Below are 288,358 nucleotides of genomic sequence, written 5' to 3'. Positions count from 1 at the left end.
AGCCCTTTATGCTAACGCACTGCCTTAACACCATATTTTACAATGAAAATTTTAAGAGCAATTTATTTTGCTTAACTGAAGTGAACCGCAGGGCCGTTTATTTTTAAGTAAGCATTTATCAGTGCTCTTCTCCACACTAGCATCTTTAAAGGTAACTGCCTCTGACTATATTAAAGTCCCCTTCTGCAACAGAATCCCTTCTGAAAATGCAACTCAGCATCCTTTCTATCCAATTGTGCTAAACTAAGTATAAACTAAACATTTTGGCATGCTGTTTGAAAAATATGGTGGGATTCACAAGCTCACAAAACATGGAGAAATGAGAAATGAGGATTACTAAAGCAGCCCAACTGCCTCTGACATTTATATTCATCCCCTCACCTTGACACACACAGGTTTGTTTTAGTCCTTTGAAACAGCAAGCAAAGCAAACAACTTCAGTCACGCATATTAAGGCTGCACATACATGGACATAAAAGTAGTAAGGGAAGAAGAAAGGTTTAGCAGAGGGCAGTCAAGCAAGTTACTATATCACTGCATTAAGAACTACTATTTTGCAATTTATGTATGTATAAAAGGTCTGATCTTGAAAATGGGACTTCTGGGTAGCCATCGCTGGCATTCACCACACAACAGTCCTCAGCCAGTATAGGTGATCAAATATACAATGAAAAAATGCAGAGCATTACAGAAAGCAATGTTTACCAATGTGACAAATTCAGCATGTAGCAGAACTTTCAAGGAGAAACACCAAAATATTTTTATATGACCATTTTCTAACACATCAGTTTATTTTTGCACCAGGTGGCACCACCAAATTCTTTTCTGTAAACTGGACAAACACACAGCAGGTGTAGTTACATCCATCTGCTCTCAGGCTGCTTACATGGGATTTATCTGTTCTGGAAAAAAGGAACTGGCATTGATATTTTTCTTCCTTTTTTGAAGAGCAGGATAAGAAGCAACAAGTGTTTTTCCATCTACTCATGTCCATGCTGTTGCAGGGGTAATCAGTCCCAAGTGTTATTAACCACACTGCTGTGGAAATTGATAGCCATCTCTAGTGTACACCGGGACTGCAAGGCTCAGTCAAGAAGGCAAAACACATCATTCACCACAGTTGGCAGGGATCCTTTTGGAAATGCACAGGACAACATGTATTAGCTCAAAATTTTGTTTGAAACAGTAATACCTGCAGAGATCACGCACATTTTTATATTACACATCTTCATTTTGCTAAAACTAAAAATCTACAATTAGCTGAGGAATGCAAGGAGAGATCACAGGAAGGTCTCTCAAATGTAAATAATGACCCAACCCTCCCAGTTATTTTAACTTAAGCACCTACAGCTACCGCAGTTAAGCAGCTGTTTTGGTTTCCCAGTGCCAAAGGTACTGACCATACAAATCTGCTCCTAGGTCATAGCTTAAACCATAGGCAAACAAGGAAAAACAGTTCCTCTGCTTAGCTCATATTACCACAAGCAGATTCTGCTTGTTCTCTAACTGCACTTATTATTGGAGTCAGCATCCCACTTAGCTTTTCTTTAGTTTTTTTTAAGCTTAAAGCCCCACTAACTAACTTGTAGTTAATTAAAAACACAAGCATAATTATGTTTTTTTTCTGTCTATCTGAAGTAGGTACGAATTAAAGAATTTCCCTTTACACACTTTCAAAGGAAGAAACAGAGTAGGTTAAGGGCAGATGTCTTTTCCTAAAGATGCTTACTGCAATGCAACAATAGAATAAATGGAAAAGCTAACCAAATAGTAACCAGCATCTGGATTGAATTCCATCTGTAATTCAACTACAAACAGATTTCTCAACATGCAACTAAGCCAGAACCAAGGATGACAAGTCTACTGGAATGTACACAAAGCCCACCACAATATTCGGTACACTGTACTGTCCATCCTGCTTGTGCCACGTGCTACTGTGTAAGAATAAATGTAGTTTTCCTACCATGCATACAGATCGATGTGTTTTTTTGTTAGGACCACCGGTTAAAGTTAATTTCTTAAAGAGGCATGTAGGAATTTCCCAAACATATCTGCTAGACAAATAACATCCTTATATGAATTATATATAGCTTAATGAAGAGGTTTTGAAGGTACAGTGCAGCACAGGTTGCAGCACAGCAGAGTGCTACTGGTAACCCAGCCTTCTTGGGCAACTTCATTCATTTCAGTATAGTATTGCTCTCCTGTTTGGAATCTTGTTTATAAAGCCTTAAGTATTAAAGAACACAAAGAGTTATTCTGGTTTTCCAAATCAAAACCTGCTTGCTAGGAGAGAAGAAACACTTGAACATGAGTTAGTTTCATCAGGCTAGACTGGCAACTGAGTCATTTGACCTGGACACAGCCATAGTTAAAAGGAACACACAAACCTTAAAGAAAACAATTACCATTTTATTACCAATAGAAAGATGAACATTACTCATTCTTAAATATGTATTTTCAGTTTCTTACTTGTGTGGCAGACAATGACATCCAAACCCACATTCACAACTGAGGCTAGATTTTCCACAGTGTGCATATGTAAGTTTTATTTGAGGATATACCAAACTACAGCCCTAACTTAATAAATGAGTATAAAATAATGGAAGGACAAAAAGAGGTCAAAAGAGTTATGAATTTATTATTCTTTAGGAAATTTCTAATTTTAAATATGTAACTTCAAAGAGAATGTAAACATATGAAGTTATATGATCTTCTGTTTTCAGCCATCAAAAGCAAGAAGAGAGACTCTATTTGATGTTAAATGTAGTTAAGCCAGAGCCAAAGGTCAAAAAGGAATTTACGTTGTTGGGGTTTTTTATTTATTTATTTATTTTTTTTTTATTTATTTATTTATTTTAAAAAAAGCCCTAAACCATGTAGCTCCTGATTATTAAGTTCTCTGAAATTCTTAGAACAGAAAAGCTGGAAGACAGTCACTGCTACTCAAACAACTCACCTTTACATTGTGCATACTCATGATGTTACCACAGTCATCCATGTATTGCTTCAGATCCTTGTCCTGCCAAAACACCATCATCACTAGTCAATAAAATAGTGGACAGCAGATTATATAAGTATTATTTATTGTTAGAACTGAAATAATTCATCAGAAAACTGAATTTTCTGTAAAAAATGTTCAATGGTAAAAAAACCTGAAAAGCCTCAACATGCAGAAAACTCTGGCTTTTCAAATATATACATAAATGTATATAAATACCATATGTTTTCCAACAAACTGCATCATCTTAGGCAATATCATTTGTTATTGCCTTCTTCTCCATGTTGTGTGTGGCACAGTATGTTATGAAATTGCTATATTCTCAAATTACATTGGAAGTAAAGAGTTTTTCTTCATCCCTCTTATTATGCTCTTACTTTGTTATGTCTGTGTTACTTAGAAACAATAAATTGAATGCAAAGCTCACTAACTGTGTAAGCACTTACCAGATATTCAAAAACAAGAGTCAAAGACTTGTCTGTGTGGACAATATCGTGTAATGTAACAATATTTGCATGCTTCAGATCTTTTAATAATGACACTGCAAAAGAGAATTGTAAGTATAAACAAATGCAAAACATGAGTAGTAAATGCATTTCTAGTAAGTTCATACATATAAGCTATTTATTTTTTTTTAATAATTAAAAAGTCACTTTTTAAGAACATAATACTCACAGATTTAATTAATAAGAAAGGTATTTAATCAAGACACCAGACATTTGAGTAACAGAGTGTAAGTATTTCTTACATTATACATTTCAAAGAGAAGTAGACATTTGGTAAAATGAATTCTGAACCCCTGAAAGTTACTCATTAACAACAGTCTAATTCGGTACAAAATCATCCATTTGAGAACACATCCACTCCCCATAAATAAATTTGAAACACTAAATCTTCTAAGTCTAGACTAAATTCTTCCTCATCAAAACCAATACCAATTTCATTAATCTCCCATGTAGCCTATGTATTTCCAACTAACAGAACTTTGGTAAAAAAAAAAAAAAAAAAAAATATCCAGAAGTATTTGGAATTCTAAGAAATAAAACAACAGTTATCACCTTCTCTTATAGCTGTACATGGTGCTCCCTCTTCATGTTCCAGGCGGATTTCTTTCAGAGCTACCAGGTTCTCTGTCAATTTACTTCTCCCCTTATAAACTGTTGCATAAGTACCCTACAAAACGGAAAAAGGATGATACTTTTACATGTTGTTTCTTCATTGAAAGATCAGTTAATAAACAAAACATAAACTTCTGTTTGAGGTTCTAATAGGTTAAACTTTGGATATAAAATGTTTTTCTTACATTGTCTTCTTTAGACACATGTAAAACTACAGAATTATTTTAATTATTTATATTAAGTTCAGGTCTGAACTCACAGAAGACTACAAGGGATGTATATGCTTAACAAGTCTGAAAATGACATGAAAAGCTATACACCATACAGCTGCCGAAGAAGCCAGATCAGGTAGCATTAAATTCACTAAGTTCACTGCTGGGATCATTTACCCTCTTGAAAGTCTCTATTTGATTAGAACTAGGTCAGGTATGTCTAAACTACGCTGCTATTACATTTCCAAAGCCTGCATAGTCTTCCATTATTTTTATGAAAACAGGTAACTTGTTTGGTAGCTTCTTGACATCATGAACAGTGAATATTATGAAGCTTATCTTTCTCAAGCTTTTTTTTTTTTTTTTTTTTTTTGTTTGTTTGGACAGGAAGAGATCCAAAATTCTCGGGACTTGTTACAGAAGGGCAAGAAATTCTGACAAAACAGCAAGTAGGTACAACTAATCCCAGCAAATGAAAGAGGACACAACAAAATTACAGAAACTGCCCTAGGTTACAGTACAGTACTGTGAGGCCCTACAGAGGGATCTGGACAGGATGGATTGATGGGCTGTGGCCAATTGTACAAGGTCCAACAATGCAAAGTGCCAGGCCCTGCACTTGGGTCACAACAACCCCATGCAACACCAAAGGCTTGGGGATGAGTGGCTGGAAAGCTGCCTGGTGGAAAAGGACCTGGGTTTTTGGTCAACAGGTGACTGAACATGAGCCAGCTTGTGCCCAGGTAGCCAAGAAGGCCAAGAGTATCCTGGCTTTTATCAGAAATTGTGTGGCCAGCAGGACTAGGGCAGTGATTGTCCCCCTGTACTCGGCACTGGTGAGGCTATGCCTCCAACAGTGTGTTCAAGTTTTTTGCCTCTCTACAAGAAAGACACTGAGGTGCTGCAGCGTGTCCAAAGAAGAGCAACAAAGCTGGTGAAGGATCTAGCACACAAATCCTGTGAGGAGCACCTGAGGGAACCGGAGTTATTTAACCTGGAGAAGGCGCAGGGGAGACCTTACTACTCTCTGCAAGTATCTGAGACGAGGTTGGAGCAAGGAAGTGGCTCATCTCTTCTCCCAAGTAACAAGTGATAGGACAAGAGGTAATGAACACAAGCTGTGCCAGGGGAGGTTTAGATTGTATATGAGGAAAAACGTCTTCACTGAAAGGACTGTCAAGCATTGGAACAGGCTGCACAAGGAAGTGGGCAGATATCCCTGCAGATATTTAAAAGACATGTAGATGTGGCACTCAGGGACATGGTTTACTGGCAGGCTTGGCAGTGCTGGGTTAACAATTGGACTCAATGGTCTTAAAGGTCCTTTCCAACGTAAATGATCCTATGACTCTACATACCTGGTGTTGTCCACTACACTTTGTAAACAAGTGAGATAATGTAAACCCACAACTATGACTTGATACCTACTAGATTAACATTTCTCCAAAGATATGCAATGTTACGTCATGTATAGTGATCCACCTAACAAGTACTGGAGACAAAATAGAAAAGAAATGCTTTTGGAAATGAAAATATTTCAAATGGAGGATTGGCAGCAATATTCACAGCAAAGACACTGACCAGTCCTGCTTTATTCTGCAATCTTCAGTGTGTCCCAATGCTCCTGTGCTCCTTATTCATTTTTGATCCCACTGGCGAACCTCAATCAAATTGGACAGGACTGACACCTGGCTCCTCCTGAATTCTACTGTTTCTCTGGAAGTCAGATGCTAAGTGGATGTAGAAAGCTGTACCACTTCCCTCCCAGAAAGACAGTCAAGCTCAGTGTTACATACTTCACCTTGCAGCAGCCAGCTGGTTGCCCAGCTCAGGTATATACTGACTTCTCTACCAGAACATGCATAGCTACCGCCTGCACTCTGCAAGTGTTGGCTTCTTGTCCAGCATGAATGTTTCCTGACATCTAACTCAAGGCAGGAAAACACCAGGCTTATCTAGTTTTATTACTGACAGAATAATTATGATTAATTTTCCTTATGATACATGCATAGAACGTTTGTGTGGCTGTGACACTGTTCCACATGTGGACTATATCTGATTAGCTGAAAAGATAAATTCAATGAATATTTTGAGGGATTCAGAGACTTTCCACTAACATTTATGTAGAATTTTACATAAGACATTGTCACCAAAGCACTAATGATTTCAAAAGCTATACATACCTCTCCAAGCTTTTCTAACTTGATATAGGTTTCCATTTTTCCAAATCCAATTTCTGACTGCAATGAAAAGAAATTGAAAATTGGTCACTAAAATGGAACACTTTATATATAACTTAATCAGCAACCTAAACTTTGTTTCAGAAAAATACCTTATAGTACTTGATCAAGCACCACATAATTCCATTTTAAAAACAATGTAGCATATCATGATAAAAATATGTCCCAGCATCCAGGCCTAACATTCAGCCTGTTGGCCAGTCTACTGTGTATCCTAGGAGGATTATGAACCGAGTTACACGTGGACCAAAAGCCCACATTAGCCTGCCTCCTACTTAGGTCTTCTCTACTATTCTGATCTGATTACTACAGATGAGGTCATCTCAACTCTTTCATCTTTTCTTTTGCTCAGCATAACCATGTGCTGCTGCTTCTTTGAAAATAACTTTACTTATTCGCTATGTTCAAGATCTCAGACTGAGGTTTCCTCTCCCATTCTGACTTCCCACTGCTTTTCAGCCTAAAACTCTGCCAATAAAATCCCTTAACATTATTCCTTCACATGCTTGAGCTTTGTCTCAACAATTTACATTTATTGGCTCATAACCTCATGTCGTTGTGTATTTTACTTGCATCTATTCACCTTCTCCTTTTTCATCACCAACTTAGCTCTGTAATGCAAGCCGGGAGGGTTTACTTGCCTGTGTAACACCTTTTTCTGAAGACTGGAAGACTATTACCCTTTTCCTGTTCAAATCCACTGCTACTCTTGTATTTAATATGGTTATCTCTTACTATTATTTTCATGAAAGATCACTGTCAATTACATCAAAGCTCTGTACTGTTCTTACAGTGTAAAGAAAGTAGACATGTAAACCACAAAATTTTAAACCAATTTAGAAAGTCCTACAGCCTGTACCCTGTCAAAACTCAAAATCAATGCAATTCATTGGGTTTTGCTTTACTGACAATTAAACGTATACTAAGACAAAAAAGTCAGGTTTTCTGCCCAGCACAACCTCCTCCTTCCACTTCTAAACATAGCTCTTCACTTGCTATTTCTGTCTAAGGAACGATACTTTGACCCCAAACTGACTTCAGCACCTATGTCCACCAGTCAGAATATGTTGATTTGTTCCTAAAAATCTGATGAATGTTAAAGTTGTATGTTATTTCAGGGTAACACAGTCTAACACAAATACTGCTGACTGCATTAAGATTTGACAACAATATGAAGGTATACTAATAAAAGTTGGATTAATACTTAAGTTTCAGAACACATGCATGAAAATATATCTGAAGTATGTTTAAGATCTTGTCTTCAAACATATCTGACATATCTAAGGTAAAAAATGGGACCATAATTATGTTAACATAGTATTAAGAGTAAACCTGTTTTATTAAATTAGTGTTAGAATTGAAATACAAAAACCCCACTACTGCATAAAGATACTTTAGCACAAGCATATTTAGGACCTGGCTGACGCCATGCTGTTTATCCCAAAATACAAGCAGAGCTGATATCTGGCAATCCTTATAACTGCAGTGAGACTTTAAACGTACCACTGATACAGGTACAATGTTAGTAAAGCAAATATGTTTCCAAAGTGTATTCTGACTTACTTAAATATTTTGAAGTAAGTATTATATGGTATTAGAATTAAAAAAGATAGGTTGCTTAGTTTACAGGAGAAACTAAAGGAGAACTCATAGCCACTGGCTTTATTACTGCCAGACAGTCTGGAATACAACTTAAAAGTCTTGATTTCTAAGAAACCTCAATATTTTTCATTAAGACTAATAAATTCAGGATCTTCTCTAGACAATAAAATGGTACAGTATTTCCTACATACAAAGGACAGATATTCTCCAAGACCAATCTTTCAATACGTTTAATTTTTTTAATCACATTTTGGTTGCCTACCACTCGGAAGAAAAACTGGTTTTTACATTCCTCAAATTAACATAATTTTTTTCCCAAAATAATTTCTGAAATATTTAATTTTTTTGCTACAATACACATCTGTCTACCTCGACTTACACAAAAACACTGATGCACCCTATTTACGGTCTCTCATTTCTAATGGCTGGCGTGTAAGAGTTACACCTATGCTACTGTGCATGCAATACTGTACATGTATACACAAAATACTATAAAAGCTAATTTTTCCCTTGCATTTCAAAGAATAACACCAAGCCTGAAGTATAACAAGTCCTCACTTGATACTTTTTATAGCCTTTTTCCTTTGATTACTACTACACCTTGGAAAGAGACATGCCTTTGAAGCAGAGCAGAGTGTTCATATATTATAATTAACAGTCTGGTAGCAAGCTTTCAATGACAATTTCAGGATAATGAGTACTTCAATTTCTCTCTTCTAAAAGTTAGTTTGAAATCATGAAAGGACAAGGCAGCAAACGCATGCCTGTGCAGCACAGCACTGCTGGCAGGTTTCATTTTGGACTTCTAAGCCCTGAAAGCATTTTTAAAAGGCAAACCAAAAAACCTTGCTACAGGAAGCTGATTCCATACACACACCATACTCATTAGAGGGCACTGTTTTTCTGTCTGTCTTGTAGAAGGTAAAGAAGACAGAACTTGAACTGCTCTCAGGGGTCAATGTTAAACGAGTAAGGGGATTTAGCTATACAGGAAAATCCCCCAGCCCCCAAATACTGAAACGGTACTTCACCAGCATCTGAAAAGAGAATGTTTTGGAAAGGCTATTCCCCAGTTCAGTTCTGCATCAATAACTAAGTGGTTAGTTAATGAGCTACAAAATTCTGGCACAAATATTTAAGCTTGCTACATTATTATTACTTCCAGTGCTTTGATCCTATCTTTTTTTCTTTTAATATTGTTCTCGTAAAAGGCGACATGCAGATTAGAGCTTCAGTCTAACGCACTAAATTCTATTTTTTCAGGGGGAAAATGCATGATAAAATTCAACCGTCACTTTGTTACAGACAATAGTAATTCACAAAGAATACAATGAAGATAATTCACAGTTGTTAAAACTAATTCACTACGAGTACCCTCACAATTATTTTTCAGCAAATAAGCCATTAAATCAAGAAAACAAAGAACAATGTGGATTACATAAACCTATCCAGGTTTTCTCTGTATAGAATTTCTCAACTATGAATTTGCTCAGAAAGTCACTAATGGTCTTGCAACTCCTTAAGACCGCAATTAATATTAAGAAAGCTGATAGATGAAGTTATGATTAAAACACAGCAATTTTGGTAAAAATAAGACAATAACAGGGTTTTTTGGACTATTTCAGGGATGTGCATATTTTATATGAGAATCCAAGATTTCTAGCATTTTTACTCTAATTACAGTATAGGAACCATCATTCTTCAACCTCCAAGGAAAAGACTTATTTTTGAAAAATAACACAATCATCTAAAAAGGTGTATGTGAATTCATTCATTCATTCATTCTCTCAGGAATTCATATATGCTTAAAACAAACAAACAAACCCCCCATCATCTCAATAGCAATTTTGAGAGACAAAATTTGTTATCAAATACAAAAAAGAACAGTGAGGATGATCTGCCTTCATATTATGCTGCTTTAGGGCATTCCTACTACATCACATAAGAACCCTGGCCTTGACCTAAGACTACATGGCCTATTTGCTCAAACAGATCATACCTGCTCTAAAAAGCAAAAGGATTTAAGTATATGCTCTGGGAGGTGAGTTTAGCCACCAATTTCAATGGGTCAAGACCTTTACAAAGAAATGACTGGGCCTAGTTTGAAGAAGAAAAATGAAAGAAAGGGTGAAATTCTGCAATAGATTTTGGTGGGTGCACGCTGGTGAAGTTGAGGACGTAAAAGCCAAGCTGAATCACACCTATGGTATACAGACATGCATGTCAAATGGAACCTGAAGATCCAAGAGGTTGGTTTAGCAAGCCAGATGCATGCACTTACTAGTGATGCTCTACGAGAACGTCGACTCATTGGCTGATCAAATGGCGGGCTGTTAATCTGCAACTTTTCAAGATAGCCATCTGGTATCCTGATGTCAGCAGGCAGGGACAAGCGCTTGTTCAAATCCTGCAGCAAATAATGTTAAAAAAGAAGGGTCAGTTATTCAAATATAATTCGGAATTTCCTAAAACATCTTCTAACACCTGTAGTGTTACTGTTTTTACAGTGTTATTATTTCAACTGCACATTTCTTTTTTTATTTATTTATTTTTAGTTTGGTTCTAATCTCAAACATGCCAGAAAATGAAATATCAAATACTCTCTTAAAGTGACTGGTCACCACCACAGAGGCAAAAGGGCTACATATCCAGACATGGAAAATATAGGAAGCAATTTCTGAAACAATAGGAATTGTTTTTCAATAAAGGCAGCTTACTGAAAAGTAAAGGTATCCAAGTAAGGAAAAGCATGCTCAGTATCAAACTGTACCATCCATTGCCACAGATTCTACCATGAAGTTAAGAGGACATCTCTGGAACCACCACCACCATTTTCATATTTTTCTCCAGCAGAAGGGGGAAACACCAGATTTCTGCTGGTGGACCTTAGGTTTAATAAATACTCACCTGAGGGCATTAAGTTCTTCCTGATATTACCCTAGTCTATCTTACCTATCACCTCCAGCTTTGACTTCTGGGCATCCTGAGCTAACCCAAGCACTGGCAGCTACAAACCCAATTCGGCTCCCCTCAGGCTTGGCCATATGTTTCTATTTGTGTCCTTGCAGCAGCTTTGAACTATTTTAGCATGCTAAATCATCGAGAAACTATCTCAGGCGAAGTACATAGCTTCCTGCCAGCTTTGCGATCTGAACAGGTTCAGTGTAAGGTCAGACAAGCTCACAGCCTGAACACAGGCAGAGAAGCAGCAAGGCAAGCCTGAAAAGCCAGCAGCTAAATTGGCTTAGGCTGCTACAGAACTTCATCATCAGACTTTCAAAACTGGAGATTTTGGGAGACAACTTGCTAAGCTTTCAGTGCTGATAATGTATTCGAACCATGTATATTCATGATCTGTACATGTACCTGAAGCAACAAGTAAGCAAAAAATATCTGTTAAAAACATATATTAAAATTAATCTAATTTGGCAAGTAGTTTAATTTCAGGTAGGACTGAAGTGCTAATATGCATCCCCCCAGATGACTGATCTACCTTATGCTATTCATTATGGCCACTGGATAAAAGCAGAAATTTTTGGAGAGATGACAACAAAGCTTAAACTTCTGACAGCTGATCCTCCTGTTTTCCTTTTGCCCCTCACACCTCCATAGGTACAGAGCACAAAGTCTGGAAGCTTCCACTTTGCTGCCCAACTTCAGCTTCTTTGCATAACCAGAAAAAATTGGTACCTGTGTTCCTTATTTTGTACAGAAGTTTCAAATTATAACAGGAGCTAGGAATAATCCCTACAGTAAAACAGTATTTTCCACTAAAGAATTTTCTTCCTTTTGACATGTTCTGCTAATGCCATTTTTGTAACAGTCAACTGAAATTCAGTGAAGGTAGAGTCATCTGAAAAGAGAAATGACTCTCCCCTGCTGAAGAGAGATTCAGATTATGATTAATAATCTGAATTATTAATTATCTGAATTATCACCTTATATTAATAAACTATTTATTTTAATAAAAAATAAATTCACCCTATTATTTATTGCATTCTTCAGAAAATTCAGGTAGCTCATCAGAACAGATGAGCACAAAGGAAGAAGCTCCACGTTGCCTTATAGAAAGCAATTTTGTCAATATCACTGTCGTGGGAAACCACAGAACTGCTGGAATAAAACAGGGATGGCAGGAAAAGGACCAGTACCAATCTGTACTCCACCTTCTTATTGTAATCCCAGATGAACAGTGGGGCAATTCTCCCATTGCTCAAGAACATAAAATAAAGCAGAAATTTGACAAATTTCAAGACATGTAAGAAAATAACATTGAGCTGAGTTTTTCAATATAATTCCTGAAGTCAGTAGATATCATCATCTTATATATCCCTTGGCAAAATAACTCTCTTCTACTCCTATCTGTTAGCTCTATGGCATAGAAACCTACTGCAGTGTTCTCTTCTTGCTGTCCCACTGCGTTTGTTTGATAGTAAGTATTTTAACAGAGTTTGTTTGTAGGAATACTGAAATCATGGACCAAAATGCAAAGACCTTATAAAATACTGAATTGATTGTACTCCAAAGCTCTCCATCTATTTGTTCTCTCCTCCCACAGCACTCATACTTGGGGCAGCCAAAGTAGTGCTTCACTCTTAGCTCCACAGCCCCAAAGACGCATTCTAAGCATACTAAGTTGATCAGTATGTAGGAAGAAGGAAGCAAAGGCAGCCTCTAAGCTGTGACAGCAGTTTGAAAACTATGCCATTAACTGTGCACAGTGACTGCCATCAACAACGACATGCCCTTTCAAATGAAGAGGAAGAGAAACAAGTCCGAGGTGCTTTAGAGCTACAAAAAATTCATTATTTTGGAGTCCAGCTACCATAAAAACTGGAGATGACAATACTCTGGGTACCAGACAATATTATAATGGGAGCTAGTTGCAATTCTGTTACAGAATTCCCTTTCCTTCAATCTCAGAAGCTCTGCCCATGCCATTTTTGCAATAAGCAATTGCAAACACCCCCGTGACTTGCTTCAGAGATCCATGTGACATCTTCAGTTCTACACTGAGCTTAAGATGCAAACTTACACTGGGTGCTACACAGCGCGTAATATAAATATTGTTTGAATCTAAGTACTTAATGATGCAAAGGCCAAAATCTATTCCAGTTTGGGGGAAAAAACTCACAAACAATAGCCTAAGTATGCAACAACAACCCTCACTCCCCTGCAACATCTGTCTTAAAAAACCCCAAACATACCACAACCTGAGGGGCAAAGCAGGGAAAAAGTCTTCCCAGAATTGCAGTATCTGTTTTTAATACAACTTCTCTACAGTTGTAACTTCTCTTACATTTGTAATATAATGGACAATACACAGCAGTAATCACTCTTTTTCCCTCAAAAGCACTTAATACTCAATAAATTAACATTTACTGTAAGTTTTTGTTATGTTGCAAATAAAACCAAACCACTATCCATTCTCCTTAACTTCATAGAGCTGAAAAAAGTCTATTTTCTGAGAGGAAAACATGATTTCATGGAAACTGCAGCAGGTATTTGATAGATTTTCCCTCCTAACTATCTACACTACTACTCTTCTTTCAATACTCATGCATATTAGGATGTGCTGAAATGTGAACCAAGCCACAACTTCCTTTTTAAAACCATATATCAAAATTGTTATCTACCAGTTAGAAACCTTTTATGACACCAATATTTGAAAGATGTAATGTTACACTTATAGGTAAATGTTACATTTATAAAGTTACGTCATCTTCGTATTATAATCATCCTTTATCAAACTGCCTTAAATAAGCAAAGTTAAAGAAAGTCATTAAGACTGTAATCCCAAATACTTGAAAGACAGAAATTACTGTATTTTGTTTGCCTGTGCCACCTTAATTCCTCTCAGTTCTTGCAATAAGTGAAGCAACCACCTCTTGGGAAAAGAAAGCAATCATAATTAAATGCTATACAGCAACATGAAACAGGATTCATTAGACCTGCATGAGATAAATAAGCATGTTTCCTAGAGGCTAAATAGAAAAAGTGGAAACTAAAATTCCATCAGTTTGACATAGTTAAAAACCCAGTTAATTTAACTGAGATTATGTTAAAAAGAAAAGCAAGAACCCTACCATACACCAAACAATTCTGAGCCTTGAGTGTTCAAGGCCAGGCAGTCTGCTGACATTTTGGCAACCTGTTCAGCTGATGGCAGCAAAAGACTTATTTCCTCACTGTGGGCTGATCCTGGTGAACCGCCAAGCTTACACCCAGCTGAGTGCTCGCTCCCTTCTCCAGTGGGATGCAGAGAAGACAAAAGGTTGGTGAGGAGATTGTGGGTGGAGGCAATGACAGTTTAATAAGGAAAGCAAAAGCTGTGTGCCCAAGGAGAGCGGCAAAAGGAACTGATTCACTGCTTCCCATTGGCAGGCAGGTGTCCAGTGACTTTCGCCTCAGCATGCCTGGTGGTGGCTCAGGAGTGAAAGACAAATGACGTAGCCACAAGTGTCTCCCCTTCCTCCTCCTTCCCCCAACTTTCATTATCAAGTACCACATCAGATGGTAGAGATTAGCCCTTTGGTCCGTTTGGGTTGGCTGTCAAGCCCAGGGGAAGCAACCAACTTCCCCACTGGTGCTGAACGGCCTCTATGGAGAAGCTGGCCTTAGAGTATGAAGCCCAGAGTCATACCTTGGATGCAGTCACCATTGCCTATTCTGCATGCTGCCAGTGCAGCTACCCCACTGCAATCTTGCTGCTTTAGCAGCAACAAAACCTGCTCTTCTGAACCCCACAGTTTGCTGTGATTTTGGCACGATGCCAGCTGGAGAGCAAGCAGCAGTAGGAAAAAGTGACTTTCAAGAATTTCTAATTCTCTTAAGCCTCTGTGGAATTTCATGAAACAATGAAAAAGACACTTTCTGGACAGAGGGCTTTGTCCACACTAATTTCAACGACCAGCTGCACCTAATGACAGGTTAGCATTTGTCAGAAGAAAAAAACCCACCTTAAACCAAGGAAAATGACTAAGATCAAGAAACCTTTTATAATGGAAATTATTAGCAAGCTGTTAAGAATGCAGGCTGTTGAAAGATCCTGCTACAATGCTGCTTAAAGAAGTAACAAGGAAGCATGTAAAACTAACGACAGGCCTGAATTTTCCCTTCGCTTTTTAGTTTTTACTAATTAAGCTTTTGAGCTTGTCAACACAACAGAGTTAAATGTCCATTTTTAATAGTAATGAATTCTGCATGCCTTTATGAATATTTTAAATTGTTTCATGTTTTAGAAGATAGTAAGTTAGACTAACTCCCTACGTTATCTTACATATCCTTTTTTAAACACAGTAGGTGTGTAAGTGGTGTACACAGACCCTCAACTATGCGGAGGGAATGTGGGCACATTCCTTTGTAACTCTTTAACAAGCAAAGGTTTACTGAAGTTCAAAACCTTAGCTTTCAGGGACAATAAAGTACTTCAGATAGAACAAACTATCTTTAGGGAATTAAAATGGAAGTGTTTTCTTGTAAGTCACTTAAAGATTCATTTTTCCAAATGAGGTCTAACTTATGAAAAAGGTTTTGTCAATTCATAACATTTTCTAGTTTGATTCTTTTATGGTTATCTTTAGGGTCAACTTGGAAAAAAGTATTATCAGTGTTCAGAAAAGGTACTACAAAATGTTCAAATGCCTACAGGTAACTGTATGTCACTTAATGAGTTATTTTTTGACCCAGTTCCAGAATACATTCTGCAGAACATATTCAGTCACCATTTCCTTTGCTAGGGTAACTAGAATGCTTGTGGCATTTCCCCCCTCCTTCTACAACTTGAAAACACATTTTCTACCTTCATGTGCATACTTACTCTCAGCCTTGCTTTATAACTGGTATTACTGGCAGAGAAATGCATACTATTTTTATAATATGCCTGAAATGAGAATCACATTTGTCCTACTCAGCTTGATGTCAGATAAACATGTAAGCACTTAAGACACTAATATCACTTTGACTGCTGTGGAGATAAACTACCCTAATTCATGCTCATCTTTACCGTCTATTTCTATCACTAACTAGAGCAAATGCTCTGAGAAAAGCTACACTTTGTCGAGCCTTGTCTTTGGTCTGGCTAGCATCCAATCACCTTGCTGTAACTTGTAACTTGTTTTAACTGTCTATCACTGACTACTTACATACACTTGGTCACAAGAAAAGGTGTTTCAACTTAAATCCTGCAAGTTCTGTGAGCTGAGTAATTTAATTATAAATAAACAAACATGTCTAAAAGAGACAAATCAAATCCTCCCCCAAAACCAAAACACCTTTTTCTTTTGCTTTTCACACATACTTGTAAGTAAAAAAAAAAACCAAAAAAAACAAAAAAACAAAAAACACCAACCCACCAAATCCCAACATTTTTGATTTCTTTACTTCTGGCCCCTTTTGGATGGCTCAAAATACTGTTGCAAATACCAGCTTCTTGAGTTCCTACCCATAGTAAGCCATTCATAACAGTTTAATACTAGAAATTTCTTACCACATCTTGTTTTTTTCCATCTGACTCTCAAACAACTCTATTCCTTTGCTACCTACCCTGTTCTCATCTCCTATTCCCCATAATACAAACTTGTCAGCTATTCCTAATTGCTAGACTTGGCTTTACAGCCATAGCATTACGCTCTTCAGAAAGTCTCATTCCTGGCCAACAGATCAATTTTCACTTCTCTTAAGCCCTGTCAAAAAAGTACATTTTTTCACACACAGAACCTATTTGTATTTGTGAAAGGAACACTGTTAACTTTTCACACTTTAAATCAGATATTAAAATCAACAACTTCTGTTTTTCCTTAACTCACCATTTATTTTTTGCCAAGATGTGCTACACGCTTCAGTAAATTTAACTGAAGTAAAATAAAGATGATTTTATAACTCAGGATATGGAATGTTTGAACTCTACATATTAAAACTGCTCTAGAAAGAAGCAATTTGAAATATTCACACTTTTTAGTCTTCTGATGACCCAGTCATTACATCTGACATGTAGCCACTTAGAGAATAAACACTAATATTTTTCACAAAATAATAATAAAAAATAACCAGAAAATTGCCCAAGGAAGGATTTACTGAGGTCTTCCCAAGTCCAATTTTCACTATGATACAAAAAGCAGAAAAAGAAAAACTGAGACTACTTTTATTTTTATCCTTTAACAAATGTACCAATTTGCAGACTGTTTCTTTCTTGCTGCAGAAGCAACAATAAATCTTTCTCCAGTCTACTGGGTTACAAATGCCATTGATCTTTCAACTGCTAGGCTGTTTCAGGCTGCTACTGCACTTGCAACTGCAGCAAGAGAAGAAAGATACGGGCTTCTGCCAGTGAAGCAGTTGGAAGCATAGAAAGGGAGCAATCCTGTAGTACCAAATCACTTGTCATAAAAACTTGAAGGGAAAATCATGACAGCATCAGCCTCAGTTCACTATTCCTTCAATCTTTCATTTAGCTGATCTAACAGCTGACTACCTTCAAGCCTAGTATTTCATTGCCTGCGGCCAGATGCTCCCATTGGTTTCTGGAGGAGAATGAGCCCTAAGCTAACGATGTAGTGATGGGGTGTAAGAAGGTCAACTGGCAAAAAACTGCCCCTTCAAAACAAAGTGAGAATGCGCTGATGCAAGTTTAGGGGCCAAGAGAAGGAAGCTGGCTCTGTCAGAAGCAGGTAGTCAGTGGATGACACAAACTACATTGACATGCTACATCATTATAATACCAATCCTTACTGCTTTGGTTCTTCAGTTTATTGCCAAGTTACATTTCCAGACCAATCATTACTTAAGGTATGTACTTACTATACGACAGCAAACAACATTCTCTCCACCTTTTCCTGAAATTGTAGCTTATCTTTTAAGAGTTAATATTGCTAAATTCCATCAATAAATTTTTGTTACAGCCTCACAAAGAAACTCTTCTTCTAAGTCTACAGACACCAGTCTGACAGCCCAAACAATTCACTATAGATCAAATGAAAATGCTTTGCTGTCTTGTGTAGGTCTGAATTAGCCTTCTCACCAGTTCTAACAAGCACCAGCAAGACATGTCAGCTGCAACCACAAGCTGTTCACTACTAAGTCATGGTGCTTTTGTTCACTAGAGAATACTTAATCAGATCTAAAATGCTATCATATAACCCTGTATGCAACACAGTTCAACTTCATGACATGCTAACTGCAAAAAAAAAAAAAAAAAAAAAAAAATCAAATCTACTCTTCCTAGTATTCTTTCCTTGCACATTTTAAATAAAAATCTATATGTTGTGCTACTTCCAAAGCAAATTAATTAAAAACCATTTTTCTTATGCCAATGAGAATTTAAACTTTCTAATACACAACCTTATATGCATGTACTTAGTGTACCACTTTAGTATCAAATACAGCATTCTGAAGGCTGCCTTATCAAATTTCAGTGCATTTTTGTCAAATGACAGCACAGTTGAAGCCAACTGCAACCTCTGTAGAACGATGACATGAAAGTCTGCTAGAGGCAAAAGCAAACAGAAAAAACCCAACCCCAAATCAGAGAATGTATTTATAGAGAATTCTGTTGTTTGGTCCAAGGTCGTGAAGCAAAACCATCAGCATACACACCCATCAAAAGAAATCTATAGCATTCTTGCAGCACATTATTTCAACACCTTTATAAATAAACCTCGATTACAGTAACCAAAAAGACTACTTTAACAGCTGGGATGAGTTATCTATACCAGTTTTCCTTACAGGCATGCAAAATCATCATCATTCCCCCACTCAACTGCCAAGTGTAACTATAATTTCCTTGTGATGCAGAAAGCGCATCTTTTTAATGCCTTCTGCAGAATGGTTTATACCTGAATACTACATTTTTCCCTTATACTTTAAAGTTAATACTTTACTGAAAACAAAATCATAATTAATAGATTACTATTCTGTTGAATTTGAGGAAAGGGTCAAAGAATGTTTTCTTCTGTTAGAAGCAATAATGAAAACATAATCCCAAAACCCTGCTACCTCTCACCCCATAAATCCATGCTGTTTTTCAGCCAGTCTACTGAAATGCAACACAATCTAAGAAAGCATCAATTTTGAGCACTAAGTCAGGTGGCTTGTTGTGTTTGGGACAGAAATGCCAGAAATGAAAGGGGACAAAAATATGGAATTCATTCATTGATTAAATCAAGATTATTTTCAGGGATTTTATCATGAGATTAAGTTTACAGGCTATTTTAGACCCAGAAGAAACACCAAATGACCGCAGATACTGCATGTTCATTGCCCTCCCCCAACCATAAACATAGTTTGCCAGATTTGATGTTGAGATGCTAGGAAAAGACAAGGAGTCAACTGTAATGAGTGAAAAATTGATATTATTAATAATTCTAAGGTTTAATCTCTATTTTGGGACTAAGTCACATTTTGCCAGCACATCTACTATTATCAATCAACAACACAAGGACTTTACTGCCAGTAGTTCAAGAAGGTTATTGCCAGTATCTGTGGCCACTTATACATACATATTTTTTTTTTTTCAAAGCACAGAAACCAGAATTGCAAGCAGACAGCTTTTATCTACTTTAGCACAATGAAAAATCTATCAAAAGAAATCTTCTGTCTTCAGTAATATTTGTAAGAATTGGTAATTTTGAACCCACAAAATTAGAACTACAGGTCAGTAGGATTTTTTCATTTAAGCAGTCAAAAAAATTAATTCTGAACAACTTCTTCAATATACTTTTAACAAGAATTTTAATTTCATGGATATGGGGTTTAAACTCCCGGCCAGCTGAATAAAAACCATTCTTTAATCCTTCTTTTTCTTCCCTCCAGAAAAAAATCCCACAGGTTTTTTTTTTTTACTTACTTCCTATCTGTTCAGCACTAATACAATATTCAGAAACTGCATTCCAGGAGCTTCTACTCAAAACCAATGAAACCAAACCAAACCAAATCTGTGTGACATAAAACCATAAGGAGGAATGAAACTCAAGTGTGAGTTATTACTTTCTTTCCATCAAGTGTATGAATATATAGGAAATTTGGGACAAATTATGCCAACACTTCAAAATACTTCAAAATTATTCTTGGGTATATTTCTTATTTTGTTTTGTTATTATTTTATTGAATCTTGGAGAGCTCATAAGAAAGTGGACTTAAGAGACTATAAGGAAGAATAAGAAAAATAATAACAACCATAAAAAGATCATGTCTGATTTTGTCTGCCTAACCAAATTATCAATCAGATTTCACTCTGTGACATTAACCTCAACAAAAACCCTGCTGAAAACCAGGGTCTGGTGGCTGTTTGACTCAGTGGTAGGTGCTGGGCAGTAACAGATGCTAATAAAGTAAGTTCTGCCTAATATACTACTACACCTTCCTGATTTTTAAACATAAATTTTCATATGTTTTCATCAATCTCCATAGCAGGGTGGTAGGAGAAACTACCCAAAAGAAAAAGCTTAAGTTTATCAGATACAGAAAGAATGATGCGGAGGAGAAGGGAACTGGAAAAAAGCATCATGAGAAAAAAAACCAGAACACACCACTATAAAAATGCAAACCTGGACCCTTAGAACAGTTCTGTATAACATTAATTATTAACATGAGCCATTCACATCAACACAAAGCTGTGAGTAGGAAAGAGAAAGTCCCACAAAGAAACTGGCTAATTCAAAATAGACCAACTTCTTGAATATGGAAGCTGGAAATCTGACCTTCCTGAAAGGACTGTGAGGCTGGAGTGAGTGCAGGGTATGAAACCGCACCCAAGTACTGACTTCACATCTGCTGCATTACAGTGGTTACTAGCGATGTGTTTTGGAGATGGCTGAACACATCCAATATGATAGCAAAACTCTTAAATAGAACTTAAAAGGAAAATCAGGTTATGAAAAAGCAAAACAAACAAAGGTAGATATTCCATCCTTATAAAAAGGGTTAAAAAGGCCTCTGCCTAGTGCACTACCTTTTCTAAGTGAAGTAGCATTTGCAAGTGGAATGCAAGAACTTTAGCATCAGAATTAAAAAGGTTCCTAGCAAAAGGGAAGAAAAGCATCAATTGCTGATAACAGAAGTTATCCCTAGAAAATCTAGTAAAAAGCTGGTTAAAGAAGTCTTTCCGCTATCCAAGCTGAAGTAATTTTTTTCAGTGCAGTGTCAGTTTTCTTTTGCAGAAGAAATGAAAAACTGCCAATCAAACAGATCAAAAGGAGGTCCATCAGTTTCATCAAAACCATACTAGTAATTTAGAACATACACTTAAGTTATTACAAAAGGGATTTAAAATCCATCAAACTTCAGGTGAACTTGAAAATAGGAGTTTACAAAAATAACTGCACATTTTCTAGTGTAACCTTGCAAAAGGTTGAGGCAGCTGCCAGGCTGAATGGAGGTAACACACTGAAAGCCAAAAAGTCTTGACTGTGTTCAGTGTCAGTTCTTTTCTGTCTAGTACTGAAATCTTCCGGTAGGTGACCACATGATTAGATTCACAGAAGAGACAATCAGAAGAAAAGCTACACATTCTCATGAGGTGCAGAGATGAAAATTAGACAAAATCCAGTAAATAAGGCAGAAGGAGATATACTGCTGCCAGGCACACAAGAAATGAGGAAGGAAGAACCTTTGCTCAGAGAAGGCTGTGTGCAGTGATGCCTGCTGGGTATCCAAGGGAGCCTCTTGAGCGGCAAGAGATGTAGGGTTGAATGCTTAGGCTGTCTTTGATACAATGCTTCCAGCTTCCAAAAATAATGACAGGAGAAAATACTGTTCTGTCCCTGACTGAAAGCCTGGATCACCACTACCATCCAGCTTGCTGCTCAAGAATTCAGAGTTTACACATGTGAATAGGGACCTATGAACCACATTCGGATCTGAAACCTACAAACAGAAAATCTTAGTACTTCATCTGTAGAAACATCAATTAATTTTTATGGGTTTTTCTCTGGAGAAAGTACACTTGCCCTGCTGGACCAACAGCAGATCAATTGAGTTACTCAGGCTGTGTCAAAACTCCTGAAACAATCGCACCCCTGGTAAAAGGTGGAGCTCGCCAAAAACTTACTTGTCATCTATGTTCTTTCAGTAGGTGACCAGCTCAACGCACACATGACCACAAGATCACTTCCTAGCTTTTGCATTTCTCCCTGTTCAGCTAAAAGCACTAACCCTGCAGCTAATCCTCCCAAGGGAGAATTATACCCTATAGCAGTGTGGTAGGAGCAGCCTGATCTGGAACACACTCCTGTCACTAATGTGACAGTCAGATGGATAAGAACTGTTTCTCAGGATAAAGTATCTGGGAAACAGGCTGGTGAACAGTGGGTTATGGCCCTCTGCCAGTTCACATGTGAAGATAGCTTACAGACCTTGGACTTCTGGGAAAGGGAAACAGATGTTTCAATTTGCACAGACTTCATTCTCCCTATTTTTTTATCCACCACATGAAGCATTCACTATCCGGTGCATGGGCATAGGACCCCCAAGTGAACACTTCTGGCTCGAAACATGAGTTTTCTATCAAGGCATTACTGCCCATGTAATCTTTTCCAGCAAATCAAAATAAAAATACTTCAAGCTGTAACTCCATGACCCGTAGAAGCATTTCTCATTACATGAGACGAAAGCACCTAAACTTAAAATACACACATGTATCCATTCTTCGGCTGTTTTGCTTCTGGTGCTTCAAAAAAACATGGTTCCATATATCTGTTTTGATAAACAGTTGTACTGATTTACCAAGTAATAACTGGTATCAGCATAAGATTAGTAGACATTTTAATTAAAACCTAACAGCTGTTTGAAGCCAGATTCCTCACACAATGGATACCTACCATCAGCACAGCTTCTGAATGAGGGGAAGGAAGGGGGGGGGGGGGGGAAAGCAAGCAACTGCTCTATGGATCATTTGTGGCCTATGGATTACTGGCAAAATAAACTTGATCTAGGCAACACAATGAGATCCTGGTATGTTCTCTTTGTTTTCTAAGCACAATATAACAATGAATAATCATTTAGGAAAAAAGAAAATCTAGTCGCGTAAGTGCAGTGCTGTCAAACTCAGAAGCAAATGCACATAATCTCCCTGTCTAACAGTCATACTGGCCTAAATTTTATGTCATTTGGGGGGGGATGCCAGATTGAGAGCTGGTAAATCTCCACAGCTACTACTGTGGATGGAAAGTTTTCACCCCAGCAGATTTTTCACTGCAGATCAATCTCTCTCATTGCAGTTTACCACTTCAGATCTAAGATGCTTCATATTTAGGTTACATTGCAGTCTGGTGATTTCCTATCTAAATCAGGCCAACTCTAAGTTTATGAAATTTCAGCTTCCTATTGCTATGGAGATTCTGATGCATTTAGTTGCATCTCCACTGTTTATTTTGCACTGTCCTCTCTTCCATGATACCTCTATATAAAACTTTTAGAAAGTTTTCTTTTTCAACAAAATCTTCCATATACTCTAGACAAAAGGATCTGTCTGCTTTTCAACAATGTCACAATTTTATTTGTGGCTCTGAATTATTAAACAATTACAAAGGAATAGCTTTATTATATGAATCACTGCAGTGAGGACAGACACTAAGAATCAAAATGTATATCCTAATGCACAAAACATCCCAGGAATACTAATACTCAGTATTGGTAATTAGCATTTTGATTACCACATGCATGTTTTTAGCAAGCATCTACGAAGATGGGGGGAGGGGAAGTCCATTTTTTGTTTGTTTGTTTGGGGTTATTTTGATGGGCTGCTAATTTTCAGAATTTTAGAGGAAGCTGAAACGAAGCATGAAAGATTTGGTTACATACACAAGTTCTTACAAGAAAAAAGGACTGTTCCAAGGTTTCAGCTTTACCTGATTAGTTACCTTCAAAATGAATCAGGTCTTCTGTCAATTCAGCAGGGAAACAAAGAAGTAATGTACAAAAAATTTACAAATACAGTGAATATCGGCCAAACTAAACACAAAAAACCATATAGTTATATGCTACAGTTGTATGACAGGCACATCCATCTTAATGCAGAGGAATGATGAATGTTGCATTATTGAGTTTATCCAACTTTGCATATTTAATCAAGTACATTCTACAATGGATTTCAAGTGTGACTAATGACTTCAGCAGACTACAGCAAAAACTTATTGTCAAACACATACTAATTTACTTCAACCTGCATGTACAGCATACAGCTATAACTCATCCTAAATGACTATATAGGGAATATGGCCTCAGGCTACACAACGATGTCTACAGACACGAGATCCACACGAAACAGCAAAATAAAACTGAAATAACAGAAACTTACTTCACAACAAAGATTGTTTCCTTCTCTTTATATAATCAAATTACTACTAATGAACCAGCCAGCTCCATAGCATAAATCACTCCAGGCATGCAGGCAAGATTTGGTACAAAAGGAAACCTTTACCTGGTTCCCTCGAAGGCCAGGGAAGCAAGTGATCCCATTCCATGAAGAGCAAAACTAGTAGAACCTGGTTTTCTATGGATGTATGTCTTGAGACTCAACTCATGTGGATACTGGGCTGTTTAATAAAGGCTGCATCTTTCCTAGCAGATGCACTAGCAATGTCTCTGGATGCTGAGCTTTTTCCACAGAAATTAATAGAAAACTAGCATCTGAGATTTCTATCCGTCAAAACTGACAGAAAATGACCCATGACCAAAACAGGAGGAGGAAAGGACAGGCAGACAATGTAATCACTTAAGGCCTTTTCACTTAGGAAATGAGAAATTCAAGCAGAAAGATTAAGATTAGAAAGGTATTTTAACTGAAGCTACAAAGACTGTAATAGTTTTTTCCCCTGGAACGCACAAAAAAGGTTAAATGCCCACCTACTCTGATACAAAGCATTTCCAAGAAGTAAATCAACAAAAAATATCTCTCAATGACTGCATTCTTAAAATTCAGATGTAAAAGTGTTTGCAGACATTAGCTTGAAACCTTAGTGGAGAAATCACTGTATCAATACTGAAGCAATTTGAGAGAAACATTATAACTTACAGAAAACACATGAATAGCTGTCAAAAATACTGTGCTCTCATTGACTAACACTACTGTGTTCTCATTGACTAAGTCAATGAGAACGAAGAAATAATGTTAACTTCAATCATCAGAAACAAGCATTTGGAATTTGGAGAAAAATGACTGAATTAGCATTAGATAAACAAACCTTAAACAAAAGCTTCCCAAAGCTCTTAAAGAGTAAAGTTAGAATAGTTTTACATTTAAAAAGGCCAATAAATGTACAGGAATTTCCTGAAATTTAATGATTATTCCTGTGTTGGTCTGTAATTTTTCTTTTAGAGTTTCTTGAATCCAAATCTAACAGATAATCCTTTAATTGTTCTTAGCCTTCCCTGCAAGACTTGACATAGTTCCATTTCAGTTTGTTAATTTCCTCACGTAGCATTAATTTCCTTATTTCTTTCCTGTTCTAAATGCGCATTTGAAAATGCAGAGGAAAAAGACAATGAACAAAAAGTAAGTAATTCTTCTTAAAAACATTTCCTTGATGTTTAGTTTCTCCAGCACACATTCTGATGTGCAAATTTCACAATGACTTTTTTTTTTTTTTATTTAAGTATCCTGCATAAATCAATAGATCCACCTTAGTTCTCCCAAGGAAATATTTTAACAGTCAACCTGAGATTAACATGCAAATGTAGGAATTTGAAGACAGCTCCCACCCCCCCAGCTGCAAGAAATGATATAACTAATACAGCTAATTCACAAGATCTTGGAATCATATCAGCATTACATGCCTGGCGTCTTGGAATTCCAAGCATAACAGAACGCCTCACAAATGAAAAATTTTTGGCACATACACCCTACTGTAACTTATTCAGATCTGCTCCCCCAGTCCTGTATTTGCTATCAAGCTTTGAACAAAGATTTTAAATCTTAACGAACTATGCCTATTGGTATGTATGCTATAAACAGCAACTACAAAATTTGAAATGCTTCTGTAACAAAGGCATCATTATAACTGCAAGTTTTATATACTCAAGAAACAGGGAAGTGTTCTGTTTTCCTTCACCAAGGGAAATGACAACAAAGCAAGCACAAGGGTGGCTAGTATTCATAATAAGACTCATAAATAAAGGAAATTATGTGCACAGTTATTCATAAGGTACTTTTCCTCCTTTTGTTTACCATCCTGTAAAGTTCCGTTCATTAAAAAACAGGAAGAGAGGGAAAGACTGAAGCAGTCAGGACCATCGTTGCTGTAGTAATAGTTTTACAGAGATTAGAAAGTAGTCTTAAGTAAAAAATGTCTAAACAGTATCTCTTCTTGGATATACTCAGTGAATTAGACAGAAAGATATTCAAACCCTACACTTAGAAAATTATTCCCCCCAAAAAAAGTTTCAAAACATATTCAGATTTTTGAAATTAATGGCTCATAAAGAATGCAAGATAACCATCTGATTTCTTTGTGACAAATGGAGATGGTTAATTGAGAAGACAACCACCAGTTAAACAATTCAAGCAACCCCTAACTCTCTTCTCAATTTAAATGATCATTATAGGAAAAGTAAATTACCTCCATTGAGATTCGTCTGTGTATCCGGTTTCTGAGACAAACACCAGTGGGAGACTGAACTTCATCAGATGACGTTCCAGAAGCTTGGTCACTTTCACCATCTGACCCCATTTTCAGATTTTCATGAACAATATCTTAAAAATAATCCAAAGAATTTGAAACAGTTAACTGGTATTACACCAAACATCTCTCTGGTACAGATGGAAAACAACTGTATCATTACTGCTCACTGGGTTATATGGCAGAGTCAGACACTCATCACAGTCATGGTAGTCTTGATATATGGGCTCAGGAATCACAGAATGAACAGGATTACTTTATAGGACTTCTACACAAATTTATCATTATTTTTCTTATTTAGCTTGCACCAGAACTCAGTTTTCCAACTGAAAGACAGACAGTACAAACTCAATTTTAATTTCTATAAGCCACCTTCTCCTCATGGATTCATTTCCCAAACTGCTTCACTACCTCTTCTCTTCCAGCTGCTCTTCGGTATAAAATATTACTGAGAATATATAAATTTTTCAAAACAGACTACCTGATGTTAGCCTGAGGGTATCTTCAGAAAGCTTAAAAAACTTGAATTATAGGTATTATTTTCAGAAATGCCAAATATGGAAACTTTAGATATAAAAAAACCTGGTGTGCATGTGTAGAAGGAGAGAATGTATTCTGTCTAAATAGAGGCCTACAATGTACAAGTGGATTCAGCAGAGAACCTGGTATTTAGAAGCACTTAAGTGAAATTTGTGACCTTACAAAGTAATTTAAACTCAGACTGAGTTATACGATGTTGCAGAATCTTCATGACAAATTGGTGCTTTTAACACAATCCTTTAGATTCATCCACACAAAAGAGTTTATGTATATATATATATACTGCTTTTAAGCACCACAGGATCTTGCAGACTTCGGAGGACAAACACCGTAATGAATGAAGATCAAGGTGATGTCGTTAATTGCAGCAAAAGTCAAATGACTTGCAAAAGGACACACAGTGAGAAACTGGCCATACAACCAATTCACTATGAGTAATGATGCATCATCACCTCTGAAATATTTGAACTCCAAATTACTATAGAGATTAAACACACATATAAAGGAAGTGCTTCCCTGCCCTCTCCTGATCCTTGGTGTTAGGCAATTATTACAAATGCTAATATTAACAAAACACACAGACCTCAATTCAGCCTTAACCACCAACATTCCTGAAAATGTTTAACATATACACAACTTTGCAGCAATTAAAAAAAAAAAAAAAGAGAGAGAGGAAAAAAAATGCAAGCAAGAGAACTGGACTTTCTAGAGAAAAAAAAAAGCCATTAGGCCAATGTCTGGTTATCAGCACATCTTCTAAAATGTTTGTCTAGTTTGGCTCACATAGAATCATGTATACTTCAAAGGATCAAATTCTTCCTCAGTACAAAGAATTTCCTTTTAAAGAAAACATAATGGATATAAAATAATAACTCGTAAAGTATTGCACCATGTATTTTAACTCGAAGCACTGATGTCAAACACAAAGTAACTGTGCATCTCATGCACAAAGCAAATTTTCCAGCAGCAATGTGGATCTATACTGCATTTTGATTAAAAATCCACATTGCATCAGAATTTTCCCTGCAATTTGTGCTCAAATTTGGACTGAATGAGAAAAAAATAAGCTGCACTCCATGCATAATAAAAAGCAATATTCTGGTTTCAAACAAAGTAAATACTTATTAATGTTAGATTGATAAGTATATGGATAAGAGGCATGGTAGATTGAGACAGAGGAAAGGATTTTTCAGAAAGTGGTCCCTAAAGATCAGCCTTAACATAAGCTGACAAAATGTGACTCTTTGTTGCCAAGTCTCTACAAAATCTCTCTTATTCTCTGGAGTGACTTGATAGCTGTCTTTTTAAAAATCTCTAACTGCAGGAAATTATTTTTAGTAATATAAAAGCATTATTGAAAAGACTATTTGCAGCAAAGCTGTTATGCCAGCATTGTTGTATCTGGTAAATGGCACATTCATCACATCACTTAATACAGATTCTCTTTCAAAATGCTTTTCTGAGAGGTCATGTAATCCATTTTAGAAATTACAACTCACAAGATTCTGATGTAAAATTAAGTGTAATGGCTACTGCCAATTGCTCCCCAATCTATTTATCTGCATGTTAGTACAAGCCCACTTACAGGGCTCCAAAGTCTATTTCCTTTAGAGAAGCTAGACAACAGACAGTTAGCTGGGCAACCATACAAAGTAAGACTGATGAAATTAAAGAACTGCTGTATTTTAAGCGATGGAGCAATTACATCATTTCTTTTTCAAAAAAGACTGACACTTCTTAAAGTAACCATGTGATTGATACTGTCCTACTTTAATGTTCAATTCACAGAAGTGTTACGTGTTATGAAATCACTATTAAAAAAAATGACACTTTGAAATGCAATGCTCAAAACTACAAAGAGCATCCTAGTTGACAAAGATAATTCTTCTAACTAAGGAGATCCCTGTAAGGACTATTTCAACAACTAGTAAAACAAACCCATACATTTGGGGCAGATAACATAGCTGTAAGGAGATCTGCTCTTTATAAATCAGGAATACAAAGTGGGTCTGTACCACTTAAGTCTAAAAATGTAGTACTTCAGACTTAAGACAAGGGTCAGCCTTTTTTCAATACTGCTGTGATATGATTAATTATGTGGTAACTCTGGTAAAGCTGTATACTCATAACCAAAAGAGTTTATGCAAGATACTGGTTGTAGCATCCAAAAACCTATCATTAAGCACGTCGGAATTTCTAATGGGCTAAATACCCAATTGCTCCTACCTATAAGGGTTTGCAGATGTTTTAATTATATTCTATAGAGGGATATTTTTAAGCATTTTTTAAAATATCTTGACTATGTTATCATCTAACACAAATGTGTCCTTTTATGCAATTAAAGAGGTATTAGTATAGCCTTATGTTCATTATTTTAGCAGCATAATCCCAGGAATAAGGCATTAACCTAGTTGTCTGCATCATTTTACACAGGTGCATGATGATAATATTTGATAAAGCAATGACAAAAATGATGCAAACATTTCCTTAATTTCACCAAGCTCTTCTATATGCAGGTTCACCTGCACTAAAGCCAGCTTGCATGGTCTTCAGAGGTTTTAACGGTTCAATAATTTATTAAATTGCTTTTACTGAATACCCAACCCACTCCTTTACACAGACTTTTATTTTAATGTACTCTTAAATATCCAGTATTGCCTTGTAATGAAAAGCAGTAGATGACTACAGTGTAACAGGAAAACTATGGAAGTACATGTAAAAGAAAAGGTCATCCTTATCTCAGCTGTGAGGAAAACACCACAGAAGAAATCCGTATGGGGAATCTACACTATAGCGAATGAGAATTCCTCCAAGTGAGCTAAAATAACACCCACTAAGTAGTCAGCAGTGAGTCAGACTGCATAGTTTTTCAATCCCATTTCAAATGATCACAAAAATAATCATGTGACTTGCATACTGGATTCCTTCCAAGGTGAGCAGTGGCTGCATTTTACAATCAGTTTTACTAATAACAGTTCAAATTGAGTAAGCCCATAGTGAGCAACCGCCTTTGCTGTTAACATTACCAAACTATGAAAGCTGTATGGAAACATCCTTCTTTTCGATTCCAATATTTATGACAAAGAAACAAAACTTCTCCATAACTATACACAACTGGCAAAAGTAGGGATAAACTCTTCCCTGGCCGCTACTGAGGTTCACCAGGAGGGTCAGCTTCAGTTGGCTTTGCAGATTCTAAGCATTTCTGCAGTGTTCCCAGTAATACAAATATGGAACAAGGACAACTAAGTTGGCTCTGCCAGGCCAGGTCCAAAAAGGATTTATTAGCTCTAGATCCATCACTGACTGCAGCAGTTAAATGTTTCTGGAGGTGCAAGACTTTAGAAGCTGTAGAGAGATACATGAGCTAAAAGAAACCTCAGCTAGACCTTCATTCCTATCAGTGGCATGGCTGATTCACAATTTGGCCTGAGAATCATCTGTAATATTTAAAATCATCATGATAACTGAATATTAAATTCAAAATTACTATACAATTTTAAACAAATGCACACTTTTTAGAGACTGGTTCAGATTTTTTGTCTTTACCAAACATTTTACAAAGCCTAGAGCCAACAGAGACGTTTCCAACTAGAAATGCTTTAAAAATGTTTTGGAATTTTACATTACCACAACAGCAGGAATTCATGTACAGTGCTCAGAAAGCAAAAAAACTCCAAAACCCTCCAGTGCTTCTCAACCAATTTTTATCCTGATAACCTCTTTTAAAGGAAGCAGCATGAAGATGCACCTGTGACAAGTCTCATTTTATCCTGATTTTAAGCAAACAGCCATCCTTTAACTGCCATAATTTTGCGGTGTTTCAAGGATCTCTCTCCAAAAGTATTTTTTCACCATTGGAATAGAGGAAAAAGTGGAAAGAGGATGAATGAAGAAGGCAAAGAAAATAAAAAAGTCTCAGGTAGTATAGCATATTTGACTGTTTCATTTCTGATGTCATTATCCCCATGGAGAAAACCTCAGCGTCCTGCTGAATAATAACCATTCTCATGTGGCTGGAACAAAAGAAGGAAAGACATGAAGAAGCAAAAAAGCATTAGTAATTATGCTTGTATATGCTTGTACTTGTGTTACCTACCACTAGATAACATGTACAAGTAGCTGAAATTTTCACCAAATGAGTGAAGAAACAAGGCATCATTAACAGCATCATTACATCCAAAGCGAAGAGTTCTTTAACATATAAATACATACACTCAGTAAATCATACTACTTTGTTCACACCTCAGTAAATCATGCCACTTCAAACAAATTACAAATTCTACAGGACTCTGTAGCTATTTAAACATGTTATCATAACTTCCTACAGACTAACATTGAAATTGCGTGCTGTTTAAATGCTTGATCACCTATAAGACTTGATCACCTGAGAAAAATAAAACCAACTGCATTCTTCTGCAATACTTCCACATTACTATTGCAAAAAAACTTTGAGAAAGACCATTAAAAGAACCCAAAACTTGTTCATTAATTTTGCTTCTGCAAAGCTAATTTACTTCTGCAAAGTTCATAGTGAAACTCTGAAGAGAAATAAATTATTTAAAAAACCTGTAGAATGTTTTTAAAGGCAGCACACGAGAACAACAGTACAAAAGTATACACTTCTGCTGTTCCTGTACTCAGTTGATGTACATCTGGTTTGACAAATAATCCATAAATGACTAAATATTCCTAATCAAAGATGTCTTTAAGTACACAATATTAAAAACCCCCGAAGCCCAAGCAAACAAGCCTTTGTCATCCTGTTAGATTCTTGGCAACTTGAGCAAAGCTTGGCTAGGCAAAAAAAAAAAAAAAAAAAAGCTTGTAACATTTGAGTGAAATCAGGAATTGGTGCAGTAGTCAAACTGTGGACACTAAAACCTATTTTCTGCTGTGACAACAGCAGAAGACCATTTAAGACAGAATTCTTTTCTTCAGATTGAATGGCAGCACTAACAGTAGAAAGGCAAAATTTTGAACATGATGAGTGATATTACAGCAGAGGAGAATGTAAGCAGTTTGACTACTATCTTGAAGACTCATACCTTAATTGTGAAGGAGATCCGTTTGTCACATACTTCAAAAGGCGGGTAGAAGATTGAAAAATTCAGGGAATTCTAATTAAACTGTGACTTGCTCTCATTTTCTAGCATCAACTAATTAAGCATAATTTAAAACAACATAAAAGCAGGGCAACACATTCATTGTGACTGGAGGCAGCAACATGACAAATTACTTGAAGAAAAAATTTTGTTAACTTATTTGTCCCACATAACCACAAAAATAGCTTGGGACCACAACAATGATAATTACAGTTGAGTGCCCTTAATTCATCACTGATTTTTTATTTTTTTCCCTCATAATAATGACATAAAGATGTAAGGAAGAAGTTCTTTACTGTGAAGGTGGTGAGGCACTGGAACAGGCTGCCCAAAGAAATTGTGAATGCTCCACCCCTGGCAGTGTTCAAGGCCAGGCTGGAGGGGGCTTTGAGCAACCTGGTCTAGGGGAAGGTGTCCGGGCCCATAGCAGGGGGGCTGGAACTAGTGATTCCTTTCCAACCATAACCAGTCTATGATTTTGTTCTATGAAGTACCTGACACAGAAATACTAGTTTGGTGAAAGAACAGTATATCCTAAAATTTTAAAGAAACAGGCCTTATATAAATCAAAACATCATCTTTTACTCTTTGAGGTAACAGGTGGTATCAACTGGGCTTAGCACTTCAAAGGTTGAAAGACAGCATACTAGAATAGGGTTTTCCAAAGGAGGTGAAGAAAAAAAGATTTAAATGGCTAGTGAGAATAAATAAACAAAATATCCAAATTAATTACTAAGATAACATCTGTTGCCTTTAAACTTTGTATAATACTACAAATTCTATATAAATACACCAGTTCTTTTTACATTTCACATATAGAATGATTAACTTGTTTTTATTATATCTAATTTATTGTAGTTCCCACCAATGCTTAGCTGAGATGGACACACAGGTTTCTTACAAAGTATTAACAAAGAATATTTTGTAACTTTGCAACTTGTCAAAAATTCATGGGTGACTTCTGCATGTTCTTGCAATTGCTTTCTTCCTGAAAATCTTAAGAGACATTCAGTACCTTAAAACCAAGTTTCCCTAACAACTTCAGAAAAAGATTACTTTATTCCCAGAGATTTATTAAAGCATTAGAATAACTCCATCCCTTGCTAAGAATCAATACAGACATAGAAAAAAGAAAAACAAACAATGTAGTAGATTACCTAATCTGCTCCCATTTCTGGGCATTGCCATGAACGAGCCGAGGCTGCCCCCTATGACGCTATGTGGTCTCCGTAAAGGGGGCTTCTTGAAAGATCCTGTGTATTGGTGAAGAAAGGAGTGCATGCTGTGAGACGTTGGAGGCCTGCCATTCTTCACAATAGGCTCTACAATTCACAAGGGTCAAAATATTCATTCCCACAAGCAAGCAGGGGTGTCAGGAACATGCCAGAAGGAAAAAAAAAAAAAAAAGGAAAAAAGAAAAAAGGAAAAAAAAGTTACTAAACAGGCAATCACCACTCTGGTAAGATTCTCTTTCATACTAACATTAGACCATCATACTGCTGCCATTTCTCTATTAACAAATTAATACAAAACATGGCATGAAGTATTACCCAAATTTCATTTTATTAAAATTCTGTCACTCTGCTGGATTGGTAAATGACCTGAATATACAGTCTAAAATGTAAATAAAACCAGAACGTAGCTTTTAATATCAGTATAATTATTTTCTTGTGAATTAATGATTTGCCTTACTGCATAATGTTTCATCTTTACTATAATTTAAACAGACCAGCTGTTAGATCAACCCATTTGATGAACGAATTCAACCACAGGCTTTTGGAGATACTCTTCCTCTGAAAATTCTTGGCCTTGCTACTGGAAGCTCTTACACAGAAACATGTGTCTACACCCAGCAGAGCTGTCATGCCATAATTAATGTTATTAACTTAAAGGATATCAGAATAATTAAGTACTCAATGTCTACTGGATTGTGTCTCAAAGAGTTCACTGTTCATAGACTTAAAACCAGGATTGTAAGATTTTAAAAAGAATTATTCTTGTTGAAAAACACTTTGTAAAAAAGATAAAACATTAAATCTTATATACAAATGTGTACAGAAATTGAGTGTTCATGTTCTCTCAGCAACCTGATTCTGCACATATGGACTAGCACTCAAGGATTTCCTATTGTACTAGAAACAGTGTAATTCTAAAAACACAGGGTTTTTTACCCCAGCAAGAAGAACAGATGTCAGCTTGCACTGACTGTCACAAAACCTGACTTATCAGAACCACAGATAAATCATTCACAGAAGAAATTAAAGAAGAAATACCCTCAAATACAGAAAAAATACCCAGAGGTCAGACTCACCCAGGAGCTATACGTAAGCATTGTCCCCGTACTAGGAAAAAGACCAGAAGATATGCCCAAAGAACACTTCAGGTTCAAGTAATTTTCTATTTCCATCATGGGATTCTTATTACCATTACAGATACATGTGGTTTGGCATTACTGGGAAGAAAGAAAAGGCAGCAGCCACACAGTGAGCAACTGCAGCCACTGAATGGAGTGGCATTTCCTGAGGTGTTTCTGGAGCCACTATTCTCAGGGCGTAACACAGTCGGGATCTGCTCAGAGCTTCATTCCCACCTGCTGGGACATGGAGCAGTCTGGGATGCTATTTAACCACCCTGGCTTATACCCTCACATACAGGGACACAAAAGGAAAACAGCAACAACAAATGCTTAATAACTGAAGCAAAAAGGGGTCCTGAAGGGAACCCCCTCCCTCCCCACATGCCCAAAAAACTTGTGGATATATTATTATGACTGGCCTCAAGCAGAGAGAAGTACACAGAAAGAACTACGTAAAGATCAGCCAGTGGCTTTAAAAGAATAATAATGCAAGGGATTTTTGCACATAAATAATATGGTAAGACAAAGGAAAAAAAACCCAACACTTTAACTCGGCTGCTGCAGGAAAACAATAAAACAAAAACAAAGCTTCAGGCAGAAAACAGAATGTGAAAGGACACATCAACACTGTTGTGAACCTGCCTGCATCTTTCAATTGGCATCCTTCATAAAAACAGCTTCAGAGTGGTTGAACATGAGAAAAAATAAACCATATGTCCATGTGTATGTTTATGAAGCACGATCAGTGTCTTCACCTTCAAAACTCTGCACATCTCTGTCCCAAATTCTTGTTTCTGCTTCTAATACATTGCATCATCCTTTTTGAAGAGTGGTATGAGCTTCCTTGTTGTGTGCCTTCAACAGCAGATGATTTATCCTAGGGCAGCAGGTGGCAAATTTCTCATCAATTTCTGAATAGAATCTATTACTACTTGCACATGACAAGAAACGGGCTGATACACAGCACAACTACTGCTTTGACGTCTTATATATTAAAATCTGCTTCTAAAATTTGCTTTCTAGCTTCTACTGATCTTTGACTTGAATTTGATCTAGTTTCTAGATTAAAAATCTCACACTGAGCTTACACACACTGCTGAACAAAGGAATGATTAAAACTGAAAATCCAAATACCTGATGATTGTATAATCTGTTCTTTTGAGACAGATCTCACTGATTAAAACTATGATGCTTGGTGGGTTTTAGTGGCTAGTTTGCATAATTTTATTTACTACTTCATTTGTATTCCTTACATAAGCAATAAATAGTATATACTAAGCATGAAATTCTACTTCATTTTAATTGTTCCTAAAATGAAATTTTTATGAAAAAAGAGAGCCAACTCAGATTTTTGTGGGAAACTCTGGGAAATAAAACTCTCCTCACTTTAACCAAGTCTCGACACACCAAGCAAAGCAGAAGTCCCTCAAGTTTTTTGTCTTAAAGCCCTAATATAAACCTAGGAAAAATGTTCTCAGATTATTATTTTTTTTGTTAGTATAGAAATGTACTGCTAAAAATCCCTCACATATTTTTTAGCTGTGCCACTGGTGTCAAAAGCCTTACACATTGGAGGATAACCTAAACCCTCAACAAAGTGCTGAGAGAGAATGATGCTTGGTAACCGAAAACGCATCTGCCATGGTTTGTATGTATGCAAATTACTTTTCTCATCCTAATGAGAAACCAAAGATGCCAGGATACATCTCCACAAAGGTCAAAGAAACACCAAAGGCAGCACAGGAAGGGGCAGGGCCATATGGCTGGAAGCTAAATGCCTGTGAGTGTGCCAGTAAATGCCTCAGCCACCCTGGCCACCAAACCAACTTAGACATTCACAGTTGCTAAGGGTTCTTGTACCACCAACTCCACTGGAGCCCATGCACACATATGGACTATAGCTGCATTAAGAGAGAACAGAAGTGACAATTTACCTTATACATTATGGCTTTTGTCTATTCATGCTAAAATGAATCTACCTTGATGACCTGTGTAGCATGTAAAAAAGGCCAGAGTTTACAAATACACTGACTGAGACTGAGTTTTACGCTCATTACTAACATGACAGTGTGATGAACAGAGATGATTGTTAGAAAAAAATTGTTTTCCTCATGGCACTGGCAGATTTGCACAGTTTTGAACAAAATTCCGAAAGTATCCTAACATACGGAGTTTGGCTCAAATATAAGGATAAACACAAATCACATTAATAAGCAAACAGAAAATGTATATAAAAAATTAAAGACAAATGGTTAAGAAAGTTAGATCCAGTTACACAGAAATATCTTTTGCCATCGTAGGCAACTACTACCTACCTGCACTGTCGTAAGGACTGTTCTAAATTATTGAGCTCATTATAAAGTTTAGCACCAGTAATTTAGGTTAGGTAGTAGGACAGCCATAATTACCAACAGACAATGAAACAAAGGTTACAAAAACTCTTGGACTACTAGTATACTTCTGACTAAGAGAAGTTTTATTAGTACTTGCTTATAAACGTTTCTTAAATTCCTAGTACACATTGATTTACATAAAGGAGGGATCATATGGCATTTTATGATGTTATAATGTAGAGGCTTATGGTTTGGAAAAGTATTTTTGTTAAATACAGCTAAGTTTGCATGCTAGAAACTTTTAAAGAAACATTCACAAGAATTCTCCATTTTGTGTTACCTCCTCCCTCCAAACATGAGAATAACAGCTAAGAGCTGGAACAAATATTGAAAATGACAAGCAAACTCCTGCAGGAAATGAATTTACAAAACTGTTTATTATTGGCTTTACGCATTTATCAGATACAAGATTTAAAGAAAGTGCTTTTGAAAAAACTATTTAACTCCCTCTGCTCGAAGATCCCCAAGTACTTCTTCCAAAGTTACCATTTAATGAATTCATTTTTTTTAGGGTTATTAATATGTTGAATCATTAAAGGGTAACACTGCAACTTAAGTGCAACTGTTTGTCTTGAATAGAAGAAGTAAAAACTGTAAAAGTTAAATGCCTGTGCAACATACTGCTTCTTATAATTTTAACTCTGTGATTATAGGCTTGGCTTGTCTTTAAAAAACTGTTTCCCTATATAAAACACACAGATTCCTTATGCTAGTGTCACTAGCTGCAGAGGGCACCTAGTAATCAGGTGCATTAATCTCCTTCTTCAGCACAAGAGTGAGGGTCATGGAAAAAGCCAGCTGTGGCAGGTTGCATGCAGCACACAAAGTGGTTTTTCACATCGTGAAGTCTGCGGAAACTCCCCACCACAGGATGTAATGACTATCAGAAGCTTACAAGACTCAAGGGGAAACTTAACAAGAAATCTGCTCAGGGCTACTAACAGTACAGAAACTTGCCAATTCAGGAAGTCTCTGAACTAGAAACCAGTACAGTACTCTGGGGAAAGAGTGATATATTTTGGGCTCTAAACTTGGACTTGCCCTCAAATGTCATCCTCAGAGACTGGAGAACAAACAGGCAGAACTCCAGCTGTCCTTATAGCACAAGACTTTCACAGCACCTGGGCTGTTTGATCAGGTTGGCTCATGCTGTCACAACCGTTCCAGCCAGGGCCTTCCTAATTATTTATGCCTCTCTCTCTTTCCTCACTCTGCTCTATAATCTGTAATTCCAAACTGATAAAACTGTTAAATAGTGAAAGCAAGCTGAAAAAGACACTTCCCAGTGGTTCTTTTTCTATTATATTTGGTCAGTTGCTAGTGTATTCTCTTATTCTGGCTACAAAATGCCTTTGACTCATCTTTCAAGCAGTGCCATTTCAATTCTTGTATTTCTTCTTATGAAACCTATTAAGCTACCATGCGAATCTAGTCTTTTAAATGTGAAAAAAGTTAACTCAGACCTTTTGAATGAGAGTATTTCTATTACACTGGTGTAGAGGATGAACACATGGTTTTCCTTTGAATGTCCCTGAACACTTTTTGAAATATGAATGTGTCCTGGTTTTGGTTTTGTTTTTACTTTATATCTATATGCACATACACACAAACACATGCACATATACATATATACACACTTATTTTTAATACTATATCCATGTTATCTTAAGCGCACATCTTCAGCAAGGTTTAAAATTGGGCAATGCATGGTGACTGTGACTGCTGTATTACTTGATTTTCAAGTCTGGCAAATAATGAGCTGCTGGCTTATTTCATTTGGATCATTTTCTTGTATTTCTTGCATCCTATCATTTCAGCTCTGTTATTAATGGCATAATACAAAATAACTACAACAGCATTATTAAAAGGCAAATACTGTTTAAAATACAACCAGCCTGGCTTAGCAACGCTGTATGAGCTGCTAGACCATGCTGCTGATCTGTTTTAGAACATACACGTATATTTCAAGAAAATACAGTACCTCGTAAGGTATCACTGCTTTGCAAAGTGCAAAATAACGTCAACATCAATGCTAATAAACATCAAGAACAGAAAATAGCTCAAATCAGCTGCTGAAATCTTTCAATTGGGAAATGACAGAAGTTTACACTCGAATGTAAGTGAAACTGATTTTTTTATTTCATAATGATGAGAACTGCCAGAGTCAAGTAGAACAATATAACCAAGAAGCTTGTCTGAGGAGTTAGTTAAAACTGACTATTTTATGAGGTTATAAAGATGTCTCCTCTTTTTCCTTTAACTACAATTTAAATTAGCCACAAACCCTGACCTGAAATTACTCCCAACTTAGGCAATTTTTAAATAAATCCCCAATGTTTCTTTCCCTTGTCCATCTATCTTAAAGAGCCATGCTACCACTTTCTTTCCTGTGCTGGATTTCCTTAACTGGATTTATTTAATCTGAGCTCCAGAGAGCCTGCAAAATTGCCTGGCATTTCTATGCAAGGCCTCAGCAACTGACATACTGTCACACATCAGTCAGCTGCTCCATTAAAGAAAGTGTTTTCATTAGGAATGTAAATGCATTTTAAAATTTTCTGAATATATAATGCCACATATTCAACTACCTCTTTTCCCTTTTTTTTTCCTTCCTTTTTAAGGCCCATGAGTATCTCTATCATACAACAAAAAGACCAAGCTGGCTTTCAGATTCCACTGCCTAAATTCTGGAATGATATTTGCTTCAGCTAGCTTTAATAAAGAATCAAAATCACCTGTCATACATGATGACATTTTCCCTTAAATCAAACATCTCTGATAGTGCTAAGTAAGGCTGTCAGAAAATGTATTCTTCAGTAAACACTATCCAGGCTGATTATGTAAACCACACAAATACATAAATATTATATTGTAATTTCATACAAATAAAGGAAATAAGATCTTTTTTGTAATCAAAATGATTACATTTGATAAATGATCAGAGACCTGATTTGGGTATATAAGGGGACCTGAATTCAGGCATGCTCCATATTCTTAGTAAGGATGTACTTCTGTGCAAAAGCAAGCCTGCCACAATTCACTGCTGCTACCAAAAAGGTGGCTCGAGGTTCTCCCCTTGGCAAAAACAGAAGTGTAACTTTGGTTTAGATTTTTGAACTAGATCATCCCAGGCATGCAGAGTGCTGGTGATGACAAAAGGGTGGAGGCAGAACCTCACTCACCACTTTTAGCTGCAGCTTGACTTTGGACTAGCTCAGCTGTAACAAAATCCCACTGAACACCCTGAGAATCAGCTACTGATTTTTATAGAACAGGTCTCTACACAGTTTCTTTTCCATCCACCTTGACCTCACCCTTGCTCCAGAAAACTTCCAAGGTTTCTTAGTTTGACTTTTTTTTTTTTTCACTTTTTTGTTTCCATAGGAAATGGGGAAGTGTCAAAACTCCACATATGTGAAACTAAACCCTCCACAGAGCCTTCCATTCATGAAGCTTGCAATGCATCACAATAACCTTTTAAAATCATTTATATTGACTGTCTCAAATGCTACTGTGCTACAGCTTAATCATATTCTGGCATCATCTACTATGCATCCATTTAACTAATCTGAATGTGTTAATAATTACTCAAATTTTACCTGTCTTCTGGCAAAAAAAGACTGCTTTTTTTTCGGACTTTCAATACAAAATATTTTGAACAAACTGCCTTACTGAAGTAGCTGTTGTCAAGAAGCCTGTTATTTCTTCAGAAATCATAGAAAGCAAGTGGGTGAATTTCTGACATTTTAGAGCTGGTATGCTGCACTATACAGTATTTAATGACTTGGCTATAAGGCTGTCAGACCCACTCAGTAAAATTAGTTTACCGTAGGTGATGGCTCTCATTGAAATTTTATTGAAGTAACCCAAAGCAGCTATACGTTTGCTATATCTGTACTTTCAAGGGGCTGCATGAGGAACACTGTAGAAAATACTTCATACATTATTTTACGGGGTTGCTTCCTTGGCTCCATGATACTCAGGAAAATATTAAGTCACTCTAAAAATAGAGCCAATATCACTTAAAACTGTATTTATCCACTAAATAATAAGATGAAACCTTCAAACTGTTGACTATTACATATTAAAGACCTAGTAGAGCCTCAAGGGATTCCCCTATTGATCAAAATTAATCCATTTGAGTACAGCACTCATGTCCAGAGCAAATGTTTGTCACTTGGAAGACACAGGGCAAAAAATATTGCTAGCATATTTGCAGAAATATGCTGACAGAAACTGAAGAAACAGCCTTGAAGTTTCCCCAAGAAATGAAGTACCTCGATGACTAAAATGGTGCTCTAACCTTTTTTTTTTTTTTTTTTTTTTTTTTTAATTTGGGACAGAAAAGACAGAGATTTTTCCCAAGGTGTCCGTTTAAACTGCAAACCCAAGAGACAATACACAAGGCAAAAAAAAAAAACCAGGGAAAAAAAAAAAAAAGACAAAGAAGGAAAAAAAAAAAAAAGAGATCAAAACATCTAAAAGACACTACAAAAAGCCTTTCAAAGTTAACTTCACATATAATGAGGTTTTGCCCTCAGCTTAGGTACAAAGGCAAAGAAGATCACAATCAAATGAAACATATTCAAAGCCTAAAAGCTGCCTTTGAGATTTATGTATTTCATATTGTTTAAAAGATAATTCTCAAGACAGTACTTCTGGTCATCAGAATATGTACTGGAACATAAGTAAGGCACTCCCATACCTCCGATCATACATGACACACCACTGGTTGCTAATCCTCCCTTTAAAAAGCCTGACTCCAGAAGGCATCACACTACACCACATCTTCCAAAACACTGTTTCAAGTACAATTTTAATCAAAGTGAGAAAGCATCATAGGCAATACATAAATATCCCTGCATCCCCCATACAACTACCCTGTAGGTCCCAGCGCAAGTATTTGTAAGGCCAGACTGCCCAACAAATCCGGAAACAGAATCTGGCTGCTTTTCACCCTACTTTCAGAAATAACTGTGTTGACTAGTTATCTGCATTTCACTTTTCTGTACTTAACAAGTCCACCTGAATGCCACTTTGAGAATAAAACTCTACATATCCATCAGTGAGCCTACGCTAGCAGGAATTTGGTCTATTTACTGAGTCCACTTCTGCATCCAAGCATCACGCTCTCCTGCCAAAACTGCATTCTGCTTGTGAAGGAAAACATTTATGATTGGACAACAACCCCCCTTCCCTGAGACTACGGGTCTCAGCAGCATGCTTTCAGGCACTGAATTTTCATGCTCATTTCACTTCATAAGCACTTCCACACATGAATAGACCTTCCAGGATTTGTGGGAAGAAGCAAATTAAAACAGAAGGGAAGAAAGAACACTATGTTGAGCAGCATACGTGGGATGGAGAAACCATACTGAACAGTAATAACAAAAACTGATGTATGCCACAGCACAGAAGGGCACATTCAGACTATAATAAAAACATCACCAGTACAGTATAAGGGACAGTGCCTGATTTGATACTTAGCTGTGACAGCTGCCAGTTATTTCCAGTAATCTGTAGCTCTAGAATGAGCTCTAGCACTTCCAGGGATTTCTTCCCCCACCGATATTTTTACAGTGATACTTTCCTCCAGTATCAACAGAGAAATGTTTCTGATTTATTACCAGCAAGTATTTCTGTGCTCATATTTTCAATTCAAGAACACTGTCTTGAAAATATGTTGCAAAACACTGTTTTCCTTCCATACTCAAGGAATCACACATAGCAGATGGAATGGGAGTTTCTCAGCTGTACTGAAGATGATACAAAATGACTACAACTACAAAGACATTTGGATGTTCTGAGACAGTATTGCAATGTGTCAATTTTTATAAACATTCATTCCTCTTACCAGAGTATTAACTAGTCATTAAGGCCTTAAACCTAAAAGACACTTACGCACTTTACTGTAGCTGATCCTTCCATTATTACTCACACCTGTAAAATTACAAAAAGATTATGCAAGTGTTTGTGAGATTGGATCCTATGATCACACCACTGAGCTAGAACAGACCAAATGGAAATAAATATTATTCTAGAAATTAATGAAGCCATTTCTATGAGAAGCTCACTTTTTTGGTTTAGTATATATGTGCATATATATTATCTATATATAAAAATTAAACTTGCCACTATAGAATGGCTTTCCAAGTTATTTATATATTAACGTGAGATCTGTGGATGTATTTCTGAACATACCTTGTCATTATTCTTAAAAGCATGCTTGGAGTTTGTGATAATGTATTTTGTAATATTAGACAATACAGTCACATTTTTCCCTTTCATTAGAGAGCATATTCATATGTATTTAAAGTATTTGCATAAATTTCACAGTTAACTGGGCTTTAAATATGCATGATTTGGATGTTACTTCTAGCCAAATTTCGTTAGTCGTATGTCATTGGCAAGGAAAAAATTCAGGAACAAATTTAGTTGTCAACTGCTACAAATTACCATTTAGTATTTTTAATATTAATCTGAATACATATCACACATTAAGGTAGAACCTAGAATTAAAAATGCAAGCTGGCACATTGTTAGCATGCTTGAATCTAGACAGAATGAAAAATAAACAACAAAGCCAACTAATTGCTTTTATATGTTGAAACGTTAGAGATCATGAAAAGCTTCTGTACTTAAACAAAAGACTAGCCCAAAGTATACTTCATACAGTCCACAGTTCATAAGGCTTCAGATGTGTATTAGGCATTTCACCCTCTCTTTTTATGGTTTATGCATCTGATTTGGTGATGCTTCCTCACCCAGCAGCCAATTATGATGAATATAATTTGTAAGGCAGCTTTAATGATACACAGGTTTCTGGTCACTAAATAATTTGATGGTGTTCGAGAAAACCAAAACCAAACCCAGAACTGCTGGATATTCTACATTCAGTGCAATAGCTCTGTGCTATTGCATCAAACAGTATGGGTTGATCCCTGCTAATCCCATTTTGCTGCTGATGGACGAGCGCTGCATACTGAGATTGTACTGACTGATGAAGGAGGTTATGTATGAAATGAGACTGCACACAAGCAGTTAGCTGATTCAGTGGTATCAATGCACTGCAAAGAAATTAAAAATTATGCATCTATTTTTATGTCCATGAACTACTAATGGGACAATCTGTTCTGCACTAGGAGTACTGTTCTTTAAAAGCAAATCTTCAAACAACCCACTCAAAGCTAGAGCTAATGACAAAGTGGGGCTCTGGACTGCAGCAGCAGTTGTTTGAAATCGGAGGCATCTGGTCTGGGAGACGGAACATTAGGCAGGGGGCTGAACAAGACAGGTTATTACAAAAGGGTGACCACAAGGAAAGGTTCCTGGTACTATGTGCATGTGATCTACATCTGGAATCACAGAGCTGAACTGGAACTTTATTATAAAGATTTTACAGGGCAGGTATGTGAAAATCAAAGAGATGAGCGTGGATCCTAGGTAAGCACAGATGTGGTTTTCTACACATGTGGCCTCCACAACCTCTGCAGTTGAGTTACACAGCAATTTTCCAGGAAGGAAAAAAGCTGGGTGTATCAAATTATATCCTTCAGTGAACAGCCATCAGAATGGAAGAAGAGGAGACAAAGCAGGTGATTTGTGAGGAAGAAAAAAATAAAAAAGCAAAATAGAACAACAGTGGAAGAAAAATCTGCCATAAAGGCCTTCAGTATTCAGGGTCTATCTCTGCCTTCTGGAGCTAGGAGAACAGTTGCTATGCCCTTCAACCACCATTTCTCAAGTTCATGATGTAATAACAGTTGAAAACAAACCACATGTGAAGAACCACCTTCTGAAGACTGTTTGTGTCCCTGACTTTGATTCTCTGTAGATCAAGATATTGGCTTGCCTTTGATTTACTAGTGCGTTTTAAGGTCCTTCAAGATCAGATCCAAAGCCTGCAAACTGGGCACACTTCTGTTCCTCTGTTCCACAGGGTATAGGAGCTGTTTATTATTCTTAAAAGCAAAACTAGGGAGATTGCTCTCCTGCCTTCTGAGATCAGCACCACTGCAGTAAAGATGCACTTTCAAGATCTTAAAACTGTTCTTCAAGAAACTACATCCTCTCATGTGTCTTGGATGGATATATACAATTAGTAACTAGCACTCTGATTTTACAAGATGCCAAAGCAAACCTTTCTTATTTAAGCACTCTGTATTTTTTTTAAATAATGTCCACTGAAAGATGTTTTTTTCCCCCAGTCTACATTCTCTACCAAACTTGTCTTTCACCAAAAGAGAGAACTCATTTCCTGTTTTTTCCAGCAATTGTTTTTGCCCAAACCCCAATTCCTACAGTCTGCCTGCAAACTACTCCTTACAAAATATTTTGATCTGTGGAAAAGTTAGAGCTTCCTTTAGAAAAGCAGGATTAGCTGGTGTAGCAAGCATTTTCCAACCCTACTTTCTAAGAAAAGTAGAGTTGGAAAGGAAAACCAAAGGAAAACAAAAATCCACAAAGCAGTATCCTGTTCATCTCTGCAAGATCAAAGATAGAACAGGTATTAACATATGCATTCTAGAAGTATCAGAAAAAGGAAGCAAATGTCATTAAACCTTTTTTAAATGACATAAAATGAGTTAAGATTACACACAGCAAAAGTACAGTTTATGTTTATTATTCTTCCTCTTTCAAGAGGATCAATACCACCTCAGTATCCGAAGACACTTTACTAAGGCACCAACAACATTCTGCAGCTGTATGCATAGCATGTATTGTATCACACAATATTAGCATATAAGCTTCCTTTTGGCCAATGTACTAATGTGGACAGCAAAACAAAAGGAGCACCAAAACCTAAATAATGAATTTTCCATTAGAAACATTTTATTGAATTGTATTTTTATCCCTTTTAGTATCTACTGAGAATGTAAGTTTGTCAAACTTTGGCAACAAACAAGCAGAAGACATCCAAGTATTGCGGTTTGAGGTACTTGTCGGATAAATACTACAAACTGCAAACAGATTCATACATGGTTTGAGGTGATGTAACTCATGCTTCTGTAAACAAGTTATTGTGTCCTCTGTCCCTTGAGCTGGCATCCAGCACATGGTCCAGTTTCAAGTAAAATCTTTTCATTCTTCCTGGATCCAGTTTTCAACTGAGTTAATTCAGCAACCAAGTTCACTACATTCACTGATACTGGTGACAATTTTTCATGCTTATTTCCCAGTGGCAAAGTAACATTCTTAGCACTTATTTGCATAATAAAAAACAATCTGTCAGAAGTATATACAGGTCTGAAGAAAACATGCATCAGTAAGAAGGGTAATACAACTGAAACCATGTGGGACAACTGCTTAATGTCTCAGAATGTACTTAGCAGATATCACTGCAAAAATACTACTAATATTGTTTCATATGCTGTTGCACCAGCATAATTAGAAGTTGTAATAAATGTAATTTTCCAAACTACTGGCCATGGCCTATGATGATGGCAGGTAAATATCAATAAATATGCTAGGGGTTAAGGGTAAAAAAGGAAAATACTAGTAGCTTTGTTTTGTCAAAGGTGCATTAAGCTTTCAGAAGCATGGTATGGAACAGATCTTGGATGGGGTTTTAAAAGTCTGCAGGGCAAATTCCATTGCCTCTACTCCTGCTTAAATTTCTCAGCCCTGTCTGTTTTCAGTGGGAAAATTCAGAATCATTTACTGGTATGAAGTAGGAGAGGGGAAAAAAAAATTAAATACATCAGATCATTTAATACTTGAGAATCTTAGATGTCAGCAGAGCAATAAATAACACTAATCAGCACTGAAGATGGAATATGACTTAAATGCTGCGGCCCAAGGAACAGAGCAAAGCAACAAAAATATCTTCCAGTCATTATAATTGCAAATTGCATTCAAAAGCAGTATCATCATTAATGTGGACTTTACAGCAGCCAGTACATTTATGGGATCAGCCAAAGACTTGCGTAAGAATACACAGGCAAGCTGGTTATCTTGAATGCTTCAAGTCACCTCCATATTGCTAAAGTACTATTGAGAGACATGAAGAGGTGACGAAGTTCTCAGACTCATGCACTGCATCACCAATGATAAGGTAAACAGCTTTATTTGTAATATTTAAGCAACTACTATCAATCATATTACCAAATAATGATTTTGAGGAAAAAAACCTAAATTTGAAGCCATATGAAGTTGATGTGAGACCCACTAAATTCATACAATTATTGGTTTGTTTACTGAAAGAGCATTTAGGATCTTTGCTGCACACCACATTAAATATCAATTTAGGTAGCTTTTGATAAATAGCTCTATAATAGTTCAGTATCAAAGCAAACTAATATGTAACAACATATCAACCTGTTAAAAGAACTAGGATATCAAATGTAAGACAAATCAAAAGAAAAGCTGAGCCAGCAAATCCATGCAATTGTGAAAACTGAAATAAAACCCAACAACACCCACTTGCGTAGGGCTCACAAAATTCTCACATTTTCTGGGAAGCGAAAGATATGCTTACCGTTATCTTTGCTGCTGTTTTCTTCAATTGTCATTTGTTCTGCTAGCTCAGACAGCGATTCATCAATGGTCTGGCTTCCACGCAAGGTTAAGGAAAGTCTCCTCTTAAACTTTTTCATTCTATCAATATTAAGTCTGGCTTAAGGAAGCCTGAAAAAAAGGGGGAGAAAAAATTAGTTCAGAAAACAACATTTAATTATCTCACATAAAAATGCAGGAAGGCTTACAGAAAATTTAATTAATATGCAAGTCATCTGTAAAACAATATCCTTAAAACAAGACTGCTCTACTGGACTGAAGAAGAATGTCTTGAGAGGCAAGTGCCATACATTTTTTGCAGTTTTTATCTCTGTTAGGAAAACCGAGAATTTTTGTTTAAAAAAACCCCAACAAAACAAACAAACCCCCCCAAACAGCTAATTTGATCACTAATTTGATCACTAATTTTACAATCCAATAATAAAACATACAGTCATCTGAAAACTTGACAGTATTCCGTTGCCTTCTCTGAAGTCTCTTTCACCAAACCCACTGAGGATGAAGAGGCTGGAACCTTCTCCCTCTTTCAGCCCATTTATTTATAGACCAGAAGGTACTGAATTTCGTATTTTGCCCTTTTCACAAAAGGAGGAAGGGGACAACACTAAAAGCCTTAAAAACAAAAGCAATTCTCAAGCCTGATCCCACCTAGGGAAATGCATAGCCAGGGCCTGATAACAACAGCTAGAATGGATGTTTCTCTACAGTCAGGCAATAAGACTAAACTGGGAACAAAGCAGGATGCACTTTCTCCATGGAAAGCAGTAAGCAAACAAACAATAACAACTAGGGTCCACACCATAAACATGCTGCCACAAGTCTAAGCTGGTAAGCAAATTCTGCAGTGTGCCATACATTTGCCCTTGCACGACGAGAAACACAATTCTGTCTTTCATTACTCCATATGGGCAATTCACTCTAGATGTTATTTCACAATAACTTGTTCATCTGCTCATAGCCTCCAAGAATCACATAGGCAGTGTCAAACACAAGCACAGCATACTTTTAAGCCTGAGCTGTTCATATGTTTTTTTCTTGCATCAGCCTCTTTGCACTCCAAAACACACAATTCACATGCAAAACTAAAAAACTTCTTCAAAGTTCTCCTTTAAACAGAAAAATGCAAAAAGTAGTATGCTAAAGATCTGTATTTAATAACAAATTGGAATACAATTACTTTTATATTGACATTGTTCCTTTACATATATGCCTTTCATCTATGTAGCTTACTTATGCTACATAATAAAAAGGAGAACAAATCAGTGTAACAAGTTGGAAGTGGTTGGTGGTGGTAGGATAACGCATATATACACTAAATCGTTACAAGACTATATTACACAGGACAGTGAGTAACACATAAGGATGGATAAAAGACCTTTGGAATTTGAGCCCCAAAGTCTGAGATGAACAGTACAATCCCTGGCAAAGCAGCAGCTGCATCCAAGGGGGAACAAACAGGGTAACATCTTAGACAACCAGAGCTACTCTAAGCCAAAGTAGTCAGCCACCAGGTAAAGATACATAGGAAAGAAAAAATTATAAATGCTGGAGACAATGTTAAGCCAGCAGTTTCTAAACTGCCCTTTTAATGCACTGCTGTGTGTGCAAGAAAGCCACACCTTAGTATGAGTAATTTTTCTCTCACTCAAAAGCAGGATATTCTTATTGTTAAGGTACTGTATTCAGAGAACATTCCAAGGGGAACATTTACTCTTCCTCTTCAGGTCCTGTTTTGAAGACCTTACTTAAAACTGGTATATTTCCGTATTTATTTTAATTTTTCCAAACCAATGGCCTCTGTTTCTCTTAAACCCCAAGATTTTGTAAGAGAGAGAGAGGGGAAAAAGAAGAAAAAAAAGAAGAAAAAAAAAAAAAAAGGACACATCTTTTATATGTGGTTTTACTTAATTCTCCTGTATTGTTCTTGGAAACCTGCATCCTCCTACATGTATTATCCTCAAAAAGGATACATGCAATTTTTAGCCATGTAATGCCCTAAAGCTACCTGACAGCATAACGATTTCTCTCCATTTTCTACTTGGCAGCAACTGAAAAAACAGATGCCTTTATATGGAAACAGGCCTTTCCTGGGTTTTGATCTTGATTTAAGCCTACACAATTTTTTAATCAAAAAGGTCTACTTATGAAAAATATTACATATAAATTAACAGACACATGGATTAGAAAACCCAAGAGACATTCTAAATCTCAAGCTAATATAAAAGCAAGTATTTTGTTAACTAAGGTAAAAAATTTCTCCTGGTAAAGGAAGGCTTCATAAAGTGCTGAAGCAACATTTTTACTAAGATTCTGAATTAAGTTCAAGGCTTGATTTTGAAACAATTTAACAGTAAAAAGGAGTTGTGAGTGGAAATCTGTGTGTTAGTGAATGCTTCTTTCTATTGAAATGTAATTCAGGGTTTTTTACACAAAAAGATGCTCACAGATACGAAAACAAATTCTCCTCCCTTAAAAGCATCAGTATTCTTGCTAATTCAGACGTGTAAAGGATGAATATATTTAATAGAAAAAGAAAGGAAATAAAAAAAAAAAAAAAAGAGGAGTGACCAGTATTTAGTGCTTGGAAATGTCCTAATCTCCAATTTCTTTCCCTTCTTTATTCTCACTTCCAGCCAACATTGCAGAACCTACTAAATGTTGGTAGTTTCAGACAAGATCTCTAGGAACAAGCTTTGAAAATCTGATCCATGCAATCCAAAGCTAGCATCGGTTCTCTAAAATGAGAGCAATTTCACAGAAAATTCAACTCAGTTTAACAAAATTGAAGGGAAGTCATCTGCTATTAGAATCATAGAATCATAGAATAGTTAGGGTTGGAAAGGACCTTAAGATCATCTAGTTCCAACCCCCCTGCCATGGGCAGGGACACCTCACACTATTCCTTTTCACCAATTCATAACACATGTAACTTCTTTTCTCCATTTAACAGTAATTCTAATCTAAATCCAAAATTGAGTTACCTGATTAGTAATATATACCTAGTGGCTATGATTAAATGCAGTAAGACTCCTGATGTTTCCTGAAGTTCTTAACAATTGTGAGAAGAATATGTTGTTATTTTTGAGTTTCAGAACAGAGCCTGGGGCTTGACTATTCTAGTCTGTAAATTTATTTATTCTGAATAAGTCATACCCAAATCAAATACTTCAGATGCCACAGCAGATAGATGTGTACACTTGAACGCAACTAATGCAAATTCTAGTCTTCTGAAGACAGAATGAGGACAAGCAATCTGATACAATACTATCTGATACAACCCAGAAACAGAGACATACTTGTTCACTGGAACAGTTTGCCCAAGAAGCTGTGAATGCTCCATCCCTGGCGGTGTTCAAGGCCAGACTGAACAGAGCCTTGAGTGACACAGTTTAGTGGGAGGTGTCCCTGCCCATGGCAGAGGGGTTGGAACTGGATGATCTTAAGGTCATTTCCATCCCAAACCATTCTATGATTCTATGATTCAGTCCCTACACTGACATGAAATGTAAGAAGAGACAATGTTTTCAAGGAACTGCTGCTTCTTATAAATGACCTCCAATCTAACCCTGAAAAGTTGGTGTCTTTGTCTTTAAAAGCAAAACCAGTTAATCCTTCAAAACTTCACTAAAATTTACCTTTCATACACTTTTTTCTCCTTAGAACGTGCAGAAAAAGTATTTTCCAACATTCAGTCATTAACACAGTTTGCTTCAATAGTTTCAAACTCCTGCTTTGCTCTCAATGTCATTTAAAAGTGATCTTTACAATAGACTTCTGAAAACAAACTTCACAGTTCTAAATCATCCAGGTGAGATCACACTTAAACGAATGGGTTCTGGCTCCCTTTCTCTATAGCAGGCCAATCCTCCCCACAATGCCTGTAGCAGATCACAGCTAGCAAATGCAGATATTCACCCTGCCTATGCAGAAGACAAACATTAAAGCATTTTCATTCCAAAGAATTAACTCAACTAGATTCTGCACTCATCTATTCACCAAAAATCAGAGGTGCTATAATGCCAATGGCTAACATTCTCAATAAACTCCTCAAGCTCCCAGACCCTTGGTACCTTGAAAGTGAAAACAGGGATACATAAGATCTTTATACACAATTAACATATATGGCATGCTTAATCCTTTTAAATTTAAACAAGTTCAACCAAAAGTTTCAAAAGCAATAAAGTTATTTAATAGCTTACATTTTGGCCAGTTTATTTCAGGAGGGTCACAAATACCTAAACCTCACTAAGATTTTGCTGATTCAAAGCCCTCTGAAGTCAAAGGAACCTGTGCTTCAACTTCAATAAGCTCTGGATCAGACTAAGTGCTGACTGTTCTTTTTCCAGAAGTTATATTGCATTAAAATGCACCTACATAGAGATTAAGCATTATAAAATTACTTTCCCACTTAGACACACACTGAAGTAGCTGTGTGACTGTTCTTACAACCTGCTTTACAAAACAGTAGGTGTTTTCCAAACATCTACAGGCAGTTCTTGTTCTGAAAAACTCATTAGCTGTCATCTCAGATAAAGTGGGAGGAAAGGACAGGAACAGGAACCCTATGTAACAGCAACACATGAACAACAGTGTGAACACAGCATGGTCCTTAAAGATGGGTTAACAAATTAAAGCCACAGGCATAAGACATCAAAGAAAGCAGGCAACAGCATTCCATGTGAACTAGGACAGGAAGAGCTGTAGACACATGTGGGATGCTCAATCTGATTTCATAAAATCACTACAGGCGAATATTTTGACAAGATCTGAAGATTCTGTCAAGGGATTTATATTTTTTAGGATCTAAGATGGAAAATCAAGTGAGGTATATCAACTGGAGAATAAAAACTCTCTACCCAACAAGAAAATAGAGTAACAAGAATCATGAAATCCTTTCTTAATATGGCACTCAGCATTACAGTTGTTAATGATTCTCAGAAACCATGATGTCATTCACTGTACCACTAAAATCTAAAGAGATAATAATTTAAAATTCCACTAGCATTTTAATTACATCAGTTACAGGTCTGTTAAATATTTTCAAGCATATCATAAACTGTGGATCATTTGTTTGTCTGATTAATAATTTTAGATTCATCTAATTTAAGAGTAAGTATTTCTCAAGGTGATAATCCAAGCTTGTGTTAGAAAGAAGAGGTCTTAAAAGCTTAGAGGACTGCAAACAATATTAATTAAAAACAGAAACAGGAAACGCCTGTCAAGGATATTGCCCCCTTAATCTAAAAAGAAAACTGCTTTACACAGCTTTTATATTTATTAAACTGTTCTCAATCTACCTGAATTAAGGAAAAAAAAAAAAAAAAAAAGGCAGCTACTGGTCACATAAGCATGTTGCACATCAAATATAGAGCAATCTATTAATTACACTAATGAGAAATATATGGCTAACTTATCTAAGATCACCAACCACCAGCTGGAGCACTCGTAAAATTCACATCTAACACATATGTACTTCCCTACAACCACAATTCTGTTTTACAAGAATAGATTATATATATGGCATCTTACTCACTACATCTGTTCTTTGTCTCAATTCACATTTATTCACATTGGTGAAGAAGTTTTCTATTGCATTTTTCCATGCTCTGTCCTTAAAAACATCATCACTCTGGCCAACTAGACTCTTGTCAGGAACAGAGCTATTTAAAAAGTTATTACCTTTTATATTGCATTAGGTCAAAGAACTGACATTGTACAGATATAAGCGACATCTGACAAACACGGCCTTTGTTACAGATGAAGGAAAAATAATTCAGAAGTGAAATATTACAGCCTAGTTTGACCTCCCAGTGAAAAAAAGGGCAAAAGAACCCTCACAGCCTTTTTCATTATGAATAAACCAATATTCAATATGGAATTGAACTTCTGGGGTTAAGGCATTTTTTATGTGTTTATAGAATTGCACCCAGTTACTGAAAACAAGACAGGAAGATATTCACAATGGTTAACTTCTTATTCAAGGCCAGTTTTCCTAGTTAATACAGGCAAAGAGATTTCTCCCAAAGTGAGTAAGAGCATCTATATTCAGCTTCTAGTCTAGATCATCAACTGGAAGAACCTCTGCGAACAAAGGAATAGATGGAAATTGGCATGGCCTAATTTAATTTAGATTGTGAATAGTTTTTCTTATCTTTACCCTCCCCCAATCCCTTTGCCTTTACAGAGTAACAAAGGACAGTAAAACAAGTTTGGGGTTTTTTTAAATAATTTTTAAGTTAAAATAAATATACTGATCATTACTACAGGCATATGTAACTCTACTAATGGTACAGAATTCATAAAGAAAGAAAAACATCAAATCTGCCAAAAAGGTCAAATCTTGCAGCCCTTTTTTCATATCTTATGCTTCTTTCTCTAGTCATAAAGCTTTATCTTGATAATCAGGGCAAGTCTGCGTTCTTTAAAATGTACACATGTATCCTCTCCCATATAGATATAAGCAGTATCAAACAGCGAAATCAAGAGACATTCTTTTTATAGATCTCTCTAGATAAGATAGATTGTACTGATGAAGAGCTCCACATTAATTATCAAAGGTTCTGTTCTTTCAACAGCCAAGTGAAAAAACACAGTATGAATCTTGTTATATTGGCTGACATTTAAGTTAACAAAACGAATAAGCTGACTGGCAATGCTTCTTGCATTTGCTGTCAGACCCATAAACTGAAAGTCTTTTTTTTCTCTTGAAGGGGACAGCAAAGACCAGAAGATTACATGGATGTAGCATATATACTACCAATGAGCTATGGAACTTTCCATCTCAAAAAATATGCTGAGCACTGGAAACCAAAGGCAATCTCTGTAATTTTATGAGCTTTGATTTATGAGCAGAAAGCCTTAATAAAGCTTTCAGGGGAAAAAAAAAAAAAATCTTAAAGAAAAAAAGCTGTGCACACAAAGCTTGCTGCTCCCTAAAACTGAGATTATTTTAGTGACAGATATACAACATTGCAGTCACCACATTCTCCTTTTGCAAATAAGCCAGTCTTTGGAAGAAAACTGAGCAGAAAACCTCTACTAGGCTCAAGATGACATGTCAGTTAAAATGTTGATTCTAAGACTGAAAAGCATCTGCAATCTTTTGAGAGCCTGAGAAATTCTGTCATTAAATACTTATACTTCCAAAACCTAAAGGCTTGCTTCCTCTCTGCCCCACAATTCAGGCACCAAATCAAAGACTCTCATAGTGAAGAACCTTCTCTCAGTCTCCAGTAGGTCTCAGCCCAGCACCCCCTGAACCTTCAGCATTTGCTTCTTGCTGTGCTCACATAAAAGCTATAGTTCCAATCCAAGGCCTACGGCAACAAAAAGCTTTCAATTTATTTCAGTATTCTTGAATCAAGCACCAGGAGACACAACAAATACACCATAGCAATATAAACTAAGATAAAAACTGAAGACCCTCCTGATTTGGATACACAGAGGAGAGTGGTACAAGTTTCTAAGCAAAATTAAAAAAAGTTTTGGCCTTCTTCCCTTAAAACAGAAATTAATTACACTGGAGAAACTGTTGAGGAAACCTTATCATGGCCTGCCTGGGAATTAACAACCAAGAGCTGTAACAGCTCATCCACACAAAAAGGCTTAATTATTAAAACTGCAGACAAAACAAAGACCATAATATGTTTTCTTTTTTCTATGGTTAATTGGTATAACTGCTGTAAATTTATAGCATGCAAGTTTTCTTCCAAATGTCAAAGTTTTGTGTTCATTGCTTGTTGAACCTCAGTACACATTCTGCATAGTGGGAACACAAATAAAAACCTGCCAAACAACTCATAGAAAGGCTTTACATTAAAACTTGCATGGCAAAAATAAAACCAAACCCTTCCATAATTATTACATGCATACACATCTGCACATATGAATGCACATATCAAAGAGTGAGGAATGGTTTAAAACCAGACTTTGGATGCATTTCTCTTACTCTGCTGTGCACACGCAGAATAAAATAAACGCAGCAAGGGAAACAAAGCTGTTTCACAGTAATTGAGGGGTTTGTTTTGCTGGACATTTTTTGGAAGAAACCACAACGTAACAACACAGGCAGAATTTTCAATACACAAGTAAAAGACTCTATAAGCAGTATGATATAGATCAATATTCTAAAGTCGTGGCAACATACACGAATAATTTTCCTCAAAATAACAAGCCACATTTAAGATCTGATGCACCGAAGGCATTACACTGTGCCACAAAAGACATTGAGAAAAGACTGGTATGATACAAGATAACTCTTTGGAGACTTATTTAATGCATAAGATTTATCAGTCTCTTCCACACTACATATTTTTCTGGAGATTTCTGACAATAATAGGCTGCGGCACAATTACTACGTCTGAAATAACAGAGGAATGGAACATCTTGGCTACAAGTAAGAAAGCAACTACTGATGGAAACAACAGCTAACCAAGTTTCTCATATTCAGGTCGAGTACACATAATACCTCCAGTGAGATATCTTAAAGATAATTTCAAAGGGGCAGTAAGTAAACTTGTTCTTGCAGTAAATTGCTTGAATTAATGAACATCTTTTACCTAAACTTATAAATTCCTCTGATATTTTTTTAAAACTCACTAATTATTGTCTTTTCTTCCCTTCTTCAATGCTGTAATTGGTACAATTTCTGAGGAGATTCCTCAGTGGCAAAAAATCTTTGAATAATAAGGCACTCACAAATTTTTCTACTGTATTATTTTTTACATAGCAGTCAAGATGTCCCAGCATGGGACCAATTTGTTCTATTACCACATTCAGACAAATGTTGCTTCATCTGTCTGAAGTGTCCATGCTGTCATTTAATGGTCAACTGGGTATGCACACACGGATCATGCCCGTATTCATTTCCAAGGATACTAAACACATAAGAAAGATAGTATTCCTAATGCAAATTATTATCTAGCTGACAACCTGGGAAAGAAAGAAGAGCTTTGACATATGCTTGCCAAGTGGCTTCACAAATAGTTATGTTGGCAACAAAAAAACGCCTTACAAGGTAGAGAAGAAACCATGAGCCTGCTTAAGCCAATTTAATACCTCCACAGAAGTAGAGCACTGATCACTAAGACTGCTCACTGGGAGCAGTGTGATATAACTGATGAGTACCAGAAAAGTAGCCTGAAAAACTGCAGAGTTTTGCCTTGAGCTTATTTAGCCTAGCTAAACAAAAACTGAGATCTGGAATAAATGAAATCTGTGAACAAAATAAAGGGCAACAGCAAATGCTGTTAAGGAAAGATGACATAGAAATACAAGAACAAATGGATACAAAATAAAATAAAAGCATTTAGCACAAGTGCCTTCATTCTCTGAAAAAAGGTTCAGGCTATTATGATTCCCACTACACAACATGCAGATGCTTCTTTCTTTGTCTCTATACTTCACCTGCAGCAACATCCCACTCCAAAATTCAGCTGTCCTGCCAAGCCTAACAAAAGCTATTTTTCAGGGTATTTTCAAGGAGCAGGAACAAAAAAAAAATAAGCAAACCAAAACCAAACCAACAACAACAACAAAAAAAAGGTACATCTTCATTTAAACATAAAAAATAAGGCAACTGCCAGACATGAACCTGTCACAACTGTCACTGTTAGGTCAAAAATAAGAACCCTACATAGAGATTAAGAGATCTTGAGATTTTTTTGATTTGAGATTTTTTTGCCTGTTCAGGTAATTATTCTCTGTGTGTCTTTTTAAACACAACCTTACACATTGCTCTTCCTCAAGGTAACTGAAGACTGTCCAGACAAGGGTCCCCAAATTCTGAAACTAAGCAGAAGAACTAAATTACAGACACGTAATTTGGGCGACTCCAGTTAATCAGTTTGAGGCCACTCTCCTACTAGACTGAGCAAGCAGTCTAACACATCAAATGACACCAATGAAGCTTTACATTACCTTATCTTAGTATAACCAATTCTCTACCTGAAAGTATCCAAGCAAGTTTTCTGGACCTTGAACAGAGACCAGCAGAAGATTAAGAAACAACAACAACAAAGGTTATATGGAATTGAGGCAGTGACAAGATGTCAGCTAGACTCAATGAAGAGGAGACAAATGGCAACCATTAAAAGTGGAAAAATACATATCTGTAAGTAAATAACAGATCATTAAGACAGCATTAGTATATAGGAAACCCGGGAAAGTAACAACTATTAATGTCAGTCAATAACATTAAACCAAACATGAATAATTAGCAAACAAAACCTAAAGGACAAGTAGTGAGTCGCCAGATTATTTTTTACCAGAATTAAAACAGGTAAAATAACTGTGACTAATACTAGGCAAGTAACACTGATACCATCAACAGAAGCAGGTGCACACAAAAAGCAACGCAGACTTTCTCTAGTAAGCTACAGTTGAAAGGCAGAGTAAGAATAGCTGGCTATTTTATGATGAAATCCCTGTAAAGAAACAGCAGAAGGATCACACACATATAGAGAGCACTGTTCCCAAATACATTTTCGTGTTGGGCAAACCTATTTGCTCTCTTTTGTTTCTCCGGAAGAAGAAGGAAGTGAAATTTTATGTTTGTCTGCAAAATAATTTCTTCTGAATTACAAACACTATCATTCTTCTGATGTTATAGCCTAACACTTACACAGTCCCATCCTGCCTAGAACAAAGTGGCCCAATAAGTTTATAAAAAAAAAATAAATTTATTTGCATTCTAAGCAAATTTTCTCTTTTTTACCACCCAATTATGCTACTTTTCAACATACACAAGTATACTGAAGAGCAACCAGGAGAATCCTCTCACTGTAGTTTATTTCCTTTTGATAAGTAGGCCTGAAATTAAACATTCCAAGAAGCTTCTAGCTTTCACTTGTAGTACTTATAATTCAGATCTATAGTTTTGCTTGCTTTAAAATCTATCTACATTTCTGTTTAATAAAAGGGAACCCAAGAGAATGTCTTCAAAAGGACTAGTTATTTATGCCTCATTAGTAATTTGTAAAAGCACAGAATAATCAAGTACTATGATACTGAAAGTTCAAGTTGTGCATCTTGAAGTCATTTTTAGCACAACACTTGGTAGCTAGATTTGTGAAGTAAATAAAAAGAGCTGTTAATTTGTTTTTATTATTAAAACCAAACTACATTTGCTTCTAAAGTAGGTTTTTATAAATAATTTTAAAAAAATACTTTGCGCTTCACATGAAACCCAAGTAAGCCAATTTCAGCACCTCCAACAACTTACTACAGATACTACAATCAGCTCTTTCTTATGACTATCCCAACAGCTATACTTCCCATATCTATGAATATATTCTTATTGGAGAAACTCCAACAAAATGCAGATGAAGAGCTCAGGGTATCAACTTAATTATGAAAACCTAAAAGTAGAGAATAGCATCCACCATCCACAGAGCTACATGTCATAATATACTATGCTAATTAATAGTTTCAGAAATCAAGAGAGCTTTGGTTCTTCACAACTTAGCTATCTCTGCTGTTGGAGGAAGGATCCAAACTGCAGTTTTTGACCCCTCCCCCCACCAAAAAAAAACCCAAAAAACCACCACCCCAAAACTGAAAAAAAAAAAAACCAAACCTCAAACTCCCCCCCCAGATACAAACTGTTAAAGGATTATGAAATACTTCCCTTCTGAATTCATCAACCTTATTGAGAGATATGCTGCAGGAGAAACTTCATGATGGCAGCAAAATGTGGTAGACATGAAGTGCCTTCTGTCTGACTAAAACTGCAGTAGAAGCATATACTCAAATTAATGAAAGCAAAAGTGGTTTCCAAGAATCAAGACTAAATTTGCTAAATTGAAGAGGGTGGTTACAGAAAATCCACTTCGGTTTTCAGAGAAGTAGCAAGTAAAAATATGTATTATCTTAGTATATTGTTCCTACATAAAAGAAACTGAGAGCAAAATCTCATATAGGAATTTTTGAAAGTGGCAAGCAACCAAGTGAACATACAAGAACTGCGTATGTTATAAAGATCAAAATACAATCCTAACTTCACTGTGATGATTACTATTTAACAGCCTGACCTGTACTTTGCTGTCCACAATATAAAAGCTATTTCAATTGTCTGCTCATCTTACCAGTTTTCAACTATATTAAAGCATTTGAGCTACTGAAGAGAAATTACATTCTATCACCATGCAGACCTATGAAAAAAACCAAAAACTATCAGCTATTTTCATTGCAAGTACCCTACCAGTATTTAAATGACTACTAAAAAAGACTGTTAGCAAATTATGTATCAGTAGCAGTACATACAAGCTTGCTCTTGTCAGGGAACTTACTCTGGAATCTACAGTTTAAAATATTAAAACAAAACCACTTTGAAGCTAAAATTACAGTGACGTTTCCATGAAAAAACAACTGGAGCCGCTGGAAGAGGAAGTTTGAACAAGGAACTGCAATGGACAATGTATGACAGAGATACAAACTATAAAATGACCAAAGAAGAGAAACTGAAATAGAGAGGACACTCAAGGCATTGAAAAGAGAAGAAGTGAAAGCAAGGACTGGATTAAGCTGCATGCAACAAGTTCTCTCACCAGTAAAAAGAGAAAATGATGACAGAGACCTGATCTACATCTCAAGACAGTAAATCAGGTATTAGGCTGCCTAATTACTAATCAAAAACTTGCACATTCACACTATGCACAGCACCACAGCGATCTGGCTTCTCTGCACAAATCTTCTCAAAACACTTTGCAAGTGTAACTCTATTCCAAACCTATGCTGAACAGAGAGCATCAGCTGTCCTACCAATACTGAAAAGCAGCATTGTTAAATGTTCTGATCAAGTCAACAGAAGTGTTATTATTTGCCTACACTTGATCTGGACCAAGTTTGTACCGATGGATGACCCTGCAGTGAGTAATGAACAAATCCGCTATTGGTAGAGGTGAGGCTGTGACCTAAGGTACAGGAGCCTGCATAAAACTAGCTGTACACACAGCACTTCAAAGTAAAACAGAAACCAAAACACCCTACAGCCTCCTTAACAATCTTATGCCAGATGTCAACAAAATAAGTTTTCAAAAATTCTAATTACACGTAATATTCTTACTTTGTATTTTGTTTAAAGAAATCTCTTCCACCATTACTTGGTACAATATTTTTATTTATATCATTGAGCTAATTACTTTTCTACTGAAGACATTACAACTCCCATCAACTTCCATGAGAACCACTAGGCCAATGTAAGACAGCTCAGAAACCAAAAGGCTTGCTTTAAATTTCATTACTGAATGTACATTTTCCAAAATTTACTTCATCTCAAAAAGGTTTATATTAAAATATTAAATTTTCTATTTTCCAAACCTTCACCTTCCCAATTCCCAAGTGTCTTCAAGAAATAAAAGTTTAAGAACCCAATCTGTTATTTCACAGGACCATCTTGAAACTAAGGCTTTGTTTTGCATAGGAGCAAAAATCGAAGCATTCAGTCTCCTAACTGAGTACCATTCTCCTCTTTACTCAATGCATGATTATTATTTTTTACTTGACTTTGCAAAAAATTAGTATCTACAAAGTGTCTAGTCTCAAGGGCTTGTTCTTTAGAAAAAAACTCCTAAGAAGGACACACAAGATTAAAGGACAAAGTTGGGCTAATCTGTACTTATGAAGTCTTCTTACAAAAATAATGCAAGAAAGGCTGAAGATTTAGCATCACTTTTACTCTATCACAATATATGCTAATGATCTGCCACATCCAGTTAGCAAACCCTTAAGTGTCTATGGCAGGTTTTAATCTTTAAAAGGGAATGAGACCCAAGATCTCCAGAGCTTCAAAAATCTCTGGTTTCCTTTACTGAACAAAGCAAGCCTTAAGTTAATGTAGTTTTACTATCCAAAAATCATTTGAACATTTAGTCAAAGGAATGATGCCTAGTGATATCAAAGAATTTGGTCTAATTCATCAGAGACGCAAATATCCATTGCAAGCTCTATTTTGGTACTCTCTTCACTTATCCTACCCTCAAAGAAAATGGAAAGACCAAAAGTGTGGCAAAAGCAGAAGTCAGGCCATGAAAAACTTAAGTAAAGAATGAAGTCCAAGAACAGATTTATTAGAAGTCCTCAAAACTCAAAAGGGAATTTTGTTCTATGCAGAAATAAGGTAATATTCTGTAACAGAATTAATTGTAACTCATCCCTGCAGGTAAACCAACAATTTCTTTCCTTTTCAGAAACAGGAAAAGACAAATGCTGTGATTTATGTGAGGATTCTAGCAGAAAAACAACTGACAACTCTTACAGACAATAAAAAACAGAGCACTAAGCAAACTTCTTACTTACATGGTCTAGCTAACATTTTCTATGTGTGCAGCAACAAAAAATTTACTATTTTTATTAAATCAGATATACCTTAAAACAAAGGCAAAACACTTGATTTATTAATTCAGTTCTAATATCATGTATTCCACTACTCTTAAACAGCTTGCGCTGAAAAAGTTTGAATTGTTCTAGTCTGTGATTTTAAAGCTATTTACTTGCCTGCAAAATCAGAGTAGTCCTTTCAATTATGAAGTAAATCACTAGCCAGCCATTACTCTACCATCTGTGTTCAGCCCTATAGTCTAGATGGCAAATCTAAATTTCAAGCAGCTGAAATTATTCAAGTAAAAATACTGAAGTGTGCTATTATTTCTAATTACCTTGTACCCTGCATTGCAGTTTCTTAAATTTGCAATAGCTTAAAAAAAAAAAAAAAAAAAAGTTGAGAGAAATATGTGACTCAGCCAATTTGACAGGAAGGTTTGGTATTTTACATAATTCACACTTCCCACAATACGTATTCATATCTGGTTTTAAAGCAATTACAACTAAAGTTTCTAATACAATGAACTACTAACCCACAACATTTTTTTAATCAATCCTCAAAATCAGATAAACACACTAACAGCTGTACAATAACATGTCCTTCATACTAAATATTAATGACAGAAGTGAATTCTTGGGAGCAAAAGATTCTTATTACTATGAAAAGCAATATGCTACAGTTAAAGGCTATATGGTGATCAATGTTGATTTTTCTGCTCATTTTCTTAATGCTTAACTTCTATTTTAACCCATGAACAACAGGAGACAAAACAACTCTGACTGGCAATAAATGTATTATTACTGAAGGTTCAGCTATTTAAAACACTGTATTTGACTATATATAAGAGCAGGTATAGCTAAACAATAAATATCTAATAGAATGGAAAAAAATATATAGCAATACAGACACATCAACCAGCTACTTGACGCTTTCACCACTGAAGATGGAGACTCACCATTCTGGCCTAAGTGGATATATTTAAGAAGAAAAATATTAACACTGAAAAAATTATAACTTCCTTCACTGTATTTGCACAGCTACTGTTGAAAAGTATATCATCAAGAACAGTTCTTCTGGAAAGCAAATAATGTAAACAGTATGCCAACATACTAAACTTCAAAGAAGGATTTGCTCTGGACAAATGTACATAGCAATCTTCAGTTCTCTGTAGGGATCATGTAAGTCATGCAGCAGAGAAACTCTAATTCAATGGTAGGGTGAAAAGTCTTCAAGGAATTGAAACATGAAACACGTTCAGAATAGTTAAGCATCTAAAAAAAAAAAAAAAAAAAATCAAACAATGAACAGTATAGTGGTCAATAAGTCAATACTACAGAAACATACCCATTTTTCCTGACCATTTTGAGGACAGATTTCCTTGCTACAGATTTAACTAAAAGCCTAACATGAAAGCATAACATCTAAATGTGGTTTTAGAATTCATTTCTCCATCTTCTTCCCCATTATCTAATCTATGATTATTTCATTTTATGTAATAGTATAATCAACTACTAATTCAGAAGCTCCCATTTTGCTATTCTAACAATGGAAGGAAGTAAATGCATTTTACAGTTGCTTCTGGTCTGATCCAGATTCCATTATGACAGACACCACTCAGAAAAGCATTTTCAGAGTACTGAGTATGCCTCAGAGGTAGTGAGATTTGTATGTGTGTGTTTATCTTTCTCCAACAACAAAAAAATCCCAGTAAATAACCCTCAAACCTTTCAAACACTGAAAAAGAAAGAACACTGACAATAAATTTTGTCTCTCAACCCTCAGTGATCTCTACAGAATCAAAAGTCTCATGCTCAAGTAAGACCATTTCGGTTTTTAACTGCATGTGTTTACAAAACCGTATGAAAGTGCCTTTACAAAACCCACACCACTGAGCCAGCACAGAGTAAAAATATTCTCCTTATATAAAAATGCACTTAATATGCATTTCTGCTCTTTAGTTTACTCTTCCTTGTGTGTCACAGCTTATTCTTGAATGCAATAGATACATGAGACATTAAGTTCTCCTGCTCTGCTGAAGGTAACATTTCTGCTATAGATATACACAGCCAAATAAGCTAACCTACCATGAAGATTTGAAATCTAAAGAACAAAATTGTAATTTGTGACTGAGGATTCTACTGAAAGCATCACAAATTACCATACTAAAAGGCTCAAATCTTGACAAATACTTTTAGAGCTACTTTTTTTCTCTTCTAGCATTGATTTTAAAAATTTCCACTTTCAAACTAAGCTAGTTTGTTTAAACATTGGCTACAATTTTTATTAAAAATTAAAATATCCAACATTGCATGTTTACAATGAAAAATTGCCAAAAACAGAGAAAGAATTTCACAGATCTATTTTTAACATTGAGAAATGCCAAGTGAATTACATAGGAAATCTTATCCTTTTCATGATACATAAGAAATTAAAGTATCATTTTTCTGAAGCTCCTAAACTTGACTCAAGATAAGTTATTGTGAAGAAAAGCTGAAGAAATGAACAGGGATCACAGCAAAGATACACACTATCAAGTCCTTTGAAAAATAAAATCACATCTGTTTAGGTTTCCTGGCTAAACTCTGTAATTTGTACATCAACAGCAAATCTGAAACATCGAATCAATTTCTTTACCAACCATCAAAATATTCACCTCAAGTACTGATCCTCAAGAATCAATACTTGTTTGTCATGTAGACTGGAAATTCGACACGAATGTGTTAAGATTACAACTTGACCTTAACAATCTTAGCAGTTGCTTGAATCTAAACAAATTAACTCCATAATCTTCAGCTTAAAAACGCATTACTTTTTCTTCCCTCTCTACTTTTGGGGAGTATTCTTTGTCTTTTCCATATGAAGTTATCTCTCAATCTTGCCATTGGACTTGACAATATGAAAGTCAATTAAAGCTACAGTCATCATGCTTGTGGACACCTGTTGCCTGGAGAATAGGCAAAAAAATCAAGCTGTTAAAGAAATAAAGAAGAAAAAAAGGCAAAAGAGACTTCCTGAAGCCCAATTACTTCACTTTCAAGATGAAGGTCCGGGTCTAAAGACAACAAGTTGCAAGCAATTTTCTAGTTCAGTAGAATAAAGGATCAGTAATGCCACACAACTTGTTTTATAACATAACTCTTACTGATGATTCAGAGATCGTGACCACTTAAGCACAAACACTTTACTGAACACATAAGGAAGTTATAAGCTGTCTACCCCCACAAGAAAAAAAACCTACTAGCACAACAGGAGAGGGGAAGGAATATTACAAGGATTGTCAAATATTATTTCCCATGAAATATTTTGTTATTGCATATTTCAGCACTGACTGCGGAATACTTCTACTTTACCTTTGAAAACTTGGAACGTAACAACAGCTGATGGCTGTCCAACAGAACACATGGTTTCCAAACAAGCTCTTGCTTCATGCAGCCTCAGCAAACATCTCAACTTCAGCATGACATGGACTATTTTTATTCTGCATATTTAGACTGTATTTTCAATTTGTATAGCAAATTCCTGGTGTGAAGGGGGGAAAAAAACATTCACTGATCACTTGCAACCACAGACCAAGAAACATTAACTGCTGAAAAAAACCCATTTACTTCAGTTGCAAATTCAACGGATTCAAGTTAAATGGATTGTGGAAAAGTGGAAAGCGAAGGTTTTTAACCTGCAGGGAATGAGAAACTTCCAAGTCATGGCAGCAGGTGACCGAAAGACTTCATAGAAAGTTTCATAACATTTTTTGCAAATAATTCCAACAAACTGTTGCTGTTGGTAGCAGTATGCAAACCAATTACTTTATAGCCAGCTCAGGTATCACTGCTGCTGTGACTGTACTGCAGACATAAGCTGAGATGATGGAAAAGATACGCAACCCAACACATTAGAGCTGTGACAAACTATTTCCTCTTATGTTTTTGTTTGAATTGTTGCTACCTATAGTGTCCCTGCAATACACCCAGGTACAAACAGAATTCTATGCTTCCACAGTTTAGCTTTTTACTAAGTTTTAGAAGTGCCTTGGCTGCTTGCTGGGAGGCAGCCAGGGTATCAAGTGCAACCGCTTCTGTATTGCAGGTAGCTTTCCACTTAGAAATACCTTAATCAAGTGTGTAACATCAATACATGCTAGCTAGTTGAAGTACAGACAAATGACCTACATGGAAATATTCTCTGTCCAGCAATGTTGGTGTTGCCTGGCCCCCTAAAGATAGCGAGAAAAAAAAAAAAGCTTTTTTTTTTTTTTCACTTAAAATGTAAAGAAAAAATTGCTGTCTTACAGAATTAGAGGTTAACCTGGCCTATTTCCTCTAAAATTTCTTCTAATTTTAGCTTCTATCACTATCTAATTTTTTCTTCCCTCTCCCTCCCCTCAATGTAGGAGGAAATCCTAACCCCCACTGACAAAAGAGATGGTAGGAGGTAGCAATTACTAATGAACTAGCAAGACAAGCTCTTCATTATAAAGCAAGAACTTAAGAGATTCTGAACAAGGACAGAAGTACCCACACTTTCCCTTGGTGACAATAAGGATGAAAATACATTTTGGACTTCCCAAGAGTTCGAACTATATTCCCAGAATGATGCTTCTGCTGTCACATATCTCATATGCTGAAAATCTGGATAAGAAAGCATAAATGCTTGTACGTGTATTCAGAGCATGTTTTCCAGACTCATACCAATTAGTTCCTTCCCTTCTGTTTCCTATCACTTGAATAAAAACATTGGGAAAGATCCAAATAATGACATTTCGATAGCAAAAAAGCAAAGGCATTCAAACATTTCTGATGCAACTCCAAAACAAACCAAACATGGAGGTACCTCTTTCCCAAACACCTGGCTCCTCATGACATGCTTCATGAAGTCTAACCAGCTCCTTAACAAAGATCACACACTTCCCACATGCAACATGAATTCTGTAGGTACAGATCAACTATATTGCCAAGAATCAGTCTGCACCTGGAATAAGCCTAAAGAACTTCACAGTGTTATAGGAAAAAACAAAACACAACAACACCCAAAACCAAACAACAAACCACAAACAAATGAAACACCTGAACATGCAAACATAACTATATTAATCTTACACGCATACATACATGCAAGATCTTAAGAGTCATGTAAAGAACCAGAATCATGCAGATACGTTTATCCTGCACCTGACAAAGTGATGCCTGAAGAGCACCTGCTCCCTTCAACAGGGAACAAACTACCACATTTGCACATTTAACTTCTGAGCTGAAGCAACTAAATATACAACTACCTGACAACCTGTCAGAAAAAACTCTAAAGTTTGAATTCAGAAGATTTTAAAGTAGCATGAAATTTACTACTTGTCCCATATGAGACATCGGAGGGGAAAAAAATTCAAAGTTCATAAGCTGAATGTCACACACTCAAGAGTAGGGGTGCCCTAGGGATGAGACTGACATCTATATTACAGCTGTCTTTTTTTCCACGCCCACATTCCATGCTTAGTGACCAGTCTAACAAGGCCCCATAATAAAAACTATCATCCTATTAAAGCATCTCCTATTTACGGGTTTATTAAATTAACATTGATTTGGTTTTCAAATATATATTTATCATTTAATTGGTATGTTTAAAATTCAAATCAGATTTACAAAACAAAGTTGGGACCAATGCTTTTAAGCCTATTCTTGCTACACATACTCTCTGTATGTTGCACAAACTTATTACAACAGTTACATAAATGAGGTATCCTGCTTCCTTCCAGACTAGGCTAGCTCTTGCTTACCCTTCAAACAGGACAACATAAAAGACAAATAGGAAAGCCAAGCAGAAAAGATCTTTAGCTGACCAGAAATTCCAATATAAACCTTTTAAAGGCTCATGTGTAACCTAGAAAGATGATGTAAAATATCAAAATATAGTAGGTTAAACTAACTCTGTTATTTGGAAGAAGCAACACAACTTTTGACAGAAAAACCAAACTGTAATCTAAACTAAGCTACATACATGTGGCATCCCAATGCAACTGCTATAAGCAGAGGGCAAGTACACTTTTTAAGCCAAATCTATTGATTTCTGAGCACTTGAAATATTCTCCACATCTTGTATCATCTCTTTAAAATACACATGCAATATACTCATGGAGGGCTATGTCCTTTTCAGGAAAGACAGGCCAGCCAGGCGGGGTGGTGGGGTTGCTCTTTATGTGCGAGAGCAGCTGCAATGTACTGAGTTCTGTCCAGGGACAGAGGACGAGCGAGTTGAGAGTCTGTGGGTGAGAATAAAGGGGCAGGCTGGCAGGGGTGATACTGTTGTGGGTGTCTGTTACAGGCCACCAGATCAGGGTGAGGAAGTTGACGAGGCCTTCTACAGGCAGCTGAGAGCGGCCTCACAGTCACAGGCCGTGGTGGTCGTGGGGGATTTTAACTTCCCTGATGTTTGCTGGAAGGACTACTCAGCAACCCAGCCACAGTCCAGGAGGTTCCTCCAGTGTATGGATGATAACTTCCTCATGTAAATGGTGGATGAGCCAACCAGGAGAGGAGCGCTGCTGGATCTCATCCTCACTAACAAGGACGGTCTGGTTGAAGCAGTAAAGGTTGAGGGCTGCCTTGGTTGCAGCGACCACGAGATGGTGGAATTCAGGATCTTGTGTGGTAGGACCAGTAGAATAGCAAGTAGAATTGCAACCCTGGACTTTAGAAGGGCAAACTTTGGCCTTTTCAAGCAATTGCTAGGGGAAATCCCATGGGCAAGGCTGCTTGAAGGTAAAGGGGCCCAAGATAGTTGGTTGGCATTCAAGGATTGCTTATTCCGAGCTCAAGATCAGTGCATCCCGACACGTGGGAAGTCAAGGAAGAGGGCCAGGAGACCTGCGTGGCTAAATAAGGAACTGCTGGGTATGCTCAAGTGGAAGAGGAGAGTTTACAGGTCATGGAAGGAGAGGCTGGCCACTTGGGAGGAATATAAGGCTGCTGCTACAGGATGTAGGAAGGCAGCTAGGATGGCCAAGGCCTCCTTAGAATTAAATCTGGCGAGAGGGGTCAAGGACAGCAGAAAGAGCTTTTTCAAATACATGGCTGTAAAACTAACACCAGAGGCAAGGTTGGCCCACTGGTGAACGGGATGGGTGCCCTGGTGACAGAAGATACAGAGATGGCAGAGTTACTGAATGCCTTCTTTGTCTCAGTCTACTCTGTTGGAGGCAGTCCTGAAGAGCCCTGTACTCCTGAGACCTCAGATGAAGTCAGGTCAACGGAGCAGTTTGCCTTAGTCCATGAGGAATGGGTTAGGGACCAGTTGAGCAATCTGGACATCCATAAATCCATGGGTCCAGATGGGACGCACCCGCGGGTGCTGAGGGAACTGGCAGAAGTCATTGCTAGACCACTCTTCATCATCTTTACCAAGTTTTGGGAAACGGGAGAGGTGCCTGAGGACTGGAGGAAAGCAAATGTCACTCCAGTCTTCAAAAAGGGCAAGAAGGAGGACCCGGGTAACTATAGACCGGTCAGCCTCACCTCCATCCCTGGGAAAGTGATGGAACACCTTATCCTTGATGCCATCTTAAGGCATATCAAGAATAAGAGGGTTATGAGGGGCAGTCAACATGGCTTTACCAAGGGGAAGTCATGCTTGACCAACCTCATAGCCTTTTATGAGGAAATAACATGGTGGATGGATGATGGCAGAGCAGTGGATGTGGTCTACCTTGACTTCAGCAAAGCATTTGACACAGTCTCCCACAGCATCCTCATAGCTAAATTGAGGAAGTGTGGTCTGGATGATCAGGTAGTGAGGTGGACTGCGAACTGGCTGAAGGACAGAAGCCAGAGAGTTGTAGTCTATGGGGCGGAGTCTAGTTGGAGGCCTGTATCTAGTGGAGTGCCTCAAGGGTCAGTATTGGGACCAGTATTATTTAATATATTCATCAATGATTTAGATGAGGGAATTGAGTGTACTCTCAGCAAGTTTGCTGATGACACTAAGCTGGGAGGAGTGGCTGACACGCCAGAAGGCTGTGCTGCCATCCAGCGAGACCTGGACAGGCTGGAGAGTTGGGCAGGGAGAAACTTGATGAAATATAACAAGGGAAAGTGTAGAGTCCTGCATCTGGGCAGGAACAACCTCAGGTTCCAATATAGGTTGGGGAACAACCTGTTAGAGAGTAGTGTAGGGGAGAGGGACCTGGGGGTCCTACTGGACGGCAGGATGACCATGAGCCAACACTGTGCCCTTGTGGCCAAGAAGGCCAATGGCATCCTGGGGTGTATTAGAAGGGGGGTGGTCAGTAGGTCGAGAGAGGTCCTCCTCCCCCTCTACTCTGCCCTGGTGAGACTGCATCTGGAATATAGTGTCCAGTTCTGGGCCCCTCAGTTCAAGAAGGACAGGGACCTGCTGGAGAGAGTCCAGCGCAGGGCAACTAAGATGATTAAGGGAGTGGAGCATCTCCCTTATGAGGAAAGGCTGAGGGAGCTGGGTCTCTATAGTTTGGAGAAGAGGAGACTGAGGGGTGACCTTATTAGTGTATATAAATATATAAAGGGGGAGTGTCACGAGGATGGAGCCAGGTTCTCAGTGGCAAACAATGATAGGACAAGGGGTAATGGGTACAAACTGGAACACAAGAGGTTCCACTTAAACTTGAGAAGAAACTTCTTCTCAGTGAGGGTGACGGAACACTGGAACAGGCTGCCCAGGGGGGTTGTGGAGTCTCCTTCTCTGGAGACATTCAAAACCCGCCTGGACACATTCCTGTGTAACCTTATCTAGGTGTTCCTGCTCCGGCAGGGGGATTGGACTAGGTGATCTTTTGAGGTCCCTTCCAATCTCTAACCTACTGTGATACATTATAGTTTCTTCACAGTAATACAGAGCAGACGGAACTTCGAAAAATAAGGAGAGGCTAAGAACTGAAACACCAATACTGCCTTTTATACTAGAAAGAAGCCCTGCTAAACCTTCCATTCTCAGGCGTAGCAAAACCACATCTGGTTGTAGTAAGTACCATGCTGAACCCCTTGTACTCAAACCACTCAGTCTTCACAATAAAAGCAAGAGTAAGGATCAAAGTCTTTCTACTACAGTCAAAACAGTATTATTCTATGTACTGTTCAACAAACTGCTGGAAAACCACTTCTACTGCAGTTGATGCTTTGCAAACCAACAACAAAAAAATCTTACTGAATGTACTGAAGCTCAAAAAGCAGCTTGTTTTGTTATGATTTACAGGATTGACGTAATTTGTTTCACAATTTATTATGATGCTTGAGGAACTGTTCAAAGTGTTATTTTAACTATGTATTATCCTAAATGACATTTAATAAAACATGATGAGGATATGAGTGTAAGTGTAGAATAAATGTTTCTTCTTAATTAAGCTTGTAATGACCAGGTTTCATGTGATCACTTAATTTATGACCAGTGTCCAAGTATCCTCTGTGAGAATTACCTAATTTAGTCACCAAGCCAATTGAAAGCCCTAACCATCTCCCTTCATTATGTTAACACTACATGTACTTTGCAGAGCATCGTGGAGGCCAAATTAAAAATGTGCAGCTTTTTGGAATGTTCATGTTTGATGAACAGCAGTTCAGCACATTAATGTTTAGGTCAACGAGCACCTACAGCAGATAGCTTCACAGCAAATAACTGACGTAAGAGAAGAGATGACTAATCACAAACTCCTCTAAATGGCATTAAATTAAGCTACCACCCAGAGAGAGAGAGAAAAGCACTCCTTATTTACCACCCTGTTTGCAGCCCTATTGTGAGAATCCTCCTGTGCTGAAGTCTGCAGGGCAGGAAAGCTGCCCTGGAGGACCAGGTAATGGAAAAAGCCATCTTTCTACCCCATCCTCATAACTACCATATTGCATAGAAAACACAGGTTGGGGACACAGCCAAAGCAACTGTCCGCAAAAAAGTCTGCCTTTATTTTCAACCTTGTGTACCGTGCAACAGGGTGGAAAAAAGAGTTTACCCAAATAGGTTCAGCTTCAGAACTGCCTGGTAGTGAACACACACAAGCCTCCTCAGACTTTATATGTAAAAAACAGAGCTGGCTTACAATCAGTTTTTCTGCTGGATATGTACAACAGCAAGGGATAATGCCAGGCACAAATCCGCAGTTCAAGAACCCTTTTTAGAGTATCAAAGCTAAATTTTTGTTTCTGGTTTGTTTCACATTACAACTTTATGAACTAAAACAAATGTCAGAAGAACATACTTTTATATGAACAGGTAGAGTTAACTAAGGAAATATTTTACCACGAAAGGATCCTGTCCATATTGCCAGATAATCTGGTCAGTAATGACTTTCGGAGTTGACAGTAAATACATATTCATTTCAAAGCTTTTTTACTCTTAAGCCACAAATTCTTTTTATCCTTAAAACAGTATGACACAAACAGGTAAAATAGCCTGCAAATGAATGTTCATGTAGCTCACAATATTCTCTACCTAATCTCTTCTCTACAGACAGAAACCTTTATCTTGGTACCAACATGAATTTTTTATAGTGTATGTGTGTCAACTAAGACCATCAAATGACAAAGTTAGTGAGAATATAGACAGGAGTGGGAAGACAGGAATTGACCAAATATTGCTCTTGTAAAGAGGATTAACACAGCTTAATGCTTTTCTGAGCTTTGAGGTAGCAAGCTAGTTTTATGATTACAGAACACACCTGCTAGAGCCATCAACAAAAAGGGAGCGTTGGTGCCCATGCCACTCTCCCTGGCACAGCCAGGCTACCAAGAGTCCAGTCCCTGCCATGTCCTGACCCCTGCCAGCCTTACACCCCTCAGGATGGGAATGCCACTTCCAGCTCCCTGTACTCCTAGAGAGGCAAAACCTTTGTAAAAAACATTCAAACCATTGGTTTTAATTCAAATTATTTATGTTGATCTTATTGTACAAATAAAACACCTTGAAGATACTACTATTATTATTAAACAATCCTAAATTACAGCGCATCATTTTGATAAACAGTACATCACATGCTACAGATCAGGTTAAATTTTAGTACTGTACACCATTTCATACAAAGAAAGCTTAAAATAAACATTTAACTTTGAATAACTACAAAGAGCTGTTAAAAAAGCAACTTTCTCTTTTAACACTACTAAATGATTAACACTGTTGTTTTGAGACAGGATGTCTAAATTTAAGAAAGTCTCACTATCAAAAAGAATAGTATTTTTAATATAATGCTTATATTAAAATTCCACTTTAGCATGACTTGAGTAGTCTTTATTCACACAGTGGTTTTCAGAAAGTGGCCCATGTATGGCCCATGCAGTCGAGAATATAAACACATAGACACTGCTGATGACAGCATTTAGGTCTTAAGAGAATTCATTTACTCTCTCAAGTGCTGCTAGACAATTCTGTGTAATGAGCAGTGAAAATACCGAATGAAGTATTTATGACTTACACAATATAAATCATATTCTGATACGCCAGACATGCATTTTTAACATGCCCAATGTACATTAACTAATCATGAAATGCTCAACAAAAGTAACTGCAGAAATTGCTTAGAGAATGTGCTCTCACATGTGAAAATGTGGTTACATTTCTTTACATTTCATTTGCTATATACAAATTTCACTCAGCCATAAAATTGTACTTTTAATCTCCTCAATATATGTGAATGTTTTACTAAAGAAGTATCTGAACCTTTCAAGTACGAATGGTTTCAAGTACTTCATAAGCAGTATTTTCTATAGCCCAGAAAACAAACTCAATCTAAAAAATAGGTCACACATATTCAAGTTACTTCCAGATCTCTTAAACGAAATATAAAAAGGCCTATGGTGCAGAAAGCCTACTAATGCATATTATAATCCTAAATACCTTCTGTTTTCTACAAGGTCATAATGTCCTATTCATCAACTGCCTTTCTATCTCCTGAGTTTAACTAGCATTTAATATAGATTATGTTTTCTGTTTTGGTTTGCATTTAGAGTTAGGTTACACACTGCTTTAAAAAAACCACCAAAAAACCACAATATTTAAAAAAAATCCCTTCAATATAACAAATGCCTGTCTCTAAGCAGTGTCTCAAAATTACACAGAATTAAATAATTCTAAATCACAGAATCCCAAGGGTTGGAAAGGACCTCAAAAGATCATCTACTGTTCTATTGTTTCCAAACATCACTTTCCCATTCTAGGAAATTATATAAGGTGCAACAAATACACATAATAAAGGTTAAAGTTAAGTTTAAAAGACATAATTTTCAGATGAAGACTCCAGCCTTCATCAATACTATTAAAAGCATACACATGAGCAGAGTTCCAAACAGGCCCTATGAAAAGAATTAAAGCCCACATTACACACTGCGTTACACTGCAGGAAAATGAATATCCCCAAATACTGTATTATTGTTTACTGAAATGTCAGTATCCTTTTAAAATAAATCAAACAAAAAATTAAGTCAGCGAAGTTACATATCAGAAGCTACAAGTGCCATCTTTATCATGGCAATACAAATTCTGATAGATAATATCATGGAATTATTTGAGTAAATAAGTTTCTGCACCACATAGGCAGGAAAGACAGAAAAGAGCAAGGAAAACCTGAGCCAAGAGTAAGATATGATGAACTATGCTACTCACTGATCTTAGATGCTTGAAGTAACACCAGAAAACATCAGCTTTGCCATCTGATAAGCAAGTCAAAATTATTCTGAGCTCTTAAAAATAAAAAAAAATAAATCTAAGATTCAAGTAATTTCTGTTAGCATCCAAATTACTAAAAAAGACAAGGACAAAACACAGGTAAACTGCAAAGATCTATGCATATAAAAATGTACAACAACATAGCATGCCTCTTGTGATGTTCCTTAGTGACACGTTTTTAGGAAACCCAGTACTTCCCAGAATACTGATGAACAAAAAAGGTAACAAAGAAGATAACAAAACCATATCGTGAATCAAGGAGAATCTTGCCTTTAGAAAGTTTAAACCTTATTAATGGAATTCCCACTATTTAAAACTTTCATATGCCTAAAGCTTCAAGGTATACTTAAAAAAAAGAGAAGAAGAAGTAGTATAAGGCCTTTCCTAGCATGATTCTGATTATGGGTGCAGAGGCACAGAAGTAAACAGAGTTCTGATGAAGCGAAGGGCTGGTCAATTGTGTCAGAACCACAGATAAAATCAGACTTGTATCACTACAAGATAATGCATTAGGACATATAAAACATTTTTTGCCCTCAATTCAATCTCCTCAGCCAAACCACTTTTGATGCTGCAGAGTGTGGGTTTGACAGCAACGACAGCATTATCCAGCAACCACCTCTAGCTTATCTACAATATTATGTTATTCAATCTACAGTGTTTCATGACTGGAATTTTAATTAATTAATTAATTAGGATACCGGGATACAGCCCTATGGCCTACAAAATTTCAAAACGTTTAATTATCCTTAGAATACATAATCAGTGTGTATCATGTGAATAATACTGTACACAGCGTCTCTCAAAACCTGCAGTACAGGGATCTAAGAGCAGATTTACATATGCTGTGTTGCACTATATAAGCACAGATGTCTGACTTTTCAGATCAAAATACTGTTGATAGCACAAACAGCAAAGCCCTAAGACAACCCCTAGGCCTTCCTGTGGCTTAAAAACAGCATTAAAAAAAACTCACTGGATTCCTAGTATTTCACAAGAACACACTCCAGTAATACCTGATTCTGGACACAGCATGCCAGAAAGCCATGCCCTGCCTGTAAAGCTCTCCTTTTGTCACAGCTATGTACTCTCTTCCTCCCTTCTAACACCCCAGTTCATCCCCTTTGCCATCCAACAAAAACCACTACTTACCCTAAGGTTTAGTTCAAAAATACAGCAGAGCTACTCATCTAAGAAGGCGAAAGGGTCTTTATTAAAAATAAAAATTCAACCCTGAGCTGTAAAAGAGTGTAGCTTCTCTGTATTTCAGACAGCTTAATCAAACAGCTTCCTAGACTTTATGATAAAGAGCCATGATAAATCAATCTAACTGGAATAATGTTACTACCTAGCAGAAAAAGCAAGGCTTATGGACACTCTTGAAAGACCTTTGGCAGGAGTTAACCAAGATGAAAGGACCATTATAAATGTCTCCCACTTTTGCACAAAACAGAGCATGTTATTTTTCTAAAGCCTCTTACCATCATAGAGAGGTAAGTATTCTTAAACTGGAACACAACACGAATAATCTGGCAACTAACACAAATAACTTTGAAAGGATATTAACTCAGATAATTTTATTTATCCCTTTGAAACTTCTGAATATAGGGGAAAAAAAACCATTATGTCACTGGGATCCACTAACAGTTAAACATATTACCTTTGGGGTGTGGCTTTTTCTCATAAAAGTGACTATACAGAAAAGGAATTTTCTCTGTCAACAATTCTGCTTCCTGTGCTTTAACAAAGGTTTCAGGTTTTTTCCCTCCTTAGTTGACAAAGACCTTTGTTTGTTGGTTTTTGTTTTGTTTTTTACTGATCTAGTACTGGAAGCTCTGTATATGCAATGTAGTTAAGAGAGAATATTCTCTGTAGAAGACAGTCAACAGGACTGTTTTCCAAGTGTGTGTTTCGGGCTTGCCTGGAAGCAGAGAGGTTACGTATGATGTGTTAGTTCTGTCTGAAGTACCACTGGAAAAGGCCCAGTGCAATTAACTAGACTGAGTCGTAAAGCATTAATGTAGGTTATAGTCCAGGATAGATTCATTTACATTGGTATAAAAAGACTGAGAGCAAGATACCACCTAGCCACAGAAAAGCTATCATACTGTGTTAGTATAAAGATGGCTTACCAGTATTTTATAAGTATAGCACCTTCTCCTCCAGTTGTTTTTCAGAAATCTTTACCAGAATCTATACGACTAGGTTTTCCGACACTGCCAGGCTGTTATTTCTGTTAACAGGTCTCTGTTAAGGCTGATTTTCAAAACATCCTCACCACTGACACCCTGAAGATCAGTATCTTAAAGCCTCAAGTTAAGCAATCAAAATTTAACATAATCCGTCCTTACAGACTTCTTTAGCTAGTGATGCACTACCTAACATGAGAAGTGGCCAATGCCATTACACAAAACACAAAATGCAATTATATCTAAGTAATGTCTTTAACAGGTTATCTAAACTAACATAAGACTTGGCAAATAATATTAACCAATCGAAGGAAATAATTCTCAAAAAACAAAACCAGAGATTTCATATCCTATCTGCCAAGCAAAACAAAAAAAAAATCTCTGAATTAAGATACAATTTCAGTTACCAAGAGCAAATATGACAATCCAATCATGTAAAGATGTAAATTTACGACTAAATGTGGTGTAATGTCATTAAAAAGTCAATAACGAACATCAACTGCAAGTGTGTATGCTCAAATCTTCACTAGGCTTATTCTGTCATGGAGTGAATATATTCTAATAAGCAGATTCTCATAATACAAAAAAAACCAGACAATTTTTATTTGTCCTTGCAACTCTAGCCTTAAATTGCCATGAAACATAAAATGAAAACAGATCATTCATCAACTTATTCTGATATTAAAATTTACTATCATTACTACTCACATGACTGGAATTTTAATTCATGCTAAGCACCTGCAAGCAGAAGTGAAGAATAAAGAAAAATCTGCATGTTTTCTTGCTTACATAATAAAATTAGTTGCATAGATTACAGCGAGGGGGGATTCACACTATTCATCTTTATGCATCTGAGGCGCTTAAGAGAAAGTTTCATAACAGTTTTCAGATCAATTAACAGTTTCCCACCACCAGTAAGAAAATGCTTGGCTCCATCCCCCGGACACCCCTTCTTCCTTCTTCACCATCAACCGTCCAATTCCTGCCCTCTTTCTTCCCGCCACTAGTAGTGAAAACCTATTCTATTCAGTTTACTGATGCAGAAAAATTATTCTGAAGCAAGCACCTAATCAGCTCAAACTGTAATGTTGTAATACTAAAACGACGACTGTGATGGGCTCCCTCAAAGGTAGATATGGAAAGAGAAGCAGCTTTATATTAAGATCTTTACATTACCCTCTGAACCTCTTTCTCACTACTGATTATAGAAATAAGCATCAAAAAAAACAAGGCCAAACCCCAAATCAGTTAATGTGGCACAACCCATATTTTAGATGTGAATAAATTATTTGCTGGAAAAAAAATTTAAAAAATCCAGGTTTCATCTACCCACTCCTGGAAACAGATGATTTAAAAAGAATGTAGGTATCATCACTGGCTAGCCATCAATCCCCAAAATAACTTCTAATAATGACAAACAACTTTCAACTTAAATCCTTCAAGTAATTTTTACCTCTTCCACTATCAGAAATATTCACAAGTACAAGGGAACCAAAAGTCCTGCTATATAAGACCATCAGGAAAAAAAAAAAAAGCGCCGTTTTAGAGGAAGCAGCTTCAGAACACTTTGCTAACACTCAAGGATTTGTATTTTACACACAAACTAAAACCAAACACATTTTAAAATGCAGTAACAAAGCTTACTACCAAAGCGTATCAAATCTATTTCTTCAGAACTCATAATCTACTTCATATTGCTCCTAAATGCTAAAATTCAAGAAGAATTCAAGAAGAAAATTCAAAAAGAAAAGCACGTACCTACTGAGCAAACTAATTGCTATAAACCATTATGTTATTCCTTCTCTGCTGTCCAGAAAAAAAACCCAAAAGGGTATGCTTAATAACAAAAGGCTGCTTCTACCTAAATACATTTCAAAGCTATTTTTTTGGCTTATGGAGCAAACATTTTACTTTTGAGAATTATATTGAGATATATCAGGAACAAGCCACAATAAAAATTTAAGTTAACTGCATTCCCCGATAAACAACCCAGAATTACAAGCGGCAGGTTTAAAAATACTGTGACTCGTGCAAATGGGAACACTGTAAGCTGTTTATCTTGTTTAATCCTAAAGGCAAACAGCATAAGCTTTAAAATATTTTGCTTCTTTGCCATAACCTACTGAATCCTGTTAACAAAGGTTATGAAGTACTATGGAGAATCTTAAACTTTAAGAATTGCCTTTGAAATTGTTTTACCTGAGTACTACTGTCAGGACATTATTCTCAAGAACACTAAGTGCACATTTCAGTGATTTAAATCCAAATTGTAGCTTCAATGAAGCCAAAGATCTCATCTTGTCTCTCTAGAGGTGATTACTTCCTCAGAAGAAAGGACCTTGCATGGCCCCTTCAAAACATGACCACTATAGCTATTTAAAAAAAAAGGGCTTTTTTTTGTTGTTACCTATTCCAAATATTTTTCAGCTCCTACCACAGCCCTATTTCAGCTATGTAACTCAGTTTTCTGATATTAAAGAAAAAAATATCTTCAGTTTCCTTACAATTCTTTCCTCAAACACTAACAATTTCCAGACCAAAAATCCCATTTCTTTTCATAACTCCAACCTCAAAGTCCTATCCATATTTAAGAATGTATTTTATAAGATATATTAGTAATTATTTTCCCACTGTCCCTTGTTATTCAGTACCAAAAAAAGTTTCCAAGCTGCTGTTTTACACATCATTTTTTAAAGACTTGAGTACAGCATATATGCTTGATATATTTAGCACTGAGGACCTCCTTTCCTCTCTGTACAACAGGAAGTTTCCACTCCCATCTGCTCAGGACACTTAAAAAAAAAAAAAAAAAAATTAAAAAAATGTACAAACCGTTGTTTTTCCATTGATTGCACAGAAAGTGACTATTATTCACAAGTAAAAATGAAAGTAAAGTTGAACACAAATGCCCATTATAACCTCCCTCAGTTCTCTGACATAGTCAAATGGTCATAAGACATCTGCTGCTACAGGGCTTTAAGCAGCACTGCCAGAGTTACACCAGTTCAAACCCTTCATGGAGCAGCAAAGTTATTCACAAGCAGCACCGGACCAACCTTAATCTCTCATGGTCATACTGGAAGACTTAAGTCTTATATTTAGTTTTCAGAGCGAACATAAATAAGGTGAATTATGAAATAGTTTCACATTTTACAATCAGACACTTAAACAATTTAGGAAGATATTTACGACAAAGCTTTCAGATTGAACAGTAGTTAAGAGGGAAACAAGATCCCTGCAAATGTAAATACTCAACAGCTGTTTATGACAAACAGATCTGAGGAAGAGAGAAGGAACAGAGGAAGCAGCTCTGGCAATAAACTAAGGCCAAACTGAAAAAAAAAGGCTTTTCATTTGCCCCAGTTTAACATATATATGATCACAACTTTTCGGGCCTATACATAATGTTTATGAATTCTACATTTAGAAATTAAACTTTGCGTCAAGATATACAGAAAACTGGTGGAAATATAATAAAATGTAATCTATTACTTTACAACTGATTCTCCTTCTGTATATCACCAATAAATTATTAATTATATTTTTAAAATGAAAGCTATCCCTAAACCCCACATATCAAACGCAATCAACACTCAGTATCTGTTGTATTATACATGAGAAACTATTCCAAAGCTTTGCAAAATAAATTCCCAAGCTAAAAGCTAGTATTAATAGCTGCTTAGATTTGATTTAATTACAAAATATCATTAATTATTTAAAAAGGTTAATATGCTGTATTCAATCTCGTAAAGTGTGATATAAAATGCCACATCAAAACTGCCATTTTTCCAAGCATCCACCTGCACTAATTATCCATCCTGCAGTATCTATTGTTTTCCTAATTTTCTGTGAGCTACAGAAATGATCAGCAACTTCCAGTGGCTTTCACTTCACTAGTGGGAATGCCACAGGTTTTGCAGTGCCTTTTCATGAATGTACTTTGACAATGAGAAGCCCTCATCACAACCAGTTACGTAACGGCAACTATTTATAGTTAACCACTTGATTCATATTATCTGCCAGGTTTTAAACCATTTCATGTGTAGACACTTGATCTATCATTTTAGTTCTTTAATCAAAATGTCACATAACAGCCAGGTAAAAGGTTTCAGAGAAGCCTATCTGCAACATCATTATAACACGCAATTTTTTTTTTTTAACCTTATCAAGAGAACCCATAAGTTCGTTTCATAAGATCAGTCTTCTATAAATATATGCTGAACAACAGTTATTGCTTTCAGAGTCCTGCTCTCTCAATATTCATTTCTATGCATATTAATAACTTTCAAAACCATGGAAAGAAACCTTAAATTGTGCTAAAATTAATTATTTCTCACTGTTCTAAGACATACTGAAAAACTCCATCAGCATTAACAATCCAAAAATACCCTATCGACATTGACAATTCCTATCATACAATTTCAGTGGCAGCTGTTTAACACCCTCAGGTTCCCTTAGAAGGAGTCTCAGGAGCATCACATATGACTATCATCTGGTTTACTTCTGAAGAGAGGTACTTAATGAACATCAGCCTCTTCTGAAGATCACCAAATTCTAACATTTTCTTTAATATATGTAACAGGCTAATGGCTCTGTTAGAATTCCTCTTCCTCTTAAAACATGCCTTGCCTTATTGTCAGTCTGTGAAAGCATGTGTTTTCCTCAGTCTTTAGCTTCCGTTATCAATCATATTCACTTAATTTCAACTTCTTAAATTTTTAAAAAATTGGCTTCTTTGATCCCATAGGCCACTGTAACTTTTGAACCCATTTTTTTCTCAATTACAGGACAATGGGTTTATTAGTAAGTAATATTCTTCAATAATTCTCAGTAATCCATATTTTCCAATAATCTTTATTTTAGTGAACACCAGTTAGCACCCATTACTGTAAGCCACATTAAATGTTACCTTTAATGACTTCTGCATAAAAAAAGTCTTACATATATTGGAACAAAATGCAAATAAATTAATATACTTTCATATAGGTAAGGTAAAAGTAGGAAGTCAGAAACACTTGGAAAGAGACATTTCTGAAAGAAGACTACGGAGTTTATGCCCGTTCACTTTGATATAAGCATACCAGCACAGCTATATGCCGGTAAAATGTCCTAATCCACTGAGCATAGTCTTGATCCTGACAACTTTAACACAAACTGAAAGCATGCAAGTACCCTCAGTGAAGCTGACAAAGCGCAGATGTTAAAAATCAGAGACCATCATGCAACTCTAGCAAGCCTTGAAAACAGCAGCAGTCAGAGAAAGGAGTACAATTAAGAGGTACAGATTATAATTAAAATATGATGAGAGGGCACAGAGTATTGTTTGCTTATGCAAGATACTTAGCAAGATCAACCTAAAATACCAAGTCAGGCAAGAACTGTAGCTAGGAATGTAAATGGAAGACATGTCATTTGTTTGTTCTGGTTTAACACAGCCTTGTTCATCATAATATATGCACAACTATTTATTCCAGAAAAGATAAATAAAAAAAATAAGGAAAAAAAAAAAGGTTGCAATCAAAACCTAGTACGAAACTGTTCTTCAGCTTACTGTATTGTCAAGGTATTACAGGAGAAAGCAGAAAATTGGCCTGCAATTCAAAGCCTTTGAGTGTCTATTTAAAAACGTTATGAACTTAGTATTTTCGCTGTTCTTAAAACCATTATGCCTATATCTGCCCCCTCACATGAAAAATTAAAACATGATTTGACAGTTCTTCTGCTGCTGCATTTTTTGACAATGCTACTCACACGTTTCTTTTTTCTCCAATATTCATGCTTATATATAGCACCCCCAATAACCTGATGCCCCCTCCTGAAGGAAATTTCTAATCCTTTAAAAACAGGCACTAGACCACAAAAGCCCAAACATGCCAGTAAAACACAGTTTCAATGATTTCCAGTGTGTTTACAGTTACTTTATAATACAGTCAGATACAGAGTATAATGATCTCCAAGGAAGTGGCAAACACCTTATTATCTAAGGACTGATGAATGTATGAAAAGCTGGTCTGATGCAAATCACCCTACCTATGCAACTATGTTCTTACGCTCCAACTCTGCAGCTCAAGTTTCAGTGTTCATTCCTTGTGACTATCAACATCAGTGGTTAAATGCTCAAGGTTTGAATCGCTGTTTGTAGATGTTCTAATTGGCCAATTCTACTGAACTCTGAAGTTGACATCGCAACTAAAAGGAATTCAGGAAACCAACAACTGTGAAAGAATTGCCAATCCATCTGGTCAGTTAAGAGTGCGTATGTGTTGGATTTGTATTCAAAACAGAATTATAAGTAGTCATTTGCCTGAACAAGCATTAACTCCCACTTTTCAGAAAGAGGCTGTCAAGAGTGTTTCATGACTTTTCACTAAATACACACGAAAAAGAAAACATCCCACATCATTAGTGAGCATTTCTGGTCATCTAATATTTCTGGAGGAAGCAGTATCTGTTTTCCCCTACTACATGGGAAAAAGCATTCCTAGGCCGCCAGAGGTACCTACAGCAGGATATAAAACATTTAATATTGATATAGAACATTTAATATTTAATATTTTAACATTTAAAAATCCCCTGGACTTAGAATTTTTAAAGGTTTTGAAAAAGTAAATGAAAATTATTGTCTAGTGATCAAAATATATAAATATAAAATGCTTTTAGCTCTAACATACAAGTAAGATAATCTCTACATCAGCATGTGAACAGGAGGGAAAAAAAATCCAGTTCTTACATGCAGAAGGAAAAAACCATAGTGATAATTATGTGCATTGCAAAAAAGAAGATGATCACTAGCAATATACTGGTTTAGTCTGGTCTTTAGCTGTGAAGCATAACTGTCATAAAGCATAACTGTCATAAAGCATAATGTCATAACATTTAGCATTTTAAAAGCATTTTTACATGCTAAAGTGGTTGAGTACTGCTTTATATCAAATTCTGAAGTGCCACTGATTAGACTGTGTCCAGCCGCTGTATCTGATACATATTCAGAGCTTGCTGTAAAAAATAAAAGGCAGGTATTGAAAAGCATGCAGCTAAGAGCTGAAGACACCTATAACTTAAGAACTATAAGCAACATTTAGTTCACAAATGGAGAGTTTATGCTAGAAAAGCTTTGTTATTATTCAGCTTGATTTTTAGACATGATTTAGTCCATTTTCACAGTGCACTGGATTATGCATTCAATAAAGACACAACCTTAGGCCAACAAATAAAAGCTGATCATTATGTGAAATATCAACAGCTTCCATTAAATGTGAAAAGAGGGTAAAGAGCAAATTCCTGGAAAGGTTTTAATGCAGACTGTTCATGGAATCAGCCTCCAACAAAGCCTTTCCTAATAGCAGTTTTTAGGTGCAATTGCTCAAATATACGGTACTGAACCAAAACTTAAGACTAGTGAAACATTATTATTTTTTTCCAACAGCACATAGGCATTTAAGAAAGATGAAGGCTTTGTATGTTAGTAAGCCATCCAAAAACATTCTGCACAGTTTTACTGTAAGAGCTCCACATTGTAAAAATAACACAAGCATAGAGAACATCTTAACATCCATGTCATAAGCTGTATCATATTTTCACACTGAAGTGTTAGACTGAAATTGAAGCCAGAGCCATCCAGGGCAAAAACACAGCCCTGTTCTAGTTTTCAGTTATTCTCGATCTAATTATATTTGGAATCATAAAATCAAGTATTTCACTACATGTTAGTGGCATTTTACACAATAAAAAGATCAATTAATGCCCTACATCCTTAGCCAAGCTTAAAATAAATGACTCGCCATTTCCAAACTGTAATTTCCTTCAGACAACACAGGTTCCAATTTGCACACTCTTCGGTATAGATGTAGGCAGACCCCACCTACTGATCTGTGTAGAGCTCCAGCCCCCGTAAAGACAGGGTACACCACACAATATGCAAATGTAAAGTATGAACTTCACTGCGTTACTCTTCCTAAAGACTCACTACAGTTAAAGCAGTATTTAAATAATACCATGAAGATGCTTTCATCTTTCAAATTTAAGTGGTCCTTTTAATGCCAAGTTAACATTATAATGGTTTCTCTATGCTGGAGAAGTAAATTCAGTTTGTTCTTTCATGTATAAATCATTTTTAAGGAAATTTTTCACTATGCATTTCAAACATACGTTTTTATGTTTTCAGATCTGTTACTTCTGTGTTAGTTACTTAAAACAAGTTTCACATCATTTACTTAAGTGCAGATATAAATAACAAGAGCTGCATATGAGGACACAGAATTTCTACAACAAAGCAATATGGCAATTTAACATCCTAAGTACTTAAAATACCAGATCACCTACTTCACTTTTACCCAATTCTAACAAGAAAACAAACTGAATTTGGTACCAAGTCTAATTTCACAAATACATTATTCTAAGCCACATCTTCCAAGTACTTAACCTTTGGTCATCTAGTTTCCAGGTCAATTAATACAATTAAAAAAGGAGGTAGGATAGGGGGAATGGAAGAATGTCAAAACAGACTTTCCCTTCTCATATCTATGCCATGATAGCTACGAGAAAATTGCTATTGATCTGTTAAATTACAAAAAAGAAAACATATATTCATCAAAATTTAAAAAAAATATATAAAAAAAATAAATTGATGCTTTTTAAATTACTGAGTTTGGATTATGATATACCTCAGCCCTGTTTCCCTTACAACACCCATAATGCTGTTACCACCATTAGCAAAGTGCCGGAGACAGGCAAAGAGTTTAGAACAACTCCAGCCAGCTACCGAAACTGTTGCAGTAAAGACAAAGGGGATCAAGGTCAGCATTCCTCTAACGCAGCAGCTAATCCACTCCTCTGAACACGGTACTGGAACTGGTGGGCTTGAAAATTTCCGTGAAAACCAAAATATACTCAATGGCACCTAATTCCTCCTGTCCTTAGGAGAGAAGAACCATTTTCCTCTCGCTGGACTCAAGCCATTACATATCTGACAGAGGAAGGGGAGGGAAAAGACGGGTTCACAGAAGTTCAGGGTCAGCAAATGTTCACATATCCTGTCATCTACGAACTCGAAGCTCCGGGCACAAAAACTCTTTATGCCACGCACAGAAACCTACACATTTTGGGTTTGCGGGGGGGAGGAAGGGAGAACTGAGATAAGAGCGAATGTGTCATACTTGCGGAGGCTGCGAGGAGAAGAGCTGTCAGGAGAAAGCAGCCTCGTTTGAAGGGGAGAAGGCAGTCGGGAAAGGACGGTTATCAACACCGGATCACCAAAAAACCCCGCGGTGCTCACCAGCTACAAGCCCCGGCTCACAGCTCAGACCTGGCTTCCCTCGGCTCCCCCCGCAGACTGAGCTCAGCTCGCCGGAGCTGCCCCCAGTCGCCGCACCGGCCCGGCGGAGCCGCTTCCAGCCGCCATCGGGCAACGGAAATCCCCCACAGCCCAGCCCGGGAGGGCAGAGCGGACCAGCCAACCCTACCCTCTCCCTCAGAGGGCTCCCCTGGTACCCCCCGGCCCTCCAACAGGGCGCCTCCCGCCCCACCTCCCATCACCCTCCCCCTGCCCCCGGTACAGCGGTTCATCTCACACCAACGCGGAGTCCCACGCACTCGCAAGCCGAGCCCCCCCCCGGCCCTCAGGGCCGGACCCGCACCCCGGGGCTGGGAGACAATAAGCAGATAGAACTCACCAGCAGCGCCGGAGCTCCGTGGGTCCGGGGGCGGTTCCTCTCCCCGTTCTCTTCCCCTCCTCCTCCGCCCAGGAGCGGTATCCGGCCGCCGGGAGCCGAGACCCCCTTCCCTCGCTGCCCCGAGAGCCTCCGCCGGGCCGCCGGCCGCACTCCCTCCCGAGGAAAGTCACTTTATTCCCCGCTCCAACATGGCTGCTACCCCCGCGGCCGCAGCGTTCGCCTTGCCGCGGCTCCTCGCCGACGGAAAGCGGCCGCAGGCCGTGCTTGGGAGCCGCTGGCGGTGCTGAGAGCGGCCTGGGTGGCCTCGCGTCAGCCGGGCCGGGCTGCGGGGGTGCGCGAGGAAAGGCCAGGCCAGGCCAGGCAGAACCAAGCCGGGCCGCGCTGCGCGTCCCCTTCGCGAGCTGACGCCTCCGCCCGTTCCCGGCGCAGAAGCTCGCACTGAGCCAGCCCCGCCGGAGCGCAGGAGGGGCCAGTGGGGAGGCCCGGGCACCGGCGACACCTAGCGGCCACAGCGGCTCCGGCACAAGCTGAGCCTGCGGCTGCGGACGGAGCGGGGTGGTCCGGACGGGGGCGGGGGAAGTTGAAGGCGGAGCGTGGAGCTAGCGCCGTGGGGAATGCCTTGGGCGACGGCGGGGGGGTCTTGTCGCAGCCCTTACTTGGGCTGCCCACCCCGCTGACGGGGAGCTGAGCTGAGCCGAGCCGAGCCGAGCCGAGGGGGGCGCTGCTGTTCCCTCCACAGCGGCCCCTCGCAGCCGCCGCCTCTCGCAGGAGGGAGCTGATCTGTTCAGCGGAGGCTGCTGCGGCTAGGAAGGCCGCTCCAAGGCCCTGCCCGCTGGGGGTGTCTGAGGGGCCTCCATGGGCGGTTTCGGGGAGAGCACTGTGGGAGGGGCGTTTGCTCGCCTCATGTGTTCCTGCTCCTGGCAGTGTTTCCTCTTGGGTTTGCTGGTGATTTAGCTGATCTGTGAGGTGGCGTGCGTCTGCTCTCCCTCACCCTCCGGCTGGCAAGTCAGTAACTGAAGCTAAGGGAAGCTGTGTGGCTTTTGAGGTCGATTTCTAACTCATCCCTTCCATGTTTATTGTTGCGGTGTTTTCTTTCTTTGTCTCCTGCATTCACCCTGTGTAGCATCCGACTTCTGTGGTGGCTTTGCAGGCACAACCGTGCTTCCTTCCTGTGATTAGAATCCTTTGCCTCTCACAGTGATCTGGTTTGTGTTCTCTTGCTTCTCAGCCCTTTCCACCCCTAAATTTATTAGCCGTTGTGTGTTACTGGAAAAAGGAAAAAAAAGCTAAAAACTAGTCTCAGGAGCCAGTTATTCTGCACTATCTTTGTTTTCATATCTCCACCACACAAAGGGCAAAATATAACAGGAAGGCCGAATGTTAAGTGATTTTAGTGACATGAGTTTGAACTTCAGGTACCAGTCAAAATACGCTTAGGGCAGAATTTGGCAAATTTTTTTTTTTTTTTGGTGTGTGTGTGTGTTGGGGGGGGGGTGGTGGTGTTCCCCTTTTAGATATGGCTCCTCCCTGTCTGCTTTCTCTCTCAGTTTGTCAGCTGAAGTTCAATGTCACAACCACCGGGACTTCCGTCCATATGGGTCTTCCCATCATTGTGCAGAGCAGGGGGACTGGCTGAATATGCCAGCCTATGTCATGGGCTCCTAAAGAGGAACTTAACAGGTCTTTCAAGTCTTTGCTTTGCACACTCCTGTATTTGCTTGAGGGAGGCCAAAGCTCCAGCGTTCTGCAGGTGGGTTTGTGCTATGCTGTGTCTGGGTGGAGACTAGAGTGTGTTTTAATTTATAGCAGCAGCAAGCAGCTCCTGATCTTGAGGAGCTGCACATGCAGCTCGTTTAGCCAGTCCTCATCCATAGTAAGGCCGAGTGGGAACTGCCTTTGCAGGAGCAGTGCCAGCTGAAAATTTCCCTTCTTCCAGCTCAATTGCACCATTCCAGCAGCACAAGCAAACAGAAAAGTAAACACAAATCACTTGATTTTGCCTAAAAAAGGAGTGCAAGCATGAAACCACTTCTTACACACACAGAAATTAATTTTGGCCATGCTGATGTAGACTTTTGTTGAAATCAGTTTAGGATAAAAATGAGTAAATATGACTCAAAATCAAACATGCTGTTTATAGAGACAAAAAGTGATTACTGAGGTCTTTTTGAATGTTTTTGAGATGTAGGATAGCTACATATTATTTTTGCAAAACTTGTGGGATTTCTAATAACACACAAAAAGCAGACACTCCAGCTTTGAACCTCCTGGTAATGCAAAGAAATCCCTTACAGATCTCCTTTAAAGCTCAGGACCTACCAGTTCTTGCTAGACCTACCAGTTCTGCTGATCTTTGAATGCTAACAAGATGATGTGTGTTTTGTTTTATCTTACTCAATTTGAAGGCTATTCTGGGTAAGTAATATCATTATAAATGGTTGTGTGCAACTTTGTTATTACATACATTATTTGTAAAACAAGTTCTTGAGATGGCGCAGCAGTGAGCACACTTACTGTAGCACATCCAAGTAAATTATGATCCATAAATGAGGTATAGAGAGAAGCTGAGTTGGAAGTTTATGAAACTTCAAGTATTAAAAATAGCAGTAAAATATGCTTGGCTTATACATATTCATGCCTGCCATTGATACTTGTGTTATGATAGGAAAAGTAATCATGACAAAAGAAGAAACTAAAAATGAACTGTTAGGATGACTAACTGGCCCAAGAAATAAGGGATCAACACTGGTTGCGGTGCAATAAGAGTACTTTAAGTTTTTCCATCTTTAATGGGGAGAATAGTGAGTTGTTAAGAGAATACTGTAACACTTGATATCCGTTTTGCCTTTGTATTTACCACATCTGGGTAAAAGTGCAGAAGCAGGATAGAGTGACAGACATAATTTTGAAACATAAGCACCAATTTTGATTAATTTATCCCATGAGTCTGGTTTTATTACTATAGCTATTGATTTGTTTTATTATTTAGTGGAATATGTATCAATCAATCACACTTCCATCTAGCTAACCATGATTATTAATATTTTAAACTAGTTTTAAGATATATTTGCTGCTGAGTGCAGTAGGTTTGCTCTCTAAGCCAGCGAAAATGGAGTATGCCTAGGTTACATGGAGTGGGTTATTGCCACTGGACAATTTGATGAAATCTACATCAGCCATGCAGTAGGAATACAGTGCTGTCAGGGGACCAAGGTTTCCTGCTTTGAATATGAATACACTGGCTTTGCCTCTGCATTTATTGAACAGAAAGACATAGTTATTTTGTGACAGTAAAAGTGCAGAAGTTAAATCAGTGAAGTTCACATAATGGTAGATGGAAATCTTACAGGAATGTATGTATTTTTAACACAATGCATGTGGAAAGCAATTACTTTCCTGCCAAGATCCAAGTTCAGGATTCTGTGTCACAGCAGCCAGAGTCAGCAACCACTCAACCAGGCTGCAATGTGGGAAAGCAGTGTGCCCCACTACGAAAGATGTATTCCTTTGCAAGGGAAAGACTGAAAGTCTTGGCAGGTAATTAAGAGAAAGTGATTTTAAAATACAATATTTTGTTTTGAAACGCATTTTTTTTTTTCTATTGGATGCCAAAAATTTCTGAAGAATGCAATATCCTCTAACTAATTGTATCTGTGCTCTGAGAGCAGAAACAGAGGTATTGTTCTTCTTACAGCACGAGCTATTTATATACTAGTCTATGTAGCACTCCTTTCTGTGGTGGTCATCTAGCACCTACACAAAACTCCGATCCATTTAAAATAATCAAAGTAAGATACTTCCTTGCTTTTTTATACGAAGCTGATATTCATATCAGGTATTTTCCGGGTTGCTTGGATTTAGTACAAAGTAATTCCTGGGGCTCTTAGGCTAAAAAAAAAAAAAAAAATTCTCTTAATGTCACTGCAGGAACAAACCCCTTCCTCTTTGAATGAATGATAGCAGGAAGTAGCAACAAGAAGGTCACTCTTGCAAGAAACAAAAAGCGATATGCTGCTTCTCCTAACATGAACTGTAGCCATGCGTTGAGTAACTGATAACTGGTCATTGACTTAGTTGCACTGTATATTTCAAATAGAAACAGGGAAAGCAACTATTTGTTCTTGTTAACCTTGCTTGTTTGGCAAGCAGAAAGAGTTCCCAAAGTGCAAATAGTGGGGTGTTCGTTATCTGCACTTGAGATTTGCATTTGTGTAGTTACACTGGTGTTTGGAGACTGATTAACTGCTTGAGAAAGTACCATTACTGTGTAATCCTGTGCTTTTCCTTTCTCTCTCTGTCATTTTATAGCATATAAATATTTATCATATATCACATGACATATACATATGACGTACTATTGTCACTCTTTTCTTCTTCCTGTGTCTTTATGTTCCTAACCTTTCAGTTCCCATCTGTAACTTTGTAACATCAAAATGCTACTCTAATATTGTTTCTTGCTTCTCTACACATTGTATCACTAAATTTTGAATATTATTTTATCATTCATATAGATAGGAATTTATGTCTTTACAATGTCATACTCAGTCCATGCTTTTATTTATATCCAGCATTTCTGAGCCTTGGACATACAAAGTGTCTACTGGTTGTGCATATTTTCAGGATATGTGTCATTGGTTTAGCGGGAAATCTAGTTTGATTGCTTCATTTCTAGTATAAATAAAGTCTCAATTGACTTCGGCAAGAGTCAGGTTAATCCTTTTAGGAGGAAGTTAATAGCAGAGAGAGAGACTTTCTGTACATTTCTGCCCAGGTTTGCAAACAAATGGCTAGACACTCCTTCATTTCTCTGCTGCTGCTCTGAAAGGCAAGACATCCTGCTTTTCAAAACAAAAGATATTAGGCCTACCCCAACCAAGTACAGTTATCATAGTCAAGTAGGAAATGGTGAGGTACTTTCTATAGATTGTCTAAGTATGAGCTTTCTGCAGTAGATGAGTTTCACTATGAAACTCTAGCCTAGTGAAAGAAAGATTTTTTTATATTTTGTTTACATTTTGTGTTGGAGACTAAAACAGATTAAAAGAATTTGAGAGAAACAGTGAAGATCTGCAAGTAGTGAAAGCAGGTCACTTGTGTATGCACACGTCTGCTACTTCTCCTTTTCAAGTACTGTTCAGGGATACACTTTTCCCTTCATGAAAGAGAGATCTGAAATGGCAAGGGAAGAGGCTCCTATTCTTCTCTGATTCTGTTGTGCAGGTTCAGTGTCTTGGACACAACAGCAAGCATCTCTTCTTCATTGCAAGTAAATTGCTGCATAGAAATTTGCAGTCATTACTCAGTGAATTGATTAGAAATGCCATCAGTGAGTCTCAGAACATTTGTACAACTGCCAATTCAAAATACTTAGTGGATTTGAAAATAAAGCACAAAATACACAGACTCCTGCAGTTACAAGATTATAGGTGTCACACTTACGTTTTTTTCCTTATTGTAATGGTTGCTCTCTCCAGAGAGATTTAGGACTTAAGTGAAATTGCTTTCAATCATGACAGCTGGTTACTTTTCCATAATCCTTTTACATAAAAATGAGGTTTGTTCTAGCAAAGATGGTATCTGTTCCAGCAAAGGTGAAACCAGATGATTCTCAAATTTGTGTTTTCAAGGCTTGACAGGAAGGTGTGGAGAGACACGAGAATAAAATAAGTGGGACCAGAGCTAAAATCCAATGTAGAGAATACAAAGAGTGTAAGAAAGGGCACATGAAAATGGAACCAGTATACATAATGGATGTTGGAGATTAAATGAAATACAGGAAATCTGAATGAAATGGGTTGAGGGGAACATAGGCTACTGTAGGAAAGACTGAGTGCTTCACACATTGCTCTGTGCACCACAGGTCAAAGGTGTATGATGTGTTGTTGATGTGCAGAATATTCCTTATATATTCTATGCTAACATCAACTATACTTTTGAGCTTTTGTACTGGCAGCTGGCTGTCAGGATTGCTTTTACATTTATAATGGTAGATTTTGAGATGTCAGTGAGAGACAGCCTATGCAAAGCAAGCACTAAGGAAAGAGAAGTGGGACAGAAAGAAAGCTGGGATGGATGAAAGAGAATGCATGAAGATATGAAAAAGGAATGCAGGAAATTAGGTGTTATGTAGATGTAGGGCTTTACCTGGCAGTCTAGGCCAAAGGCTTTTACTATCTTGTAATCTTATCAACACTAACTATGCTAGGTAGATAGGTGGAATTAAGATGTTACTTTTTAATGCATTACTGCCCCAGCTAGTTGCCCTACCCTTCTGCTGATAATTGTTACACCCCGAGGGAGAGGAGACAGGAATCATACCTGTTTCCTTGTGTAGCGTGGCAATTAGCTTTAACCACCAGTGAGGACATTGAGGCAGGTGAGTCAGATGCCTGTAGTTTCTTCTGCCACAGCTCCTACAAGGATGGTACCTTCTGGCAGATGGGAGGGACAAAGTGGTGTAGGCTGTAATTCCTTCTTAAATAAGCACAGCCAGATCAGTCAGGCTTCTCAACTAATTTTTGCTGTCCTGTGAATCCTCCTGCTTTAGGCAGCCATGTGTATATTCATATGTTGGTGCTAGATTTGGAAGACTGCAACTAAGTGAGACAGAAAAAGGGTGACATAAAACCAGAAGGGTATATATGGCAGCTTCTATGCTCACGGAAAAAAATATTTCCTCTTAGGTGCCAGTGAGAAACTTCACATTTCTGCATGTGCATTTAAGGTTGAATTTTTGTCTTGGGCTGGCTTTCTTATGAAGAACACTCAAAAAAGGTCAATTGAGTAATATTTCTGACACTGAAAATATCAAGGTGCATCTTCAGATGAGATGAATAATTTCTGCAGATGTAAAGACTGAAAGAGAAGATGTCACATGTAATTTCCAATTGGTTTAATTGTAGAATTCCCCACTGATTTCTTTTTTCTTTTTGTGTAGCTTCTTATTACTTACTTTGCCAAATTGTTGATTGATCAACTAAACTGTTCTCCAAGTCAAGCATGACATTTTTCTAGGTCTGTTTCAGCACAGTATAAAATAATTAGAGCTATAAACAAAAAAGAAGCAGGAATGCCACAAACCCCCACAAATCTATTACTTGTCATGTGTAGAGTCTAGCTGTTACCACAGAAGCATGTTAAAATTAAATGCTGAGCTCTATTTAACATACTTATTTGTTCTCTCCTTCTTTGCCTTTACTGTTCTTATTTCAAAGCTCTTCATTCACTTCACAACATGGCATATTCATGGTCATGTAGATACTTATAATCCACAATAAATTGCTGTATAATTATTCTTGGCTTTTAAAGCAAACAAATATTCAGTTGGAGCTTTTGTAGCCACTGCCTAGGTGGCTGTTACAGTTAGTCAGGTATTTTGCAGGACAGATACTTATTTATATCCGTTTGTAGACCATACAGAAATTAGGATAAATGTCTACTAGAAATTAAAAACAATAAAAAAGAGGAAGGAGCTATGTTCTTGAAATTCTGTATTATTAGCGTGATTTCATATCATTAGCATGCTCAGACAATACTTTGTTTTAAAAATTAATTTGCCTTTTTTATAATTCATCAAAACAGTTCGTTTTGCCCACCAATAAGCTCTCCATAGAAACAGTTGTGTCTTAGTAACGTAACAAGAGTAGAGTTCAGGGAATACACTGCATCTGTATATGCTACCCTTAAAGAGACACTTGTCATTGTTAAAGGGAATGTGAGAGTTGTCTTTCTGCAGTTGAGCAGGAACATGACTGCAGTACAACATGTCTCGGTGCTTCCTAGATTGATCTCCTTACACATGAGATACAGGTCACTTCTATCTGCGTTATTCCTTGGCCTTCATAGACGCATATCAGCAAAGATGCAAACTGCTGTCTGGTTTTATGTTTTGGTTTTAATTGGCTGCTAGCCAGTGAGCTACACAAGCTAGTTCCTCTTTTGGCCATTGTGAGATGAATTCAAATCTGTTTTGGCTACTGCCCTCCCCCCTTTTTTTTTGTTTTTTTTTTTTGGGGGGGGTGGGTTTGTTTGGTTTTTGTTTGTTTGTTTGTTTTTCTCATTCTGTCTATATAGAAAAATCTTCAAAATCTCATTGCTGGTGTCACCTCATGCAGGTCTGTAGTTGCTCTGTTGGGCGCTGCCTTTCCACCATGTCCACAGACCAGCTGGACAGCTCCAGATGATCCTAGTTTTATCAGCCCTCTTACTGCTTTGCCTCTCCTTTTTGCCCTCCTGTGGTTGCTGCAAGGCACCTGTTTGTTCTCTGGCACCTAATGTTGTTGTATTGTTGTCTCTGCCTCCACAGAGGCTTTTTAAGATGTCACCCAACAGAACATCTTATCCTGGGTTCTGATTAAGGGCAAGACTGGTTATTAGGTTTAGTTTCAGGCCCATACTAACTGAGAGAATGAAGACAGAGTCAAGATACCTCTCATTGGCATGCACTTTTTAAAAGAACATCTCTGGAGGCAAAAGAGAGGCCTAGGAACCAGGAGAAACCAGGCACATTTAAAAATAAACTCTATTTCCCTCTGTGTGGGGAGAATGAGGCAGGAAGAAAGCATCTGCTGAAACATGGTTTTAAAAATTCCACATTTGTCTGCATTTGCAGCACTAGAGGGTGAGCTATTTCAAAATAAGACATTGGGACACTGGGAGGGGTCTTTTTTTGTTATTTCAGGAGAATGTTGGGGTACTATGAACTGCCAGTGATGTTTTAGGAGGCTGAGTGAGGATGGAAGGAGGCTGAGGTGTGAAAAAAGCAGAGTTTTAGAAGACATGGGCATTTTTACACCCCTCTCTTACCCTAGAGACACCCTTCCTTCGGTTCTCTTTGACTATGGCTTCATCAGGTCTCATGCAGTTGTCAGTCTTCACTCTACAGCCTGCATCATCTTTCTGCAGCTGCAGTTTGCTTCCCTTACCTTCCGCATGGGTGGTAATGGGACAGGCCAGGGACATTTTTCTGGTGGTGAGAATGGATGTGGGAAAAGGAAGAAGACATAGCACTGATAGGAGAGCAGGAAGGCATGCAGTGATGCTGAAGGGTGATCTAGGAGGGAAGCGATGCAGCCTAAAGCAGCTATTTTCCTCTCCTGGGCCCTAACAGAGCTGGCAGATTGCTGCCTAAAGCAGCTGTCATAGCCTGTGTCTACATTAGCAATTTGTTACAAAGCAATAGCACAGATTGGAGGAAAAAATCCTATTGTTGTCTCCATTTACCATGTGTTGTTTCGGTTCTCAGAGTGGTTTTGGTGCATACAAACTAAATTCTTTAAGGAAGAAAAGAAAGCAGAAGCTCTGCTTCGAATCTGCTCTACATGCACCCTAGTGCTAATGGGGACAGTAGGTTCCAGAATAGCATGTGAGCTGCATCACCACAAAGTTCTCTTACACATACCTAACACTTCTTCTCCTCAGAAAGCTTTGAATCACTTGTGTAGCAGAGGTGTTTGGTTCTGGGAACTAGGCTAAAAATAATTCAGCATAAACCCCCCAAAAAACATATAATGGAAAAATGGGGTACCTGAGTATCAGCTGTTTTGTTCTGCTGATCCACTCCTAATGTGTTGAATTACTTTCTCATGAAAATACTGCTTACTTTGTCTGTACCTTGAGCTGGCTTTGGCATATGGCAAATCTAACATAAATATGTACGTAGAACATTTATTGTATCTGATAGGGGGATGTGCACCCAGTTTGACTATATATATTAGCTTTTAAGAGAGCTCATTAATCATTGTTAATGTTGCTCATCTTAACTGGAATGGAAGAGATAAAGCAAAACCTGCCAGCAGTCACAGTAGTAGGTATGCTGGTACCGTAGCCAAGGATGCAGAGAGTGCTGTGGAACTGTACACCAGGATGGATTAAAGGCACATAGGCTGAAAACTGTGACAATATCATATGTTCCTGCTAGAAAAGTAGAAGAAACCAAACAATATTTAATCCAGGATGATGAGTACTTACAACAGTCAATACTTACTAATATAGTTACAAAATTATATAGATTCTTAACTGTTGTATTTTATTTTATTTTTTTCACTTTTCCTATGATTTCCATTTATTTGCATAGCTCAGTGACAGCACTGATCTAAGCTAAGTACCTCTGTGCTCTGTGCTGTTATTGTCACTTGCAGTCAAGATTTGATTACAGCAGCTCCCAGGAGTCATAACATGCCCCCATACCTCACATATCCTACTGTGAATTGAAAACATGTTCTAACAAAATGTTACGAAAGGGCATGCAAGATTACAAAGACATTTTTTCATATGGAAAATTCTCATGTAATTTGTATAGTTTAATCTTTTTTTTCTTGCCATGTCAGATAAACCTAGACATTCTGCTCTCAGATGATAGCACGTTTGGAGATCTGAGAGAAACAAGGAGCTGCTGGAACATATTGCAGAAGCTTAAAGCACTTAGCAACAGAGAGAGTGTGGGATGCAGTGACAGAAGCCGGAATGTAGAAACAAGTAAGACTGAGGCGGCTCTTTGGGAAAGAAGAGCTTTTAGTTTGTTTATAATTTCAGTAATTCTGAAGAACTTCACAGTGTGGGAGGTCACTGCGGTCTCTGACTGTGCATATATTCTTCTCTGTGTGACTGTTTTTCAAACTCTTATGATAATTATTACCAAGGAATGCTGGCTGTATTCATTTCCTTTTGTATTTCCTGTTTCTCTCAAAACCCAGAAAAGTAAAAATCAGGTATTTATTTTGCTTCAGTTTATCCTGTTAAAGCATACTCATGTTATGTGCTATGAAGAGATGCATATCAGGAAATAGCTTGATTGTAGAGCTTGACTCTCCACACACTAATATAACTCTCTTTATGCATACAGTGAAGCAGCATTCTTTTTTTTTTTTTGACCTATGAGGTCCAGTCTTTGAAATCATAACGTATTCTGGAGTGACACAAACATTCACCATAATGATTTTTAGTGCTTTGCACCAGATCTTCCTTTGCACCAGATCTTCTTCTTAGCGTACAGACAGCATGCGCTAATAATGATGGATGTCAAATAACTACTAGAAAGATGGCTGAGGTGCTGATCAGGATAAATGAAGTTTAGATAAAGAAAAAACATCTGACTTTTTTTTCTGACATCAAAGTGGGTTTTAGAAGGGGATTCAGAAATATGTGTGTTTCTAAGCTCTGCAGGTGCCACTGCAGTAGACATGACCTGGAAAACTGGAATTTTATTCACCAGTTACTGCTAACTATTTTACTGAATGCATATGCATCTGCAAATGCAAAAATCTTTCCTCTGAACAGTTATTGTGCATTTTAAATGGAGGGGCTGCACAGCTCCAGAGTCAAAACAAAGGCTATAGGCTATGCAAGATGCTTAAGGAATTTAGAAACCTTATCATAAATGTTACATTTTGTGTTTAATGAGGGTTGAACTAGCCATTAGCTTGTATTTTCTTTTTCCTCTCTGTAAATCTCTCTTGTGGTTTGCATTATTTAGTAGTCTGTGTCCACTTTTCAGGTATTCTCTACTGAAAATAGTAGTCAAAGGAAATGACAGAGATATACTAAATTGTGGTAACAATAAAGGTGCTACAGAAAAGCATAGAACAGGAAAAAAGATATTAATAAATTCGTATATAATAATGATCATAAAATGGTTAAGGTTGGATTATGCCTGAGAAAATATTAGTATTGAAATCTAACTAGTTTATCTACTCATTGAACATTCTAGTGTAGAATAGCTTCAGGTGACTGCTGATCGTCTTTAACTCCACATGTGACATGTCACTGGGTAACCAGCCTTTTAAAGGGAACTGGATTCAGCCCAGCTGGTGATCAACTGTTTACTTCCAAAATGCTGCAATGATTTCAGTTATTAAAATGCAGTAATCACCTTACACTAGATAACGAAATTAAAAAAAAAAAAAAAAAGTAAAATTAAATTAAATAAAAAAAAGGAATCAAAATGAAGTCACCAGGGCAAAGCTGGGTAACAAATGTATTACCAAGAAAATTACTACAGTACAGAGACATCCCTAGACTGTCAGAGAAGTGAAATGTAGACAAGGCATTATCAAATCATTCAGGGTACAACAGGGTGAACCTGAAAAGTCATCCCATGACACTTACCAACAGACATCTCTTCAAGCCTTCCAAAACACACTGGGACCTCTTACAGCTCACTAATGAAAAGATCATCTTGGCCTGAACCTCCCTAGCTCCCTTTGCTTAGGAACAACCCTGAAAAAATGCTCCATGATTTGTACCCACAGGGCAAAACACTTTTCCTTGAGGAAGTTTCCCACAGCTCCCTGTCTGAAAACTTCTCAGGGACTAAGCGCCAGACTGTCTCTCTACATGTTAATGTCTGTCTTCCATATTAATAGCTACAGAGCCCCAGAGAGGAAGTATCACCTGCTGAAGAGGTTTAGAGACCTGAAATTCTAGCACCATTGCTGAAACACATGGCTTGACATACTCCCACTTCAAGGCTTTCCTTTCTTCTTACTCTCATCTATTGCTCTCAGCTACTGCCTTTCTCTGCTCCTAAGGAAGACCATTATCTCAGATGTCTGCTGTACCCAGCATACATAATTGCCACCATCAACCCTGAATTCTCTGACTCAGAAAATGGAAGTCAGAGGCTTGAGGGAGCTCCACCCGCTCTGATGATCTGCCCAACCCCCTCACCTTCCCATTCAGCACTCCCACTCTGTCTTGTACTGCCACTGCTTCTCTTAAAAACATCTTAGATAACGCAAATTTTAAGAGCAGTAACATTAGCCCCCACCTTTACCTCTGCTGAAAATCTCAGTGTTTTTTTAAATGGTGTAAAAGTTTTTCCAAAGACAAAAAGCCCCTCCAACACTTCAGGATGCTACTGATGTCATATTCTTCACAATAATAAATTAAGGCTCTTTTCCCTAGAAAATGAACCTGGAACCCCCCTTTTAATGTGTGAAAGCAGCCAGCATCACTATCATGCAGGGAGCTGGAGCTAGATACTAGTCAGTGTTGCTGTTATCAAAGGGAAGCTTGCTGTATGTTAGATATGCGAAACTGAGGCCTAGGGTCTGCCACAGCTAACTTGATCTTGTTTCTTGCCCAGAAACCCGAATCACAGCAAACATATATATGAAACTGAAGGTATATATATATCTTTAGGAAGAGTTCTGAAGAAGGTATAATTTTTTTTCTTTTTCATGTCTTTCCCTGTTCTGTTCAGACTGCCTTTCACTATTCTGAGCAGCCTCAATGGCTGTATTTGAGAGACGTACTTCCATCAGTGTTTAAGGCATGATTTATTTTCTCTTAAGGGAAGACTCTCCTCCTGAGACCCTGCTCTTAAACGTCATAGGCACTTAGGATGCTGCAGCCTATTTTCCTTTCCACTTTTTTTCCTTGTGACTTCTCCCCTTCACTCCTTCGTTCTGTCTTTTCCTCCTTGCCCGGTGTTTTCTGTGGATTCCTATATTCTAGTTGGGCTCCCTCCTCTTCTTCCCGCGAAAGAGAATACCACTCACATGCTCTTTTCCATCCCCTACAACTAGAACAGTGCTTGTACTATCATCTACTACACTTCCTTCTCCCTGTATGCCAGATGCCACATCTTACAGCCCTTGAGCTTTCCAAGGCAAATTAGTCTCTTACTGCATCCCACTAGCAGCACTCTCTCCATTCTTATTATCTCCATATTTTTATGTTCCCAGATCCCTCGCTCTGTGCACCTGTGGTACTATGAACACTGGCCATTCAGTGTGCACCCACACTATGCAAAGTAGCACCCTATCAGAAAATATACAACGTGATCCCAGATACACTAACTTCAGAGACAGACTGTTCTGGTACATCCTTCTGCTGTAATTATATTGTTTTGGTATTTCCACACAGCACAGCATGATGCCAAGTGGCTAAGCCTGTTTAGAGCTGGCTCAGATGCTGCATCTCATGTCAGATCAGACTGGCAAGAGAATCATCTGACCTCTAACTGAAAGTGGGATTTGGCATTATGGCACTGGTCAATCAATTTCCTTCTCTTATATTTCCCTGAAAACACACCAGTTTTCACTCTCCCTGAACTGTAAGGCTCTTGCAACTATAAAGGTGCTAAACAGTCACATAGGAGAGGCACGTTCTTTGGCACATGCTTGTTGCTGAGTGAGTGCTAAGTGAGTATTGCTGGGATATCTGAAAGAACAGCAGGAGCAGTGTTATCGTAGGACGGACATTATTCCTTAGACTTGCTTCTTCATATGTGTTTTAGGAAATTATAATAGGTTCTCTAGAGAAACCATGCATATCAGCAGCATGCATGGATGAGGGCAGGCTCTCTGTTCTTTCAGTCCCTGCAAATGATAGTAGTAAAGCAGTGTGAACAGAGCCATCGCAATGCATCTTTCAGTCTGTGACTGATTTGCTACCTACCAACTGAGCTGCACAGACAAGTGATCTCTAGGTTAGGGACAGCATTTACATGCAGATGGATGATAGAGAGTAGCCTGAAAAAAATGGAGGCTCCTAGGAAAGTACATGATGCGTTTGCTATTTTAAGGAAATAAACCAAAGATCTAAAGAAAACAACCTTTTAATTCCAGAGCTGCAGAACACTTTTTGTAGCACAGCTTAATGATGTGGTCCTTTTTGTTTAACTACATCACGAGACAAACTGCAAACCAGGGGCATAGGCCATATTTGTAAACTGTAACCTTGGAACAGAGACTATACAATATGCAATGAGCTGGCATGCTTTGTTAGGTGTTTTTAATCACCACACTTTTGTCATTGATGCTAATATCCCTGAGGAGATACTGAAAATCTTCTCTAGCTCTTTAAGACAGCCAGAAGATACAGTTCTGTGACAAATAAGAAATGTTTAACTTGTGTCAAAGTCTGTAAGCAATTTCTTTCTCTTCACTTTGCAAAGAAAAATGGAGGTAGCAGTGGTGTTTTAGAAGGCTTTTACTTCAAGTATAGATATTTTGAAAAGCAACGCTTCAGAAATGGCATAATTGCTTTTCATATTGCTTAAAAAATTTTTCTTCCTAATTAGCAAAGTAGGCTGTGGCTTCATTAACAAGGAAAGCAGTGCAGTCAACACAGATGTGTACTGTGAAGCAAATGTTTATATAATACACATTTTGAGGTTTTTACTTTGAACTTGTTCTAGTCTGTTCCTAGAGACTGAATCTCCAGCACCAGTTGGAGGATGTCAGGTGTGTTCATGGAGTGTCCATTTTAGTTTAGTGCCATTCAGGAGGTATTCAACCTGTACACTCAAGGTAACTCCCTTACATGAAACAAGAGCAGGAGTTGGGGAGGCAGCTTGCAGGAAGCTTCAAAAGTGCACTCTTAATCACAACCAAATTGCTAATGTAGATGCACCCATAATCTCAGACCTACAAATTAGCTTGTTTTATTTTTTATTCATGTTTGATACCTAGTGATTGTTTCTCATGACTAAATTGTATTTAAGTTCCCTTCGTACTAACTCAGATGGAAGTATAATGCTTTATTTCAGTGAGGTTGTGTCTACCTTCTCTAAGGAATCATTCTGTCAGTCTTATAATGGAATTGTACAGGTACAACATAACAAAATTTGTGCCATTAGGGATCATTTATTCAGCAACTCTAATTGCTAACATTGCAGAAGAAGGAATAAAATCTAGCTTGCTTACTTTGATTCTGCAGAGGTAAATACCATGCTTTTGTCTCTAAATGTAATAGATATGCCAGAGCATATAATGTAGATCCACTGAGTAAAAACCAACCATGCTAATATATTCATAACTAATAGATGAAGAGCCATATGTCCACTTGAAAGCATTTTAGCAAAATTTTCAAAACTTGCTAACAAAGTTTAATCTACATTTTTATGGCCAAGGTCTACATGCATTTTATTATTGCATTGATTAAACATGGCAGAGTGCTGATAGCAATTTCTGTTTTTCCTGAAGTGCCATCATGTACAGAAAAAGCAATAGTTTGACCTTTGTAATTTGAAATTATGAGGCAGAAAAGGGTAAAGATTATTATTCAGAATATCTTTTGGATGAAAACACAAAATGTAAAAACCAGGTTGATGATATGCTGGCCAGAAATATGTGTAGTTGTATATATGATGTATATAATTGTCTTTTGTGTTCTATAAAATTGCAATACCAATTGCTATGCTAAAGGACTAGATATAATTGTAAGGGGCTGCATGGGTTCAGAGTAATCTTTGGAGAATGGGAAGTAAAAGTCTCTTGCACATGGATACTGTAAGAGTTTTCAGCTTGGTGGTTTAAGACTAACAGAGTGATGGAACTGCAAGAATTAAGACCTATTGCCTTTTTTCTCTAAAGAACTGTAGTAGGGACATTGAAAACAGATCTGAAAAATGGCATGTATAAGATTTCAAATTAATAAGATGGTTGATTCTTCACATACATAACTTTCTGAAACTCATATCACTGTTTGTCTAACAGGGATTCCCAACAGACTATATATATCACAGCTTATTTACTGATACTGTTTTATTAATTTTTTTCTTTGTTACACTTTGGTGCTAGATAAAATTGTAAGTCAAGGCACACAAGCTAAACTTTATCAAATTACATTTAACTAAGACTTTTATTCCATTATTGGGTTGGTATTTCATGTAGGTATGTATCTTTTACTGCTTAGTTTTCTCTGCATTCCTTTTTGTTCATCTCAAAAGAGAAAGCTCTCAGCCTAAACTTTCGTGAGTCCAGCTCAGTACACTAGAATACTACTCCATTCAAGCTCTCTCTACATTAGAGAGAAGTTCAAATGTATCGCTAATAAACTTCACTTAATTTGCCCATTATGAGAGGTATGTTTACAACTTTGTGGAGGGTTTTTCAGTCTGAGGTATAAGGATTAAACTCTCATTCAGATTGCTGAAACAGTGTTTCCAAGTTACTCTATTGACATTTAATATAATTTTAATAAAGTATTATGAAACTCTAAAGTATTTTTACAGTAAACTAAATGTTGCTAAATATAACCCCTAGCCAAAACTTCTAGTAAAGAAACAACCTGATGATGAGGTGCAGACCAAACACCAGGAAGAGTAATTTTTTTAATCTAATAAATGCACTCCACTCCCATTAAGCATTTGCATACTACTATTTGTATACTAATGATGAAAATAATGGTCTGTCCTTTACAGTGTTTAGGGAAAAAAGGCTAAAGGAAGGCTTACTTCAACCATATTAGCCCTAACGTCTTATTTCCGCTCTCCAGCTTGATTTCTGAAGGCTTACGTATCAGTGGCAATCAGTGGTTTACCATCAAAAGAAGTCAGAGTCCCTGTGGGAAACATGTGCACTTCTACCCATTCTTGTTAGCTGCTTGTTAGAAGCGAGTCTGTGATTTTAATATTACTATTTAATATTACCTCTACCAACTATTTATTCTTCTTTAGTGTCATTGTACTTTTTGGTATTGCAGCTGTTCTTATAGCCTTACTAGGGATTTAATGATCCAGTGTCTGCATTTCTATAGCTATACTGTTAAACATATAATTCTGTTTCTGGACAGTTTTTATTTATTAAGATATAATCAGTCAACAGCACCAATTGCTCTAAAAATAAATTATTCTAAATTTTACTTAAACTGAAATAAAGCAAACATGCCCATGTTTTACTGTTCTAGAAATTAGACATGTATGTAGACTGTGAAGGAATTACTTGTTTTTAAACATTAATTTTCTAAAATTCTAAAGTATTGAGATAAAAGCTCTCAATTACATAATTACATATGTAGTCATTAGAAATTATACCAAAAGCTAAGAATGCTATATATTAAAAAGAATAATTTAGAAAATGTAATTACGTAGAATTAGTAAAATTATTGTTGAAAAATATGAAACATCCAAGTAGCTATGTGAAGACAAAGATTTTTTTTCTACTTTCTTGAATAAGCAAGGCTTAATAACTAACACCTACACTTCCACATTCCGTAATTTCCTACTGCTGACTTCCAAACTGCTAAATCTCCTAGTCCAAGCTCAGGTTATTACCCAAACAATTTCTGTCAGCTGCTTGAACAAACCTCAATCAGCAGATACTTTGACCCTGGAGTGGAAAATTCTGGCAAGTGGGTGAGAAGCTAATAAGAATGGAAAATTGAAGTAATGATTTTGGAAAGTTTCAATATTCATATTGTAATGCAGTAAGAGATGGCCTGAACAGAAATGCATTGATCTAAAAATACTGGACGTCCTCACCAGGTTATTTTAGATCTCCCTTTGTTTGTTGCCAGTGGTTAATTCCTAGAAGAGTCTATTTTGATCCTTTGAGCACTCCCAGACCGAATGCACCACAGAGAAAGTGTTGTGATAAGGATGCATTTGGCTACTCAGGAGTTATATATGAAAACAATAGTGTTATTTCCCCAAGCTGATTTGTATCTATGGCATTTGTAGCAGCTCAAAATTAAAACAGTGGATGTGCATCAGGAGAGTATGAATAAAAATGCACTGTCACATTTGGCTTCAAGAGAGATTTGGGAAGGTCTTCAGAACTAATTTATTTCTTGGAATAGGCTATACTTCCCCTCATTTAAAGTTTGTCTTGAGAATCTTTATGAAATGAAGAAAATGCATGAAGTTTTCTATACAAAACATGGCACTACTTTTTTTTTTTCAAAATCAAATCTTAACTACTAGATGCATAGCAATCAGCTTAAGCTGAATGCAGCTAAAATAGAATTCACTTCTGTGCTCCATCTCTGCTTCTTCTTTTCTCACATTCGGTAGAAAATGTAATCTGCTCAGTAAAGTGGATGTTTCTAGCTCAGGCCTCTCTCTAGGTTATTATAAATACAGCTAAGTGTTCCATATTTTTAGTGTGTTTCTAAGATGCAGCTTTCATGCATACCACTGCAAATCTTCAGACTTTCACTTTTTCATGATTGGAAACGGTTTACAGGGCTTTTGTGCAAGACTTCTTTACTATTTCTCTAAACTAGCCCTAGGCATAGGTTCTTCTTCATTAGAAGAACCCCTACAGCTTCCTAAGATTTAAGACAAGTTCTTTGAGTGAGACAGGAAGGTTGCCTCCATGGTCTGTCTAGTGAACCAAGATAAGTACATCCTCAGAAGAAATATTTGCAGGTCCATGGAAATCTTTTCAAAATAAGCTACATCAATTGATGTCTAGTTGAGTAGAATGCATTGTAAACTGGAGTAAAGTATATCTTAATCAAATAAAGAAAGTAACGGAAATTTTAGGCAAACTATTTCCTAGAAGCAATAGTTCTGTCTTTTGGAAAGTCACTGATGGACTTTGATGTGTCCAACTGCTACCTTAGGTACTTAAGTCCATAAAGCAGATCTCAGAATCTGTTGTGTTTCAACTTAAGCCTCTTACAAACTCGAACAGCTATATAAAAAACCCTGCTGTATCTCCATCCCCAAAGACTGGTTAACCCACTCATGCATAACAATACAGCCCGAGTGGGTGAGTCAAATCTCACAGGTTGTTCACACAAATATTACACATTCCTACCCTTTCTTTGGGTGGAAAATAAACCCCAAACAACCAAACAACTGAACAAGATCACTTCTCCCATATAACACATTTTCTGGAAATCAACTGAAATTCATCTATATGCTTAAGAATATTTCCCTAATGGTAAAAAGAATCAGAAAACCTTTCTGTAAGCATTCATGCTCACATTAAAATAAAGTATTACTTCTGTATGATAAACTTGAAAGCTTACACTTCATCTTTAGAATTTAGCACTGAAACCTTTCATATGATAGAATCAAAACACAGTGACAACTGTCACCCCAAACTTGAACAGAGCTCTGTAAGAACCTGGCAGTTGCACAGTTCTCGGTCACTGCAGTTCCTCTTCATATGGATCACTCTTTTCCCTTCCTCTTACTACACTGGTGCACTAGATCGGAAAGGAAGCCAAGAACCATTTTCAAGTAAAAATTTAGCATTTTCCTTCTCTCAGCATTCACTTGCATTAAGAATGTCCCAGATCTGCTTTCAGCATATCTTAAAAGAGCATCAATTACTTGTCAGAAAACTTAACAAGCTTCAGCTACTTTGTTAATGTATGTTCCAGAGTTCTGAGACTGTACCATTGTTTGACATATTTTGTATACTGCTCAATGACAGGAAGAGTGCTGGAGTACTTTACAAATACATGTCAGCTTCTCAGTAAAGGACTCCATCTGCTGCTTTGTTTGAAAAGCTATCTATTGTGTCCTAAATAAGTCATTTCCACCACCTTGTCACATTTCCCTACCTTTGCAGTCAGGCATGTGCATTCCTAATTTGGGACATGTTTCTTAATGGTAGAGCAAAAATTACAAATGCTATCACAACATGACAGTATATCTCTCTGATCTCCTTGCTGACTTTTCCATTGAAAAGGTAGCCCTTAGATAAGGTCAGGAATCCACTAATTCCGTTTGAATATAAAGGCAGATTTAAGTAAGGCACCTGAGTCTAAAGAGACTATCAGTAAGACACAAGCAGCTCTACCAGACAAGCCTAAAACACAAAGGGCAGGAGGATGGGAAGGAAATGATGACAATATAATCCCTCATAGCTACTCATAAAAGCTCTTTATTCTCATAACTGTCTCACCAGTTGTAGGTATAGACAAGTGCCACAGATTGCGATAGCCATAAACTAAGCTGTAAACTTGCACATCTGCTGCATCTCTCTGCTTCCTGTACAATTAGTTATTGGAAAAGTACATTGATTCCAGCAAGAGGCTTAACTCCTGTAAGTTTAGTACAAGTTCTTCCTTTTTCTCCTCCCACGCACTTATAGAGTCTTCTCCTGGCATTCTGCAACTTAGTTCACTTCTTCCAACTATATGATGGCTTTCCAAGGAGCTTTATCAGACAACTTGGGGCTATTCTTTTGTATTGTATCTGATTCTCTTATGCCACGTGAATAGCAAATGGTGTACTGTCATAAAAGACATTTTGTTTGCTTGACCTTGTTTTCCTTGCCTACCTCACAAACTGAATTTCTCCAGAAGAATCAGCATACAGCTGCCATTGCTTCTTTCTCTAGAATTACTTTTATTTTTTAATCCAACAATGCGCTCCCACTCAAAGGGGAAGAACTGCAGATTCTCACTGGGACTTAGAACCAGGCAAGCATATCACAAGTTGAGTAAATGCAGATCCTCGTTCTGAATATGCTGGTCCATAAACATATTAAACATTAATTTAAAGCCCCATGTCTTCATTAGCCTATCAGCTTGAAGATGCTGAAGGCCCAGAATTACCTCAGTCTTTTTTCCTAAAAGAATCAAGGAAGAGATGACATAAATTCAGCTCTTTCATCCCTGGAGACTGTCAGATTCCCCTGCAGAAGTCTTGGTAATACAGCATTCATGACTGCCTCTTGTCTCTGGATATCAAGCAGTAAAATCTATAGGCACCATAATTCAGGTGTACATTTACTACACACATCCCAGGAAGGGATCCCAACATGCATCTCAGATTACTCATAGGAAACAAACTTCAATTGATGTACTAAATAGGCTTTGACAGACGTTACCTCAGCCCCTGTACTCTGATATCACTGGACACTCTTCCTGCCCAATTCTGCTGTGATCATAGAGTGTTTCCCCTCTTTGTTTGCTCTTAGTAACTACTGATGTTCACACAAGTGGAACTGTCACATGAGAAGTAAGCAGGCAGCTTGATGAGTTAGCAGCAAAGCTTTTCCCTTTTCCGACTCAAGCCTACTCTTGGCCTTATATATGGGATTTTACTATGTTAACTCTTTGTGGGTCTTTCTATTTCTGAGGCAGCTTCGTCCCATCTGACCTGGTGGTATTATAACCCAGGTTGCTAGGAACTCTCTGCTTGGGTCAATGGATTTACCTATATTCCATTTCTTGGGATCCTGTCTGCGCAAACTCTCCATAATCTCATCTTCTTTATTCCTAAATTTACTGTAAATCAGATTACTATGCAAATGTTCACCTACCAATGAAGAATAAATCATTAGCCTTCCAATCAACAAATCACATTTTTTAGGGTATAAGGACATATGTAATTCAAATAATCTCTTTAAACTTTCCAAATCATACAGGTACTGATATGTATACTCCATTTTTGAGGAAATTCTCCTATCACGGTTGCAACTTCAAGCCATAACTCTCTGTTTTGTGTGTGCCAAGCTTTTCTATGTAAGCATCAGATTATGCATACTGAAGGCTTCTGAAGAATCTATTATCTTTCTGAAGTTAAAAAGTTCTTTTAACTATAAACCTTTTTGACTTTTGGATCCATTAAATATTCAACCCATTAAATATTAGAGGGAGACTATGTGAAGTGTAAATTTGAGTCGTATCAGTAAAATAGGAATCAATATTGTGAGCATCCAAAATTGAAACAACACACATGCCACAGTGCTTGCTGTAGTGTAGTTCCCAGCTACAGTTCTCCATGGCTTTTTCTCTGGGTGCTGAGAGAGTCAGAACTGCTCTCCTTACACTGAGCCTCCACCTTGCAGGGAATGCATACTTGAACCCTGCTGAGCTCTGACCCAGGAATTTTAGACTAAACACTCTTTATGAGCTGGCTGATCAGCTATGCCCTGATTAATCTCCCAGTTGTTAAAGCTTTATCTTTACATAGTTCTGTAACCGTTCCTTTTGGAAAATGGCTATACTCCCTTTCTGTCATTGTTTTCTTTGACTCAGTTTGTTTCTATGGCTGAAAAACTAATTCAGACTGCTAATGTTACATCCAGTCCACTGTCTGCTAGCCGAGTATAGAGGTATGCAAAGTTTCACTTAGCAGTCTCGTTTCCAGTCTCTGAAGTCCCCCTTGAAGCTTGTGAAGATCAGCCCTTTGAGATACAGCACCATGTAGTGAGGCAAAATAGCTTAGATCTTCTTAGGGACTTGAAAGGGTTGCCACCAGCAGTACTCAGTGGACAAGCTGCCTTTCACAAGAGGCCAGTCTTTATTCTGGAGTCCATCACAGGAAGCTCTTTGGTTAGCGTGGCAAAGCACTGGCAAAATCTTAAATGTAGGAGTACTTGGTCTCCAGCCCAAGTTCTCGTATTTCAATTGTCTTGTAAAATTTATCTCTGTACCCAGTGATTTCTAAATCCCAGCACCTTTGTGCTATGTCTTGTCTCTTCAGGCTTCATTTTCTACAGCTTCCACAGAAATCTGAAGAACCTGCTCCCTCTTGTGCTCAGCCGTTGGCTCCTACCTAAATGGATAGGAATTAACTCCACACATACGAATCACTTTCCTGCTAACCCCTATCCTAGTCACACAAGACCTGCTGGGTGATAGAACCACACAGCTCCCAGCAGGTAACAATACAAAATCAGTGTATCAATGAGTCAGACACATTAGTCATAAATGAATTAAAATTTTTGCATATTCCCCATAGTATCTAAATGATTCCCACATCATTTCCCTGGCCTGGCTAATGCAGTATTTTCTGGTTCCCATCATTCAGCATGCCAATGTTGCATGTCTCCCATTGTTCAAAGTAATAGTTCCTTTACTATCATCTGTGAATTACATGGATGCACGTTTCAGGTACTTCTTCACTTTACTCCTCCCTATGGATCCTTTTCCCTTCAGTGTCAAGAAACTGCTTCCGTCTGGCCCTGGCTGCCAGGATTTGTTGCTCACTCACTGCATTTCTAAGCTTTCACTTTCATGTTTTCAATTAAACTGTTCCTTTTGCTCATCATGACAATGAACATGCCAACATAGCTAGTTTCCTTCACATCCAGCCCAAACCCCTTTATATTAATGTATATAAAGAACTTGAAAACAAATAGGTTGCTATGGCCACTTCCTATAACAATTGATAAATACAGCCTGGTTGTTTCCTAGCTTGCCACATTGTTTTTTAATAGAATTGCAGAATCACAGAATGGTTTGGATTGACGGGACCTTAAGCTCATCCAGTTCCAACCCTCTGCCATGGGCAGGGACACCTTCTGCTAAACCAGGTTGCTCAAAGTCTCATCCAACCTGGCCTTGAACACTGCTAGAGGTGGGGCATCCACAGCTTCTCTCAATAACCTGTTCCAGTGTCTCACCGCTCTCATAGTGGTACAATAGATAGAACACTTAGAGGGTTAACAGACTTTATTCTTTTATCTGTAGTCACTCAGTGATGCAGTCAGTATTTCAAAACGGCATCCCTGGTGAACAAGTTATTGAAGAACTGTCCCACATGGGACCTCCTGGCCCTGTCCAAGCTGCCCCCAGCAGCCTTTGCACTGCAAACAAACTCGATACGCCTAGTGCTAGCAACTGGCCTAGCTGCTGTGGTGCACGGTGCCCTGAAGATTCCTCACTTGCCTCGGAGAGAGAAGGCTTTTTCCCTGCTGGAGAGAGGTGCGAGGACTGACGGCTCGTCGTACCCTTTCATCTGTGCGAGCCCCCTCACTAGCTCCCCCGGCGGCTACACCCGACCTCCGAGTCGAAGATCCCCTCCCCAGGGGATGAAGGCAGACTGCATCCCCCCGCCGCCCCTCCCGGAACGGGGTTTCAGCCGGGAGCTCTCAGGGCCCCAAGGGCCTGCACGGCCGCCGCCCCCCTGGGGCCCGCCGTTGCCCGAGGCCGTTGCCCGAGGCCGTTGCCCGAGGCCGTTGCTTGGCGACGCTGCGCGTTCCTGACGCGGCCGGATCGGAGCATGGCGGAGTCCCCACCAGCCTCTTTCTTCGGGGCCGTGGCTCCGGGCAACCCGGTGGTGGACAGATTCGAGGCCGAGCTGCGGGACGTCCTGGGCCTCCTCCGGCGGCTGGGAGGCGCGGGCGAAGTCAAGCCGCAGCAGCACAACCTGCACCGCCGCGGGTAGGGGCTGCGCCGCCCTCACCTCGTCGCTCCCCGCTCCGGGAGCCACTCGCCGGTCCCACCTGCCCTTGCCTCAAACGCCCCTTCCTCGACCGCTCTCCCCCTGCAGCCTCTACCCTGCGGCCACCCGTGGGGTCCCTCCGAGACGGCTCCCCGCAGGTCTTCCCCTCCCGCCGGGCACCGCCGCTAGGACCTCCTGCCCTTTTCCTACTTCCCAGCTCTCTCCTCAAGCCGCGTTCCACAGAGTCCATTCCCTCCCGCTACCTCTGGCCTGGGGGGAGCTTCATCACCTGCATCAGCTTCTCCAGCAGTGTGCCAGAACACCGGCAATCCGTTTCCTTTTTTTTTTTTTTTTTTTTTTATTTTTTATTTAAAACCCTCCAAAATCTGAACACCTCGTTTTTCAGCACTTCGTAGAAGCTAATGCTTTAGGGGAAAAGCATAAGGTGGTGTGGAAGTTGGCAGCACCACTGCTGGCTGTGTTGGAGCTGCCTGAGCTTTCCAGGAAGAAAATCCCTTCTCAGTGCTGGAGCAACTGGCAGCCCACCAACATGTGCTACTGCGTGTGAGGGTGAAAACTTGTGGGCATGTACATGCCTTTAAAAGATGCACTCCCAGTAGGGCTACGTGAGGATAACACCACACAGCTCTTTTTGTGCATATGTCTATGTCTACGTTGGTATATTTTTATACACATTGATGCAGGCAGAGCATATGGCAAGTATAATTGTGCGTATTTGTTTGCTCACATACATGCATATATCTGGGTATGCATAAATATAGATTTTGTAATGCAGTTAAGATAGAGCAACTGGCATTGGTGTATGATTCATAGTGCATGCATATGTGTCTTATAGATTGTGCATTTCTCATGTAGCTCTTCCTACTGCATTTAGGTACATTAAGAGGTAAGAGTTCAAATGCTTGTTTTAAGGGAAGTGGTTGGTTTTCTATTTTATTATCTGAGCAGTGTTCTAAATTTACAGGTCTTAAAAAAAATGTTTCCAAGGTTATCAAAATTTCATTTGAAAACAGCACAGGAGTTAGGTTACAGCATGGTTAGCTCACTTAGGTGCAGCTCCTACCCTTACGTGTTTCACTCAGTGTTTTCCTAGATACAGTTCACAAGTGACACTTCTTTAAAGGAGCTGTAGACATTTCAGAAGGTACTCAGATTCTGCAGCCAAGCTTTTGTCTGCACTGAAGATCTTTCCTTATCTAAGCAGCCTGGATTTCTAATTTGTTTATGTGGTATGTTCATCATTAGGCTTTTGCCTCTAGTGGTTTGAATCTCAGTATGGCTTTTTATGTTGCTTCAGCAGCTGATTTCAGTGCTTTGCTATTTTTAAGCCTTTCTGTAGCTTCAGACCTTATTTTGCTTTAGCTGATCTGTATTCTTACTTTGAAAGTTATCCTCTCTAGTCCCCTTAGAAGAAGGAATACCACTCAGCTGCTTCAGATGCCACCAAAATGGCTGCTAATGAACACATCCATTCTATCTGCTACGGATTCATTGTATCTTATCATTGGGAGTTCGGCATTCTGCATCTGATCTGTTTGCAGTGTCACGCCTAAGTTACCAGTTTTTGTGATCACGGTCTCAAAGCTTTTCTTTACTATGCGCTCCGGAATGTTTTGGCCTGAATAGGCTCTGTCTTACTCAAACTGGTATTTTGAAGATGTGACCCATGTCCACACATAATTCAGTTGGCATGAGAGCATTTTCTCATCCAAAGAATTCTGCAGTGTTCATCATGGAGATGAGAACTAATGCTATCTGGATCTTGATCCTAGAAGTCACTGGTAATGATGATCCATACCAAAATTACAGGGCATTGAGAACATTGCATAACATAAAGCTCCCAGTAGCTCTGCATCCTCTGGCATTCTTCGTTTGTATAGGGCAGTATGGAGTTAGAAGAAGACTGGAGTTCTGATTACTAGCATATGTTCAGGAAACTAGCAAAGTCATGAGTATTTATTTGTGATTGTGAAATTTCAGGGTTGTTTCTCACTTGCCTCTCATTGTTTGATAACTCAAAATTGGGGTGTGTGCTGCTTGCAGAACCAGCCTTACTCTAGTTGTTCTTACGAATTTCTGAAGGCAATGGCTATTACAGATGCTTTCCTAAATGCTCTGCAGACCTCTTGCTGTGTCATTTATTGGGTTGAGATCAAAGTGTTCTTGTTATTCAAGGAGCAAGAATACCAGCTTCCACATGGCAAGTATGTTCAGTTTAGAAAAAGAAAATTGTCAGCTTTATTCCTTCAATGCTGTCAGCCTTTGGTGTTGATAAGTCGAGAGTAAGGCCGTAATTTAGGCACTTACAATGTTCTAATGTAATAAAAATTACTGAGGACCTGCCCTGTACTGGAATCTTGAATATTTTCGATCAGAAGAAGTAGCAATCAAAAGTATTTTTCCCTCAACTAAACAAGAAGTTGTTTTACCCTATTTTCTTTTTTTGCAATCAGACCATCAAAGGATTACCTTGAAGTAGTGATTTTGTCTCATGTTGTGTGGTTTAGCCACCCTTATTTAGTAAGACTTCTTTTGATCAGTATCAGAGAATCCTTTACTACCTGTAGTAAAGACTTTTGATCCATAAGTGTAGCCATGTGGGCCTTATCCTGTACACACTATTATGGGCTCACCTTAGGAAAAAAAAATGCGCATAGAGTGGTTGGAAATAAAGAAACTTAACCGCTGAGATCCAGCAGCCCAGTATTTTTTTAAGAATTCACTTGCTTAACTTGTTATGCTGGTGTCCTATAGCCTGTTTAAAGAAAAGGCTGATGAGCTGTTTGGGAAGTATCTCACTCTCCTCCTTTGTCTGTGTGAAAGAAGCATTCCTGTGTTATGAAATCACTCGTAGTTGGTCATGGCATTGTAGCACAGATGGTTTACCTTACCCTTTGCATTGAAGTTGAAAGTCTAGTCAGATTTGTCACTATTTCACTAAAGTAGTTTATTACAAGTTTGTTACTTGTTTTTTACATCTAAGAATCCCATGTGTTAATATGAGCATTCAAAACAATAAAATGAAAATGATCTTTACTGGGGACTGGCCAGCTGATTAGTCTTAAAGAAGTTTATTAGTTTCACCTTCCAGAGCTTTCCACAGTCATTCTACCATAGTTACTTTACAGCCTTACAACCTGATTAATTACAATTTTTTTGTTTTCTTCCTTTATCTCTTCTCCCCCCCTGTAGTATCAATCCTCTTGGACTCTGGAAGTAAGCTTCTTCCAAGTCCAAGGAAGCACTGCTCAGATGCCTGACAGATTGCTTCTCTTTGGAACCTCTTTGCAGATTTCTCCCTACTAACTAATGGGATACTTCTCTCAGTATAAGAAGTCAGTGGCCACCCAGGCTGTTAATTGCTTATGGATGGGCTAGGAGGGACTCATTGCCCATTTGGAAGGTGCTCTTCATCAGACTGGGCTATGGCTTCCTTTAAAAACATAGTGCCTTAGAACATTTTATTCAGATTGTTTCTTTTGGCCTAGTTTGTGCTGTTACTGCATTTTTCCTTTAGGATACACCTCTAGAATGTCCTACTTACTTCTTTGCTGCTTACTTTCAAGAACTGAGAATTGTGCTGAGACGATACTTCTAGAAAAAAAAGGTTTATGATTGTTGCAGTTTTTTGGTGTAAAGATCATTTTGGCAGGTTTCTTATACAGCCATTTGTTTCATCTTGAAATGTGAAGGTGGCTAGCAGATTTCTGTATGCAAAAAATCATGTTGCTTATTGTGCTTTTCTTTATTGTGAGGCTTCTTATAAGCTGAAATGAAGAGGTGTCTGGAAGACTGTGAAAATGGGTTCCAAGTTCCTGAATGTTAGAAAACGGTTTAAGAAAGTGTCTTGCACTCTAGTCTGCCATCACTGTCTTAAAAGATTGAGAAGTTCCAGCTACCTCACATTAGTAAGCATAAGGTTTACATGTGAGAACTCAGCTAGAATGTTATTTTCAAACATTAATTCCTCTCTCTTCAGTTGTTTTCCTTCCTTATAAACTGCTACCTGTGAATAATTTAGCTGTTGTGGTTTCACAAGGCACTCTTTGCTGAGGTTTCTCTACAAGTAACTTGTTAAGAGAATAAATGTAAGAGATGCCTGGCACCGTGAACACTCTCAATACTACTAATAATTCAGTAACAGGATTCTTTTCTGAAAACTCCTGTTCTGCTTGTCAGTCTGCCTGGTCAATTATTGTTTTTTCAGTTTGAATATAGCTTTCTGAAAGAAATCTAGGGTGGAAAAGGTGTACAATAAGGGCACTAGACCAGCAGTCAACTGTCAGTAAGGACTATAATATTGCCATGATGTAGTCAGTTCCTCTATAGAAGAGACAAACTCCTTACAGCCAGTTACTGTTTATGGGAGGCTTGCTGGTTCAGCCAAATAAGTAACTTGTTACACAAAGTCATCCTTTAGGACTACTGTGGCTGGAATAGTAGGCAGAGGCAACAGAAGAACATTGCAACTATCACCTTTAAATCTATGTAACAAATGTATCATTTTTTTCTCTCTGAATCCTGCCCTACATGATTTAAAATTTCTGAACATTTCGTGCCAAATGCAGCTCATGTTAGAGGCTTTCTAATGACTTTCTTCTTTTGTGATTCATGGTATAGGTCTATAACTATGAGCCCTATAGCTCTATACGCTGTAGCTCTATATAGATCTATGGCTTATTCCATGGCTACCTGTTCCCAAGTTTGCTGTTACCTGACATGCATTGTTATTTTGTCATCTCTGTTCCTGCTCTTAGCATTTGTAGTTTCCGGTCCAATAATCATTGTGAGCCGCATTTCATTGAGTTTCTTTAAAATGGCAAATTGCTTCTTCATGCAGAGCCACTCAAATACTGGCTAAAAGGTGGGACAGATTTTTCACTTGTCACCATGTTTGAACAATGCAAGGGGGTTAATACTAAGACATTTTAATAAGAGTTTACACAGGAGAAAATTCATCCCATTTTAAATGTGTGATAAGAACTGGTGACAGAAATGAAACCCAGAAATGTCCTTGGCTGCCTGTTAAATCCAGTTTTAATGATCACTTGTTTTGAAATATGTAGAGGTTCAAACAGATTTGGAAGAAAGGAGTTTTAACAACTTGAAGTTTTCCTGATTTGTTTACTTGTTAAGACAGGCCTTCTGCCAGTTTAATCTGAAACCTTTTCTCCTGTATCTTTTTTAGAGCAAATACTTTGTTTAATATTTGGATCAAATATAAGCCTCGATTGCCAGAGTGGTATTACAATGAAAAACTTCTGAAAGTTGGTGATTCCCTTGCTCAGATCAAAGTAAGTAATATGAAAACAGAAAAGGCTCAGTCACAGTCTTTGTTTTATTATGTTTCTATTCTACTTTAATTTTTAATCATATTTTACTGGAAACTATTTAGAAAGTAGCAAAAGCTTTTACAAAATAATTCCAATGAGAGTTGGTGGTTTGGATCTCTTTCTTATTATTGTAAAATTGCCTTGATTTTCAAATATATTTTTTTATACCTGTATTTTCTATGCACCCATAGCCTTTTTAAACACCCCAGAATCCATCTTTAATATTTGTTTGGCAGAATACAGTATCTGTCTGTGCCTTCAGATGCTGCTTAACTACAAATTGATGATGATAGAGCAGTGGTGGTTTGTTCTGCTGAAATGTCAACTCAGTGCTCAGTTAACCAAACATGAATTGAATGCAAGGAGTTGTCAGGAGGGGAACCGAGAACAAAACCCAAAGTACAATTATACATCACACAAGTCATGTATCAATGATGCTCTTGTACCTTGAAGTCTGTGTGCTGTTCTTGTCTCCCCCAGAAAAGGTAAATCACAACTGAAAAAGATTCAGGAGCTAGGCTATTGAAGACTTTGAGAGTATTTGGGGTGTGTTTCGCTGCATGATAACTCTATTTTTATACTCTTACTTAGTCATCTGTTACTGGCTACTGCTGGAGATGGGATACTGGCTAGTGACTATTGGTCTTACTCAGTAAGGCTGGGTTTGTGTTATATTCATACATAATAATTGTCCTTTGTGTCTACTGGGAAGTAAGCCCTCAAAGGTGTGCCACTTATTACCTTGGTGATATTTGTGTCAGAAGATCATGTTGTAAAATCTGGGGCTTTCAAGGGTAATTACCAAACAACACTCAGGAGCAGGTCAAAGATGTACAGTTGAAAGCTGATTGCAAGTCATTCCTCTTAAGACTGAAGAAGGGTGTGTGGTCCTAAGTGATGCAGTTATGAAGCAGAAATGTTGAAGCATTACAGAATTATAGGCTAATTTATTATGAAGGTGCAGTACTTGAGAAGTTGCTTGAGAAAATACACTTAAAGTTTGTAGAGAATTAGCATAAATTAGAGTAAGGGACAGCTCCTAAATAGATGCTATCCGCTTAACGGGATTTTGTGTTTGAAATGATACATCAGTGGATTTTCCTACTTTTTGCCACAAACATATTAGAAGATGCTTATTTGGTCAATAATAATTTCCTAGCTTAAAACTCTGGCTATTTAGTCCATCTGTGTTCTGAGGCAGTCAAGTGTACATTTTAACTATATCCTTTAGTCTTTCAGGCCTATTTCAGACACAGATTTTTGATATTAGTTTTATAAAAAGTTGATTGTAATAGAAAAATTATATTTATAGCACAAAAGTTTCTGAAGGTCTATAATCAATAGAATTCTTCCATGCTTTTGGAAAGGTTTCTGTAACTTCTACTCAGTTTTTGAACATAATCATAATAAAAATTAATAGGCTAGACCAAGTTTGTGTTTTTTTCAGAATGGGAGTATTAAATTTTAACATGCCCATGCCTCCTCCCCTGGAAATAAAAACAGATAATTAACATTGTGTTTAAAGTTAAAACATTTTTTAAGAACCGTCTGTTGACTTTTGCATTAGGAAAGCAGTTAAATGCCAATTGTCACCCGTTTTCACCCTTTTTCATTCTGTGCAGCACGTGGCGCTATTAGACGCCCTCTTTTTCCCAGAAAAGAAGAGGATATAAGTGGAAATGTATGAAGATAGTTTGAGGGACCATCTTTTGCAGGAACGCATCCTGTGAAACTGTTCTTCCAATTTTATGTCCTTCATGTATGGAATACAGAAAGGACAAACGCTATTTATACTATTCATGCTATGTACGGAAAGCGTATATATGTGGCTACTAGGTGAGCTTTTCCACAGACTATGGCAAAAGCATGAGTGTCAAGCAGATGTTACAGAATCTTATATTTCCTTCACTGCATCTGCCCTAAAGCATTCTGCAAAAGTGGCCTGCCTTCTGCATAAAGATCAGCAAGCTGAATTTCAGCAGCACTTAATGCTCACTGGTAGGTTGAAGAATGCATGTGGAGAAGTCCACAACATTATAACTGAAGGCGTAGGCTCATGGTGTAGGTTTAGGAATACTAACAGAGATTCTTAAGGAGGCTTGAATAACTGCATTTGTTAACAGACACTTCATTGCCTAGGCATTTCCAGTCATGTTTTCTTCGTGTCATGATGTTTTCCTCAAGTTTTCATAGCTTCTGGGCCATAGGAACTGCTTGGAATATCATATAAAACTTTCAGGAACTGCTGCTCTTACAGCATACTCAGTAAGGCTATTTCAAACATATCAAACTGCTCTCTGTACTTTTCATTGGCTTCTCATATCACAACTCAGATGTAATTTGGCACTTACATTAAAGGTGCTTAATGACCTCACCATAGGTTGCCTGAAAACAATCTAGAATGCTGAGTAAAGGCTAATGCTTGCAACATCAATCCTCTAGTGTAAGGTGGTTTTCTACAGTAAAGTTATCAGTGTCATTGAAAAAACTGTTTTGATGGCCAGCCTAAAACTTTGAAAGGAGCTCTCTTTGGAACTCCCATGTTTAAGTGCATTGCTTTAACTTTACAAACCTGTTTTCATTCCATCAATTTTTTCCCCTGGAGAAAAAGGAAAAAAAAAACAACCATGAGAAGGATGTTAGTTAATGTATTGCTGGAAAGATGGATGGGTTGTAACACCAAGTTCTGTGTTAGCTGGGGTAGATGCTATTCCATAAATACCCTGGTGTGGAAAAACTACTGGTGATTATTTTAAATTTTAATCCGTCTTTGTTATATGATATTTAATGATGCCTAGTCTTTAAAAATGAATTATTGAATATGAGTAGTCAGTGGGTAAGCACCAACTTAACTTTCTGTCCTCTTATTTTTTAATGCCTTCTCACTTTAGATTCCTTCCTATTATACATCTGCTATGTGTCTTTTAGGACACACCTAAATTCATCATGTCATCTATCTGGAAATTAGTTAGCCCATTAGTCACCATACTGATCATTACTGACTCATTTTTTATCCCTCCTTCTCTGCCTGTATTTGCTTGTTATCTCTGATCATATACATATATTTTGAACTGCTTGGGAGAGAAATTACCTCTCTTTTTTTTGTTTTAATAAATCAGTAACTAGCTTAATGGTATTCTGATCCATGACTTTGGATTCTAAGAGTTATAACAGCCTGAATCATAGTATTAGATTACACAAGTGACTGGTTGTCCATGGCTACCCATGGAAAGTAAAAGTTTCTGTATATGGTTGCTGCTTTCACACAGCAAAGAGGACAATAGGGCCATGTGAGTTAGACTCAGATGATTAAAAATTCGGGGTGTTACCATGGTAGTAGGAATTTATGTTGAAAAAAGTGAAATACTTTCAAATTTTCTGTGATTAAATATGAAAGGAACATATTTATGAATATAAATTAGTTACTTTTCCACCCAGAATTTATCACAACTGGTGTGTGTGTGCACTAGAATTAGTGAAGTTGGTAGAGAAGCCTTCAGATAATGTTTGCTGCAGGAAGTGGTGAAGGTGATTCAGTAAGTGGCACTTCCACATCTGAGTCAGAGCTGAACCATAGTCTCAGCATGATGCTAAGAGTGGCTCAATATGCTGCTGCAGAGCTCTATTTTGAATGAGACATAAAGCTCATCCTGTTTGTTAACAGTTCGTAAAGACCCAGTGGCAATTTCTGGTCTATTAATGCTGAGTTCTTGGCCATGTGTAAATTCAGGTTGTCACTTGTTTCATTCTTTTTTAGTTCATTGTTTTCTTCCTTTTCGTCTTTGCTTTTATAAAAAAATGGCTTTGACATCAGAGAAACAGAGCAGAGAGAAGTGCATATTATTTATAAAGCTCTACATTATGAAGTACTTTTCTCAGAAGTATAGTATCATTATCATTACTGTTGCAAAGCTGCAGGACATTCCAGGAACCCTTTGAGTTTATTACATTAGCCCAGGATTATACTTTACAATTGTTCTATGATATGTCATCTTTACAATTAAAATAAACAGAAACTCCCAAACCACAAGCTCTTCTTTAAAGTACTTCAGCCTTTCATATGGTGAGTGTTCACATTCAAAATTACATGGTGGAATGTTTGTATGAAACTTTAGTGCTTTACTTCCTGCTGCTCTTTCACATTGACATTTTTAATATAAAGATAATAAAAAATAACATGTTTTATAGAAATAGAAATGTATTATACAAGCTATAAAAAGAACATTATTTATTCTTCAGGAGTATAAGTTGGCACTTCTACAGTGCTATGGAAGATATCTTCAACAGTTCATTTCTGTAAACCTTGATGATATGACAGATGATGTGCATCAATTTAAATCCACCTTTTTTCCACATGGTTTCAGAGACAGAAAAGCAGCTCTTACGGTAGGTTGTTTGCTTGTTTGGAGGGGTTTTTTGGTCTAAGACATTCACAGATTCAAAATAGTAGCCTATTTTATCCTCCACAGACGTACTCTATGCTAATTAATATTAACTAATCTTCAGTAATTTGTTGATATGGATTGTATTCATATTTAACAGCCATATGTATGGTATGAACATCCAGAGTTGATGCATGTTTTTAGGAGGATTTAAGTACTTACACTTTTATGGCATAAGCCAACTACTATCAACTTAATCTTAAAAAGACAACTCTCTCTAACCGCATTGTTCTGTAACTGTCTACAGCAGTTTTTGCTCTGAAACTGTTGCTGTTAACCACTCTTAGAGTCAGGATATGGTCAAAATTTGATAGGTGTCCTGCAATTGTAGAAATTTTTGTATGGTGTGATCCAAGAACAGGGGAGAGTACAAGAGAATTAAAACATTGTACTGCAATTTGGACCATAAATGTGCAAAAATACGGCATATAAAAAAATATCATGACATAGTAAAAAGTGTCATTGCATTACTATCAATAGCTTATTTGCTCACTATGAACAAAGAAGCAGAACTATTCAGTAATAGTTTTGGCAGTGCTCTAAGCTCTGTGAAGCTGAGTGACCTCAAGGGTATGTTGGCATTCTTTTGTGTTAATTGCCTATCAAGGTACGGGCTTGCAATTTATCATTTGTTATCCATGGAGGAAAGTGTTTCAGTAGGTATAGTCTGTATGTTAGATTTTACCTTTGTCATGGTTTAAGCTCAGCTGTAAATCAGAACCACGCGGTCTCTGTCTCACTCCCCCCCTTCCTCCCCCTGCCCCGCTCCCAGAGGGATGGGAAGGAGAATCGAAAGAATATAACTCCCACTGGTTGAGATAAGAACAGTCCAGTAACTAAGGTATAACACAAACCACTGCTGCTACCACCAATAATAATAATGATAAGGGTAATAACAAGGGAAGAGAATACAACCGCTCACCACCTGCTGACCGATACCCAGCCTGACCCAAGCAATGGTCTAACCCTTCCAGGTAACTGCCCCCAGTTTATATAGTAGGCATGACGTGCTGTGGTATGGAATACCTCTTTGGCTAGTTTGGATCAGGTGTCCTGTCTCTGCTTCCTCCCGGCTTCACCTCCTCCCTGGCAGAGCATGAGACTCACAAAGTCCTTGGTCAGAGTAAACATTACTGAGCAACATCCAAAAACATCAGTGTTATCAGTATTGTTCCTGGGCCAAAAGTCAAAACCACAGCACTGCACCAGCTACTAAGAAGGAGAAAAATGACTGCTACTGCTGAGCCCAGGACAACCTTAAGCAATTCTTTGCTGAGAAGCTGTATTTTCAGTATGTGGTGATTATTTCAAGATAAGCTAATGTAAATTATTCTGTGATCAAAAACAACAAAAAGAAACTGTAGGGATCTCCTCTGTATTGAGCTAATCAAATTCATATTCCTCTAGTCAGAGTTAGATTATAAATAGGTATTTAGTGAGGAGAAAAAAGCAGTTTGCTTAAAAGCTAGAAGCAGATGTCATGTTAGAAGAGATACTCTTTTTATATTAATTTTTTGTTTTTCAAACATAGTTCAGCTTCCTAGAGAGAATATGATCAAAGACAATGTTAATCCATTTTTTTTTGCATGTTTAATAAATATTTTTATATAAATTTGTATAAATATATAAATAAATTTAATAAGTAAATTTGAAGTTCCATAGATGATTTCTCCTGTTTTCTGTTTGTCTGCCTAGACCTTGAATCAATCCTAGTGCCAGATGTTATCTATACTAAAATGCCTGTTCTATCACTTGGCCTTGAGACACTGAGATACCCCTAGATTTTTTGATATGGAATCTAGTTTGACAATAATCTCTACAACTGGAAGCTGATGATGATAATATGCCAAATGATTACATTTCAAGGCAGGTTTCTGCAACTACCTTTTGATTTTTAATCAGAAGGAAAAATCAAAGGAGGAAATCAAAGTTGTTCCAAGACTTGAAATTTCCCGTTTCAATGAATTTACTGCAAAAAAGAATATAATTCCAAATATTATCAGGTTAGTAGCTTTCTGAGATGTTGATAGGTACTGACTGGCTGTGTCCTACTTAGATCTTTTTACCACGTATTGGTTTGCTCACATGATATTGCACTCCAGGCAAGACTGAGATCACCTTATATTAGGTATTACAAGGAAAAGAAGAAAGAATGCATCTGTAGAAAGGAAAAGCAATGGATGAGAGTGAGAAATAAGGTATATGTGATACAGATGGAGAAGTAAAGTGCAGAGAAGTTAAGACTTGCCTTAGTTTGCAGCAGGCATCTATAGAGAAGCTAAGAATTAAAGTCAGATTCTTTGAATATCAGTTTAATGCCTCACTCATAGTTTCTCCCTACGGCCCTTTCAGCAGCCCTAGTGCTTTGTTTGCATCCTGTGATGCAGTAGAAACTGACTCAGGCTAATGGTACAGCAATCTTAAAGCTTTAGCACTTTTTCCATATTTCAATGCTCCTTTCAATGTCAAGCTGTTTTTTTTGTTGTTTTTTGTTTATTTGTTTGTTTTCCTGTATACTTGATCTTTTTGTATTCACCACTTTGTTGTACTTCGCTGATGTGAAACTAATACATACATATATTTGAACTATGTAGATTAATGTTATATATGTTTCCATGTATTTTAGTTCCATGCTTTGCAAGAGAGAAATGTTTGCATTTATCAGATGGTTTGCAGCCGTGACAGAAATCTCCGGAACCAAGAGTCCCTGAAGACTTGCTTCAATGTCTTGTCCTCAATACGACTCATTATGCAAGTGGCTCTACCTCAGGAGAATTTGTGTTGGCTAATCTACAATGGTACCACAGGCTTTTCATTTACATTCGTTTGCTAAGCAAATTTGTGGAGGGAAACTTTATTCTTTAAGGTCAACCTGAAGGTCATGAATAAATCTCTAGCTACTCTTCAAGCACAGTAGGGTTTTTTGCAATTTTATTTTTTTTAAATAAGAGATTTTTAAATAGACGTTTTCACATCGTATGCCTTTTTCAGGTGGACTGTTGAAAAAGTAACAGCTTTTTCACCATTGCTGTGGTTAGAGTGTAGTAATAAAATGAAATCTAAGAGCATAGTGGGGGCATTTTCTGAATGAACCTTAAGTAAAAAACCCCCAAACCCTCAGGATTTTGTTATCAATGAAATGTTTGTGTTAATCTGTTTGCTTTGTGTTTTAAAGAGGATTTCAGATCTAAAAGTAGAAAATGATTGTCTGACATTACATCTTTGTATTTTTTAAATGATCTTTAAGGCTAGAGTTAATAATAAAACTTTTAAAAAGTACCCCATGACATACAAGAATTTGAATCTCTGTAGATGATTTTAGTGTGCTACTTTTAAATGCTTGAATTAGGAAAAAAAATGATGAAAAAATGGAACTTCCAGGAACTAGATACACAGATTTTCTTTTTTCTTTTTTCTTTTTTTCCTGATACTGCTTTGAAAGGCAATGTTATTTAGTCAAAATCTGCTGTTATTGATTTGTTGTACTATGGTCAATTGCTGCAACATAAGTTGAGGAGATGATGTGTTTTTAATTTAATGTTGGAAACTTTACTTTCTCCAAGCTATAATTGGTCAAAGTTCTTATCCTTTTGTTTTGCTGAGACTGCTGTTGCCCTCAGTCCCTACTTTTGAGGTGTGGCTTTTGTTTATCTGTTTCTATGGGAGAAGAATTAAAATCAAAACATGCTTGCCTGCCATTCCTAAGTCCCACTACCTGTGTGTGGGACAGGTCTCTGTACCAAGCCTAGCCAATAATCTAATCTTATTAGAAGTAGGCAATAACTCAGATTTTCCCCAGTTCCTGAATATTTTTCTGTAATTTCTGGCAATAGATTTAGTTACTCATTACACATTTGACTGATAAAAGAAATCTTCCTAATGCTTTCTCCATTCTTGCTTATTGGGATAATAACACTCTTCTAGCTATGGCAATTGACATTATTGTGCCTCTTGCTGCCACAGGTGTCTCTTTCTGAGAGATCCCCCCATTACCCCATTACACTTTGAACTGAAATGTCTTTTATGCTTCTGGGGCTGATTTCTGAAAAGGAATTTTGTGATATAGCCTAAATTAAATATTTTTCTGACAGGTTTTTATTTGTAAGTCACTTCGATGTTCTTGAAAAATATTCACAATCAATTTTCTTCATTTCACTTATCATACTTAATATCACATAATAGTGGTGTTGTCTGCCAGGACAGTGCCATGACAGACTTAAAAGAATCATGTAAGGTAACGTCTATGAAGAGAGGTAATATTTTTTTAACAAGAGCCTGGCATTTGGATACAAAAATAAGACTTTTCTCTCTATCAGTTACTTAACAAAAAAATGATACAGTGCATGTTTAAGATTTCATTCTTTTATTATATTACTTCATTGTATAGGTACTTTTTAAGCTAATATCATCCAAGAATTTAATGCCTTCATCTTCTCTAATTTAAAAGTCATTACAGAAAAATGATTAGTTTATTTTTCAGCCTCTGGAAATAACAACTCAGATATTAAAAAAGGTTTTAGTTTGTTAGCAGAACAATTTCATGTAGGATTATAGAACTTACCTAGGTTTTATTAATTTGGATTTACTTTTGCAGGTACTGTTCAGATTTACACCATATGCAGACATTTGATGATGATAGGTCAGTCTGCTAAGGTATGGCAAAATAAAATGCGCCTGTATTTTGCATAACACTGTACCCTTTTTCTATTTCATTGCCACTGTCAATAGGAGCACTTTGTCACAAGGGAATAAAATGTCTAGGTTGCAAAATGGCTGCTTTCTAAGCCCTCATGCCTTCATGACTCTGTTCCTTTCTCAGCTGTGGAATGGAGTCCAGCATAATATCTTGCTGAGATGGGATATGTTTCAGCGTTCTGTATCAAGTCCCAAGAATTGGTCTTTTGTTTCTTAAAATGTAGAAATGTACTGACACCTGGTGGCTGGATTTTTAGTTGTAAATACTTGATAAAAATGACCTGGCCTTTTCCCCTCTGCCTCTTTTTTTTTTTTTTTAACCGTGAGCGTAATTTTTATTTGTCTTAGCTGTACTTTCTTCTCGTAAAGCTTGAACATAGTGTGACTAGGCCTTAATCCAGTATATTTTCTTATGTTATTATATTAGTCTTTCATTGAGCAGGAAAGATTTTTTTTTTCCTTTGGATGTATTATATTGAAATCAGAAGTGATTTAATACCTCCTTTTATGTATTCAGGCTTTTGCTATACATGAAACAGGTGGATCGATTGTAGGTATTTCAGATTCTTTAAATTAGGACAAAAATAAAATCTGTATGTTGACTTAATTTAGGACTAAGGAGGATTGCAGGAAAAATGCTTTGTACTCAATGAAACATATTTAAATTAATACAATTTCTGTGATTTTTTTTTTGTCCCTCTTTTAATTTGTCCCACCAGGTGAGATAAGTCTTTTTATGTGTCTTTTAGTAATAGGAATTGTATTTATATAGGTTAATATGCATTCAGTTTGAAACTGGATTTCTTCAATACAGGTCCTGGAATACTTACTGTGGGCCAGTGTAAGTATGGAATCATCCATTCCGCTCTTATCTGTGCATTATTTGACATGGAGAACCACCCTATATACTGCAGTTTCTCAGTGTTATTTTGATTGTCAAGATGGCATCCATGGAGAGGTATCCTGATTTACCATACGTAGCATTTCAGATGCAATCAAGTGGGAAATGAGTATTTATTTTAATATTCCTGCTTATTATCCTATAATATGAATATAATATTAGAGTTCTGCCCATGTTCTGAAATTTAACTGCATAGTGAAGGTATGTTTCCACATGTAAATGAGTAATCATTTCAAAGTTAAATGCAACAGTGCTCTATAATATAATCATACTCATAGATTTCTAGCATAAAGCAGTGGCCAGCCCTCATGCATACGTACAGAAGGTATTTTGCAAAGGTTTTCTTTTTAAGTTGTTGTTCATGACCTGGCTTTCACTGCAGCAATTTTCAGCTGTTTGAATTCAAGAATGAGATGATTCTAAAATTAAATACTGACATACAGAATATGAAAATAGAGTTGTTTGGGTCTTTTTCCCTAACACTTTGGACAGATATTTGCTCGGCGTGGTCTCATTAAAATCGATGAACTGAAGCAGTTGGAAGTTATCAGTCCTTCACTGGAAAATTCAGAGGCAAACAAGATTTTTAGAGAGGCCACTGTAAAGGTACCATTCTTCAATTCATTATAAACAGGTAGAGTAGTTACAGTCTGTATGGACAGAACACATAACACAGTTATTTACTTACTTTTTCCTTTATGTCAGATGTCAGTAATGATATTCAAGAGAGCAGTATATGAACCCAGAAGAAAGCAAAAAACTGATGTTCGACCTAAGTTAAAAGTTACCCGGAAAGAAACACAGAATGTAAGTCTAACATTTTGTATAATTATCTCTGTGTTTACTATTTGCATGTGATGAATATGTGATATCATTTTGCTTAATACACATGGTGCTATTGACAAGGAGAAAGTTTTACTCTTTCAATTTCATAGTTAGCATAATTTATTATTAAAATTCAGAACAAACTAGAAAAGAGGGAACATGTAGTAATTACTACTGTAGAAAATACTGATTTTTCATATATTTTCTACTGTAATTAGCAACTATTTTAGCACTAAAAATAAGAGAAATCTTGTTCAATTTCTTACCAAGTATGTGCAGTCCTAAGTTTATCCTGCTCTGCTAAATTACTGTGTAGATAGAAGGGTGCTTTGGAAAAAACTACCATGTTTTTAAAGTTTTTTGTGCTTACATTGGGAAGTCTCTTAAGTCTTGAGAGATTGTTTTTGAATACCACTTTTCTGCAAGTTACTATGAATTAGAGAAAGGCATCCAGGATATGAAGTAGACCTTTAAGGAAGTAATGAATTTCCTCAAATTTCACTCTTTCCCTGTGTTCTTTACAGCCCACATTAAAAAAAAAAAAAAAAAAAAAAAAAAAAAAAGAAAGAAAAAGGTCTATTGGGATAAGAATTATAAATAAGCAAAGAAAATGCTTTTTGTGAGTACATTGTCCCTTTTTTTGGTCAGCATGCAAGCTTTAATATATCAGACTTTAGAAGTTAAGTTTATCTTTATGCCATGATGCTACTATGTGGGTTTGTAATGGTTGTACATGTTACTTAGATTGTATGAGTCCTGCCTGACCAATTTGGTGGCCTTCTATGATGGGGCTACGGAACTGATGGACAGGGGCAGAGCAGTTGACGTCATCTACCTGGATTTGTGCAAAGCGTTTGACACTGTCCCACACGACATCCTTGTCTCTAAATTGGAGAGACGTCAATTTGATAAATGGACCACTCAGTGGATAAAGAACTGGCTGGATGGCCGCACGCAAAGAGTTGTGGTCAATGGCTCTATGTCCGGCTGGAGACCAGTAACGAGTGGTGTCCCTCAGGGATCGGTGTTGGGACCGGTCTTGTTCAACATCTTTGTTGGTGACATGGACAGTGGGATTGAGTGCACCCTCAGCAAGTTTGCAGATGACACCAAGCTGTGTGGTTCAGTTGATACGCTGGAGGGAAGGGATGCCATTCAGAGGGACTTCGACACGCTTGTGAGGTGGGCTGATGCCAACCTTATGAAGTTTAACCATGCCAAGTGCAAGGTCCTACACCTGGGTCAGAGCAATGCCAGGCACAGCTACAGGTTGGGCAGAGAAGAGATTCAGAGCAGCCCTGCAGAGAAGGACTTGGGGGTGTTGGTCGATGAGAAAATGAACATGAGCCGGCAGTGTGCGCTCACAGCCCAGAAAGCCAACTGTATCCTGGGCTGCATCAAGAGGAGCGTGACCAGCAGGTCGAAGGAGGTGATCCTGCCCCTCTCCTCTGCTCTCGTGAGACCTCACTTGGAGTATTGTGTGCAGTTCTGGTGTCCTCAACATAAAAAGGACATGGAACTGTTGGAACAAGTCCAGAGGAGGGCCACGAGGATGATCAGGGGACTGGAGCACCTCCCGTATGAAGACAGGCTGAGAAAGTTGGGGCTGTTCAGCCTGGAGGAGAGAAGGCTGCATGGAGATTTCATAGCAGCCTTCCAGTATCTGAAGGGAGGCTATAGGGATGCTGAGGATGGACTATTCATCAGGGACTGTAGTGACAGGACAAGGGGTAACAAGGTAAGGGTTAAAACTTCAATAGGGGAATTTTAGATTGGATATAAGGAAGAAATTCTTTACTGAGAGGGTGGTGAGGCAGTGGAATGGGTTGCCCAGGGAGGTTGTGAATGCTCCATCCCTGGAGGTGTTCAAGGTCAGGTTGGACACAGCCTTGTGTGGCATGGTTTAGTGTGGGGTGTCTCTGCCCACAGCAGGGGGGTTGGAACCAGATGATCTTAAGGTCCTTTCCAACCCTAACTATTCTATGATTCTATGAGCCACTTTTGGTTATAGGTTGATAGATCTTTTGGATTCAAACCCCTTCCTAGATTCAGGGCTGTAAAGATGTAATAGAAAGTTCTCATTTTGATTTTATTGTGCCAAAAGGGATGCTTCTGTCTGAGCAGTTGTGCCCTTTGTGATGGGCAGAAGGTTGTTCTGCTTTCCTACTGTTTGCAAATGTGATTTAAATAAATTTAATTTTTGCAGTTTTCCATAGGAAGCTGGCAGATAAAAGTGACTGAAAGTGCTAATTAGCAAGCTCCCAAACCCACACTCTTTCACTAAGTAACATTGCCTGCTGACTGGGATGCTTTGCACCCATGCAAGCAAAAGATTGTGATCTCTTTGTGACACCATCTTGTCATAAAAAGCATTATTCTGTGGAATGCTGTTAGCTGATGGTGATATAACTATAGATTGTTTGGGTTTGTGTAGTAAATTATTCTATTTTGCAAACAATACATTATGAAGAATTCCTGTTGCAGTATCATAGGTCTAAAATATTGATTGCATGGGACTTCTGGAAGTCATTTAGTCCAGCTTCTGATTTGAAGCATGACTTTTGCCGAGACAGATCAAACAATCTTCACAACCTTGAATGAAGGAGCTTCCATAATCAGTCTAGATAACCTTTTCCAGTGCCGCTCTACCCTCCCAATGAACATACTTCTCCCATTGCCCAATCTGTAAGTCATTCCTAATGCTTTCGGAATCATTTGAATTGAAGTCATCTAGTCCAATTGAAAGTGGGGCCATTACTCCCTGTTATACTATCTCTTTCTACTCAAAAGATTTTGTTTGGCTTCTTTACCAAGTCTTTTTCAAGTAGTTGTGGGTAGCTATTAGATCACCCATGAGCCTTCTCTTTGCCAGCTAAGGCTTCCTCAACCTATTCTTTTACATTTTATGCCCCTAATCATTTTGGTATCTCCATGGATCTCCATGTGACCCTGTTTCTTGGCATCCTTGTTACACAGAGAAGCCCGAAAGCAGACATAGTACTGTATGTGGATCTTCATGAGTTCCAAGTAAGGGAAGAAAATAACTTCTCAGTGTACTGTACACTTCTCCTAGTGTAACCCATTCTGCACTTTGTGTTCTTCATGACAAGACACTGCTGGCTCAAGTTTAACAATCAGGTCTTTTTTGGCAGTGCTTACTCTGAAAGTTGATTTCCAATGTGTGCAGTTGCATTCCTCCCCAGAGGCAGAGCTTGGCACTTCTCCCAGTAGAACTACTTCCTCAAGTTTCACAAGGTCTCCTTTGACAGAATTTCCATTATTCTTTAATTCTGATGATGTAGATACAGATCCATTAGATATATACCTCATAATATCATGGCAAAATTGAGGAATCTCTTTGCATTTTATGAGATATAAAAGGAAATGATGCCACAAAGTGACATCTTTGCAACAGTTTATCTGAACAGATTCAGACATTCAGAGCTGAATGAATAGGTTAAATCTGGGGGGGGGGGTCTGTTCATAATTATTGAATTTGTTTATAAAATACTTTGTAAAAACATGTACTGCACTAGGTACAGTAAAAGACAAATAATTTTAAATAAGAATGATGTATTTTCTGTCTTAAATGATTGTTTAATATTGATACCACTTCTATATAATTATTTCTTTGCCATTAGTCTATATTATGTTGCTTTTTTAAAAAGAAAATTGGCTGTATTAGAATGACTTAACAGAATCATCTGAGATTGCTCACTTGAACTGCTTAAGGTTTATAGTAAAATTATATTGAAGTTATACCAATATGTTGCAGATGTGATCTGACTCTATTGAACACTTCTGTTACAGAAGTTATTCACCAAAGCTTCTTAAAAGATTATCTGAAACTTTGGTTTCAAATCATTGACTTGAATTGCAATTAATATTACACAGCTGCGTGGACACCACAACTGATCCATACCAAACCTCAGTTATTGGAAATTTCCCATTATCCAAGTCAGGGCCCAAACCTCAACATGCTCAAGTATGTATGGTTTGCACATATCAAGATTCCAGCCAGCTTTCTCTAGGTCAATTGATTCTGGAAGAATCAACTTAAGTCTTCTGAATGATAATCAGCTGAAAGTCTTGCTGAACATTTAGGACATTAGGAGCTCAGCTTTCAAATTGGGTGTTTGTTCATCAGGCACCCGTCCTGTTATTAGGAACATATGTCTGTCACATAGAAGGATCAGATCTCCAGAAGCTTGAAGAATCTTCAGTAATTGATATTGTTCTGCAGTGTCTCTTTGACTTTCTGACAAAGCTGAATGCCTAAAGTTAACAACAATTTGTTTGAAATTATACTGTTCATACCTCTCCTGAAGTCTTTTACTTCTAAAATGTGCTACAACAGTTTTCATTACCTTATTTAAGAAGGAACCATATTGAATTTTCATATTTCTTTCTGCATGCCTTTTGCAGTTTTACAAGATTCCTTGAATGATGTAAAATCTGAAAGCACTGGTTTAATAATGTCCTGGGTTCAGCAGTAGCAGTCATTTTTCCTCCTTCTTAGTAGCTGTTGCAGCACTGTGTTTTTGACTTTCAGCCTGGGAACAGGGCTGATAACACCGATGTTTAGACTGACCAAGGACTTTGTGAGTCTCATGCTCTGCCAGGGAGGAGGAGAAGCTGGGAGGAAGCAGGGACAGGACACCTGATCCAAACTAGCCAAAGAGGTATTCCATACCACAGCACGTCATGGCCAGGATGTAGAACTGAGAGTTCCCGGAAGGGCTAGAGTACTGCGGGGTGGGGGCGAGGTACCGGTTGGTGAGCGGTTATATTCTCTTCCTTGTTATTTCCTTTATCATTATTGTTATTGGTGGTAGCAGTAGTGATTTGTGTTATACCTTAGTTATTAAACTGTTCTTATCTCAACCCGTGGGAGCTGCATTCTTTTGATTCTCCTCCCCGTCCCTCCAGAAGCGAAGGGAAGAAAGGTTGGGGGGGAAGTGGACTTCGTGGCTCTGATTTACGGCCTGGGCTTAAACCACGGCAAATAATTTTTTCAGAATATTTTGTAGGTTTAGTAAGTGTTAAGTAAGTGCAAATATATAGGACATTTATTTTTGCCTAATGTTTTGACTTTGAAAACAATTTCCTTTTTTAATTATAGAAAATGTCCAATGTAGTATAACAGGTAGAACAGTTATATTTAGAGCTCAGTCCAGCATGTTGCAGAGCACATTATGCATAGACTAGCAAAGAGCTAGACAAGCCCTTCCTTGTCTTCTAGTATGTATGCAGTAGAATTCGGTTTTGTATTTAAATCACCTTGAAAAATGGAAATAAGCTAGTCTATTTAGCTTGTTTGCTTTCACTTTGAGGTTCTTCAGCATCGATATAATGTTTGTTTTCTAAACATGAAAAGAAAATGTTTATACAAAAATATTCCTAGTAGTAAATTAATTCTGTAATTAATGTAATTAAATTCATGTAATTCTGCCTTTAACGAAGGTATTTAAACAAAACATGCAATCTCTGCTTAACCTGTCCTGGATCATATGGGATGTATATTGCTTTCTGCTTGCATATATCTGATTACTAGATTGGGCTCATAAAATAAAAATCTGCAGTGTGGGGAAAAAGATGTATTGAATACAATGACACAAAATATTAAAAAAAGAGTGTAGTTTGCATTGAAATTTCCTAGTTGGCAAACATCATTATGAAGATTTATTTAGAAAAATCTTGAAAATTTGTTTTGAAGTTATTTTGCTTGGAAAATGAGCATCACAGAATCACAGGATGGCTGTGGAAGGGAGCTCTGGAGGTCATCTGGTCCAACCCTTCTGCTAAAGCAGGGCCACGTGGAGCCAGTTGTCCAGCATTGCATCCAGTTGGCTTCTGAATATCTCCAAGGATGGAGACTTCACAACCTTTCTGGGTAACCTCTGCTAATGCTCGGTCACCCTCAAAGTGAAAAAACGTTTCCTGCTCCTTAAAAGGAACCTCAAACATTTCAGTTGGTGCCCATTGCCTCTGGTCTTGCCACTGGGCCCCACTGAAAAGAGCTTGGCTCTGTCTTCTTTGCACACTCCCTCTCAGTATTTATATACATTGATGAAATCCCCCTGAGCCTTGTCTTCTCCCAGGTTGAACAGTCCCAGCTCTCTCAACCTTTCTTCATAGGATAGATTCTCTCTGGTTCCTTAAACATCTTCAAGGCCTTTTGCTGGACTCTCTTCAGTATGTCCAGGCCTCTCTTGTACTGGGGGCCCCAGAACTGGGCACAGTAGTTGAGGTGTGGCCTCACCAGTAGAGGGGAAGGATCCTCTTCCTTGATCTGCTAGCCATACTTCGCCTAATGCAGGCCAGGGTACTGTCAGCCTTCCTTACTACAAAAGCACATTGCTGACTTATGTTCAACCTGGTGTCCACCAGGACCTCTAAGATCTTTTCTGCCAAGCTGCTTGCCAGCTAGGTACTGGTACTCTGCAGGTACTGGTGCATGGGTTTGCTCCTTCCTAGGTGCAGGACTTTGTGTTTCTCCTTACTGAATGACATGAGGTTCCTATCAACCTGTTGAGGTCCCTTTGGTTGGCAGCACGATCCTCTGGTATATCAGCCACTCCTCCCAGTTTTGTATCATCTGCAAACTTGCTGAGGGCTATGGAGACACTCTCAAAGACCTCACTGAAATGTAGGTAGACAACATCCACTGTTTTCCCCAAGTCTACCAGGCAGGTGATTTCAACATGGAAGTGTATCAAGCAGGTCAAGTTTGACTTCCCCTTCGTGAATCCATGCTGCCTACTTCTGACAGTTTTGTTGTCCTTCATGTGCATCAAAATGGTTTCCAGGATAAGCTGCTTCATCAGTATACGATATTAACTATCTTTTGTGCTTCATTTTACTCCCAGCAGAAATAATTCTTCTTTCTTTGGAAAAGACAGATAGTTTAATAACTATATATAAATATATATATATGGTTATATTAATGATGCTCACTTATATAAAAGTTATTTGAAAACAAAAATAACCTGTTAGCTTTTGTACTCTAACTGCTGTCAGATATTGAATAGATTGGTCTTTTATCATCAGGTATGAATCTGAGCTTCCTTATAAGTATTGATTTGGAAGCTAAAGTAAGGGATGTGGAAAGAAGGAAACTGCCAAATTTTTGTTTAGATAAATGTGCCTAGCAACCGATCTTAAGTGTTTTTATTTAGGAAAGCACCAAATAAAATGAGCAACATTTTAAATTGCTGTATCTCTGACTTACTTGATGTCTGCTACTGGTTTGATAACCATATAAACAGAACACTGAAATAAAATTTTAAAATATTTTCTTATATAGATCATTGAGTTCTTAGCTGTCAATAGTGCAAATATATTTTTGTGTGTTTTGCTTTGTATTTTTATATTATGCTGTTTGAAATACGCAAATGGAGGAATATGAGAATGCTTTGTTTGCACTGCAGTGCTGAGCATCCTAATCTTTCTCTGATTGTCTGTGAAGTGCATAGAACGTAGCTCTTTATGGCCAAGTCTGTGTCATTATAAGGAGAGATCTAGGTGGCTTTACATGACGTGGCCTTAATACTCTCACTCATATTTTCTACTGAATTGTTTTCCAAGTAAAATGTCATGCAGCACTGCATTTGGTTGCTATGAAATTATGGCACTTCTTAAGTACTGGGCCCACCCAGCATGAGTCTTTGCTATGTCTTTGAAGAATGCAATTCATAACAACGATATGTTTTACAGTATATTATTTTCTGTTTTAAATGTGTACTTACTTTCTGGTGGTGAATTGTTTTGAAAGAAGTCTTGCTCTATTGTAACTCAGTTTAGATATTACAAGCCTTACATTACCTTTTCTTACTTAGTTGTCATGGCCTCGCACTACAACTGAACAGCTGCTGACAGAAATGTTTGATGGTGTTGCAGCTCAGTTCCTTGCCATCTTGGAAGCTTTGTCTGATAGTAGCAGGGGTGTGTGTCACCCTGTTCCACCTCTTCCAGATGAAACTGAAATTCATGAAGTCATTGCAGAGCTGTTTTTTGCAGGCCTGGAAATCCTCTCAGGTAATGGCATAAGGAAGCTAAAAGGGTATAAAGGGTTTTGGTGAGGAGCCCAGACCTCCATTTTGTTGGGTTTTTTTTTTTTTTTTAATGGTATAAAATAAAGAACTTGCCTAAAGGCATATATTTCATTTTTAACAGTAACACCTGTAAAAGCAGGCAATCTTTCTTATCCTCACAAAATTTAAGATAAAAATATGTATTGCTCTCTGTCATCTATTGTAGCAGTAAAAATCTATACTATTTTTTTCCTATCTTTTCTGAATACAATGGGATTAACTTTCTTCATAAGCAGCCCACACAGTTCTGTGCTTTGCATTTGTGTCTAAAACAGCACTGATAACACACCAGGGTTTTGGCTATGCTGAGCTGTGCTTGCACAGCATCAAGGCTGCCTCTCAAACCCTCCTCCCTGCAAAGGTGAGTACACTGGGGGTATGCATGAGGCTGGGAAAGGACACAGCCAGTACAGCTTACCTGAATTCACCAAATGGCTATTCCATACTATATGACATTATGCTCAGCAATAAAACCTGGGGCTAAGGGACAGGTTGGGGCAGGACATTAGTGGTTATGGCGTTTGGCTTCCGAAGCAACTGCTAGACATCTTGAGTACTTGCTTTCCAGGAAGTGGCTGGATATTTGCCTACCTATGGGAAATAGTGAATAAATTCCTTTTTTTGCTTTGCTTGCACAGTTTTTGCTTTACATATTAAACTGTCCTTATCTGAATCTTTTACACCTTTTTTATCCTCCTATCCTGTTGAGGAGGGGGAGTAAGAGAGCAGCTGGGAGGGAGTCTGAAAGCCAGACAAGGTCAACGTGCCATGGTGTTTCATGTTGTTTTGGGTTTTTTTTTCACCCCAAAATCACTCAAAGTTAGATTTCAAAATTTGAGAAAAACACTGGACACGGTGATTCCTTCTAAAAATTTTTTTTCTCAGCTCTGGACTGAATGTAGCCATAGGTATAGGGATATTTTGTTGATAAAAGAATATATGGAGAACTAAGTACACTTCAGAATTGTATTTTCTTGATACAATTACTGGCTAATTGCAATCTAACAAATTAAATACAGTATAAACTGATTTAATGATTGTCTAAATTAAAGGTGGAGTGACTGGTACTGGTGTTCAAGGAAGTAATTTTGGTATAATTAATGCATCATCAACCCTTCTGCAGTTGATACTAACAGGTAAACCAGCTTTGAATTGTCAATGAATTCTGTACCTAATGATGCAAATGCTTGGTGAGCAGAGTTAATTTTCATGTTAGTATCAGTTCTATGCATAAAGGGACTGCAAAATGCTATCCTCTTTGTGTAAGATGTGCCTGTTTATATATATAATGTTAAGACATTCGAAAGGGATTACGTACAGGTGTCATTACAATTTTCTTAACACAAGTATTTTTTAAGTAATGTATAGTAATATATGGACATTGTAATCAGATAGTGCTCAGCATAGCAGTTCATCTAGAAATGGTAATGCCCCTAAACAATCAGTCAGATGCCAAATTCTATGATGATGTCCTGGTACATTTTACGGAAAAGAAGTGGGATGCAGTAAACAGAAGGACTGTTACAAGCTTGTTGAGATCCTTGGACTGATAATTTTGCTGCTTTGGAAAATTACAGCTGCCCCTTACTAAGTTAATACTGCTAATGTCTGTTAGCCAAGTGACAATGTGCCCAGGTGATATGACAATGATGTGGCATATTCTTAGGAATGCAGAACCCTGATGAATTTATTAGCTAGGACACATGCTTAGAGTCTCAAGGACCAGGAAGTCTCTTTTCTGCCTTAATGTGACTTAGATAAACTTGAAGAGTAAGAAAATAGACTCCCTATGTGTACATGCACTTTTTCTGATACAGTAATGAGAAATGCTCACCTATCTCCCAAGAAATTGTTCATTTCTCTATTCATCTTTTTAAAACTAAGTTTCTGGTAAGAAGGATCATTATGGGGTGATAGCCAAGTTTAATCTCTTCCTGCAACAGAAAGAACTAGATCTTGATGTTCTCTATACAGGTACATTAATATTAATAATAGTACAACCTCTTTGGAATGTAGCAGGACATTGCAGATACATCATTAAAGCATAGATATTGCAGCAAAATAATAAAGCTGTTGTATCTTGTAAAGCTATTAAAACATCCTTCAAGATTATGCTGACTGTTCAAAAACATGTGGAGTTTCATCTTTGTATTTATCAATGCCCAAACTATTAAATTAAACTCTGAAGTGTGTGTACGTATATATACACAATATATATTGTATATATACAATTCAATACAATATATATAATATATAATATATAATGTTATATAATATATATAATATATATATACACAATTCAATACAATACATACTCTCTATATATATATAAAAAAAACCCAGATAAAATATTTTTGTCATCACTGCAGGAGAAAATGGGGTGTCTGGAGATGCTGCTGTGAAATTCATAAAACTGGCTTACAGCTATGAAAAATGGGATGTGTTTGCTTCTGCTATTGAATTTGTTGTTAATTTTCTTCAGGTAATATGGGTGCTATTTAGACATTCCTTATGTAGTCTTTTCCTATCAGGGTAAGGAAGAGTATTCAAAGTACATATTTTTAAGACAAATGGGGTTTTTTTTGTTGTTTTTTGGGGGGTGGGGGAGGTTTGTGGGTTGTTTTATTTTTTTTCTTCTCAATTAGGCTCAAGATGATCCAACATGGAAGAAAGCTGCAATGGAGCTCAAACTTCTTACACTGATGCAATCTTTACGATTTCCAAGAAAATTTAAGCGTGTTTTTTCTGTTAGTGAAAGTAATACCAAAGAAGCTAAGATGTCTGATGGTTCTGAAAAGAAGCAAACGTTTGTGGGTGAGTGTTGTTCAGCTGTGTTTGCATTTCAAATGTTTTTGTTGCAAGAAATGTTGTTTATTATTTAATAACTATGTAATATGTTGTATGCAGTATTCTATGACCAAAAAAAAAAAAAAAATAGCAATTGAGAAACTGCCGCTATTGAATTCTCTTCAGTTTTCTTTTGCCAAAGCATGACTTCATACCATTTCCTTCAAGTATGAAAATGCATGACGTACTTTAAGCATACATCAAGTTATATGCAAAGATGTAAAATGAATGGATGTTTTCAGATAGGTTTTCAGGAAAAAAGTGAAATAAACATTTTGACTTCCATTTGTATGTTCTTACACTTCATTCATGTAAAATTTCTTTTCATTGAAGCAAGAAAAACTTTTTAAAGCAACTGTAGTTTAATTTATGACATTCCAAAAACCTGCAAATATCTCAAAAACTTTCTCTTTCCAAAAGTAGAAATGCATACTTTTCACAAAAGTGAATAAGCTTGGGAATATCCGTCCTGTTTGTATTTACTATTTCTTAGACCATGTTATCTGCTGGCATAAATTTGTAGTCAATTCACTCATGTTTTCAAGCATAGGCTTGCAAATAAAAATAACATCTTACCTTTCCTTGTTCCTTTTTTAATAAACATTGAGTATAGGGGGTTCCTTAAAGTCTGGAGAGCCTTCTCATGATCTTATCACTTTGGCAACAACCCTGTTTTCCTGTGTCTCCACATCTAAGCAGGTAATAACCGAATTAGAGACATTTCTTCTCAATGAATCACTTAATCTGCAATAAATGCATATAATTAAAGACCAAAGGAACCAGTTGCATGGTTAACAAATTGCAAGGATATGAAAAATGAAAAAAAAAAAAAACCTTATAAAATTCAATCAATTTGTGGTTTTGCTTTTGTTTTAAAATAGTAGTTTCAATTATTATTTTTTTTTAAATCAGTGCTATGTAATCAGGCTACTTTAAAAATGCTTAAGAGAGATTAAATCTCTTGGAAGACCATAGGGCTAATTGCACATTTCAGCTAATCAAGCAGAGATAGAATTTCTTTAAGTATATTAGATTTAGGAGGGCAAATATGCTCACCTGTAGAAAACACTTCTGCAATATTTGTAGAAATGGGAGCACCTACCCTGAGGAATGATATTTTTTTACAGAGCAGTATACCAGCAATTTAAAGTAAATTCTCACTGCAGACAAACAAACAAGCAGTAGCAACAACAAAACCGTAGAGGGTGGGACTTTTTGTGCTGAAGTCTCTACTAAAGAATAATCCCATTATATATCTGATGGTTTATTCACAGAGTAACCACCTTTAGCTTACTTGCTCAAACTGAGATTTTCCTTAATTGCTACTGTGAGGGGAAAAAAAACCACAGTGCAATGTCTCCTCTAGCATTTACATAAAAATACTTTGTGACCCAAAAGACTATTGAATTTTTTTCATTAGAAAAAAACCTATTCTGCTAACATGTTTTATGTCTTAACTGCAAATTATTTTTTTTTATATAATTTGAATATTGCCCCAGTGTATAACTGGGGCACATACATTTTTAGCTTTAGCATATTATTTTTAGTCAAAATATCGTGCCTGTGAGGTAGTTATACCTTTAGATAGAATGACTTCTCATTATTTTTACATGACCATTGTATCATGGTGGCAGGTTACCTGGATTTAAACTCTCCTAATTCTCCTACACTTTTCCACAAATCACCTTGGTACATAATCTGTCCAGGGAAGAAAGAGAAATTCTTCCCTGATTAACAGAGAATTCACTGATGGTGAAGTTAGATGATACAGCTGAGGGAATTAACAGCTTGCTGCCACCAAATGAGTGGCAAAAGTCATCTTGATTTACTTTTTCTTCAGTCTTTTTCTTCCACACTTCTCAATAACAATATTGCTGAAATCTTACACTCATACACGCACTAGTGAGGATGTAGCAGGCTTGAGTTTCATTCCACCTGAGATACTAGTCCAACTCTCATATGAATGGTGTTAAAATGTGCACCGATCCTTGATCTCCCTTGAGAATGAATTTAACAAAGTGTAGAAGGACACTATTGCCTTTTAAAATGTGTTAATTGCCATGTTAATTGAATAGAGTTTTGAATTTGTTAATTATTCTCTTCACAAGGTACAGATGTGTTTTAACATTTCTTTCAGTTAGATATTCCAGTCCAATCTTTTCTCTAGTTTTTTAAGTTGTTCATTGCTGCTCCTTTGTTGGAGATGCACCAACCACTTATGGAAGTACTCCGTATGTGCAAAATGAAACCTCCTAATTTAGATCTTCTTTTCCAAATATTTAAATACTGTAATAAAAGAAATACTATAATAAAAAGAATGAACCTGTTAAATTACATTATTTAGTTTCCCCAGAATGTATTTACTATTATAACATTTGACAGATAGTTAGTTTGCTTGTCTCTCCCATGTAATTTTCATCTCACTGCATTTCTTGTCTGTGTTACTTTTAATAAAAAAAAGAAATTAAAAATATCCACTTCTAAACCCACTTGCATTGTTGAGAGAAGAAAAGCTTGGGTGGTCTACCAGAAATTACTTCTTAAAAAATATTTCTTAAGCTCTCAGAATGTTGTCACCCCTGATAAAAAAGTTAAATATGATAATAGTTTATTTATTTGAAACCCTTTGAAACTGTTTATATACTGAGTGTTTTGAGAGTGTTTGCGTACATACTTCTTTCTACAATTACACTGGTTTTTTTTCTTTCCAGAATATCCAACCTGATGAAGAAATTCTTGTTGATGTAATAATGTTTTTGTGGCAGAAGTGTAAATCAGGACTTGAGCAAATCCATATGAGTGGAAATGACTACTTGAAATATATCCATAAATACAAAGCTTACCAAGTACTCCTTTATTATAATCTATTTCTCTTAATATGAATGCATTCTGTTATAGTAAAGAGAAGATAAAACGTTGGTATCCAGTCTAAATACATTTCCTCATGGTAAAATGCAGTAAATCTTCTTTACTGGTAACATAAATTGCATGTACACTTTGAACACACTGTGTTTCCATATGTCAGTATCAAAACATCTCTTAGCCTTTTCCCAGTAAAGTCACCCATACTCTGCCAGTGGACCATGGTGGAAAGAAGCTGAAATAGAGAAAGCATTCAGGCATGATCTAAGACGAAGCATTTGTTGTGTTGTGTTGAAAATAGCAATATATTTCGAGAAAGTACCCTAGACTGGTTGAACAAAGTGAAAAAAACTTACACCCAAAGAGAAGGGAGATGGGGTATAGCACATGGCGCACTGGATAGAGCCACAGCCTTACTTGAACTTCTCCCGAGACTGAGAGGCTCTTGGGGAAATGCAGTCTTCTGAAAGATAATTTACACTAGTTTCTCTGGGCTGCCAGTTTATGTGGTCCTGATCGCTATAGTAAAATTGTTCAGAGATTCATCAGAAGATAGCATACAGTTTCTTTCCTCTGTGTATGCAACAGGAGCATTCAGATCTCTTTTATACAATTTAAGTAGGATGATATAGGCATAAATGAAAGGCAGATGATCAAATCTGCTAGAAGGCTATGACAAGGTATAAAAGCTGTGCCCATAGAACAAAATAATAAATAAAAAAAATAATAATATTCTAAAATTTAAAAAGTCTGCTGCCTGCAGAAATAGGGGCTTTGGAGCAGCATAAACTCAGCATTTTAGTCTGGTGGCATTCAAAATAAGAAGCCAAATCCAAGAAAGGAGTTGTGTTCATGTTCATGAATCTTTGTAAACAATTTTGAATGCAGAACCCTGTCTACCTCTGTAATATATAAATCTCTTTCAAAACTTTGTTTTAACTCTGTCTTGCTTTTTCTTTATTTTCTCTCCCCCATTTTTAGTGGGTTCATATACTCTGGATAATAAATGAAGTAATTCAAAAGAGCAGCATAGCAAACACTAATGTTGTAATGCTTGCAGAGGTAACCTTACGTCTAACTGCAATATTGGAAAACATAGCTGATTCTGCAAGTAAATCTAAGACAAAAGCAGGTAAAGCTTTCAATAAAAATTTTGTTGTCTCTCAAGAATGACTTTCAAGATTGGCACTTTGACAAATGTACATAGTCAAAAGTTATTGTAAAGAGATTGTTGAGGATGGTATAATAATTTTTTTGTATACACAATTTCATCCATAATCAGAGCTAAAAAACCCTGGTTTTCGAAGGCTTTATGCCTTATTCTCTTGCATTTCCAGTTATACTGAAGTGACCCCATTTTGAATCACATCTCTTATGAACTAACCCTCCCCAGATTTTCTATATGTCTCTTAGTCCCTTCAGATCCCTCACGTGTTCTTTAAAAATTGGCTGGGTAGAAGGCATTATGCGCTTTGGCTCATTTGGAGCATTCAAGTGCTGATTGACTGGTGGTAGGCTAAACAGAAGAGGGTAATATTGAGGCCATACTGAAGCTTTGCTTTTATTGGGTCATTAATTTGCATCACTTATCCTCACAAGTCTTGATTTTTGTATAGGAATTCAATTGTCTTTGTAATTTAACTTGGCTGTCATTATTAGGATTTAATGCAATCACAATCACATTAAACAAATTCCCTTCCAAAAGCTGACCAATGTTATAAAATATGAATATTTAGACATATAAAAAGTCTATGTTTATGTAGATGTAGATGAAATATGAATAATAATTCTCATAAAAGTTTTACGGTAACTAGAGAGTAGATTTTAAGGACCCTTTTAGAGTGTATCTGGAAACAGAAGAGAATGAAAATGCCTTTTGTTCATTTGAAAGTAAGAAAATATTAGCATGTTACTATTCTTTATAAAGGTAAGAGTAGGTGCTGTTTTCTGTGATGTTATGAAAACCATTCAATTCTGATGGAGATTGGATGAATCCTCAGTTTAGCATCACTGTAATTAAATTATTTTTCATTCAGGTTAAATATGTCTTTTTGGAGGAAAAAAAAAGCTGAATAGATAGGAGCCACTGGTCAAAACAGGGTAATAAATAGCCAATCAAGCACACATTCATGCTGAGAAGTCTTTTTACTGAATCATAGAATCATAGGATAGTTAGGGTTGGAAAGGACCTTAAGATCATCTAGTTCCAACCCCAAAAAGAATGAATACTGACTGAATAGAAATTTTCTTATTTATGAGAAAGAGACAATGAATAAGCAGAAATAAACAGGCACAAGTGGCGCAGAAGTGGCGCAAAAGTGGCGCAAAAGTGGCACAAAAGTACAAGAATTGGTTGTCCGTCTGAGAGGGCAAAAATCAAATTTATTTCAGCAAAGAAGTAAAATTTTGACAGGCTAGTGGGCTGTAACCAAGAACAAGGAAACTGCTTCCTCTGTTTGGGCTGCTTCTTCTTATTTTGGAAAGGAAAACACAATTCTGGATGCACTTCTTATAATAAAAAATAATTTAAACAATCAAAATGAATGTTAAAAGGATGATAATACCTTTTCAAGGACTATTAAATTGAAATAGTATGTATTATAAGAATATGACCTCATATATTTTGAAATTCTCACATAAGTTAAATTAGCATTGAAACCACTGTGAAATTGATAACAATAGATTTGAATTGATTTAAAAATGGAAAGTTAGTGTGAATGCTACAACAATGTGAGGAACTGCAAAATGAGTCTAAGTTTCATTGGCCTGGATATAATATTACTGTGAAATATAGGGTACATTTAAAAATCCTACATTATTGCATAATCACATACTGAATTAGTATAATTATATATATGTAGCTATTATGTTTAAACTCTGAAAAGCTTTTGGTGAAACAATATCATTATCTCTCCTAGTCAAGTACTGAAGAACAGAATTATTGCCAGACTCTTAACCTAGTAGTAGTGCTAATTAAATGGTACTAATATTGTCTGAATATATTTCTTTTTCATTTCTTTTCTTCCTATAAATAAGGAAAAAGAAATGCCTCTCTCTTGCAAGATGAAACCTGTGATATGCCTGAAATACTGATGGTAATGTCTAATTCATTTATATTAATACAATGTTTCTTAATAGCATAAGAACTTATTTCTGCTTTGTATTTAGTTTTATAGAGCTGAGTTTCACACCTTCATGCTAGTGCAGAGGAAAAAAGCAAAGATATATTTTTTTCAAATGAAATAAAATCTGAAAATTTTCCTGTAATCTTTTTTAGTAATCTGTGATATGGAAAAAGTTTACTTTGAAACTTTTTGTTTACAGCATCATCATATTGATTTCTACTGTACACTCTTTTCTTATACCAATGTATAGTATAAGCTTTAAATGGTTTAATTGTACATTTTTTTAAAGTTCATGTGAACTTTAATCCTAACAGTAATAGAAATAATACCAACAATAACAATACTGATAATTATAATAATAGAAAACAATAACAACAACAACAAACCAACTCAGAAAACACAAGTAATGCACAATACAGTTGCTCACCACACACTGACTTGATACCCAGCTTGACCCAGGCTGCGATCAATCCTTTCCCCGTAACTCCCCTCAGTTTATACACTGGGCATGACATGCTGTGGTGTGGAATACCCCTTTGGCTAGTTTGGGTCAGGTGTCCTGTCTCTGCTTCCTCCCAGCTTCCCATGCCCCTCCTCACTGGCAAAGCATCAGACTCAAAAGTCCTTGATCGGAGTAAGCATTATTGAGCAACAACTATAACAGTGGTGCATTATCAGCATTGTTCTCAGACTCAAGCCAAAGCACAGCAGTGCGCCAGCTATTGGGAAGGAGAAAAATAACTGTTACAGCTGAAGGCAGGACACCCTGTCTTAATATTTACACACATGAAGAATCTTTAATTCAGCAATATTCTACTTAAATGTGTTGTTTTCTAAAAAAATAGTGTTTTCTTAAAAGCATCTAATGGAACACTGAAAAACTGCTTGTGAAAAATAGCATTTGTCAACTCAATTCTCACTTGGAGTATTGTGTGCAGCTCTGGTGTCCTAAACATAAAGAGGACATGAAACTGTTGGAGCATGTCCAGAGGAGGGCCACGAGGATGATCAGGGGACTGGAGCACCTCCCCTATGAAGACAGGCTGAGAAAGTTGGGGCTGTTCAGCCTGGAGAAGAGAAGGCTGCGTGGAGACCTCATAGCAGCCTTCCAGTATCTGAAGGGGGCCTACAAGGATGCTGGGGATGGACTATTCATTAGGGACTGCAATGACAGGGCAAGGGGTAATAGGTTCAAACTTCAACAGGGGAAGTTTAGGTTGGATATAAGGAAGAAATTCTTTACTGAGAGGGTGGTGAGCCAGTGGAATGGGTTGTCCAGGGAGGTTGTGAATGCTCCATCCCTAGCGGTGTTCAAGGCCAGGTTGGACAGAGCCTTGTGTGGCATGGTTTAGTGTTAGGTGTCCCTGCTCGTGGCAGGGCGGTTGGAGCTAGATGATCTTAAGGTCCTTTCCAACCCTAACTATTCTATGATTCTACAAAGTTCAGCTTCATTCTGCTACAAGCTAACTCTTTGAGTTAGTAAATTGTTTTTGAGAGCTGAAGGAAAATCAATTCTAAATTAATTAAAATGAATTGAAGTTTAAAACACTGATACTAGTATACGAAAGCATGGGGAGCACTGCCTATGGAACGATTACTTGACAGAATTTAAACTGCAACAGTTAAAAACAATAGCACTTCGCTTTTGATAGTCCACATTATAACTTTCAATGCTACTATCAAATAAAATGTGTTTCTGTGTGTTTTCACATCAGAAAAGTTCTACAGAACAATTACAAATTGCTTATGAAATTCTTGAAAAAGCAATTGATGGAGTGAACACATCTCACTTAATGACCCTTCTACCAGATGGAAAGTCGATATTTGACAACTGCTGTAGAAAGGTAAAAAGTCTACAAAAAGCTACACTGCAATGAAATCTATAAATAATATATTGGATTTTGATGACATGAAACTTTTATTTTCTTCATACTTAGGAACTTTGCATTATCAAATGTACCTCATCTTTCTGCCCCATGTGAGAAAAGAATAGAAAAAAAAATCTATGTGTAGCAGAAATAGCATTTTTCTCTTTCAGCAATACTCTATTAGGCTTTTGTTGCCATTTTCTTTTGGAAATAATTTGTAGCTTTATCTAATAAGATCAAAGCAGAAATCTCATGTTTATTGCTTGCAATTTTATTAAAATTAATTTTTGCTGTTGAAGGTTGTTCAGATTTTCTAAATATCACTCTACACCAACATGATCTTTATTTTTTGTGGACTGGTAACACAATAAACCAATTTTTTCTGCAGTTTCACATTGATTATTAATCCGGTTTCCTACTGATTCTCAGGTTTTGTCAAACATTCTTTGTCCATGATTCATTCTTTCTCTGTCTAGTCATTCTCCTTCCATGTTTTCTGGAATGACTGCGTATTACACAGATATGACAAATATCAGCGTTTTTCAGTTTACTGAAATAATAATATGAATGTCAATATAAATATAGTAAGTTAAGTAAGAAAAGTTTCTGTTTGCTTAATTGCCTCTCTTATTTATCAGGTGGACTCAAATGATCAGAATTTGAATTCTGTTTTGGGATGTGCTAATAATAACACAGGAACAGGTGATAGTTTTGTAATGGATTTACACTTGGAGCTCATTCAGGCTCAACATCGAGTAGCTGTGAAACTTCTTAAAATGACACAAGGTACGTAAATTATTTTCATAGCTTGATTAGAGTCCTTTGTTAATATATTTTGTAATACTAAGAAATAAAGGAGTATCTTCTTTCTGTAGAGGAGCTGATGTTGGGAGTGCAGAAATAATATACTGAATTTGCAGAATCTAGATTTACCACATGATACTAGTCTCTAACCTCTGCTCAATCAATGCGAGTTAAACTTTGCTAACAATGACTGAATTTGGTTCCTAGGCAGTTTGTTGTTGTTTTTCCGTTATAACATTAACTGTTACAGTGCTAGTATGGAGAACTGGGGGATGCACTGCAGATTTTCTTTTTTTCCATAATGTTAATTTTCTCTGTAGAGAATGGCTTGAATATTTTATTCAATGCTTTTTGTAATCTGAATTTCTACTCCTGTGAAGTTGTCCTTATCTCTTCCCAGTCAGCAGATATCCCACTCTTGCCAAATGCCTTCTGAAAAAAAGACCAAAACAACTCTACTTGGTCTCCCATTCCTGTGTTTCTAGCTAGTATTTGACAATATAGAGCTTCCCTGTGCATTGCTCCCAGTGATTAGACAAGATCCCTCTTTTCCTGTGATGTTAGTATAACTAGTGGCATGATCAGTCCAAGAAATTCTGCTTGAACCAAAGAAAAGAACATGAGATGGAGCAGAGCTTTACTACAAAATTACATATTAACCCCTCTCACTGAAATTTTCTCAAGAGAACTATAAATAACTCAGGATTTCCTTCCCACATAGATGCCCAAAAGGATGATAGAAATCATAAGTCTAGCAAGTTTCGTGTGAAGGATATTGAAGGTTTACATTATTTAACAGGTAAGGCTTATTAATTAAGATTCTAGAAGTAAATTATTGCTGCTGTTTTATAAACGTCTTAAAATATCCTTTTACAGAGGAATTTATAATGGGAAAAATAAAAAAGAATAAGCTGTCCAGAGCAATCTTTTTGATGCAAAAGGCTGTACAGAAGTTCCCTACAGAGTTAACCAGTTCTTCCCAAAGGCAGCTACTGGAGGTAAAAAAAATAATCTTATGGTAAAAATTCTTTATCACAGTTTTTCATGTTTTGTACAATTAAGACTTGGAATACTCCTTACAAAAATAGGACAAATGGAAGGAACTTGAGGGACATCAGGTGTTTTGTAACTTCTGTTGTCAAATTTTCCCTGAGAAGTTGCGTTATGATGAGAGAATAAAGTGAATTAAAAAAATGACAGAGCACATCCCCAAATTTTGTGCACACATGAAGATTGCAGAAAATCTGAAAGAAGATCTGATCTCTCATTCTACACCTAATCACCTGGACTTTGCAATTATGAACCCGTGCTTTGCCAAAATGTCATGCAGTTTTCCTTCTTCTCATTGCAAACTTCAACATCCTATTTTCAGCATATTTTAATTATATGTTCAAATAATGTCATGGTTTAAGCCCAGCTGGCAACCCAGAACCATGCAGCTGCTTACTCACTCCCCCCCTGTTCCTTCCCCCACTCCTGGAGGGATGGGGATTAGAATCAAAAGAATGTGACTCCCACGGGCTGAGACAAGAACAGTCCAGTAACTAAGGTATAACACAAACCACTACTGCTACCACCAATAATAATAATGACAAGGGAAATAACAAGGGAAGAGAATACAACTGCTCACCACCCGCTGACCGATACCCAGCCCGACCGAGCAGTGATCTAGCCCTTCCGGGAAACCACCCCCAGTTCTAAATCCTGGGCATGACGTGCTGTGGTATGGAATACCTCTTTGGCTAGTTTGGGTCAGGTGTCCTGTCTCTGTTTCCTCCCAGCTTCCCCTCCTCCCTGGCAGAGCATGAGACTCACAAAGTCCTTGGTCAGAGTAAACATGACAGCAACAACTAAAAACATCGGTGTTATCAGTGCTGTTCTCAGGCAAAACCACAGCACCGCATCAGCTACTAAGGAGAAAAATGACTGCTACTGCTGAACCCAGGACAAATAATTATCCTTCTGGAGCTGAACAGTGCTTGTTTCATAAAAAGCAAATCCATGCCTTTATTTTCATGATTCTGTGTTGAGAATTCTGCCTTTTTTATTGTAGAACATCCAAGAAGTCTATATAGAATTACTTGTATCTTCTAGTCTTTTCTACTGTACACCTTACCATGAAGAAGTTTAATTTTTAAGGAAGCAATGAAGTTTCCAGTTGCCAATTGTAGAAGTTGAGTGGTTATGCGAGGCAAAGTCAGTCCATGTCTTTCTCTTTATCTAGTATCTTTCCTTGAACATTTCTCACTAGGGTGGATACCACCCTAACCTAAAGTGGTGGGAGGGGAGGCAATTGGGGTGAAGTGAGGGCCTGTGCAAATGGTTAGCTATGTGGCGTAATTAAGGCTCTATTAAATCTCAGCTCTTTGTTTCGTTATAAATCTATGGCTAGTTTTTGGTCATTTTTGGACATGAGATACAAGGTTTATTCAATCTCTGATCTAGGCTGGTATGGTTGTTCATATAGCCTTGTAAATGTATGAGAACAGAAACAAGGAACTGCTAAGGTTTAAGTTTATAGGACTGTCCTGAATAAACTGAATGACCTGTTTATCTTTCAGACTTGTGCATCTCGAAATTAATCTGCATATGTAAGGCTTACACAAGATACCATTCATCCTAATTTAGGATGTAAAATTATATCAAAATCTATAAAAGTTTTCTACATAGCAGTGAATTTTTGTAAGATCAATCATTTGAAAACCATTTGTATCTATTAAATCTGTTGGATTGTTATGGTTTAATAATTCTCCATTTTGTTTTAATTTAAATCATAGGAAGCACTAACTTTCATTGAGCAAGTTGAAGCTGAACAAAGTGCATTGTATCACAGTCTCAAAGAAGCTATGAGCAGCAAGAAAAAAAGCAGGACTCCTCCTCCTCCTCTATTACTTTCTAGATCACATCGCTGTATGACATTTAAACCAGCCCCCTTCTCTTCAGATATTCAGGTAATGTTTTTCATTATGACTGTGTAAGAAATAACTAAACAATATGTAAGCAAGCAAAAGTTGTTTCAACAGCGCTATCCCATTACACTCTTCTCTGTTGTTCTTGAGAAGAGTATTTTATTCTGACTTAATTAAGTATGCTCTTTTTTTTGACCCCTGTGAGTCAATTGTGACTCACTGTTTTGATCTTCACATTTGCATGACACTTTCTTCATCTCATGCTTAATGTTCCTTGGTGCTTCTATCATATAATATTTATTCTACTTGTTGAAAGCTCATTCTCTCATTTAGGGGCTGACATACTCCTAGTTACCCTCTGAAGCAATGCAAGGATGTTGCATCATGTGATGCAAGAAGGTACTGCACTAAAGACTCTGTTAATGAAGTGCTGAAGTGTCATAGTTCAGGTAGAAAAATCTGCTTTCTGTTGAACATACAGAACCATGGAACTACTAAAGCCATAATGGATTTTAGGAGAAGTCTCTAGTCCAACCTTCTGCTCAAAGTAGGGTTGGCTGTGAAATTAGAATGAGTTGCTCAGGGCTTTATCCAGTCAGTTCTGAAAACCTTCAAGGATGGAGTCTGAACAGCTTCTCTAGGCAACCTGCTCCAACAGGCCAACTTGTTCATGGTAAAACTTTTTTCCTTATGCACAGTTGGAATCTCTCTTGCTTTGGTTTATGTCTGCTGTTTTTCATCCTTCTACCATGTGCTACTGTGAAAAGCCTGGCTACATCTTCCTCACTTGCTTGCAGGCATTCAAGGGTAGGTTCCCCTGAAACTACCTCTTCTCCAGCCCAGCTCCTTCAGCCTCTTCTTGCAGGGCTAGTGCTCCAACTCCCAACCATCTTGGTGGCCACCATCTTGGTGGTCTCTCTAGTTGTGCAACATTTCTTGTAATGATGAGGGGCAGGAGGGAAACTGACCATGGTATCTAGATGTAATTTAATAAGTGCAGAGCAGAGGGGAATAATCACATTCCTCAATCTCCTAACTGTATGTCTGTTAATACAGTTTGAGAAGCTTTGAGGCTGCTTTGCTCCCAGACACTCCACTGGCTCATGTTCAGCTTGCTGTCTGACATGACTCCCAGATCCTTTTGTGCTGATCCCCAGTCTACCAGCCTGTGTCCTTGCAAGGGATTCTTCCTTCCCATGTGCAAGACTTTGCATTTGCCTTTGTTAAAATTCATGAGGTTCCTGTTGGCCCATTCCTCTGGACATTCTAGAACCTCCTGAGTAGCAGTCCTGCCCTCAACAGTATCAGCGGTTTCCCTCAATTTAGCATCATCTGCAAACCTGGTGAGTGTGTGCTCATTTTTTTTCCTCAGGTCTTTGCTAAAGACATTAAACAGGGCAGGTCTCAGGACAGTCCATTGCAGTGGTCCACTTATTACCACCCTGCAGGTGGATTTCATACTGATTTTGCAAGCTTCTTCAAAATAATGTGCTTAAACCGAGTAGAAACTCAAATTGTATTAACTGTGGTAAGAATGTTTCTGTCAACAGTGCTTTTATAACTTGCAGTTTTATTGCAGTTTGATGAGGAAATTTAAAATAAATTAATTAAGGAAAAGTTTTTAATTTTTATTCCTAATGAACATTAAATTTTGAAACAATAAATTCTTTAAAGAGCAACAGTTCATCTGTTTCATTTTATTCAATACAGTTGAGCTAATGTAACATATTTGGCCACTAGATAGCGCAATGCTATTATTAGTCTTGTAATTTGCTCTCAGAATTTACTAACTGGGTACTTAGGATTTAATTAGCTGCTTAGGATAAATGGATACTTAGGATTTAATTAGACATATATAGTTCTTGTAATGGAAGTCAAAGTTGCTAAAATTTCCTGATCTTTAAATTGCTCATTTGCTGAAAATAATCTCTTCTATTTCAATACCTCCTTCTGAAAAAGTCAGGATTCACCGCAAGAAAAATCATGTGTATTACAAGAAAAATATTTTAGCTGTACAGAATTTTTATGTGTTGAAAAATTACTTAATCTGCCAAACCTCAGGTCTGTTTAACTGTCTACTGAAAGTAAATTGGTAGTACAACTTTTAGCAGAAGTCTAATGCAAGTTTAATATGTCTAACTTATGAAATTCATCTTCCCAATTCTGCAGAGATGAAATAAAAATTAGTTTCCATGTTTGATCTTACTGGACATGACTGAGCCGTGATCCAGGACTGCATGATCACATTATTCCTTGGTTAAAGATATTGAAAGTGTAGGTGATACACCCAGTGAGATTATCAGCAGCTCAGTGGCATTAAAAAACCACTGATTTCAATACGAACTAAAACCATGGCTTGTTTAGGAAATATTACTGCATTACATCGTATCTGCATTTCTGTTGTCTGCTTTTAGGGATATGTCCTCATGTCATTTGCAGAATTAGATCCTGATGTCAGCTTTAGATGAATACCATTGCAAGGATCAAATAACGAACCTAGATGAGTTTAAGTCTAGAGGGTGACCTGTAGAGTTTATGCTTTGGGATAGGTTTGAGGCTGTTTTCACAAAATTAGTACATTCTACATAAGCAAAAGTTGGATACTGTTATGTATCAACTCATTTTGTTCTCCTTTTCTTCAAAGGTTTCGTGGTACAGTATTTTTGGCTCTGTAGCAGGAGGAAGTAATGTGAAAGTAAGGTTAAATAATGATAAACTTCGAAATGCAGGAGAACAGGTATGACAGAGGTAAAACTCCTCTAGGGCATTCTCTCTCCCTTAAAAAAACCCCCCAACTTTCTCAATGTATACATCTGACATCTTTTTTTAATCAAGTAACTGGCTAAGCCTTTGACCAACTTTTTGATCTTTATTTTAACCAACTGAAATTTTGCTAGGCTGAAGGCATACCAATCCCCCCCCTCCCCCCGAGTTCTAGGAACCTTTTTTTGAATAATTAATTAAATTTTTCAAAAGTTTCATGTTAGACAAGTCTCTGTCCCTCGTGTTGTAACTCTGTTCTTTGAGGAATGTCTAAGAATTATAAAAGGAAAACAAATCATGCGATGTATTTATAAAGTGTGCCTCAGACAGTACTTTTTCCAGGGATTAAAAAAAAAAGGCAGAAATTCTAAGCAGATATAAAATTCAATATTTTTCTTAACTGTGTCATTTCTATCAGCTATTTCTTCTTAACAAGACCTTACCTTCCTTAATTCTGGCAACATGATAATATAACTCCTTCAATAATCTTCTTGTTCAGACATGATTGAGTTCTAAGTTCATGCTCTTTCCCTTTCATGCTGTGAACATATGGTATGACAAATGATCACTCACATCTTTGATTACTTATGACTGATCATGTGACTGTCTGAATACTCTTTTATATTATTTCTCCATTACAATTTGATGTTTATTTTCTGAATTTGTTTGTGGGTTTTGCATTGTTTGTTTATTTTTTGTGTATTCATTTGGTTGGTTTGTTTTCTATTAGTGTAGCTTTCTTCCTTTGGTGAAAATGACCACAATCCATCCAAATACGTTGCATTTTGGGTTTTAAGAAAGGAGCTTTAAGCTTTAGCTTTAAGCTTTAGCACATCCTCTTCAGTAAAGTTTTACCATAACCTCAGATCTGAGTGATCATTTTCATATCTGGAAACCTTCTTCATGAAGAGTTCTCCTCTTGCAGGGCAGGTCTCTGTGTCTATGAAAAGAGGTATGTGTAGCTACTGGCAGTAGCGGCTTTGATGTTATTCTTTATATTCTATTATCAAATCTAGAGAATCAAACTTCCTGAGATGTCCAGTGAGCTAGTTTCAATATACTGTCCTGCTCCAGGTGGATTAAGTGTTTTATTGGAGACTTAACACCTCACTGCTAGCTGTTCATACTGTGAACTTGCTGCAGTTCATCCAAGCCACTGACTGTCCTAGCTCTGGCAGGCATGAGAGCTGCTCAGATCTGTGGTTATCCATATGCCTCAGTAATAGAACTTCTGGTTGCTTTAGGATGTGGGATATGCTTTTGCAAAATACTGATATGAAGACAAAGTCACTGTCTGCCTGCTTCATGAAAAAGGTTTAGAATTCTTGGTGGTAGAATGATGTATCAACCTATCAACATGCTCTAAAAGGATACCTCAGACTGTCTTACTCTAATTTCTGATCTGCTGGTTCAGCCCCAGCATTTGAAGGGATTTCTGTTGTTCAGAGGTCTGCTTATGAATACCAGACAGTATTTGAGTAAGAGCACTGTGTTGATGCTACATTACAATGATCTTGTTTCTTATGTTATGCTTCAGTCACTGTGTCAGTTTTCTTGTTTCAAGACTGAAAGTTTCCTTTGCATTAAGTTGTACTGGTTATGGAGAGGAAGGTGGAAAAGCCTGTCAAGAGTAGCTGTGATGTTAAAATGCAGGTAGAGAATTATTTGAAGGAAAAATGAAGAGAAGATCATGAGAATATGTTGTTTCTTTCACAAACTCCCAAGTTATGTTAATGGTGCTGAGAAGACCTGAGACATCCTCTGCCCATAGCTAACACATGCATGTAGTGTATATGAAGGAGAGCCGTATGTTCTTTCTATAGAAGCACAAGTCAAGGCTAGAATGTTTCCAGCTCAATGACTGCAAGCATGCACATTTGCATTATGCATGTGCAGATGGACAAAAATGTCTTAGAGAAATTCCAGGTCCTGTTCTCTTAGGTTATGTGCTCTGTATAGTCAACCGCATTCCAGAGAAAACCAATACTTTTTTCCCTGTCATTTCATTGTTTTCTCATTGTCTTCAAGAACCTAATATGATGTGGAAACATGGTATGTCTGTTAATCTATGTTGTACTTTGATTGTATCCATGACCATTAAATAATATATTTAACAATAAAAGTTTAGAATTTGAGATTTGTTTTTGATATATACAGTGTATGTAACCACAAAATATTTTTATTGGTAGATACCAGCTGATGGGAAAAGCCTCTTGGAAATACAAGGCTTAGAACCCAATGAGAAATACATATTTGCAGTTGCAGCGTATTCTTCTGATGGAAAACTTATTGGTGATGCTATTGGGGAAATGACTAAGCCAATCCTTGCCTATCAACCTCTTTCTGTTACTACTGTTCGAGCCTATCTAACTCAGGTAGGGTTAGAGTCTTTGATAATAAACATATCCTTTAACATGATTTAATTACTTTTTTCACTGATAAATTTAAAAATCCTTCTAGTAAAATCTCAAGCCTTTCTTGACAAAAGCTTGATAGGCACAAATCACAATTTTAATGTAACAAATGGTATATTTGGGTGACTCTATTCTTAATTGAAAATCCCAGTTTAAGGAGAAAGATGTCTCTCAGCTAGTTTTCTTATCCCTGGTCCTGTTTTTTGGTCTGCGTTTAACTTCTTTCTTCTTTTTTATAATTTATTTTTTCATTTTTGTGATTGAGACAAAATGCTAGTAATCATCTTATTGGTCATAACAGTATGGGATAAAAATGTGATTGAATTTACCAGGTAGCAAATCCAGTCATTTTCATATTGAAATCATTTTTGTAGTGTCTTGTGGAAGACCACAAAGGCTCTATCAGACCTTTATCTTATTTTTCTCTATTCTTAATGAAAAAGATTTAAACCAGATTGTGGCATGGCGAAAAATGAAATTGTCTACCTCTAGAGATCAGATCATGGGGAAGAGTTAGAAGATTTCCTAAAATTTTCCAAAGGAGGAGGCATCCACATGAATTTTTGCCTTCTTGTGCAGCTCCATTTGCATCCTATTATGCAGAGCAGCAGGGCATTCTGCAGTATGAGCAAAAGTCAAATGAACATAAATGAAATAATATGCCTTCAAAAAATGCAGCACAATACCTATAAAGTATTCCACACAGGGCTGTTACATCCCTGGTTAGCAGTCAAGAAACTCTTTTCCCTTCTCTGGTGCTAATTCTGAAGGCAAACTAATATTGGTAGAATCAGATTGCTACTACATGTGTTTTATTCAAATATGTCAGAATTTTCTTACAGAAATGTAAATTTACAAGTTGGTGGGTTAAAAACCTTTTTTTATACTACAATCATATTTGGCTTGGTTATTTGATGGACATGGAAACTTGTTTGGTTTTCTTTTTTAAATTTTTTTGTAGGTAGCCTATCAGACGGGCAACTATGCATTAGCCAGAGAGGCATTTTCACCAATGTGGAATTATTTTGTTTCACATTCTTCTCCACTACCTGCCAATGCAGCTGTTATTTCTGCAAGTAGTAATTTCACTATAGCTGAAAACAGGTAACAAATTTAGAAAATAGTTAATTATAGGTATGCACATTTTATTTTAACGAGTGCCAGGCTGTGAAATTTTGTTCAGACTTGCAATATGAAAAACAGTCTGAAGAAAAAAAAGGGTGTGAAATGTGGTTTAAAAATATGGTGTTTTATAATTAGCAGAGAATTTCTGTTATTTATGGAACTGCTGTCATTTATACACCTAATTTTTGATGATGATATTTTTCTTAAGATAATTTGGAACATTTATGAAGTGTCTATTAATTCTGTTGATTCATTTTCGTATGTGAAATATGTTATATGCATTGGGTTCTTGACTTTCCAACTAAGGGAGCAGTAGAATTCACAAACTGTGAAAATTTTTTCCAGCACACCACTCAAAATACACAAATACTCGGTAATTTTGTTTTGGAATGGCTATATAATCTGTTAATAATCTTTGAATATGCTGAAGTGCTTTAGAAGAGATATTTAAGATTAATCCATTTGTAAATAAATTTCAAATGTTCAACCATAATATTATAGGGTTTTCATTATGACAAATCCCAGCTAGGAATTTCATGATTGCATTTACTGAAATTCAGTAGACCCAAATGAAAAATAAATCAAAACTTGACTAATTCCCTGATAAAAGAAAGAGACTTGTATGAAATAGTAGACATGAAATACTATAATAATAAAATACATTATTGTAAATGTTAGTCAACTGCTTATAATTTGATAATGAACTAACGTCCAACATAACTGAACACAAATCATCATCTCCACTTCTGTGGAATTCTTTTTAGATTAATCCTTTCATTAGGAAAGTTTTGGCAAGTTTGTTGAAGAGGGATGAGCAAGTTTTTCATCAACTCCATTTCAGTTTGACAGACTGGAATAGTCTTGCAACCATAGTGACAAGCAGGAATCTTATTGCATGTGTATTAATAGTTCTTGAATATTTCAAGAATTAAAGAAGAAATAAAGAAATAAATATGATTATTTCAAGAAATAGATATTATGGGGATTTTCTAAAAGCTTTTTCAAGATACTTTTATTTCCACTTTACAGATAGAATAATTGGTAATCAGCTATTCTGAGACATGTAATGTAGCTAGCATCTACTCTATATTGTTTTGATATAGTTGCCTCAGAGCCCACGGTTTTCTCATGGTAATGCTGTTTGGATGCAAGCAGATTATGTAGGCTTGTGTGTGCCTTGAATCCTGTTACAGGAGAAAGTAATGTGTCTAAGCACACTCGTTACTTGGGGCTCAGCAGGGCCACTAGTGTGTATCCTCTCTGTCCTTCAAGTGCCACTGTGCGTCTGATACTAGGCATACAAATTTACTAGGGGTCTTGGTGTTACATGCCATAAGAGCATTTGGGATTTACAGGCAGCCTGTGGATTGCATTGATGCAGGCAGATAATCACTAGACATCCTATTTCATGAGTATGTGGATGTTTTAAATCTATCCCTGGCCTAGGCAACAAAGCAGGAATGCAAGTCTGGTCACAGTGCTTGGGTTTTTTTTCCCACTTGTTTTTCATTAATCTTTTTTCCTAAGCAGTTTTTCTGTATTTTTTTTTTAAGCACATAATGCTCAAGAGATAAAATTTGAATGAAGCTGCTTTCAGATAAATCAAATGAAGACAGGAACTTTTAAATAGATGGGCAAAATGGTTTAATGGATTTGGCTTTTCTGACAGTTATGTCCAAGCATTTTTTTTTTAATAATTTTTATGGAAGATTCTCAAAGCTGCGGTATCAGGCCTGAAATGAGGCAGTTTCAGTTTTACTGATTGATAGCCGAGAAATTAGATAGGCTAGTTTGAAAGTGCATAGGACTTAAAGAGTCAGTAGAGGGAGCTGGAAGAAAAGAAAACCTTTTTTTCAGCCGGAAGGCCTGTTGATATCTCGGTAATGTCAAGTTATGTGAATGTGTCTATTTCAGCTTTTTTTTTTTTTTTTTTTTGAGTTTCATTCTCTTTTAGGAAATACAGCCCATGAGAAGGAGGAATTTGTTTCTTATGCTTTAAAATTATAAGACTTTTCCTGTTACAATATTTAAAAAAAATGCAACGCCTCCCTATCCCTAGGGAAGGAAAACGAAACAAGAAAGCTCACTAAGAACAAAAAAGCATGCAGAACACAGATTCTTTTGAGACTTGTAATACCAGTGATGAAAAGGAGTCTGTTACTAATACTTAGTAATGGACTTCACAATTGCTTGCGTCGTTGTCAGAATACAGAAAAAGGCTGTATGTAAGGAGACAAATAAATAAGCTGTAGCATCGCAAGTTTTCAAAGTAAGTTTTACTTACTTTGAAATTAGAAGAAACAACTAAAGAAATTCTGTCTTAGGATTATAGAAGGTGGAGAAAAAGTTTGAAAAGGAGTCTTTATCCCTTTCATTTATATTAGAAATGTTAAGCAATTTTTTCAGGTTTATATATAAGTCTTATTTCAGGAAGTAGAGACAGTAAGCCTTTTTGTCCAGTTTCAGGCATGTGATATCTGAATCATCATTAACATGCTTTTACCATTCTTTTGCTTTTTTGTTTTCTAGGCTACGTTTTGAAGCTCTATCTCAGAATTCTCTTATTACCTTGAAACTCTTTCTGAGGAGTATACTTGTTGTTTGTGACATTAATGTCATGGAACGAGCACTCTTCTGTGATTCCATCTGTTCCCATGAGATACTTTATAAGGAACAAGTATGTGTGTCTTAAAATAACATGCTGGACAGGCTGAGAAAGTTGGGGCTGTTCAGCCTGGAGAAGAGAAGGCTGCGTGGAGACCTCATAGCAGCCTTCCACTATCTGAAGGGGACCTACAAGGATGCCAGGGAGGGACTATTCATCAGGGACTGTAGTTTAGGACAAGGGGTAATGGGTTCAAACTTAAACAAGAGAAGTTCAGGTTAGATATAAGGAAGAAGTTCTTTACTGTGAGGGTGGTGAGGCACTGGAACAGGTTGCCTAAAGACATGATAAATGCTGCATCCCTGGCAGTGTTCAAGGCCAGCCTGGACAGAGCCTTGGGCAACATGATCTAGTGTGAGGTGTCCTTGCCCATGGCAAGGGGGTTGGAACTAGATGATCTTAAGGTCCTTTCCAACCCAAACTATTCCACGATTCTGTGATTTGATTTTACTTTTTGATCAGCTTTATTTCATCATTGCAGTATAAATGTTGCAATGTAGTAGTCCTGTTTACAGAATACTTAATTTTCTGTCAGTTATCTGGTCTTACTTTCTGAAGTATTCGAGTAGCTGTTGGTTATTTTGTATCCTGCTGGGAAGATGGTTTCTGAATCAGTTATTGTCTAATCCAAAGCCCACTGATTCCAACTGAGGAAGGATTTTCCTTCACTTCAGTGGTGGTAGACTACAATTTAAGTATTAATTATGATAATTGTTATTTTTGTCCTACTAAGATGCATCTTGGATTTTTAATTTTAAAAAATTCTGCTATTTATTAATATAGGCGTTTTATCTTACTATGTTAGTTTTAATATACTAAGCTTCCTTTATCTTATTTCAGACTTTCTTATAGGATAATGGCATGTTAATGACACGAAAGCTTTATTTTTTCTTTGGATAGTCAAGCTTTTCTTCTGTAGTTTTACATTCCTATTTCACTCTTTCTTGGCTGAAGTACTTGTCTTGTAAAAATCTGAACCTTCCCTCACCTAGTCTGAGAGTTTAGTATGTGAAATTTCCACTCCACACAGGTTGAGGTTATTAACTGGGCTTTGTAGATTATATGGGCGAATTCAGAGGGCACAATTAGGTGATTTCCTTTAGAGTCATGTATAGTGTTGGTTTTGTTCATATACTTCTAACAGGTGTCAATTTAAATTAATTTTTAAACTTTCATCTTACTTGCTCCTTACTCTGCTTTTTAAACTGCAATAATGTGTCTTCTTTCACTCTCAAATGATTTAAACCAACATAATTTATATTTGAATCAAAATGTGTTTTTCTTCTACAGGTTGCTAGATTAGCAGAATGTGAAAGATTGACTGTGGCAATTGAACTTAGCAATTGGTTGAATGATGCAAGTTACACCCTACAGTCTGTTGTCCAATGTTATGGTCTCCTTGCTCCAATTATTTATCACAAGATTTCTTCAGTGCCGGTAGTTCAGGTGAGAGCATTTTAAGGCAAAGCACCTGGCATCCAAGTCCTGCAGTTCCAGTCATTCAAATTAAACTTAGAATGGAGTGGGAGAGCTAAATATCTAGGCTTTGATTTCTTAGTAGCTTCTGAAAAGTAGCTCTTTCTGAAAGAAAAGCCTTTTATGATTTTATATGTTCACAATGCATATGTGTTCCATGTAAGGTGTACAGATTCTGCTTTTAGATATGCTAAAGTAGCTGCAGTATATCAGTTGTTTCTTCAGGACAACCTGTTGGTATTTTTAAAATAGGTAACTTCTACTTGAACCCTATATGCAGATGGCAATTTTGAGGAAAGAAAAGTGGCATTTGCTTATGGCTTTTTTTGGCATGTTTGCTTCATATACAGTTTTTATCTTAGATAAGAAGGCTATTCAATATTTTGATAATGCAGTCTTTAGTTTTCAGGCATGTGCTCCTTTCTAGAAGCAAGCACCTTCTTTTTGAAAACAGAGTACCTGAATCCTATCCTAACATTTCTGAAGCAGCAGATGTGGGGTTTTTAGATTCAATAATGATACAATAGAAATATGCAAATTTCCCCATGTAATCATGCAGTTTTTCAGGAAGCAGCAGTAAAAGCATGTTTGCCTTATGATGTACGATGAGGTGACTGCAGTGCAGGAAAGGCACAGATCAGCAGCATCTGAACATGGCAGACAGAACAATGTGTTGATAAGAGGATCCAGTGAGAGTTCAGAGCAAGTGAAGTTACTGGGCTGGCCTGTGGTCCATCTAGGAGGAAAAAGCAGGAGCTTCAGGAGTTGGAGCTAGAGACTGGAGACAAGGCCACAACACAGATTCATTGTCTGTCTGGGAGACAGGACTGAAGACCAGCACAACTATACCATAGCTGAAGCAGGGACTGAAGGATTGTGTCTGGCCTTAGCTGGGGCTCCTGGGCCCTTGGGAGAAGGTGTGAGAGGAAGCCCCAAGTGAGCCTGCTCAGGGAATTACTATTGGGGCATTCAGGGACCCGAGAAATTTTTAGGAAAAAACAATGGATCTATTTGCATACAGGGATAGTCTCTCACTTAAGAAGTTGTCTGTGATCACCTGCTAAGGACATAGCTAGCCACTGGAAATGGCTCATGTTTCAGATTTCCTATTTAAAGGGAAAAATAATTTAGTCATATGTTATTTTCATGTCTGATAGATAAAAATGGGGGAAAGAAATCTTCTATTGTTAGAACATACTGGAAACTTTTTCTTTCATTTAAAATTCTGACCAGCTCAATATATTTTTAGGCAGTCCTCTACTAGGAGGATGTCATCTCACTAAATTAAGGGTTCTTTGATTTCACATTAATTAAATCAGCAACAAAATTTAATATCTGTGATTTCATGTGAACATGTAATTTATTCCAATGGGCTGTGGTTGAAATCTTGACACTTCTAAATTAAACGGAAATTTTATTATTGGCTTTCATAGAGCTAGCATTTCATCCTGTCTATTAGATTTCCATGTATTTTTGAAGTTCGCCATCAAATACAACAGGCCACACAGAGGTACAAGCTTGCAAATGTGTTGCAGACTCCAAACTTCATTTTAACCCTTGTATTTCCAGATCCTCATTAAGTGCTTGGCTGTCCTTCAAGAAATTCCAAGTGCTGCTTTGCAGAGGACGCAGGCAGGATGTTATGAAAGTATTCAGCATATGATAGCTTGTACTTCATTTTATACAGCAAAGGTATGGTGTGTGGTGTTGTGCCTATAGCTTGGTTTAAGGTATAGCTCATGTCATTTAGAGAATAAAAAAAAAAAGTATAGCACACTGGCCTACAGAGTGATATCTTAGAGAAGTGGCATCCTTAAATGGTAAGGGTGCAGAAATATTTGTTAGTATCTTTCAGTGTATTTTATATAACGATATTTTGACTTTTTAATAGAATTGAGAACTTTTGTTTATTCAGAAGGTAGACTGTAACTATTAGTCCATGACATGAAATCTGAGTTTTATATCATTGTGTTTATTTTTACATTTAAGGTAGTGCTATTTTCAATAAGTCCTATATGTAATATATAAATTTACAAGTTTATTTACTCCAAATAGGCCATATTTGTAGTTCTAATCAGATTACCATATCTGTCTTGTTTGCTAATTAGATACAAGAGACTTTATGTTATTCAGTCCCACATGCTGGCAGGTACATAAACACCTTGACTTTTAGCAATAACACATATCTGTAGATTAAATTTATGATTCAGATACCCAGTCCGTTTAGTAAGATTAGGAGAAACACGGCAATGGTAGGATTTTTATCTCAGGTATGGAGACATGCTAGATGATAAATGTACCTGATATGATAAATGTAGGATGCTGACACAGTCAGCTTTTCTCCAGGTTTGAGTACACCTTGGCTATGAGCTCATACTGAAGCTGAGCTGTGCCTGATGCTTTGAGGGGTTCCCCTGTGCTGGTGATCCCTCACCCTGGTTTTTATAGCAGCTGGATCTCTGTGCTCACCTCACAAGACCAAATCAGTATCAAATATCCTTAAAAGTGCACTGCAAGAAGACCCAGTTTTCATTCTTTTTATAAAGATGAGTATTTTAAGCCTCAGTGCTGTCATTTTCTTTGTATTGATCAGTTATTTCATGGCTGTGAGGGCAGCGTCAGGTCATGGTGAGGGCTGGGAAGCTGGGAGCCAAGGGCAATGCTGTGGCTGGCAGAGCAGCATCTGGCAGTCAGGTTCAACCGGGAGTGTAGGTCATCAGGTGAGTTTGTTGTGATGAGGCTGGTCTGAGCTGAAGCTGAGAAGTCAATACACAGGTCAGGATCAGGTCTAGTGAGAGTAGCTAGGATCAGACACAGGCCAGCAGTCTATTTCCACAGTGATGGGAGCAGTTTGAGGTCAAGCTGAGGAGTCAGCCCATGGGTCAGATGTCCAGACCAGTGAATGCACTGCCAGGCCCAGGTGTTGCTTGAAGCATGCTGGAGACCAGCATTCCTGTCACACAGGACCTGGCAGGGATGTTAGGCTCAGGCCTGGGCTGAAAGGAAGCTTCTGGCCCCTGACGGGAGGGCCCAAGTGAAGGCTATCAAGGCCAATAAAGCCTATTAAAAACCTTGATCTAGTGTTCATTTGTTGTTGGATTCCCCAGTGAAATGACTGTCTGCTGGTACTGATGATTTTTTTTAATTTGGAGATAGCATTTCAATAGAACAGCATACAGAACAGCAAGCAGAATAAGTGAATTGCAGATGCTTCTGATTAATCCATGGTATATGGTTTTCCGTTGAATTACGGTCATGCCATGTACTGTATTTATCCTAAAGTAATATATATACTTATTTTGTATCCCAGAGACAAACAACCTAACATTAAGTTATTTTGCACATGGTAGAAGCACTTTGGCCTTTAGAGCTCTATCTAAAGAAGATAAAGCCATATAAAAACATTCCTTATGCTGTTCATTTATAAATATCATAATTTAAAAAATAAATTTCACCACTTCTTTCACTAATACAGTTGGGATTTTCAAATGTGCACTTGATACCAGAGAAGTAAATGAGGATCGTTTAGTTGCCCTTTATATTCTTTGATAGCAGTACTGCCTGAGAACAAGAAGAATGTCAATCACAGCAATAGATACTTCTGTTTAAGTCTTTCTATTCTCTGAGGGATAGGTTAAGCAGAAGTAGAAACATAGATGAAATTTCTGCAATTGCAGTTATTTTACAAGGCCTGTAGTGCTGGGTTTTTTAATGAAAAGAAACTTAAATATTGAGTAATTAATTTCTATTTATAATATTCATGCATTTTGACAATTGTGAGTAGGCAATAATGAAACATTGCATGTTATGTAAAACAACAACATATAATGGATGATTCTTTAATAGGTACTGCGTTCATGGAAAGAATATGAACTAGCAGTAATTATTGTTAACTACGGGAAAAAGTTACTGAATTGCTCACCAACCTCACTCTTCCTGTCAGGAGCTATGAAAACTGAAGAATCACTCTATGACAAAGAATTTAAAGTAATTGCTCTGATTTTTACTCTTTCTTTTAGCCAAATATTGTATTCTGTTTTTTTGAAGACTACATTTTTAAAGTTTTTATTTTAGAAGTGATTGTATGGAATAAGAGTTTCCTTGTAGAATTAGAGTTCCAGTTGCAAATTGCAGTGGGAACAGAGTCTCATTGTGTTGAACTAGAGAGGAGTTAGCAGTGTTGCACAGCCATGAGGATCCTGCATATATTTATACAAGCATCCCTAACTGATTTTCACATAAAGTTCCCAGGAATGCTTTATTAGACAGAAAAAATAATTAAGAAATTGTGTAACTAAAGAACAGCAAAAATATCCCAAATAATGAAGAAACTTAACCTCTCAGTTTGTATAGCAGCTGCTTGAAACTGAGTCCTAATAAGAGAGTAAATTAACAATTGTGTAGACTGATTTCTCAGTGTAGGAAGAACTTTTAACCTCTAAGACCTTAATACCTAAATTACAGAGAGATGCAGGAGGTTGTGAGGATTTCCTGCAACTTGAAATCAGAGTAAAGTGTTGATTCTCCATACTTTTCTGTCTGATTTTTCTTTAAATAATTTTAGAAGATGTTTTACTGGAGAGGAGATTTGAAAAAGAGAGGAAAGTAGCAATAGTGGGAGATGAAGAAAGGAAGCAGTGTGAGCATGAAACTGAAATGTATTAAAGAGAGCGACAAAAAGTCAATCAGCTTACAGGGAAGAGTTTCTGTAAGAAAATTTGTAGGATCCAAGAGAAAATTTTCTTCATTGTTTATTGCCGAGTTTGTTAGCTACTCAAAGGTTCATATCAAAAAATAGCAAGGAATCTAAGGTCATAGGAACAATTTAATATCTTGAGCCAAGTAGGGCTGACTGAAAAATTACATTTTCACCAAAGTGAAAAAAAACAACCAACTTTCTTTCCAAAGGAAGATTTTAATTTCTGTAGGCAGTAAATAATCTACATAAAATTATTTTGTCTGGAAACCAACATATTTTGTCAAACAATCTGTTCAAACATGTTATTGTAGCATGTGGGACTTCCCTAAAAATCTGTTTGGTAGCAGAGCACCTTCACTCACTCCCTTAGAGATAAGGAAGAATGAAGCATGGTCAGGTTTTTGAAGATGTGCCAAAAAATTCATGAACGTCTATTTTATTTCACTTTAAAAGAAAATAAAATAATACTGATTAATTTATCAGATACAGATTTAGAAGGCTTGGGATCTAGCCTAAACTCCACTGTTGAACCGCTGGTTTTAGTTAGGTAAAAGCTAAGTTTCATAACTAAGTATTGGATATTTCAGACCACTTCCGTAAAGACATCCCATTTAGCTGCAATGGAAAAAGCAACAGAAAATCTAAATACTCTTGAATCACATCTACTCAAACTGACAAAACCAGGTGGGTGTACTATTAAAACACTTCTTACCTTTTTTTTTTCTATGGAATTTTCTATGGTTTATTTGTAAAAGTTATTTACCTAAGAAATACTTTTATTTCATATACCTTCCATGCTGAATCAACCAAAATAATAATTTCAGTCTTATATATGCATGGTAGCAATGTGTATAATGACTTTTTATTAATGTTTTTCATAATTTTTTCAAAACCAGTCATTCCTTCTTTGAAAGGAATGGTCATTTTTTTTCTGTTCTGCAAATATGTACGTTTTCCCAATCTGTGTAAATTGGGTTCCATGTTATTTCTGCTTGTTTTATCTTCCTAAATCAGAAAAAGTAGTGGAAAAAAACATTGCCCATTTATGGCATGTCTTACTATCCCTATCAGTGGTAGCAGTAATGACCACTGCAAGAAATTTTAGTGGAGAAAAGACTTACTGAAGAAAGTTAACAGAAATTTTCCTTTTTATGAAGGAATGTATATGTATTGATGTATACTAGCATTTAACTATCTTGTAATTCTGTTGAATTCTGTTGAATTTTGTGAATTCTGTTAATTGAAAATCACATTGATTACTTAATAAATTATCTTAATAATTATCTTAATAAATTATCTAATATATAAAAGTTAAAATATCTTAGAGTCCGGATTAAGCACAAGTATTTTCAGGCTAAAGTTCTGCCAAGGTTCGATAAATTAAAAAGCATGACTTATAAGGGATATTTGATTAGAACTTAGACCATAGAGCCACTACTGATCTTTTTTCCGTTATATTTACATGACATTTTGTACTCCTTGGTGCCTGGATAGAATCACAGAATAATTTAGCTTGGAAGGCATTTCTGGGATGTATTTATTCCATTCCCCAGATCAAAACAGGTATAATAAGATCAGGTTGATCTGGGACTTGTTCAGTCAAGTTTTGAATCTCTCTGAAGAAAGATTTTGCGATTTTTACAGGCGATTTCTGCCTTAGTTGACCACCCTTATGGTTAAAAAGGTTTTCTTTATATCTATTTCAAATTTCCTGATTTCCAGCTTGTGTCTATTGCCTTTTGTGCTATCCGTGAGGACAGTCTGTCTCCGTGTTCTATATTTCTCCGATTAGGCAAGTGTAGACTCCTCTTAGCCTTCTCTAGACTGAATCCAGATCTCTCAGCCAGTTCTTGCTTTGTCATAGGCTCTAGTTCGTTATCATCTTGGTGGTCCTTCACTGGACTTGCTCCAGTATGTCAGTGTCTTGTACTACAGTGCTCAAAACCAGACACAGTAATCTAGGTGTGGTCTCACCAGCGCTGAATAGAGTGGAATGGTAATTTCCTCTGACTGGCTGGCTATGCTGTGTTTGATACAGCCCAGTATACAGCTGGGCTTTGCTACAAGGAGACGCTGTTGACTTATGTTCTACTTATTGTCCATCATCTCTGTAATGCATTTGTCTTAGAAGAGAAATAAGAAAAAATCCTGTAATAAGGAGGTTGAAGAGTGACACAAAAATTCCATTCATCTGTGCACTGATAATTTTTTGCTGCTAACGTTGATGCCGGCATTCCTGTAGTATAAGTTTCAGAATGAATGAATTCTGTTAGTTGAAAATTATATTGATAACTTAATAAAATGACATTCCATTCTTAACAGAAACTTAAATTAATGGCTTGATCAGTTAGAGAAGAACACATTTTCAGTACGTGGCAAATACTTGACAGTTGAAGTCTGCTCTGTTCTGAAATAGCATATTTGTCACTAAATTTCAGGATACAAATTAAAGAAGAGTCTTTTGCTGAGGCTGTGCAAAACAAATTACAAAGCTTACAGCAGCCCTTACAAATATGTATAAGTGATTTAGGACAATGTGCACAACTGCAGGACATGATGTTAAAAATATTGTGGAAAAAAATTTTGTTATAGGAAATCCTTAAAAGTGGATCAACATTTAGCATTCCATTGATGATAGTCTCCTAGAAAAATCAAAAGGAGCTGAATCTGCCTCTTTCATAAGAAACTGAAAAAAACCCAAACTATCTCATACACAATACAATTTAAATTCTGAAATTTCAAATATTTTCCCATGTAAAAAATTTTGGGAGATATTATTGTTTGTGAAAACATTTGAAGCAATATATTTTTGAACTTGTCAAATAGGACAGAGTACTAATAAAAGGTGTAACTTGTCCTAAAACAAAGATTTTAAGAAATATCTCCTTGTCCTGCTGACTGTCATGCTTAACTGAACATCATTTGCATTCAACAGACTTCAACTGACTGCTGGCACTGAAGGTTGTAGTTATTGATCCACTATCACAACTGGTTGTTTCAGAGTGTATTTTTAACCTTGCTTTTTCCAGGGACTAGCTGCATTGATCTTTCTTACCCACAGAACTTGCCTAGAACAATTTTTAGGTCATGTTTGTTTATTATGGCAAAATATCAGCTAGCACATGTAACATCATTCTGGTGCTTATCAGCTAGTAACACAGCTGTGTTTAACTCTGTGAAGCTGGAATCCAAGTTATTGTTCTGCTATATATTATATATACTATTTGTGTCTATATGTTGTATATATTATTTACACCTATATCTACTATATTATTTATTGAATAGAATTACATTGTATACATACATTTATATAAATATTTAGGTGAAGAAAAGAAATATTCCTTTGCCTACTCATGCTATCTGTATGCCAAGCATGTATGTAAGCACTAGCCACTCATAGCATCATGTTTAGTTCATGATGTATAGCTTTAAATACATTTTGGACATGTCCTCACTGCACATCCTTTGGTAGACCTTTGTTAGACCCCTGATCATTAGTCTAGTACCTAGTTCATCAGTCACTAGTCTAGTACTTAGTTCATCAGTCACATCCACAAGCTGTTCATTATTTAAAGTGACATGGCTCCTTATGTTTAAATTAAAAGGCAAGCATTTGAATTTCTCTCTGGATGACAGTGAGAGATTTAAAAGCAAAGTGTGCTAAAGAAGGATTTTCAGAGCCTTCATTTACGATTTCAGGTAGAGCTTTTATTGCACATTTTCACTGCATGTCATAATGGATTTAATTTGGTTATTGGTGTAGCTCGTGGATTGCAGCTTACAGGAAAGGAAGATCCTTTGTTACTCCACCCTGTAATTTCATGTTGGACATCAACAAGTGCTTATCAAGAAGGTAGGATAATTGGTGTATGCTTTATTTGTAAAGGCTTCTTTACTTCAGAAACTTGCTAGTAAAGCTATCTAATTCTTGCTTGGAATAAGCTCTTCAAAACTCTCTTTTCATTTTGTTCTCAAATATACAAAATCAAGTAAAACAAAGCTTAAGCTTAAAAAAATTCTTATGTAGTCACATTTAGAAGTGTTTGAAATACTTGCAACAATTTATTTTAGATGCTGATGTTACTTATATAAAATATTAATAATATTAAATATTTAGAACAACTTTTATTTTCTAATAACCTTAAGAATGAGCTCATTTTAAAAGAAGTAGCAGGTTTCAAAGATCCTGTTTGTGTGGAATGTTCTTTTTAAATTGAAATCATGCCACATTTCAACATCAAATTATGTTACTGAAAGAGGAATTCACAAAAATCCGAGTACACTTATATTTTTGAAATAAGATTTAAAATTCTGGTATGTGGACTTTGCTACTGTCTTATTTTTAATACCAGTGCTCAAAATAACGGTGGTATTTTACAGCCTAGCCTGTAATATTAGAGTAGTTTTCAGATAGGATAAATACTTGTTATTTTTTGATGGTAAAAAAATTTGAAGACAGTCAAACAGTAAAAGCAGTTTCGAAACAATGAAAAAGCTGCCTGAAATCTAGCAGCTCCACTGCTGCAATGAGATCTATGTGATGCTCGAATACTAATGTGACTGTCACTGAGAAGGACAACCTAAGTGAATGGGATGGAGTTACTTTGTTATACTTGCTTTATTTTTTTCTTCAGGACTTCAGGCATATGTACAGTTAGGCATTGTTATAAAATATTTTTGCACTACATACTGCATGGTACAAAAGTAGTTCCCAACCTGGTTTCTCAGTTCCTAGAATTTTTGTCATAATAGGAGTGTAAATAGAGTAAACTTTTGATTCTGGTTGCCCAGTCACAGTAAGTATTTAGCAACTACTATTGTGTACCATGACCTGTCTGATTTTAGTATCAGTATGCCTCTTCATCAGCGTGCAACATGACATAAGTGTGTGCTTTGAAACTGTAATTATAGCTGAATTCAGAAACCTTAACAGCATAAGTACAAAACCTGTGTTAATTATTTGTTACTTTATTGCAGTGATAAAATTCACAAACAATTCACGTTTTCTTGAGTTCTTTGTTCAAGTTTTGAATAAAATCCTGAATGAAGAGAAGTTTCAGTGTGTTCTGGAATGGGCAGAAGATGTGCAAGTCTACTTGAAAAGGTAGATCTCTTATGGTAGTAGTGAAAACTACTACTTAGGTTCATCAGTTATAGCAGAAACTATAAACTATACTAAGACCCATCTGGAGCCATTTCCATGGCTCTTAGTCTTCAGAAGTTCCATGAGCAGCAAGGATTATATACCGGCAGAAAATACTGTACTGTGACCTCGTCGTACATGGAGGCTTCGCCCGTGGCTGTGTTTGCTTGAAAGTCTTTTCTACCACCAGTGATTTCCATGATTTTCCTTTTCAGAGACACCAGTTAGTAATATGTCCATTTGCCATATTATTATGAGGCAGACAGTTAAGTTAGTATGCCTGGTTAAATCAAAAGCAAACTGATCGGGGCCTACTGTAGTGTCTAAAAAACTTCTATACTGAAAAGATAAGTGGAAGCAAATTGTAGACACTTACCTAAAAGGATTCTAAAGAAATTTAACTATAACTGTAAAAACTACACACCAGTATTTCTAAACTTTAAAAGGCAAATAATGAAAAGGAGACATAGGTAACCAGAACTGCTGTTACAGGAGACCAAAAAAATTGGACATGAAGAAGTTATTTGAAGAATTCCAGAGTAGATTTTGTGTAATGAAGAAAACTGTTATGTTTTACTAGGAGATAGGAAGGTGAGATAGTTGTTACCTGTAAATTCAGACTTCTAAAATAAACATTGAAAATGAGTGCTTCCTATTTTCTTAAGGGGCAATAGGAAAGAAAACCTGCTGAATTTGAAACTCCCAAAGAAATAGAGATTGCATGTGCCCTACCTATTCCCAAAGATAACCTGTTAACTATGAAAGGAGTTTGGCATGATGGTGATGATGATGAAAGTATTATTTTTTGTCAGGAGGAACGACCAACTTCTCTGTATCAATGGAGTTTCAACACAAGGAAAAGGTTCTCCCAAAGGCACTAAGGTGAATTAGTGTTTCAGAAAGTGAGTTTTATTTTCAAGGAGTCACTTATGTCTTTACCAAGCAACAATACCATACTCATTAAAATAAATTTTTAAACACTATCTCATAAAAATCTCAGCAAGAGACAGAGAATCATAGAATCATGAATGCTTTGGGTTGGAAGGGACCTTAAAGATCATCTAGTTCCAGCCCTCCTGCCACAGTCAGGGACACCTTCCACTAGACCAGGTTGCTCCAAGCCCCGTCCAACCTGGCTTTGAATGCTTCCAGGGATGCGGCAGCCACAATTTCTCTGGGCAACCTGTGCCAGTGTCTCACTCACAGGGAAGAATTTTTTTCCTAATACCTAGTTTAAATCTCCTCTTGTTCAGTTTAGAGTCATTGTCCTACCCCTACTTTGTACAAAGTCTCCCACATGCATAATTATTTAAAGTTAGGATACAAACTGTAATCCTCAGCTCACCTCTGCACTCCTAAAACCAGGAAGAAAATTTGGCATGGGATTTATTTTAAAAACAACTATGAAGAATTTGAGATGTGTCAGAGTAATGCATTCCAAAATCAATGAAAACTTGCCTTTCCTCAGCTGCCATTAAAAACTCAATGTGTTAATAAGAAATGCCTTGGGTACTGTCAGATTAAGAAAAGGAGGCCAGTTCAGGTCTTTTTATACAATATGTTGTACTTACACTTTTTTATGAGTAGTTGTTCATGATTAACTCTGTGCAGATAAAGGGTTATGTTCAGAACTATTTTAATATCTTTTGCTTTTATTGACAGGTAAGAATAATCTTAATAGATTTGTGTTGTTTTGGAGGAAGAGTTTTCTCACTTACAACCCTCTAGTAATGCTGTAATACTGCTAGCATCTGAGATAGATTAGGGAAAAGATTTCTATCTCAGTTTTTGTATTGCAAAATTTTACTATTTATAATAATAGAAAAAGAACTACCATTTTTGAGATGCAAAACACTGGCATATGAAAGAAAGAACCTGGGGACCTGGTTGGCTTCTTAGTATCAGGCATTTGACATCTCCTAGAAAAATTGTAAAGTTTACTGGAATGTTGAATATTTCTTTTGCTGTCTTATTTTGACAAATACCTCAAAGAAACCAGAGGCATCAACTTTGAAGAAACCAGGAAAAAAACCTTTGAGTCCTACTAAAGGAGAGACCCTTAGACAGTATTTCATGAAACATCCAAGCATAGAGAAGTCTCCAGAAGCACAAAGGTAAATGAGCATATGTTGTCAGGTTCATATACAGAACCAAAATATTTTGGTTGAAATTTAGTTTACAATTAAGTGTATATTATGAAACTTTTTTCTACCAAAGGGATGAATTTGTGCACAGTCCATTTACTTTTCTGTTTTAATTTGGTATAAAATTGGCTTCCACTCAGGAGAACAAAATCTGTCTTACTTCTAGTTAAGAGAATAACTGTTGAAGATTTTGAAGTTTTTATCTTAATAATCGAAGACTTTATTTCACTTGTGTTAGCTTGAGCATGTTGATTCCTCATGGTGGAAAAGCTATGTCAATCTGCGTACTATAATGCTTTTCAAACTGTGTTGGGGGGGGGGGGCTTCTCTGTTAGATATTTTACAAAGAATGTTTATTTTGTCCTGATGCTCAGGTATTTTCAGATTGATTTTTGCCATCTTTTTGCTAGTCTTTTTGGATTATCTGTTCTGTAACTTCAGAAAACTGTTTCTTGATAGAAACAAATGAAAATTCATGTTTTGTTTTGGCAGGTAATTGTATATATTTGGTTAACTCACTAGTAATGGTACCTTCTGACCTAAATGGATTCATTACCTGGTGCTTTGGTCACTTATGTTTCCAGCATTTAACAAGTGGAAAACTAGAAATATCTGAATACAAGCAATCACATAGCTGGATCTGAAAGTGTTTGTATAAGGAACCTCAAAAATGTCTTCCATATACTATTTTCTAAATACAGAATCATAGAATCAACTAGGTTGGAAAGGACCTTTAAGATCATCAAGTCCAAACATTACCCCAGGACTGCCAAGACCACCACTAAACCGTATCACCGAGGGATCATATCCATTCTGTGAGATATTCTGGAGCACCCCAGAATATTCAAACTGTACTGAATACTAAAGATTTACCTAAACAGTCCATTTTATCTCATCGACACTAAAAAACACCTTAACATGATTTTCATGGCTTCCAGTGAAACGGGTTGTTTAATTTATCCTGGGCTTTTTGTCTTTTCAGCTACTCTTTCATATCCTACGTAATAATATTGCTGTATAATATAATCAACATTGTGTATGGTATACTGTTCTGCCCACATTTTAAAGGTGGAAAACAGGCAACAAAAATAATTTAGATTGGTTAAGGTATCAGCTTACAGTTCATAAAAAACTAAAAATGAATCTGATTTGACTTTAGCATGGTATGCATGCCAGGTAATACAGAATTGTTTGATCTAGCAAAGAAACACAAAAATCTGCCTGCAAATTAAAGCCAGGCATCCAAGTTTGAAATAAAATGTTTTCTTCACATTGAGGGTGATTAGCTGCCAAAACACAGCAATAAAAATAATGATCCAAATTTATCGTATAATAGTAGAATCTCCATCTCCTGAATAGACTGAAACACATTGTATTTGTTATAATAATCTGTGTGGATGATTCACGTACAAATAACTTCAAATACAGACCTAAACTTTTCCTAAGTACTAAGTCAAATATCTCATTGAAGTTGGTAAAATTTAAGATAGGATTTAGTGTGTTATAAATGCGCTTACAATAGGGAAAGCACCTTTTCTTTTCTTGACTGCAGCAAAAATACTTTTACTAGAAATATGTCTTATTCTTCTGCGTTAATGCAAGTCTGTGGAGATGCAGTGGGATACTTCTGTGTATCTTTACCATAATTTTCTTTTCTAAAGCTTCAAGAAAACACAGTTTCATTTTTTGTTACTTCATATATTTCGGTTTAGGAAATGCAAGAACGAGTTGCAAAAAGCAGCTCGTCACACCTTAGTGGTACTGCTGAAACCAATTGTGAGGAATTACTTAGAAAAAAAGAAGTTTCGTCACATGTGTCTTGAAGAGATGCCCTGGAGGTCTCAGATGAATATCTATCTGGCAGTTGCACACTACAGCTTATTTAAAAAAAATCTGGAAGAGCAATTCAACATTGGAATTTTTGGTTCACAGCATCTGGACAGGTACATATTGCTGCATTATTATTGACTGCTATTAATATAGTTTATTGTGTTATTGTAATTAATGCAAACAGATCTGAATTACAGTCAGTTTGTCATATGAACAGTTCAGCTTTCCAGTGCAAACTGATTTAATATGTAACAAGTTTTGGCCAGTGACACACACATCTTTGGTTGCTCACTTGACTGGTCACCTAGAAGTTCTGAAATACAATATACTGTGCTATTTTTTGGTTCCTTGTAACTTTTGACCACCATTCATTATTTGTTATTCCTCAAGCTGCTAAAATATAATCAAAACTCACTTTTGAGAAACTGAATTTATTGTATGTATATTGAAATTTTGATATTATATCCAGGGGTTTTATTGTACTTTCTTATTTTTCTCTCATTCTGCAGTTACAGTATTTTGGATCCTGAAATATTCTCATTAAATAATTGTGGCACGATAGTGGTGAGAGAAGCTGTAGAGAACAGCATAAAACCAACTCCTTCTGTAATTATAGAGTCAGGAATGACCAAAGAACAAATTGGTAAGAACTTTTAACGGGTGCGTAACTGGAATTAGTTTCAATTTTTCTTTCTCTTAATTTCTGTCTTGTCCCCTATCATTAATTCTCCACATCAACTTTGGAAAAATACTCATACCAATTTAAAGAGAAGATGTTTCTGGATTTCAGAAGTGCCCCCCTATTTTCTCTTTTTGGCATACCTAATATAAACCAAGTCATAGTCACTAATGGGTCATTTATAATAACTCTGAGCGTTGTTTATTGTATTATTTGCTTTAAATCTAGTGTTTATCGTATACTTTAGTAACAAGTTTATAACTTCTAATAAATTAATGATATTAGCTTTTGGTTTGCAGAAGCTATGCTACCTAGACCTATTAAATTGATAGTATTCCAGGTTATTCTAAATGCAGTGATAATTTGTATAAGTTTCTATGGCTGTTAATTGGTCTATAGCTTCCTTTAGATTTTCTAACAGGTCAATAATTTCCTGGGTCATTCAGTAAGTCTTTCTTAAAATTATAGGCTGATGTTTATTATTATCTTTCCAATTTTAAGTAGAATAGTTTAGGTTTTCTTCTCTACTGCTTGTTCCTTAATGTTCCTCTGTGGCGGAGGCTACCTCAAGATCAATTTTTTGTCTTCTACCACTTTTACTTCAGTTCTCTATCTTTCACACTTGTCTGTTCTATTATATCAGCTAATGTCCAGTTCTATTATCCCAGCTAATATTCAGTAACATCCTTTGAGGTTTCAATAGGAGGCAACAGGGTCCTGTTTGTGAGAACTGTGACATATAGGACTTTCATTACCTTAGATGTTGGTGATGTAGGTAGTCTGCTGTCGTGGTTTAAGCCCAGGCCGTAAATCAGAGCCATGCAGTCTACTTCCCCCCCCCCCAACCTTTCTTCCCTCCGCTCCTGGAGGGACGGGGAGGAGAATCGAAAGAATGCAACTCCCACGGGTTGAGATAAGAACAGTTTAATAACTAAGGTATAACACAAATCACTACTGCTACCACTAATAGTAATAATGATAAAGGAAATAACAAGGAAGAGAATACAACCGCTCACCAACCGGTACCTTGCCCCCACCCCGTAGTGATCCAGCCCTTCCGGGCACTCTCCCTTCTACATCCTGGGCATGACGTGCTGTGGTATGGAATACCTCTTTGGCTAGTTTGGGTCAGGTGTCCTGTCCCTACTTCCTCCCGGCTTCTCCTCCTCCCTGGCAGAGCATGAGACTCACAAAGTCCTTGGTCAGGGTAAACTTTCTGACCAGCAACTGAAAACATCGGCTTTATCAGTATTATTCCCAGGCCAAAAGTCAAAACCACAGCACTGCACCAGCTACTAAGAAGGAGAAAAAAGTGACTGCTGCTGCTGAACCCAGGACAGTATCCACCCCTTATTCCATACCATTCACGTCATGCTCAGATCCCACAGTTTCAGTGTACCCTCACTCTCATCTCAGTGCCCTCTTATCTTAGTGCACGGACCAATCCCTATAAAGCTGCTGAGTCCATTCGGTCCATGATGTTGGGCTCCATCTCTTGTAACAGTCTTTCAGAGCAGGAGAGGCTGTGTGCAGTGTTCACACTCGTGAATAACCTGGGCAATAGTGTCTATTGCTAAGTCCACCCCTCGATCATGAGTCCATCTCTATGCTGCATCTCTGCCCTGATGGCCTGAAGTGCCATGGGCCCATCAGGCTCAAAATAATTCACCCTCCCCTGCAGCAGTCTCTGCAACTTGTCGTCGGGGACTCCACACAGCTGCCTTCCATCTCCGACGCTTCCAAAGCACTGGAGGGGCCCAGTGGATTAGATACTCGCCCATACTGTCCCACACACCGTGACACTCATGACTGTCCAGCCCTGGGGAAAACCTCTCAGTCCCCCTGTATTGTCTAACCCCAGACAAGACCCAAACCTGACTCTGCTTAACTCTCGGGATCAGACAAAATGGTTGTGGGTAGAACACACTCTGTGTGTGTGCCAACATGGTGATCCCCATCACAATCAGCAGGCAGGTCCCAAGGGTACCCAAAGGCCATTCAAAACCTTCAGAACTCTCAAATGCTGCTGCTGTACTTGTCACTGGGGCTGGTGTAGCTGTTGTGCTTGAAGGCTCTCTCACCACCAGCTTCCCTTTTTCCGAGTCCAGATCTTCCTCCTCTGCCTTGCTGGGAAATGCTGTGTGGTCTTCTGCATCCTCCTGCGGCTCAGGCTCACGGGGCTCGGCAGACGGCTGCTGGGGGATGCTCTCGGCCACCGCGGGGCTGGGCTCGGCCGCGGCGCTCGGCTCCTCTGCCGCCTCCTCCCGCTGCTCAGCAGCTGCCTCCTTCCCGGCCTCCAGCCCCGCTCCCGCCGCCGCTTGCTCCCCGGGGCCCCTCTCCCAGGGCCACTCCCCCTCGGCTCCCCTCAGCCTCACAAAGACGGAGGCGAGGACGAGGGCCAGGACGGTGAAGAGCAGAGGGATGGCCAGGTACAAGTCCACGGCCACGTCCATCCCGCCCTGCTGCCGGAGCCCGCCCGCGTTACAAGCCATTACCATAAAGTACAATGAGACAAGAACCTTAGCCCAAGGCCCACACTTGATAAACACTAACACAGCAAATACCGGCTCTAAGTAAGCTACAGCATACTGAAACTGTGAGATCAAGAGAAACAACTTTGAGAGCCAATAAATCAGCATTGTGCTTCGGTCAGATCTGTTGTTATCTCAAACCTTCCTGCCCCACGTTGGGCGCCAAAAAGAATGTCGTGGTTTAAGCCCAGGCCGTAAATCAGAACCACGCAGTCCACTTCCCCCCCCTCCAACCTTTCTTCCCTCCGCTTCTGGAGGGACGGGGAGGAGAATCGAAAGAATGCAACTCCCACGGGTTGAGATAAGAACAGTTTAATAACTAAGGTATAACACAACTCACTACTGCTACCACCAATAATAATAATGATAAAGGAAATAACAAGGAAGAGAATACAACCACTCACCGACCGGTACCTTGCCCCCACCCCGTAGTGATCCAGCCCTTCCAGGCACTCTCCCTTCTACATCCTGGGCATGACGTGCTGTGGTATGGAATACCTCTTTGGCTAGTTTGGGTCAGGTGTCCTGTCCCTACTTCCTCCCGGCTTCTCCTCCTCCCTGGCAGAGCATGAGACTCACAAAGTCCTTGGTCAGGGTAAACTTTCTGACCAGTAACTGAAAACATTGGCTTTATCAGTATTATTCCCAGGCCGAAAGTCAAAATCACAGAGCTGCACCAGCTACTAAGAAGGAGAAAAAAGTGACTGCTGCTGCTGAACCCAGGACATCTGCCTAGCCACCACAAATTCAAGAAGAAATAACAGGCCCTGGTCCTTTTAATAGCACTGTAGGGAATTCATTCTTGCCATAGATTCAAAGGGGGATGGGGTTGTAGCTGGGCTTGCCCCAGTGGGGCAGCACTCCAGAATTGATGAAGACTGGAAGGCCTCCTATAATCCTAGGGTGAAATCGGTGTACTCAGGTCCCTCCTTGAAATGCCTATACACTAATGCGCGCAGCATGGGAAATAAGCAGGAAGAGTTAGAAACCTGTGTTAAGTCAGGAGATTATGATCTGGTGGCAATTACAGAGACGTGGTGGGACAGCTCGCATGACTGGAATATACTCATGGAGGGCTATGTCCTTTTCAGGAAAGACAGGCCAGCCAGGCGGGGTGGTGGGGTTGCTCTTTATGTGCGAGAGCAGCTGCAATGTACTGAGTTCTGTCCAGGGACAGAGGACGAGCGAGTTGAGAGTCTGTGGGTGAGAATTAAGGGGCAGGCTGGCAGGGGTGATACTGTTGTGGGTGTCTGTTACAGGCCACCAGATCAGGGTGAGGAAGTTGACGAGGCCTTCTACAGGCAGCTGAGAGCAGCCTCACAGTCACAGGCCGTGGTCGTCGTGGGGGATTTTAACTTCCCTGATGTTTGCTGGAAGGACTACTCAGCAACCCAGCCACAGTCCAGGAGGTTCCTCCAGTGTATGGATGATAACTTCCTCATGCAAATGGTGGATGAGCCAACCAGGAGAGGAGCGCTGCTGGATCTCATCCTCACTAACAAGGACGGTCTGGTTGAAGCAGTAAAGGTTGAGGGCTGCCTTGGTTGCAGCGACCACGAGATGGTGGAATTCAGGATCTTGTGTGGTAGGACCAGTACAATAGCAAGTAGAATTGCAACCCTGGACTTCAGCAGGGCAAACTTTGGCCTTTTCAAGCAATTGCTAGGGGAAATCCCATGGGCAAGGCTGCTTGAAGGTAAAGGGGCCCAAGATAGTTGGTTGGCATTCAAGGATTGCTTATTCCGAGCTCAAGATCAGTGCATCCCGACACGTGGGAAGTCAAGGAAGAGGGCCAGGAGACCTGCGTGGCTAAATAAGGAACTGCTGGGTATGCTCAAGTGGAAGAGGAGAGTTTACAGGTCATGGAAGGAGAGGCTGGCCACTCGGGAGGAATATAAGGCTGCTGCTAGAGGATGTAGGAAGGCAGCTAGGATGGCTAAGGCCTCCTTAGAATTAAATCTGGCGAGAGGGGTCAAGGACAGCAGAAAGAGCTTTTTCAAATACATGGCTGTAAAACTAACACCAGAGGCAAGGTTGGCCCACTGATGAACGGGATGGGTGCCCTGGTGACAGAAGATACAGAGATGGCAGAGTTATTGAATGCCTTCTTTGTCTCTGTCTACTCTGCCGGAGTCAGTCCTGAAGAGCCCTGTACCCCTGTGACCTCAGATGAAGTCAGGTCAACGGAGCAGTTTGCCTTAGTCCATGAGGAATGGGTTAGGGACCAGTTGAGCAATCTGGACATCCATAAATCCATGGGTCCAGATGGGACGCACCCGCGGGTGCTGAGGGAACTGGCAGAAGTCATTGCTAGACCACTCTCCATCGTCTTTACCAAGTCTTGGGAAACGGGAGAGGTGCCTGAGGACTGGAGGAAAGCAAATGTCACTCCAGTCTTCAAAAAGGGCAAGAAGGAGGACCCGGGTAACTATAGACCGGTCAGCCTCACCTCCATCCCTGGGAAAGTGATGGAACACCTTATCCTTGGTGCCATCTTAAGGCATATCAAGAATAAGAGGGTTATGAGGGGCAGTCAACATGGCTTTACCAAGGGGAAGTCATGCTTGACCAACCTCATAGCCTTTTATGAGGAAATAACATGGTGGATGGATGATGGCAGAGCAGTGGATGTGGTCTACCTTGACTTCAGCAAAGCATTTGACACAGTCTCCCACAGCATCCTCATAGCTAAATTGAGGAAGTGTGGCCTGGATGATCAGGTAGTGAGGTGGACTGCGAACTGGCTGAAGGACAGAAGCCAGAGAGTTGTAGTCTATGGGGCGGAGTCTAGTTGGAGGCCTGTATCTAGTGGAGTGCCTCAAGGGTCAGTACTTGGACCAGTATTATTTAATATATTCATCAATGATTTAGATGAGGGAATTGAGTGTACTATCAGCAAGTTTGCTGATGACACTAAGCTGGGAGGAGTGGCTGACACACCAGAAGGCTGTGCTGCCATCCAGCGAGACCTGGACAGGCTGGAGAGTTGGGCAGGGAGAAACTTGATGAAATATAACAAGGGAAAGTGTAGAGTCCTGCATCTGCGCAGGAACAACCCCAGGTTCCAGTAGAGGTTGGGGAACGACCTGTTAGAGAGTAGTGTAGGGGAGAGGGACCTGGGGGTCCTAGTGGACAGCAGGATGACCATGAGCCAACACTGTGCCCTTGTGGCCAAGAAGGCCAATGGCATCCTGGGGTGTATTAGAAGGGGGGTGGTCAGTAGGTCGAGAGAGGTCCTCTTTCCCCTCTACTCGGCCCTGGTGAGACCGCATCTGGAATATTGTGTCCAGTTCTGGGCCCCTCAGTTCAAGAAGGACAAGGAGCTGCTGGAGAGAGTCCAGCGCAGGGCAACTGAGATGATTGAGGGAGTGGAGCATCTCCCTTATGAGGAAAGGCTGAGGGAGCTGGGTCTCTATAGTTTGGAGAAGAGGAGACTGCGGGGGGACCTTATTAGTGTATATAAATATATAAAGGGGGAGTGTCACGAGGATGGAGCCAGGCTCTTCTCAGGGGCAAACAATGATAGGACAAGGGGTAATGGGTACAAACTGGAACACAAGAGGTTCCACTTAAACTTGAGAAGAAACTTCTTCTCAGTGAGGGTGACGGAACACTGGAACAGGCTGCCCAGGGGGGTTGTGGAGTCTCCTCTGGAGACATTCAAAACCCGCCTGGACACATCCCTGTGTAACCTCATCTAGGTGTTCCTGCTCCGGCAGGGGGATTGGACTAGATGATCTTTTGAGGTCCCTTCCAATCTCTAACATACTGTGATACTGTGATAATTGTAGAGAGCAAAATTCTATCATTCCTTGTAGGACTTCCTTAGGTAGGAATCAATCCTCTTCTTTGCCTTTTCCAAGGAGGCATGACAAAACCTAGCAGTTGCATTTACTTGCTCTCTTTGCAACAGCTGACTTCTGGTTATACTCTATTGTCTTGATAGTTGCAAATCACTGAGAAGAGTCACAGAAAGTTGCTGAAAACTAATGAAAACCCTGTGTACTACCACCTGGCTTTTGCAGCAATTCTGAATGAATTAATTTCATGAAGAGTGTAGTTTGCCATCGAGTCAAATACCTTAGCTTGAAATTAGCTTCTTTGTAAAGATATTACTGTATGCCACTACCATGAACTTTTGTGTTTCCCCTTGGAAGATATTTGCTTTGAATAAAATTATGAAGCAATTCTACACAGACCACAGAATTTGATAGAAATCTTCCTTTCTTCCTTACTTCTCCTTTTAAGAGGTCTCTGTTTCAAAAAGATTCTTGGCAGCTTGCCACATGGTGATTTCTTCCTAAAACTTAACTTCCATGAGGGTTATGTTTGGCTTTGAGACTAAAAATTATTTGGTACACATTATTATTTTGCTCAAAATATTTTTTATCTGTGCTTCTCACAATGCTTAAGTAAAAGCATCTTATATTTTAAATATCATAACCTTATAAATATGATAACCTTAACATTGGCATTTCCTAACATTTAAGTATTTAGGTGCCATAGAAACATCCTAGCTGGCTGATAATGTTTTCTTTTTTGAGAACTTTAACTCGGTTTTAACCATTGAACTTTTTGCTTTCAGGTAGAGATAAATCTTTTAAGCCCAGCATTAAAATAAGTGGGACAAATACTCCTCTAACTCAAACCACAGATACAGTCTCTTGTTCCTTCAGAGAATGCAACCAGTTCCTGACAAATACCATTTTATTGGAGCATTTTGCAAAAATCTTTTTGCATTTAAAAAAAGCAGTGGTAAGATGTGCTTTCTTATTAAACATTTTATTTAGTAATAAGCATTGCATTACAATACTTACTATTTTCTATGCTAAAACTCCCTACACTTCAGAAGCTTCAAAAAAGCTTCAGTGGGAAAAAGCGAGGATTTCTCACCTTCTGCAAAACATGTACAATGTGTACATGTACAATGTGTGAAATGTCAGGCATATCCCCTGTCATCATGTGTATTTCTATCCAACATATAATAATTCATATAAATGTTGGAGTTTTTTTAATCTACTTTTTGTAACTTTCCTTCTCGTGTTTATTAAATCTTTTTGAAAGTACTTGCAGACTTACCCTTCCCTTTAGAGGTCTTTTTACAGGTCCCTTTACAGTGAATGCCTCAGTAGGATGTACAGGGAGTGAAAGGAAATACTGACTACTCCTCCCACAAACTCTTCTAAAACTGAGTAAAAACACATGCATATGTGGTGTGAATTAATTCTTATTTTTTATTCTCACACCAAAAGCAATAATTAAATTCAATTATAAATTAATGCTACTCTGAAAAATTCCAAATTAAGGTTCTATAATGCTTTATATAAATTGAAATATTGAATGATCTGTTATTAAGGAAGATCCATAGACTATAATTTTGAAAGACTACTTATTCCTAAACTTTTCAATAAAAGAATTAAAATTTTAATTTCTGTATTTCCAAAGTATATTTTGAATGATATGCACAGGTTCTTGCTCACCGTGGTGGCCACTGGACATTGCTTCAAAATGCTTGTCGCGAACTTTGGAACTATACTCAAGAAATACAGTTAATTGCTAACTGTTTACATTCCCAAATGGATACATTTCCCATTACCAGAGATTTCCTTAGAAACACCATCTGGTTCCCTTTTTATTTGGCATCAGACATGATCATTGATATGATAACTGAACTACAAGCAAGCACATCTCTTAAGGTAAAAAATATTTTTATTGAGACAAGTATACTCTTTATTATCATGTCTTCAGTAGAGACACTTTTCTTTCTCTTGCGTTATATTCTGGTATCTCCAAGTTATTCTCTGTAACAAGATTTTAGAGGATTACAGTATTTTCTAATCTTTATAATTTGATTCTGCCCTTCTACTCTGCTGTTGTGAGACCTCACTTGGAGTACTGCATGCAATTCTGGTGTCCTCAACATGAGAAGGACATGGAGATGTTGGAGCAAGTCCACAGGAGGGCCACAAGGATGATCAGGAGGCTGAAGCACCTCCTATATGAAGACAGGCTGAGAAGGTTGGAGCTGTTCAGCCTGGAGAAGAGAAGCTGAGTGGAGACCTCATAGCAGCCTTCCAGTATCCAAAGGGGGCCTACAGGGATGCCAGAGAGGGACTCTTAATCTGAGATTGTAGTGTTAGGACAAAGGTTAATGGGTTTAAACTTAAACAGGGGAAGTTCAGGTTAGATGTAAGGAAGAAGTTCTTTACTGTGAGGGTGGTGAGGCACTGGAACAGGTTGCCCAAAGACATGGTGAATGCTCCACCCCTGGCAGTGTTCAAGGCCAGGTTGGATGGGGCTTTGAGCAACCTGGTCTAGTGGAAAGTGTCCCTGCTCATGGCGGGGGGTTTGAAACTAGATGATCTTAAGGTCCTTTCCAACCCTAACCATACTATGATTCTATGTCTTAAAAACAAATTTGAAAATAACAGGTAGAATAATACTTCTTTCCTGTAGATTGTGGATCCTGAAGGAGACTTCTGCATTCCCAGTTGTTTAGGAGGTATTATGGATGAAAATGGCGGTTCTGATCTCCATCCACAGTCTCCCCTGGATGATGTGAATGTGGTTGACTTGAAATGGATATGTAACCTGATTCTTAAAACAATAGAATTGTTATATAAAATGAAGAAGTGGGAAGCACTGGTACACATAGCTGTACAATTCAATGTACTTACACAGTAAGTCACACCAACTCTAATAAAACCTAAGAAGAAACACTATATAGTTAAATATACCATTTCTTTGCTTAATTACTATATTTCACTTTTTTTTCAGTGAGAGATACACAGAACAAGTGAGTCCACTGCTGGTGTATGCTCAGAGGCAGCTGCTGGAAAGGATACAGCAATTCAGTGGCTTGGACAGCCATGAACCTAATTTCATAAAATATCTCTCTAATAATGCAGATAAGGTGAACCACAGATTTATTTTTTGGGCACTGACTCTTAATATAAACTAAATGTGGAGAAGTGCTTTCACTGATTAGATTAACATGGTTTTCATAATGTTCACAAATAGTAAATTATGATAAATTAATGAACATAATTGATTGAAGTGCATGAAAAGGCTTATATGATTCCAGCAGCAGCAAAGGTCTGGACTTGATGACCCAAAGAACATTTCTTCACACATAATGTACCTATTTCATATTATGAGCCTAAATCTAATTTCATGTTAGTTCTTAACACCGCTCTTAACCTGAAAACATTTATTTGGATATTGGGAAATCTTTGTGAGTAGTTAAAATTAAATACAAAGAGATTGCTTGTGTCCGCATTGGAATAGTGCTCTTAAAGACCAAAGTTAAGCAACTTAACCCAAATACTGACAATACCAATAAAAAATGTGAAAAACGTGATCACCAGCAGAAAACCCTGAAGCTGCTCAGTAAGTTCCTCTCATTAAAAACTATGGCTCTATGTATTTAGTAAACTGACACTGCCATTTAGAATTTTTAAATGGAATTAGCGATTAAATATTAGGATTTTTGGTTTATGGGTTGTTTTTGAGTTTGGGGTTTTTTTTTAATTTTTTTTTTTTTTTTTAAATCCTAAGGTGTATTTCTAAAAGGTTTTGCTGAAATCAGTTGCATGGTTGAGATTTTTAATATGTTTCTATTACTAATATAAACACAGAACTTGAAGGAGAAGGGGGAGAAAGTGGATTTGGAATTCCAAACAGGTTTGTTCTGAGCATGAACATGGGGTTCAGCAGCCACTGCCTTACCTAGGGACAGCACACTGCTGTCCAGGAACTCAGAAGGCACTCCTGGCTTGCGAAGGGCAGCTGATGTGCTCTGTCTTGTCTCTCTTTAAGGCTGTTTCCTGATGACTTCTTTCAGGCCCTGCCGTTCAGAACATAGTCACCGTCTAAAAAAAAAAGGGCAGTGTGACAAACTGCCACATACCACTGTAATCTGAGCAACGTGGAAGAGTAGTCAAGGTTTTGAAAGACAATTTATAAAGACTACTGTTTGTTAGTAGTAATAAGGATTGTTCAAAAAAGACATAAAGTTAGAAATTCGGAGGGTATGGCTAAATTTCCATAATGCAGTGCCGTTCAGAGAGCCTAGAACTAGCTCTGAATTGGCTCTTCTGCCTCTGAAGTGATATAGCTACATTAGCAAAATAAAATGTCTGTGCTGGATTAGCCTTTTATAGAAGTCTGGAAGTTTGCTTATCTGACAGGGTTAGTCGGCTGCTGTTACCTGCTTGGAGATGTTTTGTATATCCCTATGCAGCATTACATTGTACTTCACAGGCAGAGTGCTCTTCAGGCATACTTACACTGACAGGTTCTTTGCAAGCATGCATTTATCCAGACAAAGAAAGGAGGAATATTTGCTGAACATCAACAAGTTGCTCATGATTATTTCAAATACCAAATAAGATACAAGTTTAATACAGAAACATCTAAATATTTATATTTTTTATCTAATGTTTAGGTGTTGTGAATGTTTCACCTCTTACTGACAAGGGTACTAGTTATGGGTCATTGATGTCTTTGTAAATTAGTCCTCTTTTATTTTTTTATGACTGGGTATTTAGATACTTAACTTTAAGCACCAGATTTTGACTTTCTGAATGTTATTCAATTATCATGAAACAAAACTTGCTTTTTAGATGAATTGCAGAAACTACATAGGGCAGAAAATACAGCTGCCTGTCGCCAGTTCTGCTAGTGAACAGATTTTTCCTGGATGCTTTTTCTACCCTGAGACGAAAAATGATTATGCAGGTCAGAGCACATTTCAGTATCATGAGTTCTCTTTTCTTCCAAACTCTTACCTTTTTTTCATACTGGATATTTTTGTTTTGGCTTGGTTTTGGCTTTTTTTTTTTTTTTTTTCTCTTTATCATAGATCTTGCACTGCTCCTATAATCTGTCTCTTTTAATAGAAACTCAGTTTTCTCTTCAAATTATTATTCCTGATATTTTGGATGGGTAGCAGTGTTGTTAAGACCTTTCCAACTATATTCAGACTGTATCTGAAAACAGAGAGGAGCAGTTGTCATCCAAAAGCCAATTGACTTACAGTATGTTGAGTGAGCTTGGTGGTCTTGGTTCAGTTTTCCATTGGTATCATTGGCTATCCAGCAATTTACCCAGAAGTTAACCGAACCTGCACTGTTATAGTAGAATCAATATAAAAACTGAAGTGAACTATAAGGTAGCAAAACACCTCTATTACTCACAGTTGTTGTTTACAATCAGAATTAAGATGTTATAGTAGTTAATGGAAGTTCATAAAGCATAGTTCCTCCTATCACAGATATATTGATGCATTGAACACAAGGCTTTGTGTCAAATTCAGCTGAGGAAAATCATTAAAAAGTAGATAATGCTGCATATAAGAAAGTAGATAATATGCATTCAGTGGAGAGAGCATTCCAGCCCACAGGTTTGGTATGTAGGAACTATGGTATTGTAGTGAATAGGATCAGCAGTTGTACTGAAAGTCTTGTTTCCAGGCTTCAGACACCAGAATTCAGAGCAGAGAGCTGAGCTTAGGCATGCCCAGTGCAGATGAAATTCGAGGAATATAGATATCACATGACAAGTAAAATGTAACACTGAAAAACATATAAATGCTTGGAAGTGTTCCTGTCTGTTAATACCTTTGCTTCAATTCATAATCCAACAGGTAACAAAGGTGACAATTATATTAATATATTTTAGGTTTTTTTGAAGATCTGAAATTGTTCAAATATATGTGTTGCAGGGTGATTTATTAAAAATTATATTTATGTAATGCAGAATTGTTCTCCATATTAATTCCTTTTAGTGAGTACAGCGAAAGCCCTAGTTTCTGTACCTCTTGATGTGAATGATACACTGAAATGTTTTAGAGAAAGTCTACAAAAAGCTAACTATCACAGCAGAGCACTGAGACACAGCAGAAAACTACTTTCATTGTTTCTTGCATACACACAAGGTGAGTTATTTATTGAAGTGTTTCTCACTTAATAAAGTGTATATGCAGTTCCAATAACAAAGAGTGAAAGGAATAGATTTTTTTAAATTCAAGTTTTAGTTGTTATTGACAATCAGGAAGAAACATAGAATATAAAGTTATATATGAAGTTCTGTAAGCACAGGCTCTAAGTCTGATTTCCTATGATTTGTGCCTAATGGCTGGATGATAAATTTTTTTCGTGCAGCTATGTCATTTGTCTGTAAGAAGCCAAACCTCTGTCAGAGGACTGACTGGCAGATCTTACCAAGTTCATTTTCCCTAACGGAGCTCATATTTTCATTTGGTTGCACTGAGCAATGAGTTACATCCAGTGAGTTTAATCAGGAGACACACAGAGAAAAATAGCATAGGAAACCAGATAAAACCAGGATACACAGGAAATGCATATTTGTTTAAGTAATGTGGTAAGAAAATAGTACGTTCCTTTTCCTAACTTACCATAAAAATCACTTTTCTGTTCTAGAAAAACCTGGAAGAGCAATCAGCAGTCAAATCTCTTCAAGGAAAAGGATGGAATTTGATGCGGGAGCTGAAATGATGTATCTACCAACACCATGTGACCTTTCTCAAGAAAAATTTCATTTCTCCAGTAGCGTTGAGAGTAAACCAATACCACACACACATCTTTCACTAATTATCACTTCCTATGAACAAACAATTGGTAATTTTTTTCCTGAATTTCTCTTTACAGCTGAGAGGTAATATCATGCTGCCTATCTTATCCCAGTGTTATTTTTCTCTGTCAGATAGCTATAACTATCTGAAAGCTGGTTTCCGAAATACGCAACCTTGTTTCTGTTGATTCAGAAAATGTGCATTAGATTCTAAACAAGCCCCTACCTGGTTCATAACCTCTAGAATTATCTCATCTTACAGAAAAACATTACTTCAGTGATGTTGTACTGATTAATACCAAATTAAAAATCTGCTGTAATGTTTACCAATTTCATTTTAATTCCACGATAGGTTTGTGGTTTTGTTTTTGTTGTGTTTTTTGTTTTGTTGTGGTTTTGGTTTTGATTTTGGTTTTTGTTTCGGTTTTTTGCGGGTTTTGTTTTGCTTTGTTTTGTTTTGCTTTTTCTCTAGCAAACAGACCTTTCAGATTCTGTGCATTTGAATATGAGATCTAATTGACAGGCTTCCATCTTACATTCTAGTATGGCTTTACCTATATGGTTACAGCTCAACACTATTATCTTTTTTGCTGTATGACAAAATAGGTGAAGTGTAGCAGGTCAATAGATGTTGTAAGTGGTTTCATTTGATATAAGGGATCCAGAAATGAGCCAGACAGTGCTACTATGCTGTATGCAGGCAGTGTTGTTTAGCAGGGCCAGTGATCTGCTTCCCAATTTATCTCTTGGAGATGAAGACATTTGAGAGATCTGAAAAAAAAAAAACCCAACCAAAATACAAAAGCTTAGGTAAACAGGTCCATATACACATCCTACTCTTGTTTTTAAAGTTAGTAGAAATAAGAAATAGTATATTTGAAGGTAAATTTATAAGCATAATAAATCTTTCAAAAAAATTAATGCACTGAATTAAATCTGAATGCATGTCTGCTTCTCATGCAAAATTTGTTCAAAATTTAGTAACTGATTTAATGATGTGATGATTTTTTTTTTCCTAATTGGTTAAAAATAAATAACAGGCATTCTTGAAATAAACAAACAAAGAGACCTTAAGGTTCAAGCTCTACACGAACTTGGAAATCTTCACTTTTATGTTGGGAACAAAAGGTACATATTTATTGGATTAAAAAAGAGCATAGTTTTATTTTCTTTTAATTGGCCTTCATATACCCTTCAACTGTTTTGTAAGTTCTTGTGCTGTCCTTAAGTCCATATCACTTTTCTCACCTAACTCGCTGTTAACTGTATATTGAGAGGCTCTTTTTTTCTAGAGTTGTTTATATTTCTTATCTACCTAATTACAATTAAGCAAATTAATTAAGCATCTCAGTGTTTTTTTAAGAAGTAATATCTGTTGCTTGACAATTTCATTTTAGTGTAAGTCCCAGTAAGTCTGCTGACCAGGAATGGTATCTCTTTGTATTGTAGAAACTATATTTCAGTTTTTGACCTAATCAGAATTAGTTATATATCAGGCAATAAACGTAAAATGAAGCAAATCTTTTCTGCCACTTTGGAAAATGTCAGCAATATGATGAGAATGTTTTTCATATGTTACAGAGCTGCTTTTAAATATTGGTGTCAAGCCCTTGATGAAACACTCAACATTGCTGATGCTCTTAGCAACTGGCAAGAGTTATGTTTTCCAAAAAATGCTACAGACTGCTTTACAGTTGGAAGATTGACTGATATTAGTCAGAAATTTCTTTCTCAGGCTGGAATTTGGGGATGTTTACATGCAGCAGTTTTAGTGGCTAAAATAGCTCAGTAAGTATTTTATCTGTATATATATTTTCTTTCATATTTTAAACAAATTGCTCATCCAGGACATTATGCAACTTGAAATTAATTTAAAAACACTAAGCTGCTATAAAAAACACTTATCAAAAGCAGAGGCATTTTTCCTTTCAGAAAGAAAGTTGCTCTTTTGGAGAATATTGCTTGTTCCCTTCTGTTGAGTGCTCATCTTTGATCCTAATTGCAGCTGTATATTATATGGAGAGATCATTGAAATAAAACAAAATGATAAAAAGTCAGAAGTGCAAGGATTTTACAGTCATATTGATTTTCAATCAAAATATCACATCTCCCAAGTCATTGCACGTATTAAATATTAATCTATCTTGAGGGCAGATTTACTGCCTAAAGTACTCATTTTCTGGTGAATTACAACTAAATGAAATTTGAATTACTGTATTAAAGTCTACCATCAATACATATTTCTGTCCAGTACTCCTTGATTGCTGGTAAAACACTATGGATGTACAATACAGAAATGTACAAAATATAAAATTTAGAAATATCTAAGCCAGCTCTAAATGACCTTAGAAATGTTATACCCATGAAAAGGCAGAGCTTCAACTGAGTAAAATGTCTTACCTGAGAAGCAAGTCATATTAATAACACTATGAGATATCTGTGAGCCAAGGTAGCTTTGAAAGCATTAGCATCTAGACAACTCCCTTTGAATAGGTATATCTTTGGTCAGATGCTTCTTTCTTTGCACGGCATGGCTGAGCACCCGTCTACAGAACAGGCAGCTGTTTTCCAATATGAAAAACATCTAGATTGTGTTGGTATCATTATTATATGAGATAAAAAGGAGTTTGAATAATTTATATTGATATTTCATATTTCTTATTCATCTTTTACATTCATATTTCTTATTATTTGTTGCACTTCAGGTATATAGCAACATCAAAGATAAGCTTAAGAACCAAATACTGCTATTTTTCTGCTTTACTTTTTAAGGTAAGAATACAATTTCAGTTAATGAATTGCTTCTAAAATTTAAATCTCAGTAACACTCTATTGAAATATTTCTCTTTTCATTTTGGTTGAGAAGGAAAACTGGAGACCAGAGGTAGTTGACAATTTATGCACATTAGATGTTTTTATTCTCTGTTTTTTAATATTATTCCTGTATTATAGCCTAAAAATTATCACTTCAATAAGAGGCTAGTGTCTGAGAGAAATAATAAAATACTGGAAAGTGAAGATGGCTAAAATATTTGACAGTCAAATGTATTTTTCTTCTCTTGAAGTGTTCTGCTCAGGAAGAGCTGGATGGCATCCACAATGGCAGAGTGCTCTCTGTCACATCTGTAATAAATTTTCTATCAGGAGAACAGCCTCTTTAGAAAAAGAAGTTTTTGAATCTTTTTTAGCATTAAAAATATTGGTTTGCAATACTGAAATCTCATGCCTATTAGAAGTGTACTCTAAAAATAGAGGATAGTCAAAATGATTCAGTTTAATTTTCGAAGAAAATAAGATTATTAAAGTTGTTTGTGAGCTATCAGAAACCAAACTCTTAAAAGAAGTTTGAAGACACCGATATCAAAAGTGATACAGGAAAAAAAGCTACAAGTATGCTGCCAGTCTTCTGCCAGTCATACTCCACTGGGATCAATGCTTACTCATCCCAGTGCAGCATCAGGAAGTTAGTTGGCTTCTTCCAAAACAAACCAATGCCACTTTCTAAGCATCTTGTGCCAGCCATGATTGTGTATATGTGATCTGTGCTAGGCCGCATTTAAAACCTTGCTAAGTTCAGCAAAGGGAGAACAAGTTGAAGAAAGAAAGGCAAAGGAGAATTTTTACTTGCTTCTAGCACTGTAATTGCTGGTGGTACAAAGCTGAATGATTTTTATTCCTCATTTTGACAGAAATAGTAGTAAGCATTTGTTCCAGTTGTGTAGCGGTAGAAATAATTGTGGCTTGACTGAAGCAGGTCTGATATTAATTGGGATAGGAGCAGTTTGCAGGGTGAGTGTCTTGAAAAATATAAAATTGCTGTCACTGTACCTTGCGAAGATGAAGACCATAATTTGTTCGTTCATTTGGAAAGATTTTATAGCCTTATTTTTCTACCTCTTGTACAGAATTTAGGCTTGTTAATATCTTAGCCCTGAGTATGTAGATGCACTTTTCTCTAGCATATCATTGCTAATTACAAGATAAACACAATTGGGAAGGAATATGCAACATCAGAGACAATGTCAGCACTCCTCCCTTTTTAAAGTAGGAACATTGAAGTTACTTCCTTGAAGTCCTGAGGAGTACTTGCTGAGGAATCCTTCCTGATTATTTTTCTACACCTTGATTAATTTTTTTCTTTTGCTTGTTCTATGAAATACTGTCCTTAGCCTATTTACAGCCTGTTTTTTTCCCTCCATCAAGTTCACACATAAAGTCCTTTTTTCTAAAAAGATTTTTCTTGGTTTTGTCTGCAAACAACTGAATACTTCAGACATTGACAAAGTTTCATTTATGAAATAATTTGAGTCTCAAGGATTGGACTTTTATAGTGTTTCACTAATGCCTATATATCTTTTCACAATTAGTTCATCATTATTACTTTCAGACCCTGTTTAGAGCTTCTCTTCCACATCCAACATCTGACTGTGACTTTGCACAATATGAAACAAATATGCTTATTCCTGGTATCGACTTGTTCTCTGATCGCTACAGAGGTGATATCTCTACTGTGGTTGCAAGCCTGAATTTCCTTATGTTTGAACTACATTGTGCAAAACAAAATTTAATCGTAAGTATTGTTTTTACACTCTGGAGAGGAATTTTGAAACATCAAGTCTTTCTTTTTTTTTTTTTTTTTTTTTTTTTTTTGGTGTATTTATTAGTACTTATTAGTGCTCAGAAACTCTAGCAACATTATTGTATGGTTAGGTTCTGTGGCATGGAGATAGAGGCAAGGAATATCTTGCTGCCTATAGATTTTAGAATACTTGGGGTAATTTTTTATTCAGGGGATGACAACACGTGGTCATCTTGTATTATACATACTTAGCTTAGGCATTTTAGAGGAAATTTCCTATTATATGCAGTTTGAAATATACTGGACTGAGAATTTCTTTCAATGCAGTATGTCCAGAATGCTTTCAATAATTTTACTTGCACATTTGGTAAATAAAAGCCCCTTCTGCCTTTCTCCTTCTCATGTCCCCTTATTGCTTAGTATGGAGTGTTTTTACGCTTCCCTCTTATGTTGATCATATGCTTATTTCCTTTTTTTAAAGACTGATCACTTCCATTTTAACCCAACTTCTTTCAAAGGTGCAGTGCTGTACATTGGAATAAATAGACTGAATTGCTTATTAGTATTGAAAAAGCTGCAATTCTACCTCTGTTCCTGCTTGGTCCTGTATGTTCTAACAGATTTTCATGTCAGGCGATTGTTATACCTCTATAAGTGAACTCTCCTAGTTGCATAACAGAAAAGTCCCCAGCAGAAAAAGTAGATAGTTTTCTCCTGTTTTAATGAGTTGAATCCACTTATGAAAAGGTCCTGAAAGGAGCAGGGGAAAAGATTGTGTGGTTGGCAGCAGGGGAGCAAGAAAAGGTTAAGGGGTATAGATGGAAGAGGGGTTAGAGAGGAGGTGGCAGGAAGATATTACCCCTTTTTTTGTCAGCAAGCCATTTGTTGGATTGATTTCTTCTGGAACTTCAGGCTGTCTGTTTTCCCTCCTGTTGTTGCTTCTTCCCATCCTGCTTTATTGGAGTTCACTTTGCTACTAAGCTTTGTCTCAATGCCCTCACTATGGGAGATCAAGTGAGATCAAGGAGCAGACAGTTACCTGGAGGCAGGAACACTTAATTTGACTGCTTGCTTCACGTGGCTATGCGCAGTTTTGATTCTTTCTGCACTTGTACTAGTAGAATATAGATCCAGGTCATAGATCATGATCAAAGCAATTGCAGTTTCAGCAGGATGAGAGCCTCATCTCCACTGTATGCTTAATGTGGGGGAATGTTTTGGATAGTGGGCACTAAGTTGATTTGACATACATTGAGATTCAAGTTTTATTAAAAATAAGATTTCAAAGACTAATTTTGTTGAACTACTTCAAATACCAGTTGGAAGCTGTATGGGTACAAATAAAACATTTGCCTCAAGCATTTGTAATCCAAATTCAGAAGCATTAAGCTACTTTATGAAAACTAAAACTGCATTTGACAAAAAAGTAACAATGTTGTTAGCATTTTCCAAGCTTGAGGACATTTTAAAGTGAGGAAAAATGTAAAAGCTGAACAGTAATTAAATTCTGGAAGTTCTTTCATTTTCAATATACAAATATTTCTATTAGGAAAGACTCTATGGAAATATTATATAATAATAATAATAATTATAATAATTGCAGTGTTTGTATACTTCACTAGAACTCAGCTATAAAATGTTTTTGTTAGTTACTCCTACAGAAACTTCTAATTTGGAATGAATGCAAATGAATTTGTAAATCTCATCACCATCAGTTTATTTTACAATTGGTATTGTTTCACTTAGTTGCAGAACTTCACTATGTTTATTTTATAAAGCTCACAGAGTTCTACTATTCTGTTACTTATACTGAAAAAAACTACGGCATCAAAATGCAGTTTTAGAAATCCCTTATATCAAGATCTTTCTAGTAGGTTTATTCACTAATGGTGTAGTAAAAAAACCTCACCTCAAACACAGAATAATTTGAGGAAACTTCACTTTCTACATTGTGAATCACATAAAAGATAGTGTGAGGGCTTAGCTTCAGCCAGATGAAGAATTTCTTTACACATTCACCCTTCATAGAGCATAACAGAAATAGTGGTGGTACGTGACAGTGAAAGCAGTACTCCTGTATTAGCACTAGATTTGTGATGTATAATCGCAATGTACATTTCTATAATTGTACCCTTTATGACGTTTATGGCTAGATGACCTAATATTTTCTTACAGATCTTACCATTGTTCACATTATACCAATACATTGTTTCTGAGATTTGTAAGGACCCAGTTAAATCTATTGAAGGAAGAATCTTCAAGGTAATCAAACTTTTTTTGTTTATTGCAGCACACTGGGTTTCAAATAAACTTTTCATTTCTTTGTTAAATGTAGTTGATTTAATATTTCTTCCTATAACACTACTATGAAAAGCAGTGCTTTAAAGTTTAGCTGTTGCTTAGTGTTTCTTAGCATAATAGATTGTAGAATAGTACTACTTTTTAAATGCAATTATTTATATTCTTAGTTTTAGTAGAATATATGGTTATTTATATAGTTTTAATGTTAATGTCCTACAGAGACTGTTAAGTACTTCCATCGTTTCTTCCTAGTTTCCTTTTAACAAGCATTCTCCTTAAAGATATTGCAATAAGATTATCCCTCTTAGATCCAAACTTCGTACCTGGCATTTTTTATCTTATTCCACCAATCTTTTAAATGTTATCTTAAGTGCAGAACATAAATGATATTTTGTTCACAGTGTGCACTTCTGGATTTTTTTATCAGTATCAGTGTGGATCCAGGTTGTCAGATTTCTGGGAACAGACTTTTGTCATTTCACTAATGTTTTCTTGTTGGTTTGGTTTTGTTTTGTTTTTTCAGGAATTTAACTTGTAGTAACAGTCAAAATATTATTGGGTTTAGATATTTTCAGGAAATGCTAATATGGTTAGGGAGAGAAACTGAGTACTATGAGAGTAAGATGAGTGCTGTCTGTGAAACAGATTTTGATAAGGGGCTGATCTAGGACTAATACTCAAATCTGTAGCTAAAATGTATTAAGTTTCCTTTGTCAGGAGCAAGTTTTTGAAAAAAAAATGGTTTTCTTTCTTTCTGTTCATTTTTGTTTTTAAAAGTGAAACGCTGGTCTTTGATATTTCACTTATTAACAATAAAATGTAAAACATTTCTTTCCATCAAAGAATGTTCTCCATCAATGTATTATTATAGAATCCAAATCTGCTTGAAAATTACCATTTGAAAACTTTTTTTTTTTTTGAGTAAAAAGTGTAACTGAAAATTATTTAAATAAAAGGCTCTTATTTTTTCACAGATTAAAGTACTTACAGATATAGGATTTTTTACGGAGGCCTTTCATGAACTGTCTTTGCTTAACTGTGGAGAGAGAATTCCATGGAAAATACCTGCAGGATACAGAATAATTGAACAAATAATGGTAAACACCAGTAAAGTACAACATCAAACTATTAATACTCAATTCTCTTCATTAAACTGTACATACTCCTGCAAGTTATTACACATCTGCAAGTTATTACACATTCCTGGAAAATTCCTAAATTTCTTTCAATAGGCAGGTCAAATAGTAGGCATTGAAGTGACATTAATTCCTCTCATTGAACAAAAGGAACAAAAATAAATATTGAAACGGACATGCTGTCTGTTTTATACATTGAGTAATGCCGAATATACTGTTGAAAAAATAATGTGTGATTTTATATGTGGACATAAAAAATATATATAGATTTCTTACCCCATTAACAGCAAAATTCCCACCACCCCAGCCAGGGGCACAGTAGCTGAGGGGCAGCTGGGGCAGCCCCAGCCCAGGGCATGACTCACCTCTGTGGGGCCACGGACAGGCTGAGGCTCTGCTGGGACATCTTCCTGCAGGTGGATGTTGTGATCAGGGCTGGTGAGGAGGCTCAGCCCCGGGGTGGCTGCACAAGGCCATGGGGTCTGGCTGAGGCTGGGCCAGGGTCTGAGCCCATGGGCAGGCCTGGCTTAGAGGGCCTGTGGCAGGGCAGGGCTGTAGGGAGCTGGAGACCAGTGCTGTTGTGGTGTTTCTGGGCAGAGGCTGATGCCCCAAGGGCCTGAAATAGGGTCCTGGGACCTGGGCAGGGTGGGGGCAACCCCAGGAGATGCTTGGGCAGTAAGAGATATTGGCAACCTCAGAGCCTTGACAGTCACATCAGCACAGGTCAATGACTTCAATCTTCTCCATACGTAAAGCTAAGTAGTAATCTCACCTTTGATCACTGATGTGCTACAAGGTTATGAAGCTATTAACAATTGACCTGGGCTTCTTTGTCTTACCTGAGAACATACCTGTACAGGCAGATACAGTCCAGAGCTATTGGGCAAGCCTCCACCATAACAATTACATAGCTTTTCTTATTTTCCAAGCACATACCAAAATAACCTAATGAGTTACTGCTGGATGTATGCCATCAAAGTCCCAATTATGAGTAGTGCTTTTCGGTAGGTGTCATTCCATGACAACGTATGTGTGCCAGCATGATGGAACTGGATGAAACATACAGTAAAGCACTAGTGGGACAGGCAGGGACACCCCTTTTGACAGCAGTATGTGTTTAACTTGACTGTAAAGCCACATTCTGTACATGCAATAGGATGATATTTCTAATCAGGTGATAATTACAGGCTGATGCTGAAAGGGGAATTCCTAACGCACCTCCATGACTTCACGTTTGCTTCCTTTACCCTGTATTGTAGACAGTGAAGCTGGCACTGCAGAGAAAAATTGAGTTTAATGAGCTGATTTCCCTGCTCCTACCTCACCAAACCCTGAGAGGGAGTTTCTAGCTGCCCTAAGGTCTGACTGTCCTTACATTGCAGCCTCACAATGGCTAAAACCAGCACAGAGCAGCAGCAGCTTTTTTGGCAAAAGAATTATTAGAATCCTCAGTGAGGCTGATTCTGCAGAGCTTCCCTGTTCATGGCTACAGTAGAATGCATTTACTCCATACTGATGCTAGCCAGATTAAAATGCATTTTTAAGGCCTATTTTGCTCATAGAGATAGGATGAGGTCTGGTTGATTTGTCGCTTGTCTTTTTGTAACTGGGTTCACAGGTAAATGTTCAGGTGAATAGCACAGGAGGTGCAACATTAGGTCTCTGGTGTGACATATCTAGAAGCTAAGTGCTTGCTGGACTTTTGAACAGCTCTCAGAATAAGGACTCATCTTCCAGGGAGTGACAGAGATGATAGAGGGCTAAATCTGGAGTATAGAATTAATAAAAGAGTTAATAAAAATCACGTAGAACCCAGTTGTATGTAGGGCTTCCAGTTATAAGGAAGGCTGGAAATTATCTTTACCTCTGGCTTTTTCCTTCTTCTCAGTTGACTGATTTTTCTCTTGATGAAAAGGTAAAGGGATTTTGAGCAAGGACTGGAATTAGGGTCAGATTTCAGAAAATGGGAACACATATAAGTGAAGAAATAGTTTTTTTAAGAGCCCTCAAGGAGGCTGAGATCTCAAGTTCCTCTTGACTTGTAGGTCTTGTTTCCATTCCATTCACAGATTTGTGCTCTGGTGAACAGCAGAGGAGGCATGTGCTAAGTCCACAATTAGAAATAAAAAACATAAAGGCAATTGATGGTTGCTGTCCATAGAGCTCCTAGAATTTGAAATAGGACTTTTGTTGGTTTATGTCTTTTTCTTGCCTTGCTTTAAGTTGAAGAATTCTACCGAGTAGCATAGAAGGTGTAAGGATAGTTTTGGGTCTCAGGTTATGGTTCAGGTAAAGCCTGTAGAAGCTGAGTAATTGTTGGTATTTTTAGAGCCCTCAAAGTATAGTTGGAAATGCACTACACTTGTACACTGCTCTGCTAACTCACTTATTTTATACTCATATTGTAACACAATACTTATTTTTTGGTTTGTCCACTTTACAGGCCGTACAGAAATTTGACTCCTCAGAATCTCTCCTGACTGTTACAAATTTACAGGTAAAAAAAATCTGAAAGAGATAAAAAATTTATGCTAGACATATATATTTATTTATCTGACATCAGTTAGAGATTATTTGGTTCAGAAAATACATCTGTTATTAGTAAAAAGCACTAAATAGGAAACATTTTCCTCAACAGTTTACCATTTCCTAAAATTTAAATTTTATGGCTCAAGGCAGAGGCAAGTGCCATTATCACCATTTCTCAGATGTGAGACCTAATATATACAAATCTATGACTTCTTTGTGCAAAACATACTAGTTGAATTATTCAGGTTTTGTCATGATTTGTAAGGTCTGGTGTTTATCCTGCTAAAATACTGAGAAAAATGCATCATCTAGTCTTATAATTCCTATCAGTCAGAGCTGTCTTCATGGATTTGTCCTAATTTAGATTGGGGTTCAGCCCATTTCTGGGGAGCTAAAAAACCCCCAAAAGTGCGTCTGTAAAGGTTAATGAACAGTCATTTCTCATTTTAATTAAAATCACATATTCATAAATTAATTCATTGAGCCAGTAGGGGTAAACTTTAATAGGATGTGGAAAAGAAACTGTATCATTAAAATAAATTGATAATGTGAAAAAGAACCAGTATTCTTCCCCCTCTTTTTCTTCCCTTTTTCCCCTCTGCTTTTCTCTCTTTTGTTTACAGTAATCTTGTGTGTCTCCTACAACAGTTTATATTAGAAGACAGAAATGAGATGTCTATCTTGACAGCTTTTGATCTCACTAGTTTCAGATTTATTCTGAAGTTGAGCTTTTGATTTCAACACTTCACAGTCTATATGGGGCTCTTACTGGTCTCCTTATGATTTTGCAAAGCTGTCTAGACCTTCAACTTCTAAATTCATAAATTTAAAGTGAGAATATTAAACTCAAGATGAAGCAAGGATGCTATAATAAATAACAAAAGGATCCTATGAAATATGCTAGAAGGGTCTGATACAAGTTCTCCTTGCTTACTCTTTCAGGTTAGGGTGAATTATAACAACAGACTTTCCTTTGAGTTGAGATTTCTGAACTATAGATTTACCTACATATTTTTTATGACCACCTTAGCTCACAGAGTGCTATAGACACTGCAGAAAACTAGAACTCGCAAAGTAATATCTATAATTTCAAAGGTGCACCTTCTACTGGAAAACTGATCACTTGGAGCTGTAGCGTATTCTACTAAGGGGTGAATGAAGTTTGGAAAGGAAAACAGCAACTTATCCATTATGACTAAGAGCATATTACTAATATTTATACTAACTGTTGATAAACATAATTATTAATAGAGGCAGAATATACCTTGAACAAGAAAAGTGTAAAATATGTCATTTCAGATAGTCCCAATTGTTAACTTTCTTGTAGGTACTGGAGGACATATTTAATCGGAATCTGTCTTTGACAATGGTGCCACTATGCAACCAAAACATAATGAATAAACTAACTTTAGCCAAAATGCATTTCGTTATTTGTCTTTCTGCCACAATAAATAATATACCTGAAAAAGTGGAAAAACACGTATATTTTGGTGATACCAACAAGCTGAAGGAGCCAAGCACAGTTACAGCATCAAAAGGTAATTATAAGGGTGGTGGAAAAGTGCATTTCTTCTACAACTTGTTTCAAGCATATTTTTTCCACTTTTAACTGCATACACATGAATTTTTCATATTATAAACAATATTTATATTAAATGTTGATAGAAAAATCAGTCATTATTGAAATAATAAGCACTGAGATTATTCAAGGGTTTTTTTAGTGAATATCCCTAATATCATTAGAGCTGTATTCCATTCTTCCTCACTTATTTTGATATTGAAAGTCCAAATTATAAATAGAGGGAAAAGGGCATGTTCTTCAAATATGAAGAGTATCCGAGAATGGTTTGGCTCTACATCTGTTACTGAAATTTCATCTGAAATGTATTTGACAGGTAAGGCTGGTAAGAATGCTGATAAGAATTCAAGACAACAGGAACAAAACAGCACAATGATGCAGCTTGTTGACTGTAAAGATGAATTAAATATGGCCATGCTGAAGGTAATTTGCCTTTTTTTTTTTTTTTTTTTAAGGAAAAAAGGCTTCAGAAACTTCAGTTTATTCCAAACACATTGCTAATGCTTTCAATATAACAGAAATTATGAAGGGAAATGGCATGAATAAGAGGACTAGAAATTTCTGTTTCTAATCTGATTGTAATCTTACTAGCCACACATCAAGTCTTGGTGGTTTGGTGAAGTTTTTCAAACAGTTTCCATGGGAAATGTCACAATCAGGTCTTGGTATGACTGTTTCAACAACAAGGGAAAAGACTGAATGGGATTTTGAGGCAAAATCATCTTTCAGACTGTAGTGTAGGAGAATGTCAGAGACTTTTGATGAACAGTGTGCTCTACAAAAAAAAATGGAAAACCATTGCCTATTTATGTGAAATGTCTCAGATTTTTTCATGTTTCTCTTTCTGATACTTTATTTTGGAGAAAATATCACCACAGCTTATTAGCTTCTTTGTTTGGAGGATGTTTGGTTGGTGCTGTTCTCAGCTTCTTACAGCTTCGTTTGTCAGACAGACCATAAATTACAGTTGAATTTTCAGGATACATACCTCAGTCAAAGATCTGTCAAAATATAGGTAGAAAAGAACATACTTACAACATCTTTAATGTTTTATTTTAATAGTGTATTGTCTTGTTTATAATTGCTAAGTATAGTAAGAAGTATAGTACAAAATTATCAAGTATAGATACAAGATAAGAATGAAGAATGGAAAATTTCTGTGTAATATTTATAAGCCTTAAAATATGTGGTAAAGGTAAATTGTAATAGTGCAGGCACAGTTAAGATGCTACTTTCAATACATTGAATCTTTAAACCTGAAAAAAGGCAAAATTAATCTATTTATAGAAAAGGCATATTGTAAAAATTTGAATAAAATACCTTTAAAGATTTTTTTTATTTCTTTCATTATTTTTTTTAATCATATAGCGTTGTTTTATTCTCTAGGGGATTTTACTGACAGAAGCTGAAGAAAGTCTTAGCCATCTTGTGCAGAACATACAGGACAAATATGATGGGGAGGTATCTCAGTGTTCTGCTGAAGATTTAGAGGTTCTTCTGGAGGCCAAACTTGAGCTTGCTGCTATTTCTCAGCAATGGCATCAAGCAGCTTTCAGGTAAGTAATATTAAAACCCTTGACTACCAAAGATTAAAAAAAAAAAAAAAAAAAATCAGCATTTTTTTCTTTGAATCCTTATGTCTTCATTAATATTCTAAATCTTAGTAACCAGGCATAACAACCCCACTAGTATATCTACAAATGGCATTTCATTTTTTTATTATTGCTTTGTTTTATTTTTTAAAAGATCATCAGTTATTGGTCTATGATTTCTCTGTGTGGTGTTTTTTTTGATATAGTATACAAAAACCAAGAATAAGCTTCAATGTTCACTGTTTGTGTTAAAGTAAAATCTGGATATGTTAGATAATGCATTTTTTATAATTTTAAGCACCGATGTTCTCTCTGAACTACTGTATTCTACTTTATTCTAGAATGCCCACTGTTACTGTCCTAGAAGAACATTTCTTCTTGGTGTACTTATTGGTGTCAAATTAAAATGTAAAATGTAACTTTTAACATATATGTAACATAAATATAAGAAAATATTTTTTTAGCAGGCATATTGTTAGTGATAATGTCTAAAATAGTGTTGTATTTACATGATCTGCCAGATATTTTCTCCAAATTACAATTTCCAAATTCTGTGATTTTTTTGAGGTTCTGAATTCTTTCAGAGAACTTCATGAAATTACATTTGTGCTATTCTTTGAATATATTCAAAATATATTAACTGTTCATAGATGTTAAATTCTGAACATTGTTTTGATATTTTAGCTAGGAGGAGTCTTCTGTTTAGCATATCTGTAATTTTAAATAAATTTCTGTTGGAAGACAAAAGTCTAACAATGCATAATTTTCATTAGTGTCAACCTCTTTTTATCTAATATTTTATTAGGTTGAAAAATCTTCGAGAGTACAAATCGTTAAGTAGAGATGCAGCACACAGAGGTGGTAGCACTGTCCCGAGACTATATTGTGATTAGGTAGACTGTAATCAGTATTTGTAACTTTTGTTAGGTCTGACTAAACACACTGAAAAGTATTACAGTAAATCTTACATTATAATAAGTGCCAAGCAAAAAAGCAAAATTAACATTTCTTATTGTTGGAATACTGGTGAAGTTTTCTGTAACATTCTTAAATCAAGGTATATAGGTGTTGAAGTTGTAGGTGATTCAGCAGGCCAACCAGCAGCAGTGTTTTTTTTCCTTTTACCCAATTAAAAAAAATAAATGTTTTCTTCTATGTCGAAAGCAAACTATCTTCCTTCTCCCAGCTGTCTTAGGTGAATAAACAAACCTCCAAATCAGACAGCCTTTAAATAGCACAATCTCCTTTTAGCTGCTTAGGGCACAGCAATAAAGAAACAAAATAACAAGAGCAAGAGGTTCAGAGTGCTGTATAGACTACTGAATTGAAAATAGTACTGCAGTATTGTCTTTCACTCAGGTTTTGTTCATGTTATTTTAAGAAGTAAAAGTTTCCCCAAAGTTCAGATATTAGGACTGTAATAATTTCGAGGTAATGTCATTAGTGAAGATGTGAAGTAAGAACTTCTAGGCTCTTTGTGGACATTTCTCATCTTGAAATATTAACCTATTTGAATGCCTTTTGAATTAGATTAATTTACTATAAATTTGGCAAAGAAAAAAACAACGAATCACTGGACAGTGACCTCATTGTGCTTTCCAGTGCCATGTGGATTTAATAAAATTATCATGTTAGTAACTAAGGACTAGTATGCAGATTTATGAAATATCCTGTGCACAAACCCAGTTTACCTTGATACTATGCTTTTAAAAACCTGTATTAGTAGAGTTCAGACCAAAACGTTCTCACCCTGCTAAACGGGTTCCAGTATGCAAACTATCTTCAGTACAAGACCCTTCTTTTTGACATGCAGTTGCACCTAGAGTTTAGCTTCTTTTTTGGCTTATAAATTGTCTCAGATTGAAGAAACTTTCTTAGAGTATCAAGGGTACCAATGGATGTCAAGCATTTTATGGACCATTTTTGAGAACATTCAAATTTTTGATAGGTGTTTAATGGGCCTTTTATATTGATAGCGGCAGGAAAAAAAACCACCAACAAACAAACTGTTGTTTGTTTGGGTTTTTTTTTAACCTGTTTTACAATTTTATTACACTGCCATCCATGGACACTGCTGATATATCTGCCTTAGATACAAATGAAATGTTCCTTCAGACAGCTGGATGTTTCCTGCCTGCCAGCCTAGAAATCAAAGTTTGCATGATATTACAGAAATTCATCATTTTTTCCTTTGGCAAATGACTTAGTGGTGAAATTGTTATAGTCAGCTGTACTTTCCTATTTTGATCATCTTGTCACTTTCTGATTCAGCTGATAAAAGGATATGTATTTTGTCAAGGGAAATATATAAACACATCACTCTTGTTGACAGCAGAAGAGGGTCACAAAAATTTCATCAAGTGAAGCTTCTACATTACAGATTCTGTCTTGCAAAAAAATTTGTGCCCAGAATAATTTTACATATAGGACTAATTCCATTGATCTCAAGGAGACTACTTACATGGTGTCCCCCCCTAAGTATATGAGCTTTCTAATTACCCAAATATGTGCTTGTCTGCTTATGTGAATACATTACTGTTTAAAACAATACATATACAAATCTTTGGGCTTGTGGTCTACATTTTATTCATGTCATTTATATGTAAGCATGTAGATGAAAGTGGTCTAATTTTCAGAATTGCTAAATGTTGACAACAGCAGTTAACTGGAGGCAGTGGTACTCAGGAACTTAGGTTGATAATTCTTAAAAGGCTGTATATACTCTTGAGTGCTGTGCCTTCTCCAAATTGTTTGAGAAACATTAGGACATAGCGTCTCAAACAATCTTTTGAAAAATGTCAGGTTTTGCTGTAATTTTAACTTTGATGCCTGGTTTCAGGGGAGAACTCTTCTTAATAAAAAGAATGAAAATGCAGTAGGGATATTGCTTTGCATTATCCTTACTGTTGTTTTGCTTTTATAAGCAAATTCTGTTTTGTCTTTTCCATTGTTAGAGAGAAAGTTATCATCAAATTCAACATTGATTGATTCTGGTTTCATTTTGTGGAATAAAACTAAGGTAAAGGGATGATGAAGGAGGTTCATAAGGATTGAATTCTGAGAGCTGAAAGGCAAGATATTAACGGGTTTGGTTCTCATTGTTACTTTGGGGTATATCTCTGCTGAATTGGTGTAATCCATCCAGGTCTACATCACAAAAACAGCAAGCAGGCTAGAATCAGAAATGACAGGAAGACTTTAACTACCCTCTTATCTTTGGAGGTTATCCATCCTGTGCTTAGATATATGTTGGCAGAATAATGTGAGTAATTTCAGAGTAGTGCAGCTCATGTTCTGACTTTGAGCATGAATCAAGAACTCTGCCTTTACAGCAATTAGTCTAGAACGTCTCAACAGCAGTAAATTCACGGAGACTGCATCTTTCTTGCATTAAAAACTCTTTACAGTGTTCTGGCAGTGTAAAAGGGACTGAAGGTGTTCATAAATTATTTTTTCTTTGTGCTTCATAGCAGCCAGTCTTCATGTAAAGAGAGTCTCTCTATATAAAAGAACAGCATAGATAGGAACTTTGGTTATAGAATTTTAACAATTGACCTGAGGAAGAATCTTTTAAGAGGTGAGCTAGGGATACCCTACTCTACTTTTGCATTATTAGGAACACGTTTCAGTGGGTAGAGAATAAGTAGGATTGTAAAAAACAAAACAAAACAAAAAAACCAACCAAACCCAAGACCAAAAAATTTTTAGAGAAGAGGTAGGAAAGTAGAGATTTATAGATGTAAGGGAAAATGTACAATTAGAGATGGAAAACTAATAACATGAGACATTGGTGTTGGCAGTTCTATTTCAAGTAGTGTGTTCTTTGAGCAACAAATCCTCTTGTGAAAAGAATCTTCTCAATGTTGGTTTTGAAAGTGTCTTCATATAATGAAAATAATTGCATTCACAAAGTTTGCTGTTATATATATACATTTTTATAAATGTCATGAAAATTTAACAGTGTATCTGAAAGCTTTAAAAAGAAAAAAACCCAAACTATTAGATAACATTTTAAGAAACCTAACAATGTTTTGAGATTCCAACTCCACAATTTTTTGAAATGTGTGATTGAATGCTGCACCAGACCTAATAGTGTCTATATCTTTCTAGATGCTGTTTGGAGCAAACTCCAGAAAAGGATTTATGACTGGGGGTGAGGGGCAGAGAGTCAGTGCCATGTTATTGCTTACTGATGAGGTTTTGCCAGGATGGCATCTAGTTCACTTTTTAGTTGATGGTGTTTACTAAGATCCTGTGAGTATTTTATCATATGGTTTTAACAGAAGGATTAGCATATAACCTGGAAAGGCTTTAAGGAACATGTTTTCTTACCTTTCTAGTTGTGGATTAGATACAGAACTCTCCTAATATTTTGTCATTTGAAGTATTTTTACGTATTCTAATTTATAAAAGCCCATTCCTGAAGACAGATATGCGTAACTTGGAGTCATAGTAGAGTTCTAATTGCTCCAGCAGGATAGGATATATTTTGGTTTATCCATTATTATCAGGTTATGTCTGCAAAACTTTTTCTTTTACTGCTGTTTTCTCACTTTCATACTGCAGTGTCTACAGATTCAGGATACAGTCATAGAATCATAGAATCATAGAATCATAGAATAGTTAGGGTTGGAAAGGACCTTAAGATCATCTAGTTCCAACCCCCCTGCCATGGGCAGGGACACCCCACACTAAACCATGTCACACAAGGCCTCATCCAACCTGGCCTTGAACACCGCCAAGGATGGAGCATTCACAACCTCCCTGGACAACCCATTCCACTGCCTCACCACCCTCACAGTAAAGAATTTCTTCCTTATATCCAATCTAAACTTCCCCTGTTGAAGTTTGAACCCGTTACCCCTTGTCCTGTCACTACAGTCCCTGATGAAGAGTCCCTCCCCAGCATCCTTGTAGGCTCCCTTCAGATACTGGAAGGCTGCTATGAGGTCTCCACGCAGCCTTCTCTTCACCAGGCTGAACAGCCCCAACTTTCTCAGCCTGTCTCCATACGGGAGGTGCTCCAGTCCCCTGATCATCCTCGTGGCCCTGCTCTGGACTTGTTCCAACAGTTCCATGTCCTTTTTATGTTGAGGACACCAGAACTGCACACAATACTCCAAGTGAGGTCTCACGAGAGCAGAGTAGAGGGGCAGGATCACCTCCTTCGACCTGCTGGTCACGCTCCTTTTGATGCAGCCCAGGATACGGTTGGCTTTCTGGGCTGCGAGCGCACACTGAAGCCGGATCATGTTCAGTCCAAATGCATTTTTTTTGTTCTACTGAAGCAAAAATTGATAACTGCTGAAAGACATCTCTGACTTAGTCAGAAATGAAGTATCTATCATAATAAAAGCACAAAATGGCAAATGTAGTTAGTATTTTTTGATAATGTCATTCTGTGTCACAGCGCTGCTTTGGCTTTTTCTGCAATTCGACTTCTCCAAGATGCAGAAATTTTTAGGATGGAAAAGACACATTTTAAAGAAGAAAATGATGAAAAACAGTGTTTGGTATGTGTGGATATTTGTTTTAAACTATTGCTTCTTGGTATATGAAGTCTTGCATGGAATGTTGACTGCTTTTCAGAATACTACTAGAACATAGCAGACATCTGCATTATGTGATTGCCATTAACCTGGGGGGAAAATTATGTTTGATGTATTTTAGATACCTGCTTGCCTATAGTATATTTAATATGTTGTAATCATAATTTTAATTACGTATGGTTTGGAATTACATTGTTTATTTGTACACTCTCAATTGGCAACAATGAGAATCTTTTAACTCTCCATAAACAAAAAGAAAGTGGGAAAAATAGCTATAAGGTGAAAATCTTGTATTCTTCAGTTAAGGTATTTTACTTTTTCTGATTGAGAACATACTTAAGAGTATCCTCATTCAAAGAGCCAGACTGACCATTGCTTTTCACATAACTGCCGTGTTCCAAATTCAGCAAGATTTCAGCTGACTCCTATTGTCTAAAACATAGGGATACCGACGTATACTTTGGAAAGCAAATATGCAGTATACCATGCATTTATTCTTGAGCACACAGCAGATCAAACTGACTTACATGGACAAAGCAATTGAGCAGTGAGGCCAGATTTTGTGACATGCATAAAACTAGACTTTCCTGAATGCAGTTTAATTGTTTTGTCTGTATTGCTTATCAAGGTCTTCTGTCTTTCTACACTTGCTCCTACATTTTCTTGGGAGTGCCATGTACCCAGTAACTGAGTTACAGCTATTTTTTTTTTTTTTTATTTACACCAATGCAAGCAATGATTTTTTGTATAAGTACAACATAGGTTGTGCACTGTCCATTTATTGCTTGGTGGAACAGATCTGTCAAACATCGGCTGTAAAATTCTGGTAATAGGACTATTTTTATATTCTGTTTAAATTCTGCATTTATAATATGGGATGATGGCACAGAGAGTTGAGCATTCTTCTAGACACTTCCAGTACTATACATTAATATTTGTTTCTAATCATTCAAAATACTAAAAACTAGAAATAAAACATTAAAATTTTATTTCTAATCACCAGTGAGGTACCAGAACTTGCTATTGATCCTACTCTACAAGTAGACTTTTTATGTGCCTTAGAGTTTTGTGTATGTTCCTGTTTGAGAGGATTAAAGTCCAAACTGCTATATAGTATATGGATATATTAATGGGGTCTCTCATAAAAACTGGTTTAATTTTAATTTGCTACAATTGTTTTTTTCCTATAAGTTAAAAGTTAAATAATGAGTTAAAAAAATAAAAATAAATAAAAAAAAAAAAGTTAAAAAATAAGCCTCCAGTTATTAAAATAATATGTATCTGTCCTTCAAATAAACTTCTGGTTATAATGATGTTATTATTTGTGATACATTTGTATTAATTGAATTTAATTTAGACTGATGCTGCCCTGTTGATTTGTTTGTAGCAGAATACTTGACTTAGAAAGTAACATTTCTCTTGCTTTTGGAAATTATTAGGACTCTTACATCAAAGACGTTCGACTGCCTCACAGTGTAACAGCACAAGATCATATAAATGTACATCTATGGCTAAGGTGTCGTACAACATTAGTGACTGCACTAGTAGCACAGATACATGGTGTTGGTGATATGGAAGGTATTACCATTTTTTGGTTTAGGCCTTTGGTAAATTTAGATCCTGGCAAATTCAGAAACAATTCTTATTCATACAAAAATAAAATATTAACATTAATTCTGGGGCTGTATTATCACTGAGCAATGATTTGTATTAAATTAATCTAATGCAATAAGGAAAATACATTTCTGAGTGCAATCTCTCCCTAGAGTATGTAATGCAAAGCATTATATTACTTTTAATTATCGTTATCTTTTGATAAATCACTTGCATGAAAAGTTTAAAATGTTCTGGTGTAATTAAGTATGCTTGTTTTAAAAAACACTGTTGCTACATACTTCCAGTTTCAAAGGTCTCTGGTTTTTTTTTTTTTCACTTTTTATATCTCTCATAAATGAAATGTTCCTATATGTTCTAAAAATGTTCTAGATTTCTGGTTTTTTTAGAATTTTAGTGAGATACTACAAAACGCAATATTGCAGTTTGAGTATGAATAAAATGCTTTTAATTTGTTAGTTCTATGAACTTAGTATTAACTTTGATGCTCACATAAGTATCAAAATCACAGTTTAGGTCTGTAGTCAAACCCTTATTTAATCTTTTCTGTGTAATTCCTGTGAAGACTGTGACTATTTTGAAATAACTAAGATCAGATTTGTGAATATGTAGAATATTTTTCATGGGTGAGAATGACATCTGATCTACAAAATCTTATTAGTTATACTAGTGGCTTAAATATAAAGAATGCATTTGGATGAATTTAAACCAAGTGAAGTTTAAAAACTCGGGTTTTTTTTGTTTGTTTGTTTTTTATTTTGAAGTAAATTTGGCACAGAATTAATAAAGTAGTAAATTTGGAATTTATAATGTCAGGTTTTCTGTAAAGTTTTAGTACGGAAGTGACTTCTTAAGCATGGTAGAAGAAACTGCCAAGTCTTTCTATTGAATTTTTACTATTCATATATTCTCTTATTTTAGAAAATTATGTGGCTGAACGCAGAAGTGTGCTAAAAGAAGTAATACTAGAGTCAGAAGCCTTTGGTGATACTGAGACTCAGGCTGAAATGATGGTGCAAGCTGCTATTCTTGACCTGCAAGAAAAACGTCCTGTGGCAGACATTAAACTTCTTGTGGAGGTTTGAGCACAAAGGAGAAACTGTTTGCTTTTCTTTGATGTATTTTTCACGTAGTCAGAACAGCTGACGCCAGCATTAAATAAGCTTGAAATAGGGCCTCTAAAATAGATGGTTTTTTTCACTTTGTGTGATTTGTCCTCATAAATAGACAGCAAAAGTAGTAACTGCTTTGGTTTATGTCGTCTATGTCCAAACAGAGTATCATCAGTTTACTCCAAGAGGATACATTAATTTCCCCTCCAGCTTCTTTGACTCTTGTGAAAAGTATGCTTCTGCTGGCAGACATACTAACACTGCAAACACAAGATACAGAACATTGCTCTTCTACAATGGAACCATTAAACTTACTAATTTTGGCACACGAGCTTACCATTAAAGCAGTGAGTATATGCTGGTGATTTACACAGCATTTGCAAATTCTCAATTATCTATTCTGGAAGCTATTTTAGAGATTTATTAAAAAGGGCTATTCCTATTAACTGATCAATTTTCCCTATTTTACATAGTGTAAAGAGGTAATTAATCTTGACAAATTTATTTATGCATTTTCATCATGTGTACTCGTGTATATAGTCTGGTATTTTCATACAATTTGAACATACTGAATACTTGCAAAATGTACATCCGTATCTGAAAACTGGAATACATAGTTCAGCTTTTAAAGAGATGTGGAACACTCCCTTTTCCTATTTGAAATGAGGGATATGTTTATACTCAGCACCTCAAGGAGGATGCACATCTTATAAAATTGTATCTTAACTTAGAATAATTTGAATTAGAAAGTCTACATAAAGCAGTCTATTGTTTGTGATGTTTTAGATTGACAGATCATTGTAATCAGTATGAAGAAATTATTTCCATGTAAAAATTTATATATGCAATAAAAAAGCAAAAGACATGGAATCTGCTAGGAGAATGTATGGTAAAACCATTTACCTATTTGGTGATCCAAAAATAGATATGCACTCTGCAGTCTTTACTAGTTCTTGCTACAATTTATGAAGAAAAGCTTTTGAATCAAATTCTTTCCTCATATTTCCTAATACAGAAGTTTAATCCATTAAAATATTTGTTTACCCAGCTAATAAAGAATCATGCGAATAACCTGAAAATCAGAAATCCACTTGTAAGACTTACTAGCCTTCAAGCAATTTAACATTTTACAGCATGTCCCCACCACCTTATTTCCATGAATGAAAAGTTTGACTGTTTCATACATGTTATTTCTTTTCCTGGCCTTTGTTGGATGTCAGATTTTTTTGTAGAAATGACAATTTCTTTTGAGGGCTCAGGTTACTTGGGAGATCGATTGTTTAAAGACTGATTTGAGGGAGTTTGATTTTAGAAACCAAAGCCTAACATGGATAAATTTGATCAAAAGTTCTTTGAAATTATTCATTTGTTACCAAACTCCTCTGCAAAAAAAAAAAAAAAAAAAAGTACAAATTGAAGTAAATGAGTTTGGGAGTTTCAAGCCCTTTTCTAATGCTCTTTTACAAGACTCATTTGAGTTCCAGGTTTTTGCCATGCCTAACTTACTTTGTTAGGCTGCTATTTGATTCGCTGTCTGCAATTTGATTTTACAAAGTATACTCTTTTCATAGATTTTTGTTTGCGGAGAACCCATTGAACAGCAAATAGATGACAGTACCTTGACTTGCCTGGTCCTACCTACAAAAAATATCTACTTGCCACACATGAACTTGCTAGCCCAAGTCAAAATGAGAATAGGTAAGAAAAATGCAAGTATTAATTTTATTTTTTCATTACTTTCCACTCATATTTTATGCAACAGCAGATAAACTTATACATGAAAACTATTAAAGGATGTAATAAATAATTTTCATTATACAACTAAAATATTCCAAAAACTAAGAATAGATGCCTGTTCAGCTCCATGCAATGTGTGTAAGCAAGGTACAATTCTTCCAGGAACTGTGATCAACAGAGGCTTAAATATGAATGTTATAGCTTGCTAAAAATGGTAAATTCAATTTTTAAAAAGTGAAAGTTAAAAATACTTTGCCAGCTTCTGTACAAAATGTTCATTCTGTGAAAACTTCCTGTATAAGTTCTATCTCTCTGGAAGCAGTTATATGGGAGCTAACTAATGATTTAGTATTTACCAATCACCATGGAATAGTGGTGATAATTACTTATCCCAATAGAATAAATAGTGTCTGTTATGGTTGTTACCCTTTAATAACTTTTCTTGCTAACTTTTCTTTATATAGAAACTTGGAAATATGCTGAATAGTAACATAAGAAAACCTTTGAGATCTGTCTGAGATTTGTTGCTATATAGCAAATATAGGGAAAGGGATATTGCCTCAGTGTTCTTCCTGCTAAACTTAATTAGGTGTATATCTGAGTTATAATGGATTAAAAAATCTAGAAATCACTTACTGCACTTTTGTTTGCATTGTGAAGCGTCCTCAGAGTGCTCTGACTTCCTTTTCAGGAATATATGCTCTGGGAGAAGCACATCAGTGCACCCCAACCATTACTTTTTATTCAGTCCTTAGGACTAGAATAGAGGTGGTCCAAAATAAATACTCTGAAATGCATCTGCTGTGGCTGTCTGGTCATCAATGGTCTGCTCTAGAGATCCACTCTCCTTGTGCTTTACTGCTTATCAGTGCAGGCATGGCCCGCCTTATTCATAGTATTGGCCATGTTTGACCAGTTCCTGTTTCAGAATCCACATTTTTAGGAAGATGCTATGAATATAGATGAATATTTGGGAGTATGGTACAAGAGGGATGCAATACATCAAAGATGCCTTTAGAACTGGTTAGCACAGAAGGAATTTAGAAATGCTCAGAGAGGTTTAGGTTTTGCCTGCAACTGCCAGGTCAAATAGTTATAAAGTGGTTTATTGCTCATCTTTCCAGATAGTTTGTGAAAGGGTTGATTTGTGTACCCTGAGATTCTTCTGGATGGCTTAGGTAAACCTCAATGGCACCATGAAGTAGTGAGACAACATTATAGCTCTGTATTTATATCCATTAATCACTCGGATTTTTGAGAATTGTTTTGTAACAGAAAATACATTAACAGTATTTGCTCTGAGAAAGTTGCTTCTTTTTGCATAAATTAGTTTTCTGTTAAATAATTTACTGAGAATTGTCCCTTTCTCTTTTTTTTCTTTTCTTTCCCTTAGGACACACATTAGCTGAAAAAGTAGCTTATGCACCTGCAAGAGGAGACCCACTGCAATGGCTAGGTGCTCTCAAACATTTAGAATCAGCATTGAAGCTTTGCAGAGCATCTGCAACTGAAAGAATAGATCTGGAAGCTGAACTTCTTTTTCAGATAGGTAAATAAAACCCTGTTTGTACATCATGATAGTCTTCCTAGGCGATGTTAATGCATGTGGCCTCTCTTAGAAAGGAGACATTTTACTGTAAAAATAGAACAGATTGGGATATTTCTCACCCTGTCTAGCTGTAGATCTCTTGCTTGTGTTTAATATCACAGCAGCATAGTTCAGGATGCATTATGCAACAAATAATTTCAAACCTGCAATAGAACTTCTCCCACCTGTATGTTACCAGGTATCAAAGAGCGTAGCCAATGTGATTAAGGACATTGTAGAAAACTAATTAGCTTCTTTGCATTAGTCTGAACTAATAATGAGAGGCTTAGAAAGTGTTTCTAATTGATTTAACAAAGCTAATGAATTACACAGTGTTTAAATTTGGATTTTAATGGCATTATGTTTTGCTCAGGAGGTATTGGTTTGTTAAGATCCCAGCCAGAAAGGGACTCAAGATTCTCTATATTATCTCCTAAAATGCTATTTACTGGAGTTAATGCTATAAAGAAAAAGGATTGTGTAAATAATCTTACAGCCTTTCAGATGCTGAAAACCCCAAATTGTGCTGTATTGAATCCACTTCCAATCAGGGTGTAGCACAATACGCAGATCCTGTCTGTGGAAAGGTTTCCTTTTGGTCTTTTGAGCTGTTAGAAGATTTTCTTAAATGAAAATAATTCTATTAATCATTTCTACTTTCACACAAAAAGCATATTCACATAAGGACTTATGCTGCATTTTCACAGAAAGGGCAGGTGGTTATAAGTGGTACTGAGAAGATGCTGCCAGAAAGCTCTTCTGTGACAGCTAGCTGGCTACATTTATCCTGTGGCTAAGGGATGTGCACAAAACGACACAGGCCTGAAGGCTATACTGTACGTGCAGCATAGTGCAGCACAGAACAGGACTGTGCCTGTACATTGACTCCTCCATGTACAGTGGTCTTCTAGTTACAGTGGTCTTCTAGTTAGGATCACTATACCTTAGGAGTCATTATGATTCCAAAGGTTGGTTATTTTAGCTACTCTATGAAGTGATTTGCTATTGAAGCATCATGCATTACCTTTTAACAAATCAGAGAAGATTTTGCTTATTGGGAAGAGAATAGATAATACACTAAGTTGTTCATCTTTTCTGGAGGTAAAAACATGTTGGGTCTTAAAAAATGTAAAAAATCCCTTGCAAATCTGCTTTCTATATCTTTCTTAGGTAAGGTAGAATGCCAGATAGCTGAAGCAAGCAATAACAAGTCATCTCGAGCTGTTGAAACCCTGATGGAAGCTATAAAACTCAGCCAGCAACATGATCAAGCATTTGAGTAAGAAACTAGCTATATAACTTGCAAAATAATTTTAATCACAAATTAATATAGTTTTTTGACCATTTTCTTAGATTTGGTGTGGGAACTCTATTATGAAGCATCTTTTATGTTCTGGACATTTTTCTTCTATGGCAGTATATAAGAGCTACTTATTTATTTTCTTATTTAAAACAAATGCTGAGAACATTTAAAAACATATTTTAAAGTATACAAAGTTACAGCTTTCTGTTCTATTTCCAAATTTGTACCCTCTCTGTCAACACCAGGAACAGAGTTATCAATTAAGCAGGGACTTAATTCATCTTTCAGAAGATGAGGTGTGGTCTGCACCCTTCCAGATAATAGAAATCCAGCTTGAAAAGGTTAGCAGCCAGGAACAGTCAGAAGAACAGAGGCAGAAGGAGCATAGAAAATGTGTTTGTAACAGATAGCAGGACAGTGACTTTGGCATTAGTTATCAGTGTAGATGCCTGAAGAGCTAAGCCAAGCCAGCCAATAAATTCTGTCAAGCAACTCTGATATATTGGACTTTAGTTTTTTTAGTTTCTTGACCAGTCTTAATGACTAATGTGCCACGTCTGGTTACAGACAGTGTAAAGGCAGCAGTTTACGTTGCTTGTTTGGGTATTCTGTTACTTAAGTTAATGAACCAGAACTCTGAACACAGAAGCAGTAGCATAGTAATAAACCTCTACAAACAGTCAGCATGATGGAAGATAGTACAGAAATGGACTGTGGTGATGTTTTGCAAGTTTAATTTGCTACACTTATTTAATTTGCTACTGTTTTCCTAAAAGAACGTAGAGCAACATCGATGGACCTTGGCTTTCTTATTTTAGAGAACTGAACATCCCGATCTTCTCTGGTATCTATGGGATTATTTAATTAAATTTGTTTCTTCATGTCTCAAATCCTTTATTGTTAGTAAGACTAGAAAGTTAACTAAATTGTCACCAAGTGCAGAACTTGCTATCCTCCCATTTAGTTTGCCCTATTTTGAACTGTGCAGCACTCTTTGGCTTTTGTATTTTGCTTTACACAAATCATACCAAAGCTGGAATTTATTGTACTATGTAAAGAGCCAAGTTTGTGCAATATGACGCTGTCAGTAATAATAATTACATGAGCAGGAATTAGTTGCTATACTTAGGAAAGCTAATTCATAAGGGAGATCTGGAGAGAGCTCCCAAGCCAGGAGGAACCTGCATAAAAAGGATTTTATAAACCTGTAGGGAATAGAAATGACAGAGAAGTTCTCCAGATATAATGATTTTTAGCAATTTGATGAAAGTAATTCTGCCCCTCTACTCCACTCTGGTGAGAACCCACCTGGAGTACTGCATTCAGCTCTGGAGTCCTCAGTACAGGAAAGACATGGGCTTGTTGGAGCTGATGACTGTATATATTTTCACTCATTCTTGAAAGAGTTTGACTGAAGACCCATATCCAATTTCAGCCACACAGGTTTCAGGGAAATGAGGACAATGGATATATACCTTAACTTGAAGAAAGAAGAGGAACTCATACAGATTCTGTACAGAAAGATCATTTCCCTTGCAGAATTACAGTTTTCTTACTAAACGTTTGCTATTTATTCATGGAATATTTGTTGCACATAATGCAATTTATATTTGACATACACTTTAAGTAGATGATGAGGGCTGAATGAATGATTTATTTGGTGAGACTGTCTAGTCTTATTCAGGAGTCTGTATCATTGCAGTGCTTACTTTGATAGTAACAATGATTGATCTGTGTGTTGTTTCTTACAGGTTAATAAGAAGATCATACCTTGAAATAGCACTATTATATTTGCATTTTGCCACAAATAATGAGGATGTGTCACATACAGATAAGATGGTGCCTTCCAAATCAAACGTACGTTTTCTATCTTTTGGGTAGTTGCCTCTTCAAAGCAGGAAATATATTTCTGTTAGAACTTTTTGTACCTTGCCAAACTTCTACTTACAGTGACTTATAAATCATACTGATATTGAAAATCCTACCTGAATTATCACACAAAGAAATCGTATAGTAGAACAAAAGAATTTTATCTTGTTTGATGTTATTTTTCGTGTTTATTGCCTTGAATAATAACATTTAAAATATTTTCTGTATAAAATAATAAGAAACAGAACCAACAGTGTTTTCATTTCTGATTATGTACTAATTAATTTGTACCTTGCAAAGAAAACATCATTCAGGACTGATTTTTAAGTGCCAAAATTTATACTTTACTAGATTTTAATTTTTTAGTACAAATCTGTATGACAGCATGAGGAATATAAAAGCCACGCTGAAGTGGCTGCAAGCCATAGATTCAAAGTATAATGTGTAACATAAGAGGTAATTAAGATTCCAGAAAATGGAAAATTATAGCAAAGCTGTGTACAGTATTGACTATAGTTTAAGCTGCTCTGAGAATATTTATAAGTAGCAGTCAGTTAGTATGCTCTGGATAATTTTTTTCAATTTTAGCAATTAGTCATGGATTTACAATCAGTGCTGATTTTTATAACTTGCAAACAAAACAATAATTCTGTAAGTAGGAGGACTTTTTTTCTGTATTTAAAATATATTTTACCATAATACAGTTAGAATCCTAATTATGAACTGATGTATAATTTTAGATATCTTCTGGAGAACTTTCTTCTCCTGAGGAATCTCCAAAGTCAGAAGGCTACAAAGTACAAGCCTGGGTTGCAGTGAGAGCAGCTACACAGGTTGGTATAATATTCTAAAGAGGTAATTTTTATTTTATTTTAATTTTATCTCATGCTACTTATACAAGCAAACAAGACAATGCAAACAAGAACAAGAATTAAGGTTTCCTGATTTTTCTGGCATGGGTCTTATTTGAGGAAATTAAAATTTACACTGTCTGAGTAGTACATTTAATCACTCTTGGACAGATCTGGCTCTGTTTGATTCAGTGCAAATAAAACAGCACCCTGCCTGATATGTCTACACATGTATTTGACATGTGGGTATACAGCAGTGGCATCCAGATGAGGATATCTGATTTGAAATCATTTATGTAATAATTAAGCTGTCAGCAGTAATGATTTATTTAAGTATAGTATGTACTATATGTCAAAGAGAAATAGGGTATTTTCCTGACTTTTAAAAATATGGTATATGGAGCAATTAATTTTTTGTCACCATCTTACTATTCTCAGACTTTAAAATCTATGTAAATATTGTAGTGAACTGGTTCTGAATAAAATAAATATTATTTTTAGGTCAGTGAAGCTGTGCTTGATTCTCAGCTATTAATTGGAATGAAGAGTATTAAAGAACACAGCATGAAGGATGCCGTGCAACAGAAAATCCCAGAATTTGCTTCCATGGATCTTCTTGCTTCATACAGAGAATTCTTGTCTGGTATTCCTTTATATTTAGTAATATTTGAACATTAATAAATTATATATGTCATGTAACCTAGTAATACATTTAATATATAATTTTCATTTATGAAAAGTTATAAGTCAAATTTGGAAAGTAAAAGCAAAGTAAGTTATCTGCCTGGATACTGTATTCTAAAATTCAAAGTCTATATAATAAAAAAAAAAAAAATCACCACTGTTTTTTCTATCCCATGGATTAACATTTAGAGATGCTTCCATTAGCTTGGTAGAACTTTGCCTTTTCCTGGTTTATTTCCAACTTTTGTATTTATTTTACATGCAATGGGGTTGATGAAATGGAAGCTTTTGATTTAAAAATAAACCAGTTGAACTAGGAATTCTGGGATATTGGTTACCAGATGTTATATAAACACTAAGACACAATATCTGTGTTTATTTTTAAACTGGGAACCATTAATTTGGTGATAAAATTTTGCTTCAGTGGCTTAATTTCAGTCATCCCAAGTGACTGACAAAGATTGAATTGCTCTGCAATCTGTTGCTGGCAAAGCTGAGCAATGTCTGCTTACTGTACAGTGTTCAAACATATGTGTCTTGATTGGTTTATGAAAACAAGTGTTATATGCTAAGACTTTCCATCAATCTGATTGTTTTGTACTAGCTCCATTTGCTTGTAATTACAGATCATTTTTTCTTTTAGCAAATGCAGCAGGTGTTTTTCCTGATAGTTCTGTTAGGCAATACAAAGAAGAATAGAGAATGTAGAAAAGCAATAGTAGGCCAAAATATATAAAGGTAAATCGAAATGGAAATTATCAGCACAGCATGCTAAATATTTTCTGTAAAACCATTAGTGAAACACATTGTTTAAGTTTCATCTATAAACAATGTAGCCATTTTAACTACATTCTGGTTTTACAATTGACAGTTGAATATCAGGAATAATGGAGACATTCAGATTTTGTAGAAGCACACATAATTATTTTCTGGAAGTTTACTATTAGGAATTACTGTAATGTAATGTTTGTCCAGTTTGGAATGAGAAACAGCAGAACTGTGTAGGCTTTTGAGGAGCCATGTATTAGTGCAGTGAAAAGAAAAATGAATAGTGATAACTACTGATATATTTTTCCTCTTTTTACATAAGTTTAACTTCCATGCAACACCAAAAAAAAAAAAAAAAAAGATTATTTTTAAAAGTCCATACTTCAGAAAACATTTCATTGATAATGTGCTTAATATCTCGAAGGGGCTGGTTTGAAGCTGACAAAAAAACATTGCAGAGTATGTAACTCCCTATAAATAATTAGGAAGTTCAACTGCTGTCGTTAGGACTGATGACTGTTACTACGGTTTCCATTTAGTAAACATCTGCTATTGAACAATATATAGAAATAAGGGGTTTAATTTAAATTCAGAGAGAAAGAGCAAGAGAGAGCACTTTGCTCTCCACTCCTTTTAGCTTCTTGAAAGAACAGTCTTGAGAAATAACTTATCAGTTCAACTAATATTAAAGCAGAATAGAAAGAATTTTCCTCTTAACAAAAATGAGGTTCATAAGCTACATTTTTAGTTACAGATTAGTCAACTCCAACACAATGCAGAAATAGCTTTTGAAATGCAACCATTCTCTTAATGTCTAATGTTTAACTGTTATGGATTTGCAGATGGATATAATGTTATCTCTGAAAGTCCCAAAGCATTTTCTACTGAAACCAAGCAAATCATAGAAGACAAGCAGAGCCAAAGTGAAGGAACAGAAAGTCTTGCCACCAAGGCCAGACAGAAGAAAGAGACAATAACATGGATTCATTTAATTCGCTACCACAACTATTTAAAAAGACTTTATAATACAAATCTTCTATCTGGTATGGTTTTTTTCTTTCTTCTAGAAAACTGCCATAGATAAGTTATTGTTCTTGGGGCCAACAAGAAAAAAGGCTATCATCTGAGATAGTTTCATTTTGAGTTCCTTTAAATTGTATTAATGCAAAAAAATCTTCACTGAAATCAAGATTGATTTTTATGTCAGTTTACAAGTACTGGAAGTGAAGATAATAACTATTTAAATAATTATTTATAAGCCATCATGATACCAGAAAAACATCTCTCAAAGCTTAATTTCTTTTACTATATCTGAAGCATTAAAAAAATAATCATAATCTATATTTATTTTTAGTTCTAGATGCATCAGACTTAAGTCACATCAGAAAGAAATCTGTTCAGTTTGGGATCCTGTTTATGAGAATTCAGTATAGTGCAAATGGGAAGTCTGAGCATTATTGAATGTGTTTTGACTAAAACCCCAGATGTTATGTACATACTTGGTTTATTTCACTGTAAACAAAAGATGGTAATGGATAGGACCTTTCAAGCAGAGCAAGAATACATGAATTTCAGGGCCCTAATACTATCCATCTATATCTGATGGCCAGCTGCTGGATATACAAATGACAACCTTATAGCTGAGAACAGAACTAGACTGCACATATAGGTGCTGCCTAGAGAGAAACCTGGCATCTCTGAAAGTAGTAATTTCAGAAAAGCTTGGCTTTTTTCCTTGCAGCAACAAATGAAACTGAAGTATTCTACCTCACTACAGAACTATAAGTACAGTAAAGTAACTAGAAGTGGGTGTCAAAATGTACATGTATATCTCAGCTGAAGTTACCAGTGATAGAGCCTATAGAGCAACTCAGGTGATAGCTACTAGCTATCTAAATTAGAGGCTTAAGAGCTCTTAAAACTTCTTTTGACTGTATTGAATAAATATGCATTTATTCTAATGTGGGTTTAGACATCTAATGAATACACTGATGATTATACATCCAAATTCAAGTATCTAAACCTCAAAACTGCACCTAACATTTTATGCTTGTTTATAATGCCTAGACAGAGCTTGTTTCCTAATCAGATCTCCAGTGAAAGACTGCAATGCAAATAGCATAACCTAGTAATATTTAAGCACAATCAGTATACTTGTTGGAAATGCATTTATTTGATACTGAATAGACTTAGATATTTTACTACACTTTCAAAATTTGTGAATGTTGAGTAGCTGTAGAAACTTTACTTTTTAATGGCAGATGATGATGTAATAAAAATCTCTTTTCAAAGCTGCCCCTGACTCAGGATCTGGATCATTTTCTGCAAGAGATGGACACCTTAGTTCTGTTTTTGACACAGGGATTGTTCTACGCATAGCAGAAATGCATTCCTTTCTTAAAAAGCATTTGGTTCATTATTCAGTGTGTTGTCTTGAGAATTTCCCAGAAGAGTTACGTGATGTAGAATTGCCACTTGGTAGGCCAGCTGATTCTTCAAAGGTACTTGTTTATTTTCTGATGTTTCAAAAATATGTTTTATACTTGCATTTCACTCAGATTCTTGCTAGTTCCAATGGTGAGATTTCTGAGAACACTATAGAAGAATGAAATTCATTATGCAGAGGATCAGCATAAACCCAAAATCCTGAGGAAGCAGTGAAGGACATAACAAATGCAAATATCCTTGTGTTACTCATTCCTGCAAAAATTCTCTCTATCCCATTCCCAGTGTATTTAGACCCTAAAAGATTAGGCAGAATGATATTTAAGAAGATTTTGTTAGTTAATTAAATTCGCTGTGTTATTTGGTAGGACTGAGGCTTTTAATCCTGTAGATCTCCATGTTTCATACCAAAAATGTCCTCCCAATGTCATTTGTATGTACAAGTATCTATATTATTAATTTGGCCTATAATGATTTTCAAAAAATAGACAATTTATATTTCCTCAAACTTGTTGTGTGCCAATTTTTTTCACTGACTGTCATCTGGCTAGAAAATCAATCTTTTCAGATCTCTGGCTCGCGAACAGCCTGTTTGAGCTTTCAAATACAGGCAGCTCACACTATATTACTCAGAGAAATCTTGATTTGGAATTCTGGAGTCTACTCTGACCCTGCCATATGTTTAGAATATTGATGAAATTTGTCTTTGAAGATCCAACGTAAAAATAATTGTCTTCAAAGTTTCTCTGTTCCACTTCTCACATTAATAATTATCCTAATACTAAAAAATTACAGTGACAGGTTACTCTCTATGGTTTATCTTTTACATTTTATGTTCAGTATTAGATACAGGGGAGTGCTGAGGAGTGAGAACTTGATATCTTATAAAAATGAATTAAAATACTTTTGTGAAAGTAGCTGTTCTAGAGTTGGTGAACTTTCTGCAGTGTTGGACAGCATATCATTACTCATTTCCCAACAAAGAGCTGACTGTGATGCTGAATAAATTGTAAATATATGGTATGTGACATTTATAGAAGCCATCGTATATCAAAAATTATTTTACTCTGTCTAGTCTTTTTTGACATAATTAGTATTACACTGTCCTAGAATAATAAGCTTCAGAGCTCACTGTCATATTCATGATGGGTGCAAGCTGCATAATCATGTGTTAGCTTCACTGTTGTAGACAGCTAACAAGCATAAAGCTCTTATTTTTTTTAGTTCTAAGCTTCACTGATTTTTATCACAACTTTTTAGAAGCTTTAACTATTCAGAAGGCTGTGTTATTTTAAAAATGTTACTGTAATTTGATACTAGGATTTTTAACAGTACAAATAGGTAAAGTTTTTGAAAGAATGATTTTTATGTAAAAGGTTGTTTCACTTACACATGTCTTTGTAATTCTATTTTTGAATCTTGACGTATTTTTCAGCTCTGTGTGCCCTGTTGTATTTTGCATGCTTGTTTTTGTATTCCACTCCATGATAGCACATAGTACCAGAAACACTTAACTAAGACAGTTTTTTGTTTTCAGGCTTTTGAGAAAGTTGAATAGATAAATATTTTTGTACTTCATTCAGCAACCCTCCAGTTTCACAACAGCAGTTGTAATATCCTTTCTCAAAAAGATTCATTATAATGTAAATAACAAAAGATGCAGTTTAGTGAAAAAGAAAACATGCTACATGTTTTAGAAAGAAATATATACTATAAAATGCACTTTTAAAAGCTCTAATTCAGGGGCATGGAATAAATTTGATTATCCCCACCTCCATATATGTGCTTTCTCATAACTCTGTTCACATTCCATGCTAGCAGGATAGGGAGTGATTCGTTGCCAAACTGAAGATCCTGAATGTAGAAAATCCTTGTACTAGGTGGGTGATCCATGCATACATACCTCATGGCATACCACAGGTTATGGCTGCTGTTATCACTGCCTCAGTGTTTTGACTCCGTTGGCATGGATCATCCTCAGTGAATTGTCCCATGCGAAACTGAAGAATATCCTTATGCTCAAATGCATGACTTCACCACGCATGGCTTCAGATTTATCTTCACTTCTATATTTTGATGTGAAATGAGAACTGGCTTTACAAGTAAGATTACGTCACTGTGAAAAATCCACCACCTGGGTTTAGCGTCCTGTATCAGTCATGAGCAGTATTTTCTGAAAATGAAGTGGTTAAAATTCTCCAGCTTTTTTCCGCAATGAACATTCAAAATTAAAAAGAGCTGACTGCCCAGGCAGCTGCCTTCAGTGCCCACATTTTGGAACCAGTCGTGGAGACATTAACAACGTTTTCAAATACTTCCAGCATTGCCCCACATTGTCACCCTTTGAACTTCTCTGCTCTTCGCAGAAATGTGTAACACTTTAAAAAGTAGAAAAAGTATCGCACTGTTCAGCCTTTAAATCAAATATTTTATTATTTTTTTAAAAAATAGCTTTTATTCATGAGTTGGTATTGGTTTACAACATTTCTCCATTACTTCCCTGGTAAATAACAGCCAAACAGTAAGTATCTGATGAATAGTTACTAACTATTATAACTACTAATTTTCCATACAAATTTTAGTAAATGTGACATATTACAAACCCTCACAAATTAAGTGACTGACTTTTCAGAAGGTATCACCCTTTGTTAGTTGCACAGCTAATAAGAAAACAAATAGGTAAATATAAATAAAGCATTAGTTTAACATTCCAATTACTATTTTAATTATCAGTATGTGTAGCCAAAAAATTACTTTTTCAGCACTACATTTTGTACGGTCAGCATGTCAAATATTGTCTTTCAGCAGAAAAAGTAATGCCATAAGGAAGATAAGTCAAAGGTAACAAATGTTGTTACTGTAGGTGTCTCTAAACCAGCCCAGAGCTCCTTTGCATTACCTTTGAAATGTCTCATCATTTGAATTTTGAAAAGCCTTAGGTTGCATCCTGGTCAGGTGGGCACCTTTTAAAATTACCCATTTACCTAAATAAGCATGCATTTTTGTGGGTGTGAAAATCATACTGATTCCAGTAGACACTAGATTATAACAGATTCGGCATGTTACACTAGAAAAAATACAACTCAAAATCTTCTTGTTTCAGGTGTCTCTGGGAATATCTTCTCCAGTTTCTGTCATCGCAGAAGCAGAGCGTCAGATGGAGAGTAGGGCAGCAAATGCTCCAAATAAGGAAATTAACATTCAGTGGTACATTCCTTCTCTGGCAAAGCCATGCAACGATACAGAGACTAAGGTATAACTGCACCAAAACAGTTCCTTAGGAATTGGAACAAATTAAGTCTCATTTCCAATGAATATTTGTGTTATGACTGATCAGCTTTTTAATTGAATTGTACATATGCTGATTGGCAAGCTGGATAACAGCTGTGCTGCAAACCTGGTATGCAGGACAAACAGAATGCAGGGGTTTTGGACAGTTTTTTGGTGGCAGACTAAAGAAATACTTTGTTGACCATATAATGCTTCCAGGCTATGTTGTATTCATGACTGTTGCAGATTCATGATGTCTTTAAGACCTCCACTTTGTTAAGTCTGATTAGAGCTGACAAATGCATTCAAACAATACTGTTTGGTGGGAAGCTGTTGGAAAATCAAAGATACATTTATAGAGGGAAAATGGGATCTTCTAAAACTCATTTCTCTAAGAAGTCAGACTAAACATGAAAGATGAGAGAGATTTGAGCAGCAGAAAAAAAGCAGCAGACTAAAACATGGAATTTGTTTTATTTTAAAACAAGGGAACAGCATGTATGTAAAATTTCTGCTACTGTAGTAGAAATTCATGGTCTCCAAATTTTTGGGTAGATCAGATCAGTATCAAATTTCCTACTAGACCTTTTTCTTCTCTATTAGTAAGCCTAGAAAAGAGAAAGGGGCATGGAGACCTCATAGCAGCCTTCCAGTATCTGAAGGGGGCCTGCAAGGATGCTGGGAGGGACTCTTCATCAGGGACTGTAAGTGATAGGAAAAGGGATAATGGCTTCAAACTTAAACAGGGGAGATAAAGCTTAGATATAAAGAAGAAATTCTTTACTGTGAAGGTGGTGAGGCACAGGAACAGGCTGCCCAAGGAAGTTTTGAATGCTCCATTTGTGGCAGTGTACAAGGCCAGGTTGCACAGGACCTTGAGCAGCCTGATCTAGTGGGAGGTGTCCCTGCCCATGGCAGGGGGGTTGGAACTAGGTGATTGTAATATACTTCCCAATCCCAGAACCATTCTGTGGTTCTGTGATTCTATGATAGAAGCCCTGTGAAATTAGTGCATACAAGGTACTTTTCAATATAGTTTTGCATATTTTTGCAGGTTGCTTTATCATGAGGCACTGGAATGGGTTGCCCAGGGAGGTTGTGAATGCTCCATCCTTGGCGGTGTTCAAGGCCACGCTGGATGAGGCCTTGGGTGACATGGTTTAGTGTGGGGTGTCCCTGCCCATGGCAGGGGGGTTGGAACTAGATGATCTCAAGGTCCTTTCCAACCGTAACTATTCTATGATTCTATGATTCTATGATGATTCTATGATTCTATGACCTTACAGATCCTTAGATGCAGACAGAACACGTGAAAACATGCAGTACATGAATGCTGTACTCTTGACATTGTCCGTGTAGTCAAATTATTCGGGGAAGCATATTTTCAATCATAATAGAAAACTATTTCAGTGAAATATGAGAACATTCTATTTCATTTCTTGTGCTCTTATACTGATACAGCTTTTTTAGATTGGTGAGTTATGTGATTTAAACCTAGTATGAGGACAGCCATGCACAAGGCCATATAGCACATTTAACTAATTACATAGGGCCTTGGGAAATTCAGCCTACCTGAAGTTAGAACTCTGGACATGAGCATAAGTGGAATTGATTGACCAGGATCAGGACAACACTGGGATTTTGATGGTGACTCTATGGGGTGTAATTAAATTTTTAACTATATAAATTATATGCATAATTAAATTGCTTAAAAACCTATTAAAACTGACAATATTACAAATTCTTGTGAGTCCACACTCTCCCCTTTTTGGAAAGTCAGTTATCTAAGTCTTCATCAGTACACTGTATTTGATAGTTACTGTAACCTAGTATAAATGAAATAGCTCAGGTCTATGATACCCTACTGCATTACAGCTCACTGATTCCATCTCTTTTACAGGTTTTGCTGCTTTATGCTTATAACACAGAGCCTGTTAAGATTAGTGACATCAAGAATTTCAGTTCAATGTCTATATTTTCGGGCCACTTGTGGATTCCATTGTCTAGGTAAATAATCACTGACTTTATCCTGTTTTTTCATGCTATCTTAAAGATCAGTCAACCACTTGACTTAAAAAGCTGTAAATCCTTAAAAACATTCATTTTCGCTTTTCAGAGGTTCTTCACTATAAAAACTCTAAGGTGTTGTACACAGCATTAAACCCATCCAACATATGCCTTTTCAGTTTCAGTACATCATCTTTTTAGTTTTGATTCTTAGAGAACTGAGTAAAATAGGCTCACTACATTACACTGGCATAGAAGCTTAAGAAAACACTAGCAAACCTAGGAAGCAGCCCCAGCAGTCATTCCCATCCTCTCACTGGATCAGCTACATTCTCCATCCCATATTACAATTCTGAGCATGCAAAAATGTTTCTTAGTTTTACCCTAGACTGAGACTTTGCTTTTACATCCTGTGACATTTTCCATTACGTCTTCCTTGTCATTCATCTAGCCTTAGAACTTTTGGAAATGCTAATCAGATGGAGGGGAAGGAATAAAGGGACAAGAAAAGTTGGAGCCCCTGCCACCCTTGTGCTGGTTGGATGAGAAAATCTTTTCCTAACGGGGCATTCTGAAAATACTTCTTCTTTCCATTTTTAATGCAAAAAAGTGAATGCATTACATATTTCCACTGTCTTTAATGGAAAACTTTCTATAAATATATTAATTTAGTCTTGAAAGAAAATGTAGAACATAATCAATATGTAATAAAAGCGAGGTCAGTTTAATTATAACCCTCAAGCGTCAAATATTTTTATTTTATAACAGCAACAATGAAAAATCTTCTCTTCTTTCAGAATTATTTGTTTACAGAAGGAATTATCTAATCTGAAGCAGCAAGTTGAGGTGTTGATGCAAAGTTCTAAAAGCTTGTCTTCAGCTTCAGAATCCATGTGTTTCCTTGAACAAAGTGAAACTTTGGAAATAAGTCCTTCAAAAACCCCCAAAACAGATTTTGCAAAAGTGCATCTTGATGAAAAAACAGAAGTAAGTGAGAACAGCTCTGTTCTTAAATATGTCTGACTTTATTCAAGATGTCTGTTTGGTGAAATAAATGATGACAGGTAAGTTAGAAGGCAAACATAAAAGATTAAAATTCCCTCACCCCTTTCAAGCACTGTTGAAGTATTTTCACTTTTCATTTAATGTTTAACTCTTTCTTTTCCTTATATATTGCTTGTCACTTTACGAAAACATCAGGCATCTTCAACCTTCCACTTGAAAATAAAGGCTACATCTTCAAGTAGATAGATTTGAAAATCGATGCCTACTTTAAAATAATCTCCATCTGGAAATGCTTGGCAGCGTGTTAAATTAGTATGGTGATCAACCCAAAAGTGCTTTTTAAAAGTCATTTACACATTTCCAATACAAAATGGGCAGTGACGGTTTCTGAAATAAGAACCTTCTTATTGAGACAGGACTAAAACTGGCAGTGAATTTATTTTCATTTTCTCTATGCCACCTTCCTCTTTTCTTTTTATTAGCAAGGCTGAATATGGTCCACAACCAAATAACTTCCCCCCACATACACACACACAAAAGAGGTAATTTCAGAATTTTCCATGTGGTCTGTTTGAGATAATGTCATTGGAATAGAATGTTGCCACAGCATAACTGCTGCTTGATAAATGCCAAGGCAAAATAGACGTTTATTTTCAAAGTGGAGACATTTATCATATGACAGGATTCTCTTTATATCTATTATATGAAATGATTAATGATGTAGAGGCTGTCATTTTGTCTGATGGATGCTGTGAAACAGTGACAATTGTGCACTGTGCCATTATTACGAGGCTGTATTTTGACCAGCCTGGAGAACAAACAATGTTTTGGCCAATCACAGTGTTTTCAGGAGGGTACCAGAGCCATCCTTTAGTGGGTGATTCTGATTACCTGAAGGGTTTTGCTCAAACTTTCATTAATATATGTCAGTAATTGGAAAAACAATGTTTAGAATACTAGTAAAATTCACATGCCATGCATTATGCATGTATAAATATCATCTTGTCTGAGTGTTTATTTATAACATCTTTAGTAAACACATAGCAAAAGTATGCTCACTTACTGGATTTAATACCTGCGCCAGGGGCAATTTTGCCTCAGTTGAAACTGCAAGGTTAGAGCACTTGTGTTTGTACAGCAAACACAACTATTTGTGTTGCAGAAAATTTATATTCATCAGCTAAGGTTTATTTTGTGGTAAATTCAATTAAAATAACCTAAAACTTGATTGTTCTGAAAAATATTGTAAAGCTAAGTAATCTGTTAGCTTATCCAAGGAGACTGATAGTACAGCATTAGATTTGTCTTGTTTTATACTACTAGGAAATGGCCAAAAAGTGTTTATCTGAAGTCAAAGCACTGCTGTCTATTGTTCCAGCATTGTCCTTGCCAGTAACTGAGGTATGCTCTTCTCCTTAATAGTAAAAATCTGTTTTCTGAAGTAAAACAATTGTTCAGTTAAACTAAAGCATGGATTATAGCGTGACGTTATCTTCCCATTTTTTTCTCATACATTGTTGGGCTTTCCATTTGGGTTTTATTTTTTTTGTGTTTACAAATGAAATACAAATGTGTATGATTACAAACTATGAATATCTTCACTGTTTATTAGGATTACCGTTTTATACACATAAAACTATATTAAAAATTAATCTCACTCACAATGGGTTCATCTAGATTATACACCATTCTCTGGTCATTGTTTGCACAGACTGTAGTGAATTTCCACGGTACAATTGGCAAATGTAATTTCCCTCCATCCCAGTGATTTTACAGTTATTCAGGCTTTCTTTCCATTTTCTTTAGCTTTCTCTGCCTTGCCCATGACTTGTCCTGAGAGATAGCATGCCATTTTTTTGTCTGTGCTGTTGTATTCTTGCTACCAAGTTGTAGTCAGTATCTCAGAGGAGACAATGGGAACCACCCTATAGCAGGCAGCAATAGTGTCCAGTGTTCTCAGCCACTCTAAGAGGATCAGGAAAGGACCACACCTGCCAGGGCTCAAGGAACTCCAAGGAAGATTTTTGAATCCACTGTGACGTATGTTACACACTGCCCAGTGACATGGACAGTGGGATTGAGTGTGCCCGCAGGAAGTGTGCCCATGACACTAAGCTGTGTGTTGATGGATATACTGTAGGGAAGGGATGCCATCTGAAGGGACCTTGACACGTTTGAGAAGTGGGCCAACGTCAACCTCATGAAGTTCAACAAGGGCTAGGAAAACTGAGGCTGTTCAGCCTGGAGAAGAGAAGGCTGTGTGGAGACATCACAGCAGCCTTCCAGTATCTGAATGGGGCCTACAAGGATCCTGGAGAGGGACAATTCGTCAGGGACTGTAGTGATAGGACAAGGGGTAATGAGTTTAAACTTAAATGGAAGTTCAGGTTAGGTATAAGGAAGACATTCGTTACTGTGAGGGTGGTGAGGCACTGGAACAGGCTGCCCAAAGAAGTGGTAAATGCTCTGTCCCTGGCAGTGTTCAAGGCCAGGTTGGACAGAGCCCTGAGCAACATGATCTAGTGTGAGGCATCCCTGCCCATGGCAGGGAAGTTGGAACTAGATGATCTTAAAGTCCTTTCTAACCCTAACCATTCTATGATCCTACATCATACCCCCTTCCCCCTCACCACGAATCCTCAAATATCTTGCCTGTAATTGTTCACAATGGAATTATAATGTATAAGGTATCCACTGTACTCTTCCAGTCAGACAGCTCTTCCTATTGCAAAAGAATCCTGAGTTTTATCTGGGAACAGTTTAGGTAGTGGCCTATCTGTAATGCTATCCTGTGCATCCTGCAGTCTGGTATCTAGGAGTGCGTACTTCCCTTTTATGCATGTTGCACCATTCTTGTCACCCCTTGTTATCCATCCTGAAGGTTTCTCCTAAATGACTCCCAAACCTTCATATCACTCCATCTGGATTTATCAATGCATAAAAATACACACACATTCATTCTCCAAAGCTACACTTTTCACAGTTCCACAGAACTATCTTCCATGGTACAGAGATTTGACAGATAGCTAGGGATAGGTACAGCTCAGCTTTCCTAGAATCACATGGGTCTCCTGGACCTGTTTTAAATTCTTGTGAATCCTTCTTCACTTTGCCTGCTTCTATTTGTGGGTCTACAATGAAAGTGAAGGAGCAGATTTAGTGTTGGACTTTCAATAAGAATAGGATGTTAACTGCATTGCTTTATTCAGGGTAAATGCCACAACAAGCTAAAATGATTCAACAGGTGGAACAATGGGCTTTTCATCACAAAGTTTCAGATAGAGACTTCAAAATGAGATTCTGTTAGATATGGCATATTTGGTTGAGCAAAGGAAGCCTAATCCTCCAAGATGCTGAGTATCTTTATTCTTCTCTGATGCCAACAGAACTTGCAGAGAGCTCAGCACTTCATTATATATAGCATATTTCTACATAGTATTTCCAAAATTCCAAGCAAGCTGTATGTGTGCATTACCCAGTCTTCTTGGCTAAAGGTGGAAAGATCAAAGTGGGACTATAAATACCATAGGGTAATACATTCCCTTTGTATTCAAACACACAAGAGAAGACAGCAGATACATTGCTTATATGTAGCTTTACATCATGTTTCCTCACATGCACTTTTTTGTTGCTCATCTTCTTCTGAATTAATTGGACAAAGTCAGTTCTAATTTATGATATTTGTTTTCTCATTCTCTGAGTTGTCACACTTTAACTCCTATCATGTTTTCAACTTCTCTTCTTTGATTCTCTTTTTTTTCTGTCTGTGTGTTCTACAGTGCTTTTGATCCAGGAAGTGGAAAAAGTGCATTTTTATTGAATTATTCATTTAAAATTATCTGACCCTTCATGTTTTTAAGAATAAAAATTGATCAGCTGGCTTATTTATAAAGCTACTTCATGAATAGTTATCTTCTTCAGGGAGATAATAAAGTATAGTGTTTGGCAGTTCCAATCTTAAATTTTAATTTTATATATACAATAATTGCATTAAAAATTAACCTCTCTAGATAGCTTGTTCCAAGTTTCCCTTTCTTTAGTTAGTTTTCCTTTATGTCTAAAAGAGCTCAATAGTTCTCCATGTCCATGGACATGGAATTGTATCTGGCTAAGGATGTCAAAAACAATTCTTCAAATACATCAATAATAATATGAAAACTAGGGAAAATGTGGGCCTGCTACTGAATGGAGCAGAGACCATGGTGACAGAGGATGCAGAGAACAAAGAGATAATGAATGCCTTTTTTACTTCAGTCTTTAATGCTAAAGCCAGCCCTCAGGAATCCCTGACCCAAGAGACCAGCAAGAAGGTCTGGAGAAAGGAAGTCTTTCCCTTGGTTGAGGAGGACTGAGTGAGAGATCATTTAGGTGACTGAGCATTGGAATAGGTTACCCAGAGAGGTTGTGGAGTCTCCTTCGCTGGGGATACTCAAGAGCTGCCTGGGCACAATCCTGAGTTAATGTGCTCTAGGAGATCCTGCCTGAGCAGGGAGGTTGGATTAGATGACCCCCAGTGGCCCCTTCCAACCCCAGCCATTCTGTGATTCTGTGATTCATTAACTACAAATTTCAGTTGAGGCAATTAGTATTTCTAACTTATTAATTGGTTTTAGGTCAGAAATCTGGCTTTAATATGGAGATATTTGTATACATGTACTTTTTGGTGACTATAAGCTTAAAAGTTATTTTTTCCTGTTTTCTTTCTTTTTTTTTTTTTTTTTTTTTTTTTTTTTTTTCCAGATCCCATTTGATGTTACTTTGCAATCAATAGCAAGTTTGGAAGATATGTTTGATCCTGCCAATGGCTGTATAATAACTGAAGAAAGTCTTTTCAATTGGATCATTTCTTTGTTTCACTAAATTCTATTTTTCCAATTTAATCAGTTGCTGAGTGCTACAGATTTAGACTTAACTTCTTGTGTTAATGAAACAACCTCATTAATCACACTAGGGTAATGTGGTTTATAATTTTCATTTTTATCTCATTTCTAATGATTTAAAATTAATAGTTTAAAAAAATAAAATACATTTTTAGGAATTAAATGTATTAAAAGTAGTTCCTTAATAAGAGGATTAAAAAAATTGATTTACTCAATCGTCTATAATTAAGTGAGTTTGTTGGGAGTTTTCTAGCTTCTCAGTAGTTTCTTATTGTTTAGAACAGCTGCATAGGCTTGTAGCCTTCAGCATCTGCTAATAGATACTGCTTTTTCCCTGAAGTTTTATTCTCATCAGCAATTTAATTGCTTTTTCAGTTATAAAAAGTTGGTTTTATTTCTGAGGTTGAGAATAATTTTCTTTTTTGGCCTCATCACTGAGTTTGCTCTTTTACACTTCTGTTTGGAAACTGGCACTTCAGACTTTTGTATCTTAAACACATCGCATGTTGTTGAGGGTGAAAATGATCGTTCAGATGACTCAATAATTTCAAAGCATTTTTCTGGAGGGAAAATAAACCAGCAAACACCCCTCTCTGGGGGGGGGAAAAAAAAAAAAAAAAAAATCAAGTTTAAAAAAAAACCTGGTATAGAACATTTTTGGACATCATTCTAAAAAGCTAACAAAACCTCTGTTTATGTTGTCAATGCTTTAAATGCTATTTTAAAATGCTGAAAAAACCCTAATGAGCCCTAACAACAGCCACCTGAGGTAATATGCTTGTCCCAGTGTTAGAGATGGGGAATTTGACACAAAGAAGTGAGTTAGTTTAACAAGCATGCACAAGAGAGTGCTCATGGCCCTCTGGTTTTGCTCCCATCACAAGGCCAGGCACTCCTTCACTAGTTATAATAATTTGTTTGCAACAGACAGTAAAAAACCACCCAGGATGTTTGAGCAGGAGTCCTGTGAAAATTGTCCTGTCATTAACTATGCTTCTGTGTAGCCATGAATAATCAGGATTTTAATAATGAATAGTTAACCATTCCTGGGTTCAGTTTTGGTGAAAAATAAACAGTTGGGTTGAACTGCCACCCCCTTTCACTTCAGTCAGTCCCTCTCTGTGCTGTAGCCCAGCGATACAACAGTAAAATATTTCGAGCTATTTGGAAACTGCAGATTTAAATTGGCTTGTGCTGTCAGAGAAATATTACCCGATTCAATGAAGATTCCTTGATGGAGAGAGAGAGAGGGAGAGAGAAAAGATTCAGCATAATTATCTTAAACGTTGTCGGTAGCAGAAAGAAATGGGGTGAGATTTTCTGCTATTTTTCTTTATTCCTACGTAAGAAAGAAGACTGGATGTATTATTTGTGTTATGTGCAGCTTCTTAGAAATTGTGCTATTTTTTTATTTTGTGTAGCCTTTTCTGGAGTGCTGAAGGTGGTAGAAAAACCTAGTAGGATTATGATACAATGACAAAAAGAAACTAAAAACTGAGTAATTGATAAGGAAGGCATATCCGTCAACAATTTTAAAACAGAATTAGAATAGTTATTTAACTCAACTGCCTAACAGCCAGTTTGGAGAAGATATTCCTTAGTATCATTCTTTCAATTAAAAGAATTTATTCTTCTGCAGTTCTTCAAAAAGCAGGAAACAAAAATTGACATCGGTAATTTTTCTTTTACAAGGAACAAATAGAAAATTGCAGCTTTTTTTTTTTTTTTTTTTTTTTGAAAAGCTACTCAATCTTTCTTTGTGCTTTGTAAAAAGTATAAACCTTTCTTTCGATTTTTGGGGTCACCTTGAGGATTATCATAGGACTTTTGTGCAGCTCAATTAGTATTTGTAAAACACCCTATAGCACCAGGTGAAAATGGAAGTAAAGTTCTATTACAGATGAGGTGTTTCTTCAGTGCTGCCAGTCTGGACCTTGTTATAATTCCTATACTTGAAAGAGAAATATTAAATAAAATCCTTTACATATGCATTTAAAATACATTACACTTTCTAAGATATTTTTGTTGAAACAAAAATAGTATCCTCCCATCTCCCTTAACACACCGCAGTAAAATAATAACGTTGAAATGTTGACCTCACTGTATCCATAGCAGCAGATTTTACTCTAAAACATAAACATGGGATTAAGTATTCAATGCAGGTTTCAGAAGAAACATTTTTATTTTTTGCATATAATTAAACTCTTTAGTTAAAATCTGTTTGTAAGGAAAGGAAGCTCGTGTCTAAATGTCTCCAGTAATTGCACAGAAAAAAATAATACACCTAATTGCAAAGTAAATTGCTTCTTGGTTTATGTGTTATAGTAGTTTGGGTGGGTTTTTCCTTTCCAACCAAAGCAGACTAAATCTTTCAATATGTGAGACTAGAATAAATTTGTGTCAGCACCATGCTCAATTATATTTCTATAGAAGACTCGTCTGTGTCACTGTCTCCAAAATTAAAAAGGAAGAGGGGAAAGGCGCCTTCTTGGATTTCAGTCTGAAATGTATATGAAGGTCTGCTCTGTGATCTGCCCTGTACAACACTACCGAAGGGCTACGTGCCGCCTCGACAGCTTTGAACCACTGGCATGTTTACCAAGTCTTTTCAAATTTTAACTGAAATATTTCTCTATTCCACATCTGTGAAAGGAATGGGTATCTGATAAAAGTGTGGGATGGGGCAAGGAAAGAAAGAGAGAGAGAGAGAAGCAGCACTGTGGGGACAAACTGAAAGGATTCTGAAATGAATGATATTTTATCTTCAGTGCATCCCCTGGGTGAGGGATGAGAAGGATCCTACAGGGAACTAAAGAACAGTAAAAAGAGGTGGCTGGTTTGGGTTTTTTTAAAATTCCTTTGGCATTGTCTGTTCTGTGAACTGAACGAAGTAAGCATCCTGAGAACAAAACAGGCTTCTGGTCCTGTAAGTAATAACTGCATCATCGAGAATGTGCTAGGGCTCAAACTGAAATGGAACAGGGAGTTTAACATTGACAGGTTTGAATGGGGTTTAGAATACTTCATTTTTCAAATACTATTTCAATATAGTTTTAAGTTATATTGCTGCCTTGACAGAGTATATTCAAGACATTCATGGTACTTTTCTCATGCCTACAAATATGTAGCAAACTGAAATTATTTCTGGTTAAATTAATTTTATGATGTGGAAATGGGCAATTTCACACAGATTTATTCATTTGTATATGACTGGGTTTTAAATTCCACTACAGCTCCAATTCGCGCTCATTTGTTGTTGGCCTAAGTATTTATCCAGTTTTTGGATGACATCAATCTAACAAAATAATCCTCCTAATTAGCCTCACTATGCCTCAGTTTCTTTATCTGAAGATAGCAGTAATCCCCTCATCAGTGAGGTATTTGAAGTTTTCTGCATCAACATTTAGAAAATATTTTCAGATCCTTGAATGAAAGATGCAGGGAACTGTTATTAAAGTTGTTATTCAATTGAGACAGAATGTAAAAGGGATAGTCATTTGTTTCCAAATCCATTTTCACTGAAATCCAAGAAGAAAGATCTTTAAAAAGAATAATGATGGAACTAGAATTAATTGTTGGAATTGCAGGCTAATATGCTGAACTAATTAAGCCAGCAAAGAGATCCATTTACGTTTGCCAAAGATTTTCCTCGAGTTAAAGATACCGAGTACATCATCAAATGAGAGAAGTCAAAATATGAAGCATGGGTTAATCTTTAAAATAGAGTGGGTGAAAGGGTCCAGAGGCAAGTGCCGAAGTCAAATATTTACCACTGCAATTTAATTTTCCACTTTGAAACCCCAGAGATAATTAGAATTATTCTCATTTGTCTCCCATGTCAACATGATTTAGGATTCTACTTAATGTGCAAAGAAGAAAAAGTACAAGAATCTCAGTGTCACACAGTGGAAAACCAGAATATGCTACATAGGAAGTCATCGCAAGGTGATGGGCCTGGCTCTGTAGTCTCTCCTAGTTGTGCTCAGGACAGCTGTGAGGAGGGTGAAGCTTTGTGAAGAGTCATGCACCCTCAGGGTGGGTTTAGCTCCTGGCCTGACATCCAGAATTGAAAAGAACATTTCAGCAGCCACCAAAAAACAGCAATGTCCTAGAGGAAGCTCCTTGCTTCCTGGCAGTCACGTGTCTCCTTGCCAAGGCACAGGGAACTTTGTCAGTTACAGCCTTGCACACTGCTTGAAATGCCCTGCCTTGCATAGGCGGCCTCCACCCTTCACCACAACAGTACCACTCTGCTTTAGGAACTGGGCTTCTTGCTGTGGTGCATTCCCCAAAGATGATACACCAAGATATCCCAATGATTTTTCATAAATACCAACAAGAAATACTGCAGTCACTGGCATAAAAAAATGCCAACAGAAGTCCTAGATTTAATTGAGGACGTGAAAAATGAAGCAAAAAAAGCTGGTTATGTTTACTTAAAAACCTGAAAGTCTTTAATTGTTCAACTTCAAGGCTTCAGGGCTTGGAAGGCAGGTACTCACCTACCTGCCTGTAAACACAGCTACACTCCACAGTGAGAAGTTAAAGAAAAAAAAAAAACAGAGGATAATGTTACAGGAAAGAAAAATCTTTACATTCAGTGTATTGAATATAGAACAGAATAATGAGTATTTGCCTTAGAAGTAAAACGTTTGGTTTAAAGGTAAATCAGGAGAGTAAAGTCGAGTGGGGGCAGAAGACTTTCAGGAATGCTGTAGATCCCTTAAGACTCAGATATCTGAGAAAACAGATGATAGATGATCTAAAAATGACTGATGATTGGTTAATGAGGATTAATAGATGCAATCAGAACGTGCACCTCCTTGCTGTAGGGAAATACTAATGGTATTTTGTATAACAATGACAAGAGGTTTTTTTTTTTTTTTTTTTTCCCCTGATTCTGAGTTCACTTATACAGACTAGAAATTAAACGAACTTGGCAAATCAAAACTTCATTGGCAAAGGAAAGTGAAAGGGGTATTTCGGATCTACCAATTCTGAGGGTACACAAGGTGAAGACTCATTTGAAACCAGATCTCTGTAGAAACAATTTTGCTACAGTTTTCATGTCTAATATCCCTTTAAAGGCAATCTTCTACTGAATAATTTTCTACTTAGCTTTAGGAAGCAGAAACAGTGAAAATACATATTAGCTTTGAGGAAGTGCTTTTATTTTACCAGATGAAAATAATAAAAACAAACACTCCTTCTATAAAGTTCCAGGTAACCAGAGTAACAGCTGTATTCCAAGTCAAGACACAGATGTAGCAATTTTCAGTTACTTGCTGTTACTGCAAGTAAACACAAAGGGTGCAGCAGGGTATGTGACAAACAGGTACCTTAACATGCTGTACTTAAAAATGGGTTCAAACTTCAACAGGGGAAGTTTAGATTGGATATAAGGAAGGCGTTCTTTACTGTGAGGGTGGTGAGGCACTGGAATGGGTTGCCCAGGGAGGTTGTGAATGCTCCATCCTTGGCGGTGTTCAAGGCCAGGTTGCACAGAGCCTTGGGTGACATGGTTTAGTGTGGGGTGTCCCTGCCCATGGCAGGGGGGTTAGAACTAGATGATCTTAAGGTCCTTTCCAACCCAAACGATGCTATGGACTTGACGGGTTCAGATCAGAAACTTCTCTGTTTGGAATGTATTAATTACAATAGGTATAACTGATATCGTATATAACTGATATTTAATAATACTATTTTAATTAATAAATTAATATGATGTGCCACCAAGATGTCCCAGTGAAGAATAAGCACCAGGTGGGCTGTGCTGGATGCTTTTTACTCAGTATAGAACATACACCCTTGCCTCCAAGGTGACAATTTAAGATGTGGCCAGTACCGAACTCGGTGCCACTCAAACCGAACCTATAGCGGAGACCAGAATGGATTCGCCACCCAACATGTGCCCGGCTTCACCTTCCCCCAGCAGTTTCCGGGAGGGGGAGCTCGGTGCCAGTGCCCGTCTCCCCAGAAGCCCAAGCCGGCAACCCGGCACCCCATCCAGGCACCCAGGCTCAGGCCGTGGCTCCGACAGGCCCGCTCGACAAGGCCAAATCCCCGCCGGGTCCTTGCCCGGGCATCGCCTCAGCGCCTGGCGATGTCTCTCGGCCTCCGGGTACATCCCAACAGGCGAGAAAGCCGCGCGCTCCGCCGCTGCTTCCGCCCTTCCGGCCACCGTAGCCGCCGGGGCACGCGGAGACGCGCGGGGGCTGTTGGGTCGGGCTCTGAAGTTGGATCCGGCGCGGAAAGTCGGCCGTGACGGAGGGCGCTCATTGGCCGGGAGTGAGGCGGACTCCGCGGGGAACTGGGAGGAAGAGGGCCTGAGCCAATCGGGGTCGCAGGTGCTTGGTGCCGGGCGCTATCCCTACACCTGGGGAGGCGACGGCCCGGGCCGGGTAGGGAAGGGGCGCGGGCTGGGCTCGGTGCCCGCCCTGCCAGGTGGGCAAGAGCGGCGGGGTAGATGGGCGTCTCGATGCGCCGCGGGGAGAGTGCGGCACGGAGGGAGGCCCGCCGCGGGGCCCGCTTTGGCAGGAGCAGGGCCGGGACCTGGTGGTGTCGATGCCGAGCTGCTCTCCCGCGGCCTCCGGGGCTGAAGGTGCTGAGCGGGGAGAGAAGCCTCATGAGAGGCGAGAGGAGCAGCGAGGGAGTGGGGCGTAGCTCCGCGGGCTGATGTCTTGAGCAGCGGCCGAGCGCGGGCGGTTGTGGGCGCATGAGTTACCTCACTAACGTTGTCAGTGTTGTGTGTTATTTTTGGCAGTGAGAATTAGTGGCCTAAAGCTGTGTAGAAACGTCCCTGGAACTTTTGGCTGAAGGGTAGTAATACTGTCAAGGAGAGTCTTGTCTTTTAGTTCTTGTTTGTTGCTAGTTTAAAATTACTCAGAGTAAGAAGCTCAGCATAAACTTTACAGACCTGGAATCTGCTAACCTGGCTTCTTAACTCTTAAAATGGTGTCAGTCTATACAAATAGTAGTACGTTGTTGGTGATCTTTTTGTTTTATAATGTTGTGTAAGCTGCGTTGAAATGTGATCATTGTGGCTCGCGTTCTACTGTTAAAGAGTTTAGTGTAAAGGATTCTCGAATGCCTCCTTCACAGTGTGGTGAGATGAACGCCGAAGTGAGTCGTTTAGGTCCAAACTTCCAGCCTTCCCTTGCAACAGTCGGTTTAATTCTAGCTTGTGTATCTCCATCTACTGGTGGAAAATGAGGCTTTGAACTACTCACGGCTTCATGCCTGTCAGCTGTAAATTGTGGAGATAGCATTATTCGAGTCTCTTGGTGATGCCCCGGAGGGAATGGCTTTTCCTTTGTGAAAAAGAAAGCAGACTTTTTTTTCCAAGAAATCAAGTAACAAGAGTGTGGAGTGTCTGCTGCTTTCAGCAGTATACTCAGCTGAATTGTATTAACAATGTAACTCCAAGTAAAAATGCCCATATTATCAAGAAAATAGTATTAGATGGTATAGATTAAAATATTTTTGATTTCTGAAGTTGCTTGTTGCATATTTTACTTTATATACACATGCATTTAAATTGTTTTATTTATTTTTTCAAAACCAGGTGCAGCCATGCAAGAAAGCGTACGTTTTGCTTCATCAGGAGATGACATTAAAATTTGGGATTCCTTATCTCTAACTGTGGTGGAGCAGTTCAACCCACATACCCCCACACATCCAGTCAGCTCGCTGTGTTGGTCCAGCAATAGTATCCTTTACAGTTTGAACCGTAGTTTTGTGGGTGTTCTGCAAAATCTCTTTAATTGACTTATTTATTACATTTGTTAAAGTGTCTGCGAATCACAGGCCTGAAGCAGTTTTGAAGTCTTGTATGAAAAGATTTGTGTATATTGTCAAGAAAATGTTGTGGTTCTCTGTTGAAGTGATTTACAAAATCAACTCATGCTGGTATGTGCTTCTGAAGAAGTTTCTTTTCCTTTAGGAGGCTAACACTTTTTTAATGATTATGATATGCTTGCATTGCCTACCAACTGTAAAGCTTACTCATTTGTTTCTTCAGTAGTTGATTACAATATTCACTTTCAACGCAGTGCTTAATTTACTGACAAGGTTGAACAAAGCAATTGCTAGTGTAGTGAAATTCTATTCTTAGTGTAGAAAGGAAAATTGTAATGAAAGGTTTTGTTTGTTTGTTTGTTCTTGAACAGCTTCTCATTGATTCTGATAGGCTTTGATAGCATATACTTACCATTTACTCCGTAGGCACTGGTTTTCTTTGTGCTGTTTGTAGCATTTATAGAGGAAGCCCAAACGTGTTGGATGTGAAGGAAAACATTCATAGGATGGTGGTGATTTATGCGTGAGGATGGATCTGGTCCGTTCAGACCTTTCACCTCAGTCTTGGAGGCATATTACAGGATGATGATAGGGGCCAGGTGAATATATGAGTAATGCAAATGGTGTGCTATCAGCTGAATAGCTTGTATGGCTGTCATGGGAAAAGGTGGTGATGTCTGATCTTGATGTAAAAGGAGGACAGGATGCGGGCACATAACAGTTAAGTCCCGCAAGTTATGAATATCTGTCCTCTAAGTCTGCAAGTAAGTGGATGGATGAAACAAAAAGTTAGACAATCAGAGCTCAAATGAATGTTTTGGCTATGGAGCTTGCAGAGAAATTGAAGCATAGAGGCAATATATATATGTATATGTATTGTTTAATAAACTTTAGCTATAGACAGTCTGTCTTGTTATCCTTTTTTCTGCCTAGTTTCCTCTTCGTCCCTTAAAACTGAAACAATGAAGTTTCTTACTCCGTATGCTTTTGAATGTTTGTTAATTTGTTAGGGGTAAAGCACTGGTTTTGGTTCTGTATAATTCTGTAAGCTAAAATGGTGCCTTCAAATGTTGAAAGCAATAGGAAGCAGTAATCTGCATACCAGTTCTTCGGTGTTAAATCCAGCCAATTAACCTGTATGTTCTTAAATAAGCAAATATAAAATCACTGTGGGCATTGGCCTGGAGACATACAGGGAACAGATCTAAATGATTACTCAATTTGTTTGGTGTGGGTTCAGGGGCAGATTCCATGCTCTGCAGTTGAAGGCTTTTCTTACTACTTTGAGGTACTTGGTATCATAAAATGTTCTTTTGGGGATTTTTTTTTTCTTCCCTCAGTACAGAGGGAGACAAATTAGCAAACATTCATTGTAGTTTAGAAACTATATGGTTTGTCACAAACAGGACTGTTCCTTAAATCCATACTCTGCTAGACATTCCTTTGGACTCTAGTGATAAATGGGGCTCTTACTTGGGGGATGGTAGGGAAACAAAAATGTAGGCTGGTTAAGGTGTCTTACTGGTAAAGAGCTCTTAAATAATGCCTGTCAAATATTTCTCTTCTCTCTGAAAGAAATTGCTCTGCCTTATACTGGGAAGTAAGGGCTGTAGTTAATGCAGGAGCTTCCTAATGAAAGCTTGGAAAACAGCCTTATGTTTCTATTTCTAGGTCCCTTTAACGTACAGTACCTTAGACTGTTTAGCCAATCTGTCTTCTGTTTAGCAAGGGAAACTCGCTGTTGCTTTTATTAATCACCAGTATAACACAGTTATGATCCTTAACTTGTGACTAAGATAGATACCTGGCTACTGCTTCTGCTGCTGGTGATAAAATAGTTGTTTCAAGCTGTAAAAGCAAACTTGTTCCACTCTTTGAAATAGCCGAAGGAGTAAGTATGAGTTATACGGCTCCCTGTTTTTTTTTTTCCCCACTCCACCTTTTATTCTGTTTGTATTGCCTCTGTTCTCCCTATTGGGATCAATTTAATTTTAGTATTGTTAGAGTTATGACACATGTAAAAACATCTCCTTGTGTGTAGTCAAATACATATGAATGGGGGGGAATAACAGTTCTACAATAGCATGTGATGCTTGTATAGCTTTATGTTAGGAGAATTGGCCTTTTGAGCTCCAGTGTGATAGCACGAGGCAGCCAGTGTTCCAGGCTTGATCTGATGTGTAGGTGACTGCAGAGCCCAAGTTTGAGCTGCATTTTCCAACTTGAATTGTCAGTATTACACATGCCTGTGAATTTTACATATAAAAACATGAGTCTATGTAAAGGTTGTTCTAATGGCGTACATGTGCCAGCTTTTGGAAATATGTTAAATTCTGTTATGGTGGGGTTTTTTTTCCCTGTTAAATGGAAGTGTGGCAGTAAAAATTCTTCAGAAAGGTGGACTTAGTTTTAGGAGAGTATCTTGACTGTTTAGTTGATTGACTTGATAGTGTTCTAAACCATTCTAATTATTCTCTTTGGATAGCTATTCTAATGCTAATTTGGACTGGAAACTTTCTGAAAAGGTGTTCAAACCTGGCCTTAAGGTTGCTGAAGCATAGGCTTTCAAAAGTGGAGTGTTTGTCCTGGAGATTTTGCTAAATCTGATCTGTTACTAATGGAATCATTTCCAATTTTTCCATGTCAATAATTAGATGGACTTGTGTTTTCTTCGCTCAAATCTCAGGAACTTAAAAGTGAATTTTCAACATGATAGAACTGCATAATAATTTGTCCTCCATCTAGGTCTATCATTAAGATTGACATTTTTTCCAAAAGCTGGTACTTCAGCTGTTTTAAAAAGAATCACTTTATTGAATTATGAGGTTTGCTGCTATAATATTCTTTGTAATGTTTAGGGAATGTGAAGTACATGACTTAGACAACTTTTTGATTTTCTTTTAGGGAGGCAATTTCTTTTTATGTTTTTTCTTTTTTGTAACTTAGCATTTTCTTTTTAAGACTCTATATTGGAGTAGAAGTCTTATGATTGCACTTTAGGGGGCTGTAATTTAAAGGGAAAATGCATATTGATGGAAAAGGTGCTAAAAAGTTGAAACAGGAAAATAAGAGTTTATTAATTAATTTATTTAGATCTTAAAGTATATTAAACTTATGTCCAAACTGGACTGCATTTTAAATGCTTTTTGATAGGAAGTGGCTGTAGTGTACCGATAGGACTGTTGGCCAGTGGGACTATTTGTGTTAATGAAGAAGAAAACACAAATCACCTGTGTGTTTAAAGAGGCTTGATAAACCCCTTAATTATCTTTAACATACTTTTTTTTTTTTTTCCCTTCTCTATCAGGCAAACCAGACATGTGTAAGCTTAAATAATAGTTCTTCATATATTGTAAGTGGAGGTCTTGATAACACAGTTAATATCTGGGATCTGAAATCCAGGAAGGTTTACCGTAGCCTTAAGGTAAGTTTGGCTAAGGAAGCACTGTTGCTTTCATAACTTCAGGTTTTGCTGCCAGTTGTAAAAAATATGCTTTATCTAAGTCATGTATCTGGAGGATCAGGTTCATAGATGGGAGCAAGCACACATTAAATGTCTTGTTCAATTTTGTGTTCTTAGAGAATCATAGAATGGTTTGGGTTGGGAGGGGACACCTTCCACTAGACCAGGTTGCTTAAAGCCCCATCCAACCTGGCTTTGAACACTGCCAAGGAAGGGATAGTCACAGCTTCTCTGGGCAACCTGTTTCAGTGCCTCACCACTCTCACAATAAAGAATTTCTTTCTTATATCTCACCTATGTTTCTCCTGTTTAAGTTCTTTATGTGCTGTATAATACTAAGTTTAACAAGCATTCTTAACTTGATGTCTACAGAGCAGAATTCTATAATAATGTATGTTTAAATTTTAAGAATTGGCATTTTATTTTTGGAAATTTGTATTGATATTCTCTGATGAGGATCTTTTCTAAGGGCAGCATTTCAGGTAATTGCTGTTTCTGGTATTATCAAACCAGACAACACTTTCGTATTGGTAGAACACAGTAGTAGAACTAATGTTATGCAAAACTGGGACATGGTTGTCATCTTCTAACCAATCCAGTATGAATTCTTTAAAACCTTGTTATGATGCACAAAACTTAGGATGGTCTAGTATATTTTCATGATGCCTTCAGTAGATGATTTGCTCTCCTTGTTTAAAGAGGCTATAATACTTTAGCTTTGATTTATTTATTTATTTTTTTTCCCCCTGGACTTTTACAGTTTGAAACAAAACTACTAACCAGCTAATACAATACTTTAAATATCTTCTTCTCCTTTTTGGGCTAAAAGTACTTGATTGTCTTCCCCTGTATATTCAGTAAACACAGTGTCATCATTGCAAATGACTATATTGAAAAGCTATTTGGTAAATAATATGTGTTAATACTAAAAAGTGATGGAAGGGAAAGCTGGCAGTAGTACACCAGATTAACAGAAAATTTATTCAGAGATCACTGGTTTCTGGAAGACTTTACTTTTATAATAACATTAATGATGTGCCATAGATATCTCTGTGGTTGTCCTATTGAAGTATCATATATAATTACAGCATCATCTTTACTAATTTATTAGAACAATCTTCTGAAAACAAACAGTTAAAATGTAATGGTTGATCTTCAGTATGTTCTGCTGCTGTTTCCTGGGTTATTCCATAATAACTCTTAATCTTTTTGAATGTTACAGATTATCAGAAAAAAAACCCATCAAGCTTGAAGTTTTTCTGCAAAAGCACAGATTAGGAAGAAATATGGTTATCCTGAATGTCTTTAACCATCTCCTTCTAACCTTGCTCCCCCACAGGATCATAAAGATGAAGTCACGTGTATTACATATAACTGGAATGATAGCTACATTGCCTCTGGATCTTTGAGTGGTGAAATTATCCTACACAGTGTTACCACCAATTTATCAAGTACTCCCTTTGGTTATGGCAGCCGTCAGGTAGGCTATCTGTATTAAGCTCTTTTCAGGTATGAAGCCTTAATTCACAGTGTTTAGAAATTGAAAGTACATATCAAGAGCTTTTGAGATTTGTTAATCTGTTTCCTTTTAATTTTCAAGAGTGCATTACGGAAAGGGAAAACCAGACCATTGTGTATATTCTAGTCTTCAATTATAGTCAACATTGAAATGCAAATTTCTCAAGTATCTTTACTTATATATAGGTTACAGCAAATTTTACTTTGTAGACTCTGGTTCCTCAAGAACAAACTTCTACATATTTTAGAACTGAATGAAAAACAGCTTTACAAACCAAAGCAGGATTTCAGTGCATGACTTAATATATGTTGTTGCAAAGAACAGAGGCCACATAGATTGGGTTCTGACTTACCCAAAGTAATAAGATTTACAATTGAACGAGACATCTGTATAGTAGGGATGAATATAAGCTTGCATTTGGAAATAATAAATTCATTTAATTTGGAGATTAAAATTGCACAGATGCTCAAAGAGAAAAGCAATGAGATTTTATATTACCTACTTAGGTGTTTAGGTAAGATTTTGGACAAGTAATTTGAAGGAAAACTGTGCAAAAGATAAACACAAAGCATGTGTACTACTTAAGGGCTTTGGTGGGGTTTTACACTGCAATTTCTTTTTGCAGGCTCAAAAGATACTGGAGAATTATTGGATGTCATTAAGGGAATTCCCTTGATGTAAGAGCACCTGCGGTAGTAAATGAGCTGTGTTGTCCCATCAGAAGTTTCAGTGTGTTCTTAGTCTGAATGTTGTCTTAGGCACAGCCAAATGTTTATGTTCTAGGCATTCTTTTACTTTCTATTTATTTATATTTTATTACCAAGTCATTTTTACAGAGGTAGGAGCTGCCTAGGGGATACAGAAACATCGCTTTGGTCCTAAACGTGACCTTTAATGTCACAGGGAGTACTGAAGTTTAGACTTACTCATTTTCTGTTACTGCAACAGCTTTTTCGGTCCTCGATTACAGATAGAGTGTGAAGTTAAATTCCTCTCCTGTCTAGCATGAACAGTATTAACTCGGTGAAAAATCTCTTACAACTTTATAGCATCATGGGAATTGTGGTATACTTTCTGTTGAAAAATCTCTGTTAAATTCAAACTCTCTCTGCTCTTAGGTGCTGCAGTGTCTTTGATCCATCACCAGTCTCATACTTATATTGAAGCAAAATTGTACTTCATACTTGCTTTGATCTTAAAAATCCATCTGTGTAGTCGGTTCATTTTTCTGATTGGATTGTTATGATCTTATGAAATATGTGAAGACGAGGCAGGAGCTACAGGGAAATCCATGGTGGGATTACGTGGCTGAGATGAGTATCCAGAGCAGGGACTATGCTGCTAGTCAATTTGAAAATTAAGACATTCTTATGAGGATGATTTACATCAACCTGTTTGATATATTTGACTCTTTCCACCAAAAAGTGATTAAGTGATGCAATGAGTAGCTATTTTGGTAGATGAAATCAAGAGGCCTACTGCAAAGCTGAGTGACCTTTAAGATGGATAAAGATATTTGAAGTTTTAAATCAAAGTAATTGCAAGCACAGAGCTACTGTTCACTTCTGAAAGGGTCTATAACATTTTCTAAAGGGGAGCAGTTCTTTGATTGCAGTCTTAATTTAAAATGGAATTGAGCTGTAATTCTGTAACGAGATGGCTGCTTGGATGTCCCAGTTTATCAGCTTATTTTATATCCTAAAAATTATCTTTCTTCTTATGTGCAAAAATACCTTTATTTTTTGTTTGGGGGTTTAATTGGTACTTGTAAAGAATTTCAGGGTTAATTGTGCACTGAAGCAAATATCTGAAGACTAGTGTAGTTCTGTTAGATTGAAAAAGCCTTTACTTGATTTATAGTTCAGGGGCCCAGTTTTCTAAGAGTAATCTTGAGTAGATACACAGTGTATTGTCCTGTTTGATCCTGGCACTAGCTATCTGGCTTAGTAAGGGTCACCTCTCCCTAGTAACTTCTATTTACAATTGGGGAATGTGAGGTCAAAGTAACCTTACAAAATTTAGCTTGTCTGTGTTTGATTCACCATGATGGGATGTAGTTTCCTTGCCAGTTAATTTCTGATATTGGATACACTCTAAAAGTAGTAGAATAGCCCAAGGTTGCAGTGCTTTCTGTGACTTTAAACAATTTTCTTTTCATATGAGCATTGGCCTATATTCTCTTAACTGATTTTGATTTAGAAACATCTTTGTGCTTTATTAGAGTTGAGTTCTTGCACAGAGTTGTTTGCAAATCCCATAATTTGTCTTTGCTGTTGGTATTTATTTAGACTACCAGATTCTTATCCGCTTGCTGTTGTGAGGATGAATTAAGGTTTGTTTTGAAACATGTTTGCTCAAGTCTTCACTGCCTGGTGGTATTCTCCTAGCAACAGGATTTAGTTCAGTTGTTTGAACAGCTGGCTAATTTGTAAAGAAGTGTGATGAGTTTTGATCACTCCATACAGTGAAATAGCTTTAAAAAGTATCTTGAAAAAGCTTGAAAAGTATCAACTGTATTTACATCTGCTTTCTCACAAGGCTCAGTAAGGTATAAAGGAGATTAAGAAACTATACTATCTTTAAATAAGGTAGTTAATGATGCTAGACCACTTGGTTTAACTTTGGGCTTTTTGCTTGTTTCCCAGTGGTGAAAAAGTTCTTCTCAGCAATGGGCCAACTATTTTCTGAAGTGCACTGTTCCTCATTTGGCTGTTTGATTGTGAAGCTTAAAGATAAAACTTCAAATTAATTGACTTGCTTTTGGGAGATGAAATGTTTTGGCTTGGTCTTGTCAAGCAGCCTTTCAGAGATGAAGTTCTTTCATGCCTTCTTTCAGCTGTCAGGGCAGGAGTTTGAAACTTCAACATGTAGCATAGTCAGGGATGCATTTGACTGTCTCATAAAAGTGTACTCAGATTTAAGCACCTCTGTTCCATGAGTCTGATCTAGAAATTGCATTGTTGCAAGTGAAGTTCGTTGCTAACCTAATTCAGTAAAAGTGAGGAGTGAGTAGGAGCTTCCTTACATCTCCTACATTGGCAACCTGAAATAAAGTTTTAAGCTGCTCTGAGGAAACACTGTGACTTCAATGGGAAGTGGGGAACAGAGGTAAAATGGGAAGGTATGTATATGAAAGAGAATGGAGAACTTGCCTTGGGCCTATGAGATTAAAAGGGGAAATGAGAAAAGGAAATGGGAGACTTGGCAGGATAGTAAGGGAGGCTTGAGGATAGCTGGAGAAAGTAATCTTGGTGGGCAAGAGGACAGAGGAGTGAGAAAATAGAACATGAGCGAATGCCAGAGGGCAGTAAGGAAGGTATTTGGAGGTGAAGAATTGAGAGAACTGTGAGGGACAGGCATGTTTGCCATGTAAATCATGTACATAATTGAAGCTGTTATTCCTGAGTCACTCTGTGTTTCCTTTTTTAATGGAAACAAACTGAAAATGCTAATAAAAATGTCTCCATGTCCAGTGGAGGACCATATTGATTATAAATAGTCATATTCTGTCTTATTTGAATATGCAGTTGAGGGTGCTGCTTTGTGGAGCAAATAGGCTTCCAGTGAGACATGCAGTACAAGTGCTATGTTGGAGGCATATGAGCCAACACATCTCCAGTTAAAGAGAGAAATAGGATAAAATCCAGTACAGTGCATTGTGGTGTGGTCTATACTGGAATAACATAATAGCTTTCTGAGAGCATTTTCAGACAAATAAAATGTAACATCTCTCATCTGGCTGGACTTGAGTAGAGCCTTGATTAAGTGCCTTGTGAGAAGAGGATGTAGGTTAGAAAAGGATCGAGGAGGGGTAAGAAATAGGCTGTAGGAAAGAAGACAGTATGTAATATTGAAAGAAAATATTTGTTCAGGTTAGCAGCAGCTAATCTTGTTTAATGTTTTCAGCAATGGTTATGACAGAGAAGTAGAGCTCTGATGAGATATGATGAATGGAAGATATTGTCCATAAGAGAGGATTGTGTCAGTGTCCATAAAGGATTGAAATAATATACATGGGAACAACTATCACAGTATAAAAATTGAGACATCACCATTGAGGCTTTTCTTATTAGACTAGGATTTGAAAAGTCCCAAGAGAAAGAAGGGCTCGGGCTGCTTGATCGTAAAATGGCAATGAGCAACCAGAACAGACTGAATCACAACAAAGAAAATGCAGTCTAGGATATGTTGGGATAGGTATTTACAGAACAAAATGGAGGAAGTATTACTGCCTTTGCTAAGGCAATAGCAAAATGTTTTGAGAATCATGTAAGATTTTGGTTGTCCATATGCAAGAAAGATACAGACAGTGAGAGCTGTGAAGAGACTGATGGTACTGAAAAACAGTCTTTGGAGGCTGTGTCTTGCATATATTGCATATAGTGGAATAAAGCCTGAAAGAAGGTGAGGTGTCGATGTTTATTAAAACAGGAAAAAGCAACACTGGGGAGTTTGGAAGCAATTTAAGTGTAAGGGCATTATTGGCACAGGAGTGAATTGGTGCAAACGGGTCATAAATAAAATTAATCTGGAAATTAAGTATTGTAAATTAGTATTAGAGCATTGAGTTTCTGAAACATCCTCTGAACCAATATGGTGTAAACAAAATGCTTGCCTGCTTCTGAAAGGCAAGGTAAGGTCCTAAATTATATGGTTCTGGGATAGCAGGGCTGCATGTGATAAAACACGCAAAAGTCTGTTCTTCTACAGGATCTACATGTGTAACTCTGGAATCTGTCTTATCTAATTGGCTTGTATCAAGTACTTAAAATCAGCGGAAGGGAATTAAGCTTAACATTCTTGGCAGGAGACTAATCAGTAAAATAACGTAGCTTTTCACTTCTCTAATTTTAGATGTGGTGTGGGTTATTTTGTAGTGTGTGTGATGGCATGATACTTGATGAAAAATCAAGAAACTTTTCTAGAAGTTTGTGGTTTTGGTTTTTTTTTAACCTTGTCATTCGTTTTGCTGATCAGCTCGTATAGTACCCCATAATGGTACAAGGGGAAAAAAAAAATATCTGCCCCTCTAACAGCCAAAGCGGCATAGTAATGAAAAATGATTTTTTTAAAAACACATTTTATTTTTTGGAGTGGCCAGCCATTCTGAACTACTTTAACTTAATGTACCATCTGTATTTCTAATGTGTTTGTGTGTTTAGAAAATAATCTAGTATGGAGTTAATAATGTTACTCCACTTAATTTTTTATGTCTGTTTTACAGCCTGTTCGACACTTGAAATATTCGTCCTTTAAGAAATCCTTGCTGGGCAGTGTTTCTGACAGTGGAAATGTAACTCTGTGGGATGTAAATAGCCAGAACCCATATCATAATTTTGAAAATGCTCATAAAGCACCAGCTTCAGAAATCTGCTTTTCTCCAGTCAATAAGCTGCTGCTTGTAACTGTAGGTTTGGATAAAAGAATTATTCTCTATGACACTTCAAGTAAAAAGTGAGTATTTTAAAGACCTTTTGATTTTGGAAGGGTCCTTTTTTGCTTTTTGTGAAATGAAAAGGCGTGCCTAACTATGAAATGAAACATTCAATTCAGACCATATTCAGAATGGTTGAAATGGTTGGCATACTGCATTTTTATTTAAAAACCAAACAGACAACCCCCCCAGATAAACAATTAAAAAAATCCCAAGGCATATGGCAACTAATTGAGGTGCTGCATACAAGTGACCACTCTGCAGTGCTTGTGTGTGGGCTTTTCTTGTTGATGCAGAGCAAATAGCTTCTGTAAGGGGCATTACAGCTTGTGAGGACCTTCGTGCCCGTGAGCTTAGTTTGTCTGCTTTTCTCCTTCAAGATGGAAGACACAACCGTGGTGCACAGAGTTGCTGAGATAGCAATCCTTAAATATTATAGAATCATAGAATGGTTTGGTTTGGAAGGGACCTTAAAGATCATCTAGTTCCGCCTCCCTGCCATGAGCAAAGACACCTTCAACTAGACAAGGTTGCCGAAAAGCCCTGTCCAGTCTGCTGAACACGTCCAGGGATAGGGCAGCCAGAACTTTCCTGGGCAACCTGTTCCAACGTCTCACCACTCTCACAGTGAATAATTATTCCCTTAAATATGGTATTTATAGATAATAAATAGAGTATTGGTTTGAAAAGAAGGAAGCATGGGGTATAAGTGATGGGACTGTGTAATAAGAGGGTAGGACAAGGGGTTTCATGGTTCTAGTGCGAGTTGTGCTTTCACTCTAGCTGAATAAAAGCAAGAGTCTAGCTCCTAGGCAAACTACGACCTAAAGTTGTTCCTAGAGTTGTGGGAAGGTTAGAGAATGTAGGCTTGGGAAGATAAAGGATGTATATAGTATGATTGCTGCTTAAAATTGTGACAGTAAATCATGTTGGTGTCAGAGCTGCTGTTGTGAAGGCAGTTTGATCCTGTCCTAGTGGAATTTTCCGGGGGTACATGCAGTCTTTAATTTGTTAAACAGGAATGTATAGTATAAGCCTAATCCACTGTTCCGTAAGGTATTTCCCTGAATTTACTTGGCACTAGATAAATGCAACTACTGACCTGTAGCTGAATTATGAATGCTTTTGTTTTATTTTATTTTTAGATATTCTGTTTTGAAAAGTCTAACTTTTGAACTCTAAAAGCTTCTTTATCCTGTCCTTTCTCCTATTTGAAGGTTACTGACAACAATAGTAGCTGATTTTCCTCTGACAACAGTAGACTTCATGCCTGATGGTACTACTTTGGCTATAGGATGTTCCCGGGGAAAAATCTGCCAGTATGACTTAAGACAACTGACATCACCAGTGAAAACAGTTATTGCTCACAAAGGCTGTGTGAAATGCATACGTCTTCAGTTCAGTAGCACTTTTTCCAAGGTAAAAACCTTTCCTTTTTATCGGTCAATATGTAGATTAATGAAAGTTAAGTGTAAGTTTAAATTCTAAAAGAAAATATTAGCATTCCACTTCTAAGCATTAATGATGCCAACAAAAGTGGTTCACACCAATGCAGAAATAGTAAAATGCTTGGTCTTCAGTGCCATTTTAAATTTTTTTCATTTGGAATTTCCCCCCACCCCATTCTGTCTTCACCGAGTGAAACTTTAGTCTTGAATTTGCTGGTGTGAATATGCTGCCATTGCAGATTGGTTTGCGGCACCTTAGACTCATTCGTAGGCAGTAGTACGGTGGCCCTTCCACTTAAGAGGAAGACATGCATCTCCTTCAGGTATTTTGCATGGTCTTATATATGGTCTTTTGCAGGCATAAATATGTAGTAAAGTTGATTAAATAATAGAGAAGGCTTAAAAGGTTCTTCCAAGACTTAATTAGGTTCTACTGTAGCCAGAAATCCCACTGCCCATTCAGTGGAGAACCTTTGAAGGAAGTTCTTCTCTTCTAGCACACTTACTGCAAGTGGCTGACTGTTTGTCCTTGGTTCAGCCATAACTGTTGTTTTTCTTCTTCTTAGTAGCTGGTGCAGTGTTGTGTTTTCGACTTTAGTTTGAGAACACTGCTGATAACACACAGATGTTTTTAGTTGTTGCTCAGTAATGCTTACCTTAATCAAGGACGCTTCAGTCTCATGCTCTGCCAGCAAGGAGGGGCACAGGTAGCTGGGAGGAAGGAGAGAGATCCAAACTAGCCAAAGGGGTGTTCCATACCATAGCATGTCATGCCTAGTATATAAACTGGGGGGAGTTACCCAGAAGGCCCAGATTGCTGCTCAGGTTGGGCTGAGTATCGATCGGCGGGTGGTGAGCAATTGTGTTGTGCATAACTTGTTTATTGTTTGGGTTTTTTTTTTTCCCTTCTTTATTTTTTCCCCTCTTTCCCTCTCATTATTATTATTGCTGGTGTTAGTAGTAGTTTTGTATTATACCTTAGTTACTGGTATTAACCCATAAGATTTATATTCTTCTGATTTTCCTCCCCATCCTATTGGGAGCAGTGGGAGAAGAAGGAGGGGAGTGAGCAAGCGACTGCATGACTTTGAGTTACCAGCTGGGCTTAAAGCACAGCACTATTCCTTTGCAATTTAGAGCCCTTAATAATGTAATTTGTTTGGGGGTTTTTTGGTGTTTGTGGTTTGTTTTTTTTTTTTTTTTTTTAACCTCTTATCCCTAAACCTAGGATCAAAATTGGCTCATGCCAGGACACTGCATTGTTACCTTAAGTTCTGTTGCTATTCTTTTGCAGGTCCACACAGTATTCAAATAATAATACAGATGTTTCCCATGTTCTTTGAAATCACATTAAGATACTTTTTTAAATATTTGTAAAGGAATATCTCCTAGGCAGCCTTTGCAACTTGAACTGAGGGTTGGGTTTGGTTTTTTTTAGTATTTTGAAGGAGAAATAATCGCTTATATTTTTACTTTTAGCTGAAGGAATAATAACTTCTCTTTGTTCTATTTTTTTTTTTTTCCCAGTCTAACCTTACGAGTTCTTCAAATAAACCTGTATCCAAAAAAATAGAAGTCAAAGCTGGTAGTAATCTTGGAGGAGTTCAAAATACTGGTATAAAAAACGTTGCTTCTCAGGCGTCAGCAACAGTTTCATCTGTGACACTGCCAAAAGAGAATAAGGGAGGAGAGGTTCTTCCGGAGAAAACAGGTAGTGTCCTCTTCCTGCTCTTACAATAATATTAGGCATAATGTAGAAGGTGGAAGGAGTATTTTGTACCTTGACCATTACAGTATGCAAAATTCATTGAGGGAAGGGCATTTATTTGAAGGAACTGCATGTGCATCCGCACCTTCTTTTCTGTCTCCTGCTGTGTTAAACAGACTATGAGACTGTGGGAAGTGAATTGGGAGCTACTTCAAGCTTTAGACATGTGAAGTCTAGAATTCTGGACTTGAAGTATGTATTTAAAGGAGAAAACTGTGGTAATATTGTGGGGCTCTCTTGCATTCTGACTTCCTGTAGATTGTTTATGTACATGATGTATTTTTTGATGTACTTTTTTGTATGGAATACTGGGCTAATGAATTGTAATTCTATTAATAAGCAGGAGTAACAGGTCTTATCTAAAAAAGTCAACCAAACAAAGCACAGGGAAAAAGAAACCTAGTCTAAAAATCCAAGTGAGAACTGAACTGTATTTTTGTGTGAGGCATGACTCCAATATCACATGGTAGGAAAGATGTTAAATATAGTTGCAAGTATGATTAGTTGTATAACCGTACTTGCTATTTATGCTTCTGAAATTAACAAGTTCTTTACAAGAATTCTGAGCATTATTCTAAATTTCTGCCACTGTGTGAAATATATTCTTAAAATTTTATTGAATTCAGGAGTTCTGAGTTCAATTCTGGTCATATCAGTTACCCTGTTAGTTTGATTCTTGGAAAAAGAAAATCTTCAAACCATTTTAATGCAACAACACTTTTACCCTCTGCTTTTCAAATAAGAAGAAATACATTCAGCAACAGTAACTAGGCAATAAGCCACTGCAGTCCATAGAGACTTGTATTAATGACTCCCCTTGGGTATGCAGTGAAGTACGAAGTGAAGTAGAATGCTTCCTATGTATACAAGAAGTGTTACTAATCAACACTACTGAATGGTGTGTAAAATTTGATTTCTGTTAAAATCTATGTTTTGTTATCTGTCTTTGACGATGTAATAGCTGTTACCTCTTAGCAGGACCATGCATAATATATAAATATTTTAAAAAAATAAAGGCTCACCAAGTAAAGCAGATATTTTTCATTGAACTGAGTGTTCACTAGAAGTAAAGACCTCTGTGTACTTCAGAAGATGGAGTCTTTATACTTAAAAATGGTAATGGATGAGGGATCACAAACTGTTCTGTGAAAGCTCTTCTAGACCCTGATTATGGGCTTTAACTTTGGAGAAATAAGGGGCATTTGGTTAAGCAAGTTGACAGCATATTTAAAACAAAAAACCAACTCTTCAGACAGCTGTAAAATATCTGTGATAAAAAGCCCCAGGTTATTTATAAGTACAAAAGTATAAATGAAGTCAGAATGTGATGAGAAGTTTGGATGTACTTTGAGTTGGCTTCCCATAAACTTCTGTTTAACTGGAACAGGCTGCCCAGGGAGGTTGTGGAGTCTCCTTCTTTGGAGACATTCAAAACTCGCCTGGACGCCTTCCTGTGTAACCTCATCTAGGTGTTCCTGCTACGGCAGGGGGATTGGACTAGATGATCTTTTGAGATCCCTTCCAATTCCTGATGTTCTGTGGTTCTGTGTGTGTGGTAGCCATCCTCTGGTTTAGGCGCTTACTATGTTTAGATTTACTGGGTAAAAATATACGAAAGACATTTTGCCCTATTTTATATTACGCTTTTTCCATGTAGATCCTCTGTAGATGTTGGCACAGGTTGATACTACACTTCTAGTTTAACTTCCTATTTAACTTGCACTAGCAAGTGCAGTCCTACGTCACAACTGACATATATGAAGGTGTGGAAAATGTGACATATTAATGCATTTAAAAATGAAACCTTAAACCTGTCTCATGTTCCAGTTTATGTGAATACTTGGACATGCTTAATTGTAGTCATCCACAAAGTCACATTTTGATCACTTGAAAAAGTAGTATGAAGAAGTATACATACACCTATACTACTCTATATATATAGAAAGGTTTTATGAATGATGGTTTATTAATTTATTTTATTAAAGTACGCACAAAATAAAGCTTTTGTATGTACAGGTGACTTATTTACAGGACATATATTTATGTATTGCGTAGCACAAATGCTCATTACCCAGTTCTTATCTTATACAAGCAAAACCTAGGCACTTTTTGATTTAGCAGTTTGGTGATGGCAGCATAGCTTGCTTACAGTCCTGATCTGGTTTTCAAACATACTAAATTGTGAAAGTGATTTAGATGGTTACCTTAGTGGTTCAGTTCACTTCTTCATGTAAAAACTGTAGTTTGAATAATTTTTAAGCTTATTTTTGGACCTCAGATATGCTTCCATTCTTCAGATGACTGCCACAGAATCACAGAGTCCCAAGGGTTGGAAGGGACCTCAAAAGATCATCTAGTCCAACCACTCTTCAACCATGCATAGAAAAGCTAACTTTTTATTCCTTTCCTGATTGAGTCAGGAATGGAGCTTGAGAGTGGATGGGGAAAGGTCTAGGAACAGGTTTCTTTTGTCTATAACTGTAACCTCACTCCAATTTGCTAGTATTAGATATAAGCAGAGAATATCGTAACATCAGGTAAACTCTAAAATAGATGTTTCATAGAATTTCCCTTTAGAATGCTTAACGGCCCCAGTGAAGCAAATTTCTTGTAGAATAAATTTAAATTTTGGTAATTTGATTGTGGTTACCTTCTTAGCAGAAGGTGCATTCACCAGTTTTCATTTCACCTGATAGACCCTAAATTTGCTGCATCCATCATGTAGATTTATCTGAAAATGAGTGCATTATTCAGTTTGGCAACTGTCTCCCTTAAAGAGGACAGGAATGTGACTATCTTATTTCTGTTAATAAGTATCGTAACTTTTAGTTATGTTCATCTTTGTTGACAGCCCAAATGAGGAAGTTAAAGTTGACCCTCTAACTGGAATCTGTAGAAGGCTCTAATGTGCTTTTTGCACTTACCAGGCATCGTGATTGCTGTGAGATTGTTTAGCGATAACTCTTGTTATTTTTGGCAAATATCAATTACTAACTGACTGTTATTGTCCTTTTAAGGCTTTCCGCATAGTTGCAGCTTGGATGTGATTCCATCTAAAGAAACAGATCATGGGAAAAGTGCTGATAATATTAATGTCAGTCGAAGTAGTTTAGGAGATGTGTTTTCTCCAATCAGAGATGGTGAGTTGTTAATACTGAAATCTCCCACATCATTCATCTACGTATATCATGACATTTTGACGTTGTGTGTTACTGGCCACTGTACCTATTTGGTATTTTGATTTGTCTTTGATTATGAACTCAATGCAATGATGTGAATATTGGTGTAGGCTTTGTTTTATAAACAATTTGTCTGTGTTCTGATATTTTGTAGATATTATTGCAAACAAAGTGAATGAAGATCCTCAAGGAAAAGGAGATGGTAAATATACTTTCAGTATATTTTTCTTTGATAGTGATAGGCCTTTGAAGGCCTATGCTAGTTCTTACATGCTGGTTTTGTTCTACCATTGAAAATAAGCAAACAGTGCAGACACTGAAAAAACTGAATTTTTCTGTAAATTGTCTAACACAGTGAAGTGCTAAGACACAACATGTTAACAGGAAATGAAGAGTAGAATCCTAAAATGATTCTGGTTTTCCTTTATGCAATTTATAGTGATATACAGAGGCTTCTCTTGGTTTATTACTTTCATACAGATAGTGAAAGCATAAGTTGGATATAAGACTTTAGTTTCTGTGGGGTGCATTTTGGGTGATTTTATTGTTGTTTTGTTGGGTTTTTTTTGTGGGTGTGCAGGTGTTTTAATTGTGGGATTGATTTAGCTGTGTGTTTGTTTTTTTCACCTATGTGTTTCACCATTCCTTCTTCATTTCAGGTGTGGATTTTCAGTCCTACATTTTGGGTGTGGATTTTCTCCCACATCTCACCGCTGCCTTTCCGGTAAAAAGAAACCCTGTGGGCAGCAGTGCACAAGGAATACGGTCCAGCCCATTACATGCACTTGTAGGGCCTACAATTAAAGAAGAAGAAGAACATCCAGAGGCAGACACAAAGAAAATAAGTCTTGGAAAACAGGAATCTAAAGAACTCTTAAAGCAGGTATGCTATTTTAATGCCTATATGTGATCTTTTTAGAAACTTCACAGAATACTATGACTTGAAGGAAAATTCTGTAATACTGTCCTGTCTAACCTTGTTTTGTGATTCTGGTCACGCTAGTGACAGATCTGTAAAATGTTGTGCAGTTTGAGTGTGTTGGCCTTCAGCAGAGGAAGATAAATGTATGCTCAGGTTACAAGAGTTTATATGAAACAAAACTGGGCTAGCCTGAAGAATATTTTTATTTTTCTAGAAAATCATAGAATGATTTGGTTGGCAGGGGCCTTAAAGCTCATCTAGTTCTAAACCTCTGCCACAGGCAGGGACACCTTCTATTAGAGCAGATTGCTCAAAGCCCCATCCAACCAGGCCTTGAACACCGGCAGGGATGGGGCAGGTACAACTTCTCTGGGCAACCTGTGCCAGTGTCTCACCACCCTCATAGTGAAGAATTTTTTCCTTATATCTAATCTAAATCTACCCTCTTCCAGTTTAAAGCCATCTCCACTTGTAGAAAGTCCCCCTGTAGATTTCTTATAGACCAAGAAGGTCTTGTAGGTCAAGAATGACCACTAGTTGGTTGCACCAGTATGATTGTTGTTTATTAGGTCAATTCCACCCTTTTCTTTCCCTATCGGCATCTAAGATATCTTTGATACGCTTCTGCAAAGACCCTACCTTCTTTTGCATCACTTTGGAGAAGTCTGAGTTGGCTAGGAATGATGTTTATAATATCTCCACAGAATGTTTGATACGAAAATTAATAGGCCCCTGCCTTTTGTGCTTTTTTCTGTCTGTGTGCATTTGAGGCAATTTTGAATATTTTAGCAATCCATTTTTAAGATGTCTTGTTAGAAAATGAAAAGCATGTATTTGTGAGTAAGTTCTTAAAAACATTTGCAAGTGCATTTCTGAAAACAAAGTCTTCAAGTGCAATTAGGTAATTGTAATAAGCAGAGTTAGCATTTTTTTATTGTTGCTTTTATTTTTAGGGTCAGCTTTCACAATCGAGTTCATCAAGTGCAGAATCTGTAACTTTAAGTCCTCCACCATCATTCACTGCTGTAAAGACTCCTGATACAAATGAGAGACCAGTGAAGAATATTCAGGCCCATCCTGTGTATGATCTACCAGTAAATGGTACTACCTCAACAAGTAAGTTGTAAACTGATATGAAACCTGATAAAATGGCCTTAGCGTGAAAACAGAACATCCGATGTTGCTGCTTCTTTAAATCCAGTTAGACCTCCTAGAATATCTGTAGTTGCCTCTGAAAAGACTCAGTCTAAATCTATTTTCTTTTTTTTTTTTTTTTACTAAGTAATATTTGAGATAAAATACTGACAAGCCTCAAGATAAATAAAAAATCTGGTACTCCATTACACTGATTTGTTTGTTTGTTTGTTTTAAACATTTATTTATGTTTAATTGTAAAGGTCCAAAGATAACATCACCAGTCGCTGCTGGAATTGCAAGTTCATTGTCAGAAAAAATAGCAGAAAATATAGGGAGTAGCAGACCAAATGCACCTCTGACATCATTCCAAATAAACTTCATTCAGAATATGATACAAGAAACAATGGATGACCTCAGGTACTGGTATTTATGCAGGATATTTTTGTTTTCAGTGGCATGCTTTGTTTGTAAGATAATTTGAGCATCTGCTTTAAGAAATTTCTACTTGCATTAGAAAATGAAACCGTTAATAGCCCTAATCTCAGAAATCTAGCTCTGTTGACTGATTAAACTGCTGTCTCTGAAGGCAGTTAATGCATGGCTTTGCTAACATGTTTTCAGAATGAGTGTCTGAATAATTTTTGGGTGGTAAATTTATCTGCATAACAAGGCCCTTACTGCCTTCATGAAACATCGTGCTGATTTCTTTCCCTCCCCACTCATACCTGGTCCGAGCAGGAAAAGTTTCTCTTAAATTTGGCACTGTGAAGAGTTTGATCTAGACAGTTGACTTGTATTGGCTATGATTGTTGTTAGCTTGGCATGTATAAAGTAAAATACTGTGTGTGTTTTTACTGGTGAAGTTTTAGATTTAACAATGTGTGGCAAATGATGGTGTCATATTACTTGATGTTTGTAGATACACTTGTCATGAAAGAAGTAAGCCAAATTAGCATGGATTTAGAGTGGAGTTTGAGGCAGGTGGAGCTGTTGAGGGAGCTATATCTAGGGGATCATTGGCTAACACATGTTTTAAGGTGAAGTATGTTGACTGAGATGATGGAGGGGAAAAGGATTGCTGGGCAGGGGAAGTATTGCTGTCTTGATGACAAAAAGCAATGTAAAACTAGCTTAGTAGGTCTGTGTGCTATGGCTGTTCTGTGTCTGCCAACAGAAAAATACATTGAATACTTTTAAATATCTTGAAATAAGAATATAGTATACTAAAAATCCCCTGTGTTGACCTTTTGCAATTCTTCCCCCAGAGAAGCATGCCATCGAGATATTGTGAATTTGCAAGTGGAGATGATCAAGCAATTCCATGTGCAGTTGGTACGTATAAACAGCATGACGGGAAATGCATTCAGTTTTCATTTTAGTAATACCAAGGCATGCCAACTTCTTAAAACTGAAAATCAGATTTTCTCATTACAAACAAGAAAGGGAGGATTGGATGTGAAGGAGGAAGAAACTGTGAACTGGAATCTGTTAAACTGTTTTATGCTTGATAAATAAAGGGAGCATATGCATTGGGTAGTTACCATGAATTCCATATTTCAGGAGTTATAAAAAGACAAAAGGGAGACAAATTCAGCTGTCATTTTGAAAGGACTAACAGCTGGAGTAAGGAAGAGGGATGGAATTCAAATAGAAAGCTTACTTATAGGTACTGCATTGCATACTGAACTGTGGTCTTTAGCTTCACCTTTTTATGAATCTTTGTTCTTTTGATCTGCATTACAAAGACCTTGTCTGGGTACTGAACATTTTAATGGAATCTCTATTAGTTGATTCTCATCCAGAAGAAGTGCAAAATATCCTTTGATAAAACATTCACTAATGTATAAATGATCAAAATACTGTATGTCAGTATAAAAAAAAAAATCTTAACTTTTCTTAGCAAAATTTTTAAAGAACAGTGTTACTACATTATTTAATTTTCAAAAGGGATATGAAAATGGGTAGGGTAAAACGAATAATTAACTTGATAGCTACTGATTTGGGACCTTTTTCTTTTCTCTAGAATGAAATGCATGCTTTACTTGAAAGATATTCTGTAAATGAAAGCTTAGTAGCTGAAATTGAGAGACTACGAGAGGAAAACAGAAGACTGAGGACTCATTTCTGAAAGATTTACACTGCTAATTTTATTAGCATGAACTCACTACAGGTGGTGTGTTGCTTATGACAGATCATCTGTCATCACTGAAGTATTGTATGAAGACCTGCTATTATTTTGAACGTGAGTCTTTTTTTTCTAAATAAATGGTGCAAGATACTACATGTAATTATAAAAATTGTAACTGATAAACACTGTAAAAAGAACGTTTGCATACTCATGCTAACCACCTGGAAATACAGCCTTCTAACAGAAAAACTAAAAGGATAAGTACATTATCAGAGTTCTAGCAATATGTGAAGTGCCTTTTTACAAACAAAATCAAACCAGGACGGATGCCTTTTCTGTAAGAATTTTTGGCTATATGTACTTTTCTAGCTGCTTCTTTGTTTTACTGCCGTCAGAAACAATCACTGTAGCTTGCCTTTCGGATAGTTTTCTTGGAGAAAAAGGGGAAAGAAAGCTCATCTTCTGCATGATATGGAGCCTTGTTTGTAAGGAGGTGGAAAGTACAGTATTTGGTTAACTTTATGCAACTGGTAACTTTTATCCTGAGTAAAACTAAAGCTAGAAAATATTCCCGGATTCAGTGCTATGATCTTTCTTATTATATTCGTATGACTGAAATTTGTGCATGTCTGCTGTAAACTTTATTGTTGCAAATATGGCTTTCACTACACACTGAGATTTTTGTTACAGCTTTAGCAATGAAACTAGAATTGTTTTTATTTACGTTTATTTGTTATAGCTTGTCCAATGTGACTGCAGCTTTACACTTCCACATGTAACTATACTTAGCCGTTACTAATATACCATTGTGTAGATGCAGTCTTTCAGTTTCTGACTTGAGCATCTTTTGGGCCCTCTCCTGCTTCCTTTTTATTCATAGTGGGCAACACAATATTGAGCAGCTGTGTTGCAGTTTTGCCTCTTCTTGGTTTAGCATAATTGTAGCCTTTTTGTGATAGCTGCATACCAAATCTAACCAGTATCTCAGTTGTATGATTAACGTAACAAACCTTAAGGAGAAGTCATTACTTCAGTAGCGTAATGGTATCATACTTGCGTGTAAACAGTTCTGAAATGAAGCTCAGTATGAAGTTCTGAAACTGCTGAAGTTCATGGGAGGTTTTGCTTGGCCTTCATTTGTGCCAAGAGATTAAATTAAAACTTCAATTTTAAATTAATTTTAAAAATTAAACATTAATTTTAATTTATATTAAAAATTTCTCTGAGCGACTCCTACAAGTGCTTCGTGCTATTTAAATTGTTCTGGAGGCTTCTGAATTTTCACAGTATTTTGTTTTCTTTTCACACAATCAAAACTCAGAACCAGGAAAGTCTGAGAACATGGTGAGTTAATTAGTTACAACATCTAGTGCTTAAGTCCATGATGGCACTCTTCTACTAAATGAGAAAGCCATAACATATAGTGTAACTTATTTTTATATGTTGTAAAACTTAAAAAACCCAAACCCTATGTATTCCTTTCCTCTTTTTTTAACTTTTTCTAAAAAAGAGACTGTTCCTTTTTTCATGTCATTTAATGACAAATACAATCTTGTAGCAAAATAAGAGTGTTCAAGTAGCCTTTAATATTAGGGACAGGACTCGAAATGTTTGCAGTTCTACTGCTTTTATAAGCTTTTAAAATATTTCTGTATCACATCTAACTTCATAGTGAAAGGAAGCAAAATATGTAAAAATTTTTTTAGTAACTTAACACACAGTGTGGAGAACTTTGTTTTATAAGATCCTAGGATGTGTAAGCTTGACACATTGACCATACAATTCATGAAAACAATAGTAGTTGAAGGCAGCAGAAATATCTTACCATTCTTCTACACACTTTGCAGTGCTAATGAAGTAAACCTCACATATATGCTTCTCTTGATTTGTTCCCCAAGTGCTCTTGTGAGTATACCCAGATAACAGCAGGGAATCAGACATGTATCTTGGGTATTTGGCTTGTAGATAATTTGTTTTCTTGACTCAGAACTGTATGTTTTTCTTAATCCCCAGATGGAGGTGAGTATAGCAAGAGTGATTAAAATGAGATATTTCTGCCTTTTAAAACAGATTTTTAGGGCTTTTTTCCATATCCCAGGATTGCTGTAGTGCAGGTAGCTACACATGCCAGGTGGAGACCCATTATGCCTACCACTGTACGGGTAGGTTTTGCCTTGTACAAAATCTGATTTGTATGTTGAAATAAAGCTTGTTTTAACCTTTTTGAGAAAAAAAATGCTGTGGTGACCTACTTAAGGAGAATAATCTATATTGGAATTGTTCTACCTTAGCAGGCATAAGCCTGATCCATGAATATGTAATGATCTACCTAAAATTCTTCAGTAATTTCTGCCTCTATGGGTTCACGTAGGGCATCAAATCATTTTCACTGAATGTTCATATTACCTCATGCTTTTGTAGTAAAGAGCAGATGTACAGTTCCCCTTTCCAACTTGGCAACTGTTACAGCCGTGACAGAGATCATGTTCACAGCTAAAAACAAATGTTTAATGAATAATGTTGGGAGGTTAATCTTGTCTCCCAAGCTCCTGGTGAGTTAGAGATCCTACATCTTCCTAACACTTAACTTCTGGATGAATTTGGAAGTTGCTCACTGCCCCTTCTATACAAGCAACAGGACGTCCAAAAAGAAAGAAAGTGCTGTACAGACTGCATTGCCAAACTAGAGTTCCTGTATAACTCTGGGTACTAAACCTTAAGATGAAAAAAAGTCACAGATAATTTGGATACAGAAATAACAGATCTGATACTTGATGCATGCTTATGACTGACAGGTGACATGTAATATGCTTGCCCACCATTTTACATGTGTCTGTGAGTGCTACTGGTGTGTGTCAAGAGCTGCACCTTCTGATTGGGCTCAATATGGCCATTTTTACATTGCCTCTTGCACAGCATCCTAGGGAAGCAAAGAAACAAATTCTCTTAAGAACAAACTGGGGAAAGAATCTCATATGCTTCCTTGAGCATCCTGTGCCAGGCACTGGCAAAGATAAGATACAAGGCTAGAGGGACAAGAATAAAATCTGACGTGTTTTCAAGATGAACTGTGAAATCAGCTGTGAGTCTGCACCTCTCTCTGCAGAAAAGAAAGTACAGGCCCTACCTGTCTTCTGACAGTTCCTGTTTTCATACTTGTGATTGGCACAGCTGTAAGGCAAGGAAACACAACAGTGGAATCACATTCAATGAATATTTCAAAAGTCATTGTAAATCCATCCTTTTTAGCTCAGTGACATATTTGTGGGACTAAGCCATGAGAAATAATCATGCAGGTGTGGACAGTGATCCATCATACCTAGTACAGTGTCTGCAGCAGTTGCCAATAACACTTTCTGTTAAATAGTCACTTTTACTTATGGGTTCATAGGAGATGTTTTCATCCTGTGGAAAGCCAGCCTGTGGTTAGAACACATACCTACTATTTTAAAAATAAACTGATAAGCTTTTTGGGGAAGGCAGTGCATATGATAAACTGGCTTTTCAAGAGCATCTTTATGAGACGAAGACGAAGAAAAATTATTCTTAGTCCAGAAGGCACCTCAGATTTGAGAGTAAGCTTGGAAACTGACACTAAATCTGTGGAAACTTTCAGGTTATTCCCTCTTCACGTGGATTTAGACAACCAGTGACTAAAACAAAGGGAAGTGTAGACTGCTGGTACTTACTCCTTAGCCTCACTGGTGCTTAAAACATTCTGACCTAAACTCAAGTAGAAAGTGTTCTTCTTTCATCTCTATAAGGACTGGAGATGTTTGGTGGCATGATGACTGCTCCTTCTTTTTCTGGACTTTGCCCATCTTGAAGCAGTTGCGGTCTCCAAAAGCTGGTGCAGCATGAACAGTAACACCTATGGTGTTCTGGGGCTCCACCATATCAGAACTTCGTGTCTGGATTGGGGCTCCAAAATGGGCTGATCAGCGTCCTAATGCACCCACTCTCCAGTATGTACTAGCATTAGCAGTTCTCAGAGACAGCTTCCCAGCTTTGTGTTGGCTGCTGTCCCACACAGTCACTGGCCTAGCTGTAGACACAAATGCCTTTGGTCGGAGTTTAAAACTGCCACTGTACTTCTGAGGATCATGTGAAATCTGTTTGAGCTGTAGAAACTTCTGCTGTCCTTATTAGCAGAATATTGTTCTCCTTTAGTTCCAAGAGGTCGCAGCAAGTCACAGCACAAATAGTCACTGTGCCTCTCTTGAATTCATCATCTGCCTTCTCACTCTTGCTAAAAATACCAAGGCTCATGCAATTGAAACTTATTATGGTTCCCATCCAATTTCTTATGCTACAAAGTTGTGTCACTATATGGAAATTTCTGAGACAATGCTCTTGCAGCCTATTATTTTGCAAGAGTGATAATTCTGATTTAGTCTCTTCCTCCCTACTTGTCCTCTGAGTAATGGCAAAGGAAACAAATTACACCAAGAAAAGGACACTTGAGAAAAGAACACAATTTCCTATGCAGGTTATTTACATACAAGTGCCTTTGCAGGTTACAAAAACACGTATAGTAGCTAATACAGGGCAGAAGTGTTTCAGAATTAGTTTTAAAAATTAGTGCTATAAATAAATACTAGCGCTCAGTTGCATTACTATAGCACTACTTACCAGAATGGCTGAATACCAAGAGGTGTCCGCCCAGAGTTATTTTTTATGATTACCATATTGCAGAGGGTGAGCTGTTTTCTGAAGAGCAAGTTCTTCATATTTTCATAGGGTCTCAGACCCGCCAATCAAAATTTAGGGCAAACCAACACAATTAATACTTTCTTGAAAGTTTTGGGCTAAGTAGATGGGATTGTCCCCCTAATTTCATAGCTTCTAAACTTAAACAATTCTGGGTTTATGCTGTTCCAGTGCTCATCGCTAAACTTCCTTATCAATCACGGAACCACTTTATCCTTAGGGTTGGAAGAGATCTCTGGAGATCATGCAGTCCAACCCCCCTGCCAAGCCAGGCACCTAGAGCAGTTTACACAGGAACATATCCAGATAGGTTTTGAATGTCTACAGAGAGGGAGACTCCACACCCCCCCTGTGCACCCTGTTCCAGAGCTCTGCCACCCTCAGTGTAAAGAAGTTCTTCCTCGTGTTGAGGTGAAACTTCTTGTGTTTTAGTTTACGGCCATTGCTCCTTGTCCTGTTGCTGGGCGCCACTGAAAAGAGTCTGGCAGCATCCTTCTGGCACCTGCCTTTGAGATACTGATGTGCACTAATGAGATCCCCTCTCAGTCTGTTCTTCTCTAGACTAAACAGTCCCAGCTCCCACAGTCTGTCCTCATAAGAGAGATGTTGCAGACCTCTGGAGCATCCTCTGGACTCACTCTAGCAGGTCCATATCCCTCTTGTGCTGGGGGCCTCAGAGCCGAACCCCTGATCATCTATCACCACGCTGGACCCTCTCCTGTAGCTCCTTGTCTTTCTTGTACTGAGAAGCACAGAACTGGACACAATACTCCAGATGTGGCCTCACCAGCGTCAGTAGAGGGGGAGGATCACCTCCATCGACCTGCTGGCCACACTCCTCGTGATGCAAAATGCTGATGCATTTTGTCTACTTGAATAAATAAAATGGTGCAAGATCTATCTAATGCTTTATCTGCTGCTTACTATCATCTACTCAAGTTCTAAATTTCCAACACTGCACAAGTATCTGCGGATTTGTCCTATGGTTCTATTATTACTGAAGTCTATCCTCTTGCCAAGAACAGGCAGCAAGTCTTAAAAATTAAGGCAAATTTAAATTCAATAGACCCTGTGTCCTCATGCCACAATACACAAAATTCTTTTCCATGGCCTGAAAGACACTGGTGCAGTGCTGGAGCTCCACCTCCCACTCTTCCCCACAGTGTGGGGATGGAGTGTCACTATGCTGTGCCCAAAATACTCGTCCCATGAGTCCGACGTCTCATCAGCTCCTCTGGCTGTGGAAAAGCGGCTGAGTCCCTGGCTGTCAGCAATGGCAGAAGCAATTACAAGTCTCCTTCCCTGCTCCTAGACACCCTCTCCAGGGTGGTGCACAGCAAAGCCTCATTCTGCCCATGGCTCTGCTGCAGGGCTTCCTTCCGCATGGAGTATGCTCCACCAGATGGAGGACACATCATGAACCAAGTCTTGTTTTGCATGGCACGTATGGGTGGGGATCACTAGTACCTACATAAATGCCACTTCTTGTTTCCATAGCAACTTTGATGCTTCAGAATGGAAAAGACAAAAAAGCCAGGAACAACAAGGAGACGATGCAGGAGGTAATGTCATGACAATGATGTGTTTGAGTTGCCCTGAGCCATTCTGAAGTGGCAGAAAACCCAACTGTGATGGACAAATGTTCTCCAATGATCACAGAATCATAGATTTATAGAATGGTTTGGGTTGGCAGGGACCTTAAAGATCATCTACTTCCAACCCCTCTGCCATGTGCAGGGATACCTTCCACCAGAGCAGGCTGCTCAAAGCCCCATCCAACCTGGCCTTGAGCCCTGCCAGGGATGGGGCATCTACAACGTCTCTGGGCAAACTGTTCAGTGCTTCACCACCCTCACAGTGAAGAACTTCTTAATATCTAATCTAAGTCTTTTTCCGTTTGAAGCCATTACCCCTTGTTCTGTCACTACATGCTCCCATCCTCTGATCATCTTCGCTGCTCTCCTCTAGACTCACACGAGCAGGTTCATGTCCCTCTTGTGCCGGGGACACCAGAACTGCACACAATACTCCAAGTGATAATGCAGTAGAGCACCAGGATCACTTCCCTTAACCTTCTGGCCACGCCCCCTTAGATGCAGCCCAGGATATGGTTGTCTTTCAGGGCTGCAAGCACACACTGCTGGGTCATACTGAACTTCTTGTCAAGCTAACACCCAGCTAATGATGATACTATGACTTCTGTAATTGCCTATCCCATAGTTGATTTTGCTCTTTATTTTTGTGGGTTTTTTTAAATGTTACTTTCCACAATCAGGCTAATAATGGTGGCATTGGTATGACCATTAGGTGTCTCCACTTTTAAGTGCAAGACAGGGGTCAGGGGTATGAATGGTTTGAAAGCTATGCCATGCGTTTTAGAAATACAGGAATTTATGTCTGAAAACCAATGGGACCATGTGGTTTTTATGAGAGTACAGTGGGACCAAGCAAGATAAGCACTGCTGTACCTTTTTAAAAACCTCTATCTTTTTAGAGTTGAAATGTACTTGAATTTCATGTAGATAATTGAAAGTACTTAATTGATGCTGACCTTTCACAGGTTAATGCCAAGTCAAGACAGGGAGTGTATGCATTTATTTCACTGCTTAAAGCAGCTGAACTTGTGTTTCCGCCTTATTTAAGTAGCCCTTGTGTGGCAAACTTCGTGGAATAGTTATACATGGGTGAGGAAATTGGTAGCTTGTCAGTATTTTAATTCCAGCAATGACCAAGGCAAAAGACAAAAGTCTCTTCTCCCACTAGCGATCACCTTTGTCAAGAGGTCTCACTCAATGCAAGGGGAAGAAACCAAAGTATTTCACATTTAGTTCTTAGATTCCACTGATAATTTGCTCTGCTTGAGACTTTTGCCTATTACCATCTGTTTAGTCTCTGCATACATAGCACCAGAGCTATCAGGAAGAATACTGAACAGGACTGTGAAGGTTTGTCCTTCTGAGAGAGCCAGTGTTGGTTACAATGCCTTCAATCAGTTCAGCAGCTTCCTTTCTGGATCGAGAATGTGACCTCAGGGAAGAGTCCACCCTTTGGATCACTGCATTGTGCGTACCGTGACCTCTTTTTGCAGGAATCAAGGCTGGCCTTGAGAAACCTGGCTGTTCTTGATGATCACAGATAGCATCCTTACGAAGGAAGGAGAAGAAGAGACAAACCTAATGATGACTGAGCAATTAACCTGGTTCACCTGCTAATCTCCTTTGAAGATGGGGACCTTGGAGCTTATCTGCAATTGAAGGGAAACCTGGAATGCTCTGAGTGCAACTGCTCCTCTCAACTGACATGCTTTACAAAAAATCCCTCTAATGTCTGCCTTACAAAGCAGATCAGCTGTTTGTGTTTTTCTGCACGGAAGCTGCTTTTCTAGTCTTTGCTTTTCCTAGTAAATTGATAGGTAGCAACCTAACCCAGGGACCTGCAAGGCTTGGCTAATAGAAGCCAGCTCCAGCTGCAGAGGAAAGGATGGAGACATTTCTCGCCACTGTTGCTGTGTGTTAAGAGCATCCAGGAATGAAAACAGCTCTCAGAGGATTTACAGCCCTTGCCACACACTGAGTCACAGCACTGAGCATTCAATAACAGGAGCCCTCCAGGTCCTTGAAATGCTTCTTTCAATGAGCATCCACTCCATCACACCAAGGCTAAGCGTAAACAAACTTTTCTATCCGTGACACTCATCTCAGCCACCTATTGGGTTTTTTCCCGATAATGCTGTGCCAAGCTTCAGAAGAGAAAGCAGTACAGGGAGCTACTCCTGGTACTAGTTCAGCATCAGGGATCAAATTAACGGCCCTGAGGGTGTGATGCCTCGAGTGATCAACTTCAGAGGGCTTGTCTGAAAGCATTAAAGAAAAAAAAAAAAAAACAAACCCAAGAAAACAAATCAGAACCTATGGGGCTATGTGATGAAAACTTACATGGCAGAAGTGGAGGGAAGGATGGAGTTAAACGTGCCCCCTCTGCTCGGCCTGGGGCACAAGAGCCCGCCGGGCTGCGGCCATGGGGCAGGCGGCACAGCCGGCACTCGAGTCCTCCCGCACCTCGTTCCGGGCCTCTTTTCTAAGCTTTCTGCGCCCGCAGCCCCACGCCGAGGCGGGCGGGGCTCCTTCCCCGCCACGCTGCTCCCGCGGCCGCGCGGGCAGAGCCTTGACCCCTCCAGCGGGGCAGGCGGAAGCCGCTCCTGCCGTGAGCGAGGGTCGGGCCGGCGGCGGGAAGCCCTGGCGGCGCCACGGTGAGCAGTGGGGATGGAGGCGGACGGGAGGCGGCCCAGGGTGGGTTCTTACAGCCGCTCCGCGCCTCGCCGTGCCTGGGACAGCCGCGGGGCGGAGGGCTGGGGCACGCTCAGTGGCCAGCCAGAAGCGACGGCAAGCCGCGTCCGCTTCTGCTGCCGCCACCCCCGGAGGCGCTTTATCTGTCAGGTACCACCCAACAAGGCTGTTATACGCGCAGAGACGAAGCCCGCAGGTCTCTAGTGCCGGGCTCGGAGCGCGCTGCTCCGCTGTCGTATTGATAAAACCTCGGTCCGACGGCCCGGCCTCCTGGCCCAGAGGTACCCACGCCCGTGCAGCTCCCGCCGCTGGTCGCACGCCCCGACTGCGGGCAGGAGCGCGGGCAGGCCGCAGTACCTCCGGGCCCCCGCAGAGGGCAGGGCCGCTTCGCGCCTGGGCGCTCCCTCGGCGGCGGGGCCCGTCCCACGGGTGCACCCGTGTCTCCGCGCGTCCCCGGCGGGCTGTGAGCGGGTGTGCGGAGCTGGGGCGTGTGCGGGGCCGGGGGAGTGGGGGTCGCCGCTGCCGTCGGTAAGTGATTAATTAGCGTGAGCCGTAACCGCCGGGGGCCGCATTAGCCACCGGTTAGTTCTTTTCTCCTGAAAGAGGCAAGTCACGGCACTGGTTTTGTGCAGCGCGTTAAGTCCTACTCGAAGAAGCCTCTTAAATATTCATTCCAACGCTTAGCGCCGGAGATGCAAAGACATTCGTATTTCATCGTAGAGTTACATGGAAGTGATGTCATGGTATTAAAGGCATTTCAAAGAGCGTTACGGAATTTTTTATGGGCAGTTGTTCTTGGTAATTAATATATGATGCATTCACCAGGACGTATGTTATTTTCTAGGGATGGAAGGAAGATGTGAAAAAAGAAGTAGGATGCTACCAGATGATGTCTTTTGCCTTGGCTCATTTCCTTCCACTGTGAAAACAGTAAACTTCCTAAGCTTAGAGCAAGGGAAAAAGTGGTTAAACTGTTTTAGTGGGTGTTTTTAACTTGTCAGACAGAGAACCAGACCTTCTTTAACCCAGTATTGCTGTATTTATGCAGCTCCAATAAAGTGAGACTGCACATGGCCTTGTATAGTCAGAGGTCTTGGTGATTTTTGACATTGTGGGGTACCCTGCTTCAGCTCTTGGCTGTGGTGAATGGTTGCACAGTGCAGCTCATGCAGGCCACGCAGAAAGATCAGTCGGTAGTTCTGTTCCAGTGCAGGCAGAGCAGGGACTAGAAGTAAAATTCTCATTTATGAGAGGTACCCAAAGAACGTGTTCTGTGTCATAATCGTTTAGCAATTGTTGAATTCACTCTCAGTCACCAGGAAGGTTGTCTAAAGTGTTGAAATAGTCACAGGATGGGAGAACTGTGCCTGGCTTAACACAAAGTCTTACAGCTATTGGAGAACAGCCATCCCTGCTAATGCCATGTCGGTGCAAGATAACCAAGAGAAAGTGCTAGACATGACTGGCTTGGCTGGGCTGCATCAGCATGCATGGGTGTACATGAATTTGGGCTTGATACGGCTCAGTCCAGTATTTTAGAGGAGTGCAAACATACAATCTCATCTCATTCCGGTTGACGTGGGTTTCGAAAGGATTTGAAGATGGCATCTCTCGATGCCAAAAGAAGTCTTGCTCACAGAACCTATAATTTTTCCATGGCCATTGTTGTGTGGCAGACATGCATGGATATATGTAGTCCTCATGTTGGTTCTGGTCCTGTAAATGAGCCCAGTCATGGGACAGTCTTATTTACTCCCTACCAGAGCCTGGATGGAAACTATGGCATAAGGTTGCTTAGTGTTGTCAGGATTTTAGTAGTTCTTTGTGTACCTTGCAGCAGGAGTGGGGTCTGTCAGGTGCTTATGGGGGCTGGTTGGCAACTTTAGTGCTTACCTTTTGTATTTAGATGCGTAAAGGGGGATTTAAGTACTCACAGTCTTGGACCTTTAGCATATGGAGTTTTAGCATAGATTCATACAGTTGTTTTCACTTGTTGGAAATTCAGGTCAGGCTCGCTTTACCTTAAGTTAAGGAACTTACCAGTGCGATAGGGAAAAGAAATTACCTACAGAACTGGTGATACCCAGAATACGGCCAGATGACCTTAAAACTAGTTATACAGGGTGAGAAATTATGATTGGAATTGTTATTGGTGGCCAGAATGTATTGATTGGATTCTGAGCAATTCTGACTATCTTGTTTGTATCTTTTAACAATAGCAAAATTTCCTATCAGCCTCTGGTCAGTAGGAGAGGAAATAGAAGTAAGGTAAACAGTGAGTTTTTAAAGCCTCTGTCTCACTAGTTTCCACTTTTCTAGGCGTCAGTGCTCATTAGAGCACAGCAGAGCATGTCCTCAGAGCTGAATCACCTTTTTCTTGTTTTGTAGCTGTTTCAACTTGACAAGAGTGTTCTTCTGAGGCTGTGTTTATGTGTGAAGTGGCTGTGGCTCAGGAAGGGAGAGGAAATTTGTGTTAATTTCTGAAGATGTTGGATTCTGTGGTCATTCACACTCTTCTCGGGAGTGAGTTGCATGGCTTTGTGAATGCTGTAGGGGGGCTGGCTTCTCCTAGGGTAGTCTCCTAGGTAGTCTGATTGCATGCAGCTGTGAAGGGAGCTGTGGAGATCTTTGTTCCTATGGTTTTTTTAATTGGGAGGACACTGAACTATGCTTTGTGTTCAGTGGAGAGCAGAGGGCAACATGCCCAGGTAACATGTTCGAGAGGATCTTCACCGATGAGCTTTTAGATATTGCTGTTGTTTAACAGCACTCTGAGTAGAAGATGTTTGGAGAAGTTGTGTCCATGGTGTGACATCGTAGGTGTGACACAAGAAGTTTGATGGTTGGTGCTTCTAGATGCTATGGAAGAGGGTGTGTACGTCCTTTAACGGTGTGCAGAAGGACTCAGTGGTCAGAGAGATGGTGATGCATGCTTTCTCACATGCTCTGGTTGGAGGGGACCTTGGACACTGACAACTGAATGTAGCATTTGAAACTTTATTTGGCTCCCTGCCTAGTGTGGCTGGCTTAAGGAAGTGTCCTTGACACTTGGAGAAGGGCGTGGATGCTGAACTTGGCTGGGCCCCCTCTCCAGCCAGTGGACAGACATCGCTTCTGTGGGGGCAGATGTGAGCAGAAGGCCCTGGGGAAGTCCCTCTACTGAGGGTATGGCTGGAATTCAAGGTAGATAAGTCAAGGACTCAAAGTTGGGTAGTACAGCTACATTCCCCCCTTCATCCATTTGAAGTCACGTCCTGCGTTGTCTTATGTTTGCTGTCGGTCCTGAACATTGCTGTTTAATAGTACGCTTAAAGGAATGAGAGCAAGTAAAGAGCCAAGGTGCCTGTGAAGTCATGAAGGAGTCATTTTCCCATGACTGAAACACTTTTTTCTTTCCTTTTCTGATTCTTCCCTACAGTCTATGGACTGTTCTTATTTTTCATGTGATGGCCATTATTTAGAGAGGAAACAACACTCATTTCATGTGACATCAAGACAAGCAATGATTCAGGGTTCGTATATTTTAATAATGTTGGTTAAAGCAGTGTATGTGCATATTTCTTTGTAAGCTGTTGTGAGTATTTATTTTTAAAACATTTTCTTCATCCTAGCTACTTTATGATGGCTTTTATCTATTCTTCATCTATCACTGCGCTGATGTTGAGCTGCTGCTTTTATTTCTAGAAAATCTCATAGAGTGCTATTCTGTTTACTCAGAGAAAAGTCGAATATTTCTGAGTAATAGGTTGAAATAAAGCAATAAAAAGCAGTGTCACAAATGTTAATAAAAGCAAGGTTTGTCAGCTTGGGAAAGAGGTACTGCTGCGTTACTCAGTGTTTCTGAATTGTTAGGGTTATGTCTGGGCTTAAACACCGTCATTTGGATTAATACTCTTATTTTCTGATGTTAGCTATAGTCTGGTGCCTTGGGAAGGTGTGAGACATGGTGTTGTGAGTAATTACTGAATAACCAGCCCAGAAGGAAGGTTTTCCATGGATCTGTTGGATAGATTTACTTTATAAATATATACATATAAACATATATATAAAACAATTATTTTCTACTTAAGAATGGTATTATGGGGAATATTTCACATTCAATGTAACTGACTTTCTGGTTGTGCATGTAACAGTGGCCTTATAGGAATATTGTGGTTTGTAACAATTTGGAATTAAGGGATTCCACCACCCCCCCCCCAAAAAAAAAAAAAAAAAAAAGAAAAATAAATTCCTCTTAGTTTATGGTAGTTTCATTGTGTGCGTTTTCTGTTAAAATAGAGTGGAGTGGCATCTTGTTTACCTTCTCTTTAACTTTTCTTAATGTATATTTCTAGTGTGTGCCCTCTTATTGCTTTCCTCTCATTTTAGCCTTTTGTTTCCATGTAATGGGGGAGCAAGCTTAGACCTGTTTCAAGAGACCATTTCTTAATATGAAGACTCTCCAGGGCTGTCAGAAATCACTAACAATTAATGCAGGTACTGTTGTAATGCTCATTTGGAGTTGAGTCACACTGGCGCATGTGTCATGAATTTGTAGTACAGGGGAAACAGGCTCTGTGTGCTTGGTGCTATACGGCTTTGGGTTTAAAGAACCACAAGGGAGATCTTAAGTGGGTGAAACCCAGGAGGAGGTAGTAAATAAAACAAGACTGAATGCTAATGGCGTTTGATATGAGAGAATTAAGCTGAGTAATCTGAGGAGGTGTTGGAGCAGAGGAAAACAAAAACAAAGTTAAATGTGTGCTTGAGACCATATGTGAAAGTTAACGGTTATTTGATTTGAAATGTATTATGAAGCAAGCAGAGATGAACCTGTTGTTTCAATTGAAAATTGAGCACCTAAAATGTGGCTGAGGCAAGGCAGAATAATGAACCTCTAATTTTCTTGTCCTGCAGGAAATAAACAACTTGTAAATAAATTTGGAACAAGTCAGAATATTATCCCTTTTTAAGGAACAACAGCTTTTAAAAGTGAAAATGATTATGCTCACTCTATTTATTGATTGCTTGGCTGAAGACCCATGGCTGGATTTTGCTCTCTGAGATCATGAAGCTGCATTGTGTGAACAGTTAGTTATCCTGAAAACAGGGGAGAGACACAACCAACTGGTACAAAGCACAAGTTTCATTCCCCAAGTCTGGGAATTACTGTGATAATGAAAATGCTCGGGAAAGAGCTTTAACTTCTAGACAGTGTCAGGGAGTATAGTCTCACCACTACAACAATGGAAGCCACGAAAACCACCCAGAATGACATAGAAAACCTGTGATTAATTTTGTTATCTTAATAGTCATGTGGTGATCCACACAAAGTACTAGAGATTTTTAATTTGAAATGGATTGCTATTTAAATTGCATACTTTCTAAGTAATAAAGCTGAAATTATTTGTAATGGAGCTCAACTGAAGTAGATGGATCTATACCAGCAGAGGATTTGTTCTTCAAGTTTCCTGTTCTGTATTCATTACAACAACTGTGAAAGTGGTTTTTTTATAATAGAATACACTGGTTGTTTTGAGAGCTCAAACCGTGTGTTAACTGGCACTGAAATAGTGTGGTGCATGTGGTGCCCCCTTGTGATTTGGAGTTATGGATGGTAGTATTTGATAGGGGCTTCAGGAGTTAAACCTCCTTTGCAGGTTTTAACTGGGTTTCTGTAAGGACTAAATGAATAAACTCATCGTGTTTTGAAATACACAGTTCAAAGGGATTGTTCTATGTTACAGATTGCTGGGTAAATTATACTTGCAGTGGAGTTTTCCTTGCAGGCTCCTGTGCTAAAGCTTTTGGAGCACTAGAGTAGGGTTGCAAAGATGCTATAGAAGGTACAAAATACATCCTGGTGTAATTTTGCAATAAACTAGAAACCATTTAGAAACTTGTAATTGTAAAGCAAGATGGATACTTAGAAAAAGGAGTACAGCATATAAACAAATGCCTGAAACTCATAAGCTGAGTTGCATCTCTCACAGTTTTTCAGCATGTTCTGTTGCCAAGATGCTATGCTTTTATGTTGATGCTGCTTCACTAGATTGCTGAGTTTTGGAGCTGGAGCTGGAAACAGTTTGAACTTTTTATAGCTTATTAAAAGACAGTGAGCACTTCAGCAGTTTGGAATTTAGGTAGGCAATTCTAACATCATGTTCCTGGGAAGCTCATCAGAGACACGAAATTGATTGAGACCCTCCTCCCTCCCCTCCTGCCCCCCCTTACCTCCCTTTAGGTTTCTGAATCCACTTGATTAGATGAATGACTGTCCTTAACTTTTAAGGTTTGCTCAGTCTTCAGAATAAGGAAGATGACATCGCACTGGATTTCATTTTGTTCATGTCAGTGATTTCATGACTGTGAGAATGAGGAATGTTTTGCTTTCAGGTTAAGGGTTTTGTTTTGGTGAGGTCCCACACTCAAGGAGCAGCTTATATTGTAATTTCTACAGTGAGCAAAACCCTACTGCGTGGTTGTGTGCCAAGATCAGTGGTTGCATTCCTGCTGCTGAAACCCTTGTGTCATCTCTGGGCCAACTCTAATATGAAAGCCATTGAAGGTATAAGACTGATGGGTAATTAGATGTTTTACTGATGAATATTGATTCAATTATATAATTCAACTACAATATCTGCAAATGTGAGTGAAGCGCAGGGTGAAAAGAGGCATTATAGGCATGTATCTGTGAAATGTGAATTAACTCAAATGATGTAGAGAACATCGGAGACTTCTGCAGTATTTTTGTGAGTGCTGTATATACCTCATTTTAATTGCTTGATGCTATTCTGCCAAGCTGCATGAAATTAAATAAAAGGAAACTTTCAATGGAACAAAGAGGAAATGAAATAATAAGTGGAGTCAGATGTCTCTGGAGAGGATGCCAGGGGATTTGCAGTAATATTTGAGAAGTTATTTGATATGAGAGTCCTACCTGTGTGCTCCAGCAGCTGTGTTTCTCTCACACAGGTATAAAACACCATCATGGAGAGTGAAGGTGGGAAGGGCTGCATGCGTGAGTAGCAGGGGCTGGACACAGAGAATTTCCTAATGGGATACTGAAGGGGTATTGTGTTACACCTCTTTTTATATCCCTCACTGAAGCAAGTTTGGATTGGATAAGACATAACCACAACAAACGAAGAAACAATAACTTGTGAGTATCTGAGACAGCAAAGTTGGTTTCCTATAGGGGTGTTCTCTCTTGACCTGTCCATTCAAGTTGGTATCCATTATCCTGCACTCGGCAGTTGCTCTTATACTTCAGTACCGCTCATTTTCCTCTGATTCCCCACCATTACTTGCAGTCTCCCCACACATCCCTGAAACCAGTGAGCAGTACTGCAGATTTTCCCCCTTGTACGCTTTGAGCCTTGTGAACTCTGAGCCAGGCTCAGAATTTGCTAGAGGACCACTGTGAGGCTGCATGGTACGTTTTCAGCTGTCTTAGTCCAGGAGGAAGGCCAGTTTTGGCTAACTTGGTAGGTAAGCTCTTCATACTGTGCAGTCATCATCATCAGTAAACACTTGTCTGGGTTCCTTCTTCTGGAAGGGGAAGGGGTCGCTGTCATCGTTAGGGCTTCTTAAGCTGTTTTCTCAAGTGCTGCTTCACCTCCAGCTGTCCCGTCAAAAATGGAAGCATATACATAGGCTAGTTATGCTAGTTATCATTGTCTTTACTGTTTTACTGCCTAGCTGGTCAAATGGGAGACATTTGTCCCTTCATAAATGGAACTTCAGTATAATCTGGAATTGCCTGCCTTGGTCCTTCTAAAATGTGTGGGCTTTTCAGTGCTGCAGTTAGGTTAAGGCAGTGTGTTCAGCATGCTACCATGATCTGAAGAATACAGAGAGAAACAGTCTGTTTGGTACGAGGCTGGCATACACTGTTAGTCAGTTTTTTGAACACAATTGTATGTTAAGCCTTATGTTTACATCTTAGTCAATGTGCCTTTTTTTCCCCACTAATACAATGGAGTTAGCGATTCTGCTGACTGCAGCTCCCACTGGAGCTGATTGAGCTGGTATTTCTGTTCTGTAAGCCTCCTGTTTGTGGTTTCCAAAAAGTTGAAAGGAGTTCTTGGTGCTGATCATAGTTTTTTTTTTTCTGGCCTAAAATTTCATCCCAATTTCATCTGTATGAGATAACCCTGCTTGAGTTTATCTAGTCTTTTCCAAAATTAAAAAGAAAGCCTTATCTGTGAAGTTTTCTTAATTCTACATGGTCTCTGATATTCCTGCTTAGAGCAAACAACTTTTGCTTTACATGTGGTCTATTTTTTGAAGTGAGTTTAATATGGGACTCAAGGTGTCAGAAACATTTGGCTTATTGAACCTGTAAGACGGGAATACTCTTTTTCTGTCAGGCCTGCAGGCTCTCTCCTTGTTAGCTGTAGTAACCTCTTAAGCACTGGGACTGAGAGTTTTTATGCCACCTGCCTTTTTTGTTTGTTGTCTCGTAAGAATGCTTAGGGTTCCTTCTGAAAATGAATTTTGGTGGGGAAAACGTGTTGTCACTTGCAAAAGCCCCTTCAACCATGGTGTCGTGGGCTTTGTGAGGTAGGTTTGGCAGAAGTCTGCATTTTCAGAGGAAAACGGTTCTTTTGCTGCTTGTATTTCTTGTATTCTTATATATTGTATTTCTATGTTTTCTTATATACTTGTAATTCTTGCCAAGTTTGGAAGTATGTGAAAAATGTCTGTCAGTAATAAAATTCTGAAGACTTACCTGTCATCTCTGTGCAATTAAACTGGATGTCCCAGCCTCGCTGAGCAAGCAAAAATGTTGCATTTCAGAGTTATTGGGAGCTCAAAGAGATCTTCCTAAGTGGTTCCCTCTTGCTGCAGGCTGAGGTTAAATTGCATCCTGAAACAGAAAAGGGAGCTTCTGTTTCCAGAGCTCCAAGTGACCAGCAGGTTATTTAAATGCAGAAGAAATACAAGCCAGGCTGTGTCAGGGGGTGGGAAGAGGGAAAGAATAAGGCAGTAGGGACGGGGACTTGGGCCCTGGTGACTTGGTAGGAAAGGGAAGGAGGTTGCCTTGAAAGAAAGGAGCTTTACTGGAAGATGCTGTGGCTCAGAGATGTATCTCTAAACCTCTTTTTAGGTCCTCATCCCTCTCTGGTTTCTACATGGAACTACACAAGTGTGAGAAAGGGATCCCTGTGAGAGCCTTAAATTCCGTCTTTGGAGCAGGGATTGGGTACCAGGTTTTGTACATTGATTTCTGCCTGTCTGCATTACACGAGCGCTGCCACTGCGTTAGCACTTCGAGTTCTCTCACACAGAGATAAGTGTCTGTTGGCACTGAGATGGAGAGTGTATTTATACTTTTTGTCTGGTAAAATGTTCATGTGTGCCTTGTTTGAGCTCTGATTATTTATATATTTACTCTATTCCCACATTGTTTTCAGAAAACATGTTGTTATTAGTAGACATGCACCTGAGACTCATTTAAATCCAATGAAATTTAACAAAAACAAGAACTGTCTTGAGGGTTTGCTGGTTGTTTTTTTGGTGTGTGGGGTTTTTTTTTTTTAAGTTTTCAGAGGTTTTTATTAACATTTTATGCAATTGAGTTTGTATTGTGGGTTTTACCATGGGGCAGGCAGCAAATGCAAATGGTTCAATCTAACTGCTCAGCCAGTCTAAATTCCTGCTGAAGTGCCTCTTCAGACATCAGTTTCACTGACTGTGCTCGTGGATCCTGTTAAGCTCCACTGCTTTATCTAAGTACATTTGGTAAAGCCTTGAGGCCTTGCTGGGGCTTCTGCCAGGGATGATATGTATACCTAAAAAGTCACAGTCCTGGAGGGTTTGCCATGTGAACTGAGAGAAAGGCACAGCAGGTAAGTGGTACACACAGGCAGAGGGAAAAGAAGAGGCAAGAACAGTGTGGCATGGTCAGATGTGGCTTGGGTTGGTGTTGAAGTTGGTGGGCACCACCACCCCATCATCAGGTTCAATCTCTGTTGACCATGTGTTCCTCTAGAGGTGAAGCTTTTCCTCGGCAACAGCCTAGCTCCATCCCAGCGCCAGTCAGACAATTTTCCCTGGTTCCTTTTACTGAAAAGCTGCTCTAGAACCAAACTCTTTAGCAGTCAAACCCCTGTAATTTTGAGTTTATTTATGTCAATATTAACAAATGCACTTATATTCGTTTTTGTTCTCTGTTTTGAGGGACTGTTCTTTCTCACTTTGGCTTAGACAAATCACAGTGTTTTTACATGAAAAAACAAGTTCTCTACCCTCTGAGCATGCTTTACAGCAGAGTTGTTGCTGCAAGCGTGCCTCTGTAGGCACACCTGAAATACCTTTGGGCTCACTGGTTGACAGCCTGTTAGCAGCAGTTGCCACAGTGTAAAGATCAGTGCCAGGTAACAGGGTTCAGGCTCAGGAGGTTTCTCAAGTGGATTTTGCTGTTTGTGCTGTGCTGGCCTAGCTGTTCTGCCAGCTGCACCCAGGGTCTTGAGGAGCCTGAAGAATCCATATTCCTTTAGGCTTTCCCTCCCAAATATCCCTCATGCTTATGCTAGGGGTTCTTTGCACTTGCCTGAGTTTGTTTTTCCATGATGGGCTGACCAGAATCGTTCATGTTGACCATAATTAAAGCACTCCACATGCCTGGACATTGCTGATGTCCATAATGTCATGTACTGTACACCTGTGATGTATGGTGGTTTTTGTTTGCTTGCATTGTCTCCTAAATGGCTTTAAGGAGCTTTCATGAAAATCCCAACCTGCAGAAGAGTGGGAGATGCTGCTTCTTTGTGGGAAACTGTGGTCATGCCCAGGAGCTTCTCTGCAAACTGGGAGACTCTGAAACTGAAGCAAAAAGAGTCTGTAGTGGGGAGTACAGAGAGTGGTCTCCAAGAGGTCTGTTCATTGCAATTCAGAAAGCTCCTGAATAATCAAGTCAGGAAGCAGAGACCTGCCCTTGGAGGGATCCAGTGGGCAAGGAGAGCCCAGGGTGTAGTCCTTTCCCTTCTTTCTTCTGTTATCTTCCATACTCAATTTGCGTATTTTAGATTTTTTCAATAGAACCTACTTTCTTGAGATTGAAGACCTTTAAGATTGCTGCAGAAAACATGTGGTCTTCTGTAAAAGGCTCAGTATAATGTGATCCACCTCAAAACTCTGGCCAACCTCAGGGCCTTTCTCCAAATAGTTCTGAAAGATCATCAATTGCATTTGCCTGCTCTCATGGCTGCGCTTTTCCTGGTCTTATGAATAGTATCATGATGATAGTTTGGAATCATCCTGCTCTTGGACCTGCAGTTCTTACAGGCACTGTATGTTGCTTGCATTGTTAAACCTTGTCTTGTGTTCACTGCTGTGCTTTTCTTCCCTTCTGATGCTCAATTCTGTGTCCTTGAAGACTAATCTGAAGGAACTTCTTAGTAAAGGAGCTTTCTGCCTGGTACTTTTCACTTACTCTTGTTTATCCTTTAAGTAGTTTATCTGATTTATATATCTTATGCTTTTGCTGACTTTTCTCACTTTTTCCAATTTAGCCTGTGTAGTGCTTTGGCAAATGATGTATTAAAATCCAGATAGATGATATTCACAATGCTTTTTGTGGGAATAAAATAAAAGAATGATTTTGGACTAATATGACATAATCTGCTTTCTGTAATTCATTTGATCTCCTTTTGTTTTCCATTCCTTCTTCAAGATTTATGTGCTATCTGTAGATGACTGGTGTGTCTGTACTACCAAAATGACTTTTTTCCCCTCTTTCTTTCCTCCCAAGTATAGGCACCATATTTGTTTTTTTTCAGTCACGTGGTTCTCCCTCATTTGATGGATTTATTTAATATCCCTGCTATCAGACTTGCAATTTCATGTACCACTTCTTTCAGTGTTCCATGATTAAGGTTGTTCTGCCACCCCGACTTGACAGCAATAAGCTGTTTGGATTTTGCTTCCATCTCAGTAATTTCTGTCTCTGAGAACTTATTCTTATTAGCTGTCATTTGTCTGGTCCACTGTTGAGCATCAGTTTGTTTTGGGCTTTTTTCTGAAAATAGAGATAGTAATTTGGTTTTGGAGCTATGTGTGTATTTTGCATGAGGTTTACCCTACTCCAGTTAAGAACCTCAGTGAGAACTTCACACTTGTTTTTCTTTAATGTGCTGGGTGGTTTTTGGTTTTGTGGCTGAAGGGCTGTCTCGTACTCTTATGTCCCCTTTACATTCTGTCTGGTTAATTTTCAGCAATGTTGCCATCATTTCTGTATCTCATGAACTCTGAGGCACATGTGAGTTTTAGGACAGCAGAAGGAATTCAGCGGTTACTCTCTTCCATGTGTAAGATGTATTTTACTGTTTTGCCTTCGCTTAAAGTAAGTACACAATTGAGGCTGGACCCTTCTCTTACAAGGCTTTCTTCCATTTGATAGAGGCTAATTTAACAGCTCTGGCACTGCTGCCTTCAAGAAATTCAACTTCACTGCACAGATGTCAAGGAGGGTCTCTGCTTTTTTGATGACTTTGTGGAAGTAAAATGATTGTGGGGGAGCAGAAGGATGATGTGGGTTGTGTTGCAAATAACAAAGAAGACAATGAGAAAAATGCATCCACCTCTGTAAAATGTACTATGGACTGCAGGTAGATTTTTACATTAATCTGAAGCTAGATAGTTTTTTTTTTAACATTGGGCCTTTTGTTATCTACTGAGGAAGAGGTCCAGTACTTCTGAAATACTCTGGAGCAGCTCCATTGCCAGTGGAGCAGATCACAAAATAACCCCACAAGTTATGTCAGAAGTACTTCTGTGGAAGAGCTTGAGTGCATTGACCTATCGTGCTGTGTTTTTTGTTTGGGTTTTTTTTTTTTTTTTGGAAGTCTAGCAATTACAAGGCTTCTCAGACTTCCAGTGTCAGCTTTTTCTTTCTGACCAAAGTTCATACACAGAGAATGGCCTGATCTTGGAGTGGTGCAGAAGCAGCATGCTTCTTCAAAAATTCTAGCCAGCTCTTAATTGCTCCATGCCAAGGACCTGGCTCTGCAGTGATTCTGAATTAATCTGAACTGCACCACTCTAATTCTGTGTGGACAGTTCATGGACACTTTGTTACCTTCTGCAAGCAAATTAAACCCACAAAGCAGCAGGGAAGTGATTTTAGTTTTCATCTGGTGTTTCTGTGGAAACAGAGAAATTAAGAAAGGGTACCTTGCTTAAAGGGGCGCAGAAACAATTGCAAGTGGGATGCTGCAGTTGCTAGCTTTGCTCAAAGGTCCATGCCTGCTGCCATGTGTAAGATGTGTTTACTGTGAACCACCCACCTGACAAACTGCAGTGCTCTGGGAGCTGAAGCATTTGTGACTTGAAGAAGAGGATGAGGGCTTTATAGTACTAGCATGATCACAAGTCACCTCTCCAGCCTGGTTCGGTGTTTTTGGCATCATGTAGTATCTGCCAGTTGCCCTTTCTCCTCCTCTGGAGAGGATCAGAGGAAGATACAGAAAATGAGATAAGCAGTTACTGCTGATTGTCAGAGGAGGTTGGGAAAGTAGGAATAAGGAGATAGTGCTGAACAGTGGGAGGAAAATGTCCGCATCTTGTGTCCAAGTGCAGGGATACAGTCAATTCCAGCTATCAGTGTATGTTTAGGCTACAAAAGATGATGGCAGACCTGGCACTGTGAAGAACCTACTCGGTTCTGCCAGGTGGCTACACTGCTATGAGGTTTAGACTGAACTATGCTGTTCCCAGGTCATCTCAGTAGTACTGCTATTCCTGGACATTGCCTGACCTTATGAGCCTTGGTAGGTCCGGGCCAGGTCCCAAGAGCTGCCTGGGTTTCTAGGGAGTTTATCAGGTTGGAGCACTAGACCTGTTCAGATTTTCATGCTATGCTAATGCTGAGCTATCCTGTCTTCCCAGAATTGGAGTGCTGAGAGTCAGTGCAGACCCACAAGTGTCTTTGCAGGTATGAATACAGGACCATTAGGTCTAAATCAGGGCAAGAGATGAGTCCGTGAGCCGGCTCTGCATGGATTGTGGTTTTGCTCAGAAAGCCACAGCTTGCTTTCTGTACAGGTTCAGGTACCCTAATCTCTCTCTCTCTTTTTTTTTTTTTCCTTCAGAAAATGGAGATTAGTTCCAAAAGTAACTGATGGCAGGGAAAAGTGTTCCCAGAACAAACTGCACATGCTGTAGAACAAAGTCAAGTTAGATTAGATGGAGCTGCGTCTGCAGTAGGTGGTTGTTTTGTCTTACCAAGACTAGTGTGTGCGTATATGATGGGGTTTTTAGGTGACATTCAGTATGTTCATGGAATAAGTCTTCTGACAGGTAGAGGTGAACCCATAGCAAGAGCTTTAAGGTACATGTTTTTAAGCTGTTTAGTTAGTATTCAGGAAAGGAATAAATGATTATGTGTAATTATGCTGTACCATGATCATATTACACAGATGCTAGGTAGGCTTCCAGCATTCTGCTGCTTGCTTACTGAGAGCCAGCAGGACTTAATAGGATTTTGCCTTTTTTTCACTATAGATGCAGTCTACTTATTCTCTACATTCAGGGTCACCTGAGAAAGCAAATCTAACTCACTCCCTACTATTACAGGTTCTCTGTGCCCATTGACAACCCCCTTAATCTCCAGTCTTTTCTGTTTCACACCATATTTGTGTATTCCATTGTTCTGCTTTACAACTGGAGATTGTTGTAGGGTGTTGGGAAGTTTTACATCTGTGGTAAATGTGAGCATGAAGAATAGATGATTGTGGACGCAGAAAGAATGCAGTTACTTGTTTTCTGTTTGAGTATCAAAACAAGGTCTCAGCAAGTCATACACACTGGAGGCATACCCCTTTGAGCATGAGTTGAAGTCCTTGCTAAATTTTTACATTTGTTTTCTGCTATTCTGTCCATATTGTCTCAGCTTCATGTAGATTAAGTTTAGCCATTCAGCTTAGCCAGAGCTATAAAAAGCAATTAGCTGTCCTCTGGATTATTAGGTCAGACATGTTAGAGAGACCATGAGAAATTGCCACTGAGGGTATTGTAGCACCCATCGTCTTTGTGTGTGCATTGACAGAAATGGATGGACATGAAAGAACTCTCCCTGTAAGAGCTCTCAGCTGAAAATGTTTCTGTTACAGGTGCCTGTAACTCTCTCTTGCTGTGAAGAGAGACATGTGAAGCAACTGCAATTCCATGAATTTTACAGGCTTCAAGTATGGAAAACAACACTAGATTTTATAACCTATATAGCTGTGGGTCTTCCTTTTTTTCTTTTTTTCCTTTTAACCCTTTTTCCTTTTCCTTTTTTCCTTTTTCTAGTCATAGAATAGAATCATAGAATAGTTAGGGTTGGAAAGGACCTTAAGATTATCTAGTTCCAACCCCCCTGCCATGGGCAGGGACACCCCACACTAAACCATGCCACCCAAGGCCTCGTCCAACCTGGCCTTGAACACCGCCAAGGATGGAGCATTCACAACCTCCCTGAGCAACCCATTCCAGTGCCTCACCACCCTCAGTAAAGAATTTCTTCCTTATATCCAATCTAAACTTCCCCTGTTTAAGTTTGAACCCGTTACCCCTTGTCCTGTCACTACAGTCCCTAATGAAGAGTCCATCCCTAGCATCCTTGTAGGTCCCCTTCAGATACTGGAAGGCTGCTATGAGGTCTCCACGCAGCCTTCTCTTCTCCAGGCTGAACAGCCCCAACTTTCTCAGCCTGTCTTCATACGGGAGGTGCTCCAGTCCCCTGATCATCCTCGTGGCCCTCCTCTGGACTTGTTCCAACAGTTCCATGTCCTTTTTATGTTGAGGACACCAGAACTGCACACAATACTCCAAGTGAGGTCTCACGAGCAGAGTAGAGGGGCAGGATCACCTCCTTCGACCTGCTGGTCACGCTCCTTTTGATGCAGCCCAGGATATGGTTGGCTTTCTGGGCTGCGAGCACACACTGAAGCCGGCTCATGTTCATTTTCTCATCGACCAACACCCCCAAGTCCTTCTCCGCAGGGCTGCTCTGAATCTCTTCTCTGCCCAACCTGTAGCTGTGCCTGGGATTGCTCCGACCCAGGTGTAGGACCTTGCACTTGGCATGGTTAAACTCCATAAGGTTGGCATCAGCCCACCTCACAAGCGTGTCGAAGTCCCTCTGAATGGCATCCCTTCCCTCCAGCGTATCAACTGAACCACACAGCTTGGTGTCATCTGCAAACTTGCTGAAGGCACCCTCAATCCCACTGTCCATTGTAGTTTCTTGCTACTCGTATGGTGAGGGACGGAAGCACTAGTTCCGTCCGAACTAGGGCTGAGACATAGAGCATTCATGGAACGCGGGTCATCAATGATTTATTGCGCAGTTACAATTCCTTATATCTGTTGCCTAAGCACCTCCCCAGAGTCAGCTGGTTCCTGTCCCTCCTGGCAACTTCCCTCACATCACGTGATCTTCCGTGCGCTAATCCCTACAGTCCATGTCACCGACAAAGATGTTGAACAAGACCGGTCCCAACACCGATCCCTGAGGGACACCACTCATTACTGGTCTCCAGCCGGACATAGAGCATTGACCACAAATCTTTGCGTGCGGCCATCCAGCCAGTTCTTTATCCACCGAGTGGTCCACCCATCAAATTGATGTCTCTCCAATTTAGAGACAAGGATGTCGTGTGGGACAGTGTCAAAGGCTTTGCACAAATCCAGGTAGATGACGTCAACTGCTCTGCCCCTGTCCATCAGTTCCGTAGCCCCATCATAGAAGGCCATCAAATCGGTCAGGCAGGATTTCCCCTTAGTGAAGCCATGCTGGCTGTCACCAACCACCTCCTCGTTTTTCATGTGCCTTAGCATGCCTTCCAGGAGAATCTGCTCCAAGATTTTGCCAGGCACAGAGGTGAGACTGACTGGTCTGTAATTCCCCGGGTCATCCATTTTCCCCTTCTCGAAAATGGGGGTTATATTTCCCTTTTTCCAGTCGTCGGGAACTTCACCTGACTGCCATGATTTTTCAAATATGATGGCCAGTGGCTTAGCAACTTCATTCGCCAGCTCCTTCAGGACCCACGGATGGATTTCATCAGGTCCCATGGACTTGTGTACGTTTAGGTTTTTAAGATGGTCTCGAACCAGATCCTCTCCTACAGTGGGCCTAGGGTCATCATTCTCATAGTCCCTGCGTTCGCCTTCCAAGACTTGGGTGATGCAGTCAGAGCCTTTGCCAGTGAAGACCGAGGCAAAGAAGTCATTAAGAACCTCAGCCTTCTCCAAATCCTGGGTAGCCAGTTCTCCCGATATCTTCCGGAGGGGGCCTACGTTGTCCCTAGTCTGTCTTTTATTCGCTACGTACCTATAGAATCCCTTCCTGTTATCGTTAACATCCCTAGCCAAGTTCAATTCTAACTGGGTCTTAGCCTTCCTCACCTGGTCCCTAGCTTCCCGGACAGCATCCTTGTATTCTTCCCAGGCTGCCTGTCCCTGCTTCCACCTTCTATAAGCCTCTTTTTTCCTTTGAATTTTCCTGAGCAGCTCCTTATCTATCCAAGGAGGTCTCCTGGCCCTCCTGCTGCACTTCCTTCTACCTGGGATGCAACACTCCTGAGCTTGGAGCAGGTGATCCTTGAATAACAACCAAGAGTCTTGGGCCCCCTTGCCCTCTAGGGCTGTATCCCATGGAACCTTACTAAGCAGGTTCCTGAAGAGGCCAAAGTCTGCTCTCTTGAAGTCCAGGGCAGTGAGCTTGCTGCACGCTCTTCTCACTGTCCTGAGGATCTCGAATTCGACCATCTCGTGGTCACTGCAACCAAGGCTACCCTGGAGCGTCACATTTCCAACCAGCCCTTCCCTGTTGGTGAACATGAGGTCAAGCATGGCACCTGTCCTTGTTGGCTCCTCTATTACTTGCAGAAGGAAGTTGTCTTCCACACAATTGAGGAACCTCCTGGATTGCTTGTGCTGAGCCGTACCTTCACTCCAACAGATGTCAGGGTGGTTGAAGTCTCCCATGAGAACAAGGGCCTGTGAGCGTGAGGCTGTTCCTATCTGCCTATAGAGCACTTCATCCACAGAGTCCTCTTGATCAGGCGGTC

The 288,358-nt window shown here is 37.7% G+C and overlaps 3 protein-coding genes across 7 annotated transcripts in view; 2 read left to right on the top strand and 1 right to left on the bottom strand.

Annotated features, from left to right (window-relative positions):
* CDK17 (cyclin dependent kinase 17) overlaps window positions 1-86,950 on the bottom strand; it is a 94,387-nt gene extending 7,437 nt beyond the window's left edge. The window contains exons 1-12 of one of the 5 annotated variants that reach the window (XM_080621953.1): window positions 86,540-86,950; window positions 65,364-65,532; window positions 62,969-63,284; window positions 47,656-47,804; window positions 43,080-43,118; window positions 33,587-33,751; window positions 26,725-26,858; window positions 10,455-10,580; window positions 6,515-6,571; window positions 4,060-4,174; window positions 3,448-3,542; window positions 2,960-3,022 (exon numbers count right to left, since the gene is read on the bottom strand). In XM_080621953.1, the coding sequence (XP_080478079.1) occupies window positions 2,960-3,022; window positions 3,448-3,542; window positions 4,060-4,174; window positions 6,515-6,571; window positions 10,455-10,580; window positions 26,725-26,858; window positions 33,587-33,751; window positions 43,080-43,118; window positions 47,656-47,773 (912 nt within the window). In that variant the 5' untranslated portion in view covers window positions 47,774-47,804; window positions 62,969-63,284; window positions 65,364-65,532; window positions 86,540-86,950. Of the gene's footprint in view, window positions 1-2,959; window positions 3,023-3,447; window positions 3,543-4,059; window positions 4,175-6,514; window positions 6,572-10,454; window positions 10,581-26,724; window positions 26,859-33,586; window positions 33,752-43,079; window positions 43,119-47,655; window positions 47,805-62,968; window positions 63,285-64,666; window positions 64,738-65,363; window positions 65,533-86,539 lie in introns of those variants that run through there. The other 4 variants (XM_080621954.1, XM_080621955.1, XM_080621952.1 and 1 more) reach the window with 4 other exon arrangements.
* Window positions 86,951-111,179: 24,229 nt separating this feature from the next.
* Window positions 111,180-233,628, top strand: CFAP54 (cilia and flagella associated protein 54; the record flags this gene model as incomplete). The annotated part of the gene is given in 70 exon segments (XM_080610036.1): window positions 111,180-111,340; window positions 116,551-116,656; window positions 120,935-121,081; window positions 123,764-123,935; window positions 125,732-125,790; window positions 126,647-126,790; window positions 127,226-127,339; window positions 127,439-127,540; window positions 135,397-135,595; window positions 136,704-136,787; window positions 138,021-138,133; window positions 138,297-138,465; window positions 139,112-139,197; window positions 141,210-141,344; window positions 142,342-142,492; window positions 144,397-144,455; window positions 146,201-146,329; window positions 146,992-147,139; window positions 147,879-147,956; window positions 148,034-148,155; window positions 149,935-150,108; window positions 152,711-152,803; window positions 155,019-155,204; window positions 156,205-156,347; window positions 158,898-159,045; window positions 160,324-160,479; window positions 162,079-162,201; window positions 164,356-164,496; window positions 165,796-165,892; window positions 168,972-169,061; window positions 170,186-170,312; window positions 171,164-171,233; window positions 172,344-172,465; window positions 174,208-174,438; window positions 174,835-174,968; window positions 182,121-182,290; window positions 183,004-183,231; window positions 183,992-184,215; window positions 184,313-184,448; window positions 185,173-185,193; window positions 185,195-185,218; window positions 186,160-186,274; window positions 187,323-187,472; window positions 187,978-188,175; window positions 189,169-189,256; window positions 189,710-189,916; window positions 190,834-190,900; window positions 192,516-192,698; window positions 194,883-194,969; window positions 195,983-196,105; window positions 198,588-198,641; window positions 200,001-200,211; window positions 200,569-200,675; window positions 201,639-201,808; window positions 207,255-207,357; window positions 208,833-208,971; window positions 209,929-210,086; window positions 210,284-210,466; window positions 211,691-211,817; window positions 213,250-213,405; window positions 214,615-214,723; window positions 216,499-216,604; window positions 217,357-217,449; window positions 217,969-218,110; window positions 221,212-221,420; window positions 224,468-224,617; window positions 226,535-226,641; window positions 227,439-227,628; window positions 228,970-229,047; window positions 232,387-233,628. Coding segments are annotated over 70 exon segments (9,246 nt in total). The 3' UTR covers window positions 232,507-233,628.
* Window positions 233,629-240,098: 6,470 nt separating this feature from the next.
* NEDD1 (NEDD1 gamma-tubulin ring complex targeting factor) lies at window positions 240,099-261,347 on the top strand (the record flags this gene model as incomplete). The annotated part of the gene is made up of 14 exons (XM_080626922.1): window positions 240,099-240,234; window positions 242,120-242,214; window positions 243,631-243,747; window positions 245,126-245,266; window positions 250,530-250,759; window positions 251,957-252,158; window positions 253,715-253,898; window positions 256,973-257,095; window positions 257,289-257,336; window positions 257,794-258,017; window positions 259,016-259,172; window positions 259,454-259,610; window positions 260,459-260,525; window positions 261,217-261,347. 14 exons carry the CDS (start codon window positions 240,099-240,101, stop codon window positions 261,319-261,321), a joined length of 1,986 nt encoding a protein of 661 aa, XP_080483048.1. The 3' UTR covers window positions 261,322-261,347.
* Between the last annotated feature and the right edge of the window lie 27,011 nt (window positions 261,348-288,358).

Source organism: Psittacula echo, assembly GCF_963264785.1.
Source record: "Psittacula echo genome assembly, chromosome: 1".
Lineage (NCBI taxonomy): Eukaryota > Metazoa > Chordata > Aves > Psittaciformes > Psittacidae > Psittacula > Psittacula echo.
Note: the sequence above shows the minus strand (reverse complement) of the source record. Positions and strands in the feature narration are given on the sequence as shown.